This window comes from Colius striatus, chromosome 7 (assembly GCF_028858725.1).
Source record: "Colius striatus isolate bColStr4 chromosome 7, bColStr4.1.hap1, whole genome shotgun sequence".
NCBI classification, from domain to species: Eukaryota; Metazoa; Chordata; class Aves; order Coliiformes; family Coliidae; genus Colius; species Colius striatus.
Window position 1 is genome coordinate 22,467,996 of NC_084765.1, and position 288,358 is coordinate 22,756,353.

General features: G+C 42.1%; 4 protein-coding genes across 14 annotated transcripts; all 4 read right to left on the reverse strand.

Annotated features, from left to right (window-relative positions):
• Positions 1-2,784: 2,784 nt before the first annotated feature.
• Positions 2,785-103,744, reverse strand: MYO5A (myosin VA). 4 transcript variants are annotated; one of them, XM_061999274.1, is made up of 41 exons: positions 103,612-103,744; positions 83,232-83,342; positions 81,620-81,791; positions 75,724-75,868; positions 60,162-60,318; positions 55,890-56,033; positions 54,610-54,691; positions 53,017-53,124; positions 52,454-52,560; positions 49,688-49,953; positions 49,078-49,159; positions 46,461-46,601; positions 45,573-45,698; positions 43,351-43,434; positions 39,729-39,890; positions 37,676-37,773; positions 36,919-37,005; positions 36,718-36,826; positions 35,029-35,240; positions 34,007-34,163; positions 30,296-30,535; positions 29,518-29,766; positions 28,351-28,444; positions 27,529-27,677; positions 26,695-26,808; positions 24,407-24,550; positions 23,585-23,638; positions 22,847-23,074; positions 20,160-20,260; positions 19,545-19,625; positions 17,445-17,643; positions 15,824-15,898; positions 13,939-14,032; positions 11,641-11,787; positions 10,787-10,941; positions 9,538-9,627; positions 7,841-7,991; positions 6,763-7,045; positions 5,735-5,909; positions 4,463-4,543; positions 2,785-3,633 (listed from the first exon to the last, which is right to left on the reverse strand). In XM_061999274.1, the coding sequence occupies exons 1-41, from the start codon at positions 103,636-103,638 to the stop codon at positions 3,481-3,483; spliced, it is 5,634 nt and encodes a 1,877-aa protein (XP_061855258.1). In that variant the 5' UTR covers positions 103,639-103,744; the 3' UTR covers positions 2,785-3,480. The 4 variants fall into 4 exon arrangements, with proteins under 4 accessions (XP_061855258.1, XP_061855257.1, XP_061855260.1 ...); XM_061999273.1 differs by having other exon boundaries at positions 24,407-24,553; XM_061999276.1 differs by lacking the exon at positions 15,824-15,898.
• Positions 103,745-108,697: 4,953 nt separating this feature from the next.
• On the reverse strand, positions 108,698-121,168 carry ARPP19 (cAMP regulated phosphoprotein 19). The gene is made up of 3 exons (XM_061999112.1): positions 120,964-121,168; positions 115,841-115,963; positions 108,698-111,985 (listed from the first exon to the last, which is right to left on the reverse strand). The coding sequence occupies exons 1-3, from the start codon at positions 121,006-121,008 to the stop codon at positions 111,815-111,817; spliced, it is 339 nt and encodes a 112-aa protein (XP_061855096.1). The 5' UTR covers positions 121,009-121,168; the 3' UTR covers positions 108,698-111,814.
• Positions 121,169-124,681: 3,513 nt separating this feature from the next.
• On the reverse strand, positions 124,682-174,523 carry ATOSA (atos homolog A). Of its 8 annotated transcripts, none has more exons than XM_061999248.1 (15): positions 174,334-174,523; positions 173,680-173,989; positions 154,406-154,502; positions 151,006-151,091; positions 142,224-142,408; positions 141,130-141,332; positions 140,581-140,706; positions 138,462-140,307; positions 136,806-136,922; positions 135,830-135,909; positions 134,984-135,092; positions 133,985-134,143; positions 132,151-132,219; positions 131,145-131,344; positions 124,682-125,880 (listed from the first exon to the last, which is right to left on the reverse strand). In XM_061999248.1, the coding sequence occupies exons 4-15, from the start codon at positions 151,046-151,048 to the stop codon at positions 125,727-125,729; spliced, it is 3,291 nt and encodes a 1,096-aa protein (XP_061855232.1). In that variant the 5' UTR covers positions 151,049-151,091; positions 154,406-154,502; positions 173,680-173,989; positions 174,334-174,523; the 3' UTR covers positions 124,682-125,726. The 8 variants fall into 8 exon arrangements, with proteins under 8 accessions (XP_061855232.1, XP_061855233.1, XP_061855231.1 ...); XM_061999249.1 differs by having other exon boundaries at positions 154,346-154,502; XM_061999247.1 differs by lacking the exon at positions 154,406-154,502.
• Positions 174,524-206,545: 32,022 nt separating this feature from the next.
• ONECUT1 (one cut homeobox 1) lies at positions 206,546-222,634 on the reverse strand. Its single transcript, XM_062000164.1, has 2 exons — positions 221,554-222,634; positions 206,546-206,838 (listed from the first exon to the last, which is right to left on the reverse strand). Exons 1-2 carry the CDS (start codon positions 222,632-222,634, stop codon positions 206,546-206,548), a joined length of 1,374 nt encoding a protein of 457 aa, XP_061856148.1.
• Between the last annotated feature and the right edge of the window lie 65,724 nt (positions 222,635-288,358).

Genomic DNA, 288,358 nt, shown 5'->3' on the forward strand with positions numbered 1-288,358 from the left:
AAGACAATGTTTCAGCAAAGTATGAATCTTAATTCTTATTTCAGTAAGAGTTAATATTTGGTGACAAAATATCCCATCAAACAAAATATTTTCAAACATGAACAGCAGTTTACAGCACACTATTGGTATATGGTTGTGTATACAGTCCTCAGATTTTAACCAACTCCCTTGGCAGTCAACACCAAATCTACCATGAAGGCAGAGGGAACCCATGTGATCATCTGGGGACTATGCCAACAACCAGCTTATGAGCAAGCAAGCAAGCAAACAAAAACATCCAAAGCATATCTTACAGTTGTATTTTTATTTGGACATTTTCCAGTGATAGCTATTAGGCTACAGTTTTTATGATGCTTACATTTACTAGGTACAACATCAGACACTACAATGGATCAGAGCTCAGGTCATTCTGACAGTGTTTTGGTTTTCATCTATGTACTGTAGTGGCATTGAATGGAAACCTATGTTTAAAGGCTTTAATTTATCACATGAAGTATCAGCATCTTAAAAACCAAGTGTTTACTCATAGTTTTTGTATGGTATTTGAAATGTGTTCAGTTCACAAATTACACAGACCTTCAAATTGCAAATGCTGGTGTTTACAAGTTGGGAACAAATGTTACTGGATATCAGTCCCCTTTCGTTGAAATTGATCCTGTTTTTTTCTGTGTTAGATAGAATTGATTAATCCCATTTAGCGGACTTCAGCATTTCCACGTTCCATCTCAGACTGAAGTCTGAGAAACAATTTTTCCAAATTTGGATAGAAGACTGTGTCATAAACATCATAATAAAATGATCACTGGAATAAAAATACACCAACTGAATGAGGTAATTATTGTGCAAAATCTCTAGAATAGCTGTATATAATTCTAAGGGGTAATTGACAAGTATTTCTTCCAGCATCCGATAGAATCTATCGTAGCAATAGATAATAAATTAAATACAAAAGATATGGCCACATTAAAAGAGCGTAACAATGATTCAAAGGAAAAAAAAAGTTGATATAACAATTCTGCTTTATATTCCATGGTGAGAGAATTTAGTCCTAAGGTGAAAAATATATTATACACTGACACTAAACTTTACTTCTGAAAAGTGCATGTAAAATACTGCCATGTAAAATGTTAGATGAATTACCAATTACACACCTATTCCAACTCAAAAATATTTTCCTTTAAAACATGTCAAGCAGCATATACTTTTAATGTCATATAAAAGTAATACCAGTCAAACCACTGAGTTTAAGGATAATACCTATAAAGTACTAACCACTACTTTTTTTTTTTAAGGAAACAAGATACAATAAGGCTTTTTACAGGTAAACAAACTGAAGAAATAAACAAAAATACATTAGGCATACATTTTAATATACTAATACTTAAGTAGTGAATACATTTCATGATCTACAGTATGAACATACTATAATGCCAATTGTTTTTCAATAGGAGGAAAAAACCCCTCTAGGTCAGTATGTACTCGCATATTTTCTTTCCTAAGCTCGTTACTGGATGTGAAGGCTTTCCCATTACATTCTCACAAGTACAGTACCCTTAACAGTCTGAAAACTACATTATACTTTGTTTGGAGCTACTTATGGGTAGCTGTAGTTTCAGAAATCAAGTAACATTTGAAAAAAAAATGAGTGTTTGGTATACCATGCACAGGAAAACCATCTAAATCATTTAGCAAAGATCATTCAAAACATTAATGCAATGCAGTGTTAGGTTCTTGGAAGTGCTGGCATGATCCATCAAACATAATATGGGACATCAATATTTGAAGATAAGATGGCGTGAGCATCTTAAAATGATACTGACAAAGTTTAGGTTGTCTTTACTACTGATTTTACCAACCATACAAACAGCATGTCTACCTCTCAAGTAAAACAACTGAAATGTTTCAATATGCTTAATAGCATTTATTTTTCTCTCTATAACTTTGCAGGCAAATGGATTAGTACCAAATATTCTTATAGTGTACCTCTAGGTTATTTCTCAACATTTTAAAAGAAAGTAATGTTATCACTAAGTTGCTAATTATTATAATACATAAAAAATATTGCACAATGCAATTGAGCTGTGTGTACAGCTTGGTTTTTTTTTACATGTATATTTGAGCCATACACCACAAACAACCTGTTTTATTTAAAGTTCAGAATTGGAACCCTCAGCAAGGCTTCTGCGCTTACGTTGCACATTAGGAAATGTGAATTCTGTGTAGCAGCCCCAAGATGCATGAGACAGGAAAATCTTTCCAGTAAGATGTGCAATATCCAAAATAACTCAGTTTATCATTACATGCACTCTGGATCTCCAACCATTAAATCAGCATGAATCGTAGTCAAATGACAGCATCATAGTCAAAACCTACTTAATGTTCTCGTTAGTCGACCTTTCAAAGAATGAGAGCCTTGGGCTATTAAAGTTTTTCCTCTCAAATTCCAGTGAAACATGATTTTTTTTTTCTTTTTTTAAATGGAAGCAAACTCAAAGTGATTATACTCAAAATACACACTGCCATCCCTGGGGTCTACAGGCAAACAAGAACATTAGACAGACTACAAAATCTAAATAAATACTAAACCCATCACTGACTTTGGATCATTTGCTTCAAGATTCTGTATTTTTAGCTAACTACTTTTAGAAATAACTAAACATGTAATTTCCAGTGTGCTACTTGTGCTTAGTTACCATTTTCCTCTATTTGATACTGTTTGTAAAAATCCAGTTAAAAGAACAGACTGCATCAGACTGTAAATAAGGTTGACAACAAAAAAGGAAATTTCTTTATAGTTTTAGTGCTTATTATGATACTGTCATACATTTAAAAGAACACCATGTGCAGCAGCAATTTAGTATGCTTGGGAAACCACAGTACTAACAAATGAACACCTAAGTTACAGTATAGAGTGAGCTATAAGACCTATCACTAGAATTTATGTCAAACTGACATAAATAAGGAAGTGGTTTAAGAAATCATTTTATATATTGCCAGTTTGTGTTTCTCCATTCCAGTTTTTATAAATTAAATGTAACAGGCCCCCAAGTGACTGTGTGTTCTACTACAAAATGCCTTACTTTCAAGTCTTCCATGTTCAGGACTGACTGTCCCTGTTGGTCCCTGCCTACGAGAAGGTTATATGTGGAATTTAATTTACAATATTTAAATATGTTACTAAAGATCTAAAAATGTCTCTAAACAGCCAAAGACACAATTTTTGCCCCAGACCGATTCCCATTTTGAAGATGTAGGGATCAGTGATGTCCTCGTAAATGCAATGACTGAACACAAATGCACATCTTTCTATTAGCCTTCAATCTGTGGTGCTCTTATGTAGTTTTTCCAGCTATTTTTACTACAGATCTGGGCATATATAGACTGTTCAGAAAATGTGTTTTCAGTGTCTCACTATGTTTTAATGGGTAAAGATGTCAGGCAACCGATTCTCCATCTAACACTGATGGTACATCCTTGAGATTAGACACGTGATATGAAGCCCAGGCCCAAGCTGGCTGGAATCTGAATGGTTTCTAATGCCAGAGAGGAGGGATTAAATGGAAAAGTAACAGGAAAGATGTGTTTAGCATCCATAAGCAACTGAGGAGAGTCCTTCCTGTCTCGCAGGCGCATCTGGAAAGATCAGAAAGTGATTACATTAATATTTAACCACTTCATTGATGATAATCATCTTGCAAAGAGGTAGAGTTTCATCTGTGCTTACAGATACATGTGTGTGTACAGACACACACTCTGTGCTAACTTGACCCAACACATTTGCAACAATGGTGCCATTAAACTGCAGTTACTTTCATCATTTTCAGTTCTGCTGATCTTCCCTTTACAATACAGCCTGAAGTTACCCAGATTCCCAAAGGAAGCATTTGCCCATTATCTGGTAACTGCATCTTTTCAGTAAGTGGAACCAAGTGGAATTATAGTTTTATCTCAGTTCCACCTTCCCAATCCTGAAAGTAATGCAATTCAATTTCTAACAGACCAGAAAGATCACGTTTCTTTTGTTTTGCTCTACAGGCTGCTTTTCTTTAGAGTTTTCAAAACATTTAATCGCCATCAATATATATAAAACTAGAGGGGCTAAATGAAGAATTTTGGAATGAACATAGGTCTTGGTTTTCAAAGCAGCTGAATTGTTCCTTTACACGTCAGTCTGAAAAAAAGTAAATGTTCATATCTAATTTGTTACCACATGAAAAGCTGGCATACACAAAGATAAAAACCTCTCACTTTCCAAAATCTCATATATGCTGTCAGAGAAACTAACATTTTCATGCAAGTCTGGAGGCAGTAAATTGCGATTGCTTAAAATTTCAAGGCTGACATCAACTTTTCAATGTAGCTAAAAAGTATAATTTACTTCAGATTCCTGAAGCTATTTTGGCTCCTAAGAGAGTTTCCTAGAAATAGTCAAATGATTTTTGATGAAAAGATATAGCCATACCTGTATTGTACGTATAAATGATACTGAGACTCTCTCTTCAAACTCATTAACTGGAGTATACAAATTCAGAACTTTTACAATCTGTAAAGAAGAACAAGAAGAGGGTTCATTTTACTGAAGAATCAACAGCTGCATCATCCATAGTTACTAATAATATACTTACAAATTAGCTCTTTTAAAAAGAAAATGATCAAGTATTTGTTATTTTTTTTGCTGTACTGGTTCATACAGAATTCCATCACTTGCTTAATGCTGTTATACAACTGCCTCCTCCAGAACATGTGTTTGCAGGCAGAAATTCTAAAATTCTATGTGTGTGAAAAAACTCAAACTATTGAAAAATCAGATAAGTAATTGATTGTGTTCCTATACACCCTGGAAACATGTTGTAATTTCTCTCTCTAATTTTGACTCTATAATTATGAACTTCTGTAGCTTCTATTCAAGAACAACTTGAATTCTTACAACTTCAGCATTGTTCAAGAGAGTGAGCTATTTCTCTAACATATGGCTAAAGCCCAAAAGGGAAAGAACAGTAACATAAGGACTTTAAATATTAATATGGGTTAAACATGTAAAACTTATTAAAAATTCTCTGTTTTTTACACAATGTTCTTTAAAAAAGAAAAAAAAGACACAAACCACAACACTTTTCCTGCTGGGAACGTTCAGTAATTATCAAAGATGTTTGCATTCATTTATTCCTGTACAAGCTCTGTGCAAATGTAGCACGGTTAAAAAATATCAGTGCAACTTATCAGTACAAAATCAAAGCTTTCAGAAACAGAAGTGTTCAGCTGTTTACTGAGATACACTTGGTTCAGCCTTTCTGATGCTAATGGGTACAGTAACTTAACACTTCTGTTTGCAGACCCTGAGACAACAGTTCTGTGTGAATTGTCCATTAACATAACTGGATAGTAACCCGACACAGAAACATAATGTCCTAGTAACAAGGCAGAGCTGTCTGGAGTACAGAGATGTCTTTGAGCAAAGGACTTTCACAAACTGAGAGACTACGTATGGAGCTACACACTGCACAATCTATTGCACTTCCTCTCATTTTTTCAAAACTTATCTTGAACATTAGACCTCAACAAGGTCTGGTCTTTTTTTTTTTTACCCCTTCAACTTCATCTGTTTCAGTCGTGCTAATGCAAAAACAGTAAATCTTTGATCCAGGTGTGACAGTGTTGCACGTGGACATAGCAAACACCAACAGAGCAGAGGACTGCTCAAAAGTGAGAGCAGAACACACAAAGGTTCGCTTACCTGGGCAGTAGTCAGTGCATTGCACATTGAACAAATGGCTTCTGCATCTTCATCTGTTTTCTTTTTTACTTGCAACAACTGTGCAGCCTGGATGAGGGGTTCCAGTGTTTCTTTAGCCCCACTATTCATCAAATTTTTATCACGCAGCCATTCTTCCAGTTGACTCACATTGTATCTGTACAAAGATGTAAGAGTATCAAGACACTAATGCTTGATTATGGGTAAATCAATAGCATGTTAAATTTCTCTTTCCCAATGTTTCTTATTTGTCCTTACATGCTTGTTCTACACACTTGTAATTTCTTGTAATTTTGTCTTCATACTGTTTCCTTCTGACTAAGGCAGGAAATTTTGAGTTTCAAAACAGTTAGAAACTATGACCAAAGACTTCCACTAACTAGCTTTTCCCATTTGTTCCTGTTCCTATTAATTACAGGAATGTGAGAAGTTTAAGAAGAAAGGCAAATGATATTTTGTCCATGCAAATGTGCAGCGAGGCTTTTCAACATTATTTAAGGGTCTGGAATGCCTTGGCTAAATGTCCTGGCATATACCAGTGGAATGCATATTAGACAATGGACGCCAAATGCAGCAACAGAGTAAGACTGGACAACTGATGCCAAATGAAGGACTACACTAAGATGGTTTTACTGCAGGATGCAGCCAACTAAGGCATGGATGAACACAGCAAGTACACAGTATTTAATATTATTCTCTAAAGGCTGAGAAAGCACCCACCAGTATTTCACCTACAGTTCTGATTCAAACTCGATGATGAAATACTTTTGTTTTGCTTCTACCACATTGCCTTGAAAGCAAGGTAAGGTAGGATTTGGCCTAAGTTAACCAAGCAGTTTTTAACTAAACCTCACAAAATCAGTTTAACAGCACCTGCAACTGTTTGTGTGTAGGAAAATAGATTTTCAAAATGTATCTGCTGTTCCACCAAAATGGTTTTCAGCAGCACTGAGAGTTCACCAAGATTCCCAGCAGCACATTCAAGAAAAGTATAACATGAGATGTCCCACCTTATCTGCATTCCTTTGCTCCACGAGCACATGTCCTTGCGCAGGAGAAGGTTATTAAGTGTTACAGCCCCAACGATGTAGAACATCTGCTTGACAACCTGTTTGATCAGCTCTGGATCCATTCCGTGCTGACACATCACTGAGTGGAAAGAGTTCAGCTGCCGAATAATGGAGTCCAAAGTGTAGGTTCCTTCATCAGCAATGCTGGATGTTCTCTTCCGCAGTCCCGTTGGTTTCACTCCTGAGACACCTTGGATAGTCTCATGCTCCAGCATTCCTGAAACTGTGTTTGATTGATGGCATTATTATCACGACTGAATACTGCCAACATGCAGCATATTAGGCAAGACAGTAAAGTTTACTGTTTCTGGGCTGAGCTTTCTGCTAGTCACACTTTACCATGATTTCCAGCAGTTATGAGCCTCACTATGCTCTGCAAGGGTTTTTACAAAGATTTCAGCATGTGTGTTTGAAAGGAAGGTCTAACTCTAGCTCAGCAAAATGCTTTTTACCTCCCATGGTCACACGAGCAGCACAGTTATGAAAGTGAGAGCTGTTGCATTCTTCTAAGTATTGTGATCAGAAAAAAATTCTGACAGTGCTGTCGGACAATAAAAATGAGTAGTACTTTAAAAAAAAAATCATCTCAGTGTGAGCATCATTGCTAGCTGTTTCATTGCTAATTGTTATTCATAGTAACAACCGATCATTTTCCTCCATATTCATTTTGAGTTCTAATGCAATTAAAGTCTAATTTTTTCATGAGATATTTCCTAACAGACAAGGCAACACATGTCAAGACTCTCCTAAGAGTTTCTTCCTGTAAATGCATGATTTGTGTCAAGTATGATAAGGTATATAAATTTATTCTGTCACTGACAGAAGAAGCAGCCAGAGTTTAGGTTTTCCTCTAATTCAACCTGTCCAGTGTAGCCCTTGTCATCTATCAACAGAATACCACAACAACAACAAAACTCTCTTGGGTTAGGAAGAAATACAAGTTATAGTGTGTTACAACCATCACAATGTTCCTTTTGGTACCTCAGTGTGAAGTTTAAGGTAATCAACTTTGCCTTACCAATCATTGGTTGCAGAATGTTTTCCAGCACTCGGACAAGTTGTTGGTAGATCTGAATAGCCAAGTCACTCAGTACTTGTCTGTATTCAGCTAAATCAAAATTAGTGAGGCAGTGTTCATTTTGACGAGGTGTATTATGCTTCATAAACCCCTGAATCCATAAAATAACAGAAGCAAATGTTTCAATGGAATACAAAAATGTCACATAAAACCAATATTGATATTTTTTCATGCAACCGACCAGTACTGTTTTCAAAATATTAGTCACAGCCCCTCGAAACTTTCATTTGGAAGTTTTTCCCATTGAGGCTAATGCTAAGAATTGCTTTTCAGTTGTGACTTGTGACCACATCTGCTTCCTTGACAGGCAAATTCAACTAACAGGATGTAGTGAATGGTTTTGTGTGGCCGGGTTTTGGCAGCTGGGGGGGCTACAGGGGTGGCTTCTTTAAACAAAGATCTGCCAGAAGTTTCCTCCGTGTACCCCGTATCCACACCGGAGCAGGTGGATGCCTGAAGGAGGCTGTGACTCCATGGGAAGTCCACCCTGGAGCAAGTTCCTGGCAGGACTTGGGAGCCTGTGGAGAGGAGCCCACACCAGAGCAGGTTTGCTGTAAAGACTTGTGATCCTGTGAGGGACTCAGCTTAGGCTGGAGCACTCAGTACCTGAAGGACTGTGGATGACCCATGCTGGGGCAGCGTGTGAGGAGCTGCCCCCGTAGGAGGCCCCAGGCTGGAGCAGTTAATAAAGAACTGTAGCTTATGGGAAGGACCCATGTTGGTGAATTTCATAGAAGACTATCTCCTGTGAGAGGCATCCCACACTGTAGCAGTGGGAAGTGTGATGAGCCCATCCCTTAAGAAGAAGGAGCAGCAAAGTCCATCTGTTATGAACTGACTGCAGTCCCCATCCCCCGTGCTGCTACGGGGGAAGGAAGGAGAGTCCTGGGAAGAGGGAGGGGTGGGGGGAGGTGTTTTAAAATATGGGTTTATTTCTCATTTCCATGTTCTGTTTTGATTGTTCATTAATAAATCAAACCTTTTTTTTTCTCCTCAAGTTGAGTCTGTTTTGCCAGCAATACTAATTGCTGAGTGATCTCCCTGCCCTTATCTTGACTCACAAACCTCTCATTATATTTTTCCCCTGTCCAATTTAGAAGGGGGAGCGATACAATGACTTGGTGAGCATCTGACACCCAGTCAGGGCTAAACTACTACACAGGAATAAACTCTGCCAGCTTTCTGGCAGGTAAGACCCTTCTCTCCTACTCCAGCATGGGCATTCTCATCTAGCCATTTATAGTCAAAATCCCAGTTAAGTATGAAGAAGAAATTAGGCACACTAAAGCCTCTTCAAACATACATTGGTCTGCCATACTACAGTTAAAGGGCTCAATATAGCTTTTGTCATGGGAGGTGCACTGAATCATTACTAAACAATATAACGGTCACAGTCAGATTCTTCTACTTAATCTACATTGGCGCTTTGATGAGCACAATGTCATCTGGCCTCTGGGCCTCAGGCCTGCAATAAAGGGAAACTGGGTCCAATTTTATCTTTCTGACACCATCACCACCATTCCAAGAAATGCATCTGCTTTAAGTGACTTTGACTAGACTTTGAGATATGACAGGAATGTGTAAAATAGTAGCGTGCACGAGAGCGCAAGAGAGACCAGAGCAGGAGCATTGCTTACCTCTTCTCCACTATATTGCTTCAAACAGTGTAAAAACCGGCAGGTGTTAGATAGCCAGAAGGACACTGTTTCAAAGTCATCACCTCTTTTCTGAAGATATAAACAAACACATTTCAACAGACTGGCACAGGAGGAATAAACCAATAAAACGTTAGATAAATAAACACATAAAATCTACTTACGTGTAGCTACTCAGATTCCGATGTTTTACAAAACTTTGTGTATTCCATTAACATATTAAAAAAGCAAGTTTTTAGACAAAATATCATTAAACACCTTCCCTGTTTTCTGCAGTGTTTTTCAAAAACTTTCAAAATATTATTTCCTCTGGGGAGATAACCCTTCTGTGTTTTACAGACCCAGCCTAACTGCTCTGTGCAGGAATCACAGGGCAATGTGACTCTATTGCCAAAACACTCTTTGTGTGGCACAATGATCCTTGTGATGAGCCCAAGAGGGAGGATGGGAAGGATGCAGAGCCAGCAGGAGGAGCAGAGAACAATTTCAGTTTGTCATTTACATCATAATCATTTTGACAGCCTGATACAGCTTGCCAAAACCCACAGAATATAGTATATGCTATCTGAGCAACTGAAATTTCTAGAACTCTGTAGCATGCACTGAATTACCTTAAATGTGTCCCAAAGTTGCTATGAATATCTAAGTTCCTACAGGATTGTTTACTAAACATTTTTCCAAAACATGTAGCTTGGTAAATCGCTTGGGTTTTGAGCACATTTGCTTTAAAAGCTATAAAACCCCATAAAGCATATTTATGTCTTAATATTGCTTTCAAGATATTCCTGGAGTAAACTATCTCCTAGCTAACTCACTGAAAAGACTTCAAAGTATTACGACCAGTGTGATCTGTAGGTGAAGCAAGTGATGAAATCTGTCAACCAAAACTGAAAATGAAACATTTTAATTGTGTTCTCGATTACAAAGGCTCACTATGCAAACTTTGACTGCATCCAGAGGTTTATAGGCATAGCTTCAGAGGAGGAAGTCTATTCAAAATTAAAAAATTGCTCTTTTTCCACTAATTCCATCTGTTGGATAGAATTATGTGGACAAAATGCTACCACTATAATTTGTTGCTTGTTAATAGCTTTTTGTAATCTCGATGAGAGGACTTTACTGATGAGAAATCCAGAGCCAATTCACTGAAAGTCTCTTCCTTACTCCTCTGACATAACATCAAAAGCAAAATCTAAATTAATGTTTTCCTAAACGAAGCAGACTAACTAACCTTCAGCACTTTTTTGATGCCATTGATAGTGGAAGTCAGTAACGACCGCACTTTTTGGTCATCATTAAGGTAATCCGCATGGCGTACACACATGAACAAAATATATGCTGGTAGTCCTGGAATCAGGTTGACAGCTACCCCACGTGGTTTCAGCTCTTGGGAAAAACAAACACACATTGTTTTGTTACGTAGAAAGCCATTGGAAGGTGTTATATGTGGTAATCGCAATCTGCCCGGTGAACTGCACATACATAGCTATCCATGGCCAGTGAAAACTAAAACGAAGAAGAGCCACTTTCTTGGTAAAATATCAGAAAATAATAAACCATAGCTGTCTGCTGTCCCAACCTCCTGACACCTACCATTTAGATATTTGTAAATATCAATAAGATCTCCCCTCAGTCTCCTCTTTCCAGATTAAGCAGCCCCAGTTCCCTCAGTCTTTTCTCATAAGGAAGATGTTCCAGTCCCCTGATCATCTTGGTGGCCCTGTGCTGGACTCTCTCCAGAAGTTCTCTGTCCCTCTTGAGCCGAGGAGCCCAGAACTGGACACAGGACTCCAGATGAGGCCTCACCAGGGCAGAGTAGAGGGGGAGCACAACCTCCCTCGACCTGCTGGCTACATTCTTCTTATAGCATCCCAAGATGCCAATGGCCTTCTTGTCCACGAGGGCACACTGCCATACTCATCAGAAAGGATGATTAGGTTACAATAGACGTTTGGGAATTTTAGATAAACTGAACACTGTCAAAACCAAAATAAGCTATTCATTTCATAATGCAAATTCTGTGCTCTTATTCCTTTTTCAGAGCCTCTGAGAGTAGAGGAAGACTCAAATAAGAAAGATACTTACCTAAAATTAGATTCTTGACAAGTTTTTGTTCATCCTCTTTCTTATACTCTAACATGCCTTGGAAGTCCTTTTCTTTCCGGGGAATGTTAACTGGACGAATAGGTTCATCGATGATTTGTCCAGGGGATATGTTCTCCATCTGGCCCACTTCAAAGGTAAAACGAAAACAATGATATAACATTTTCCAGTAAAACCAATGCATATTTGAAGAAAAAAATGACATTTCTAAGGAAGAACTCCAACATATGGAACTAGGCAATGTTTTCCTTTGGCTCAGGGTAACAGCAACAAAACTCATATTAAACAAAAAGATTGTTGATAAATGCATCTTGGGGTGGCATTCTTCCTTTCAAAAGTAGAAACGTATGAATGGCATCTATTAATACAGACTTATTGCTGATTTCCTGGATGTTGTAATATAAAAGCCCAAAGGCGAAGCCATAGCAGTGTTAATCACTTAATCCCAGATTGATACTGCAAGGACACTGTTAACTGTTCTGCAAAATGCCTGTATTTTTCAAGCTTGATGTTTGTTACCTATTGTAGGTAGGTTTACATTGACCAGCAGGCAAGCACTCATCCTCACACTGCCTTAGCTTCTCCCAGCCCTCCAGCAGGACAGGATAGAGAATATTAAAAGCAGAAGTGAGAATATTCATGGGTGAGATAAAGACAGTTTAATAGATGAAGGAAAGAGAGGTGGGGGAAAGCAAAGGCAATCACTCATGCTGCTCCCTCCCACCTCAGGGAGACCAGCACCCAGCCAGCCTCCCAACAGCAGACACCTTGTATGTAAAAATCATAGAATAAACCTCCTCTTCTACCTCCTGATGTTAGGTGGTACTGAATATGGAACATCCCCTTGGCCAGTTTGAGTCAGCTGCCCTGGCTGCATGCATCCCATCCCCCTGGCTTACTCACTGAGGGGGCAAAGTGGGAAAAAAGAGAAAACCTTGGCACTATGCAAGCTCTGCTCAGCAATAGCCATAACACTGGTGTGTTAGTAATACTGTTTTAGTTCTAAATCCAAAACATGGCATCATACAGGCAATTATGAAAAAATTTAACTCCACACCAGTCAGACTCACTACATCTTTCTAAGTTAATGAGGTAATAAACACAGGCTAAACTATGTTTTCAGAAACATTTTCCCACTCTGTATTTTGTATAATACTACTGAGATCTTGTCCAAAGCAGAAACCAAACAATATTTAAACACTTTTGAAAAACAACCTTAATTGGAGTAACCTTTCAAAAGGACAGAGGAAACATCCACCTTGTTGCATACAGTGCCTCATGGTATCACATTCAACACCTACGCTGCATGTTTGTTTTTGAAAAGCAAAACTTGGCTTCATCCCATGAAGGCTACACCCTCTTCTCTCAACCCTCCTAACTGCATGCAATCTGTTGCACACCCTGTAAGTGTGCTAAATGCGTTCACCTGTCAAACGGAATAGAAAATGCAGAAATCCAAACTGGAGCTCAAGGAGAGCTGCCATTAGCTAAAGGATAATATACTCCTGTTAATCCACATTTAACTTCCTATCACTGTTCTTTTCAAATACTGAAGCACTCAAGACTGCAGTCGCTAATTTCAATAGTACTCAATACAACATCTCACTAGGCAGTGAGCTTGTTTCTAGAGGAAGCAGATGACCATAAAAAGGCTTCTGAAAATAATAGAACCAGGCTTATTTAAAAACAAATTAATACTTCAACTTTGTAACATTATTAATTGCTTTTAGCAATCAAATTGACTTTACTTATGCAGAGACAAAATAAGCTCTCAGTCTCACCATTCCTAAGATCCTAAGGCAACTCACTCTCATGCTCATAAAAACAAAATTGGCTTAGTCCATATCTCAGCATTCTCACAGTCAAGTTTGGCTGGCAGCTCTGAAAGAACACCTCAAGTGGAGAAAGACAGTCTCAGCATTCTTGGATAGAGAAATTTACAAGGAAAGGTAAATTAAGCCTGGTTCATATTTAGCATTGCTTTTGTCTTTACAAGATCAGATACTGTCTTTGAGTATAAAATCAGCCCAGGAAACATTCCTTTACATTCAAATGGTTTCTGCTTTCAGAGAAATATCGATCTCCTTTTACTCAGGGCTTCAAAATATGGCAAATTTTCTAATGGTTTGTAAAGGAAGAGAAAGAGCTCTGACTGCATCTCCTGTTTCTGAAATCAGTTAAGAGGCTAACGCTAGTAAAGACGCATGTGATGACAGAAGTCAACAAAAATCTCAAAAAGTAACCCAAAATTTTTCTTTAACTCTCAAAATATAAAAGTACCTTCAAGTTCACCAATCTTCTTAGCAAATACTTTCAACTGTTTCTTTAACTTGCGAACTGTTTTGTCTTGCTTTTCAAGCTGCTCCATTAAATCCTGTAAAGTAAAATGAGAGAAAGATTAAGATATGAGAAAGTGCCACAACATGGGACAGAGACAAAATCGGTGCTGTTAGAATTACAAGGCGGTGAGGAAAGCTGAACAGTGATGCCATCATCTGGCTGAGGTTTGCAAGCTGGTACACTGCCTATAACACAAGCCAAATGTCACAAATATTATTATGTTATGTGCAGCGTGGCAAAGGCAAAGCTCTTAGGCAGGTATATTCTGCAGACACTCAGAAGTAGGTCAGGTCTTACGCCAGAAGACATTTTGCTGCAAACACGTCTCCCTAATGCTTCCTCCCTGCTCTTACAAATGCCTCACAGAAATAATTTTCTTTATTATTTAACAGCTAGCCTGTATTTCTGCATCATTTATTCATGCCTTCAGATCTGACTCATGATTCAGAGCTATCTGTTTTATAAGACTACAAGAGAGAGATCTGCAGAAAGACCATAACTTGCCAAAAGCATCAAACATCCAGACATACAGTATTACTTGCAATTCTCTGCAATCTCCCAGTCGCTTGCTGTCCTTAGACTGAAACTGGGGTCTTACATATTTTTATTCTGTAACTAAACAGCACCTAGTACCTAAAATCCCTACTCTTGCAAGAAAGCTGTATTTTTCTTTTGAAGGCGCGCTTCCCAGAAATCTATCTTTGAACAGTTCTGTGACCTATGGTAGTGCATTGATGAAATAACCAACAATTAAAAACAGGTAAGTCTTTCTAAAGGAAGCAAATCCTCAAGCTTAAAAAAACCAAATGTCACTCCAGGTCAAGGGTTTGAAAGCAATTTAAAATAAAAATGTTCTTCTGTAAGCATGATTCTTCATGGTACTGATGACAGCATAAGGGATCATGAGCTCCATACTTCATATTCATATTCATATTCGTGAAGGCCATGCTTCATATTCAAAGTAGTGTTCCACATTATAACAGAAATCCTGTTAATCACACAATATACCTATCATGAAGTATAACAATTTCTACTGAAATTAATTTAAAAAAACCCAAAATATGTAAGTCCAATAGATTGTTTTGAAAATATCAGTAAAGGAATATGATTTCTGAACAACAAATATGTGAGGAGGAAAAAAGTTCTTTCTGTGGCTCCTCTGAACACATTGAACAGATTTCACATCTCATTAAGATTTGGAATCTCATAAATTATATTCTCTCAAGATTACATATAGTGCTATCTCAATTTGTTATTTTACCATAGAAATAGAGTACTATTGCCAATGTTATCCTTCAGACTTTGTATTTGAAAAAAAATATCAAAAGGTTTGGTATTTTGATTCTGATAGATTTATTCACTCCAGATGTCAGTGCTGTAAAGAGAGCTATGAACAAATGCAGGCTGTGACTGGATTGCAGGCATTATTCACCTTCATAAGTGTCTGTATGACCAGGCCTCTGGTTTGTTGAGCTGAATTTAAATATATAAGTTTCAAAGCAAGGAGTGGTTCAGAAAATTGAACATCTTTTGCATCACATATCTCTTTTTCAGGGCAGTATTAAGCAGTGTTTGAAAATAAACTGCTTTGTTCGCAGTGCAAGGCTTATATTAGTAACAAAACTGTGCATCAAAAAGAGAGACAGGTTACACAGAGGACACTAAGACTAACAAAAAAAGCAGTAAGGGAAGTAATTGGAATTGTGAAGCTCTCTGAAGGGGATTTCCTTTAAGAGGGAAAAAGGGAGGCAGCCTGTTTTTCAATTAGTGCTCCAGAAATAGCAAACAAGACAACAGAGATACAGGATTCACGTGATCTACATACAATCATCCGCTTGTAAAGTGAAATCCGGTAGGACTGATACTTCTTGGGATCATCTGCATACAACTCCCCATAAAACTGTAAAAATAGGTACAGGATTGGTTTTCCCCTGCCTTTGAGACACTAATGCTTCAGCAAGCCCTACATAAATTAAATTAGAGTAAAATAAGATCAAGAATCTCTAATTTTTAGGTAGTCTAGTCCTTAGTTGTGATGCTCACTCCAGCTTCTCCCAGAGAGAAGTTGATGTCTCTTTTAAAAAAAAGCCAGTAGCCTGGACCTTTGTGAGAACTAAGACAAGACACTTTCTCATGCTAATCAAGATGGGATTGCAGTGAATATGGCAGTTCTAGCATCACATCTGGAAAGCCTGTACATTATTTCCACTCTAAAGCTAGGAGTGGAAAAGTCACACATTCCAGCCTTTGAATGGACTTGCAGTGTTCCAACATCAGAAGTGAAACACTAAGGAATGAGTCTATATTTAACAAGTAAAATTACATTCACTGTATTTGAAAACAAAGACAGCTCCTCTGGGATGTAATTACATGACTGTGTGTTGTCTTAGGAACACAGAATGTGATGAGTGGGTCTCTTGAGGGGGAAAAAAAAAAAAAAAGAGACCAAAAATCATAACCTGTGAGTAAGCAACAGGAGGGAGCTGTCAGAAATGGAAACATTTGACATTTACCATTGCCAGCACAAGACAGCTGCTACTGAGGCAAACTTATCATATACATTGTTTTCCAAGGCCTATTCACTGAATTGTCTTAGCACCAAAGGTTTTGAGGAAAGCATCAGATAAGAACCTGAAAATGGTAACTTCTATAAACTAGGTAAGCAGGAAAGACTACACCTTGTCTTGTTTAGAGGAAGCAACGACACTCAGAGCTGGGACTTTTCTTCCTGAAGGAGCATGGTTCCCTTTATTAACAAACGTGATAAGCCAACAATATTCCAACATAGGACTCTTTGGAAAATTTCCCCAGAGTTTCCCCAGCCTGCACATGATGAAGACACTCCTTTGCAGGAAAAGGTAAGAGGTTTCACTCGATCTTTCCTTCACACAAAAATGTGGTGCAGAACACAATAAATATCAGTTACTAGTTGAGTGACTTCTAACCAAGTTTCTTTCTCTGGAACTATTTCATTCTTCAAAACATATTGAATAGCTGGAGCTCATAACACAGTGAGCTGTGTAGCTTCAGGCAGGGAGGAAGGAAATAGGAAAAAAATTGCCATTAAATAACTGAAGAACTGTATCAGAGTTTTACAATAAAATAAACAAACTATTGTATTTCAGAGGGAACACCACTACTTGGCAGTAATATTTCTTTATGAGTTCCCGGATATCAGTCGTTGCATTTAGCAATGATTAAACTCATCAGTTGAAAGCTGGGATCCATGAGCTTTCTCTATGCCACAAACCTAGAACAAATTCCCTGAAACATTATTACTTCACCAGCAATCGTTAAGTTTCTCTCTCCCATTACCTGACTTACAAAAAGTCCCCACTGCACTCATGCAGTTTTTTGCAGGAGGTTGTGATCTGAAAACTGAGAACGTGGAGGCACAGCAAGCCTGTAAGTCCCCCAGCCCGCTCCGGCAGCATTGCTTCCCTTACCAAGTTCTCATTAGTCAGGCGAGTGATCTCATGCTGTAGACTGGCTTCAATGCGAGCCTCTGGAGGTAGCTGCAGATTCTGTGCCAGGAGCTGCTGCTGGCGATTGTTTTCTTCCTTCAGACTTTGGATCTCACCTCGCAGCGACTCCAGTTCATTCTCGTGGCTCTTCTTCTGCGACTGCAGCTGAGACTCCAGCAGCCTAAAGAAGTTGAGCAACAGTTGCGTGAACACACTCAGCAAGTTACATCCCCAATTCTCAGAGGGAGTGTAAAGCTTTAGCTGCTGCTCAGGAACAATTAGCCATGGCTTGCAAAGGAAATGAAAAAGGCAGAGTACTCTTTAAACCCTTCAGTATGCCTTCTAATTAAATTAAGCTTGCATGATCAAAAAGTGGAGAGAAACTAATTGTGACACAGCTTTGCATATCCTTTGTGTTTGAACACATACTGTGTTTGGTGCCACTGAGAACATGTAGCAATAAATGTAATGCTAAGTCTTCACAGATTGTCACTGCTTTTAAAGGGGCTTAAAAGAGGTTTTACCTCTAATCAAACCTGTGTCAGATGAAGAAGACACTGTGCTCGCTTAAGCTGGGACCCTATGACATTAGCAAAGCAAAATCTTTTCAGAATTAACTCTGTTAAGTCAGAAACCATTTAACTGCAAACGCACAGAAACAATCTTTATTTTTACATTAAAACTTGCATTTTGCAGAGGGTTGTCATTAGTGCCCAGAAGGTTAACAGCAGAACCAAACCCAGGACTGGGATCCAGGAGCTCTATCTTATCCTCACCACAGACTTGCTCTTTCCCCTTGGGCACATCACATCTCCAAGGTTTCCCAAGTGAAGTGAGGATATATACCTGCCTCCTTCTGAGCAGTGCTGTGGGGACTTGGTCCTGCTTGCAAGGTACTGTCCAAGTGCTCTGACTCACCATTTCGTATACACACACACAACAGGAAATGACATTACTAGTGACTGCTAGTGCTCAATTAGACAATCTTTCAGGGTTTAAATATGCATAAGGCAGGCACAATTATTAGTAACCAGACTGATCAAGCACGCAAAGGCAAACAGTCATTTACCTGCATTACTCTGCCATTTAATGTTAAGTTTCTTGTCTCTGCAGTGCTAGGACAAGAACCAAAAGGCACAGAGCAAACACTCACATCTTGCCCTGCAGAACGCTTTCTTTAAGTTAGACCTTCACAGGCTTACAAAAGTATTACATGTAGAATTTGTTAGCACGAGAAAAGGAAAACTTTAGTTAGTAGCATTCATTGGAAAATACCTCCTTCTGTATGCTACCAAATACCAAATGTGGCTAGTGAAGATGAGCACTGCTCATCCACTGAATTAGTTGCCAGTGCAGGACCAGGAACCATTTGGAAGTCTGGGACACATGGGTGGATCTAGAGCCCAGATATGCACACAGAGCCAGAACTGCACTTCCTCACAAGGCGAATCTCGCCCATTCCCTTACCAACACAGGACCTTTGCAGCAGCTGCAGTGGCTGTGCTGAGGCTTTGAGCAGTGCTGCGATGAACTACAGATTATGTCTGTTTGGCGGTTATTCTGTGTCTTACGTTTTGAATCTGGCATGGGGAGACATGGGAGGAGAATGCTCAATTTACTGAACTTAAATCACAACAAAGAGAGTAAGACCAGTAAGTATTTGAAAGTTGCCAGTATGCTGAAGCTACGCAAACAATAGTTTTACAATTATTATACTTCTTTAGGCTGAAAAACCATAAAGGAGATTAATTTTGCCATATAGGCAGACAAATAATACATAGCTACAAATCTCTTCCACTTGTGGAGCTTCTGGTATTTTACTTTTTTCCTGCAAAGACTCTTATAATTTATGTATTAGTTTTTGCACCTTCTTAACTTTTTAAATGATAAAACTTGACAGGTAGAAAGGTGTGGGGACTAAGTTTGAGGCAACTCTTTAATTTGCATAATTTGTGATTATTTTTCTTGAACTGTTAAAGCAATAGAAACACTGTAGCTAAAGCAAACCCACAGCAAGGGGCATGGTTAGCTAGAAAGGAAGAGGCAAATGAAGAGAAAAAACATTCTGAGAAGTCTGGTAACCTGTTGGCTTGTTTTAACCCTTCATAAACCAGCCAAAGTTCTCCATCCTCATTCAGCATATGATAGTCCTGGGGAGATTGCCTTTCAAGAAAAGTGTTTAAAAAAAATACAAGAGAGATATGTGATGGTGATGAGATGACATGTTAAGGACATTACATAGTAAATTACAGTTATTATAAAAGAGAAACAAAAAATGCTCTAAAACAACCTAGCAAATTGATTTTGTTTATATGTACTTGTTCTTAATGACGAAATTCAATTCTTGTTCTTAGCCCAGGGGGTTACAGCATTTCATGCTATTACAATAAATGTATTACAACAGACTACTGTGACAAAAGGTAACAAGACAGCATGGGGAATGGCACCCAGTTTGAGCAATGTAACAATTAAAGGCTAAGAAGGTATAAATCCAGAAAGCTTGATTTTCCATTTCCCCATTGTTTCCTAATCCTTTTAAATATTGCATACAGTAACTTTAGTAATCAAATAAAATTATAGCCCTATCTGTAAGTGTTCTCCATCTAGACTTACATGGGGGAACTCACTGCATATGATATACACAGCATGTCACAGCAGACCCCAACTGATGGTAGATTAAATAAAGAGAACTTGTACCTGTTTGTTTCCTTCAGTCCAATATATGCCTGTGCTATCTCTCCTTTGTCTTTCATCTTTTGTACATCTTCCAAGAGGATTGTAGAATCTGTCATGGTATTCTGGAGAAAGAACAATGAATTCCAGGGTAAATTTAACAATGTAATTGTCCTTTGAATCCCTGTTTTTATCACTTTACCCATGCAGAATACTTATTCTTGAGTAGCCACATTAAAATTACTGTGGTAACTGAGCAGGAGGTTGGTCCATAATTTCTATGCCCATCTGATGCATCTTTTAAAATGAATGTGTGCAATATGGTCAAATATCAGTCTGTCTAGTAAGTGGGAACATGTGTTAACCTCTTTTCATTTGTTCACCATGGAAAAGGAACAAAATAAATTGAATGAAATGAAGAATTTGCATTTTATTTTAAATTACCAGGAATAGCTGCTCATACTAAAAGTTAAGCAGCTTAATTTTGTGAGCTCATTTCTATTAAGATTTCTTAAATGTAGCATTACCTGTAGTCCTTCAAATCCCATAAATAAGGTCTACTGCTCACTTCATATATCTGAAGTACTCTGCCAATGCAGGAAGTAATTTACAAGGGCTTGAGATTTTTAAAGTTAGGTATCATCATAATACCATTTTGTTTGAGTTTTGAATGGTTACTATGACACTTTTGCTTTTCTTCACTAAAACTTGAAATACTGAACCAGTTTTTACAATGACCTTGGCCATTCTGATCTGAGTAACTGCTGTGGAACAATTACCATGCAACCATAGGGCTTTACTGAACATAAAAGATGGAATTCCAACTTTTCAACTTTCAAAACAGTCAAATGCTATTTTCCTGAGTAAAATTTTGCAAAGTATTTACAATAACGACTTTGTGGATATAAGTGTTGGAGTCTAGGTCTTTATGCCTAGTATGATTTGTGTTAGCTAATGTGAAAACCAATAAAATACGTAAGCTCCTCAAAGAATTATTGCCAAAATCCTTATGAGATCTTTGAGATTTTTCTGATATCATTTTATTACATAGTAAAACTGCTATATCTCACCTGCCAAGCTATCAAGCTTGAGCAGTCTGAACATATTTATTATTTCATGCTCACAGAAAGCAATGCTAATTACTCTTATATCTTCAAGAATACCCTAGTTACTGTAGTTGTATTCATTTAGAGTCAGTTCAGTTTCTCATACTCCTAAATACTATGTGTTCAACTACAGTTCGTAATCAAACGTTCAATGAATCCTAATATCTACAGATCACACTATGAGTCCTCAATGCTTGTTGCATGTCCAGGGTAACCAACACTATAGAGTATGGTAGTTTTTCATACCACAGATTTCTGCTTTTTGGTGTGAAATCTCTGGATTTTGCAAGTTAACAGAGATCTGATTCCTGAATCACAGGGCTGCTCTACCCTCCAAATACACTCAGCAAGACACATTGATTGAGCTGCCTAGACCAATTCCTGACTCTTTCCTTTCATGTTAAAGTTACTATAAAAGAACAGTTCAAAATTGTTAAATCTGCTTGTTTTGGAGTAACGTGTTCCCTTGCACAGATCAGGAAGATGGGAATACAGGGGACACAGGCAATGAGGAAGGGTTTTCAATAACAGCAAAGTGCAAGAACAACTTCATATACACATAGGTTATTTATAAGAGGCAGCAAAATGATAGCTTGAGTATTGCTGAGGGGTTTTTTTTTAGCATTTAAGAGTTCTGGTTTATAACTGTAGAAGAAAATGTTTACCTTATCCTCCTGGCAATCAAATTGGTTGGCAAGAAAGAAGAAAAACAAATCATTAAAAAAATAAAGTCTGTCTGTGCTGCAGCTGTCCAGCCTAGCAGGCAGAAGCTATCTGCAAACTGGCTGTTAGCCATCCCACGGGTCACCTTCATATTTCCCTCCTACTCACAACCTCTGTAAAAACAAGGCTTGTATACCACCACTGCTGAGAATAAGTTATGCAAGGATTTACTATTCAACTATTTCTTTACAATGTTCTAAATATTACAGAAAAATGAGCTTTGTTTACTTTATAATTATTCATTTAAAACAAGATATGTACACCCTCATGCATCACAGACTTTGAATTTACTTAGGACAAATATAAACAAATATAACTTTGCAGTAGCAAAGGAAGGATGACATCTGTTCATTCTTTGCTACAGTTAGGAAACAGTAGATAGCTCAGTTCAGCAGCAATGGCTAATGCCTGGATTTATGTGATGCCTTTTCAAGTTGAATTACTCTAATTTTCAAAGCTATTACTTCCCTCAGTATCTCATCACACTTAAAGATTTTTTAGAAGATATGCATTTCAGTGATTGTAATCTGCTCTTCTCCACACAACCACATAGCATCCATCAAGCAATAATACAGAATTTATATACTTCATAGGTCATCTTCATGAAATGTTATTGATTTGCAATCATCCATGACCCTGCATAGACTTAGAAGAAATTGTTCCCTGCACCTCCTACCAAACTATTAATTAAAAAGAGCTCCTGAGAACTAATGGAGATTTTCTACTCACTAGAGAAATGATACTGCTCCAAATGAGAATAATTTCTGCATTGTTAAAGAAGTATTTGCTTCTGCCTTTTCAAGTACACTGTTAAATTAAATAGAGCACGTGAGTCATGCAGTGTAACTTTACTACACAGTGCACCTGCTGTCTCCTCATTACCTTGGGTTGAATAGCCTCTTTCTGGCTAACGAGCTGAGACCTCAAGATGAGGACTTCTTCCTTGCGAACTTCTAGCTCTTCACTTACTGAAGTCAGCTGATCCAGGAGGACCCTATATGCAGGGGCACCTGGAGCAGTTACCTCTGGAGACCTTGTTTCTGTGAGCGCCTTCTGCAGCTCATTCAACTCATTCTTCAGTTTTTTATTCTCAGATTCAAGTTCTTGACGCTGCAAGAAATAGGGACAATTTGGTCATCCAGAAGCACTCCAACATGCTTATAAAGCACAGGTACAAAACTATGGATAGAAATGGTAAAAATAATGGGTAACAACAACAAATCAGTCTCTCCAATATCCCTCCCCTCTTGGCTGTGGTAAATAGTGCCCAGGAGGATTTCACTAATAGGGACAGCCTTTTGTCTGAAGTACAAAATCAGAACAGATATATATGAATCATACAAATATGATGGGAAAAAAAACACCTATCTTTCTCTCCTCTTATTCTCCCCTTAATAAAAAAAAGTTCACAATAACTAGTGGTCAGCAGACAGAGGATTCTGCATCATTCTGTGGTATCAGGAAATATTTTTATTTTTAGTAGTCTGCAGTGTGTATTAATTTAAGTAACATGTTGGAGAAAAAGGGCTACATTGTATTTTTGTTCAAATTAACTTGCAAGCTGTACAAAATGTTTCAACAGAGAACTCTCCCTGTTTTAGGGGATCTTTTCAGAATTACCTTGAGCGACTCATACTCCAACTCTGCACCTCTTATTGGAGGCCTTTCCTCCTCCTATGAAAGAACAGAGACAAGTGTAAAAAATAAAATTCCAATCCTTTCTATTACTTAATTTAGTTGAGGCAGGAAAAGGAGACTAAAATATTTTTCTATAAAAATGGAAAGCACTCATTCTGATACTGCTGAGTACTTTAGTTTGAATATTGGCATTCTTTCTTTTAATTTACTTATTAGCATGTGATACATAATTGGTTAATATAAATCACACTACTGTCACTAGTAATGAAACAGAGCAGGATGAATCCCAGGATGCTCAAGAAATTCACTGGCAGAAGAATAATAAGAAACAATTGCCAAAACTGGTTTCAGATTTTTGTAAGTACTTAAGGAGATCAAATCAGAGGAGAATTGCAAATAAATCTGCTTAACGTGTCTGATCCCAGCACTTTGGCTCTGCACCCTGGTTGAAACACTTATTCTGCCTAAAATGACCAATTACTCATTCTCCCCATCATTTAGGCAGATTCCTAAATATACTGCTGTTCCTTAATAAAACCAGCCTGGGTTTTTTGGTGTTTGGGACTTCGCTTAAAAAACCCCAAGCACTTTATCCTTCATGTTAACTTCCATCAGAGGATGTAAAAGATCTTGGAAATCTAAATAACTAGTCCTTAGTACTAAGCAACAGGCCTAAAACTTTTTAAATAAAGCAAGCATTGGAGGACGATAAGGTTCAGTGGAAGCCAGTCAGCATTCACATAGCTCTGTTTCACAAGAAGGGATATTTTAGCATCAGCATTTGATCAGCTAGAAGGAGTCCACCTTAGCTTTAGCACGGAGAGCCTGTTCTTCCTTTCTGTCCAGTTCATCCTGCAGGGATTGCTTTTCTTGTTCCAGCTCTGTAACCCGTTTCTGCAGCTTGAGGAACAGAGACATATCCAATGGTGCCTTTTTCTCACTTGGTTCCTGCTTTAGGAAGAACAGAAAGAAGTCAAGAAGTATTCACCCTCCACATCACAAAGAAGCACTACAGTGAGTAAAGATGGGGCAAAGAAAGGAACACAGAAATGTTGCTTGATTCTGAGAGTTGACTACTAGAATCTAAAATATTTTATCAGCTGTCAAACACTACTTTTAAAAAGGATCTACTAGCATAAAACATATCTAAGCCTAAAACCTAGCAAAAGAAAGCACTAGAGGCTACCTAGCAGACATGAGGTCTATAATTCAGCATACCTTTTATTCTTACTTGTTTGAAGGGGTAAAGGAGAAAAAAAAGTCTGTGGTTAGACTCACCTAGAAAAACTGTAGAGGCTTTTTTTAAGTTTTAAATTATTTCTACAGTAAGATCTTCAGATACAGAGAAATCACTGTGCAGATCGTAGCTGTACAGGTTAGTTTAGTGGTATGAAACAGAGCAGATATATTTTATGCCTTTTTCTTTGTATTATCCTAATTACACAGCCTGTTCTAAGCCTAGTCTGGTAGCTTTTTCCCTAATTTCTGGGCGAGGACCAGCATTTGTAATCTGAAAGTGCATCAGAAATTGTTCATCAGCCATTTTGTACTTTATGTAGCAAGAAGATCAAAGCATTTATTATGAAGTGCACCATAAAATTCTGAAGCCTAGAAGAGGAACTAGAAAATTAGTATTAATGACTGTAGCAGACAGGCAAGTACAGCCATTTCCACTTCATCTTCTACTGTTGAGTCACCAATGCTCAGGAAAAAGAAAATAGACTTTTGAGTTTTCTGACTTTACTGGTTTGCATAGAGATGGACCCTATTTTCTCATGTAGTTTTGTAAAAGAAATTAATCTATACCGTTAATCAAGTGTCAAACTGGAGTTTGAAATCTTAAGGGGTTAAACAAATACAGATTCAATCTTCTCAGTGTTGTCTTTATGCTCAGTCTTATGTAAGTTCACTTTTTAATTTCTATTGTAAAACACAACAGAACTGTTTCTAGAACAGCAATTAAGTAAGTCTTTAGCCAAAGGAAAAGATGACATTTGGCTCATACGTGAAATCCAATCACATGTAGTTGCACTGTCCTTTTCCTGACTATCCATGAAGGCAGGCACATTTTTCTGAAACAATTATGCAAGGTGAAGAATCTAAGTGGGAAGGCACATTATGAAAGAGTGTGTAGAGAAGATGTCAGCATGAACGTGTCAGGGTACATGAATTCATAGGAGAAAATAATTTTCTGCGGAGGCTTTTCAAAACCAGCAATGACAGCCTGTAAAAAGCAACTGTGGAGGTAGGTAACCTAGAGAGAGGGCATGTGAAGCGAGCTCTGTGGTGGCTTACAGCTAAGAAGATCTCTAGAATGCACAGAGAAAGCTTTGCACCTAACAAACTGCCAAGAACAGTCAGACCACCAACCTGATGGCTCTTTGCCGTGTTAGCAGTCCCACTTCTTTGGGAAGGGGCAAAAGGGTGAGTTATCTTAGAAAATACTCATAATGGATTGGAGTGGCACTACAAATTATTCATGACTGTTAATTGTTAGTAATCTTTCTAGGATTTCAAGGAGTTATCTTTCTGAAAATGTTTAAATATCCTGGGATTTGTATCACTGCAAATTCAAAGGGATAAGTATATTCTTGGAATTTTATTCATTGCTATGAAATAGAAGAAAAATGTATCAAGATGAGGTTCTTATCCCTACCAGGGAACTCATTCCATGTAGCTATTAAGAGTGTGGCCAGCCACCTTGCCACTTCTAATCCTTGAATATACAGCATACAGATTTTCAGGAAGTCCCATGGCTTTCTAAATTCCCACTTTGTGCTGAAAAACTGATTGTGCTTAGAAACACTGGCAAGAAAATGTTTTACAGATGCAAAACAATTGGATGGCCAAGTGTCTAGTCTATGTTTACTGTAATACAGGAGAACTCAAACCATATTTTCATGAAGTCTTTTTACATAGGACCACAACTAACTAGAGAATGAGTTGTTTTCAAAAAGGAAATGGAAAAAGTTGGATTGAAGCATTAGATATCTTAATATAAGGATAGGGTGTTCACAAGCACAAAGAAAAAAGGAGATAGAAATGAGCTCAACCACTGATTAAAGAAAACTTGTGGGGTTTTTTAACATTACCTCCATCCTCACTGGTAAGTCTTCTGCTTCTGTGATCTCAGAGCTAAAAGTATACTCAGATTCATTGCTACTGTGAGTTGAATCTGTTCTTTTGTGTCCAGGTTTGGGGATGTTCTGGAGGGCAAATAAAACAAATCAACAGCACTATATGGTTTTCCCTATGCCTGTCTTCACAATCTATAATTTAGCTTATAACATTTGGTGTTATTTCATAGCTGCCAAAACGTTTAAGAGAAGATTTTTTTTATTCTGATCTCTCATGCCACCTAAAACCTACAAAATGTAGTCTACAATCAAATCTATGGAGAGAGGTCAGATAAATTACTGCTGCAGAAAGCAGAATCAAGAAACAAGGCAGCATTTTTGTGGGATAGAAAAGCTCTGTTTACAGGAAGTGCAGGCAGCAATTCTCTTAATTTCCCAGCCATTGTACTGAGAAACATTTTTTTCTTCCTGCCACATAAAATATTTCTAGAGGTACTTAAAATTTCACAGTGGAAGAATGTGGTACAAACAACCCTAGCACATGTCAATAACTTCAGGGCAAAACAAGGGAGAACAGCACGTGCAATACCACCAGCAGTCACAGCAGAAATGTTGCTTTCTCCACAAACATGAAAATAAAAAGTAAAAAAAAAAATCAACAAAAAATTTTAATTGTATTTGTTTTGGCTGAGCTAATCTAATTAATCAATATTTAAAAGGACAAATTCCCCTTTCAGGTACAGGTCTCCACACAGCTGATGGCAGAATCAGTTGCTAACTTATACCACTAGATTCTGCCTAAACACATTTGTGACCAGCTTTCGGTTTCTCAGCTCTTTAGGCACTTACCACCATTAAGTTCATTTCATCCTTGAGATCATCGTAGCGCTCTTCCAAACGGCTGAACTCATTCAGCAGGTTCTGGTACCGTAACCGCTCATCGTTCAGGTCTAGCTCGAGCTGCTTCGTTTCCTCCACTAGCTTCTTCTCCATCGCCTCTGTCAAGGAGAACAGGAGCCAAAGTGAGAATTCCAGTCCTACCTACCATGCAGTGAATCCATCCTGGAGGTAAAGGCACATGTCTGCACTAGGACCACAGATGGTGAAAGTGTTTGCTGTTTGTAGCTTGTGTGTGGTATCTGTGCTTCTCTAGGCAAACATGAAGCCAAACATATGAAGGACCAAAGCACTGTTGTGGTAACCACAAAAGAGTTCACTCATTCAAGTTAGCTTTTCTGCTAATACCTTGCACTAGTAACTAGCCCAGTGCTGTGTTATGCAAAAAGCAACATGTGAGCTGCATTTTGCCTCAGGCACACGGACCCTCCTCATCACAACTGCCTCCATAGCACCCTTCTCTTCAACTCTATGTAGTCACTGCAGCCAGAAGAGCTGCACTAGATTAACTGTATTAAATATCAGTCTTCTTTTTAAAATGCTTTGTAACAGCCATCCTCATTAAAGACCCTAATCCCTTAGTGCTTAATGGAAATTCAAACAGTAAATAATTCTGATGCATGGGAGTTCTTAAAACAAAGAAATTAAACTGTTAAACTAAAAAGGAATGCAAACTAAGGCAAATTAGCCCAATTTATGCAGTACAGTGTTGATTTACAAGGTAACGTGAAATAACTTTTACAAGGGAATCTGAGTGAAGAGAACGGAGCCAACCTGTTATTTCCCTCGCCTGGTCGTGGATGCGTCGGTTCAGATCCTCCTTTTCTGTTTTCAGCAATGTGTTCTGCTCCTTCAGCTCTGATACCAGCTACAGAGACAATAAAATATTTGATTCAGAATGAGGTTCATCTTTCACCAGTAGCTCAAACAGCCACGACATCCTTGTTGCAAGACTTCAAATACTTAAACTTTTCTTCAGAGAATGAAATCAGTGAACTAAGTTATGACCTCTTAATTTCCCAAATTACATTTCTTAAACATCCCACTGCAGATTCCCCTGTATATCCTGCACTCAGTTTCTGATCAGATGTCAAAAATGCCTTGAACCACTCCACTGTGCCATAACATTTTTCAGTAAGGTCTCAAACATGTAATTAATTCCTTAAAACATAAATATTCCTAAAACAGGAACAAACTTGGTAGCTCTCTTGTATATTCCATTACATTGGGTAGCACCATAATGTAATAACTTGCCTCTGACCAAAAGTTGTGCCACTTGAACCATGCCCAGGTTTGCCAGGTACTCATTTGTCTCTGGTTATGGTTACTACGCATTCACTTTGCTTAATCAGTTAAGATCTTTCCTTATGTTTATCTGAACTTGAAATGTATGACTGCAGCATCACATCATGATGGAATGACACTTCCAGTATTGAAAACTTTATGGCTAATGCAAAGATGAGGGGTTAGTCAAAACCTGTTGAACTAGACTGTGCACACATACATGTGTTTAACAGGCTAATTGTTTCAGTGAGGCAAGATATAAGCAGGGACCTGTGAATACTATATATGGGACAGATTTCTGATACCTAGAGAGTGTAATCATGAGATAAGTAAAATTATTTCCTTTTATGAATGTTCTACCTCTGACTAATTGAGGAAGCTTAAGTATTTGGAATACTTTCAAGATATACTTCCAGTATTGAAATCTGAACAGATTGAATACGTATATTTACATACATCATCTAGATTTAGCACATTCTTCTACTATAGGTATAGTTATTTAGGTATCAAGTCTATTTAGGATTGTACAAGTATAATATTGCTTAAAGATATTGTAAAAGCACCTGCTACACAACTGAAGCAATTATGCCTGGGCAAAACCTGAGTGTACACCAGGTCCCTACAAATCTTCTCCTGTATCTGAGAGTGCATACTTGCCTGCTCAGTTTCATGTTTGTATTTGTCTGCCCATTCCTCAATGTTCTTCTTCTCAGACTGAGTCTGGTGCAGCTCCTTCCGCAGCTTGGCAATCTCCTCCTGAAGGCTGAGGACACGGTTGGTTGCATTCTTGGCCTCCTCCTCACTCATCCGAAGCCTTTCCACATCACTCCGCAGCTTCTCTGTCTCCGTACTGTATGTGATCTCCAGGCTGCTCAGCTTCTCCAGCAGAGATTTGTACTCTTTGTTCTTTGCAAAAGACAATACAGACATAGCAGCTGTTGGGGAGGTTCTGGTTTAAGGGAGCTTTTTAGTTCCCCACAGAATATACCCAGACACGGAAGCAAAAGAGCAGCTTCCCCATTTCTAAAAAGTTTCAGTTTGTTTTTTGCAGAGTCACTTAAGGAGGTGTCAAAACAGTTCAGTCTCTAAGCCTTCACATTAGCATCCCAAACTAACATGAGACATGGAGCCACATCACACATGGTTACCTCTGCTTCCCCTTAAACAGAACAACTGATGTGCTTCAAATGAAATACTGATGGCAAGGGAGCAGATGTTTTCTCTCAGTGCTCCTGAGACACATAAACAGATGCTTTACTGCTTCACTTCTGCTGTAGCCTCCCCCTTTCCCTTCTATCGATGTTCTTCAGACTAAAAGAGAACTGATATCTTAACAGCGAAAAGTCAGTGCATCCTTCTGTGAATGCCCACAGTGCCACAGAGAAAGGCGATATAAGATTTCTAAACACTTCCCCTGAGGCCAAGGAGCTTTTACCTGCTCATCAATTTTTCGCTGCAACTGCATGATCTTGTTCTCCAAGCCAATGTGAAGCTTTTTGTAGCGCTCTACAGATCGGGCCTCTATCTTCAGTTTCTTTAGCTCCCTCTTGGCCATCATGCGTCGGTAACAGCATTGCAAATAAACAATTGCCTTCAGGGTCCTACCGTAGTGCACTCGAGCCAGCCAGCCTCTTACATGTTTCTGAATAACAACAGCCTTGTGCTCCCGAAGCATCTACAGTTAAGAAAAACACACCACAAGGGGCATTAGAGTTGCAAACTACAGTTGCTCAGTAAAACAGACTCCATCATGAGAAGTGTAAAGATGATTTACACAGAGACAATTTAGCGTGAAAAGAGGTCTTCCGGTGAAGAGGAACAGGAAAATAACATGGAATTAATTTAAACAAAAAAGAAGAGGAAAAACCAACAGGAATAAGGAAGATGACAAGGAATAAAATTAGAAGGAACTGGAAAGCAAAACACGGAACGACAGAACTGGAAGTATACTGAAGAACCAGGCATTCCTTTGTGTTGATGTCAGATCCAAGCTAATTACAAAAATATATGGTACCTGTTGCTAAGATTGCAAATACAGTCTTTTTTTTGTTTTTACTGCATGTTGATCTTGAAATGCTTTAGAATCATTGACATAACACTGCATGGGATTGATCGATACAAAGTTTAAAATTACCACACTTGATATGCAATGCAGCGAGTACAGCAGAACCCAAATGAATTGGATCAGCTGTTTAAGACAGCAGTCATCGTCTAGCTGACCAAACTACAAGTTCCAGTCATTTCTTTTTCATTATCATTATTTTTTTTTTATTTTAACATATCTTAGACTTACTAGCGTGGAAAAAAATCTCAATTTATTCTAATCAGAAATTTTATATTGTAATAATCCAATTTATTTCATGGCAGAAATTTCAACCACAGTTTTGAGGTGTAAGAGAACCCCAACAAAACACTAGGATTTTTTTTTTTTTAAATATTTTTTAACAGAACATGTTCAAGAATGGCAGCAGCCTTCATCAGTGTGTTAGCCAGAGACTTCCACTAGGAAGAGTCTACTACATGTTTTTGGATTGTTCACCTACTGATTTAGTCAGAGATCCCCCAGGTCTGGAGCACCTGAATTCCTGCAGACCACAATTATATTCAGAAAGCCTGACCAAACCCACAAGGCTTCCAGAACTCTGAAAAACTCAGAGTTCATCTAATAAAGTTTCTGCAAATCAAACTGTTTGTTCTTAAGAAAAAAGCTATTTAAGATTTTACATTACTTCTTGCATTTGATATGGCTCATGTGCAATTCACATTCTTACACCAATTTAACACAAAGCTGGTTAGACAAACTGGTAGGGTAACAACAATTTTATTTTAAATGTGTTAACAGGGCTATATTTCCAGACCAATGAATTTAAAATGTTCACCTCTGAGAACTGTGCCATAGAACTGACAAGATAAACTCAGCTTAACTTTCCATCACATTTGCTCCAGCTTTAAAGCTATTTCCGGTATGCTACCTTCCAGATTTCCTCTCCTAAGCCTCTTTCAAAAGGTTGATATTTACAGTCTTCAGAACCACCTTGTCTTTAAATGATATTGCCTGTCCTCCTGTCCTTTTTCTCTGGCCCATCCATGGCCACTCACCACTAAAGTCTCAGGATTATAAGATAGGCAAACTTTCTCCCTTAACACTTATTTCTGAAGAAAAAATGAGACTTGAAATATCAGCACACGGTTCGATAGCACACTGAGGTAAGGAAATAGCACTCTCAGAAGTACAGCAAGGTCAAAAGCCAAAGTCCTGACTGCATGTGTGCAGTCAGCATTCCTGCCTCCTTATTACACGTTTCCAGAAATAGTCCTTCAGGTTACCCACAGGTGCCTGAACATCTCGAATACATCTAGCTTTCAACAATTTCACTTCAAGTTTGAAAGCAACAAGTCCCATGAAATACCTCCATTGTGCAGGGATAGTCCTCATCTGCCAGTCAATTCTCGTGCCCATGCAGTTCAGGGTGGAAACAATCCACTTCAACATTAAAGTGAGAGGATCACAAACATTACTTAATTTACCTATATTTCCTAGGAAAGCTTAAGAAGGAACTAAACTCCTTGTTAAGCTGAGAAGCACATCGCAATATCTTAGGCAGAAGCCTTCCCCAGGATGTTTGAAACAGATGATTCAACCATTTTAAATTCCTTGTATTAGTCATGTGACTGCAACACATGCCCTTTCTTCTAACAACAATAACAGGCACCTTTCACAATCCTGACGATCACCAGGTGTACCACGCATTATTTGCAGAGTCACAGCACAGCCCAGGTGTGCTGTCACAGGGCGGACTTTCAGTTTCACTCATTTCAATCCTCGCAACCTTCAGAACAACTGTGTTTCTCTTCCCATGGCACGCACAGCCTGTGCTTCTCTCTCTGGCCATCCCTGCATCTCAGCTTTCACCTTAGGAGACCAATGGTACACAGCACACCTCAAAAGTGCCCTTGTCAGAATTTTATCTTTCACTGTGGTCAACGCTTCATTGCCTGAGGGGGATAATCCCTGTCCAGGAAGTCTGACCATCCCTTACAGGGATCCCTCCAGAAATCTGCCATCTCTATCAAGAGGGAATATAACCTGTTTATAAAACTCTGTGCTACAGGACAGATGGGGTGTGTATTACTCGTGACAAATTTCAGGCATACAGAATCACCTCCCTTTTTCTTACAGGATGGCTTCTACTCCACATACTGCTGTGACCTATGTCTCACTGTCACATTTGTCAGATCACTCGTAAAAACATACCTTACAGAATCTCACAACATAATAAATGATTTGCAGTAATGAAAATGCTAAGAATTCCAATAAAAAAGCAAGTAGATATTTTCACAAGAGAATAGCCAAGCCAAGCATAGGGATTTTACTCCTCAAGAATTCTTATCAGGGATTACTTGTTTCTGAAATTTCTGGTTAGTATACGTTAGAATGCTGTAATTTAGACACATTCACATGTGATTGTGTAGGTGACACTAACACAAATGAAAAATATACAGAAACTTCAAATATAAGAGAGAAACAAGTGGAACATAAGCATTAGCTGGCTTTAGGTTATATGCCTTCAATATCTACTTTCTTGGGATAAAAAACAGCCAGCTAACTTTTCAGTGAAATATAGGCTGACTTTTTAGCCTAGTTAGAACAATTCATGTAGACAAAAGTGCTATAAAACATGTTGGCATTCTGTAGTCTAACCATTTGAATCAGAATTCTGTTTCCAGCCCTATTGATGTGAGCAATACTGATTTAGACTCATGGAGGCACATTCACACAAGGCCATTTTCAGTATTTAAGTGCCTTGACATTCCACATCACAAATGAAAACGTTTTCTCAAGAGAAGTGCAGTAAACATTCATTAGATTCTCCACTGACTGCACTGAAAGTATAGGTTGACTCAGATGACAATGTGAATATCTCTAAAATAGACTAGTTCATTGATTGCAGCATCAGATCTTTCTAATTTCCAAGTGCTGTCCATGCTCTGATATTTCCTATCCATGCTGTGATATTTTCTTTGCACATTATGCATAACAGCACAAACATTTTGGGTTCCCAAGGAGGCAACACAGAGCAGCTTTGTCCGGAAGGTACGTGGAAATAAAGCTAGAGTGAAGAAGTAAAACAATGTGATTTCTTACCATTTGGTACTTGTTTCTGGCCATGTAACCTCTTAAGAGAGCCTGTAGAGCAATAGTAGCAGCTCGCATGCACTGGTATCTTTTGCGGACCACATACATGCGCTGGAATTTCTGAATAGTGATGGCAGCCCGTGTTCTCCGCAGGAACTTGGCATAGCTATGCAAAAAAAAGATTACCAATGAATTGTCATTATTTTCCAATGCTTGAATACTACTCTTTTACACCCTATAACTTTACCTTCTTTCTCAAGAGCTACATTTTCTACTCCAGTCTCTTCCTAATGTTGTCAGTGACACAGCATATTCACTTGCTATTCTATAGTATGGCAGTACAAGAGAATGAGAAATCAACAGAAACCTTGCAAGGTTTTAGAAAAAAATGTTTTTACTTCCTCTGAGAACTGTGCCACAGAACTGACAAGACAAACTCTGCTTAATTTTCCATCACATTTGCTCCAGCTTTAAAGCTATTTCCAGTATGCCACCTTCCAGATTTCCTCTCCTAAGCCTCTTTCAAAAGGTTGATATTTACAGTCTTCAGAACCACCTTGTCTTTAAACGATATTGCCTGTCCTCCTGCCCTTTTCTCTGGCCCATCCATGGCCATCCCTCAGAATTCAGTCTAAAGAAGTGACTCTGATGTATCTCCTTTCACAGTTGCATTCCATACGAGGAATGGCTTCTCCATCAGGACAGACAGACCCAGCTGGGAGGGCACAAGGAAACTGGGCACAAAGGACTCAGACAAGAGTCCCGCTTTACCTCACCTGCAACGTATCTCTGAGTACTGCTTGTACTCTGCTCCCCCTAACAACATACTGTTCTAAGCATCACACAGTCAGGGTGCTACTGTCCTTTCAGGAAGGTCAAGAACACGTGGGACAGACACACTCATGATACTCAATCCTTCACTTCCTCTCAGTCAGAACAGGAAGGGGAGAACAAATGCATCACATTCAAGTGTTCTACTTAAAGGGACGTGAGTTGAGGCTGGCATGGGTTTTCCCAGGAGCATTGCTTACCATCGTGCTTGGTAGCCTCTGACATATCTCTGAAGGGTGATGGCAGCCTTCCTCATGCGCACGTACTTCTTCCGCATCAGCCAGCCCCGGATCGTCTTTTGGATGCGGATACAGGCAGCTCTCAACTTATCTGCCCTTATTTTTTCCAGATAGGCTACTTGACCAGCCCGGAAAAATATTTTTGTCTTACCAAACTGGTACTTATCCTTGTCCTATTTTCAGAGGTAAAAGAGGATCGGTTACAGTATTAAATGTTAGACGAATAAAAAAAAAAGGCATGAAGGGCTAAATGAAAGTACAGTTAAAGAGGCAAAATTATCTCAAGTAAACCTAGACTTCTATTAAGTAGTGGAGGAGAGCATTTTCTCTGTATGACTCCATTAACAAATTAATAGAATAAGGCCACGAGCACAGCCTTGTATAGTAACGTGAGATTTTTGCTGTGACAAGAAAGCCACAAAGATTGAGAGACGTGGAAGGCTACAGGAGGTAACAAAGGGGCTCAGAGGACAAAGGCAATACAGGCAATACACATGTACAATTTTGTGTTTAAGTTGTAGATGACTCCTCTGAATGGTCCATCTTCAACCACCTTGTGCAGCACAAACAAAACAGCTACGGCTTCAAACATGTGCACAGTGTTCATCGCATCAGCACTAAGCCAGAACAAAGCATCTCACTGCTCCTCAAACACATCTGAAATCCTAGAACTAAAACAGAAAAGGTGTAATGTTCTATCTCTGTAGGCTGTAGCATTCCTTGGAGGGAAAAATTGAGAATATACAAGGGTACACTGAAAAAAAAAAAAAATTGATGATTTTTTGATGTTAAAAGAAACAGCAGTCAAAGAGCTACAGCTTAGGATACATTTAACACTGTAAACACAGACACATGCATATAAACCAAAGATTCTAGTCAGGTGCACCCAATGACACTGAATTTAAAAATCCAAGCCCCAACCTGCCTGCATAGTATTTACTTCTTTGTTTCCATAAACATCCTAACATTGGCATGGTACTTGAGAAAGGTCAGCTTTCTTGCTTTTCTACCTTCAGTAAACTTTCTTTCTTTCTCTTCTTGACACTTGTAAGTCTCAGTTCACCACCTTCTACTGACAACTGGCTGGGACTGTCTCTTTGGAGCCTGACTGCCCTCCACTGCTTGTCAGTCCTTTGGAAATCCCAAGCAGCACATCAGTTGAGGAACAACACGGGTGGTGGGGAAAGCACAGCCTGGGAATGTTGGGCTGAAGCTGGAGGCAGGAGGCAAAGCAAGAGGCTGCCAAAGTACAAGGACAACCACAGTGGTAAGCAGGGAAACAACACCATGAGCACAAAAGGAGTGAAAATGGCTGACTTCAGCAAGAGAGCTGAGAGGAGTGCGAAACACACAAACATACACAGACAGAATCATCTCCACACTAGGAAAACCTCCAGATAACTATACCTTACATTAGATGTGGTTAATATATCTTGCTGTTAAAGCAAGGTAAGGCTCACTCTCAACCCATCACACCTAAAATCATTCTCTTCCTTTCCTGGGACACACTGGGAAATTCTAGAGTTCCTGTGCTAATATTGGTGGTTTAGCACTTTGTAGATGTACTAAAATAGTGTGGCTATAAGGGTGTAAAGGGACACTATCTTTATTCCTTTAGATTCTAAATGGTCTCAGCATTTAGTCTAGTACCAGAATCAGCTTCTCCAGGACATTTTTACACGTCTGCTTTCGGTCACTAAGGACATCTCTCTGCTTCATCAGAACACGGTAACGGCTGAAGAATTCTTGGTACGTCCACCTGTCCAAAAACCAGAGACAGTGTCAGTCGCAACGATGAGTAACCCTCTTAAAAAGAAGAACTGCAGCTGAAAGCAAAAAAACCCACCACACCTGGAAGGGAAGCCAGCTGCACTGATTCGGATGGTCTCCAGGACACCACAAGCTCTCAGCTGCTGCACTGCCCGCTTTTCATCGAATCTACATAGGAATAAAAAGAGCCTGTGGGTGTGGGGCTGGTTTTGCGTTACCTGGGGTCTTTGGCCCCACACACGCCCAGGACAGGAGTGGCACAGAGAGGGAGCAGGGGTGGGTTGTGATTGGAAGTTAACAAGTGTTGCTAGTGCTTCAGCAACTCAGTGGTGACAGAGGACAGGCTGCCTGGGGAACTGAGCTGCCTATCCTGCCCTGCTTTCTGCTGGCCTGCCCAATAGCCACAGGAGTCTGTGTGTCTGGATTCAAAGCAGACTTTTGAGAAAACCTTGAAGCAAGTTCATATATGAAAAAAAACGTAAGGATTAAAATGTTGGAATCTGAAAAGAAAACTCCAGCAAATGTCAAACAAACTCAAGAACTGCAAACTGCCAGTCACAGTTAAAAGAGCTAGCAATGAAAACGCTGGAATTTCTTCTCATATATCATTACAAACACGCAAACAAAAAAAGGCATCAGGAAGTATTTCTCCCTCTATTTATCCCCAAATATCACCTGCTGTAAGTACGTGTACACACAGACAGTAAGTCCATAACAAAAGTCTATAACACCACTTCACTCCTGAGTGAGCAAGCTTTAGCAGAACTTTGAACCTGGGAGGCCTTGGGCCATCCCATCCCATGCACAGGCTACACGAAGCACAGGGGAACCAGCTTACGTGAAGGGAAACTTGAAGTCATTTGGCTTAATACAGCGGACATAGTGTGGAGTTGTGGCGTTCAGGGTTTCCATCAGCAGATGAAGAGAGTTTCGAAACTTTTGGAAAAAGTAAAAGGGAAAAATATCAGGAATAGCCTCAGTCAGCTCAGTCACATTTGAGATAACCTCAGGATGCAGACAGAGGGGTATTTGTTTACTTCTAAGAATGCTTTGAGTAATAAACACCAGCTTGCTTTTGCTACAGCAATAGACTTTAGTTTCAGATACCACTTTAGGTGAATTATGTTACAGGGAGACTTCTAAAACTTAGGCCTTACAGAAGTAAAGCTCTCGTATCAGCACATGACAAATTACAGAAACACAGGATAGAATTAGTTATTTTCAGCTTGTGACCATCTCATCTACCCTAATCTTTGTCTAATCCATCCCTTCATGGCTAAACCTCACGGCATATTACAAAGCCATTTAATTTTAAATACATTTGAGATAAAATTTAAAATCAATACCGGTAAAAAAGAAAAGAAATATCAATTTCTTCAGCTCCACTAATTCCAGTGTCAGGCGTACTGAAGAGATCTTTGAAAGTACTACATCTGAGAGCTTTAGGAGCTTTACTTTCAAAGAAGTATGAGGACCACAAACACCCAACGTAAAGCAGTATATCCTTCAAACCACGGAACACCCTGATAGATCAACTATGAAAACACATCTTAGATGTTTCAAATGTTTTGGATTTCTCTCTTTGGGTTGAACTTATGATTCTAAGCTAACCTCTACTTCTAGACAGAATATGATAAAAATCACTTTTGTATTGGTTTTCTTTTATATTTATAAATTAAAATACATAGTTGATTGACAGGAGCAGTATGAGTGTACTCCAAACACTTCAACTCATAGTTTCAGTCTGCCAACAAAACTGTTTGGCCTCCACCAGCCTCGAGATACTGTCTGTAGGCAAAATCAAAAATGATGTTCAAATTAAAAAGATAATTGGGCAGGAGTTCTTTTGCATGAATTGCAGAAAAATCAGAATTTGCAGTCTGTACCATGAACATATACCAAGCAGATTCCTCAAGCTTGGGGAATATCATAGAGAAATTATGAAGATCCCAATCAAACATTATCTGAATTCCCTGATTCTTACTTAGCAGCATGACTAGCTCATGACACTGCACAGACACATCTTTGTTAGGGGAATCAACAACCATCCAAGGCAGCGGACAAAGCCCTGGCATTTTTGGTGATTTTGTCAGACCTTTGAGCACCCATCAGATGTGGCTGGTTCACCTTCAAGGTCTGGCAGGAGACCTTGATACAAAGACCTTAACGCTCCCTGAGAACTAATTTCTATTCCAGGCTGTTCTACAGTAACATAGAAAGAGTTACCCATAGAAACCTCCTGGAAGCCCCAGGCAAAAAAAGAATGCACTACTCACTAGCAAAGTGGTAGGGGCTGGCAAATGGATGAAAAATGAGTACTAAACTGTCAAAATTCCCCCTGAATCCTATATATAGTCTGAGGGACAATCTGTCATGTGTAAACCACGGACTGAGGACATAACTATCTTGAGAAAACACCTATTAAATCTGTAGAGTGGAAAGTAACAAAGAAGAAGTGAGCTCTCCAGTCATACTGGTTTGCATACTTTTAATTTTATTCTGGCATGTAGATGTTTTATATTTAGTTCATAGACAAGTGGAACCAAGTTTTCTGGGGACTGAAGTCCCACTTTTGATTCAAGTCAGGCAATGTGGCACATGGTCAAGAAGACCCAGTATAATATTTTCAAAGCTTCTCAGCATCTATCACTTTAAATCTATTTTGAAAGACATGAGTTTTGGGTTTGGCACTACAGTAAGAAATGAGCTCCCTGAAACTGTGGCCCAAAACGTTTTAGTAATTAGGGTATATTTTCTCCAAACTGTAAGTCAGAATCAGATGGCACCTGTCTGAAAATTACAAGGGATCTCAAGAAGCAACAGCACATCTTGAGACATATGAGACTGTGGGAGGTAGAAGTTATTTAACAGAGCTGCATCTTCAAACTCACCTGATGTCCCACAGTTTTCTTATGCTCCTTGCTGGCCTGACCTGGCCTGGCCTTGGCTGGTTTCACAGCCGTTCGAGACAAAGGCACGCGCCCTGAAGGGGTTGCTGACGTGGGACTGAGGACCTTCTCCTCATCCTGGAATAACTCTGGTAGCAGCTTAAACTGGTATAACAGCAGAACAAATACAGAAGGTAAGAATCCAGGAAGTGATTGCACTCATTTGTGCTTAAGGTAGTTAGAATCCAGGCTTGGTTTTTGTAAGCACTGGGTTTTTGTTGAACTCCACGTGGGGACAAATGCAAAAGAGCATTCAAACTAGTGGTGTAGTGAGTGGGTCATGGTTTAATACTAAAGGTTTTTTGAGTTTGATCAGTGAGTCTCCTCCTGAAGACAAAATTCTGATTTGAGATTTTTTTCTCACAGAGCCAGCAATAGCTTCCATGTGAAACTGTTAGATACTGACGGCAGTTTCTTAAGTACCCTTTGCAATTATATATGGCTGCTTTGATCTAAGAAGGAAACAACAGAGTCCTCTCATATTCTGGTGGTACATCAGACTCCTTTGTGGTTGAGAAATATCTAGGACATTGAATAACCCAGCAGGCAGCAGATAATATTCCTGCTTTATCACTCTAAATTGAAATAATCAACTTAAAGGAGCTGTTCTCTAAAAAAACCCACAAGCAAAATTTATCTGACTGAAGATCTACTCTCAGGCCAGTAGGAGTGAAGGTAAGACCTGAAACATCTTTTCAAATATTACACAGGGCTTCTGGTTCCCTTTCTCTAATGGCTACAAAATACACCCATATATAATAGCTGCTTTGAAGTAACTTGTCACTAAAAATAGCACCACCAGGTCTTTCTACTGACAACTATAGTACTTCAGAAGCATTATAAGAGTAAAAAAATCTGAACTTCTCTACCTGTCAATGAATAATCTTTTATCTACCATCTAGGTATTTTCTCCAAAGAGATAAGAGCATTCAGCTCTCAGTACTACAAAGTGCTTGGGCTAAGTGCAACCTAAAAATAAAAAAAAATGGTTTTGCTTATAAAACTCGGTGGGGATGCATGATATCCAATGAAACACACTGCACAACAAAATGGTACTTGTGCTCTGTGCTTGTGCCACATAGGCTTGCAGAAAGTATAAAACATTTCTTAGCATCCAGCACAGCACTCCAGCACCATATAATGGTTATGAATGCTACAGAGGTATTCCAAATTCCTGAACTAAAACAGAGCTATCATACCTTAGTTTTATCTCACCTCCATCTGCTAGATTAGGAGCATGATCACCTTAGATTACCTCTGTAGCTGGTTGAAGAATGACATTTCCACAAGGTGATTTAGCCCATCTCTTTCCATTGACTCAACAAAGAGTTGGGGATGACTGGGCCACCACCGCTTCCTTCAGCTGCCTGCGGTCAGATGGAGTGAGTTGGCATGCACAGACATCTGAACTACAGAGCCAACGCTTTTCATCCTATGCATAAACTTAATTAAATACAATGTGCTTAATCTGAAACTCTTGACCCTCTTGCACACCAGGGGTGAGGGTGGGAAGGGGGTCCCCCATGTCTCGACTGCAGATGGATGAGCTCTTCTGAGTTACCTAAGCACCATCCCCTTTTTCCAACCCTGGGAGAATCTGCCCGTAAAAAAATTACATTTCAAAATCCTCATTTCCATAGACAACTGCCTCAGTGTATGCACACAAGAGAAAGGACCGGTGTATAGCTTTTTGCAACAGAGGTCAACCCCAGTAGAGCATTACTGAGATGGTCTTCACTGGAGGGGCATTCATGTTTTTGTTTGGTTTTGGAATGTGTTTTTTGCAGAACAGTGGGAAGGTTCAAGGAAAGGGAAAACACTGATCAAAGGGCAGCTAATTCACACAGTAGAAAACAAGCAAGCAAGCATTTTTTCCCCTGTAATTTTTTCTCAGGCAACTTAACAGACATGCTGCTAACAATCTTACAGATCATTTCTGTCAATACAGAGCCACAACAGAAGATTTTAACAACATGCCAGTAGCAGGCATAAAAGCTGAGGACTGCTGCCATCGCTTTCATGATACATGCATGGAAACTAAACTAGTTCAAAGAGGTCCTGTGGGTGGATTTACAGAGAAGGCCAAAATAAACAGCTAAACACTACAATGTCTGCCAAGAGCAGCGTGTGTCATGCACTTTGCGGAGCAAAGAAGCTTTCGAGCTCTGTGTGAGAGTGGGCATGGGCAGGATGACAGATGATGCATTCAATTTAGAATTACCTTCTGTTGAGTGTGTGCAGCAAACCCAGCAAACAGCGACAACAACAGAAAAAAATAATCAGAAATGCAGTCCCACTACAATCACTAATAAAGAGGGCCTGCTGAAAAATAAAACTGAAACACTCTTCTTTTGAAAATCTATTTTCTTCATTTCATTATTTTAAAAAATCAAATCACACTGGTTTAGATAAAATTTACCTCTGGTGAAAACCATGTTGCTTCTTAGTGTCCAGAATGAATGAATTCAACTCCCTGAGCCTGCCCGAGCTGTTGTCATGCTCCTACAGTGGCTGTGTCCCTGTTGTTCCCTAGTCACCATCCTCTACCCTCAGAGCTCTCCTGTCCCTCTGCCCTGCACAGCGCAGAGCCACTCCGGGGCAGACCCAGGGCTGCCCAGCCCAGGCAGTTGGTCCCTGCCAGCTCCCCAAGGATGCCACCTGCCTCCCACATACTCAGTAACTGGTTGAACTCAAACCACTTCAACACTTCTCTCAGTGGAAAGGCTGCTGTGGTTTTTCATTATGCAACATGTTTTAATATTTAGTTTCACGTACTGCTCAGAATAGAAATAGAAGAGAAAAATGTCAGTTTTCTGATAGAATGGCATAATTTTAAATAGCCTGTCCTTGATATCCAGCTTCCTGGGCCATTAGAGCTAGCAAACTCCCAGCAGCCATCACAATGTCAAGTTAATTGACTTTACATTTCAGCAGAGCATAACTTGTATTTCTGCCATTAAAAAAAACAGACAATGTTACTGAAGGCCTGTTCTATAATATTCCTTCACACAGTATTTTTCAATTCAGATGCTATCTTTCTTTCACAGATATCAAGAAGGCAAGATTCTGTAAACTCTGCTTTGCGTCCTTAGGGTCTATACATTTCATTCTTTTCTCATTTTCTTTCTGGAATAAAACTTATCTCTCCTCCAGAAATTTTATGCTCAATCGTCACACCATAAAAAAAACAGGCCTCTGTTTTTGGATTACCAAATTAAGAGATTAACTGTTACAATTTTTTTATGCTACTATAGTACATTAGAAATCCGTGATGCCTTTACAAAAAATATAGTAAAGTCTTGTGAAAAGTAAAAAAAAACAAACAAAACAAATCCAAACAAAAAACCTAACAGTGAAATCAGTGGCTAAATATAGACTTATCTTACATGGAGCAAAATTAGGCTACAGAACTTCATATATTCACACAGATAAAACACAAAATAAGTATCACAACAACTGAAGTTGAACAAAGGGAGAAATATTTCCTAGGTTTATAAAAAACTTTGTATCATCCTTAGTTCAAGGACTCAGAACTGCAAAAGAAAAAACAAATCCTTGTACTAACCTTACTTGATTTTAGGACTTTAATTTGTTCTTCATAAACGGTGTCTTTATTCTTTTCCAAAAAGCCTTCACACTGATATTCCACCTGAAAACCATCATTGTACAAAAAAGAGTAAGTATTTAAAGTATTTAACAAGAATATTTGCATAGAATTCAGCAGATGTTAACATTCACATATAAAACTGAAAATTCTTGTGGATGTTTAAAATATCAGCTCCCAAGTGCACCTTGGTTAAACAGATTTTCTTCAGAGAGTGCTTTCCAGTAAAAGGTAAACCATTAAAACATGCAAAGATGAATACTATCACTGCATTATACCATGTGTATTTCACTGTGGAGGGTTGCTTATGGTCAGACAGCATGATTGAATGGTTACTGTAAACGTGAAGAACCAAAATGTGTGTTGAGCATCTCCTTCACTGAAGTTATTAGGGCTGCAAAATTGTAAGAAATCCAGATGCAAAGGAGAACAAAGTATCTCATCTCATTAGCTGAGATGCGGTAAGTAGATCTGCCTGCAGCTTATTATGAAAATACCTCATTTGTACTCAGAAAGACAGTTTTTACCAGAAACAATCAAAAGTCTGAATGTTTTGACAATACATAATCATATTCTATCACAGGGCCATGGAGTCTCCGGGACAAAAGTACAGCCAGAGCGTCAGATAAAAACCTAGGATTTATTTTGCTGTCCTAATTCAAGGCTGAACCAAACACAAAAATTATTATCAAAATTCTGCACCTTAGAATTGGATACTACTTAATGTAAGAATGTTATCTCTCATGCTAACTCTTCAGTCTTGTATCAGAAGTGCAGACTTTAAAATACAAGGGCAAATCCTTGTTGCGGTTTTGTTCTCCCAGAGCAGACAGGTTGATCGCCACCAGCAGCCTCTTTCAGTACAGCCATTTATGGGTGCTTACACAAGACACCCTACTGTGAGTTGCAACACATTGTTAAAAGTTCCCGGGGAGGAAGAGGGCAGAGGATCTCCCTGGACTCTCCAAGGCTGAAAGCCCACTCTTAGCATCCATGTTTTCACTGCAGGAGACAAAGCCACGAGAGGGCAGCAGAATCTCTCCCAGAGAAGCCAACTCGCGGCGCGACGGTAACTGATCTGCCAGCTGCAGCTTTTATTTTTCCCTTCAAGATGTCTGTATGCACTCACATAAGTACCCTCAGACAGCGCATCAGAGCCTAGAACTTTGCCAATACCGGCATGGAGCTACTTTTAGCTTTCCTTGGCTCTCACTGCTCAGACTAGGCATAGGAAAGCCTTGTTTTCAAATATCAAAATTTAGCCTAATGAACAGTACATAAAATATTAAATTATTCCTTTTTTCTTGTCCACTGAATAAAACAGAACTCATCAATCTACACAGTTACAGAGATGTTCTTGCTGCTTTCATTAGGCAACATTAGATGCAACAAAAATAGGACCCCTCTTCTATGCGTACATTCAGGAACATGGGAGAAACCAAGTGGTGGGCAAATAAATGCCTCCAAGCCCCCATGTCAGCAGGTACAGACCTACTAGTAAGAATTCCAGAGGTTTGCCAAACTTTTTTCAACAAAACTGAAATATTCTTTGTTTAACAGGACTTTTAATTTTTTATTTTATATTAACCTAAGGAGTTGCTCCGTTGAACAATGCATTGAGGGAGCTGAACACATGCACTCCCCTGAGATAGCCCTCATCCAGCTTCCTAGAAATAGCCATTTGCTGGCCAGCAGAGGCAAGGGTGGGAGCAGTACATACTGCTCCAGAGATAAGAAGGGTGTGTTAGACTCCTTCCTGATTGCACTTTAAGATGGCAGCAAAATCAACATAATTTTGTTGTTGCTCTTTATCTAAAACTACAGTGAGATAAATGATTTTGCATTGTGTCATTCTATAGAATAACTGAAATTGATACAATTATGCTGTGAACTGCAAATACACTGAACTGTCATGTTTTTAAAAGCATGGTTAGTGGTTACAGCATGTGACAGGAGTCAGGAGCTCTTGTTTGTGTTCCTGGCTCTGCACAGCTGCCAGGTCAACTTTCTCCTCCTGATTGGGTGTCCAGGCAGGCAGGCAGACAGGCATTGTGCAAGAGGTGGAGCAGAGCCAGTGATGCCGCTGCCCAGACACACCGCCCAACAGTGGCCCACCCCGGGATCCCTTCCCACACACACACTCAGCAACACCAGCCATGGAAAGCCATACCCAAGGTCCTTACCTTGTCAGCAAAGTGCTTGATGATAAAGGCCTTATTTGACAAACGTGGTTTTTCAAAGAGGGCACATTTATTCAAATGAGTATTGTATAGTTTTTGGGCCCAAGTATCATCCGAGCCTTTTGGCATCTATGGAAGAGGACACATAGACTTTTAAAATGTCTTGAAAACTTTTCAGTAGCAAAAGCTGGAACAATGGGGGACCAATTTTTTTTCTTTGCTATTAAATTCCATCTCCTCAGATTTCCAGCACTGCCATAAGCAAGGAAGCTGGTAACTAGCTGTGCATTTGCTCCTGTAACACTCTGGAGTGGGTGCAGCCCAGCAGCAGGTATAGCTGCTATGCGACACACTAATAACCCTTCCAGCATCACACATCTGAAGGCAGCATTACTAGTACATTATCAGACTGAGTAGCATCCCAGTGAGTCAGAAACCATCCACTACCACTAGAGACTTTCTGTGATGCTTTATGATACACAAGAACCCCAAACTGGTTTTCCACTGAAGTACACACCACACACCATTCCTTGTAGATGGCTTGGCATAAATTAAACTAAGCCAAAAGACAAAAGGTGAGACAACAAATGAGACGCAATTTGGAGAAATCTGATGGGACCAAAGACTCTATTTGCTACACTTCAGAAAAGAAAAAGTTGCCAAGGTCAAAACAAAAGTTGATCAAAGTCCCTGAAACAGATACATGATAGAAAGGAGGGAAAAAATCCACAACCAAATCCAATTTTTCTCCTCCTATAATTGCCAATTCTGTTTATATGTTCTCCAAATCCTTCATTAGCAGTCTCAAAATGATGGCCATGTGCAGATGAGTTTTCCCGGGGAGATCCCAGAGGCAGGCTGGGTGATGATCTCTTTCTCTATGAAAGATACCTTGCATTCCTCATCCAACAGATCCAGAACACCCATTTTGGCCTCTATGAGGTTGATGCAAGGCTGATTGTCGTAGAAATCAATCAAGGTCCATGGTATTTGTTCCTTCATATATTCTTCTTGTTCCAGCTTAAAGACATGCTACAGGGCAAAAATAAAATAGTTTTCTATATAAAATAAAATGAAAAATAAATACACCAAACTCTCACTTGAATTCATCTTGGCACATTAATCCAGGCTGTCAAGTGACACACTAGTTCAACCAAATAAACCTTTTAACAAGTGTATGAAAAATAAATTAACCTTTTTTCCTGGCCTAAAAACAACAGACTAAATCAAAGCACCCAGCTATATTCTCTATTCCTATCTTTTTCCTATACTGTCTTACAATTACTACTACATCTTTTCTCTCATTAAAAAAATGAAGAGAAAACCCAGAAAAAGCCTCAAGTGCAGGAACAGCAACTTATAAAGTGGGATGATCATTTATGATTTTGTAGTTATGACTACTGCTGTATTTCAAGTAAAATTTTACTATAAATACTTTTGCATTTCTTTGTAGAATCACAGAGCTGGTTTTTTTTTACTAAAAGGATGCACTGCATGAAACTCTACTCTTAGCAAAACCTGCAAGAATGACTCTAGGAGTATTAGCACAAGCAATCCTTTAAGTAAAATTTTGTCAAAGATTTTTCTGGTATGAAGATCAATAACAATGCAGTTGTGTATTTATTTAAAAATATTATCACAGAAACTTACATACCCTTAATGAAATGTGCATAGGAGATGAACTAAAAACCATAACACTAAGATATTAAACAGGCAAACTGTGGTCTTAATGGCACAAAACCCCAAAAGAGTGCTGACTATGGTTATTTTAAATGACGTTTTATCTCCCATTTAAATTTTAATGCGCACTAACTGTTCTGGCAGGCAGAAGTGAGCTCAGAGCATTCCCTACCAAGCAGCACAGAGCAGGGCTGTGGGCATGGCTCAGGCGCCTCCACAAACACCTGTATTCCTGAACTGGCCTCAGCTGTACAAGCCCAAAAATGCCTCGCAGCTGCCTGGCACACATCTGCCAGGCAGCACCAAACGACCCTGACAAAGCAGTTTATCCCTTTTATTTCATTAACTTAATGCCATCCTTTCCAAAGCAGTGCTCCTTAACGGCACCCGTGGGAGCCATTCCCACCCTGCTGCTTAATGGCCGCGTTACATGCAGAGTTAATTCCTGACAGAAAAGCCAGTGGTAGCATTTTATTGGCGAGTCATATCCAACCCAAGTCCTAAAAGAAAATATAAAACCATTTCTTCATTGTAAAGGAATTAGCAATTATGTGGTGAAAAATGTCTTCTGACCTAACTTTCCTTATGGGCTGCGGGTGACCAGGCCAGGGAGAGGGGGCTGGGGACGCCGTGCAGGCTGTAATGACTCGAGTCGTGGCCAGGCAGTTCCTGTGCAGCCCACCCTCAGCTGGGCTCAGGCTGCCCCGACAGTATGTGAAGGCCTGCTGGCTGCCCCTAGTCACAGGGCTCTAATTTAAAGCAACTTCCACTCTGTGTACCTGCACAGCAGCCCAATGGGTCTGTGTCCAAAGGTGGTGGGTTTAGTAGCTTGGTGGGGCATCAACACAAACACCATGTCACCCTGTCCCCTTCGTGAGATGAGTGCTTACAGCAACAACATGAGAGGAAGGGGAACAAGGGGACAGCGATCTTTACCAAGGAAGTGAGCCCTTACAGTTCTTATTGCAACTAGATTTTTGTTGCACAGCTGAGAAAAACCCCAAGATATCTTGTGCTTAGCAGTTATAACATCTCAGCTATGGAGCTGAAGCCAGCTGTGGCACTACCAGCACAGAAAGGGAATACAGGGCTGGAAAGCCCAGCCCCCATTCCAGTACCCCACTTACTCCCCTACATGTATCCCTGACACTGGGATGAACAAGGGCGAGGGGCTCCAGTCCTGCAAGCACACACTGCCAGGGAGGTACACTCAGCAAGAGAGTTCAGAGCTATTCCTGTACTGCAGCACAGCATAGCAACAGTTCTGGCATAAATAACTTGCCTCATCATTATGCAGGTAAGATATAGAATTACAAACGTCACTACGGCTGAGGAGAGACAGAGAATCGTGATCTCTCTGGAGGAGGGAGAAGAGCCTCCTCCTGCCACACGTCAGTCATCGGCTTTGCGATACGGCTGAAAACCCTCAAAAAATACAGCCAGGAGAGGAAGCGCAGGCGGTGGATTTCCAGCAGCGAAACCCTGCTTTCCGCTGCCTGTGCTCAGACTCTCGTTGGAGGTTCTGGAGACCCAGTTAACTCCAACTTCATTCACATGCTCTCATTGACAGGCAATCTTGGAGTCTTAATTGTCAAGCACTGCTTCTGTCTTATAATTGTTACTGTGATCGGAATTTCAAATAGTCCCAGAGCAGTAGTTAGTCATAAAATCTATTTCTAGGAGATAGTCGATCTTTCTCCATCCCCCAAAGCCTATGGCCAGGACAGCTGGTTAACAGACTGAAGGAATTCATCTTAACCACTGGGGACCCAATTAGCAGAATGGACTTAGGTGAGGGAAGAGGAAATGCCAGTCATTTCCTACTTACCATATTGAACTGCTGCTGCAGTTTTTCATTGGCATAGTTGATACAGAATTGTTCAAAGCTGTTGATTTCGAATGTCTCAAATCTAAAATATGCAGATACTCAAAATTACTAGTGTAGTGAAAAAAAAACCAGCTTAAATGACCCCATAATTTTAAATTCCCCCCCAGTCAGTCAAATTCATTGCATTGAGCCAGGCACAAACAACCTCAATCAAGCAACAAAGCACACAGGAAAATGGCAGACTGTGGTATGTGGGCAATTCAGCAATGGACCCTCCTTAGGCAGGGATGAGGAACACAGGGAAGGGACTGATGTTCCTGGAAAGCCACCCTGGAGAAACCAAAAATGACAATTCCCTGGTAACTCTCCTCAATGCAATACCCAAAGGAACTACCAACAACAAAAATCTGAAATCCCACTATAAATGCCAAACCTGAAAGTCAAGACAGTGTGTCAAAACCATACACCTACTTCCTTCAGCAGGAATAAGCAACTGCTAAGGGTTTGGGTGTTTTTATGTGTAATTCACGCAGTGCTACATGGTAAGGGCAAAGATTCTGTGCAGTAAGATAATTATGTAAGACGTGTCATATCTGACAAAAAGACTCACCCATAAATGTCCAACACTCCAATGAAAGAATGCTGTTTTACAGTAGCGTGAAGGGCTTTATTCACATGATCTACAATCCAGTTAAAGAGATTAGCATAGATATGTTTGGCAAGCGCATCTCTGGCATTGATGGCATGAAGTTTAGAAATTGGCTTGATGTAGGTTTCAGTGGCAGTCACAAGCTTCCTATGGCAAAGCCAGTGGGCCATCTCTTCATACTCCACACCCATGAGGTCGCAGAAGATAGTGAGGGGTTCATGCTTGGGCTAATAAAAACAATCTCATTAGGTCTTGAAAGAATATTAGCAATAGCGCACATGCAATCATGCAAACAGAACTGCCTGTCTGCAGTGATCTAACAATAAGCAGCCACAGCAGCTTCCTCAGATTTTCCTCCTTCAAATCGTAACAAGTTGCCTACCCACTTATCACGTTCACGTTGCTGAAGTAGTGAATTGCAGTTTCCCCCAAAAGGCATTTTACTCTACTTGTGTTCAGGAAAAAGCCCTGCATAGGGCACCTGCAGTCTTCACTAAAACAAATCATCTAGCTTTGCAGGGATGAACTTGGTATTTTGCATTCTTAGAGCGGTCTCAGTTTTGAGTGAAGAAGCTAGAGGAACACAGAGGAGAGGGAATTGGCTGTGTGCTGTGGACAGAATGGACTACAGCTCCTGAGAGGTGCTCCCATCTGCTCATATACATCCAGGGCAGGGAGTGATGGGCAATAAGGCATCACAGCCCAAGTCAGGATGAAGACAAAGAAGTCCGGAAGGGTTTTAGTGGTCTGCTCTCAGTATTTAACATAGTGTTTTCCCAGTGGATTCTGGAAACAAACATTAAGAGATTGGAACACATGAATAGTGTTCTCTAACTCTCAGATTGGACTGTACAAGTGAAAAAAATGACCTTGTTTAACTGGGTAAAATCAGTTGGCGAGTACTGAGACATAGATACACGATTTCTGCATAAAAATCCCTGCAGTGTGTTTATCACTCAATGAGTGAAGATACTACACCTTGTGACTAACAAGCAAACTGACAGCTAGAAATCAAGGAGGACAGATAGGTCTTGACTCCTAAGGAACTCTCCTCATGCTTCCTCATCATGTTGACTTTGCACCCAGAGGCTCAGGAGCACACTGACAAGCAGCATCTTGACAAGAAAAGATTATAGGGGACTCTTTCTACATGCCCAGTAGCTGCAGGGTACATAAGCTTTATCTTTTTATTTCCATGTCTTTGTGACTTCTCTGGGGCTTCTTCCAGTCCTTACAGCATAAGCATACAGGTCCCATGGCAGTGCTGTTACACTTCCAAAACCCAGTGAATTGAGTACATCTTCTTTCAGCTCAGCCATATCACTTGAACTGGCTCATAATAAAGTAGCAATCACAACGAACACTGCACAAAAGTGTGTCACATTAGGGTTACTCAAGCTGACATTAAACAAACTGCTTCATTCCCATAGCACCATGCAGAGCCCTTTGCTGAGCTCCTCCAAGCACCACTGTCGCATCACTATGCACTGCTTCCCAGGTAGACCAGCCTGCGTGGCACAGAGCTCTGCAATGACATGGCTATTGGCAGAAAACAGCAGGGCTCAGGTAGCAGATGCCGTTCAGCAGACATTCATGACACCTGCTAGATGTTTACCACAGCAGGATAGGATTGCACGGGGACTTGCAGCTTTGTACTAGCTCATTCAGTGGGATTCCTGCATTGGAGATACCCATTACAGCACAGGCTAGCTCATCACGTCCTGGGGCTCATCAGCTTTCTACTTGTGATTATTAAATGACACTTTCTTTGCAGTGAAAATGTTGTTTAAGACACATCAAAGAGATAGACTATTGCTATGGTTTCAAAGCAGTTATCCATTCGATCCCACAGACTGACGGTGTGAGAGCAGGCACACCAATCACCTGTTGCCCAATGACAGACCTGTTGTCTCAGCTCCAGAAACTGCTGCTGCAGAATCTCGAGAAAGTGATCAATAGTAAAATGAGAAAAAAGACTTTCAACTGCTGCTATTATTTGAAGAAAGAGAAAGATGAAGGCTGTGTAGTCCAGTAGCAGACATTCAAGGAAAGGTAAAAGGAGAAACTGGTCACTTGTGAATCCAAGGAAGGGAAGAGTGACTGTTTCTCATCTCCAGAATATGGACTTCAGTAAGAAGCCTTGGTCCTCACTGAATGAGGAGGTTATTCTCTGATCAGACTATGCAGTCCTCAGTGCTGACCTCTGCCAAGGTCAAAAAGGACTGATAAAACCATAACACTCAGATAACTGTATCTGTATGTTCTATGCTCTTGTCTAGACATCGCAGAGGACTTTGTGAAGCATTTACTTTGTAATTATTTAGGCCATTTTGGCATTTAACATTCAAAAAACCCAAAATCACCCTGCAAAACATTTACAGTGGGCAGGAAACGTATTCATGTAGGAATATAAAGATCTAGACAACTGCCCAGGACTTCAAAGCTAGTCTGTCTGGTAGACTTTTCTAGGACAGATCAATTACAGATTTGAAACGAAATTAAGGCAGACAGTGTTATAATAAATACAGAGAGCATTGTCCAAAGCCTCTAAACCGAGAAGAGTTGAATCCATATGCAAAACAAAATGTGAAAATGTTAAAAAATTAAAATAAACACACTGCTTGCATTTTTATACTATTACTCTTTTTCAGAAGAGGTCCCTGCAAGCAAGCAGAAGGCAGAACTGTCAAAGTAGAAACCACACCCTTCAGCTCATCTACTACTCACAGGAATAGTGCAGCTGTCAGAATCCCGAGATGAGAACTCCACGTTGCCCAAATGAAGGATGCCAGCAAGAATTCGAAAAATTCCCGTCTGGTAGGAATCACTAATCCCTAAAAAATTATTAATAAAATGTTTGGAATGCAGAGAGAAATAAAGAATCACAAGCTGCAGCTTATGACAAATTTTATTAAGAAGAGAAAAACGGTGACTGCTGTATGTCTTTTTTAGACCAATTCTATTAAAAATATTTTTACAACCAGATAGAAAAAAAAAATCAATTAAAATGAATGACAATTTGCTATTCCAGGTGCTTTGTCAGTGACCTCCAACACTATATATGCTACACCAAGGGAATTCACCATTTATGTTCATGTAATTCACGTTCTTCCTATACTAGCTGTATGATTTCACTGCATTCGAAATACCTTCTTAGTTCAATAAAAGTATTGAAAGTTTATCAAACTTTCCTGTTTCTAAACACATCAGAGTATGAAGAAAATATACACAAACAATGTAGAAAATGCTAGTGCATGGGATTTGAGATGTGAGTGTGTTTTACAAATTACCTAGCAAAGTGCAGGCCTGTCTGGTGTTCACCATTTCCTTGGCATCATCGACACCATCAATCACAGGGCTTCCACCTTGCTTTGTATAGTGAAAGTAGTTTGCATTCCCTGTAAGAGAAAAGACAAATCTTTTAGACACTGTGATGCAGAAATTCGCAGCACATCTGTAAATCTCTGTAATGATTAAGTTGCTCTTGGCAGAATCCATGATTTGAAATGTGTCAGTATATTTTTGCCTCCTGGCTCACAGGACCTGTTCATTCTGGAGAGGATTTTTTTCAAGTTTTAACAGTGCAAAGGACTATTCTTAAGCTATCTAGTTCCTAAAACAGGCCTTCATGCACATTCTCTACCTAACCTTGGTTTAGACTTTTTCACCTGTGGAATAAACACTTTGAAAGCAATTATTCTCCAAGTCTGAGACAACCACCCAAGATCTAGGTGCAGTGTTGACAGCAGCAGCACTTTGGAATTATGTAGCAGGCATTTTTATGCTATCATTGCATCAGGATATTTTAAACATTCTCTTTTGCCCATTTTCTTCTCATGCCCAATTCATAGTCTGGTTTAGTCTTATGAGTATCTGTGATCAGTTCTGGCTGACAAGCCATGGTTGGAGAATTGATAGCTTCATACCACTCTGAGGACAGCACTGGGCTTCACCGGGAGAGCAGTAGCTCTTCTGAGTACTGTGTAAATTCCTACGGTTTCAGTGGCTGTGCTTTCAGCTACAGTAACAGACTCTTTTTCTTCTCATCTCCTAAGGTTTCAACAAAGCTGAAAGAGGAATCTGCTAAATGGCTTCTTTAGTTATAATTACATCAGTTCCTTTCTTTCCTGTGGCAGCAGATGTGAATCCTAAATGAGTCACGATGGTGCAGAAGAGCAGAGAAGCAGCTTAAAACCAGAATGACATTTCAGAAATCAGCACTGACAGGCTGTGCCATTTTGCCCACTATAAAGCTAACTTTAAAAAGTACACAAGAAGCACTGAAATTCGCGTTGAATTTTTAAAAAGGAGGCGATTGGCATCAACATGTCTTTCTTTTACAAAGTACCACTTCCTGTTAAATGAGAAACTTTTCCTTTATCAACATTTTACATGGAAAAACAAAAAATGTCACTTCTCAGTTTTGTGACCACCAGCTTAGCAGAGACAGTAAAAGGTAATTGTGGGTAACAGCCCAAGTGAAAATATGCAGATGAAAAAGAAGCTTTTCAGGTGCTTACACCAGAAATGGTAACATTCTCTAGTAGTTGGAGCCATGGAAAAAAGGTTTTAAAGGACCAAGAGAAGAGAATTTCACCCTCACCATTGGAAAGCTACTCTGGAATCCAGGACATAGTAAGTGTCAGTGATTACAACTGGAGTGCATTAGAGTATGCTGAATAAACAAATCAGTTAGTTTTGTTCTATTGAAAAAACACAGAGATTTGCCATTTTAGTTACTTTCAGTATATTTTAGTATTTAAAGGTTTAAAAGTTTAGAATTTAAAAGCCAGCAATTCTGATTTTGGTTCCATGCCTCAAAAAACTCAGAGATGTTGCTTTGTACCTACAATTCCATAACACAATGACTGTGAATTTCATACCTAATCGGAGAGTTTTAAACTCAGGTAATGCTGCAGAGGCACAAAGTTGGTAAAAGATGTGGTAATTTCTCTCCTCTTCTGCCTTTAAAAAGAAAGGAAATTATTATTTTTCACAACTTAACAAGTGCCAGAAACATCCATGAATAGAAAAGAATTACTATGTTTAATGCTTTCTCTAGCATTACATTATACGAGCATAGAAGCCATATGGAAAAAAAGGAAAGATAAATCAGCATCTACCATTTCCTTCTTGATTAATTTAATCCATTTTCAACAGCAAGAAGCACAGACATTTTCATTTAAAAAAAAAATGTACAATTTCACTTTTCAGAGCTGTGATCACTATTAAATATAGATCAGGATTCTATGGGTGGCTGAAATGATCATACTTAAAAGCTTTTCATTTTCCAAAAATAACTAATACCATTTGCCTCAGCATTTATAATAAGCTGGTGAAGGGAGTATCTTCCTTGCCAAGGCAAAGATGGAATTTTAAAATGAAGGACGAACACAGCTCAGGTTATGACTCATGACCAGCACCAATAATTCTGAACAGAAGTGCTCTAAATTTCATCACTTTGAAACAAAAAAAAGGTAAAAAAAGAAAAAAAAAGAAAAACACTCTCTTCCAGCCAAGCCACGTACAAGAAGTCTCTGATTTTCAAAATATACAACATACAAACTGGAATTATTTGGTTTATCCTTGACTGGCTGCCTAAAGGTGCAAGTTCATTTTTACTGAGCTCTAGCCTGTAAGGTAAGCAAAGATTCAGAAGAAGTGTGGGAGACAAAAAGGTTGTGTGTTGGTTCAAGTATGAAACAGCGAAGAGAGATGAAATTACATATTCTTATTTGGCTAAATAAGTGCAATTAGGACTCATTCATAATTATTGTGATAGTAGTAGAGTTTAACAAAAGATAGAAAGTGAGTGAAGAGGGCAGCTTTATGAACCATAACAGTGCTCTTCCTAAGCATGAGTGGCTTCTGTCAGGTTTTGAAGCCCTATTCTGTAAAGCAAAAGCTCCTGCCTCATAGTACACTGAAGTATCTAATGTTTAAATATGCAGCCTTTTAAATAAATGCTTTACAACCATGAACAATTCATGTAATGAAAGGCTGACTTAGGTTTCCTTTTCTCCTCTCTCCCCACATGTGCTGTATTACAGATACACTATCACAGCCATCTCTTAGGAGAGATATCCAATATCAGCCAGCAACAGGTTTTTCTTTTTTAGCATAGTCACACACATACACAATAAGAAGATTGCATCAGTATTACCTGAAACACCACTCTTGATTTTTCCAAGAGGTAAGTTCTCATGTTAGCACCAATTATTCGATACCTCTTATCAAAACCAATTTCAATATATTTTCCAAAGCGACTGCTGTTGTCATTCCTCGTAGTTTTGGCATTTCCGATAGACTGAAGAAAGGGAATATTGTAAAGGTTAAATAGCTTTTAGAAATAAGTCCATCTATCTAACCATCATCTACATGGCTCGTAAAGACTTAATAATATTATTTTTGTCTCAGTTTCAAAATAATCAAGAATTATTGTTGCATCATTTCATTAATGCGAGATCAGTAGCTGATCTTCCCAGCAATTATTTTATGTCCACATAGTCTAGTTTTTGAGCTAAAAACCTTTATTGATCTCTGAAGTTTTTTAAAAGGAATTCAAGTCTATCAGAATCCTCACATACATCAAGATTCTTCTATAGACTGAACGAACCCACAGTCCAGCCAACAGCCTCTATGTTCTGTCTGGCTAAGCATTTATTATTAATATTACTCTATAATCAACCTCATTTCCAAACTACATCTGCAAACATATAATTAAGAAATATTTACTGTGTGCCTAAATATAATCTGAAAAATAACATGTACAGACTAATGTCGTTTCCCTGGAACTGAATCTCTTCCATAGCAGCTTGGTTCCTGACTCAGAAGTAGTCTTCAATGCTGCCCTATGCACATAACTTTCTTAGATTAATTCAACAGAGTTTCATAGGCAATAAACAATATTTAATGTATTTCCTCTATTATACATGGCTTTGGGATGTTCAGGACAGATGATGACTTAAATGGCCTTGGTGCAACTCTTCCTTACCTCACCAGCATTAGGATTCACCCTGCAACAAGCACCACCTGGATATATCCAAATTCAAGGCATGCAAAGCACAACATTCTGAACATCAAAGAAAAGCATTTTCTCTTATCAATTAGATCACATTTTAGACATCATATAGCAACTTACCTTCCGAAAAAAACCCAAACTTAAAGATATCTCTGCATCAAAAACAATGGCATTTGGAGTAATTCAGATATAGCACACTCCCTTTCATCATATGCCACTGTGTGTACTTTATCAAGTACCTAAATCTGAACCATAAATAAAGAACAGTTCTATCTATGTCCTAGTTCCCACAGCCACTCAAGGGAGCTCTGTACTGAAACAATACTTGGGAAAAACAAATGAGAGCAATGTTGAGCATCAGTACTCCAAATCTGTAAGCAAAAGGCCAATGAGTCAGTTAGAGCTGGCCAAGTACAGCACAGGAAGAGGGGATGAAACTTTCAGAATGCCCATGACAGCAGCACGCACACCTGACTCAGCAGATGCCAAAGTGCATGTCAGATAAACAGTTGCTACAAAGGATGTGAGAACAAATCACATCTCTGCAGTTCTAAGAAATACTGAATTCCCTCAAACTGAATAAACTCAAATGACATTTCTTGTGTTTTAAAATGATTGCTACTACGATGTATTTTGTTGGTGGTAGTAGCAATATAATATTACAGTATTTTCAGAAACCAATTATTACTTTGAAAGGCATTACTTATAAAAACAGTTAAGAAAGCCTTTGGTATCTATGACTGCTTACCAGAGTACATACTAAGCTGCAAAATTTGCATAACTGTACAGGCTATCAAAGAATGAGAGCCAGGAAATTATATATAACAATGTGTTTTAAGACTTGACAATTTCTACATTTGCAATAGGAAAACTGTATACAGCTATTGACTGAAAAACTAAGTATTCAAATGGTTGCTAGAAATGTCTAGTGGTCACGTGATATCACAGAGTGTTTAGTAGGCAAAGATGATGTGAAATTCTGACACTAGGGATGGTACCTCGTAAAATGCTGATGTCTAGGTTGTACAAACAGAACTTAAAACCTGAAATTATGTTTTGTAAAACCTTAGGAGCAATCTAAAATGAATTACTCATTTTCTTCCTAACCTACATGAGTTAATCTGTGTTTCTGCTGATTTATCAACTGAAGAGTTTGAAATATTAATTTTGCTATCCTAGAGTCTGTCTCAACACCAGATTTCGTAACACTCACTCTAAAGCTTACTTAAGCTCAACTGTTTGAAGTTAAAAGGGTAACTGTGATCCAATTATAGCAACGTTTAACTGAAACTTTAGATATACCCAGGTTCATGAAATAGTTGTTATCCCTAGAAAATAAAAACAAAGCACCATCATAGTTTTTTGTGGATAAAAACCAACATGGATGGAAAGTTCATTTCTAGTCCTCAATTTAATTTTGGAAATTAAACCAGAAAATTAATGATGATCTGTCCTTGACTGGGAGGTGGGCACCAAAGAGTGAGAGAGAAAGATGTTTGGTTTATGTTTTGAGACCAAATAAAATAAGTGGAATAGGGACACTTGTAGACAGTTTGCATTTCACCAAGCAAAGAACTAGCAAACTGCAGACCTGTCCTGCAGCCTCCTACCATGGCTGTCCCTTAGCAGACCAGTGGTGAGCACGTGGTTGGCTGCCTGGTCCCAGGTACCACCTCCATAGAAGGGAAGTTTAGAACCCATGGCCCTATTAGTCACCCCCTGGGCCGTTAGCCACACACTGAGTCTCAACATAGCCAAGGATGGTATGTCACTCACTGCAAGCACTCTGGGATTCCCTCACGTCTGCAAAACTGCCATTGCTCACCAGAGCCCAGGCTGCTCCCGCTGGGGTAGGTGCAGCTCAAGGCTGGCCTCCTCCCATAGCTGGACATTTGGAGCCCTCAACAGCAGAGCCCACTGGCCATCACAGCATAGACTGTTTTATCATAGAATCACAGAATCACAGAGTGTTAGGAGTTGGAAGTGACCTTTAGCGATCATCCAGTCCAACTCTCTTCTAAAGCAGGTTCGCCTTGATCAGGTCGCACCGGAACACATCCAGGAGGAGTTGGGAAACCTCCAGAGAAGGAGACTCTGCACCCTCCCTGGGCAGCCTGTGCCAGGGCTCCCTCACCGCAAAACAGTTTCAAAGTACCACACAGCACCACAAACCAGGCACAATTACCTTGTCACAGAACACACACACCTGTGATGAGGCAGCTATAGTTTGAGTGTCACGGCCTCCTCATGCCAGGAGGAAAGAAGGAATAAAACATAGTTCATTTTTAAAAATACCTGAGAAAGAAAACAATGGCAGCATTTTGCATTTAATATTTCTCTGCATACTCTCCTTTTCCTCATGTCTATCCACTATACTTCACACTATTGCACAGACATCTACCTATCTTGCTAAGCATCCACCAAGGCATTAGCTGTCCTAAGCATTTTCTTGGTTTGTACATAGGCATGCACATGTGCGTGCCTATGGACAGTGCTAATTCTCTCAAGGAATTCCCCCAAGACTGTTTCTGTCTGATGAATCATTTCTTAATGTAGTCCCTTAACTTCATCTACAACTTGACTCTACAAATGTAGGCAAAGACATAAAAAGCAATTTAGATGAGCCTAAGAAATGTTTTCTGCTTGGCTACCTCATCAGAATTACAGCACCCCCTGAGTCTCCTGGAGAAGAGAGATCCTGAAGAAGGAAGGAATTGTACATGTTATCTCAGTCTATTGCCAGCAGTTGTACTCCCAAGTCAATGGCTCTGGGACTTGACTACAGTTTGTTACACACATTTCCAGAACTGAAACATTAGTCTAAGCTAATTATAGAAAAAGTACATCTTCTGTAGTGTTTTTCCCCTCTGAAAGAAACTTTGTGCATCTCATGTAACTTTACTTTCTCAGTCTATGTTCCCTAATCACACTTCTTGAAATTGAACATTTACTTTACGCAACAATCCTTCTCACTTCAAAGTATAATCTACCTGCTCCCACTGTGGGATGCACACGTTTGGTGAGTAAGACTGTAAGTTTCAATCTTCTTTGGAGTTTTGCAGACAAAAAGTCTTCTGCACTTGCACTTAGCTAGTGGTCTGGGAACTACCAGTGTTACAAAGCTGAATAATTTTAAAGCAGTATTCATATAAAAATTACTTTGTTATGTGAAGTACATTAACAAGACTGAAACATTACCTCCTGTCTTCTCTCAGTCTTTCATAAATGCAATGCAAAATGATGCCTAAAGCACCTAATGGTAAATGGATTAAAAGCAAAATTATAACATATATTTATTCTATGTTCTTTGATCTTTAAAAGAAGTATGGATTACTCTTGCTATTGAATGCTCATGTTAGTCCCAGGATAATAACTGCAGCTGGAGGGTGGGGGTTAGTGCAGTAGCTTTCTTACCTCCATGATGGGATTGGAGGCCAAGACCTTCTCCTCAACATTGGCTTCACTGGCAGATCCACTGACTGTGGCAAAGTACCTCATGGCATACTTAGCAGAGACGGTCTTTCCAGCTCCAGATTCCCCACTGACAATGATTGACTGATTTCGCTCATCTCTGAAACACAAAGACAGGTTAACCACTAGCTGTTGTCTCAGGGACCCTTATTTTACATGTCCTTGACTTAGCAACATATATTCCACCACAAATGTTAGCAGCACAGCAATAACGTGGCATGTGGCAGAAGCATGGCTGTTAGTGATCAAGCTGCCTAACTGGCTGACTGGACTGCCTGCGAGCAGAGTGTGTAGCCTGGATGGATGCTGCTGCCACGGTCCAGCCAGCCAGCACAGCTGCTCTAGAGAACATGGCTACAGTTAAGTACCTCTCACCACTAGTCACTACGTGCGCCCACAGCTACTTCTACCCAGAGTCTGCGGTACAGTGCTCCACTAAGTAATCAGTGCTCATTAGTAAAGATCATTAATGCCATCTTACAGATAAAGAAATCAACAGCAGAGTCAGCAACAAAAACCTTTAATCCTTCTGATCTAATCACCAGCTTTTTCCAGAATTGTTCTGAATCTGAAAAAATTCAAGCAGGGCTGTTCAGGACACAAATAGAAGCTCTGGAGCAAAGACAATCCTTTTGTTGTCAAGTAATTTCTTCTCATTCAAAAAAAAAATAATCTCCATTTGCTACTAATACAATTTTCTCCCATCTCCAAGAGGGCTCTATCTATAAACCCCACTTGTATTACTAATAAACACAATACAAAATAATGATAGAAATTAGCATTTATATAGCCTGAATCTTTTAAAATAAAGACTATACATGCTTTATACGGTATTTTTCATTTCCAAGGCAAAGTAAGATAAAACAAATTATATTTCAATATACTTTGATGATCTAGGTGAGTTTAACTTATCATCTTAAACACTGGAAAGTGAAGAAAGAAGGAATAAAATCTTATCCCAAAGTTTTACAGAGCTGAGGCTGGAATACAGAAAGTACAGGCAAGCCCCAGGCCAGCTGCACTTATAGCACAGTAACTGAATGAAGTTTCAGGCAGCACATACACAGTCTGCACTGCCTCCAACTGTCTGCTGAGGCTGACAGTAAATGCTATGCGGGGAAGTGAAGAAATATGCATAGAAAAATTATTTGTGGTTTTTGCAGTCTAAAGGCCCTCCAGAAGATCTGGGGTGCTACTTCTGAGATAGTTTAAAAATAAGCTGCTGCTGAAATTATGAGGGTAAATTATAGATCACGTTGTTACTCTTAAGCTGTTACCTATCTTCAAACACATTGTCAAGCCCCCAGATAAGAGCACAACTCCAGCATCCACTTTGTGTTGCACAAAGATGTAGGCTAAAGGGGCCTCTGGTGATGGCACTCACAGCTGGAGAGCCAAGGTGGGATTCCTTTAATTAGATGAAGGCATCAATTGAAGCACATTTTCCACATCTTGGTAAAAGGAAATTACTTGAAATAGATGAATGTTGATTTAAATCTAATAGAAAAATGTTAAGAAGATCAAAGCAACCTAACTTTATGTTCTCAACTTCCATTTAACACATACGATGGGTGTGAATGACTACAGCACAGTTCACACATTCACATACACCAAGCTGTCAGTCTCAGGAGGAAAGTCGTGGGAAAGCATAGCTATTCAGCTTGATACTAGGTGGTGTGCAGTCCAGGTTACAGAGATTGAATGGCCGGAGACAGCAGTCTTGGCCATAGGAAGGTGAAAACATCAGTTGCTGAGACCTCTTGTCACAGAGTCCATCAAGCCTGCTGCTTCCTCCTTGAAGAAAGTCTGTGGTGCCTGGGAGGGCTGGCAGTACTGACGAGAATTTTTAGCTGGGAAAGGAAGCAGAAACACTCTTGCTTCTTCCCCATTCCCCCTCCCAGAGTCCAGCAGCAGCAGGGTGTTGTGCGCAAGGGACAGCCTGTAACTGTGCACATTGAGAGATGGCGTGAGCTATATGGGTGCTCATGGTCAAAAAGAGCAGAAGGATGTGGGAGAAGTCCAACTAAGTGCAACACATCTAGGCTTAAATGGAAAACTGATAACAACCTTCCTGTTGTATAGACAATTCCTGCAATGAGTCAAAACCAGAGAGAACTTCATCATAGGACTGGCATTGCTCTCTCCTTCATTCCTCTTACATGTTTTCAAATAGAAAAACAACCTCATACCATTATAAACTGTGGAACTCCTGATCTCAATTCAGAAACTGCCTAACACAGGAGGTAAGCAAGAACACAACAAGGTTTTCATTTGTAGATCATCAGCTCTCTTTCATGTATTAAATATCATTAAATATATGAAGACTCAGGAAGCTCAAGTCCTATGATGACTAAGTTTATTTTTAGTGAGGTTCCCAAAGTACAGAAGATGTTCAGAAAACAAAGTAATGCAACTTGAGTACTACAGACTTCTGATAAAACAGTCAACAATAAACTAACCCTTGAGATGAAGATCTAAATTAAGACTTCTCATTCTAACTGTCACATCCCTGATGGATGTGTGTGAGAGTATGGAAAGTGCATGCTGGTTTTATAGTCCCTAGTCTCTCCTCAGGAGCTCAGGAGTGGTAGGAAACACTTGACTCTTCAGAGCACTGCAGGGGAGGGAGTCTCATGTTTTCAAAGACAGTAATGAAAAGATTAAGTTGAAATAATTTCTCCTTAAGAACACTGTTGCTAACTACCCTAGAGTTTCCTTCCCCCACACCATAAGATGTGAATATGTACTCTTCTTAGCACTTAACCATGTGTTCAGGAATACGAGATCCATGATTATATTACTGTACAAATACATATACACATATGCTTCTCGCAAATTTGCCTAGAGAAGACATGGCTGGCTCCATGCGAGCTGAAAACATTGCTGCCATCTCTTCTACAATGAATATTTGTGTTTGCAGCATCTACAGCAATCATGCAAAACAAAGGGCTCACTCATTGTCTGCAGTGAGTCCTCTGGCATTGCCCTGCCAGCCTTCCATCCACACTCAAAGCCACTCTTGTCTCCCAAAGTACATTAGTCCATTGTTTTGCATTAACACACTGGAGTGACCATCCACTAGCATATTATTCTTTGTGCTTTTTGGCAGAGAGAAAGGAAAACACAACAAAATACCCAAGATCACACTCAACATTTGAAGAAGGAGAAAGGACAGCACAACACAACACCCCAAACACAATGGCAGCAGTGGATGAGGGATGAGCTCTCACTGCTACAACCCAGGGAAGACTTGGATGTTCTACTACAGCCAGCAAGATACTAAAGTCTTTTAAGAAGAGTGGGGTAGTCCTGACAGGCAGCTGTGCCACCTCAGCAGAGGGCTTTTTCATTGTCATTAAAGAAGCAAAATGTCACATTGAATAGAAAACAAGTAAAACAAAAATAGCTTCGAGGGTACATGTAACATGGTGAGAATTATTTTTAATGGCTTGGTATAAGCAATGGTCTGTCTAAAATATAATCTCTGCTTATACCCAATTAAATTTTCATAAACAGGCTGCATTAAAAATGAAATTAAAAAAACAAGGAAAACAAAGGAAGACTCCCCCAGAAAACACAAATAGCAACACCCTGAGTTCTTTCCTGGATATAAACACCACCTTTAAAGTTATTTTCAGTAAATCATTAGCCCCCAACCTTTGACCTGACACTTTAGCACTTAACATGTCACCAGTCAGGAAAAAAACCAAAAAGTGCTATAATTAAAACTTTCAGCCAATGAAACAAGTAAGTAGGGCAAGAGTGTTATGTGTGACACCACTTTGCAGCCTGATGCCACAATCCATTATCTATGCAATACTACTTCATCTTCTTGGAGCTTTTTCTCTGAACAAAGCACATAATTAGGTGATTTTAAAATCAAGATTACTTCTGAATAGGGGGAACATTTTAATTCTGCTTTTACAATAAGAAATGAGGCAAAGCAAGTTGAGAGACAAGAAGGTTGAGGAGTCCTCTCACCCAAAGATGTGTAACAATCACCCCTCTAGGATCTAGAACTACATTCTAGCGATACAATATTAAGCCAGATTATCTTGAAAAGAGCTATTTAACCCCAGCAGATTGAAACAAATTGACTGGGAGCAGTTTACCATTCACCAAAACAGTGTTACATTCAAGCATCAGTCAGGATCACATTCAGCTTTTGCTGTTTCTGAACAATGCAGAAGAATAAAGAAGTGACAAAACCAAAACTAAATTTGAGTTTTAAAATGATAGGCCCAAACACTTCACGAGCTGAAACTTAAAAAGATAGGCTGATATTGCTTGCAGCAGCAGTGGATCTGATTCAGAAATCTTCCATATTCATTCTCAGGCCTATACTTTCAAGTCCTGTGAGCTATTACTTGTCAAATAAAGAACAGCAACACACTATGGAATAAATAACTGATAACTCGAAATAGTGTTATCTATCACAAAAATAACGCTGATGTCTAATTCTGAAAAGTAATACTCAGATGCTGTATCCAAGCCATACACAACTCTACTCCTTATGACAAGTAATGGCCACAGAATGAGCAATAAATGTCACTAATTTTTCATATCATAATTCCAGTAAAGGACAGAAATAGATTTGTGCATATGCTGGTATATTTTAAAGACAATTTTGCTTTGCCTACAAAATTCTGTCGACAGGCAATATGTTTATGAGGAAATTTATTGTCAGAGTGCCAAAAGAGAATAGATGGAGACTTACCTAACTCCTGGAAGCTTGAGATTACAACCTACGTTCTAGCAGGGATTTTTTAGGCTTTGAAAAACTATTGCAAAATTTAACACTGAAGACAGTTTCTGCTCAAAGGAGGTTCAGTATTGGGGGAAAAAAGTTGCTACAAACTGATGAGATACTTAAATGCAGAAATGGGTTTTGCAGAACATGAATAAAATGACAGTGTACAAGAAAGAAGAAAGTGGTTTAAAAACATGTTCTTTTTCAAGATGCAAAAACCCCTCAATCTTTGTTGAGCATATATCTTAATGTAACACTTCTAATAGCATTGATTACTGCTAACCTTAAATTTTGTACTTCATAGAAATCTAGGGATTGTCATAAGGGCTCAGATGTAGAAAATGCTACTTTCATGATGTCACAGCAATAACAAGACTGTCAGTGGGTACCTCCAACGTGTCCAGAGTGCTGCAGCAACACTGAGTAATCATTGACAGCTGTCACTATCTACAACAGCTTTTAATCATGTCAGTTGACTGGCAGAAAAATTGAGGTGAAAAAACAAAAACAGTACAAGAAATACAACATCAAAGTTACTAACATTACAGGCAGAGTTGTCTCTTTTCAAACAATTTTTTATTCCTTAAGATCCCTATGCCCACTGAAGCTGGTTCCCTCAAAAAGAAAACAGCCTGCTGCGTGCCACCCCTTATTTCCGTAGCAAACTGTCCAAACAGATCAGGCTAATTGAGACACAGACTGAAAAATCCCTACAGATTCTCTTTGTTTACCTTTTTGCCTTTACACCACTAGAAAATCCCTCTCTGAAGCAGGAACACTAAAACAGTTAAAACCCTACCCATCAATAAGCATTTCAGAGAGGATTAAAGAAGCCCAGAGCTATTCAATTTAATCATCAAAGCACAACACTGTTTTTGTAGTTTTTTGTTTCCTATGACTGATGCATTGGATATATCACTTGATCTCATGTTTCAGACTCATGACTCTGCTGCAAACAATGGCCAATAGATGTATATATGCATACACACCACAAAAACATCATCATGGGAAACAAACAGAAGGAATGCATAATTATTGACATCAACTTCAATATTCGTATCAAACCATTCAAACCCAAGGCACTACCATCTCTACTTGTCAAAAGTGTATCCTTAACAGCTGATTTTAAAACACTCTGATATGGTCTTTGAAGTGCTTTGTCTCAATGCCAGATAACATAGATGGGACTGGCAGAAAAGATCACTAAGATATCTTTAATATAAAACAAAAAGACCAAATAACAGGGCAATTTGATGATAAAGACATTAGTACTCACTGTATCTTTCATCCTGAACCATCTACCTTTGTTAACCTTGAGGATATTGCCAAGGTGATGATGTTTTTAAGGAAGCTTCTTGACAGGGTGGTTTGAAGGCCTTCAGAACACCTCCCCTCACTGTTCCAGTGCTAAGAGCTTTAATTAAATCTACCGCCCTTATTTTTGTGGAGTTGCTACTGGTTTATTCTTTTCTTTTAGAAGAACAGGGTTTAGGTTGTGGTTAAGGTAACCAGCCCCATGTTATATGACAGTTTTCTATTTAAATCAAAACAGCACAAACTGCTGCTAAGATCCTGCAGTCTTAAAACACTGAAATCTCCTACTGCTCCATTGCAAGAACAAGAACATTAAAAATAGCTTTTATTTAATCTAGCAGTGGTAGTCAGGTCTGCTTTATCTCACCGTTGTTTCTCTACTGCAGTTCTGTGGCAGTAGGTAGACTTGTAAGCCCTGAAATTGCTTTATATTTTAAAAACAGTTAAATTTTGAAAGATCAAAGAACCTGCCACAAACTTCCAGGGAAGGAACCTGTGACTCAGGGAACATTTGGGATAGATCCTGTTCTCAGCATACCCACATAATTAACACTAACATCGATGTGCGTCATGCCCATCAAAAACAGAAAAGGAACTTAGTGATACGCCATCCTACAGCTGAATTATGGCAGCAGGAAAACCAACCCATGAAAATCACATAAAAACTAGTGACATTGCTGACAGGTCAGATAGGACTCACTGAAATGTTGGCACATTTGAAATCTCGCTGTACTTCCATTAGCTGCAGCTGCTCTGAGAGCCATAGATTAACCAAGGACCAACATAAACCTAGTTTAAACCAAGTGACATGTTCTACATCCTACACTATAAAGCAGAATTCCAAACTGAGCAAGGACACATGTACATATATGCAGCTGATACGATTGTTTCCAGCAATGAAAGCATAATTCTGACCTAAGTAAGCATCCTATTTTTAACAACCATTCTCTCAGCATCCCCACTGCATATTTGTGACAGCATATGACCAAAATAACCTGCAGTATCTACAGTCAGAACATTCACATATCTTTGTATCTGAGAGAACAACTACACAAATCTGTTTAATAAAGATCAGTTCTATGTGGCCCGTGAGGCACCTATAACAAAACCAAGAGCACTGAAAATTTTTCCAAATGACTTCCTCGTTGATAAGATGAAATAAAAGTTTATACAATGCACTGAAGAGAAAAGCAGTGTGGAAGTGTTAAACATCATCATAACTGCTTTATCAATGTTCCCAAATAACTTAGAAGTATTGATGTTATAGGAACAGAGAAATACATCTAATATTCCACCCATTTCAAATAGCTTATTCAGTCTTGGAATAATTAACCACTGCAAGGGTTTTCAAGCACTTTCTTGTGAAACCCATTGGCTTTCTTTCCTCAGATATCAACGTAAGAGTTCTCTGTAGTACCAAATGCTTTGTGAGCCTCACAGAAAGCAGCTTGATTAACTTCCTAGCTGCAGGTGGCCAGCCCCAGCAGGCTAAAGGGAGCACTGTCTTCAAGGGACCAGGCATCTTCCATCAGAAGGAGGATGCCCAGCAGACAAATGCATGCAAAACAATAAAGCAACAGAAGAACAAATCCATGTTATAAGATGAAATAATATTTGGCATATTTCATGTCAAGGCTCACAAAATAGGGCTGACCTCAATAAATGTTGAAATAAATATAGTATTTCCTAAAAAATACTAGTGATTGTAAACTTGAAACCAAAATGTGTCCATATTTTTTTTCCTTGAACACCGCTTTTTTTCAGCATGAAATGTGGTTTGGGAGACATACAAGGAATTTTTTTGCAGTACTCACCAGCCTGTGCTCTCCCCAACACCTGCCCTCCCCAGTCACTTGTCAGGGTAGGACCCAAGTTCACTCTTTGGGCAATTGTGCTCCACTTTTGTGTGATGCTTCTACTGCTACAGTTACTTGCTCTTCTAAAAGACCAAAACTGCTTTTTACATTTAGCGTGAAATGAAAGGCAGTTGTAAAATGCACCAGGACTGGAAGGTTTAACATGAATCAGCGCAATATATTTAGCTTCACCTTTTCCTAAGCTCAATGTTGTGTGGCAGCAAACAAGGCTCCACGTGTTTAGCAGCATTTGTTCAGAGCAAAGACCTTTGAAATTCAGCCCAGCATGTGCAGCATCTGTTAGGAGCCATTATAAAAACTGGCAACTCTACAAATCCAGGATTTGCTTTTCAAATAGAAGTAATTTAACTATTAGATAAATAAATAAACAAGAATTCATTCAGCAGTTTTCTAATGCTCTTGGACTGATCAAGAAGAGCAGCTGCCAGGTCCAGGCAGCCTTCCCAGCACCTCTCACATCAAGGGCAGGAGGCAACATCTTGCCCTTCATCAACCTTCTGAATAAACTATTTTAATCACAAAATTCTTTGCAGCCTTAAATTAGTTCTGGTATCCTGTTCCTGGATCTGTCTCTTGGCCTCCATAAAATGGGAAAGCACCCCTGTTTTGTCTTCTTACTTTCCAGCTGCTTCCTATAGCCCATGTAGCAGAAATATATTTCTCCATTCTCTTCAGCTGCTGAGCTGGGACACTCTCTGGGAGGTCACTTTCCTCTGGAGATGGCTCCCCTGCAACCAGGCAGCACCAATAAATACCATCCCAGCACTGTCCTACATGCAGGAATCCTTTCTTCCTCAGTGCAGTGCTCCTTTGCACAGTAGGCACAGCCACTCCTTCCCCATGGAGCCATGTCATCCCAGCATTCCCAGTGCCAAAGCCTCCAAATTCACTTGTGTTGGCACATGCCAAAAGGTGTGGCCTGACACAGATAATTATTTTTTCCACCTTCAAAGGGCTGTTGTGTGGATTAACAATGTAACTTTTGTAAAGCACCCAGAATATGTGAAGTGCTATGTAAACACTAAGGATTATTATCAGAGACTAAGTGCTTTGAACTATTCAGTGGTGACAGGAGGGAAAAGAAGTAATACTGTGCTCCGGTAGCAAGTGTCACTTATTGTGCAGAAGAGTAGCCACATTTCTTGGTCTGCTCCACCTGCACGCCCTGTATCTGTCAGTTTATTTTGACTATCTGGATCTAACATGCTCTGACCTGACACATCCCAGTTTTCAAAGACGTCACACATTAACAATTCAAAGAACTGTTCAGCTGCACCTTGAGTCATAACAATTGCTAATGACTAAGCAGTAAATTAATTATTTGTAAAATCATTCATTGTCATTAGCCATGAAACATTAGTCCAAAAAATACGTTTCAAAATATATTTCATGTTTAACTGGGATTTTTAAAGCCTAACGGCATTTCTCACTGACATCTTCTTCACTTTTCTCCACTGGAGAAAAGAAGATGTTCTGAGCACAGAAACAGAGGCTGGAAGCTCAATACCTGGGATCTGGGCTGACCCAGGCATGACCACAGCACATGATCTCTGCCTTACTTGTCTTCTATACACAAGCAGAAACTGATGTACCAGTGTTAGAGGAGACACTTTGGTGAACACTTGCCAAGTGCCTGGTTCACATATTCTGTGAAAGCGAACATTATTATGAAATATGTGTTACCTAGCATAGAGACCCTTTAAAGCTGCAGGAAATGAAAGCACGCAAAATACACCATGTTAATTTTTGCATAGTGAAAACAAATAATCTTTGGGAGAATGGTACCATGAAACCCTTTTAACTGCTGCACTATCAATTACATACTCTCTTCTCACATATTTTATTGTCAAGCTGGTGTGATCAAGTCATCAGACAATGGATCAGAATCTCCCATGCCCTCAAGTTGAAAGAGAGTTTCAACTTAAACATGGAAGTAATGATACTGGTGTCATCTGTAGAAGACTTTCAGTTCTGCTTATGGAAAGCACCAAAAGAAGGTGAAATATTACTATTATACATAACTTGAGTTCTCTGGAGTCTGCTCCGGCTGTAAACTCAGCTAATTTGGAGAACACCTTAAGTTCTTAAGCATCTTTTTTGTTTCCTTCAATAGCTTGTTAAAAACGTTCTGCAATACTCTCAAAACCTGGAGATGTACTGTTTTTTCATTTTAAAATTAATAAATTGCACCACTTGTCATTTTAATTGTATCCAGGAAACAGAGAGCTCTCCATTGTAAAAATGGCAAAAGGTGAAAAGATAATGAATATCTCCCAGGGCATACAAATGAAGAAAACTGAGGTCAGCACATGCTGCAAAATCATGACAGATTACACTCCAGAGGAGCACAAAGATGAGCCAGCACTATACAACTGATTTATCTAGGGATTAGTCAGAGGTCACTCTTGCAATAGTTTAGGAAAGCTCATTGCTTAGCTACCAGCAGGACACCTCACATGAACTCTAACTTCCAGCTATGACCAGACTTAACCCCTTTGTTGCTTACAAGTAATCGCTGCTCAGATAAGTAGGTCCCCTGATGTTACATCAAGTTGATTACCCCATCTGCTATCTTGCACCTGAAACACCATAAAATGTCAGACTCAAAGTATACAGGATTGTTCCAAAATCATCTGTCTCACCAGAAAGGACCATTCCCATTTTCATTATAAGTTTAACGGCAGTGCCCCAAAAGTATCATCAAGGTACTGAATTTTAAAAGTCCCACATCAAAGCCATAAGTCAAAGGCGGCCATTGGATGTCTGTGCAGTTTCCACCACAGTAGGCTGTCATTTCACAACTGGACAAAGATTTGAGCTGAGCTGTTAACCACCCCCCTCCTGACTTCTGACAGGGGAGAATTAGAGTATTCATTCATCAGACACTCTGGAAGCAAAGCAGCAGCTGATCAAACATGCATTTTTACAAGCGGACATCATCTTGGGATGCCTGGAATAACTGGAGACTGTCAGACAAGGTGCTCTCAAAACACTTACTCAACAGCTCACCAAGCTGCCTTTTTGAACAAATAGGGATAGAAAAAAAATTGCTTCCTCTAGCTGAGAATCAGACACATGCAGAAGATCTGACAAAACAGAGAGGCAGCCTGCTTATTAAAGGTAATTTAATGAAAAAGATACACAGTAAGATTGAATAAATCTTTATAACTTTGTACAAACAGAAAAAGCCAGACTTCGGAGGCTGATGCTTTAAACATTGTTGCTTTCCGTCCTGGTATTCATTGAGTTTTATTGTCATCTCGCCCCTGTGTAATACTGTTTGCATACCTTACTTTCAACTTGCACTTTGTGAGATAACTTTACGAACTCATCAGAAGGAAATCTCCAAGTGATTTCATCAAATTGAAAAGCATTGAACTCTGCTGCATCTGTCCAGCCACAAGCGGGATGGAATGAATCAAATCAAAACAGGGTCAACTATCTTAACATTATCTTAATGACTGCAATATATCCTTACTAGGCAGGGGAAGGGATGCTGTGTAAGACTGACTTAGAACTTCTTTTCCTAATAATGTTAAGAAACTGATAATCATAATCTCATACACCAATGCAATTCTTAACAGCTCCAAGAGTATAATCATGAACATCTCCTCTTATTGCAAACCAGAACAGTTAAAATGGAGGCTTTTACCGAGTGTTACAAAGAAAATGAGCTGCTCCTGCTGATGGTTACTATTCCTACTGAAGTTGAAATGCCTTTAAAAAAAATATAATTAAATACTTGCCAATTGATGCTTTGCTTCAATTTTGATAGTTACTACAAAGTTACTACTGTGAAGACTAAACTTCTTTTTTGTTGATAATTTGGAAATGCTGACATACAAAAATGATATGCATTGCAGTTCAAAGGGTTCAAACACATGCAAACACTCACATGCTGACACTGTGGTTTCTGTTTCTGAGACAAAAGCAAGTTTCTCAATAATAATTTACTTCCTTTTAAATCACTTGTTGGCCATAAACATTGTCCCAAAAGCTGTATGCCTTTGCTCAAATGAAGCAAGTCATCCATGAGCAACATGTTGCCTACCCGTGAGAAAAAAAAGAGAACCCAGAGTACAGGTCCCAGCTCTCTCCAAAAGCACAGCCTGTCAGAGCTGCTCTTACAGGAGCACAGCAACCCCCAAACCACCCTGCATGAAAGCCTCGTGTCAGGGGGAGGTCATTGGATAGGTCCTCATCCATCCGACCACTCCTGATCCCTCCCTCTGGGACACACTGGTGCTCAGACAGAGGAAAAGATCTGCTCTGGAACTGGCACCTGCAGCCCCAACCATTAAAGTTATTGGCAAGTATATGGTGTACATAACCCTATGTCTAACACAATTTAAATGCAGTTGTAAATCTAGTTCATTACTTATTTTGGGCACAGGAGATGAAAGGTGTTGGAAATGAAGCTGTCACCCTGTGCAGAGGAGTGGTGGAAGATGGAGAACGAAACAGAAAAAAAGGCACAAAAATACAGAGAAGGGCAGAAGAGGGGAGGGGATGGAGGGGAAGAAAGGAAATAAAAAATAATTCAAAATAAGATTAATCTTACAAGAGCTGTGCACATTTTCCTGTGATGAAAAAGACAAGAAGCTACTGAGTAAACAGTAACCACTTATTTCATTGTCAGCTATGGGTAAAGTTGAGCCATATCTCATTTTACCAATCCTTCACTGGAACTCCAGCTGAAAGGGGAAGTGCTGGATACCCAAACAGGCACATCACTTCATGGCCTGTGCTTACTACACCATTTTGCTCACTCTATGATGAAAATTTCACATGCAAAGGTATCTTTACATGCTGCTTTATATTGTAATAATCCCCATCAGTTGCTGAATACTGCTTTTTGTGCACAAGCCAGATGTGAGCTCCATCTCTGTCATTCCACCAGCTGACATTTTTGCATCATATTTTTTTTTTCCTGAAGACGCAATACAAATACTTAGTGTAAAATCACTATTTTCCTGATTCCTGTCATGTGGCATTTTCTCTGGCTGAAAAAGACCACAGAGATCATTTAGTTACAACCACGTACATGGAAGGAGTTTCTCAGCCATAGCAAGTAATGAAGCTGGCAAGGACAAATGCTAAATAACAAAATTATAAATTAACAAGAAGATCTATGGAGTAAATATTTAGAAGAGCTCACTGAAGCTTTATGGATAAGAGCATCATGACTATTTACTGCAGTGATCATTTAAACATGGAATTAGGAAAGACTGGAAACAACAGGAAAATAAATCTCACCAATTACATGCATTAAGGCAGATTAATGCATATGACTAGCTACCATCTGAATATTCAGTGCAATTATTAAAGTGTTAATGAAACAGTCACAGGCAGTTTTATTTTCATTTTTAAATAACAAGCTGCAGAAACATAAACCTTCTTTGTCTTCTTTTTTAACGTCATAACTCAGGAGCAGAAGGTATAGAAAGTATCACTGAAGGGCAGGATAACTGATTACAAAATGGGAAACAGCATTAGAAAATAAAATTCAGTGGGCAAATCCAGTATGTCCAAATGACAGAAAAATTTCTAAAACACAAACAACTCAAAAAAACCCAATAGAGAGAAAAGGAAATAGACATTGGGAAACTAAATAAACCATAAAATTGTTACTTTAGTGTAGAGGGATTTTTCATTATGTTCTTGGACTTCATTACATATCTACAAACATACTGTCAGTGATTCATACAAAAATAACAAATTGTTTCTAACATGCTATAGAAACATGAAGGAATGTATTAATGCAAAAGTACTATTTAAGATCATTTCCATGCTTATATAACTTCTCATAATTTGTTTTGAAAAGGAACTTCTATCCCATTTTATCTGTTGTTCTTCAGGGGAGCAGAATTGCTGGAGGGCACAGGGAGAACTGAAGAGCAGGCAATTAACACAAAAAGGAAAAACCATAGCAGAAACTAGCCAAAATCTCAGCCCCTCCAATTCTTTCTCTGTAGCAAAGAATACAGATAGTGCAGATAGAAATCTTCACTGCGCAGGCTTCAGCTACTGAGCACACAGAACGCAGGCAACTTGGCAACTCAATTTCCACACAGGTAAGAGGTAAGCCCACTTTCAGACTGTGGTTAGAGGCAGCCAGTGGAGAGAGATCTCCCTCCAGCTTCTTGCTTCCACTGGTTAATACTAAGAAAAAAAATTCTGGGAATTTGGATTACATCCATCACAAGCATCTAATTGCAGGTCATGGTACTGTGCCTCAGATGTAAAATAAGGCTAATAAACTCTTATTTTGTAGGGCTTTTGGAGGGTCTTGAGTAGCAAGTCTGTTTAAAACAACAGGGATCTAGATCTGTAAAACAACACTGACCTAGACTGAAAGAGCTACAACACAGATGTGACTGTCAATAGCACAGTTTTGCCTTTGTATTCCTATACCAGATTATATGTCTATTCTCTTAGCAGAAAGGAGGTACAGGGAATACCTCTGCCATTCATCAGTGCAGGATGTTTTGTAAACATTGGCTATTTCTCAGTTACCCTAAGTCATGAAATGTTACACTGTACTGTACTGTTTTCTTTTGGAATTTTCTATTATGTGGGTATCATGAATCACCACATTCACATATGCAGTCAACTTAATTTCATAGTATATGGAGCTTTTTGTTCATCATAGCTCTTGGGGATTCTTAAATTAATATATAGCTAATTTCAAAGATGGACATTTTATCATTTTCAACCCATTCTCCCCTTGCCCCTCCTTCCTGCAGTGTGGATTGCAGGTCACCACAATTAATCCAGAGGTCTGCCACTATGATCAATTTGATCATGGGCTGTATTGTCAACAAGGAAAACTCTATTGATAACTGCAGCCAACCAGTGAGGATATTGAGGACCACCTTGTTAAACAAAGACTACAGAAAACATTTCAAAAGCTCCTCAAAATGACAGGCTCTTGGAGTGAAAGAGAAGAAGATTCTCCTTGGGTGACAACTTAGTTTTCATGCAGTATGTAAAAAAATGAGGATTTCCTGCACAGCTGTTACAGCGTCCTTTGAGACACTGTTTTCAGGCACAGTGTGCAATTGTCCCTCTGCTCCCTCTTAATTCTAGTCAACAACAGCCACAGGCAGATTACGCAGCTCAGACTCTATCAACATGATGAGAAGCCTGTAATAGCATTCACAAGTCGAGTGATTTTTTTATTCTGTTGTCAGCAAACACAATACTTCAAACTCTTGCACTTTTCTCTTTAAAAATCCACTGATGATTAAAAAGGTATATCCACATTTTGCTAATCAAATTAAAAAACATAATCTTATAAAGCACGGGGCTAATTTTAGATCTAAGTACTGTCGTTATTCCTGTTACTTGTCAGTGGCCACGATCTCTGTGGCATTCATGACTCTTTACTGTTTGCCAATTTAAGTAACTTATCCTCTTTTGAAATGTGCTAAAACACTGAAGGAAAGACGAATCTTACAAAATATTTAATGAGCAGTAAATTAAAAAGAAGGCCATCAGACAGAAATGGTAAGTCTTGTTCATTTTAGAAAAGCAATGAAATTAAGACTCGTGGTCTACAAACCTGGCCATCTGCTTATATGCTTCTTCAGCCACAGCAAAGATATGTGGATCCATATCCCCCATATTTTGGCCACTGTATGCGTTGATAATATCTTCGCCATAGATAGGCAGTTGCTCGTAAGGATTTATGGCCACTAAGACAATACCTACAAAGGAAACAAAACAAAAGGAATTCTTGGCAGCTGTTTCAAAATAAAACAAACAAAAAAATGGCTTTAATACTAACTATTATTTTGACTTTCCTAAAAATATGAACTAGAGAATAGCAAGTATATCATGTTACTGACTTCAACAGATATTTACCTTGACCACAGTTTGCAAACTCTAATTTTAACCATGGCTATTTTAAAAATAGAATTTCTTCTTACATATATATTTTGGTCACCCAAAGCAATAATGCAGGTACAGATGACTGCACAGTGACTAGAGCAAGCATGCTAAACACACTCCTTGGACAAATACCTCTGAAGAACCTCCACCAGAAGCATTTCCATAGCACGCAACTTGCTTCTAAATTTACTCAGAAATTCATATGTATATACAGAGACTTCCTCAGTGCAGATTCTGGTCCTCTGCTCTATGCAGATTACAGTGTTATGTCTATCTAAGAAATTTTCCACAGAAAAGCTGGAAGAAGGGAAGTGAAAGCATCTACAGTGTGACACTGCTGGTAGGTGCATCATCCCATTTTTAAATCCTGTCATGCATTTATAGATCAAGCACAAACCATAGCAAAAACATTAAACAATGACAGAATATCTCTCATGAAGAGATCTGAGAAACCTCAATCTATCTCTACAAATACATGGCAAATTTCGCAACTAGACATGCCCATGTAAGTGGAGTCAGTGTTTTTCCATCAGCCATGACTTCACCGAAATGACTCAGGAGATTAAGTGAAAAGTCTCTATAAAAATGTATGCCAAGTTCCAACACTGTAGTGATAAGCCAAAAAACAATGAGGGGGGTTAGGGAGGTGAGGAGACCTCAGCACCAGCAGATTTGAGGAATATTTTCTGTGTCAGTTTTTAACATGTGCCCTTTTTAACTGGGAAAAAGTAGTAAAAATTAAGCAAGACTGCTGCTGAGATCAGCCTCCTCAGCTTGCAAGTTTAATCAAAGAGACATTTAAATAAGCTGTGTAGGGGCTTGAGACAATTCTCTCTCCCTTTTGGCTATGTTGGAAAAAATAAACGCTTGAATGCAAAACCAGCTGCCTCATGACAAGGCTCCAGTATATTAAATCACTTCAGTAGCAATCTGTAACATCGACGAGCAACTACCACCTGGAAATAACCCAAACAAGTGAGTGAGAATTATACATTTTCTTTGGAACTTTTAAATCAGTCTGTCTCACAGGACTATAATCCAGATTAATTTATACGTAACTTCTCTTTATCTCCACTAAATCATTCTGCTATTTTAAGAAATATCATGGCTTTTCCCAGATCAGATTTTTAAGTGGTTTTGATCCTACAATTACACTAAATTGAACTCTGGCGACTTTTTTCAACATTCTTCTTATATATACCCAAAATAAGTGTATGTAATTCTTTTATCTTGAACACATTCACTCATTTGCAGACAAAATGGATATTCACATACACAATTTATTAAGTTTGCTCTCCTGCATAGTAGACAGTACTTTATACATTTCAACTAACCAGCAGTATTAATTGAATTTTCATGACAGCCATAGCAGTTTTTCCATGTAAGTACTCAAATTTTCCTTTGTGTCTTTTAAAATTCCTTCACTAATTCTTCATTTCACATTCCCAATAGCAAACAAAGCAAAAAATATAAATCACCTTTGCATCACTTGAGAAAGGCTGATTTGAAATTAAGAAATAGTGAGGTTTTCTACTTAAACAATCCACATTACTTCAAAGTGAAATGTTAAAGTATTTCAGTTCCATTTCCCATATTACACTAAGCATGGTTGAATTTATTTCTCGGGCTATGGACATCCATCCAAGTTCTAGTTCTGCTAGTTGACAATAATGTTACCGTAATTCTCTTGGAGGATTAAAGTGTTTTTAATCTCCTTTGGGCTGAATCAGCTGGGTTAGTTCAAACCACCTTCAAGAGCTTTTTAAACTAACCTAGCTAATGTGCAAGTCAGATTAAGGAGGCAAATATGGTTCTTTCCGCAGGTAGAACCCTAAGGCAGTGATCTTTGCAGAGAGAAAGTAACTTGCTCAGGATGAGAACTGATAGAGCAGTTTGAAAGCTGAATGTCTATGGTCAAAGGATCAGGTTTCTAAAAGCTGACAAGACAACTTTATTTTCCCTAGCTTGTAACATAACATACATATGCCCACATCCCAAGCTAACAAAGTGGGAGTCAGCATGGACTCACCAAGGGAAAATCCTGCTTGAACAACCTGATAGCCTTTTATGATGGCATGACTGGCTGGCTAAATGAGGGGAGAGCAGCGGATGTCATCTACCTTGACTTCAACAAGGCTTTCGACACTGGCTCCCGTAACATCGGAAAGCTCAGGCAGTGTGGGTTGGATGAGTGGACAGTGAGGTGGATCAAGAGTTGGCTGACTGACAGAACCCAGAGGGTGGTGATCAATGGCACAGAATTGAGGTGGAGGCCTGTGGCCAGTGGAGTTCCACAGGGATGCGTTCTGGGGCCGTTCTTACTCATCATCTTCATCAGCGACCTGGATGAGGGGACAGAGTGTACTTGAGTGAACTTGCCTCACCAAGTTCGCTGATGGCACCAAACTGGGAGGACTGGCTGATTCCCCAGAGGCTGTGCTGCCATTCACCGGGATCTCAACCAGCTTGAGAGCTGGGCAGAGAGGAACCTCATGAGGCTCAACAAGGACAAGTGCAGAGTCCTGAATCTGGGAAGGAACAACCCCCTGCACCAATACAGGCTGGGGGTCGAACTGCTGGAGAGCAGCTCTGCAGAGAGGGACCTGGGAACTCAAAGAAGAGTGTGTTCAGCAGGTCAAAGGAGGTTCTCCTCCCCCTCTACTCTGCCCTGGTAAGGCCACATCTGGAGTACTGTGTCCAGTTTTGGGCTCCCTAGTTCAAGAGTGATAGAGAACTTCTGCGATAGTGGACTACCAAGATAAATCAGGAGATTATAACATCTCCCTTCCAAGGAAAGGCTGCAAGATCCGGGGCTGTTTAGACTGGAGAAGACTGAAGGAGGGCACTTATAAATATGTAAAGGGTGGATTTCGAGAGGATGAGGCCAGTCTCTTTTCTGGAGAAACTTCTTCATTGTGAGGGTGAGGGGGCCCTGGCACAGGCTGCCTGGGGAGAGTGTTGAGTCTTCTTCTCTGGAGGTTTTCAAAACCTGCCTGGACATGTTCCTGTGTAACCCAATTGAGATGAATTTGCTTTAGCAGGGGATTGGACTAGGTGATCTCTAGAGACACCTTCCAACCCCTACCATTCTGTGATTTTGTCATAAATCCAGAGCATATTACATTACTCAGGTCTCCAGGTAGCATGAAACCTCCTTTGCCCACACTTTGACCACTGAGAACCCTCACGCTACTGGAGACACCTGTTTCTAGCAGCTCCCAGAATCACCACTTCAGTCTTGTTCAGAAGCAAATTGGCCAACCAAGCTCTGTCATCTGCACCCTTTGGCAGATTCACCTATGAAAAGCTAAAGGCCTTCCAGCCTTAAGAGAAACTACAATACCAGCTAAACCCACAATCAAAGCTTCACTAGGGAAAATATGCATATTATCCCACACACAGCAAAACAAAACTAGCTAACAGCACATTCCTTTTGAAAGCTCATATGATGCTAAACAGCTAGTGTGTTTGCAAGCAGTTGAAACACAAACTGGGCAGGCTGCCTTATGAGAAGACTATGGTTGTATCAGTAGGCATGTGACCATGAAACTCAGACTGAAAACACCGTACAAGCTCAGACCATGAGGTTCCCATTGGACAAAAGCCATTTCACAAAGTATTCCCCCATCAAGAGCTTTGTCATGGAGGTACTACTAAGAGAAACATAGTGTTTAAACTGAGGGAACTGAGGTGGTTTCCCAGTGTTGGGACCAGAGTATGTGCCCTCAGTAGTGGCTGCCCAGAGAGGCTGTGGGATCTCTGTCATTGAAGACACTAAACTACTCAGCTACTTTGACTGGCCCAAGTCCTGAACAACATGATCTGGTCAGACCTGTTTCAAGTCAGACCTGTTTAAGAGCTTCACTGAAGACTTCCAGAGGTCTCTCCCAACTTAAAATTTTTCTGTGCCTCTAGTTATGCTCAGACTGCATAATGGGATGAGACATGGGTATGAATCATCTCCCATTCCTATGGGAACGAAGGCTGGCTGCAAGCAGAGGATGGCAAAGTCTGATTCAGTCCCTTGTGGTCTGGACACTGCTGAGAGTAGATGCACTCTGCTCAGCATCTGCAGATTAGGAATAGCTGGAGTGAGCAAAATGTGGCAGGATATTAATGTCCAGAGTCTGTCCATCACAATATGTTTAACATGTTGGTTGGCTTAGTTCTCCATTCCCATTCTGATCACCATGGGTGGAGCTATAGCAGTGATTTGAAGAGAGAAAATCTGATCCTTGGTATATTCCTTGCAACATGACTTCCCTACACTATAGTTTGTAAAACAGTATAAAGTACAGTAGATTTATAAACAGCAAGACTAATGAGATTTGGTAACATCAAGAAGGCTCACTCTGGCTTGTAATACCAAGAACTGGGACTATCCTACAAAAGTCAGGTTAGAGACAAAGTTAAATTGCATATTAAACCAGGAAATCATGAGATATGTTTTTCTGCCAGCATAAACTGAGCTACAATGAATACAGCAAATGATCATTTGACCATGTATAGGGAAAAATGTATCTTTGCCTTAATCAGACTGTTATGAGAAGGAAATTTTCAGTATCTGGTTTCTAGCAATCACATCATTATATTATGTTTTGCTTTAGTCAGCTTCAAACATAAAATATCCTCCAATGATTTAAACTGTTTCTTATGCACCAGTAGCATGTCCAAAGAACAGGTAAACTAGAGAAATACATAAAAAATGTACAAAGTTAATGTATATTGAAAGGTTACACTAAAAGTTGGCAACGTATTTAATCTAAACATTAAGACTTAAAAGAAACATGTGTCTACAGAGAAAAATGTCCAGAAGCATGAAATCTAAATTTTAAGCCTAAACTATCTCTCAATGTTGGGTATTTTGTTTTGGTTTGTTTTTTTAAATAGACCTCTCAGTTGCAATTTTGCACTTACGATGAAGTGATTGATAAAGTAACTTCCTCCCATTCTGGTCACTTGAAAATATCATAGGCAACTACAACTTCAGGCAACTTTTACTGTGACTTAAATGATATTTTCTCAAAATGAAGGTTGTTCCTAACTGATCAGATAAACACTAGCTTGTGTATTGTTACAAATTCACTTTATAGTTGCATTAACTGAAAAACATGAAAAAGAAAATAAACTTCTCTCTTCCTTTGGGAGATGGATGAGCTCAGTGCAGAGGTGAGCAATCACAGCTGGTAATAAATCCACCAAACAGCAAGGCTAGCCGCTTGCATCTGAACCATGTGAAGCCTTCCTCCAGCCCACGCCTATCTAAACAAGCCTAAGGGAAACAGCATCCAGCCAGGAATCTCACTTGCTGAATCAACACTTTATATGAAAACAGTCCATTGGTAAGCTAGAAGAATACATAGCAAAGTCAATTTTCTCTGAACCTCAATAGTTTCAAGTCTACTTGATGCATTTAACCACAAACATCCAGACTTTCTTAAGAATAGCCCAACATGCTCTGTCATGAAACGACTTGAAGTTAAAGGTAGACATATCAATAACCAACTTTCTTGTTCCTCTCTAGGGCGTTCTGTGTAAAGATTATGGTAAGAAAAGACAGTACTTGCCACAATAGGTATAGATTAGTTTAGAGTCTATAAATCGAACTTTGAGGTTGTGTAAAACGGCAGGTTCATGGAGATAACTGAGCGCCGTGAGGTCATTTTCACCAACAAGTATGTCAGGGTTTCGCAGGGGTGGGAGCTCCTTCGTCTTTGGATCGAGGCTATATTCTAGGTCCTGAAAATCAAATGGAACATGTGTTGAAAGAATAGGTTTCCTCATTCAGTCCCTCCAACCATTCTTTCCAGCAAGACATACCCAAGTTACAAAAACACAATGCAATTATGTTAAATTATTTGGTGATTTGAGTTAGTTCTTTCTCCAAAAACACAATTTAAAATTTCCCAAAAGGGTTTTCTATATACACAATAGGCAACTGTAACGAGATATCACTTCTTTAGGCTATTACTTAAGCCAACATCTTACTTTTGCTGTCAAATCTTTCTATTAAATAAACAAAAATGTTATATCATAAATCTAACCAATTTTTCCGTATTATTTTCCTCTTGATCTGAACAGAGGAAGTAGATTCCCATCAGTCAGTCTATAGCCAGCTCTATATACAGTGTAATACGACTCAAGAATGTTGGCAGAACACCAATTGAAAAAATGCTACTCATAATTTTTGCAGATGTAAATAATTCTCTAGTATAGATATTTTAGTTGTCTCTGTCTCTAAATCTAAATGCACTTTATTTACCTGCTATTTCCTTGTCCCCACACAATGTGACTTAACTGACAGACACCCTCATTTTACTATATGCAACATGTAAGTGTGCAGCATCACCACACAGCCTAGACTATGCAAAGTGAACACTAACCTTGTCAAATGAAAAAGATTGCACTCAATTTATCGTAAGTAATGTGAGCAAGTGAAAGACTAAAATTAATTCAAGTCAGATATTTTATTTAGAAGCTACTTTACATATATAATCTCTTTACTTCATTCCTATGTAGGCCTCTACATGAAAGTAGGATCTAAACTGCCCACTGGTAAGAAACAATGAAATGAAAAATAAATATTTGACCAATTGCAGTCGATCTTTATCTTCCATTGGAAGATTCAAGACTACATGTTAAAAATATTTAATCATTTCAATGGCATGAAATAAAAATGAACAGGCCTTCACCAGAAGGATGTGAGTTTTTCATAGACATGTCGTCATTTAACTACACCATATACAGCATCATTTTCATAGTGCCTTTAAACCTTGCCCCTTTTTATCTCTACTAATTGTCTGATGGTTATGCTCAAATTAAGTCACAGTTCTTTCTCTGCAAGACTGCTCTCCTAGCAACACAGTTCTCACTGGAATATCAAACCATGGTTATAGGTTTAAAAGTATAAGTAGAAAAAGATGATGCAATTGAACATAATAGGCAGTTGAATAAAAGCTATAGTTTTTAACTTTTATTTGTTTTAAAAATCAAGCGAAATGGATGATTGTAACTAAACATAATTTATCACACAACAAATACTACTGGAAGTCAATAGACAAGAATATTTGCAGATAGATAAATATGGATATATTTTGACAGTACATCTTCTTGTGTTAGATGTATCAGTCTCCAGTCAAGAACAAGAACAATCAGCCTATAAACAATATGCAGACCTACCTTGCCCTCTTCAAGTCGAAGCTGGAGGACTTTATCTCCGGGTTTATAATCTTTGAGAAGTTCTGCAGACTTCCAGACCTCATCTGGATCCGGGATCCAGACCCTGGCATACTGCAATATAATAACAATGGCAAAATATCAGTGACTTCCCACTGCAATATAGTTAAACTGTCAATATCCATGACATCAAAGCTATAGTGGTTTTTTTTCTTTTATAAATACATGTATAACAGGCAAACCCTTAAACAAGAGACAAGTTCATTAGTATGTCTGAGGTAAATAAGTTGTTCTATTGATAAAAGGCCACACAAGCTTAATTTTATTGCCTACACAGACAGAAAAAGGCTTCTCCCATGCAAAATAATGTTTCAAGATACATATTCAATATTGAAAATGTGCAAAGAAAATAATCTGGTCTTCAGAGAGATCAAAGGCTTGAGTATCAAAAACATTACGTGGAGTACCTCTTACAAGTAGGTTATAAATGCATTTGCAGCATAACATTGTATAGATCCCTTTTGCCTTTTTATTTTTTTTTTCCCCCTAAGAGAACACATTGGCACATCTGTGTCAATTCAGGCAAAGCTACCTAATCTCAAGTATTAAAAACTCTTTCCTTCATGCTTGTAAATAGGGCAAATTTAAAATTAATTATCTCCAGAATGCCAAAAGAAAAAAAGCCTGAAAAGATTTGGTCAAAAAGGCCTCAAAAAAATAGTAAAGACCCCAAAACAGCATTCCAGTTAATGACCATTTTGACACAAACTTTACCCATACAAGTAATCCACAACTAGTGTATGACTTGTTTTCAAAAAAGGAAATATTCATATTCTTAAATGAGTGGAGATATAATGGTTCTCTCACACTCAAGAATAAAGGTGTAGGAAAATCATCTAGTTGCTTATACAGTTGCATGTGCATACAAATATGTACATATGAAAATGACTCTTGAGAAATACAAGGAAAAGGCTATGACATTTTTTAATATAGTAAAGCTTCTGAACTGATGCTCTTGCAATGCCTAGAGAGCAATGAGATCATCACACACCCATCACCTTAGCAGGTAAACAGCTTCTTGGCTTTAGAAGTACAGCTATGTTGCAAAACATTCTCAATTTGCTAAAATATTTCAAAATAGCTATAACGTATTTGTCATAGTACAGCATTGGTGGATGGCAGAGAAAACTGCATTGTCATACAGCTTCATCACCTATTCTTACACAATTTACTTTTTGTATAGCATCTTCTGCCTCAAAGACTGCTGGAGCTTCCCCTCCCCCCTTTAATTAACCCAGTTTTCCCACTACTTAAAATGACAAACTTCTTGTTTCTACTAGGGGTTTTTTGAAAGACCAAACTTCTGATTGCCTTCTTATTGCAAGACAGGAAATGATAGAATGTATTCAGCAAAGCCAGCGGGTTGGGGAGCAAGACCCAAGATGGCCAAGTCCCAGCCCACGAAAGGGATGCACACCCTGCCTAGCTGGAGGCTGCTGGGGAGGCTCTGTTCCTGGAATTGCTTCAAACTTCCCAAAGCAATTATTTGAAAAATAAAAGATCAATCCTTCACTATGTGCTCTTGCTATTCAAAGAGCACCATATGTAACAGCAATAGAGGGCAATAAAAAGGCAGTGGAGCAGCAGAAGCCACAGTTTGGGAACTAGGATTATGTGTCTGTTTTCAGCTCTGCTGTATCCACAAATCACAGGCTAAGAAAACTCATTTGAATTAAAATGAAGGCATGTGCTAACAAGTGTATGTGCCAATGCAAGGACAAAGCTACACAAACTACAGAATAACTCCAAAATAATTAACCAGGATGTGACAACAGAGGGGCAGTGTTAGAGTCAAACAATGTGCTCAGAAGCAATGTCTTCTTTCCATGTGTGACTCTAGGTGGTCCTGCTCTAGCAGGGGGATTGGACTAGGTGATCTTTCAAGGTCTCTTCCAGCCCTTAAGATTCTGCAATTCTGTGATTCCACTTGTTTTTTAAACAAAAGACTCCTTGTAAATAGGCACATATATATCTAAACTCAACCCAAATGCATCTGTTTACAGAACTCTACTTAAAAAAACAAAACAAAACACAAAAATCAAAACCCTGCCAATAGCAGGGAAGTTTTTTAGTTCAACACAAAGATGCTACAGTGTCAAACACAGCTGAAGATCAAATGTGTACTGTACTCTGCCCAGGTTCCGGACCCTGCCTCAGCTGTGGCAGCACTTGCCCTTCCTCAATATTTGTGATGAGATAGTGCTTCCCTCTCACGACAGAAATTAAAGTAAATGCAATATGAAAGAGGAAAGCATTTAAATACTGTCTAGCAAAATGGGTTAGCAGGCTGGAGGCTGGTCTCCTCTAGGCTACACAAAGAAAAGTTTCCTGATGTAAAAAAGGCAGCAGCCTTGTAAGACAAATACTGTTAACTCCAGGCAGCAAATGCTGCGTAGCCGCTCTAACAACATGATCTATGCTAGCATGAAATAGGTACTTTTAATTTATGCAGCTGAAACAGTACATTTTCTACTGTCTAGAGAAGGGGAAAAGAATGCAGAAAACAGATCACCATAGAAACTGGTGATCTACTACAGACAGCTGAACCTTCGACATGACGTAACCCTACAGATTCATTAAAGTTATCCTATGAGCACCAAGCTGTAGCTTTTCATCTCTAGCATCATCACCCTGCCTTAAATCCATGCCAAAGAAAACACCTGGTGAAAAGAACAGGTGGGAGGAAAGAGAGATCTCACTAATTACAAGCACTGAATAATTCCACAACATTGTCATCTCATTAATTTAGCAGCATGATTTGCAAAATCAGATTTTCTTTCTATTTTTGTATATAATCTGATGATGTTAAAATCCCACTGGCCTTCAATGGGATCCAACTCTGTAGTAGAAAACAAAGCATCATCACTGGTGGAAACAGGATGAAGGGCCTCTCTCTTGGGAAATACTTTAGCATCTCTACTATTCATTTCCCTTTACTTACTAGTACATAAAATCAAGTTTATGACTATATTCTGGAGATACTAATTTAGAAATAAGCCTCCTAAAAAGTGAAGGAAAATCTATCTTAAAAATGACAACAAATTCTAACATTTTTACACTGAAATGCAGATAAAAATTACAGCAAGAATCAAATGAACTTTAGTGAAATTGTGCCTGATTACGATCGATGGATATATTACTCTTTGTAATAGTTCAATGCACATTTTGATCCATCAAAATAAAACTGCTGATAGGGGAGATAACAGTGTGATTTACTCAAGGAAAGGAAGTGAATTAAATTTTAGGTAAACATTGTTACTTTTCATGTATCCGTCACCACATAAAAAGAAACCACTTGAATTGTAGCTCAATGAAAAACAGCTTACCAGTAGTGTTAGCTGCACTTCACATTTCAGGACTGATTTGGTTCTAACAGACTTAGCTTTGCTATCCAAGTGATAGCGTACTTTCTCAGGTATGTTTCTGGCTCATCACTGATGACTTCCTATCCTCATCAGAGATGCAGGACTGGGACAGACACAAGGAAGACATGCAGCCCATCCTCTTGCCCTAAAACAAAACCACTCCATCATGCTGGCACTTTTGGCTGGAGACAGCAGCCACCATCTCCAGACAAGCATTCACAGGACCCACACTTACTCTAAACTAGTTTAAAAAAAAAAAAAAACCACAAAAAAACCAACAAACCAGAATAAAAATATAAGGAAAACAGATGAGATAGCCTTGAATTCAGAAGGAAAACAAATAATTCAATGCATATTGACAGGGCTATTTCAAAACTCAGTTTCTTGCCTAGACTCTTCTGGTCTCAGCAGACTGATGTGAAAATGCCTCCACCTCCAAAATCACATGGAAGTGTGGAATCGCCATACTTTGTTCAAGGAAGGACAAGCAGGGCTGCTGAAAGGCAACGGCTTAGTGATATCTATGGAGTGATTCTAAAAGAGATCACACCAGACAAAAAACCAGGAGAAGTTTCCATGTTTCACTAGCAGGTCAGAAAGCTTGTACTAACACGATTTTATATAATAAGAAAATATAATAGGAAATGGCAGTATTCTCTCATACCACATGATTTCATCTTAGATCACATGAAGAAATCAGCAGACTATAATAATTATCTAACAAATGAGACCATATGACTCACAAAGACTCTCTTCTGAGATATTAACCTCTTGAAGTACTAATTGACATTGCTGACAGAATAGAATTAGCAATGCAAGTGGCTCAGCAGTCGCTTCAGCAGCCAAACAGTTTTCCACTTCCGTTGCACAATCACAAATACTGCAGAAAGATACAGCTATCCTTCCAGCTTAACAGCTCTTCTGATAAGAGTTGAAAGAGTTCATGAAATACATCCTAAAAAGAAAAGGATAAAATCCAGGAAGCTTCAACTCATAAAAAGTTGGCCCTAGTTTCTTAGTAAATTTTACCCGTAGAAGTGAACTTATATGATTCTAACTTCAGCAGAGATCATCTGTTTACTTAAAGACAGCCTTAAAAAGCAGTCTTCCAGGTGTTAACTATGAAAAACATGAGAGACATTGGCCTTCTCTCTTTCAAAGGATGACATTGTTTTCAGCTAGAAACAAAGCAACTCATTAATGTCTAGATCAGAGATACTGCCAATTCTGGTAGCACTAGTTGAAGAAGCCAATGGAACAGCAACACATGGTGAAAGTCAAAGCTAAACTTGATCAAAATAATTCAATGTGAACCTGTTGCTAACTGAATACAGTCACCTGGAGAAAGGAGGCTGCATTACTACACTGGAAAAAAAAGCTGTCTATGGCAGCAAAGCATAACTACAGAACAGGACACAAAGCTGAAAACGTTCACACTGCAGTGTTGAACTTGGCTATTCAAACCACTAAGTTATTTGCAAAGAATTTCCTGAGCTGTGCAATTTCCTTGCATAGGGTAGCTCTGAAAACAGAATTTAATACATTCCTTTCAACTTTATATTTTCCCTTGTATCTGGTTCACAGTGCCACCACCGTGGATGATAATATCAAGCCTAGAAACAAAAGTTTAACTTTTCTAGTAATACTGTAAGCAGATGCATAGATGGGTGAGTAACAGGTTGAGCACAAGTCTTAACTTGATCAACCTGGATCCCCTACAAAGAGATCCTGATCCCTCACATGAGGCAGGAGGATGTCCCATTTCTTCCTCTGTTGAAACCACTGAAATTTCTGCCACCTGACTTGTGATGTGCAGGCAGTCCCAAGGAAGCACCGCATTTCTATTAACAAGGTGCTGCTGGTGGCAGCAGTTTGAAAGACAAGACATCCCTTCCTTTCATAAAAAAATGCCAAGTAATCAGGAGGGATGGGAAAGTAGAGCATTTCCAAGACAAGCAGTCTGGAACAAAACCTCTGACCGATTCATCTAAATTCTTCCTATGACCCAAGGGAAATTAATTTTGCAAAAGAATCAAAACAAAAATTGGCAATTTTCCTAAAGGCAGTAGGACTTTGGACATGGGGCATATTTTCTGTCTCGTTGCTCAGCAACAGCCATTAATATACATTCATATATCTCTTATACAGTTTAAAGTCTGATATTTACAGAATCACCGAATGGCAGGGGTTGGAAGAGATCTCTAGATATCACCTAGAACAACTCCCCTGCTAAAGCAGGTTCTCCTCAATCAGGCTGCACAAGAACATGTCCAGGTGGGTTTTAAAAACCTCCAGAGGAGACTCCACATCCTTCCTGGGCAGCCCGTGCCAGGGCTCTCTCACCTGAACAGTAGAAGTTTTTCCTTATGTTTAAATGGAACTTTTTGTCTTCCAGCTTTTGTCCATTACCATATTGTCCATTTTGTCCATTATTGTCCTAGCACTAGACAATACAGAAAAAAGTGTTGCCTCATCCTCTTGATATACACCTTTCAAATACTTGTAAAAATGAAGTTTCCCTTCAGTCTCCTCTTCTGCAAGCTGAACAGTCCCAGATCGCACAGCCTTTCCTCACAAGGAAGATGCTCCAGTCCCCTGATCATCTTAGTGGCCCTGTTCTGGACTGTCTCCGGAAGTTCCCTGTCTCTCTTGAGCTGGGTAGCCCAAAACTGGACACAGTACTCCAGATGAAGCCTCAGCTGGGCAGAGTAGAGGGGAAGCAGAACCTCTCTCAACCTGCTGGCCACACTCTTGATGCATCCCAGGATGCCATTTGCCTTCTTGGCCATGAGGGCACATTGCTGGCTCATGGTCAGTTTATTGTCAACCAGAACTCTCAGGTCTCTTTCTGTAGAGCTACTTTCCAACAGGTCACCCCCCTAGCCTGTACTGGTGCATGAGGTTGTTCCTTCCCAGATGCAGGGCTCTGCACTTGTCCTTGCTGAACCTCATGAGGTTCCTCTCTGCCCAACTCTCAAGCCGGTCGAGATCCCGCTGAATGGCAGCACAGCCTTCTGGGGAATCAGCGAGTCCTCCCAGTTTGGTGCCATCAGTGAACTTGCTGAGGGTGCACTCCGTCTATAGAAAGTCTTAATACTTTAGAAATTATTAATTTAATTTAATTTTAGTTTATGATAATTCACACTAATGTCTTATTTGAAAAATAAACTCTCATAGTTACTTTACCCAATAGGAAGGTCAAAAGTCTCATGTTATTACATAAATCTCTGACTCATGGGAATTTTCTGATGGGCAGCATGTGAAGCTCCCATAAAAGAGACAGTGGTGACCCAGGTTCTGAGCTACAATCTAAGACATTATCACTACATGCTTGCACGCGACTGATGCTAGGTTTATATATTTGTGTCAAAATGCCTGCAGTCCTCCAGGTTAGGCAGGTAAGGTACTGTATGCTTCAGCACAGACAAGGAAACTACCTGAATGGCAGCTCAAGGAAAAAAGATAATAATCCATTGTAGTTGAGAATTTAATCTACTGTATAAGTACCCACTACATCTGAATTCTAAGGATAAAAAAGATCAGAGATTTGAGGGGTTTTTTTCTTTCTTTTAGGCATTTCTATAAGGCATTCTTTGTATTCAGGACCTGGTGACTTGTAACACCAAAAGTAACTTGTATGCTGTTTAGTAAACACGTCTTGATTGTACAAGGTACAAGGTACAATCAAGAACCATCAACGTCCCATGAAGTATCACTGCAGCACAATTTATAGCTACCTTCAGCCACTGGGAAAATGTCCACTGACTTACATTTTCCTGAAACTTCAGCTCACTTCTAAGGGATGCAAAAAAAGCTAAATCCCAAACACAGTATATACTTGCTAGTACAAGCAAATTTGATCAGTGAACAGAAATGTAATTTTATTTATTTAAATATTACCATTATCAGCAACCCTTCCACTGAAATTCTTAGAAAATTATCACCTGGCAAATCTAGGCACTGGGTCTGACATCATGACCAGAAAGCTCGATGTTTTGCTTTAAGCTACCATACCTACCAAAGAACTGTTATATTCCCAAGTTGCAGATGATAAGAAACATTTTTAAGGAGGTAAAACATAGGAAACGTTTGAAAGTTGTGAATTGATTTCATCTCTAAAAACATAGCTTTCTGCATGTTATGTTGATTGTACTTGACCTTCACTTTAAAATGTTGTACAAAGAGAGGGAGATCTGGTTTATACTTAGCCATTATTAACCCAAACAATACTTTAGCTATGAAAACATTGGCCATTCACTGCACTAAGCTGCTGCATTCAGGAAAGGCATCTGCCAGCTCCTGTTGTATTTCAGATTCCCTTCCACAGGCTGTTCTCCATTCTCCCCAAGCAGCTATTCTCTGCCAGCAGTCACAGTTCCCACCTTGTACTCTGTGAGTAGCTCAACTTGTGATGCCAGTAGCACCCACCGCTGAAAAACACCAGACAGCGATAGGAAGTCACACGTACCACTTGGGTACACCATGAATTTGCACACATGATACCTCTGACAGGGCTTCATTAAGGCTGTGTTATAAATTATAGAAAGATAAAATGTTTCACAAAGTGCCAGACAAAGTCTGGGACTGACACTGGCCCGGCCAGTATGTTCAAAAGGAAGCACAGCTACATCCTTCCCTACGTCCTGCATAGGATGACAAGGAGTGATGCCCCTGCACCGTTGGACCTGTGGCTCTCCACCTGCCTACGGGACTCCACATATGTCACCAGCCACCAGTAAACCTACAGTATAATAACCCACAACAAAACTCTAGCAAAACAGTAGTACTTCTGTCTTATTTGCTGCACTGTGCTGTTCTCATTTAATTCAGTATGCTTCTCAAGACAACTTCATTTAAAGCAAATCTGGCTTAAAAATATATATTCACTGAAAAATCAGTTTTCATGAAAATTTTGTTCTTGAAACAGTTTTGATTTCTAGACCTGTCAAAGAAATGAACATGGGTCTGAAAGATCTTCGGAAAAAATAGCAATCACAGCTAGATTAAAAACATCATTGTTTTGGTCACTACTTAAGACACAAAACAGCTGAATAACCACAATAAGACCAGCAGAAACATCGAGCAGAACTGTGACGCCTATCCCAAACTGAGGGACAGGAAAATATCCTGACTCATGTAAAATTTCATTTGGGGTCATATCCACACAGGCAGGTATACACTGCATTGCATTTCCATCCATAATACCAAAATAAAGGACAACACTGAATATGCTAGTGATTTCAAAAAGAAGCTAATTATTAGTCTGCTTTAAAACACCTAATTCATTGAACCTGAAAAACATGTTATGAGAGTTGTAGAAGAGTAGTCATGATAAACTCAAAGGCAAACAAAACAACTACAGCCATTCCCTGAATATTAAGCTAATAAGACGTGTTGCACTGAAGGGGTATAAGGAAAGGGATGCATGATTTCACGTGTGTGTGCTTACAGTGAATGGTTGTGGGTATACTACAAAATTATTCCCACTAAAAAACCCCATATTTAAAAGCCAATATGTAAGGAATAATAATAAAAAAACCCCCATTCAACATAGCAGGATTAACTCCATGGGTATCTGAATTTCAGATCCAAGAAAACAAATACTATGAGGTCAAATGAAACAAGTCATAGTAGGATTTTATTTTAACACTAAGATGATGCAAGTCATAATACAGACTGCACAGCACAATTAATTACATGCTGAAATAAGTATTATTTCCAGTCCACTAATACAAATTCAGTTAAGACTCTCATGTTTCAGGCTGATGTCACACAATGAAACACTGATTTCGTTTTCGTAATTTCTTAAATGGATTTAACACCTTACAGAAACTTTCTGTAATTACTTTGCCCAAAGTTCCTAGAAACCTCACCCATAGGAGAAAGCAGGATAACTGCATTGTTTCTCAAACCACGCTCAGTTTTGCTCAGGGACAGAAGGAGCTCACAGCACTGGCTGCAGCTGCTTGTTCATCCTGGGTTCATACATGCAGAAAAAGGAAGAGTTGTCTTTTGTCTCAGTGCCTCTGCTTGAGCGCAGAGCCATCTGCATTAGTGCCATGAGAGTATTTGGTGTAGCTAGCACTCGCTTAGGCGGGAAGGGAAAATAAAGGGCTGTATTGACCAGACAGATGTACTGCGCTGTGCCGTGCTACAGAGATGGAGTTTGAAATAAGAAGTTACTGAGAAAAATGCACTGGAGGCATAACTGATCACCTAGCTCACAGAGGTGAAATAAGGCCAAATTTTGTGATACCTGTGAAATGTCTGGAGCATGAACAACTGCTGACTTAACTGTGAAAGCTTAATTTAAAACTTCAAAACGCCAGGAAATACATTTGACACAAACTTTGATGGTAGATAAGGCTGTACTTCTCTGATTATCCTTTTGTAAACTTGAGTTTAAGTCCAAATAGCATTCTTTCCTTTTATTTAATCCTAGCCCCTCAAAAAAGTCACATGGAAAGTAAAGCACCAGCTTAAAGTTCTAAAAGCCCTGAACTAACTGATTGGTTTTTGACAGAATGACATAGAAGCCTCAGGCAGAGATGTAGATACATCATTAAAACGGGGCTTTTACAAATTTTATTTAAGTTATTCAGGGAAAACTAGGTTTACTCAGCTAACTCAGAGTGTATCTCTGCCATTATGGTTATGACCACAACACAGACACCTTCTGCCCTATCATAATGGCAACTTGACATCAGTGAACTGCATCTAATGAAGCTAGACTTAGTCCAGAAGATTATCAGAAATTAACAGTAACTCCCCATCCAAGGAAACCAGAATGATCTGGTACGAGTGACCTGGCGAACTCCAACTTAAAACCAGTGAGCAGAGTTAAATCTCCCAAAGAGCCTCCACAGGTGTTGGGGGGGAAGCTGTGAAAGCAGAAGTAGGGTTAACAGTCCCAGTGTTGCTCTGGGAAACCCTCCTGCCACAGTGGCGGCATTTTCTTCCCTGAGACCTCCCCATGTACATCCCCCAGTGAAGAGGTCACTGGGTGCCTGGGACTGCATGGCCCAGCTCACTTCATTAGTGCAATTCTAATCTTGATTAGCTTAAGAAATAATGGAAAACACCTCTGTGTTAGAGGAGAGTGAAATTAAAACCTTTCATGCTAGTTGGGAAATTGTGTTACCATATTCAGCCTTAGAGAAACTATTTCACTCTTTCTCTACAAGTGGTATCTATTTGTTTGCAAAAAGTTTTAATTGCCTTTATATTTGCAATATGTAACAACATCACACATTTGATGCATTCTGACATCAAATTCTAATAACTTCTGTAAATGCTTCCCCTCATATAAAATTTTTCTAAGGGAGACAGTATCCTAAACAACAAAATTACCAACTGGCATGTTTGAAAAAGACTTCTTTATAGATCCCCAGATCATAAGTCAAAACTCTACTTACTTTAAACCTTAATTATTAAACTATTATAGTTATAAGCTAATATTATATGCTTGGATATACAGCCTTCATCTATGTTAAAATCAAGAAAGCAACCAAAGGTACTCTACTTACTTTAACATACATATAGCCTAAGCCACCTATTTCCATCCCGTAGCTCTTGGAACACAGATTTTCAGCACTTTCAGAGGCAGCTGGTGATTCCTTTCCAGGCAAAACAGATTCCACGGAAAATATTTCCATATTCCTTGTATTGGCATACACTAATTTGTAAGGCAACTTGGGAATCTCTCTCTCTGGTTTCCTCAGCAAAATAACTGAGGTCATCTGCTTTAAAGATACTGGTGAATAACCCATGGAGCCTGCAGAGAGTAACGTGTGACAAACCATGTTGAGGCAATGAATTCCCACATTGTTAGACCAGCTCATAGTATTTTTAGTTTATTTCTCTGAGTCTACAAAGAGCAAGAGCGTCCTCTGGTAAATTACAAAGTAATCACAAAACTCTCTTGTCTTGTGATAATCAAATGTAAGAACTCAAAGACACCAGTGGTAACTACAGCAAGACTTTGTGATTTTTCACATCTATTTACAAAAAAAGAGACCATATGAGTATGAAAGTCATTCAGACTCAGTTCTTCTATATTGGGGACTGTCAAGCAAGAAAAGTGCAGTTTACATCTAACCTCTATGCAATCTTAGGTAACTTGACACAACAAATTACATGTTGCATTTCCCCATTATGTTAACTACTATAAAAACAGAATGAGAGCTCTTCAAAGCAATGCTCCTTTAGCCTTCACATTTAGTTTTAAAGCAATGGTTCTCATCAGAACACAGCATAAATAAATAAGTAGCCTGTAAGAGTCTGCTCTCAACTGACTCCCGTCTCCTAAAAGATAAATAAACCTAAAATGCCACTTTTGCTTATTACCAGTGGTACCTTTTCTTCTGTGTGAATTGCCCTGACCACCTTACCTACAGCCACACCTGAAGTGTACTTAAAAGGCAAGAATGAAGACAATGAGAATGAAACAGTTTCAAGATGTTCAGAAAATAACCACTACTTTCAAACAGCATGGAGGTAACAGACTCCAGGATGGCTGTGCAGGCACAGCTTGCATTCTGCCTTCCTGACTGCTTCTCTTCCAGTTAAACCTTCATTCTGCTCTTCTCACGTTCTTCAACAGCATGGTGACTTCTCATTCATACTTGCTATTTGATGTTAGGTTTGTATCTTCTTCTAACACTTTAAGAAGCTTTACCCCAGTACCTCCATGCAATTATTATTTGGGGAAAGATCTGTGTCAATTCTTGCTATTGTCCCCGATTAACAGGCCAAAGATATTAAAGCCATGCCACTAAGAACAGATGGTGTACAGACACAAGATCTCTGCTTTTGTAAGAAATCTGTTTTCACTTGCTTCAGAATTTGCATCAAAATTCAGACACATTAAAAGTTGGGTTAATATCTGCACATACAATAGGACCTGAAGTCTTTAAACATTATTAGTAGTGCCTAATGTTTCCTGTGCTTATCTTCCAGCTACTTAATATCCAGGGCTTGGCAAGAAGGGAACTCTTCTAATGTAATCACACCAAGCACCTGCTTTTAAAAACAAACAAACACCCCCCCCCCCCCCAAAAACCCTACAAACCCCACAAACCTTTTAGTCAGCACTTATCCCTTCATTATATTTTATTTGTATAAAGATAGACTAAGATATACAGAAATAAAACCACTAAATACTGTCATTTACTGAAAGCAGGCAAGAAAAGTAGCTGCACTATGACAGAAAAGGTAAAAGTTATGACCGGGATGGCCAGGAGTGGGAAGACTCCAAAATTATCAAGGTTATCAGCTTGGTAAGTCTAGTAAGCACTTTTCACATTTGTGAAGTGCTGGGCAGCTCAGGTTATCCATCTCACACAGTATATTTCACCTTAGGCTGTTGCCAGTAGCAAACTGAGAAAGTGAGCTGTGCTAAAAGAAGGTGAGTAGAACCATTGTCTCCCTGAAATGGTGGAGGTCCTGAAAGCAGAAGCTGATCCTGAAAATACACTCTTGCTATTACATATTAAAATTGGGTTCTAAGAAGACAAGTCCTGACTTACTGCAATGCTGCATACGCAGAGCTTAACACAAAGGACTTAATGAGACAACATCCCTAGGATATGTTTTCATTTGTTTTCCTGTTTCTCTGAGCACCTATACGACAGCAAAGTTATTTCCCTGCAATAAGAAGAAACAGAATCAAAGGCCCGGTCTTTGAGATTTACATGCTTGATTTCAAAGCATAAAATTAAGCAATGCAATTACTCACACAGAATAAAGATACATTTTTGCAAGATCAAGCTTAAGCAAATCCACAGTTAAGCAAAGCCAAAGCAACACCAAGAATGAGGAGGAAATGATGTAAAGGGTGGCACAGAGCGTGGCACTGGCACAAAAGTGCTGTTCTTTGCCAGGAAATCCACTAAAAGCCTTGCTATTTATGTTGGAAAACGAGGCCTTAGCAACCCAATCATACAACTCTCCATCTTGGATGCAGCTCAAAAGTAAAGCCCACAAAAAAGAAAAATTACTGTACAAAGAGCCTTTGAATTTGACACAATTGGAATTTTCTCTGCCTCCCATGACCTTCAGGCAAAAGGCTTAATTTTGTGTCTCATGCATTTCTGAAAGTTTTTATACCAATTTAAAACAATCAAACTCTCAGAGGCATCATTCTCAAAACCAAACCATACATCTGTGTGGTGTATCATGAGTGGGGTTATGGTCTACGAAAATAAGTAAAAGCACATAGTCTAAGGAAAAAGTCAAAGTCCCACACATGATGAAAATTTCCAAGCACCATGGGTTTATTCTGACCCTAACACCGTATTTTCTGCAACAAGAACCACCTGTTCTTAACAGAAAAGAGGAAGGTCTTCCTTGCTATTTCAGCAGTAGAGAAGACAAGCAGAAGGTGCACACTGCTGCTTCAACTCATTCGAGTAGCTTGCTAACAGAGCAGCAGGAACAATTGCCTTGCCTAAACACCATTTCTTGGCCCTGAGCCCAACTGTACAAATACTCACTATCAGAGTCAAGTGTGATACATGCAGCAGTAAACACTGCTCCACTATAGTGAGCATAAAACTAAATCAGAGATAACCTCTGTTCCTCCAGGCATACAAAAGAAAATCCAGTCAAGTAAAGGAGTTCAGACTCTGCTAGTCCCTAACTTCTTACATCCAAACCAAGCTAAATTGACTTAAAAGGCACAAAACAAAGCACTGGCTCTTATCAGAGGAGCTCTTGCTGGTTGACAGTGCAAGGTACAACTGGGTCCATCACCGTCTCTGCAGCCAAGGTGCTTTCAAACCAGCAATATCTGCACGTCTGGTCACATATATATGCTGGTCTCAAAGACTCCAGCAATATAAACAAGACTTCAAATAGTTAAATATTTGGTTTGTGTATGCTTTGTGTTTTCAGGTAATGAAATCCAAATTCCATCAATGTCCCCTGTAGGACAGCCCAAGTGGCTGGTTCCTCTGAGGTCTGCTGCAAAGGCTGTTCTGAGTAGCCAGAAATCCAGGCAGCATCCCGCTGGTACTCACAGGTCAGCAGACTTGCCAGCTGTGTACTGCTTTTACCTCAAAGCAGAAACACCATCTACAATTAACCTTAACTATCACTTCTTGCTTTTGAAAAATTCTAATAAAAATAGACCATCTGGAAAGAGTGGAACTGTGTGATACTGGCCGTTTCTGTGACTTCCTATGATTTAATTGGTTCAATGAGCAAATTTCAGTAACAGAAATACTTTCTTTAGTCCTATAGCTGTTAAACAATGGGTCTCATTAAAGACAGAGATAAATTACTTTGCTATTAAAACTCATGGAGAGGATTAAACCCCCAAAGGCCCCAGGAGGAGACCCTAAGAGCCAGGTACACCTGCCTGATGGGCCATCTGTTCCTTCCAAATAAACCTGGAGCTATGGAGCTCACTAAAAGATAACAATGGCACTTTAGCTGATCATTTATTTACCTAAAAAATAAGAGTAATCCATTACCTAAGTCATCTGGCACATACTATAAAATCACTGGAGTAAAAAGAGACTCCAAACAACTACTGGCATCTCAAAGTACAGACTATTATTCTACAAGGAGTGCTGATGACAGTCAGTGGGGGATCCCACATTAACTCACCATTATTAGGTAAATGTTTTAACATGATACTCAAAGAATTAAAAAAATAGGACAAATTTTAACAAACAGGACTGTCACAATTATTCTTTACATGTAACAAATATTTCATTAACTTTCAAGATTAGGTCTACATTTAAAAGATGTCCTTCTTTTAAATACAAAGTTACAATTTCCTCTCCCCCAAAAGTAGCTCCTGCTGATGCTACACTTTCAATGTTTCATTAGGCCTACAGGATACATCCCTCCAAACACTATTTGTGGGCTGCAAGAAGCTTTCACAAACAGCTTGTTATCTCTGTGTCCCCAACACCCTGCCCAGGGTAGTATTAGTTCCTCCTCCAGACAGACTCGGTTCCCAGAGGAGCAGCTCTGGTGCAGACTGGACTCTAACTCAAACCACCACCCGTCTTGCTTCCTGAGGCTCACAGCTTTGTTTAATAAAGATCGTGGCAAAACTGCCATTAGAAAGCTGAGAGTTTTTTTCAGTTTCTCAGGCTGCTGAGGTTGGCATTCGACTACAGGAAGCTTTGTTACAAAAAACATAATAAAACGTCAAGGTTAGGTTGAACCAAGTATTGTTAGCCTGTTGGGTAATTACATCCACAGTACTTTCTGTTTAAAGGCAAAAGGAATGAAGTTGATGCACAGTTGTGAGTTGCCACTGGCTGAGTTGCCAGCGACACAGCAGATCCCTGAAACAGAAAAGCAACTGAAATACCTCTTCTGCTGCTGTATTCGATTTTTTTAGAGGCAACAGAGACAGTTACAAAACATACTGAAAAAGCTCACTATTATTTACAGATATAATTGCCTGACGGTACACAACTGATTTCTGCAACAGATCCTCTGCTCTGAATTGCACGGGTCCAACTTAGAAGCACAGTGGGATGCTTGAGTTGTGTGTGGAGATGAAGGACTCCCATCTCTGCATTACTGGGCAGCACACATAAGGAACATCAAAGCAGCACTCTACTCAGACAACTGATTTCATGTTTAGAAAACACTTATATCACATGCAATAATTTGAACAGCAATATACAAGACTATCTAATTAAGGCAGCTTTTATTTAACCTCCAAGAAAAGCCCACTAATAAGCACAGAAATTTGGAAACAGTTATATTTTCTTTCTTACACTTAGGTTGTTCTCTGCTCCCCATGTATTTCCCTCCCCATATACCAATAACATACACAAGAAGAGCCATAACCTGGTGAGAATCTGCATTTTTTTGCTTGTAAGGACTCAGCACAACTGAAGGGAAAGACCACTCTGGCTTCATACCAAAGCAGCTGCCTGCAGGAAAGCAAGAAAGGGCACCTTGCAACCCTAGAGACTGCACAAGTGGTTTTGTGTTCTATGCAGTTCCTTCTGACACTTCCCTAATTCAATTTACTGTTTATAAACCCTCAAACTGAACCATTTCAAAGAGAGAGCAGCAGGACTGAAGGTTAGCTACTGAGTTGTTTGCTGAGACCATGATCTCCAGTAAAAACTGTTTATTGGTTCCTCTATGTTCAAAGGACTATTTCCACTCACTTTAACTGAGATTGGATTAGGCCCTAAATTAGGAGCAAACTGGCTGGAGCTAGCTGCCCCTAATCCCAAAGATATTGGAAAGACAGAAATATATTGGTAGTAGAAAGAATAAAAATAAATCAGTGCCTGACTGTACGGATAAATAAATAAATAAGCACCTTGCATAGAGCCATACAAAACAAACAGAAACCCCAAGAGAGCAAAGCAGCACACTCTAGGAAAGCACAGCATGAAACTGAAACAACTCAAATCCAGAGAAAAAGGATGGAAATGGAGAACAAAAATGACTAAATTATGTCAACTCTTTGCTCTGACTTTAAAAGAGGTGTCATAAATACAGTGTCTGATCTGCTTTGTTCATTTTCAGGTACAGGCAATGGCAGCACGTGCTGGGGCTTGGTTTTACACATCTGAAGCACACAAAGGTGATGTCTAACACAAAATGTGGTGGTTCGACCAGTGCAGAGAAGTCAGGCGAGTTTCAGGCCCAGGCAAAGTGTTCTTACTCTTTCAAGGAAAGTAAATGACACTTACATGCTGATGAATGGCCTAGACCGTCCTTATCAATTTGTATGGGTCAGCAGAAGTTGGTATATACTGTTGTTGGTCAACAGTTACTGAAATGCTAATCAACTACCTCTGAGTTCTGTTCAGTGGTGCCATGGTGATTCAGAAAACACATTGAGATTCCCTTAAGTTTGTTTCCAAAGTCACAGAACCAAAACTTTCAGAAACAATTTTATAGCAGGATCACCAACCTGCAAGTGACAGATATCCAACAGGACAAGTTAAACAGAGCTCATAGGCTTAATATTTTAAACAAGAATGCCTGGGATATAACCCATGGTGCAGTTTTAAACTGACACATGCCAAAACTGAAGCTAATGCCTTCAAGCAGAGTCTATATTTGCAGCATCACTGGGCACAGGAACACAAAGCCCAGCACAGCTTGAGCCCACAACTAGCTTGTGAGTGCATTGGAACCTGCCCTTTAACTTAAATCCACACTTCCTGGATGAGTTCCTGTGTGACCTACTCTAGGTGGTCCTGCCCCAGCAGGGAGGTTGGACTAGATGATCTCTCGAGGTCCCTTCCAACCCTTAAGATCTTGTGATTTCCAGATTAACTACAACCATGCACAACAATGAGACTGTCTATATGGTAACCAAGTTTAGAGATACACCTAGATGTGTATCAAAGCAACAGGATTTCTGTAGGACTGGCAAGACTTCTTAAAAAATATATACTCTGGTTTCTAACAAAACAATAATTTAGCTTGGGAAAATATGAGTTTCTTTACGTTATTTCAAGTTGGCACAGTTAGTTAAGACAGTGGGTGCTATTTTTAAGCTGCAAGCAAATAAATCAAATCTGAAGGCTTAACAGTGCATGTTAGCAAAACAGGACATATTGAAGGATATAGCAGAAAGCCCACTTCCACAAACAACAGCTAGAAATAAAGAAGTCTATTTCTCCCATTCTCAGACAACATTTGAAGAGATGCTGACATCTTCTTTGCAACACCAGACATCCAGTCATTAACATAATTTTACCAATTGTTATTCCAAGTAACTCACATGAACACAGCTATCTGAACAACAAGGGTGTCCAGTGCAAGAGGGTAAGAGTGCTGCCAGGAAGCACACACATAGTCAGCAAAAACATGCTGTAAATTCATATCCTACCCTGCTTGCCAGGGAAACACCTATGCCAATATCATCTGGTCAGTGTCGATGCCATACTGGAAGCTCTGGTACTTTAAGCAGCTGCCCCAAATGACAATCCTTGCCAGTATAAAAAAGATGTGAAAGTTGCTCTTTCTGTGGCTACATATGGCTCTAAAGAGGACAAGAACAGCTTGTGGTGTGAGAGTAAAGCACAGAAATAATCTCGCTACCCTTCGTCACCCAGCAAGTCGCTGCTGGAGGATCATCCTTGGGCTTGTTTCACTTTGTGTTTGCTTTCTTTACTACTGCAAGGATGAGATTCTGAACGTAACTTAAACAGCATGATGTCTTTTGTTGGGGAAAAAGTCAGCAGAGGGAAGACAGCAGAGACAGTCCCTCTTCAATGTCCAACAGATTTCCTATCCCAGCACCTGACTCAGAGCCATGCCTGCCTTGGGAACTACAAGAGGCATTGAGCTTTCCACTGTAACACAGTTCCAAGACGACAGGATATCCCCATTTTTGGGGCAGCTTCGGACCAAAAGATTTAACCATTCAAGCAAGTGAATCCAAGGTTAGACAGGATTAGATTTATTATTTTTTTTAAGTAGAGTATTTCTGATCAACTCTTTATGGGATATTTTAATTCCAGAATAAGAATATCCACAGAGAGAGCTAAATCAAGAATATCTTTCCAGAATAACTCCTTACATAGGAAGGTCTTTTGGGTGCCTGGGAAGCACTCAGCAGTACCACTGCTATCTTGACCAGAATGCCGATTTTCATCCCTTTTTGCAATGACAATTACCAGATATACACTGCTCTGAGACACAAGTGCCTGAGATGCCTATCAATTAACGTATTTAGCATTCTTCAGGGGGTGCAGGCGGGCACCTCACTTCACCACGTTCAATCTCTCCTAAACAAATATACTATTCAGATATAGTCAAGCCTATTAAAGGGACTGGTTGGTTTGATTTGTAATGATGCCCAGTTAACATGCTGCTCACCACATCCAAGTGGGAGGACTGTATAAATAAGGTGAACCATTCAAGACAAAACAAAAAGGCCGTTCCTTTCTTTCCTTTCTCTCCTCACACAATGAGCTAGATCGGGGACAATTTGGGAGTATTTCATAAAGCAGCTCGAGGATCTAGATGGCACAGCTTTTGCTAAACCACACTTCAACTGTGCAAGCTTTTTGAAAGAAGCATTTCGAGTTCACAATGTTGAACTGCAGTGCTTGCTTCTGATGACCCCAATCATCCCTCTGCCCTTAAAAACTTGTGATTGAGGGGTGGTTTTTTTTCAGATTTTGCACTAGATGAATGCTAGCAGATAAAACCCATTTCCACAGCTCTCAAACTGCAGGCTTGGCCATCATCAGGATGCGCAGGGCTGTAACTGTTTCCGGGTAGAAGCTGATGAGAAACTAACACACATGACTAAAAAGATCAGAAAAACGTCTGTTTAAAAAGCATGAGAGTCATGCACAGCATCATTGCCGACTGTAGGGCTCCTGAACGACTGCCAAAAGAATAAATAAAAAGGTGCAGTGCCACCAAAAATCTGAGTTTCGTATGAAACGCTCAGTGCTGTAGATGTTTTTCTACAAGCAGCTGGACGCTATTGCCGAAGGAGATAACCGACCGGCAGAACCGCGTGGAATGGCTATTCCAAGCCGAAGCGCTCCTCGCAAGGCGCGGTGCATCACTGCCGAGCTGGCCAGGCCGCCCCGGCCGCTTGCCCGCGGCACGTCCCCGGTGCCCAGGGCGGGAAGGGGGGCACGGCCGGTCCCTGCGCGGCTCTGCGGGCGGACGCCGCCGCAGCAGCGGCTGCCTCACCGCCGCCGCCCCCCGCCCGACCCGGCCCGGCCCGGCCCGGCCCGCCGGTAGAGCGTCTCCAAGGAGCGGCGGGGCCCTGACTCACTGGGCCGGACAGGCGCCGCTGGCGAGGACCTGTCCCCGCTCCCCCTGGGACGCGAGTCCATCTTGGGGAGAGGCGCGGGCTCCCGCTGGGGCCTCAGATGACAGCGCCGGCCCCCTCCCGCGCCCTCCCTCGCTCGGCGCAAGGATGCCCGCCCGGGCCGCGCTGCTCCCGCGTCACCCGCCCCGCGGCCGGGCCGCCCCCGGCCCCACCGCCCTACCTTCGTGTAGAGCTCGGAGGCTGCCATGGCGCAGGGCGCGGGCGGGCGGCCCCTCTGCGGCAGCCGGCGGCGGGAGGCGGAGGCGGCTGGGGGAGGGAGGAAGGGAGGAGGGAGGGAGGATGCTCAGGCGGCGGCCCGGGCGCGGCGCGCCATGTTGCTACCTGGCGGCGGCGGGGCTGCCGCCGCTCTGTGCATTGTGGGAGCGGCGGAGCACGGCGCGATGCGTCCCACCGGCTGCCGGAGGGTCGAGGGGCGCCGGCAGCCCCAGGCTCTGCCCGCGCCCCGCTACCGGGCCCTCGAGGCTCGCGGCGCGGCTTTTGCCGAGGGCAGAGGGCTGCGAGAGACCCACGCCGCCTGCCCGCGCCCCGCCGCAGCCCCCGATCAGCGGCCGCCACGACGTGCGAGAACCGGTATTCCTCCCCTCCCTCCTAATCCGATTTGTTTTTACTTCTCCCCCTTTTCCATCCTACGCTAAATAATTTTCTCGTTTCTTCGTCGGAAACGTTGGTAATTTTTGTTGCTTTCCAGCCCGTGTTCTACTGGACGTGCGGTGGCCAAACCCACAGGCGCGGCAGCCCTGACACGGTGAGGTACAGGCAACGGCCCCTTCCCCTGACAGGCAACTCCGCGCAAACAGGAGGTGAGCCTTCGGCAGCAGCTTCACCTCACTGGATTTATATCCGAGTTACAGCCTACGCCAGCCTCTAAGTGCCCAGCTCCAAACTACCACCTGTCCAGTCACTCCCATTGTGTACTTCTCTATGTATTTCTCAGGTGTCAAGTTTGACGTTTGGAATCTTCTCTCTCTGATTCTCGAGCCCACCTTTCAAATTGTTTACAACTTTTTTGGCTTGATCCCATCTTTATCATTCGAATCACTACTGAAAACACTGCTGAGAACCAGGCCCAAAACAGTTCCTTCAATAAGCAAGTCCAGTTCTCACCAAGAAATGAAAGTACACATCTTACAGAATGAAAAGCATAATCCAGGTTCTGGCACCTCATTGCTTTATGAATCTTTATTGGGTAGTTTTTACAGCTCACATCGTGGTAAGAGTTCTTTTGACAGCAGAACTGAAGCTATTACTATCTTTCTGTGTTTTCCCTTTTCACCTTGAGAATGCATCCTGCCAGATGAAATAGTCCAAAATACAAAACAAGTTTGAAACAGTTGTGTTTGCCACACTCTCCAACAAAGTGCTTTAGTTTTTTATGTGGTATCACGTCTGCAAAATTCAAGTGTTTAGATAACAGCTCTGTATTCAGTGGGTAGTATATGTAGTCTCCCTGAAACTTGGTGCGACTATTGGACAAACCCATTCTACTGAGACAATGAGCCATGAAAGAGGTAAGACAGGTGACCTGCTCAAAAATCACTCAACTTAGTAACAGGTGGAAATAAAAATCAAACTATCTCAGCTCTCAAAATAAACACTCCAAATAAATGCTATAATCCAGCTGTACTTCACTGCTGCTATCTGAAGGAAAGGTGATGGAAAAAGCAGCAAGCACAAATGAAAAACAGTTAGGAGGAAAATACAGCACCTTGCCTAGAGGTGTTTGTATTGGATACACATACAGTCTTCATAGCTAGTAAACTGTTAGTTAATTCAGAGAAGAGGTAAAAAAATAAAGCTTGCATATGCGTTGTTCAGAGCTGAGACTTTAATGAGAACTCAATTTAAAAAATGCCTTCCTTCCCACCTTCTGCCAGTATGTCCAGGATCATCACCCATTATTACTGTTGCTGTTGAGTACCTAGGAGGCTCACTCCCACCAGAACTGGCCATTTATTTGCTCACAGCCCTACAAGAGGCCCAGAACTGGCTCCTGTGAATGGCTGTCCATGGCAGGGGTGAGGTTTGTGGCTGAGAAGTTTGCACAACTATTTTTCACATGTACATTACGGCAAAAGAGAGAGATCTAGTCTAAAGCTGCATGTCATCCTTTATGTGTAACATAAAAGTGATTTTGGGTTCATTTAAGAGTGTGATCATCTGCCTTTAACATGTTTAATCTAAGAATATGGACGTATGAACCACAGAAATCTCGCAGTTGTGACTGTGTGCTGCTTCATATTGGATATTTAAATGCTTTTCTCAGGATGGTGTACTAAATTCAAAGACATTCATTTCAGGAGTTTGCTTGGACTGTGGATTATTGTATCAGCCATTCACAGCTGGAGCAAAGAAGCCAAATGTAATTATAAGCTCCAGCAAAAAGTAGATATCCAAGTCCAAAATATGCTATGATTTGACACAATTTGCATAAACCAGGATTTCAAATCTGCCATTAAGGACAGGAATTGGGGGCACAGAAAGTTGCTAAGAAACAACCTGTCTGTAACATATCTGTACTGACTACTTATTACTTTCAGATGCATCTTCTGCATCAAACATTTGCTGGCAAGACTTTAAATATCTATCTCTTGTATCTTGGACAGCATTTGTTCAAAAAGTTCATTTATGGCATTTGAGAGCATATATCCCAGGGTATTCTAGCTAACAACGTATGACTGATGTATCTGACAGACACAGAATGATCTTTCTATTAAATGAGATTAGTTTATATATTTTTTTTCAGAAGTGACTGCAAAGCATCTATACCATCTTTTTTTCTTAAATCTACGTTCTTTTTACATCCATGATCTATTCTCATTTAGGACTTCCTTTTCTGTTGCTGTCATCATGTTTCATGGCAAGTGAGCGATGCGATCCCTGTTGGCCAAAGAAAAAAGGAAAATCATTACAGGCACAGAAATTATATGTTGTGGTAATGTGAGGAACATGAGCTGGTTTATGTGGCAGTGGATGGGCTAATCCATTCCTTCAGAAAAGCTTTTGCATATTCAACATTGGCCATCAGTTTAACTCCAAGTAGTTTTCACTGGAGAGGCAGACAAAGCTGAGGGATTCACAGGCTAAAATGCCCCTCCTACCCTTTCCTATATTCTCACACTACAAGGATTAAGCCTGTAACATTTAGCTCTAGAAAACCAACAGAGCTGATTTCAGCCTGTAGTGACTGAACAGTGACCAGGAAGAAACTCTGAAATGTAATGCAAGAGATACACAGGAAGAGATGAAATCGTGTATCATGCAAGTATTCTCCCAGCGACACTTGGGATCTACTCTCAGGTTTTCTGGCCTTACAGAAAAACCAAGACAAAACCTACATAATGAAATTCCCATGCAGAAAGCTTGCCTCGATCCATCTGTGCTTATACTAGCAAGATTTCTCTTGTCACTAAAACATCACATACCTATTTTCTTTCCAGCGTATTAGCCAAAATTTTTTTAACAGTGTAAAAGCTACCACCTGAGAACAGACCTGAAGCTAGAAGAATCCACAGCTCCCATTCTTGCGTTTAAGCATCCTTGTCATTTCAGCCATATAATTCAATGCCATGCATTTAAAGACATCCAAATCCTGTTTCTCAAGGAAGACTCTTACACTTTTTTCCTCAAACCCAGTAAGGAAACAACCCTACCATACTAACACAGACAGAAGTACCAGCAGAGGTTGAATCCAATCCCTGTGGAGACTCTGTATTAGGAATGTCAATGACAGTTATTTGATTATTCCATTACATAGTCAAAGGAAGTTAACAGATAATCCCATCATACTCCTCTTTTATTAAGAGCTACAACACTGTTCTGCAATAAGATAAAAAAACCCAAACAAACTAAACCCTAATCTGTTAATAGACAGTCAGAAAGTACTTAATCTTTCCATTTTAAACATCAAATAAACATCCATCTGAAACCAGTGGAGGCTTTGTCAATATTTTCCAAAGTAATAAGTAAACAGACTGCCATGCCTGCTATAAATATGCAAGAGTATTTATCACAAACATATATCAAGCAGCACCCTTGTAACAAAGATGTTTTGCCTGAGAAGGACAATTCAGTCATCTGCCCCTGAACTACAGCTTTTGCAAGCACATCAGTTGAGTTGAGCTCGAGGCTGTTAGTTTCTGTGATAGTGCTCCAGAGACATTTTCAAGATACATATTTAATGGGAATAACTGCTTTGAATATGCATGGAAATTTTCAGATTTCATGTTACTCTGGATCTACAGCTGCCAGAAACTGTGATGAAAAAGCCAAAGAAACGAGTCTGAAAGAGGGTGGCCGATTGGTACTAAAACAGGAGTAACTGAACAACACATTCAGCCCAACTCCACTTTTAAGTTAAAACAAAACCAATATTCATCCTGCTTGCATCCTTCCCCAGCCTGTTCTTTCCAAGCTGACAGAAAGGTCCCCAGCCATCAAATCACCAAGGTACTGCAATATTGCCTCTCTCCTGAATAACAGTCATGTTTTGCAAGCACAGCCACTAAATGCAAAGCTTCTCTGAGCACAGGTTTGTGCAGCTGTCTTGTATCTCCTCAGAAGATCTGGGCAATAAGCTTGTACTGAAATGGTTTGTCTTTGCCTCAAGGTTGATGCTACTGCCCGTGCAGATACTGAGGTCAGTTACCTGAAGTTCCCAATGGTGGTGTTAATGGAGCCTGTGCACTGCCTCAGTGTGGCCTCTGAATGAGCTACTTCAATGGGACATTTTCCCCCTCAGTTTGTTAGAGATGCAGAGTACAGAAGGTGTTAACTATGACCTTGGTGACTGAGCTAATTGTGTGAATACACCACATGGATTTTGAAGCCGTGCAAAGATCAGCACCTATGTCACAGGCTGAGTATTGAATTAGTTGGACTTTTTTCTAGTATCTTGAAGTTTTGGAAATGTTGCCATGCCAACAGCCTATAGCGATGCAAACTCCTATATGCCAGGCTAATTCCCAGATATCCCCTTCACTCAGTGCAAGGGACCAAAACAATCATCTGTTACGGAGTTTTCAAACAATAAGCTTTAATTGCCTTATTAGAAAAATAAGCACTGAAATATATATAAATGTGATTACATTGCAGTAATTCTGTAGTCTAACATACTAGAAAACAAAGCCCAGTTGTATTGTTAATGGTACAGAGTAGCAAGATTTAGGGTTTAGAAATTTTCCAGAGAGAATACCGAAGTAGGTTTTATCTTTTAGGAAACCACAGTAAAGACGAGACAAATCTCCACATTGCAATAAAAACTAGGTAGATCAATTTATTCTGTATACTATACAATGTGTAAGTTTGTAAAGAACAATTGACATTTTTATCACCTTAACATCTTGACTGGGTGTAAATATGTCCAACAAAATGTACTCCTGTGGCCTTTACACAAACACTGTCCTACTACATCAAGAACAATGAGAGGGAAGCCTTTGGTGCTACAGATTTGGGGACATATCTGTGAAGATTTAATTAATCCACTTAACTATGTCAAATAAAATGTTGGTGCTATCTGCTATTAGAAGCCTACATGAGTACTACTCTAGTAACTAAACACTATCTTTAAAGGCAGGATACTAAAGGGATTGCCAGTTACAGTGTGGACAGGTTTTCTCTGAAAAAGGCAATTATCAAATGGTAAAACTCATATAATACATTATGTACATAAGTTTGGATAGCTGAGTTACCTTGCTGGAGTAAGCTGAAAGTAAGCATCAATTTGCAGTCACGTTTCATTTACTATTAAGTGATTATTGGTCATAAGGTTTATACAGTGGATAGAATCAAAATAGCTGTTCCTGCTGCTGAGGTCTGTCAGATGAGAAGGCTCATAATCAGTCACTGAGCTAGTTAGTATTACAGTACTTCAAATATACACATGGATAATATATTCGTAGCTGAATTTGTAGTAATCCTAAGAGCTGCAAGTCACCGAGTGAACATCGGAAGAGCTTGTGTTGTCCACCCAGCAGGACAAGCTGAGTTGTAGCTAAGTGAGTGGAATGTTTAAATTCAAATGGCTATTTTTTTAAAACCTTCCCAAAAATCAAGAAAGCTCACCTTGTGTGAGCTACAGAATAGCGGCACCAGACACCACACAGCAAGTCGCCTTAAATTGTTCAAAATTTGTTTCAGGCCCAGTCCAACCATTCACTTTCCATTTCATTTATACATACAAAAATAAAGAGGGATTTTCACATTAGGACAAACATCTATGAAAAGCAGTTTGCCTCAATATATCCAGTTTCCTTGCTATTCTCCCAGCTTAATTTCTTACTTAAAGTAGTCAAATAGGTCTGTTTCTTCAACCAGTTCTGCAAAAATCACAGATAGTACTAGTGGATGATAAGGAATAAGGATAGGCTTGACAGAGCCCGTTTAATGACTAGAAAGGGTCTAGATAAACTTGAAAATAATCAAGTTAGCAGTTTCAAAATTCTCTGGAATGGCTTCTCCGAATCAAAGACACTGTATAGACATCGATACACTTTGCTCATGTTCTGAACAAAACAAGAGCAGATCAAGATGATCCCTTTTCTTTTGTTTTCTTATGTTTTCCTTTAGAAGAGAGCACTGCAGACAACATGGGCCAGCGTTCTTTAGACTAGCAGTCCTTTATCCTGCAAGATCTTTCTGAATATGTCAACACAAAGTGCATCCTTCTAAAACCATGCATCTTTAAGAGTGTCTTCTTTTACAATACCCACAGTGGTGCTTTGTTATGCTGTTTCAAAATCGTTTCTTTAAAGAAAAAGGTATTTGGCAAACTGATCTTTTTAAAGAGTTTCTTATACTCCCAAAGAAGATCAAGACTATGATTACCTATATGAAAACAGATTACATTATGGATCGTACCACACTTTTAATATTCTGAGTTCACTGAACAAACATGTTTTTAAATGCATCAAGTTACCTGTCTAGTACCAACTGTGTATTTTGGCAATCTGGTAGTACTGTACACTAATACATCCTAAAGACGATCTGAAGTTCATTCCTATTTTCCGACATTAAAAGTTACCTATTTCTTAATAGGTCATTAAATAAAACCACTTCCAGTTCTTTGTTTCCCCAAAGCCAATGAAGGCTGCTGTGTAACAAAGAGAAAAGGAGATAGTTTACTCTAACTTCAGGAGGGAAAAAAAAGAATTTATACCTTTCTGCTTCCAGAAGTCTAAAATAGCCCAAAGACAATTGCATATCAAACGTTAGCAAGCCTAGATTTGACATTTGCCACAGAGCAAACTCCCTAGAACAGTACATTTAACCATCTTCCATGTCATTAGACAGAGCATTTCAGCTTTAAAAGCTTAAAGAGCTACTGAACAGAAAGGGCACTTGACTCCAAATATAGGTACAAATTCCAGATTTCTATTTGAATGCCAGACGTTGTTGCAAAACAAAATATACAACTGCAAAAACATGAGGCTGAGTCAAGTGTCAATGTAACTGTTTCACAAATTTCAGGTGTACAATTTTTACTTTCAGTAGCAAGATTCTGGGCTCTTAGTTTCAGGACAAGTCTTCGAAAGATACAGAATCACTTGTGCTTTGATTGGCACGTTATCTGCTTTTTAAAATGTAAAACTAATAGACGTTTGCAAAAGGTTGTGCAAAACTATTGTATTTACAAAAATGGCACAAGAGTGAATTCAACAGTCTATGCACATGCACACTTCATTCACATCTTCAACAAAAGTGTGTCCTAAGCTACAGAACTGAAAATAATACCAGCTTCAACAGGCAGTTGTCAATAAGCACTAGATTCACAAGAGTTACACCAGAATGGGCAAATATTGCCCAAGTAAAAACTCTATTGTTAAAGCTGAAACAGGTTTAAGGCCGTTCAAGTTCAAAAGCAGAAACAAAATTCAATCGGAGCCCTGTCTTTGTTTTTATACATGCTTTACCATCTAGCAACTTGTGGTCTAAACCTCTATTTTAGACAACAAACCCAAACACAGAAGAAAAACCCAACACAACTGGAGGTTATATTAAATACAAATATGCTGTAATTAAGAAGAAATAACAAAAGCAGAAACATTAGAAGTTGTAAAACTTGCGATGTCACTTGCTGGAACCAGTCCTACACTGGGAAATAGGCAATATGTACATTTTCAAGTAGATTACATTGCTCTAACCAAACTTGTCCGTTTTAATCAGTGCATTGTTCTCAACTAGTCCAAATACTACACGTTTTACTCTTAACAGTACTCCCTTAAATAGCAGCACATGCTATCGCTACCTGCAAAGCTGTCAGTCTCATGACTTAGTGTAAGAAAGAAAAAGGGGCATGTGAGGGTGAGAAATAACTATTAAGGAGAAATAACAGGAATGAGAATAATCATGCAGTTCAGCTGTTCTCGTCAGCCAGCCAGCTTGCTAGCAACAAGAGATGGTTTCCGCTGTGGAAGATCCTGTGGAGTAGGAATATGGTCACCAGTGACTTCTGTCTTGTCAGGAGCTGCAGTAGGCAGTTGCTTGTTCTTCATCTTTGCTTTAGCCATGTTGTAATCACCAGAATCAAAGTATTTTTGCTAGAAGACAAAACACAGATGTATTTAAAAGACTGAAATCTTATCAGAGACATACACTGAATTACAAGGATTCTTTAAATTTAAGAAGTTCTAAAATCTTTCTGATTTTGCAAGATGGTCCTATGTAGATTAAAAAAAAATCTTATCAAGAGCACACGTAGCTAAACTCTTAACAACAGGTGAGTATATAGTTAAGGTACTCTATATACACCATTAAACCCACACCATATGTGAACATTGCTTTTGCCTTAGTTTTCCCAAGAGCTCCAGTCTCAAGTGAAACCCTGGGGTTTGTAAATTTTCTTGCAGTGAACGGGTTCTGCCATACACCATAACCAAACAATGCATGAACTAAAGCAGAAGATGAGCCTACTCTATCATACCAGAAGATCAAAGGAGCGTGAAACTGCAGGCTAACAAGAAAACCTTTATCTGCGCACATTAAAACAGTGGAAATATAATCCCTAGAGTTCCCAAACCAATTTCACATCAACTGCACAGTCCCTTCTGAAAAGCACCATTTGAAGGAAACTGTTACCCATGCTCCAGGTTTCTACTGAATACAAAAGTAAGTTCATTAAGTTTGAATTTCTAAAACAATGTTCCTTAGTATTTCTGCAATTTTAATTAGTGTTACCTTTAACAGTCTCCTTTGTTGTCGGGTTTCTCTAAATATTAAGTTACCTATGGATATTAAAGCCAAATGACTTATAATTTATCCTCATCATGGTAAGATGAGGCATGGAATGTCATCAAAGGTCTGCATCGAGTCCTCAACTGCCCATAGACACATTTTGCAGAAAAAGTTGTATTTTGTTTACATCTTATTATGCAAGTCTACTGTTAAGGTATTGTAACCCATGACTTTGAACAGATTGTCATATGAGGCCAAAAAAATTAGATTCAGGAGAAGGTTGTTTATGCAAGGCATCCTGAATAAAGCTTTAAATGTTCCCTGCCAGAGCCTTAAAGTTACTAAACCTAGTTTTCTTATGCAGACAGTAGAAGACAGTAGACCACACACTTTTATTCATAAACCTTCCCAATTAAATCCTATTGATGGTGTAATCCCTATTTACATCGCAATGTTCGAGTACTGCAGATTAGACCTCAAATTGTAACATAATCTAATCTGGAAAAAGGTCTTTCGTATTTCACCCTTCAAGACTGAAGCAATCAAAAGAAACTTGTAGGGCATCTAGGTTATAACAGAATCACTCAATCTTTCTATTTGTTGCTACTGTTAATAGATATCTATTTCTGTCCGTGTAAGAGTTTCAAATGGAATCTACCTACAGGAGTGTAGTGCAGTATGGTTCTCATCTACTCTTCTTCTGGATAATGTGTGACAATAATGGTGTGACCATCCAATGTAGAACATTTCTGGAGAGGAAATATCAATGGACAGAGAGTGTCCTAGCTGCCAAATCAAAGAAAATCTAGTTTACAGCTGACTACATACATTGAGAAGAATACCTGAGAAAATCTACCATCTTCCATGCGTTAGAATATTAGTCCATTTCTTTCTTTAACTTATTTCTTTGTTTTCCTCTGATTTACTCTAGCTTTACATAGATGGTCTATATTTGATCACCTCTTTCAAACTATGTCTGTTCAAGTGTCCCATCTGAAAGCATACTTACTATCCTCACTCTATTTTAAACTTCAGCAATCCAGGCAGCCTGAAGTATACCAAGTGTCTATATCAAGTAAAGACACTTCTTCATTTAAGACAGTGAGCACATTAAACAAAAACAATAAATAATAAAATAGAAGAAAGTTATTACCACCACATCAAGAGTGGAGACCTGAAGAATCTGAATTCCAAACTGAATCAGTATCCACAACTCTGTGCCATCTTTCATCAAAGTAGCAAAATCCTTAACAGTCAAATTAAGATGTCCACTGGTCTACCTCCGCTCAAATTGAAAAATATAGGCTGCAACAATTGTTGCATTAAGTAGTGCTATAATCAAGATGAAGATACTGTACTGATTATTATTGCTGGTGGTGAGTTTTCCTCATACTTGCAATGAGTGCAAGCAGTCATAATTTTTTTATCGCTATCAATGTCTAGCAAGTGGATGGTGGCCTGTTTTGCTGAATTATCATCACAACACATACTTACCTTCTCCCTTCTGTTTCTACACATACCCTGAACCCAATTAAGTTTCATTCAGATTGCTTTTGATGACATGATAGTGTAATTTACAAAACGAATCACCTAATCTACCACCTGCCCATCCCCAGCAGCCATTAACTATGCCGCATGTGCTCCAACTTGTGAGAGAAAACTTATCCAAAAACCCTGCCAACAGTAACAATTTCCAGATCACAGAATGGTAGGGGTTGGAAGGGACCTTTAGAGATCATCTAGTCCAACTCCCCTGCAGAAGCAGGTCAACCTAGATCAGGTCACACAGGAACATGTCCAGGCGGGTCTTGAAGACCTCCAAGGAAGGAGACTCCACACCCTCCCTGGGCAGCCTGTGCCAGGGCTCCCTCACCTGAACAGTGAAATAGTCTTTTCTTATATTTAAATGTAACTTTTTGTGTTCTAGCTTCATCCCATTATCCCTTGTCCTGTTGCTAACTACTATAGAAAAAAGGGATGTCCCAACCTCCTGACACAATTTAGATATTTGTAAATATTAATAAGATCCAACCTCAGTCTCCTCTTCTCCAGACTAAACAGCCCCAGTTCCTGCAGCCTTTCCTCATACGAAAGATATTCCAGTCCCCTGATCATCTTGGTGGCCCTGTGCTGGACTCTCTCCCGAACTTCTCTGTCCCTCTTGAGCTGAGCCCAGAACTGGACACAGTACTCCAGATGAGGCCTCACCAGGGCACAGTAGAGGGGGAGAAGAACCTCCCTTGGCCTGCTGGCCACACTCTTCCTGATGCATCCCACGATGCCATTGGCCTTCTTGGCTACGAGGGCACATTCCTGGCTCATGTTTAGTTTATTATCAATCAGGACTCCCAGGTCTCTCTCTGCAGAGCTGCTCTCCAGCAGTTCAACCCCCAGGAGATGTTACCAAATAGCCCAGAATTAGATCAGTGCTGGACTCCAACAGCTGTTTTGCAAAGGATTTATACTTGGAACCATTGTGTGCACTCAAAGGGCCTAGACAATAGTAAAAAACAAATCCAACACTGTGACAGCAATGAAAGCACCATCAGCAGGGACATACCAGGATTATTTCAAGAACCGAATTCTAGCGTGCCTGAAAGGTGTTACATAATCACTTTATGAATAATTAATCTAAAAAATAAACAGCTGAATAACTAAGAAAACAAGATACTCTTGTTAAATGTGGAACAGTACTGAAGTACTAACTCTTCATTCTTCTATGATTATTATTCCCTTAAGGTGCATATTCAGAACTATACCAACACCCTCAAGCCACTGATGTCACATGGTTTAAGACAGCAGATGTTAAGCTTCCATGTGCTAAAAACATGGATATTAAGAGTAGATATACATTTTGAAGGTCACAGCAATGGGCAAGATAACATCAGCACAAAGCACGGATGCAGTTCTGACCCTTTGTGTTTAATGTTTTTCATAAAGGCTATCTCAATATCACTGAGCCAGCTTCTAAGTTTTTTGTTTTGGTGTTTTTTTGGTTTTTTTAAGTACAGTTGAGCCACTGATGCTGTGAACAGCTATCCTGCCAATCTGGCATTTGTTTTGTGGAAATGAATTTCTCTTCCTTGTGCTTTCACAGACAAAGTTTAAATTTCTCAGGACTATTTTACTCACTTATCCTGGCAAGTAAAAAAAATTAGAAATTACAGATACAGGAATTTTGGAATTTCTTGTCTATGCCCTGTGAACAATAAAGAACTCACTCCTTTTTGAAGTCTCTTCCTCAAGAAGTCTGAGCCTCCTGGCTTCTGGCCCAGATGTGGATACCTTGCTTTCAATTTTGCTTCTTCAACTTTTTCTGGGCTGATCACCTTATCCTCCATTTCCTGAAAGACAATTAGCAATACTGTAAATGAAATATACAATAATGAACTAGTTACTGCAAAACCGCTCTGCAGGTAATTCACCAATGTGCCAATTGCTGCTACCAAGTGAACATACCAATTACTTGAACAGACTTCTTTATGCATTCTCTCTGGAATAGTGACAGCAATTGTAGGAGTTCAGCCTCCCATCTTAGATAGTTCTAAGATGGTGGTCATGTGTTTGAATCTAATCAGTGTAATTTCTCTTTCACATAAAAGTAATATACACTAAAATTAAGTTATTCGGTTTGCGGGAAAAAAGAAAATCTCCCAAACAAAAAGCATGTTTTGGACAAAACAAGGGTTCCACTAAGAACAAGCAAATGTTGAAAGCTGGGTAAGAGCCACAGGACATTTTTTTCAACTGCATTTGTTTCACCATGAAGTGGTACAGATAGACTAGTACTTGCATTGCCACAGTCTAGTTTGTATGACTGCTTTAACTGTCAGGTGTTGACATTCTCCATGGAACAGTATTAAAGTAGCTCTGTCTCAAAAACATGCCCACTATTGTATTAATAGCAATACGGTATTTCTCTATACATGTCTATAATTATCCTAAAAATATGAGGATTATGACAGTTGAATAGTGTAAAATAAGACGTCTATTTCATGAGTATACTGTAAAATATGGTTGCTCAAATTAATCATTTGAAGACATTAATTTGGCAAAAATCTCAATCTGCACATCCACTGTTTCAACACTGACCTCTGCTTTACATTCATCTGTTCTGGTCCATGGAGCAATTCGATATATGAAGTAAAAGTTCTTCTATTAGATCATTTCTAAAATATTTTCCATTCAAAATTCTGTTTTGCTACTTTTCAGTGTTTGGCCCAGGCCTTGTTTTGGTTTTTATATAATGCAAATCATTGCTAGTTTAGGGAAAATATACATTGATTTGCAGTGACTGCTACAGTTCTTGAATTGTTATCTGAAGTGATGGAAAGACTTGTTAGTTAGGAATGAAGAACTGCCATTGAAATCAAAAGGGCCAGACATTCACCTGTGACTAAGGTTTAATATCCACTTAAAGCTGCTTAGGCAGCCCCTTCACACTCCTTTCCATCAGTGTCATCCTCCTTTTCATTGCATCAATCAGCATGACTGCATGTACTCCACATGAATGGGCTACAGAAATTAATCCAACAGAAAAAGAACAATCTACTTCCCCATTCTTTCTTAGGCTGTGTTTCATTTGGATCAGATCCACAGTCTGGATCACAAATCAGATGCACAAACAGGTATGTAAGCAAACACAGCAACAAGGAGGGCAGAGTAACACAAGCAGTTGGGAGCTACTTAAGCCAGAACTGTCAAAGAGCTAGGGCCACCACACTAGCCTACCCCAGTGCTTTTCTCTCATATAAAAACTCTTAAGTTCTACAACACTGAACATATTTATGGGAAAAAAAGAAACAAAGGTTATCACAACACCGGAACTAAAATTTCTAACCAGGAAAGACAGAAATTCTCCTGCAGTTTAAGAGAAACTTCTTCGAGGACAGGAACCAATGATTTTCTTAGATGTAACACAGCTAGGCAACACAATGCAAAACACAAATGCATATAAAGGGCAAAGCTTACCTGACACTACTGAACAGAGAATTATTCTGTTTCTCACTATATAATATCCTAGCAGCCAAAACCACAGTTTTCATTTGTTATAAAGATCACTCTTCAGCTGTTTTTCTTCCTATTGTGCTTTATTATCATGTGGACACTGACTGGATTTTCTCAAAAGCAATCCTTTCAGCTAAATACTTTCAACATCTAATGCTGAATCACTGGGTGCTCACTGTTGAGCCAACAGACAAAGCATTTGAGGGGCATGTTTTGCCAATACTAACCAAGAGGAGACTTTTTTTAAGAACAGAGGCCAACAATAAATAGCTTACATAAATAAGTATTCATGGTGCATCAAAGGAGACATTAATGCAAACTCACAGAGATGACAAATCATAGCACAGCAGGCAATCAAAACACAAAATATTGTGTTATGCATAAATGCAGATAAAAAAAGACACAGCCTGGTCACTTCCTCCTGATGACCACAAACAAATAAGACTCAAAAAACTATCTCAGACAAATTAAAGAATTTCAATACAAAGACTTGGGGTATCAAACAAAACCGGCTGATGGTACTGATGGCAGGTTCATGGGGTACTGAAGAGAACAGTTATTCACATAAAATATAGTTAAGCTGCAGAAATCCTTGCCAAAGGACACAAAAGGTGCGAAGAACTTAGATGGATTCAGAAAGCAACCCAATGTATTCATTTGCAGCTCAGGCGGATTTTAAACCACAGATTGACGTGACCTGGGATGGCCTTCTGGGGAAGATCACTGCATTCACGTCCTGACCTTAAGTTCTTCTGTGGACAAGACGGTATTGAGCACTCTCAGAGACGTGTTGCTGAGCCCATAAGGCCATTCATACATTTAAAACGTTCTCCCTTGAGTTACACAAGCAGAAACCGAGTGACTAACAAATGACTAGGGGGGCGGAAATCGAGATACACCATGCTCATCATAGTGACAACCACACAGAAGTTATAATTTTAGTTCTTTACAGGAATTTGACATTGCTAATGAAGCCTGCTTACTTTGTTAAAAGGATCAACCAGGAAGGCAGTGGTTACCTAACTCATTTAAAGATAGCTTTTGCTTTTAATCTTTACAGAGGTATTACCAGTGTAAAGTTCCATATCTGTTGCACAACTGAACTGCATGGCTAAAAAAAGAGCCACTAGCCTTTTCAAACTCTGGTACGAAGAGCCCATCCTCTTTAGCAAAGGACATCAGACAAAATATGAAGTAGAAAATGGGAAGAATATGACAGCAGCACAATTCTACAGCGAACTGACATGGCAAAAGCCAGACGAGAAGCAAAACACATCATGTCTAACAGCTTCCTGGAAAATAAAGGCTTTTAAGGCAAAAAGGGAGTCAGTCAGTCCACCAAGCACGTGTTCTCCAATGTCTAAAGTTTCTTTGTTGCTAAACTTCCTTCCCTGCCCCTATCCTGACTTTTCACATTGAGAACAGGAAACTCTGGTCTTTGGCAAGTTTTCAATTTATACCACTCTCTTGTTTAACACAGAATCATAGAATGGTAGGGTTGGAAGGGACCTTTAGAGATCATCTAGTCCAAACCCCCTGCAGAAGCAGGCCAACCTGTTGCTAAATGTCAGAAAAGTTTAGAAAAGAGGTCTGACATTGAAAACTCTGCCTCGAACTTCATTTAGGGGCTTCATCTTTTTTAAGAATACATATGAATAAGTACTGCAAAGGTGGTTGTTTCTGCAAGTATTTCAGAGCTAAGTATCAAGTCAATGTTCAGTTTTGCCTACCCACACAAATGGTTTTAGGGAAGGTCAATACTGCATTGCCATAACAGCACTGGTATTACGGCATCCTAATAGCATATAAACTCACTGAAAACAAAGATTATTTTATTGATGTTAATCGGCCTCAACACCTTATCAGATTCAAACTAAATTAGTAGATCAGTAAAGGACTCCCATCTCTCAAACAAAGGGTAATCTTTCAAAACAGTACGTAATCACTGTGTTTCGAGACTCAGCAAAATCATTCCCAGTGACCTGACTATATGAGATGACACTAGAATTCGTCACAATAAACTTGCTACCACATGTTTTACTATGCTCTTATTACAGAGCTATTCTAGGAGTGCTGTATAGGCCAGGGATTTATTTTTATAGGCTTTGAACGGAAACGGCATCCCTTCAGTAGTCTACCTAATATGAACATCCAAGTTGAGCTGGAGAACACACGCATTTAAGAGTAGATTACATACCTCTCATAGAAGCTGGTTCTGATTACTGCACCTATTAAGGTATCGTTCCATATTAGCCCCCAAAGCTCGCCTACTTGCATGACTAACTCATATTACAAATTGTAAATTATTAAACAAAACCTTGACAGCTGAGGTAGATTAAGCTTTTTCTTTTGGCGTCCATAGCAGCAGTACTGGTGTTTCATAACCGCTCCCTATCCAAAATAGCTGTGGAGATGGCAAATGAGTCCACTCGGCAGTGACAAGACTGAAAAACAAACAGCTTCTTAAAGCCACAGGCAACAGAGAGAAACTGCTAACAGCCTATGGTCATCTATGAAGTCAAATTCCACCTAAAAAACTATAAAATTCTTAGTTACAGCAATGACATAACAGCGCCATCACAAGATATGCCAGCCACCTATTCTTCCTAAAAGCCTTAACTATAACAGGCCACAGCCATTATGTTGTGGATATTTGTCGTCCTAAATAGCTTCCATTAAAAGCTGAAAAATTCCTGAAAGTGAAACAGAACTTTAGCCACCGGATTATCGCTGGTCTCCAGCCGCTGTGGTTATGAGCCGAAAGCATTCCCCTCGCCCCAAGGACGCCCCGCCAGGCTGAGCACCCGCCAGAGAGCGGGGCCTGGGGAGCGACGGAGCGCCATTAGCCCGTCCAGGCCAGAGCACGCCGCGATTCACCAGAGAACAAAAACTCCCAACTGCAGAAGCCAACATGGTGGTGCGGCTCCAACGCCTCCGCCCGCCGCAGGGCCCGCACCCTCCCAGCCGCTCCGGCTGCGGCACGGGGCGGCTTCTCGGCAGGCCCCGCACCCCGTCCCGCCCGAGTCAGCGGCAGAGGGCTGCTGGCGAGCGCCGGCCCGGCTCCCACCGCTCTCCCGGGCTGCGGCAAAGGGATCGCGACTCCTCCCCCGCGAGGCCCGCTGCTCCGAGGCGGCTCCGGGCGCGGCGCGGACGGCGGCCCAGCCCAAAGACGCTACTATAAGAGCCGCGGCGGTCCGCGGGGCTCCTCCGGTTGAGGGAGGCTGAGGTCCGGCCACGGCGGCCCCGCTCCGCCTCAGCGCGCAGATGGGAGGCGAAAGGCGCCCCGTGGGGCCTCCCTCTGCTCCGCGGCGGGGCTGCCGGCCGGCTGACCACCCACCTTCTGCTCCTCGGCCGAGGCGGGCTCGGGACTCTCGGCAGACATGGCGGCGCGGCAGCAGCACGGCGGGGAGAGGGCGGGCGAGAGAGGGAGGCGCGACCGCCGCTCCTCCGCGCAACGCAGCGCAGCCACCGCCTCCCGCACAAGATGGCGGCCGCTCGCACGACGGAGCGCCGGCGGGACCAGACTTGCTTCGCGCTCAGCCTCCCCGGCGGCGCGGCCGCGCTCCTGCCGCTTCCGGCTCCGCCCCGGCGCCACGCCCGGCCCAGGCCGGGAGCTGCCGGGCCCTACGGCGGCCGTCTCTCGGGCCGGCACGAGCCTCTGCGCAAAGCACGAAGGCACAGCCCTTGAGGTATAGATTTTACGTAAAACTCAAGGCAAATGAATGGACGCTATACCTTTTCCTACAGAAAAACGTCACATCCTCGCATTTTACACCGGTTTCTGGTGATGTTGACTTCCAGCTCTCACAGCAGGGTAGCTCCTGAGTTCCGCATGCCCTCCTCTGGGCCGAGAATCAGCCCACGCTCACCCCCACTGCAGCCTCTGGCCGGAGGCTGAGGGACGAGCCTAAGCACTGGCTGTGTGGCCTTAAGGACCAGAAGAGAGACTGAAACAGGTCAGAAGTCTCTCAACCAAACAGAAGCTGCGATTTTACCACAGATGAGTTTTACTAAAAGGCTCTCAAACCAGTAGTTAGAAGGGCGATTGTTTTTTGAGCAAGCAAGAGATTTTGTCCAGAGATGACGACTGTGTAGTAGCAGGGACCTCAGGGAATGTGCATATCCATCACTGAGAAAGGGATAGAGCAGGGCAGATTGCACAGGGACATCATAGAATGTACTAGCAAGTATTTTTTTTCTTGATAGAAAAAGCAGTTATGCAGAACCAGGGAGAAGTGGCCTGAAGATGTAAAAACCAGAGCAACACATAGAAAACTGATGAAGTTTGTAGATTTTGAAAGGAAACCGAATGACAAAGTAGCAACAGCAGACACGAATGCAAACTTGAAGAATTTCTTTCGACTCTTAGGAAATGGAGGCAAATTAGAGATTTCATTATTCAGCAGTTCCTTAAATAGCTTAAGGGAACAAGCATAAACTATACAATACAGTGGAAGGATAGGAAGCAAATTAAGAACTTCAGGAAAAAGCACAAGCTGTTCAATGGCCTGAAACAGAAGAATGCAGCACAGAGAAACTATGTACATTTTCTTAAGTATGTGCATCTAAAACAGTTCATGAAGACAGAAGGGCACAAAATTAATCACTGAAAACTGCCAAACAAACCTTGTAAAGACTGAAGGACTTGATGCTTCTTTTGTTCAATCTGGCATGATCGAGATAACTAGTGTACCAAAGACAGCATAACCTCAAGCTGGAGTAAGGAAATACTGATTTATAGTACACTTGATCAGTTACTTTTTTCCTTACCTGGTAAATATTTTCATCTTGGATGAAATTTTTTTCTTGAGGGTTTAGAGAACTAACAGAAGTAATCTCCAATTAACTACCAATTATCTAAATCATCTAAGATAAGCATTCAAAAGAAACTGAGTAGGTAGATAAGAAATTACCACAAAGAACAAAGAGAACAAAGGTTTCACATAATCCTACTTCCTTTAATGAAAAGGAAACAGACCACATGGAGAAGTGGGTGAAGGTGGCTCAAGTTCTGGATGTCTTCTGGCATTAATAAGGCCTCTGGCACTTCCTCATAGAAAGCAAGGAAACTTGACTAGATGACACTTTAATAGGGTGAATGCAAGTTTTTACTAGGGTTTCACAAAGGGCTTCTCAGGGACAATACTGCTCATTGGTTTTGTTGGTGAGCCATATAATGTACTATGAACTTCACTAAAATTAGCAGGTTACATTGAGTATGAGGAGCTACAAGAACACCAGAAAATAACTGCAATTCAGTTTCAAACAGAAGATTAGATACAATGTTAGAAGTTCAATCATGACACATGCAGGAAAGCCACCATACTGGGAATAAGCTGGTGAGACACCTGCTATACAGGATAATGCTACTCGACATCCACTGATCCTGAAAGCAATCAAGTATTACAAGGGGATGTATGAAGAGGACTTTAATCCATAAGTAAGACTTGTCCTTCCAGACTAATTGGCACAGGGAGGCCTTGCTTGGGATGCTGTGTCCATCTTGAGGCACTTGAAGACAGATTCAGACCAAAAGAAGGAAGCAAAGAAACAAAGCTGCAAAACATAAAATCTACAAGCCAAGGCTGACTGAACAGTTCTTAGCTATAGAGTCCAAGGTTGAGAAGGGAGATAAAAGAACTAAATTGTTGTCTTTGCTTATAGTGAAAAGGCAAAGTAAGATTTGACTTCAACTGCAGTAAGATTTAGTTGGACATCATAAATAACTCTCTCTTTCCATTAATACTGGAAAAGATCCCTGAGCCTCCATCACTGGAGGCCCTCATAAACCGCTACAACATTTGTCAAAAACAATTCTATATGGTTGAGCCTACTGAGTAAAGAAAAATCAAATTATCTCAAAAATTAGTCTAATTTCTTAACCTATGAAAAAATAATTCTGTGGAATTCAGTTCGTATTTTATGAACATTCAGCATTTCTCTAGCTGTGTCTCTAATGGAAATTGTTAACATAGATCAAGATGTAAATGGAAAATGGCTTAGTTAAATCAAAGTTGTGCATGGGTAATCTAAGGTCATTTTCATTCTGAATCCATATGGGGACTAAGATAGTCTGATGATTTACATCAATCAAATTTATTTCCTAGACATAACTCGTAGTGACCAAATATTTGAAATCCAAGCTTCTTTGCTGTTCAAAACAAATTAGTGTATTACTCTGAAGGGAGAAAAGGATGCCTTGAAGAAATCATTTAAAATCAGTGAGAGACAAACATACAAATACTTAATATTCTCAGTGCAAAATAAAAGGTTAATGTACTATAGGTGAATTGTGACTTTTAATGAAAAGTGTGTCCTTTTCTCATCCTTCCCCCCCTCCCCCTCAAGAATACAAGCTAACGTGGCACCTGACACAAATAAGTACTTTGAGAATACATGCTGTTTGCTTATGACTCAGTAGTAGCTACAAAGAAACTAGGACACACTCTCATTATACTAGTCTAGATCCTAGTTTTGTACACACTACAGCTGCGGCTGTACTTGACTTTGTGATCAAAATAAACCTTGTCTCAGTTTTACAAGACACACAAATGACTAGAAACTGCAAATAATCAGTTTTTCCCAAGTCTGAATAAAATAAATGCTAGTTGACCTTTGAAAACCTAGTGTAACAGAGGGGAAAACACTATTCAAGTGGGGAACTAACACACAGTATTTGAGCTTTGCCCCTTTGTAGCAACTTGAATATACAAGATAGTTGATTAGTATCATCTGGAAAGTCTGATCTCCCTTCCTTTCCCTGGCAGACTTCGGGGAGATTTCACGATACACCGACTTCTCTCATTCAAGGGCAGTGCTGAACACCAAAGATGCAAATTCATTCTTTCTCCGGAATCTTCAGATACGCATCCTTATCCTCCCAAATATGAAGGTCACCTTTCACATTACTGACACTCTGAAACCTTACATTGATGTAAAGAACACTTAGACCAAGGCAAGACAGCTGAGAAACTCAGAGATCTTTGGCAAACACTGTAAAGCTTTGATTTCATTATTAAATATATATATATATATCAAATATAATCAAATGTTTCTAACTTTATTTCTCTCAGTTACACAGTTTAACACTTAGCATAAACTGTTTATCTGACTGTTTTGTTTAAGGAATACACATACATACTGGAAAATATTTGTATGCCCAACGTAGCATTTCTAGTAAAACTTCCTATGGCCACCTAGTGGCCTATTAAAAATATTTAGGATTACATGAAGATTCTCCTCATCTAAAAACAAAACAAAAAGTACAGGTTTCATGGCGTTTGCATATATTTAAGATATAAATACTAATTTGCTTGCACAGTACATCCTTTAACACAATCTGGGAAATTAAATGTGGGAGGGTGTGAATGTTATGTGAGAAAAACCAATAACAAAGCAAAATTAAAGTGACCCTTAAGGAAGAAGAAATTGAGGGAGCAAGATATGAATAAAACCAATGATCTGAATGCATAAGTGAATAAACCACCTGTACTATGGTTCCACATGTTACTAAAACTGCAGGGGAGGGGGAGAAGGGTACCAATTTAGAGAAAAGAAGAAAGATAAATGCTTGCATAGTATGAAATGTTATGGAAATAATTCACCTGTTGTCCCCATTTTCAATAACTTAAATGAATATCACTTAATACATCACACAGATTAAAGACATCTGTATATATTTCAGATTTCAATATTAATGCCAAAAATACATAGTATGATTTTACATAGGATTTATGCTACATTAGAACACTAAGACAAACATCACTTGAGTATTAAATGAAACATTAAATATTAAATAACTGAAAAATAAAATAAAAAGTGTAAACACTAAACTAACTTGGGAATTTGCTATTGCAACACATCCAATGAAGTGGTTTTAAACAGTACAAAAAGATTAGATTTAGGTATGTTTCCAGTCTACTTGGAATACACAAAGCTCATTCCAGAAACCTTTTAAAAACTGGTCCAGGATCACACAAGAACCTTCTCTCTTGAGAGCTATTTCAATTCCTTTACAGACTGAACTTTATACTGTCATCTCTACCAGTCTTCGCTTGTAAGGAGTAATCAACAGTAAATCGAATAGTTCACCATTGTTTGCTAGCATCTTGGTGAAAACTGAGGATTTGTTGGAGATTCAGTGTAAGATTTGAGTTCATATGCAGCGCCGCTATCAACTTCCATGGATTTCCGAGAGAATAGGAGCCTTACATCTCTGTGGAGGTAGATCTTTCCAGATTTAGAACTCTGGAACCTGAAAAGACACAAATTTCTGCATGAAAGAATAATCTTTTGTTTTAGATATTGTTGAATTAAACATTTGAACATACAAAATTGGTCAGTTAAAATGAAATAACGTCGTTTCTGCTTTGTTTTCTTCTGCATTTAAGGCTCTGTTTTTAATCACTAATGTCATGCACAGCTTTGAAAGTTGCACAGAGTATCTGAAATTCACACTGCAATTATCTACATTCAAGATTAAAGTTCTCAGCAACACAGAAAGGCAAAAGGTGCTCCTCAGGGAGAGTTCCTGGAAGTGCCCAAGGGGTGGCCTAAGCACACACAATAGGGAAGTTTCAAATGTTGTCAACAAAGTCATAGGTACACTGAAATCTGTATTTCAGTGCTAGCTATGATATTGACAAATTTAATTTCTCTCTCCATGAAAGCATCAGCAATAAGTTTACCACTGCTTTATACCACATGCCAAATTTAAACCCACGTCTGGAAGCAGTAGGTATGGGGACCTCTGCAGATAGATAGAAAAAGGTTTTTACACAGGACATAGAGATATTTCAAAAAGTCTATAGTTCTCTGGCCCAATCACCAACAATAGCCAGTTCCTAGGTCCATTTATCTTTTTATGCTGTGACTAAACAGTCTAAATCAGATCCTCCAAACCTGCCAGGAACATGCCAGTTCCACTTTCCCTGAGATTTAACAACTATATTTAGAGAGATGAGATCTGCATTTCAGAGAATTCTATTCTATAGCCTTGATCTGGCACCACTCCTTAGTTTCCTTCCCTCAAGCTGGAAAAGCAGGAGATCTTAAGGAGTATTTCTTAGGGCAACTGAACCCAATGTCACTATCACTATGGCATATTAAGGAAGAAAAGCTATTGCTACCGTAATATAAACAGAAAAGCTCTTGCTTTTGTAATGACAAAATGTTACCATGACAAATGCTGAGAGCAGTGCACACTGTATTATCACGTGTGTTACAATTTGAATAGACTTTTGAAGCAAAAGTATCTCTAGAATAAACCTAGCCATAATCAGACTGAATTTCTGAGATGTGGGAGAAAGACAGGCAACTACAGAAGATCTGTTAAGGTTTCATAGTCTAGGGCAAGCAGGTTGCAGAAATGGATTCTGTGACACCATTTTGTTCAGACACGTAATACTGAATAGCCTGTAGTCATCTCCACAGTTAAAGGAAAATTCTCCTCTCCTACATAGAGCTACCAAGGGCATTAAACGTGGCAGGGTCCAGCAGAATGCTCCTGCTGGCTCCCACAGGGCTCTCATCCATCACTATTTATTTGCTCAGTCCTGTCAGTGTGAAAGCCCTTTGTCTGGTAAAGGAAAAAGATTCTATCTTAAGAGAAGACTCCAGAGGTGGGCACAGAAAGAAAAGTGAGAGGGGCAAGGGCCAAACTGAACACAATGAGCAGTCAATTGAGTATATAGCTCATAAGGCATTTTAAAATGAAAAAAAATATTGAAAGATCTTTTGCAGCAAAAGTATAGTTGGAATTAATATACAACAGACAGATCTAGTTATCAAGGCACTCCCATAGAGGTCAATTCCCATTTTACACAAGGATCTATCAGAAAACAACTCTCAAGCTCGATTTTTTAACTTCCCAAGCTTACTATTTTATATTGGCAAGAATCCTGCAAAAGACTCCCTTTGCCCAGTAAATAACACTTCTCTGTAACATGACTTTTCTGATCATGACATTTCACAACAACTGAAAGAGGATGAGTGTGACACAGTGACAGTGGTCAGGGAATTCTTCCCATCACTGCTTCCATCACCTGTTTTTTTTGAGAAGTGTTTATAATGTTTGGGATTTAGAACCATTGCTTTTCAAACATGCAAATACATTGGAATAGTCAAGAGATCATCCATTACATAGACCCTTGAAGAGTGGCATTAGTGTGGCCAGCATAGGACAGGCTCCAGAGCTGTAGTAGTTTTGTGTAAATGAATCAAGAAAAACACCACAAAGGTCTCTGGCAGACTTGTTCCTAGAAAGAGCTAGAAGAGCTAGAAAGTCTGGCAGAGGAAAGGAATGGATAAACATTACTGAAGAATGACAAACACAAGCACAAATACACACTTTGCTATTTTATAGTCTATCAAAATTCAAAAAGAACAGAGTAAGCTACTGTGAAGGTTTAACCCCAGTCAGCAATGAAGTACCACACAGCCACTCGCTTACTGTCCCCAGGTGGGATTATGGGGTAGAATCTGAAGAGTAAAAGTGAGAAAATAGTATATATCCAGATGGTCACAAAAACATATGTAGCAAGGTATGTTTTGCAAATGAAAATGTCTATACACCACAATCTATAAAACCTGTAAGCAAAAAAAAAAATCACTAGGACAAGGATACAAATGTCTTGATTGGGAAAAATTCTGAGAGATCTGAAAGTTCAAAAGCAACTAGTAAATCATAACATGGTATCTTTGTGTTCCACCAAGAAATGTATCATACGCAAGGTTAGGAAAATACTTTTCAAAAGAGTTTCTCAACACTTAGGGGAATTACTACTTCTTAACAACTAGTTTCAAGCTTACCCTTGACCTAGCCTTCAGCAAGAACCCCTGTTAGCTGTTAAGTAACAACAATTATGCCCATACAGTTAGAAGAGGCAATGTGTCAGTCACTAAAGCTGTTGACCAAGCTTTAAAAACTTGAAAGATTATGATCTCTTTAACTGCCTTTTACAGGGGTGCCAGAATGTGACCTAGAAACCAAGAGATAGCCGTCAACCTCAACACTAGGCAGAAATGAGACGTGAGCAGAGCTGGACTCACAGCTCTTATGCACACATAGATTTCATTACAATGCAAAAATTACTGCTACACACACAACAAAAACTGTATCCCCAAAGCATCTTCAAGTAACAACAAACTGCAGGTGCAACTCGATTTTTCTTACAGCGAATAAAGCTCTGCTGTCCATGCACGTTACATTTCATGACAATATTGTGGCTCTGGGTACAAATACAGTCAAATAACATACTGAGTAGTATCTGCATGCAGACACTGCATACACAATAAATCTGACATTTTAAAAGAGTCATAGAAAATCTGGCTGCCAATGTGAGGTTCCAGACCTATGCAAGCATTTTTGCTGAATTACCACTTGAAAAGAGGCTTTCATAACCAAAGTGCTGACAGCCTTGATTAAGGCCTTGCAAGCAGGTGTGACCACAATGCAGCTAACTGGTAGTGACTTCATTGGGTTTTTGAACAAAATTTCAACATGTAAGCTTAAGACATTTGTTTTCAACATTACTGCAGCTAAAATTCAAAGGCTGTTCTAAGCCAACTTGAGTAACAAAAAAAATTCTTAATAATGCAAATATTTTAGGGGTTTATATAAATTTTCAGTAAAACAGGTTTGAGGAATCATTGCTGCTTTCAAAAACAAAGTTTTAAAACCAATTGACGTATGAATTAATATACTACTTAGACTTTTTAAGCTCTCCGAACTAAAATTCATCTTTAGTAAAAGAAGGCATTGACAGTAAGTCTTTTGTAGATCTGAAGTATAATAAACCACAAGGCAGGTCAACATAAACTACTCTAATATTCCAAGGACTTTTAGAGTTCTTTCATTATGAGAAAAGACCCACTGTTTGGGTTCATCTCTGAAGCAAAATCCTGCTGGCATATTCTGCAAGTATTCACTTTCCAAGGTAAGAATCATAATTATCAGTTTGTTTTTCCATCCAGAAATTGATGCATTTCCAATTATCCATTATAAATCCATGAGCTGATCCCTTCCAGGTGTCTGAAAGCTGAGCTAAATTGTACCTGCATTTCAAAACTAGAAGCATCATAACTGCAACATTTCTGTCTCACAGAGGGTATCAGAAATAGGAAGCTCATGAAAGAAGACTTCCCTGATCAGAGTAGAAAGCAGGTTTGCCTGAAAATAGAAGGGTCTGTCTGTAACAAATTTACAAGCTACATTAAAGCAGAGACACAAGTCTACTACTCCTCACGCCTGTACACCAGACCCAGTTGGCAACAGATTTTCACCTATCTCTGCAGCTGATGACTGGCTCCAGTTCCTCTGCATCAGTTAGATCAACATTACAAATGAATAGAACCTTTTATTTGGGCTACAGACTCTTTCAGAATTTACCCCGTAAGAAAATTCTTAGAAGGTGGTTAAGTTGGTCGTGGCAAATTAGTGTGGCCTGAAAGGATAAATTTAAATCCAGGCTAAAATTCAGAATGAAAACACAGTTCAACAGCATCATAATGTTATTTTCACACTCCAGTAAACCAACACACATTTTTTTAATGACTGTCAGCTTTCATTTAATGGGGAAGTTTGGCCTGGAATCACTGCCATAGACAAAGTTGTGTTTCAAAAGTCTGCTGGGTAGGAATCAATGTCATTAAACAAAGAAAACAATATCTACCAGAAGTAACTCTACAACAAGTTAAAGAGAAAAGACTGGGATTTGATTTTGTTCTGCTTGCTCGCTTCAGAAGGTCAGCTGCCATTGGCTTTCCAAGTGCTGCAACGAAAGCACTGGGTCTGCACATGTGATTTCTTTACTACAATAATGAAGACAAAAAGTCTGTGAGCTGCAGAAGAGAATATATCCACCATTCTACCTTTGTTTCAAACTGCAGTCTCCACAACATCCCAAGAGCAGCAGCACAGCATCTGGTTTCAGGCAGTGCTTTGTAAATCATTTAAGGAAGATAGTGTAAATATTTTATAAAGTGAAAAAAGCATTATCAGCAGTATTGCATCATGAAAAAAGTATTTACATTTTTACCACTAAACATTGTATTTTTAGGAGTAACTCAGAACACTTTTTCTTTTACAGGCTATTCTGGCAAAGAGGCATGTGTGCAGGATACTAGGCACCTTCTCCACACTGAACCTTAGTTTTGGCTTTTGCCCATGTAACATCTACACTCATCATTTCCTGTAACCTCAAAAGTACATTGATCCAGCCACAACTAAATCTCTCTTGCTAAGGAAAGGATTAAGCTTTACAAGCCTGTACAAAATACTTTCCAAGTCGAATCCAAGTTATACATTAGCTCTTCTTCCTCTACTATCTAGCTTCAACACAAAGTTAAAAGTATTCTTTCTTTAGAAATAAGTCCATATACACTAAGGCTGGTGTGAAAGCAGTCATGAGAAATTTTGGCAGGTAGTTGTTTTTTTTTTGTTTTTGGTTTTGTTTGGTTGGTAAGGGGTTGTTTCTATTTTGTTTTGTTGTGGGATTTTTGGAACTCCAAGGCCCTTACCTCAGATGTATGAGGTAGCGTAGTAGCCTTTCTTCAGTCTGTTGACTATTTTCTTTATTGACAGTTCTCTTGATTTCTCGTCTCACAGGAACAGAGAAAGTTCTTTGCCGTAGGAATGTTTGATGATTAGCTGGCATTTCTCTCAAGTCATAGATCACCACAAACATCTTCACCACAGTTTTGTTAGGGTTAAATAAGGTCTGAAAAGATAGAGAGTTCAATATAATACTTTTTAAAGATGAAAAATTTAAAAAACCCCAACCAACAAAACTCAAGAATCCAACACCAAACAACAAGCCACACTCCACCTGCTAAAATATTCACTGTCCTCTATGCTCTTTGTTCCAGTGTCATACAGAAATGTTTACAGAAAAACATTATGTACATTTCCTGTTTTTTGACACTTCAGCTACTAATCCAAATGAAACATTACTTTGATAATCTGCATCCCCACTGTAATTTATTTTGCAGTCATCTTTTTGTTTACACTTTTCTAGACACAACATACTCAGAGTGGTGGGCTCTGCCTTTAAGTCTGAAATTACCAACATGCTACCTTAGACTGGGCTCTTAAAAAAAAAAAAAATGAGAGGTGTATCTTGCAGGTTCTAAACAATGACTGTGATTTAATTCTGGGTTTTACTATCAAAAAAGTAGGTGGTGTTCAAGTGTTACAAAATTTAGATGTAACTGACTATTTAATCTTAATGCCTGTAAAAGGATTTCAGAATTTGGACTGTGGCCTAATTACTTTTCCTTTACTACTTCAAAGCCACAGTGTCCGCAATTATTATGAACCTACAGTAACTGATTTTAAGTCTCTTCACAGCACAGATAGGTTCAAAGGTTGAGAGTCTCCTTTATTGTAAGAATCACACACAGATTTCTACTTTGCATTAACTACAGTACCTACAGAGATGCATATTTTCACTGCTAGCTTCATGCTCATCTCCAATAATCTCATTTTCTAGTGGTTTCAAGATATCTGTATCTGCTGAGTACATACCACTTGTATTGTTCCTGAAGGTGGTACCCGATAACCCCTTTTACCAAGGGAGTCTAAAGTAATAACACCCTAGGAAAAAGAAGACACACATTTAGTTCATGGGGAGAGATACAAACAACTCAAAATTGTTCTAATAATATAATTACATTTATTCAAAAAACAATTAGTAATGTACAAAAACTAAAAGCAGAGAAGGCAATGTATTTAAGATGCAGCTAAAAATCAACAGTAGGGGCCTTATTTTGGCAGACCACCTAAAGCTGCACAACAAATAAGTGGTATATCCTCCTCTTGAAATAAGATCTAAGTTCCCACATCTTGAGAGAGCTGGTGGAGGGAGCTATGGCATAAAAAAAAAAAAAGCTCTTTTCAACTTAGAAGCCATTTTGAAATGGTGAATTTGTCTCCTCTTCTCCATTGTTACATTGCCTACAACTGCACCAATAACACTCCAAATCTCACAGAACTAATTTCTGCTTTTCAAAGGCAGTACATTGACTTAATCTCCCATTCTAATCCAAACTTTATTGACACGGTTATCTGCTTTGTAACAGCTGTGGTCAACAGAACATGCGAGTGTCCCACATGGTGCTGCCCAGGCCACCCTTGGGGAACAAAAAAGGACTCCAGAGCAGAGATACTAGCTATAGAGACAGAAACAATGTTTCTGATGATGGAGGCATATAAAATAAAAGTGTTGTATTAATCCTGGGAGACTCAGCCATAACAGCATGTTTAGAGCAAGTAGAAAAGCCTGTGCTTCATTGTTTCAGCTAGGAAAATAACCAATGCTAATTTAATCATATGAGGAACAACGAAATCCCTTCACCTCCTAGAAAATAATCTGAAATAATCTAGGAAGACTTAAGTAAAACAACAGATACTTCTTTGCAATGGTTAAGACATATGCAAGTTTAAATTCTACTAATCAAACCTAATTTGTGGAGTCATTTCATTTTCTAAATACTTCTAAAAACAGAAGGTCAGAAATACGTTAAATGCTATTAATTTAAAAACTAAATATTGGGATAGCAGATGTTCAGTGTTTAACTTGCACATTTAAACAGTCTATTTACCATATTTTAGACAGACACACACATATGAAAACCTCCAAATATTAGACTGGCATGGAGGTAACATTTAGGTTACTTAACAGGCATTTGGAACAAATCTAGCCATCTCATTCAATGGTAGCATACAGGACAACATTTGCTTTTTACAAGGAAGCACTTTTAGACATTCAAATCTGTGCTGTCATCGTAGAATTGTGGGACAGAGTTAGCATACAGACAACAGGAACACAAACACTGTGTTGGTGCAAATATCAGCAAATCATGCAGCTTATGAGAATGCCACATATCATGCTAGCTCAAGACAGTATTTCCGTTAAAAGAAAGGGCTGAATAACTTTTGAGTCTAAGCAACTGTACCTTGGCCTGCACCTAAGCCACTTGCAGGCAGAGTGGTTAGTTACCCAGGGCAGCTACTTGTTGAGACAACAAAAAAGTATCTCATTAAGTCTAGCTATTGCCTCATTGCCTATTTTAAGTTAGGTGAATAAAAAGAGATGGTGAGGGTTGATCACTCCAGTGTGGAGGGAAACATATACATTCGATATACCAAGATGACAGCAGTTGAATGGTGGGGTAGAGCAATGGGAGGAAAAGCACCAGTTAGGTAAAGAAAAAAGGGACCAGAGAACTGCGTCATATGCAGCTGAAAATAATCCAGGTCCCTGCAAATCCCCAATTCCTGAACTTTCTGCTCACCAAGCTTTTATTTTTCACCTCCATCTTTAAAAATTTATTTAAAATAAATCAAATCACACACTTACCATGTAAGGAGAGGGTGCATTATCATCTGAAACACTGTAGAATGACACTTCAACTGGCAGAGTCATGTGTGTGGGACAAAAGACTCCACTTGCTCCCACTTCTGCTGTGAAACCCTCTACCACTCCAAGTGGGTCTAAGCGAAAATTCAGGACAGATTCCTGAAAAACAAAACATGTACAGCTTATGTTGGGAACACTTCAAATGAAACAGAGCAAAATTAAGCATCAAACAAGGAAAAAAGTTTACATTAAGAACCTGGGTCTTTCATAAGGTGACCCAACAAAGTCAACACTGAGGCAAAAATTATGATTAACAGCAGAACATTCAGCAAGATGACAGTGGTTCAAGAGAAAGTATCTAAAGTATCATCTAAACCCAGTCTTCATCCTACTGAAACTAGTTCAAAAACTCAGAGAATTTTACTGCAGCAGGATCTATTCATGACTTTGACATATACTACCTGAAAAAAAAATCTAGAATCCACATCTTTCCTGAACATATTCACTCCATATTTCACAAATACAGAGTATGATACATCCCATTAACACACTAGCTTTCAGTTGTTGATGTTTGATATGCTACATGAAGATGAAAAGCTGGGGGCTACAATTCAGATGTGTTCTGTTGACTACACTGATTTAACACAGCTTTTGTGACACATTAAGTAGACTGCAAGAGTGAAAATGCAATTCCTTATAATGCATACACATAACATGAACAATTACAGGTTGTTAAACTTCACTTAAGTCAACAGAACACCTCCTAACTTGACCATAGTGGGAAACAAGTTGTAAGCCACTTGTTTTATCTGAATCTGAGACAGAAGACGTCTGGAGCATGAAACGTGTCTTTACACCTGGAAATGAAAACAAATTTTATTCAATTTAATTATGAACTTTTACATTGTAATCGGGCTGGAATTATTCCCAGAAATGCACTTAAAAGCAGAACAGAAGAATAATAAAAATACCACAAGAATTCTAGAGAATATGCAATACCTCAAAGTTTCCCAGAAGGCTAAGACTTGTTACTGGTGGAGCACTAGAACTTAGAAATGGTTTCCCATGGCTCTCTGGATCACTGTCTCTGTTTATACATTGTTGTGGGCTATTAAAAGACAGAATAAATATAAAGGATAAACACATTTGCTTTTGTCTTCTGGGTATAAACAGCTCTAGAAAGACTCATTTTACTCTATTACAAAATGTCCTAAAGAAGTAACAGTTGAACATGGCCTGTGAATAGTTTAGCAAAATATTTTGTAGTTAACTGAATAAACCACTTTCACAAGTTTTATATTACAAGGCATAAAGACAATAAAGATGTAGGTTGCTCATTAAGTCCATTAGCAGGAACCAAAGTATCAGATTATTTTCTCTTGTATGCAGATATTTGTCTCACATTCTATAGTTTCCAACATTATGTTATGTGTATTAATATATAAAAGGTTGTGGGTGGTCTCTCTTAAAAGTTGAGTTCTCTGAACAAGTTAAGGCAAAATGTTTAACCTGTTTATAACATTAAGAACAAAATGTAACACAAAAATAAAAAAACGATTTGAAGAAGAATCAAAAACTATCTTTTCCGTCTGAAAACTCCACTGTATTTTACACCATACCTACCCCTGCATGAGAGTTTCTCCCACCAGCAGCTCTCATACCATGGCTGTGCTACCTTAGAGATCCCTGGGGCAACTTAGCTGCCAACTTTTATTTCAAAATAAGGTTTCTTCTGAAAGGCATCCATTTTTTATCTTTGCTAACATTCTTTGTTGTTGTATATAGGTACATATATACATTACGTCTCCCTCAAAATTCTTAATGTTTCTGGGAAATAAAACATACCTTCTTGCAGAAAGACATTTCAGTTGCAGCAGTGATGAATCCAGATCAAAGCATCCAGACTGTGTTTTCCTTTGAGGAACCTCAAAGGGGAAAGAAGATGCTAATTTGAAATATGTACCTCTAGTAAGGACAATTTTGCAAAGTAAGCACAAGTTTGTCAAGACTTTTCATGACATTACAAAATTATAACAGAGTCATTCCTATAGATTCTATACTTAGTGAAGAAAACTAAAATTATTAATGACCAGACTGTAAATTCTGATTGACGTGAAGTACATGAAGATTCATTTCAGAGGCTGATAACCCTTTGGAATAGCACAGAACATTACTAATAAACAGGCTGTAACAATTTCCATCCAAGTTCCCTGAAAATATGACAGCCTTTATGAACACTGAAAAATAAGACATATCATATGTTGATTAGAGAACATCACTACTTCCGTAGCTTTAATTGGAACTGCCTTTTTCTTTAAAACTCCCAATAATCTACCAAGAACTGTAACACTTTCCCTTACACAGCAGCTTTGTGTCACTTAGTCATTCAATGACATCTCTGATTGCTGAAGAATGTATAGTACAAATTGTTCACAGAAACAAAAGCTTTGGAATAGGCAATTGGGTATTAATAACACAAAAACTCTTAACTGACAAAATAGGTTAGCTTATGCTTAAAATACTGATCTTTAAAACACTTTCTTTTATGCTCTAAAATAGCACTGAGCCTTTTTCTTTTTGCCATATAATTTCCCATTGTCAGCTTCTGTTAATCTTGATAGGATCTCAAAAACCACCTCTAATATTTCTTTTCAATTATTGTTCAACTTGAGTGTTAACTCTCAGATTTCCACTTCTCCAACATTGAAAGTAAACACACAAACTTCATCTAAGTAATTTGTCACTTTTTCTACCATATACAGATTCTAAAAGAACAAAACACTCCTTATTTAAATAAGTTAAAATTTCAACAATAACTTACAGGACTTGAAAGCAAAGGCAATCCAGTTCTTGGATGAAAAGCCTTGGTTGAAGTTCCATCCAAGGATTGAAAATTATGTTTCCGACATATACTTGTGTATTTCAGTGATGGCGCTCTCTGTCAGCAAAAAAAAGTTACTTGTCAATGGGATATTTCAATGGCCTATCCTGGTAATACTCTGCTTGCTGTAATCATAGACTCTTAAGGGTCGGAATGGACCTTGAAAGATTATCCAGTCCAATCCCCCTGCCAGAGCAGGGCCACCTAGAGTAGGTCGCACAAGAACTCATCCAGGTGGGTTTTGAATGTCTCCAGAGGAGGAGACTCCATAACCCATCTGGGCAGCCTGTTCCAGTGCTCCCTCATCCTCACAGTGAAAAAATTTTTCCCTATGCTTCTTTGGAACCTCTATTGTTCCAGCTTGTACCCACTGCCCCAAGTTCTATCACTGGATGTCATCAGCCTGGCTCCATCCTCCTGACACCTGCCTTTTGTGTATTTGTAAACATAAATGAGGTCACCCATCAATCTCCTCCAAGCTGAAGAGCCCCAGCTCCCTCAGACTTTCATCATAACGGAGATGCTCCACTCCATCTTCTTTGTGACCCTACACTGAACTCTCTCCAGCAGCTCCCTGTCCTTCTTGAGGGGCCCAGAACTTGACACAATATTCCAGATGTGGTCTCATGAGGGCAGAGGAGAGAGGGAGGAGAACCTCTCTCGACCTACTGCTCATACCCGTACTAATATATCCCAGGGTGCCATTGTCCTTCTTGGCCATGGGAGCACATTGCTGGTTCATGGACATCCTGCTGTCCACCAAGACCCCCAGGTCCCTTTCCCCTACACTACTCTCTAACAGTTAATTCCCCAACCTGTACTGGTACATAGGGTTATTCTTTCCCAGACTCAACACTCTATACTTGCCCTTGTTAAATTTCATTAGATTTCTCCCCACACAACCCTCCAGCCTGTCCAGGTCTCATTAGTCTGGAGAAGAAGAGATTGAGGGGAGATCTTATTAACATTTATAAATATCTAAAGAGTGGGTGTCAGGAGGTTGGGACATCCTTTTTTTCTATAGTAGCAAGCAACAGGACAAGGGGTAATGGGACATGTTCCTACGTGACCTGATCTAGGTGACTCTGCTTCTGCAGGGGGGGGCTGGACTAGATGATCTCTAAAGGTCCCTTCCAACCCCTACCATTCTATGATTCTATGAATGGCAGCACAGACATCTGGTATGTCAGCCACTGCCCCCAGTTTAGTATCATCAGCAAACTTATGAAGACTTATGAACCAGAAGGATTAAGTGTATTATGAAATACTCAGTACAAATTCCCCTTGGCTCATCTACAACCACACAGGCTGCTCAAAGATCAAATACCATAATCAGACACTGGTATTTTAACAAAAAGACGGGCTGCCTAACTGCTTATGGAAACTGCTGCTCATTATGAGATCTCAATGTTAAACTTTTAATTAAGAAAGTATAGGGAAGGCACTACCAGCCAAATGTTACTTCAGACCAAGGCAACAATAGTGACATACTGCTTCCTACAGACTTCAGTCTCTCTTCCTATTGGCCCTTAGCAGACAGGGTACATGCTATCCAAGAGCAGCTATAGGAATCAGTCTTTTCCTCTATGTATTTACCTGTACATCTGGGTTCTTCAGCCGCTCAGACTTTACACTATCTTCCGCAAGTTTCTTCTGAGAAGTGCTTTGTAAATCAAGGCCTGTTGGGTCTTCATTCTCATCATGTGCAGTTTTTGTTTTATCTTGTTTTGTTTTGGTTTTGAAATTGTCATGGTCTTTATTTAAATAATTTTCAATACTAATAAGCTGAGTATTTTGCTCATAAATATTTGCGGGTTTTGAGTCTTTATCTAAACACTTGAGCTCATTTTTGTGCAAAGAGTCAGATACTTGCATCACAGTTGCTTTTTTTGTACCTTCAAGTTTTCTGCATTTATCTGTCTGTAAATCGTGAAAATTGTCCATGCCATTGCTCTCACTAACAATTGTTCTTTCTTTAAGTTTATTTGTGCAAAACTGTTCATCAGTGCTGCTGGTATTTGAACACTGTTTAATTCTATTGGCTATCCGATCTTTCTGTGTGTAACCAGAATGCATTGTTTCCAATTTATCTGGCAATTCAGATTTATTTTCTTTAATACATGAAGAAGATGTGTGAATGTTCGTAAACGCATGGGAAGTTTTATTTGATGTCTGATGAAATGTATTTTGGACAGCTTCACTGGGTTTTGCTAAAATCAATTTTCTTCTTGCTTGGAGTTTCAGAGAAGCCTTCAATTCTCCATCAAACCTAGAAGGACTGATAGGAGTATCAGGTGTCTTCATCCTTGATTTACTGCTGTCTTCTAATAAAGAAAAATTAGATTTAGAAAAAGAAGCAGAAGATGGTTCCTTGCCTTTCTTCAGCAGATTTTCATCTTCATATGTACTTCTGAAAATTTTTGAAGTGGCTGAGCCAGTCTCATGCACTTTGAATGGATGTCCAGTAACATGAGAAGTAGCTGGATCACAGCGAATCAAGTGTTGAGCAATCCTTGCTATCACCTCCTGCCGCTCCTGGAGCAAAGAATCAATCAGGGGATTACTCTCTCCCGCTGACTGACGGCCACAGTTGTTCACCAGACTACCAGCATCAAGCAGTGTGATCTCTGGTATTGTTCTACTTTTTCCTTCACCATCTTCTTGTATTGCATTGTCCAAGTTGGCAAGAGAAACAGGAGAGGTTTCCTTGCCTTTCCTTGGCAAGTTATCATCTTCATAAGTACTGCGAAAAGCTTTTGGTGTAGCCGAGTTATTTTCACATATGTTGAATGGTCGTCCAGTAACAACTGGTGAAGTGGCTGGATCACAGTGAATCAAGTGCTGAGCAATCCTTGCGATGACATCTTGTCGCTCTTGAAGTAAAGAGCCTATCAAAGGATTGGTTTCTCCCGTGGGCTGATGAGAGCAATGACTATTTGAAACTCGGGAATTAACTAGAGAAAAGGATTTAAAAGTTCTTACTGGTGTTTCATGAGGTTGTGTCTTACTGTCTGTTGTAGCATTACAGCACCGAACTTTAGACTGTGATGTTCCAAAGTCAGATCCAAGTCCAGTAGATGGATAAAGTTTTAAATTTCTGATAGATGTAGTAAATTCAGGTGCCGTTTTACCATTAAGTAGGCCATCAGATGGTGCTGTCCATGTCTGTTTCCCACAGAAGCGCTGGGGACTGGAGGTACTGCATTGCTGTGCTGCACTGGAATCGCTGCGCTGATGTGACTTACGCTCTTGCATTCGCTTTTCATAAAAGCCGAGGTTGGTGTGAATACTACAGGTCAAAACTGGGTAGTTCGATTGTCTGGGCAAGGACTGGACGCTGACTCTCAAGGCCACGTTGTGAGAAACATTAGGGACAGGAAAGACATGCTCAGTTGGTGTCTGGGAGAATGTCCATTGCAAGTCCACATCTGCAGCACTCACCCTGAAGCAATACAGAAGGGCATTTACAGAAATATCTAAATGAAGAACTTTTAATTATCTACTTCATAACACAAAGGTCTAAGAAAAAACACTACACACACCACCAACTGCTGTATTGTGTGAAGCACAGAAATCCTATACAACTGCTCAAGTACTGGGCCAACAACATGGCACCTTCTGAAAACAAACAGGAAAACAGAAGAGAAGGAGTATTTTAAGACAGGTTACAACAACCCGTGAAGAGCAAACGAGTTTTTTCCTATCCTAGACATACCTGTACAGAATGTTTCGGGGAACAGCACCGTGTGAGACACTCAGCCATGCACTTAGCTGAGAGAAGAAAACGAAAGAGCGAACAGCCAATAAAAGGGTTTTCTCTTCAATAAATCGATCTCCGCTCCTAAAGTGTGTTAAGACAAACAGAGAGATGTTGGCAAGAATATACACAGAAAACTATCAGAACTAGAATATATTGTGGATCTTCATTAAAAAAAAAAAATATCATAGCTGAGTCAAAGCAATGAAAGTTCTGAAATATTTGGTTTATCCACATAATTTATACAACTTAACACATAATGTATAAAAACAACCACCTTCAGTCAGGAGACTTTTATTAGAGAATAGCACAATATTGCATCTTGTGCACTGCAGAAAGTATGGGTACAGGAAGACTGAGATTAAAAGATGCTTAGATTTCACTGGTAAATTGTGGTTTTCTTAGACCAGCCCTCCTGGTAAATGGCCAGTTCAAAACCGATTACTTTAAGGACTATAATATGACAAGATTCTTTCAACTATTATCTAATCCTAACATTCAACTTACTGTCGAGGAACTGGCTCCAAAATCCACCTTTCTAACAACAATGCATCTTGTTTGATTGCAGGATCATTTAAATCGGTCCCCTCAGTGGTGGGCCCTTCATCATTATAGCAACAGTCTGGAAGTAGCATCACTTCTACCATGATTGGAATATTGTTCTTCCACAGCAGCATAACCTCCGATCTAGTTCGCCTGGCTTGACGACACTGAGGGAAAGAAAAAAACAATGTCATTACATGCAAGCCATAAAAGTACCAGCCAGATTTAAATCTACTTTAAGAACATGTTCCGAAGTACCGGAAAAGGGTAAGGGTCAAATTCCGTAAATCAAGTTTCACCAAATCAGAGGTAAGATTCCAGAGCTATTCAATGAAAATAATTAACAAATCCTTTGTGGCTGGCCATTTGAGTCCCTTCTATAGAAAATTCAAAGACCTCATAAAAATACATTTCCCCAACCACTATACTTTGCTACCTTGTACTTCTCTCTCTCCACAAGTCATCCTCTGCATAGACACATTCAAGGAGTATCTTTATAAATTCTGTGTCCTGGAACAGACTAACTTCTGCATGAATAACAAATTCACACAGTACTTCGGAACTTTTACTTGAGAGATGGTATGCTCCAACCTTTCTCACAAATAGACTAGCTAAATTTGATGTGTTCATAGTTTTTGGATCACTAACTTTTCGAGGATACCTGGAAAAGTAAAAAGTTGGGCAAGTCAGCCTACATTTACCCCCACCAGAAAACCCCTAAAAAACTCCACCACACCACCAAACACCACTCTACTCCTGCCAAGAATGTTAAGTTTAGAGCTTGCCATTTACATAATAAAGACTTAAATGAGTACTGTATTCAGGTAGTCGTGCAGGATTTCATGTTCAAGGATAAAAGGCTTAATGATCTCTCACTTTAAGGACAGATCTATTATTAGAATGATACTGAATTACATACTCGTTTAAGCCTGTGTCTGACAGAAAGCAATTGGTATTTATGCTTAACCGTGAATCTACCACAGGGTTCTAAGCTGATTTGACTCCTGGCAGCAAAGATGCATTCCAGGACACTTAAAATGAAATGGGGACCATCATACCTGAGCCAGTTTGTCACTGCATTCATGCTTAGTTGCTGCTGGCTGACTTGATTGTGCTGGTGGACAATGAAAGCCCTCTGTTCTGCCCTTGATCGAATACTCCGGCGTTCGACCTTCTGTGATCAACAAGGCCAAGGAAACCAGGAACTCCTCAGCTTCATACTCAAAGTATTCATCCAAAGTATCTGTCATTTTAAAAAGAAGAAAAAAAAAATTACATCTACTGTATAACAAGCTTTCAACTGTTGGCTGACCCTGCAATTTGTTTCAATTTACACTTAAAATGAGCTATAGGAAATGGATCTTTGTATCAGACTGACTGCACTCCCCTTAAGACCCATTAACTGAACCATCACAAACCAGCTTCTGTCATCTTAGAACTGTGTCACCTCAAGCAGACAAAATTAGAAATACTCGAAAAAAAGCTTCACACGGTAACTGATTTCAGCAGTGCTGAGACATAACTGTTAATGTTGTGATCCACAGCTGGATCATAGCTTCTTTAGAAGAAAAGTTTCTTGGGCTCTAGTAGGAGAAGTCTGATGACTTGGCACCATCAGTATCATGTGAGAGAGAGAAAAAGAAGCCACAATACATCATAAAATACATTAAAAATTTAATAAGGGAAAAAATAGATTTACTTTTATTAGAAAAAGTGGGACACAATGTTCTTTAAGTTTTTTATTATGAGTCTCTACTGCTGAGAGTAAAGCTTTCTTGAGACGCCCATTTTTAGTTACCATTAACACATAGGAAAGGTTCCCAAGGAACATTCATTGTTTTGTACCATAGTCAGTCTAAACTTGTGCAAAGAATTAAAACTCAACAAGTCTCCACAGACAAAGCAGCAGCTGGCATTGGTTTTCATGAATTACCCTGGCACACTTGATTCCCACAGAGGTAGGATGCATCAGTCCCCTGACTTTATGGTGTTTTGTATAGCACCCTTCTCCTCCTCCTTCTCCCTTATGAAGATGTCACACATCATTCAAATGGATTCAAGTACTACCAAATTGTGTCATTCTCCACTCTGCTTGGAAACATTTAAGTTTCAATATGACTTAGTTACTGAAGAGGCTACAGAAAAAAAACAAAAACAAAAACCAAAAAATCTCTTTTCCAAGAAATCTAAAACACATTCATTTCAAAATCTATTTTAAAAGCACCACATAAAAGCAAGGCTGCCAGCAGTTCTTTACCTTGATTTTTGTGCTTTAAGGGAACAAAAGCACATGTCACAATTTTAGCTTAAATGTCCTCTGGCATTCCCCAAAACAAAACTGCCACAGCGACAGAAATAATTTGTATTCATGTTTTGATTGCCATGCATAAAATATCTTTCCACTTGAAAAAAAAGAAAAAAAGAAGTTGCAAGGTCTTTTTTGTCTGCATTCCCCAATGGCACAGCATTTGGCAAACGAGGCAAGACAGACTTCAGAGATTCATACAAGAAGGGATGCATGAAACAAAAGCTTCAATTAAATGTGCAATTACCTGCATATGCAAATTGTAAAGTGTGTACAATTAACTTTTGTGTGTACATATTTGCCTAGCCCAGACTTGTACTCCATGGACCCCAGAGCCTATGGCAACTTTGAGGGATCTTTGTAAGGTAAATAAGTCAGCCCACTGGCAGGGAACTCAGTTCATTGCAGAGCAGTCCTCATCTTTACTCTCTTTTTTCCCCCTTTTTAAATGAATGCACTTACATAGCTGCTTTGGGAGGCAGGCATTGGCTCTAACCAGGACACTCATCCTCCCATGAACCTACATCTGTCCGTGTCACATCTAGCCAGTGGTACAACACTCCTGACCCGTACCATACATGCCACATCTGCATGCATGTGCCCATGGAAAGGTGCCAGGCACTGGATAGGTCCAAGTTCCAGCACAAGTTCTGTGGTTCCATCCTCCAGGAAGGAGCAGGGAAGGGGCTCTTCTGAAATGAAAATGCCTGTGCCAGCTGACTGCCCTGGGAAGCAGAGCACCCTGACCGGACCAGGAAAGGACCATGGGCTCTGGAAGAACACGGTGCTGCCAGGACAATTCATCTGGCCACCACCTGCCCTCAGGCAGAAGAACAGCCAGAGGACAGATCAATCACCCTGGAGGACTCCATATGGCATATGAACAATACATTAAATCATCTGGCATGAGTTAAAACGGTCATTCATCTGTCAGATGGCACAAAATGACTAACAAAGGGTGCATGAAACGTTGAAGGAATGGTAAATAAAGCAGTCAAGACACTTAGGTAGTGATATGAGTCACTTATAAAATTAGGCACCTGCATTTTTTTTTTGGCTGAACATTTGGTGAACAACAGTCAAGTCATATTTAAGGACAAGTAGATGAGATTTGGAAATACTCTGAAAAGGATTTGGGCATTACAGTTGTAAAAAAAAACAACCAAACAAAACAATCACAGCATTATCTTGCTGCTAATACAAGTATCATGCTCATCTTTGTACATCCAAAGGCCATGGTGATACTAACAAAGCCACAGCAGGAAGTATACCGAAGTTTTTTTCCTACTCTGGCACAGAAGTTCCAAAAATGTAAAAACTGTTCAACAAGAGTGATATTAATTTAAACAAGAATTGCCTCATGCTTAGCTAACTAAACAGAAAGGGAAATCAGCCTTAAAAAAAAAGTGTAAGGAATTCTGTTTAGTTAAAATATGCAAAAATATCTATGGCTGATCAAGGTCTGCACATGCTTATGCTGATCCTATCTTACTGAACAGAAATGTGGACACTAAGATGTGATACCTGCAAATTTACAATAAAGAATTTTAAATGGCAAGTAACAATAAAATACACAGACTCTTTAATTAACATTAGCAGCTTACCATGTGAAGAAGTAGACCTTCTATTATTTGGCTCTTTTTTTAAAAAGAATCCATGTTTGCTCAAAAACTTCTAGACTTGACACAAAGTAATAGATAAATCCTATGGCCAGAATGGTTCTGCTGAGCTGGCTAGATTCAGGTAAAAAGTCCAACTCCTTTTTGCATTAAAAAAGACTGATATCAGAGCTTATATTATGTACTTAAAATGTTCAGTGTCTTCACAGATGTCAGAAAGTGACATAAGCCATAAACAGTTGAAGTATGTCAAAATGCAAGATCCAGTAAATCAGCAAGATCTCGTGAATAAACAAAGTAAATAAATCTTAAATAATCATTACTCAAGATTCAGAATATATACACAATATTACTTCACGTAAACAGACAACACTTACTTAAGTTTAATTTGCAAACACTGCCCCTGTTTCTATATCAGACCTATTTATTCAGAAGCAATCAGCTTCAAGACAGAAGATTCAACTACCTAGAGATGTATTTGTATTGGCTGGAGTCACAAAAACATAATGTGTCACAATAAAAACTGCATTGCTTTAAAGGATGGTAACAGCAAGTACTGAACTGGGAAATACTACTGTTTTCATAACAGCATTATAAAGACAGGACAACACTAAAATTATGGCAGCAGTGTAGCAAACCATGTATTTAATCTGGACTTGAAAAAAATTTTTAAAGCATGAATAGCAATGGATATTGGGAAATATGTTTTTTCTACAAAGTTCATGTGACATACTGACTTTTTTTAGCTCCACTAGACTTCCCTATCATTTAGCAACTTAAAACAGTTTTCATAAATGAAAAAACCCTATAAATATCGAGAAGCCTATAATTGTTCCTATACAACAGACAAAGATGATGCAAGTTGATGTAATTGAGGACAAGGATGGAAAGACATTTACAGAAACAGCAAAGTCAGTGCTTAGTTAAAGAAAGTCTTACTCTGTGTGTGTGTGCTTACTCCTTGCTTTTGTGTGTGTGTGTGTATCAGTCCTGTTTAACACACACATCACATATTGTGCACAGAATAACCTCAATCATCTAATCTGACTAGACAAATATGATTTATTATTCTGCTTCATCTCTGGCAACAGAACATGCAATATAAAACCTAGACACTGCTGGAATGCTGTAAATCCTTTAAAATACCAAAAAAGAACAGCTGATGCAAGTACATAGGAATGAAAGTAACAATGCACTACAGCCCTTTAATAAACTTTAGTTTCAATATATTGATTAACTAGATGGTAACAAGGGATAGTAGGAGTTGCCAGACTAAATTAGGAGGGAAAAAGAGAAAAATATAAAATTTAAAATGAAACTACTACACAAATCAAACCACATAATACTGGAGAACTGAAGCCTGGAGGCACATCATATCTTCCTTTTGTCTTCTGCATATATCAACCTCAACAAAGACTGGTTTTCTACATCTTCTGGACAAACTGGAAAGCACATTTAACCAAAGTTGTCATAAAAAGAATCTTCAAATCCTTGGCCCATCCCATCCACTACACACATGTACACAGTCACTGAAGCACTGGAATAAATAACAACTGAATCCCCTCTGCTGCCCAAAAAGTTAAATTGGCTCGCATTCTAAACATTTATGCAAGTTAGGTATGGGACACTGACGAGTCACAAATTCATTTAACTAACCCAAGGACTCTCCCAAAACTTCAGTTAATACAGTTGTGCCCAGCTGACTCCTTTGCCAACTAGGTCATGATTGTGTGGACCAACTCCCTTCCCTTTCCTATCACAGTATTTTCTGAAGTAATAAAAGAACATGTTTTCCTGAAATATGTGTATTATAAGAACATTTAATCTATTTTCTGGGCTTAGACAGGAAGCAAAGCCATTTGGTATCACGTAACCTCTTGTGCTTCAGGGACGCTGCCTTCTCCTGCCCATGGACAGTGACGGAGTGAACAACCCCAGCAGAGTTCCTCCTGCCCTCTGTTTGCCTCCTGTTAAGACCAGGCAGTGTTACTACTGTAACTTCTCTCAGTCCATGCTTATTTTATTGTTTTAGCACCTTTCATATCATACTGGACACCACAAATAACTACCACAGTTGCCCTCCTCTTCTCAAGGGAAGAACTCATTTTCATAAAGTACCTTTCTTTGAAGAAAGACAAATTTGTTCAACTTGAAATATCCACTAGTCATGATCTCCACTGATTTGATGGGCTGCTTTAATAGCATCTATGAAACAACTAATAATTGCCTTTAAATATAACGGCCTGGACTTTCCCTGGGAAATCTTCAGGCATCCATAATGGATTTTGAAGGCTACCAATCTGAAGTAATCTGATTTCTATTTCACATCTTAGAAAGTTGAAACCCAGTAAGCAAAACACTAAACAACATACCAAGTGCATGGTGTAGGCTGTTTGGATTCCCAGCTGACATTAGCCCTGCTAGTGCCCTAGCCCAGCTGTCCAGCGGGCACCATAGCATGGTTGTCCAACTCTGCGCTCTGCTTCCTTCACATGCTATGATTTGAGACACTAAAAAAATTACTTAAGTGCTTGGATACTGTTTTTTGTACTTTTACTATAGGCAATACATAAGGAGACACTTCAGGCTCCCAGAGCAGGAGAAAAAGCAGTTGCACTGTCAGCATTCAGAACCCATTACTCCTAGCAAACGCATCTCTCTGCATTTAAAAATTCACAGCAAAAGCCTTCTGGTCCTTCCCCCAAAACAGTCAACTCTAAATAAGTTTTATTATCTCATTATTCAAAGAAGTAGGTTAAAGGTAGTTCCATATTTTAAGAGTAAGGCAGGGATGCAAGAAACTACTGTAAAGGAAATGAAACACAATGTAAACATTTGACTAACAGCTTCTCTTCTTGAATTAGAAACACCTACGGATGCTTCAGTTAACTAATTCCATGTTGTGCTTCACTTCAAAGGAAAGTTGCAATTGAATCCAAATTCATGATTCTCCGATTGAGCGGTCATGTTGTGTCTATGTAGTACAAACCCATAATTATATCTGAAGTCACATGCTTCAAAAGCCTTGCAACGTTTAGAGTTTAAGTCAAGCTACCAAGAGTTAAAGTCATGAGATGTTCTACTTGCTTCAAGAAACAAGACATTAGTTAAGTAAATTTAAGCAAATGCAATGAACTGGTTGCCTCATTTTAGGACTACTCCTATACAGATACTTTTTTTCCCCCACAGCAACATCTGTCTTAGATTCTTAGGGCTCAAGATCTTTTTGTTGAGAAACAGTAATTATGAAAACGTGAAGAGAGCAGCACAGTACTTCATATTACTCTTGATGTCTCACAGAATCATAGAACGGTACAGGTTGGAAGCGACCTTTAGAGATCATCTAGTCCAATCCCCAACCCCAAAGTAGGTCCACCTACATCAGGCCACATAGGAATGTGTCCAGACATGTTTTGAAGATCTCCAGAGAAGGAGACTCCACACTCTCCCTGGGCAGCCTGAGCCAGGGCTCCCTCACCAGAAGAGTAGAATAGTTTTTCCTTATTTTTAAATGGAACTTTTGTAATCCAACTTCCTTCCATTATCCCTTGTCCTGTCACTAGCTACAACAGAAAAAAGTGAAGCTTCAACCTCCTGGCATCCACTGTTTACATATTTGTAAATATTAATAAGGTCCCCCCCCTCAGTCTCCTCTTTTCTAGACTAAACGGCCTGAATTCCCGCAGCCTCTCCTCATAAGGAAGATGCTCCAGCCCCTGATCATCTTGGTGTCCCTGCGCTGGACTCTCCAGAAGTTCTCTGTCCCCCTTGAGCTGAGGAGCCCAGAACTGGACACAGGACTCCAGATGAGGCCTCACCAGGGCAAAGTAGAGGGGGGGCACAACCTCCTGTGACCTGCTGGCCACACTCTTCTTAATGCATCCCAGAATGGCATTGACTTTCTTGGCCATGAGGGTACATTGCTGGCTCATGTTTAGTTTATTATCAACCAGGACTCCCAGGTCTCCTTACTTTTCCCAGGGTATCAAACTGAACTGCTACTGCATTATCAAAGCGGTTCAGCTGTAGGTAGGAAATGGTAGCATAGTAACATTACATTAGGATTGATGCATGCCTGCTCTTCAAAGGAAATAAGAGTATAAGCTATGAAAAAAAAGCTGGATCTGCTTAGTTTTCTGTAGTAGAATAGGAATAAATTAACCTGCCTGTGTTATACCACTTTATAATTACAAAAAGGAAACTAAGGCCACAATCTTATAAGTAAGAAGAATTTTTAAAAATCAGGACAGCTACATGGCAGTTGATAAAGTTACTCCAGAGCTGTAAAAATCAATCACAACCAATAAGTGCCATCAGCTCCACTCCAGACTGCAGTAACCCTTCTGGCACATGTGTATCACTGCCTATCTGCCGTACACTTTCGTTGGAGGCCTCTGAGTATCCAGAGCTAATGTCGAGGCAGCTTTATTGTAAATACAGTTACCACAAAAGAGACAGATTTTTAAATCAAGCTGGAAAAAACCCCTAAAACAAAAAAACTAAACAAAACCACTCAACCAAACCCAAACACAGAATTCACATTTTACTAAAACTTAATCATGCTCAAACAGCTTAATAAGAAATAAAATCCAGTTAAATTAGAGCTTAAATTTCCTGTACTGTAATTTGAGTGTGCAAAATGCAGACTGTTAAACTGATCTGGGTGTTCCCATCTTGCTTCCTGCGTTTTGGCTGACATCCTAATTCGCCATCACCATGCTGCTTACTGAGTCACTTTTCTTCCAACTGTAGCTTTCTATTTTTAGATAGGCAACAACAGTTTAACCTGTTTATTTTGATTTTTGGACATTAAACCAATTTCTAGATCCAGTATTTGCTTTTTCACCAGGGAAAACTGTTTTGTTTTCTCTTTAATCCATCAAAGAAAAGGAATCATAGAATGGTAGACTTAAGAACAAATTATGTAAGCCAAATTGTTTCTCGCTCTACAACAAAATCACAAATTGAAGTATGTCGATCATTTTGATTTTATCATCTATATTTAGTAGAAGGAAAGCAATTTCTGAAAATATGAAGTTTGAGACATTTCAAACCTTGGCTCACCAAAAGTTGCAAGAGAACTCTTACATTCTAAAATACAGTTACTCCACTGTATCCTGACATGGGTAAATAAGGACTGTAATGTTGGTGAAACACTGTAACATTTTCAGTGCAGCAACGTTTAGCATTTTAAATATAAGCCAGTTTAACCCTTCTTTGCTGATCCCTAAACTTACCAGTCTACAGGACAGGTTACAAAATATGTTACTTGTACTGACATGACCGGACAGGTATAGAAAACAAAGAGGACTTGTCTCAGCTAATGTCCTTAGGTGCTCAACAATGTGCTTTCCTTTATATTACAGTTTCCTAGAATTTTATTTTGTTATTTGACTACACAAAACTCTGAAGTTACATTATAATAAAACAAACACATCTATCAAGAGCAGACTAAGCTATTTTAGTTTTCCACTTATTCTTCTCTAGCTTTTTACATTTTTCCTTTGATGAGCTGCTCTCTGCCTGAGTAAGATTGTCAAACAAACTGCGTTACTCACATCTGAATTAAAAAAAAAAAAAACCAAACCACCAACTTTAAAAACCTGAAAAAAAAATAGGGTTTCTAAATCTGCAACTGAAAAATATGTTTTAATATATTTCTGCTACTTCAAAATAGGAGAAAACATCTCTTCGAATAAGTACATGGTACCAGGTATAGACTAGACACTCAGCTGTAATAAGGGAATGAAGGGTTTATATCTAGCCTTCGCTCTCACCAGCAATACAGTGATTTGTCACCCTCATCAATATGCTCATCTAAATTTTGCAGAATTTTATTGAAAACAAGTTACTGAAATGCTGCTGTTGTAAGTCCCACTCTAGTTCAAAACAGCAAAAGCAATGTGGAGATCAGACCTAGGCTAGCTTCAGTCATTGCCACCATAATGTGAAACCACATCCAACACGCTTGGTTTGGGGAGTTGAAGGAGTCGTGTGTCACCCTAGAACAGAAAACAGAGCATACTTAAGCTGACAGAACATGTGAAAACTTCCTAAGATGTTTTCTGGAATTAAACACTTTTATATTAAAATACTGATTTTTTTTTTTCCCCAAGATTATATTTCTAGATATATATTTTTTTCTTCTTTTTTATGCTTCCTTCACTTATGCTGATGATTACCGTCACCGTTTAATCTTTCATCCAGGCTTCCCCAGCCACAGGAATTTTGGAGATGATGGCTGATGATCAGCTTCACTATGGTTACTAATTCAAGAACCAGCTTAGCAGCAATGATATGGCTAAAGACATACAGACTGAAAGCTTCCATTGGCTTACTCAACTCCGTAGCTGTAAATATCATGCTGCAATGGCCCCATAACTGTTGTTTTCTTTTCAAAAGAAGCTCAACATGAATTAACAATGAAATAGCACATGTATTTGGCTAAGCTTCATCTCTTTCTGAAGGCATAGCATCCATACAACAGTTGCAGCAACTGAGTACTTGGAAGCCCAATTCCATTTGAAAATGGAATTTTATTTATACATAAATAAAAGAGTATGCCAGAATTTTTATTTGAGGCCTTAAACACAATACAGTTCAGGACCACAGACATAAGTTCCTTCTTTAATTGTGTAACAGTCCAACTTAAGACTCAACTATTTGCAGACTTCTGCAATATTTTATACAGAGATTGGTTTAAAGATGGAAAACAGTAATTTATGATAAATCACTCTCAGATGTTACTGGAAAACACCACAGGACTGTTTAAAAATACTACAGTAGGTATTTCAATGCTTATGCAAGCTGACAGTGAGAGCAGTCCTCTACTTAAAACACAACATATTTGCATTTATGCTGACTGAGTTTTTGCCAACGTGTTATTCAGTTTACTCCTCTGCAGCCTCTCACCTTCACAATATACATAAGTATCTTTGAGAACAGCATTCATAGTGATGCAGGGCTACATTTGTCAGAAAGTGCTGAGGTTTAGAAATTCCCTACTAACAGTTAAAATTAATCTTTGGGGTATCATGCTCTTAGATGTTTATTGTGATTAGAAACTTGAAAAATATACTTGATAGTGTTATTGTGCTTATTTATATTCCCCCTCAGAAATGAACAGGACAAGTAGCCTTCAGCTCTGAAAAATATTTTAAGTGAATGATTTGGAAGTGTCATTAAGGGCCTGAACAAAACTGCAATAGGAAAACACAAAACTCCTGCTGGGGAAGATCAACTAAACTCTGTGTGAACACAGGTTCCAATTTCGTTTATCATCACCAGACACAAACTGGTATTCTTCCCTAAGATGCAAGCAAAACAACTGTTACATCATGTGCCATTTGCTTCAGACTAAAGTCAGGCTTCTTCAAAATAGAGTGATTTTGAAAAGTGCAATGTGAAAGCACTGACTCATTTTTGGGTGGAATCAGCAGGGATGCCACAGTCAGAGTCAGGGAAAACCTCTGAAAAAGTACCATGTTGACTTCAGAGATTGTACACTATGGAAACCTTTCACTCAGCATTCAGGTTTCCACACAGTCTGAAAACAATCAGTAGCCAAACATTCTCAACTTCATGCCACAATCAGGTGCCAAGAAGTCCAGTTGATGATGTTTGATGGCCATGATCTGTAGACTCTGAAGTAAGCTACTGACTACTGACTTAATAAGCCAATTTAAAACTTGCACAAATCAGACATCCCTGGTAATTCCTCTTTGCTTTTAATCTCTTGAAAACTATCTTTATTCAATGTACAGAAAGATATGACTGTTCATAAACACTACTGAGGAATCTCTTACACGTAAATCTCTTCAAAGCTACCTCTATCAGCCTCTATTTTTAATAGATACTGCACTTCTAAGTTTAACTGTAGTAACAAAAAAAAAGAAACCCCAAATAACAGTAAGCCAGAAAAGGCTGTGGGATGGGGATGGGCAGATGTCGAGATGTTTTGGGAAAAACCCCCCACATCTGTGACCTACTCCACTTTTTGGTGAAAATAGTCCACTCTATTAAAAAATACCCCTGAGGCCTCCCACATGCATGATTAATATGTCATTTATTCAGAGAGAAGAATTTTGATCATCATCTAAATGTGTCAGGTATTCAAAAAGTTTTAGCTTCATTACTAGCATTATAAATTTGGTAAGAGGGCAAAAGAGGTGCTATCAGCAACTTCTCAGCACAGTGACAAGCCCCGCACCCACCCAAAAAACAATTCCTGTCCCTCAATGGTGCACAACACTCCATTTCAAATATTCTGTCATCTTAGAGGAACCTAAAGAAGCCTATAATGGTATAAATGAAAAGAAAGTCCTGAGAATGCTAGCACTGTTACTCAGGTCAGCTGATATCCCCGTTTCAGTTAATTCAAAATGAATAGGTGGAAGTTAATTTTAAGCTTTACTTTTAAGTTCTAGAAAGGATGATATTCTGTGCAGTTTTCCATAAGGCTGAAAAGACCTCAGGGACAGGAATTAAAAATCTGAAACTGCCTGAGCAGTAATGGACTTTCAAGTTCAACTCAAACCATAAGAATAGTCATTTTACATGTCTAGACATATTTAATCCATGCAAGTACTGAATAGCTTGAAGGATGTAGGTTTTCTCCCTCTTCATTTTCACGCAATTTGAAGAATTGTCAGGATCTAAGTGTCATTTATCTTGTTACAGTTCAGATTTGTTTTTAGAAAGCAACCATACTAATGAAACCCTGGAGCATTCAGACCTTGTACGTTTTTCTCTTCACTCATGGACACATTTTAAAAAATTGGGGCCATTTGAACACTGAAACTTCAAATAACATAGTTGTTTGCTTACAAAACTTGAGCATCTCATTTTCCCTCTCCCTTTCATTCAACCATGCTGCCAAGCTTCTGCCAGGCTTAGTTTTGAAGGCTACCAGAAACATTTAGCCTCTGGGCACTTTGTGGAACAAAACAAGGTTATGACAATCTTAGATGCAAGACACTCCTACAAAGTGCCAAAATTAACACCACTAGAGCAAGAATAATAGTGCTGTATTCATAATTTATCTGTTCAAAACAATTCTCCCTTCAAGGGAAAAAGTGAGTTCACGGATGACTGTGCTGCTGCTGGCACAGAGCAGACAGGCACAGTGAGGGCCAGCAGGAAAGTGTCCCTGCACAGCACTGACCTCGAGTCACCCATCATCCCTGGCTTTCACTCTAAGTTTATTGGTTGCACGTGTGTTTTGTAACACCCTGTACTGTGTATTCTTAGAACATACTTTCCAGAGAACTGAAGGGACAGGGCTCACCCCTCACGACCACTTCCAACCCAATCTCACCAGCAGCAGCAGCATCTTGCTCCTCAAGATAAACTTGCAGTTCACAGAACAGTAAAGGATCCAGCCTTTATACTTGCATGCTCTAAAATCAGGTGACCTGTAAGTCCAGACACTGAACATTACTAAGAAAAACAAAACACTATACTAAAAATAGTGTACATGAGCAAAGTATGAAGAACAATACTTTTTATCCAGTCAAAGCTCACAGTCTTCCACAGTTGTAAAAACAACTGCTATAAGCAAAGTAAGATACACAAATAAACCCCAACTTTAGTTCCTCTTTGATCACTTGCAAATATATAGTTAATCAAAAAGTACAGAGCAGGGAAAACTTCAATTTGGGATCAGCAGAAAAGGTACTACGTCCAAAGTAAATATTCAATGCAACTTAAATCAGAAGATGTCAAAATTGCTTGTTTTTAGGAAAAATTGTTCCAAGCTGCCTTCAGCTCCGAAATGCCAAGACATCACTATCTGCTACACATCCACTACTAGCTTAAGTCAGGCAACATTAAGGATTCACCTATGTCAGGTTTAATATATTTAATAAATTACTGTGAATGCTCAAGTTGAGCATCGGGAAAAAAGAGGAAAAGCCCCTCCTTCAAATATTAGAGAATCCAACACCCAGACTTGTCTTGTCAACCCCCTCAGTTACCAAAAAGATTCAAAGAGATTTTTCAATTGGAAATCAATAAAGAACTCAAATTTCATTGCTATCAAGTGACCATAACATACAATTCTGTTGGAGGAATAGGGTCTTCTCTTAATGACATAACACAGAAGTGTAGAACAGTAAACATAGAAGTATTTTGAACTATATATTTAGGAATATATGGCTACATTTTTTATTACTGTAATCCACTGGGGTTTGCTGTTCTTATCTTCAAGAACTAATAAAAAACATATCTGAGAGATTTTTAGCACAGAACATTTTATTCTTACCATTTGAATTAGTGGTTGATCTCAAAAGGACTGGAACCTGGCATGTGAATCCAAACAACAAGCAAACTGCCCTCTTTATCCCTAGAAAAACATGCAATTTGGGTTCACTACACCCTTATTGCTGGCTTGGATCCCTAGGAAATGGCATTTAGAATTATTTTCAACGTGAGCTGGTTTTATTCTTGACTGTGGAAAAAAAACCTGTCTGAAATTCTAAGATTTTCCTCAGAGATAAATTGTTCACAGTCCAAGCTGTGGTGAAGCCAAAAACATGCCCTGCCACGTGGGGACCTCTGGGCTGGGCACCACTCACGTGAATGCTATCCAGGCTTTGCCTAACAGATGGCAGAGCCTTAACTGCTGCTCAGGGAAGTGCCAGCAGTGCTCACAGGATTTCACATGGAACTCATCACTGAAAATGAAGGCATGAAAGAGGCATTGAAAAGATTATGCCTCACCAATATTCAGCCTTGTGAGGAAGGTATGTCTGGTTAGTGCCTAACAGGAAATTATATTTTCCTGTTGCCCTTTGGACATCATCTTTCATAATAAACCAATGACTATTTTTTTTACACTTTTAAGATCTTTCATGGCTTACCACCACTCCTGTTGTCTCCCACTCACTATTGTAGTAAACTCCCAATTAGACTCTGATTACTTTAATCACTTTTCCTTACTCCCCCCCATGTTGTCCTACAGTGGGGGAGAACACATTTGATGCAAAATGAGTCTGTTTTCCAGACTCTGTTACAGCCCTGTTAAATTGCACTCCCAGCACAGACTAGCTATCAGTATTATCCCTTTGTTCCCTTACATCCCTCTGTTGGGAGCCATTAATTTCATGTTTGATACTTGCTTAAGGGCTGAGGTGAGGATAGTCTTTTGTCCCATGCTTGTGTATTATCAAGGAAAATATGATATCCAAATGTGTCTCTTAATTTGTACCACCTATAACAAATACTAATCTTAGGTAAGAACTAAAAAAATTGCTTCCCTTCTCTTTACAGAATCACACAGAAGCATAGAATCTTAACAGTTGGAAGGGATCTCAAAAGATCATCTAATCCAATCCCCCTATGACCCAGTTATATACCTGAAGGCTGAAGAACTCCTTGACCCATCTAGACAATCAAACAAATTAATATGAACCACTCTGGAAACATAGTTTGAGAATACAGTGGTTTGGCATGAAGTACTTCTTTTGTTCTGTAAAGAAGCCACTGTTGTGGTGTAAGACCAATTGGTGAGGATTTACCTCACAAAAAACAAGAGCTAGAGGTTTTTAACAACATTGATAAAACTGAGTTACAAAGGGTTATTTATGCTTTATGAGAAGAGACCTGCATTCAGTAATAATACACAGGTCTTATTCATGGCTTCCCAAGTGAACAGATCAAAACCTGCCTCAGAAGTATATCTCTCCAGCAGTTTTAGTTCCATGAAGTTTAACCTATACTAATACTCTTTTAAGTGTACTACCCTAAAAAGAGATATCAAATATTTTCAATTTAACTATAGTAGGTACAGGAACTGTAGAGTAACTTGCTATAAAGACGGTACTTGGAGTCCTTCCAGCATCCTGTTAGAGCAGTCAAAGGCAAGCACCTTCACAGAATGAGCACAGAAAAAGTATAGCTGAAGCAGTTTCTCCAGAATACTCTCAGTCTTTTAACAACTGAGCCAAAGGAGCAGAGAAAGTCTGCTTCAACCTCCTCTGTGGCCCCTGCTACAGAACTCCATTGTCCCACTGTGACATTCTCCTACTTGTGCTGAGGAAGACAAATGCCTGGCTGCAAGTGCAAGCCAGATGAAAGGCCACATCCACCTCATGAGCTACATGCTCCTCTGTACCATGCCCAAGACACATACACAGCTTCCTACCTCCTGCTCTCTTTCCTCCTTGCAATAGGCAATTTTCATATTAAGTTAAAAGGAAAGGATTCAGACAGATCTGCTCAGATTATTATTATTACAAACTCTCATATTTAAACTAGTGCTTTAACTACCACACATTTTAAAGTATACAGTGCTTCAGACATCTTTTAAAAAGGTCTTATAGGAATTAAAATACACAAGGCCTCCAGGAATTCATATCCACATTCTCATAGTTTACGTTTTTTCCTCCTCCAGCTGGCCTGCTTTGCCTTTTAAAATTTATTTTAAAGTCATAAAACCATCAAGTTATCTTCAGTTTCATAAACTCCTCTAAAACTGGAGAGAAAGAAGTGTCAGTTGCTATGGTATCAGTGTGGTGTCTCCAAGTCAGGATGCAGAGAACTTCTCTTGTTGCATTTGGTCATTTGCATCAGAAGTTCAGCCATCTGTTATTAACTATTCAACAACAGTCTTGCTTGTTACCACTGGTGCTTGCTATTTAAATTTGCAGAATCTATCTCCCCACCTTCAGCCCATTTGTAAGCCTACTAATTAATGTGGAAATTCATCTGAGGGCTCAGTTATCTTTCAGGTAGGATGACCACCATTACTTAAACATGGTCAATATTCTCCCTTCTCACCGAGGAAAAAGCATACACTTATTCAGACACCAACCTCTGGAAGAAGTAGCTTTATTGATAGACATCAATTTGAAAAGAATTTCATCAGATAGTAAATGATGTGGTTGAACTGCAAGATAGGCTATATCCCTCCCATCTAAGAATATTCCACTGTATGCTACATTCACAAGTTCCACAGCATCCCTCAATCTGCTACATCACATCTTCTCAATAGTGCAGAAGAAAACAGTTTTTTAACTTTGTCAGCATATGAATAGCATACACTCAACTGTGTTACCAGCAAGGAAATACTGCCTTTTATCCTCTAAAAGACAGTGAAATATATTTACATACTAGCTCCATACATTAAGAAAACAAAAACTTAGTTCTCACATTTCCAAGCTTAGAATTTTGGAGTTTAAAATCTTTTACCTTATCTTGACATCGCTATCTTTATTCAAATCTGTATGACCTAAAGCAAAATACTCTTTCTGAATCTACTCCCAGGAAAGCAGGCCAGTCTTGTTGCTCCTCATTCATCATGCTCTCAGTAGGAAGTGGGAGGCTACACAATGACAAAAGGGGAACAACATGACTGTTTCTTTTACTGTTCCTAAAAAAAAAAAATATATAAAATAGTACTAGTAGGAGCAAGTAAGGGGCCTTCAAGCAAGAAATCCTTGTTTCAGTTAGTTGTTTCAGTCTTAAACTCTAAATCACATATACCACAAGCACTCTGTTTGCAGGTACAGCCAGTAAAACTCAGATCCTCATAACTGAGGAAGTGGAAGAAAAATTAGAAAAGCACTTATGGGTGAATATGGAAAGAGTTGCAGAGCATCAAAAGGCTAATTCACACATTCAAATAACAAGACAGTGTTTTTCAGGCTAATCTTCCATTCAGATGATAAGCAGACCAGGAGCCTGTGTATGCACTAGAAACCTCAGTGTGGCAAGACCTGATGCAGAGACAGCATTGGCTAAGAGCCCTTCTCAGATTCTACAAAGATGAGAGATTTAGTAGACACAACCACAGCTGTATAGATCTAATACAATGGTTTAGAGACCCACCTGACACTGCATCAAAACAAGAACCCCGACAGTTTCAGTACTACTTGTTCTAATGAGAATGACACATCTGAACAGTCTACATACAAGCAGCTGAAAAGGTTTTGCTTTCAGCACATTCAGGAAGTCTCCATTACAGATACTCAACCTCATATGCAAGGGCTTGGTGAATTACATCCAGGGCAACTTCCTGACTATCAACCCATATCAACTCTAGAGACTTGGTTGAACTCCAAGAAGCTATGCGAGCACTGGTGGAATACCTAAACAAGATAAATACAGTCATACTTGGGAAGAATTGTTAAGCACATTTTCTGTCTACAGGTGAGGCACCTACTAATGCTGCTGAGCTGTCTTTTTCTTAATTTCCCAAGAACTACTGAAAAAGAAGAAAATGGGAAGCAAATCAAATAAGAGCATCTGCACTGTTAATAAAGCTTTTAAAGAATACTGACAAGGAGAAAAGATAGAATTCAATAGTTTTATTTTAATGGACAGCACATTAAACATTAAATATACAGTATGTAGGTTAAGTAGTAGTTGATATTTTTATAACTTTATTACAACATCATGTCAGTTAGAAATCACACCTACAAGCTGGAAACTTCTGCAACACTGCTGCTAGAACAGCACTAGCTATCAGAGTACTTAAAAGCACACAGGAAAAAAAAGCACAGGACTTGTTAGGAAGTGTCCCCAGGTGAGGAATGTAGATTAAGAATCCCATGATTTTATCCAAAATAATGAAAGAGACAAAACAAAAAGCACAGAGCAAACCATTTTCATGACACCTGACCTACTGCAGTTTCTTTCTGTATTCATCTTCTTTGTGCTTTCCTACTTCATCTCTCAAAACTTTGATGTTACCACTTGTCACCTATGTGGCAGATAATTTATCTCGTGGAACTTTGTCAGAACATGTATGAGCACCCATATTCCTCCTCCTAAGCTAGTGAGGCTACCTCCAGCTTCAGTAGGTTTGTTTTAGTATTTGCAGCCCAGATTATTTAGAAAGTTGGGTGGAGGGAAAAGGGTAAGGTTAGCAGGTCAAAGAAAGAGGCTACTTCATCAGAAATGCAAGGAACTCTGAAAGAACAGACATGAAACTGATGATTGTGGGGCAGCATGAAGCTGCTCGGGTAATTTTTCCATTGCTATTAACCTTCACCTAAAAGGCCTGTCCTTAAGTGGTTAAACAGTAACCTGTAAAAGTAAAAAAGTTACAAAAGACAGTGTATGCTTCTCTTTTTAAAAATTTCTGGGAGAGTGGCCAGGTTCATAAACTTGTTTTTAAACTTTATTTGGGAGAATAAATAAGAACATTACAACTCTCAATCTGTGTAAAAGACTGCTTATTTTAAAATGTACACCAGAGCCTACTACAGAATTTTGAATGCATAAAACAAAAGAACTTTTTTTTAAGTTTTATAATTGAACTGTGTCACACAACACAATTCAGCTATTCACAAGTTTCTACATTGTAAGTCACATTATTAAGCATTAATAGCCTTCTGGCACTCAAAAGAATAAAATGTGACATAGGGTCAAAATTTAAAGGCTTATCAGCCAAGGCTTTCAGCCAAGAATCTAGTTTGCCTCCCTCTCTCCTACTATATCGTAATTTTCCACACAACAAAATGGCAGACAAATTGACGCATTTAAAATTTAATGTATGCAATTATGAAATTTCACTTTGTCCTCTCAAAAATTCCTTAAGATTTTATAAAGCAACGCTTCAGTGATTCAAAACCAAATATTCCTACACAAGCCACACGAGTACACTAGTGGAATTGTTGTTCCTCCTTTATCAGGAAGTGAACATCTAATGTCAGCAGGTTCCCCTCAAATAGAGCTCTGATACCTTTCAGAGGAATACGAACAAGCTCTAGACCCAGGATGAAAATAAGGCAAGTACTCGGTTGGAACAACATTTGAATTTTTAGAGAACAGGTTTGCACAAAAGCAGACGTATAATCTTCAGTTCCACACCGAGTTCAGTATGCTACTTAATTAGCTTTAAACATAGTATAAATTGAGCAATCAGTATGAATTTTCAATTTAATTTTAGTTGCCCCCAAAGCTGACATATTTGCATCAGCTTCATTTGCCCCAAGACAAACAAGCAGTGGCAAAGGGCTGATAATGCTTTCCAGCATTGTTTCTAGGAGAAATCACAATACTGTAATAGTTTCCTCCTGCTGGAGGGAAAAAAAAAAAAAAAAAAAAAAAGAAACTTGACCTACATAAAAGGCATAGAAGAAACTCAGTTAAGCTTCAGGGTGTTTTTGGGAGTGGGAAGGTTTCTTCACCATCATAACAATGAAGAGTCAAGCAGTTGCACATGGCTGCACTAACTACAACTGTTAGCAGATCTGACATTTAACTAAATGTCTCACTTTTAAGGGCTTAAAAATGATCCCCCTCCTCCTGTTCCAGGCCATTTAATACTCTTGTCCTAACAGTATAATGAATTAACAGAGTTAATTTTTAGGCTGTCCACTACTTTCCTTTAAAAGGAAGTTGTAAAAAACAACAAAAAACCCTCTAAAAAATCCAACCTTTCATAGGCTCAGTATGCAGCACGAAAGAAGAATGTACGGTGAAACGGTTTGGGTTTTTAAAGGAACTATTTACAGACCAAGTAGAGCACCGAGTATAAGCACAACCAGAGAGGCAAACTTTGGTATAGGCGGATTTAAGCCATCTCTCACAGAAAAACACCAACAAAATCCGCCGATTCCTCTTAGAGTTACACTGCGTGAACTTGTTTCAGCCCGGAAAGGCTGTCCGGCCCAGTGCTACCGGCCTTCGAGCTTCCCCACTGCCGCTCCTCCCGCACCCGCCTCCCGCAGCCCCGAGCGCCCGTGTAAGTTCTGTCCTCGACTACACAATCCGAGGCCACCCCGAGCCGGCGGCCGGGCCCCGCACTAGGCCGCCCGCAGCCAGCCCTACCCGGGGGCCGCGGGAGCGGCGGGGGGCCCGGTTCCCCGCCGGTACACACCTTCTCTGCGCGGCCCTGTGCTCCCGCAGCCAGCCCCGCCGCCGCGCCGGCGCGGGTGGGTGCCCACGGCATCTTCCACAAAGGAGGCAGAGTAGGGGCGCGCATAGCAACAGGGCCGGGCGCCGATTGGCCCCGCCGGGCGAGCGCCGGCCTCCTCGGCGGCACGGCACAGCCCGGCCCGGCCCCCGGCCGGCCCCGCCGGGGCAGGTGAACGAGGCGGGCCGGGAGGAAAGGAAGCCACGGCAGCAGAAACCGACACAACTGATACTAAAGCGTTGCTGTCAGAGCGCGTCACCACCTCGCGTGCCCTGCGCTCTGGAACGGGCTGTCGCGGAACTGCCGACACGCGTGAGAGGGCGAGTGGTGCCGGGAGCGCGACCTCCCGGCCGGGGCACCCGCTGTCTGTCCGCCAGCAGCCGCTCGCACCCCAGCACCGACATTCCGTCCCGATTCCCCCTCGGAGGGCGAATCAGTGCCACCGAAAAGCTGCCTCCACTAGCCGCAAGGCACGAGCGGCGGAAGAGGGGGGAGAACCCGCTGCAAGGGGACACAACGGCATTGTGCCATCTGTACCAGAAAGTAACTCAGTTCAGAAGAGCTTCCAACCACCTGTACAACGGCACGAAGCATTAATGTTCACACATAGCATCAGTTTTGAAATAGCAGTGTGTGAGGTGATGAATATTCACACCTGGAGTAGAAAAAGACGGCAGCCCATCCTCCTGCCAACCAGCACAGGCTACCTTCCCACAGCACTTTTTCCACTGTTCTGCTCAGTCCACTCAGAAGTGGCCCAGCTTCATTCCTCTAACTCTTAACAGCCTGCACAGCGGGGAGAAAAAGTCCATCACCAGCTCTCCCTACATTGCTGTAGTGATTGATACTACCGTCACGTGGTTACTGACCCACCTGATGAACTGCCTACCTCAGCATTTTTCGTGATCCTCTCCTCAATGGGCACTTTTGAGGACTAATTTATGAAGTTCTTTAACGAGATTAGTCTCAAAACTACACCTTATTCTAGGTTCAGTCTAAATGTTGTGTTGTCTGCATTAAACAACTTCATCCAGAAACTGAGAGAAATTAATTCTTACCTATTTACAAGGACTAAAGTGAGCAGGCATTTGCTGAATTAACATAATCAGCATAAAAAAAAAATCTTACTCTTAGCCTATCCATGTCACAAAACAGAACTAAAAAACTCTTGTTCTCATAGTTTCATGGCATCTAATTACAGAAACACAGATCAAACTATACCTCTCAATCCTATTCAAAATGCAGTAACACTCACTAGCCCATTTCACAGCACAGAAAATGTGCTGTGAAATGTGCATTGTTCACAGAACAACTAATTTTTCCCTACTCACATTTTATATAGCAGTGGTTCTGAGAAAATATAGCATCTACGAGATTTTTAAGTAAACACTTTATCTAAGGATAGTTGGATACCTTGAATACCACAGTTGTCCCATTTCAAGATTGCAGATACAGAGTGTGCCTTACAGAAAATTATAGGCAAAACATACCATCTCATTACTCACTGACATTCAAGCTTCCTGTATATTTTATCTCAGTTTGCTTTCCAAGTATTTTTCTTTCATGGAACATTTACTTTTACAAAAACAACATAGTTTACAGTGTTGTCTGAAAAAGCAATTTCAAGTTTTTTTAATCAAGTTACCACCTAGAGCTTGAAAAGGTACTCACATGATTTTCTATGAAACAGTTGTTCAATATCTATGGGAGGAATGGGAGGGTTAAGAGGAATAGTTATCACATTGGTAAACACAGTATGTTTAAAAGTATTGCTAACAAGGCAGAAGCAACAACCCTGAGCCAACTTCAACAGAGGCCTGCAGAGACAGTATTCAGGAGCCTCCAGTTGTTTCTACAGGCAGCTACCTCTAGATGACAGGCAGGCACACTCACCTAACCCTCCCCTAAAACAGTCTCCCCACACTAACCTAATGGAGTGCAACCACAAATATCCTTTTCACACCTGATACTCTTCAAATACAGCAGAACAGCATGTCGACACTGCAGCTTTTACTTTTACGCTTACAGTCCTAAGGCAGACATAGGTATGCAGAGCTGAGTTCTGTGCCTGTTTGTGGAAGAACAGCCCAGAAATGAATTCATCTGGCCTAATAAAGAGGTAAATTTAGAAAATGTAATTAGAATTTAAAAATGTAAAAGCTCATTTTGAAGCATGCTACTTGTTTACTAGTTTGATCTCCTATTCTTTCACAAATTCCAGCAGAGGCACAAGATACATATGATAACAGGACATTGCTAGCGTGACTGACCGTAAGAGACTACAGTGCCCATAGGATAAAGTCCTATGTATATCTCTAAGCTGCATAAACCATCATCATAAAGTAGCTGTACTTAAAAAGCTGCACTAATACCCTTGCAGTTTTAATACTGCAAAATGACAGGAAATAAGCAAGATAAACATTTTAACCAGCTTCTGCCACAAACAGGATAACATTAAAATATATTTTTAAGTGAAGTCTTGGTAAGAATGAATTTTATCCCAATACAAACTTTAGAAATAAGCAGTCCTACACATTTCACAAGGCAGGAAATCACAGCCAAGTGTGGTTCATCTCAGTATCAAGTCAACTACACATCAATCCAGAGGCACCTGCCAGTAGATATAACTGGCACCATCCCTAACTTAGAAAAAACACTCTGCCAAAGCACAGTATGTCTAGTAACAAGCTAGTTCAGAAAAACACACTAGTTCAGATTCCAGCCCTGCCCTGTGAAGGAAAAGTGAGGTGTGCATGTGACCCTCCTAAGGAGCAATGCATAAGTGACTTTATGGCGCCTCATGTTTACACAGTCTAGTTGCAGAGACAAACTAAAGACAAAAGCACACTTCTACCAACACATCTCTTGCTTGAAATAATTTTGGATTGAGGTATTAATTTCTAGAAGACAAAACCACTAAGCACTCTCTTGTAGACAACACTATTCGTCACCTTCTCCTTCAAATGCTCGATTCCTTAAAAAGCTGAGGTCGGTTCTTGATGCTTGCAGTGCAAGTTAAAGAGCTGATAACATATATCATTCACAGTTTTAATAATTTATGTATAGTTTTCCTTTTTCTGATGTTTAATCTAAAATTTCTTAAGACTGTATACAGTCTGCAGCCTACCTAGAAAAGCTGAAAGCATCAGATGCTAACAGTTCCACTATGATTTTAAACCAACAAAACAAAAATCAGTACATATCAAAGTTGCTCAAAATTTCATACTAGAAGCTTAACTGAGGATGAATACAGCCACCTTACAAAATGTCCTAAAATACTCATGAAAGGCCATTATACAATATATTCTCAATATGAAGATGGGATGAAAGAACCCATATCAAGAAAGAATTAATATCAAGTATCCTTATTTAACCTTTTCTCTCTCTAATGGAACAGAAATACTTTCTCACAGAAAGTCATTAATTCAGCATGACTATCAGTAGGATACTTCCAAAGGCAGTACAATAATAGCAAGTTATACTAATTTCAGTGAACTGACTTGGTGCAAGATAAAGCAGATGTGCATTCTAGAAGTTTTACATTCATTTCCTAATTTTTACCTTCAATTTTCTCTAGTATTATCAACTATTCCTCCTGTTTCAGCCTCATCAACTGGCTAATTGCTTTTACTCACTTTTTTCACAGCATGCACACTTCTAAAAGGGCTCCTCCAGACCTGCTTGCACTAGCATGGTGTAAGCAGTTACCTTGTGAGTACCACTACTAGGGTAGTTAGGCTAGCAATCATTACCCAGCCCTCCCCTCCAATTCCAATCTTCCAGATACTTCATTTCTCATCTCCATGGAAAACATTTCTTCAGCTATTCAAACAGCAGGTGCTTCACAAGGAAGAAGCTCTTTCCTCTTCAAAACAGAACAAAATAAACCCCTTTGTATCTGAAGTACAAAACCTTGCATAGAAAATATGATTGAAGAATCACTTTTAAGGAATTATACAGCATATACATTTCACCTAAATGTACATTCCGAGTCTATGCTGATCTCGACAATTTTGTCCTTATTCAGTTTCTACTGGTAGGTAACTCCTCCTCTTTTACGCCACATAATTGGAGTATTTAAGAAATATATTCTCCTCTTGATTAATCTTTTTTCTTCCCCCCTGCTCATAAGTTCCAACTACTTGAATTAAAAGCTCAATTGAAAACTGAAACAAAAAGTAAGCAGGTAAATAGGATGTCTTACTGGGGCTGTGTTGTAAATATTCAGCTCTAACAAGCAAACAAAATGCATCAATACTTGTGACCTAACAGAAACCTGCACAGAAAGAAAGCACATCTGCCCAGCAGATCAAATATTCATTTTCTGCTAACACAGAAGTTATACCTTCAGCAGAGTCACATCACAGACATTTACTCAAATGTTACTCTAACCAACTCACTCTGCCCCTCTAAGTCTGCAGACAAAGCATCCTACCAAACTTGCTGACCTGTCTGAAAGTGTGAGTTGGAGCCATAGTTCGTTTCACTTACAGTGTTGGGCTAGTGCCCTGGCAGGGAATCAAGGAGAACAATACCTGGCAGGGAAAAAGGGCTTCCCACCACACTGAAAAAAGAGCATTCTGACCACATCAGCTCTTCCTGCCCCTCTCCTTCCCCTTAACCTCAGAAAAAAACACCATAACCCAGGACGGTATCGACTGTACTGAGGATATGGGCTAATACTCAACACCCTGGACTCTGCTGAAATTCTGTCTCTGCCCTCTCCTCCATTATACACAACAACCAGCTGAGACAGCTTAATTTATTGCAGCACAGAGAAGCATGAAATATTCCATAGAAAACCTGAATAGTCATCAGTGTGCAAAAGGAATTCTCACATGCACAGCACCACTAAGAGGTCAAACTAGCATACACAGTCATCTGCTTGTAGTCTCACTAAAGAGGTTCACAATCAAAAATAGACTTACCAATCTGATTCACAGGGATCTTAATGCAAAAAAGGAAAAATCACTAACTTTACAATGTAAAACAGATGACATGGCTCATTCCTTACTTCAGATACATTCTCTTTTTTTATTATGCTTCAGGAGAAAATACAACTTGTTTTTCCCCAAAGAAAAAAAGATTCATAGTTGGCGATAGGCTTGGGAAATGCATTGATCACTGCCAAAAGGAAAGTGTAAGTTCCCTGTGGTTACTGAGGCAGAAAGTTATAAGATGTCTTCAAGCAAATTAAAAGTGGTCAAATAAAAATAAATGTCTATGAGGGGAGCTGAAGAATCCCCCTTACTGCTCTTAAAGGAACAAAGTTGTTCAGAAGACTTTTCAAACTATTTTGTTTACCTTTATTCATAATAAGAATTCTTAACATTTAGGACAGAAAAGTGTCATTAGTATTTCATAGAAATTATTCTTTTGTCATGTGTTCACCTGTCTCCACTGATTCACATACAGCTATTATCTCCAAATTATCCCTGAGAATATCCTCATACTATCCTATTACATTTTTTGCAATTTGAGCCAATGTAATGTAGTAATACCATCCCAGATTGCAACTTTAAATAGTTTTGGCCCCAAAGTTAACATTAAAAGGCAAAGCAACAATCACTGGCTAAAATAACTAGTCAGGCCCATTCAACACATGAGAAAATGTATTAATACAAGGGAGAGCGATTTGGTTAGAATAACACTGGACTGTTAAGATTGAGAATTTTCATTACTGTCTTACAACTCAATTATGCTGTTTGCAAGCAGCCTTTATTTTAAAAAAGTCTCTTTCAATCTTGGTACGATTACACGTGCAGATCAAGAATAACTGCAAGTAGCTTTGGCTGTGTGCTTATAGGTAATCTGCAAAGGACCAGCAGAAAAAGGAATATGTAATGAATGTCAAGTCTTCCAAAGTCCAATTACCTACCCAGGTCCAAGAGGCACAAGAGTGTATTTGCATTCACCCAGGTTTATAGATATCCTTGATTACCAATTTATACAAGAAGTTTTTTGTACTCAGTAGTGCAAAGTAGCCATGCAATTGTATACAACTTCTAAAACAACTTATAACCTGGCTTCTGTCTAAACATTAAGTACAAATGACCTGCAAAGATGAAACAATTTACTGCTACCTTGAAAGATGATGATGTGATACACATTCAAAAATGTACAAAACATTGTTCTAGTATCACATCAGAATGAAGAAAGTGATTATTGTAACTATAACTACAGTTAAACTGCAAGACCTTATTGACTAAAAGACCAGCTAATAGATGGCTTCTGCTTATGCAAATAGATAGCCTTTTATCAGAACCTTGTTGTTGATGGGATAAAAGGCTATGTTTTTTTCAACACAGTTTAACAGTTATTATTAGTAGATATTTGCCAGAATAAAACAGAAACACTTTGTAAACAGTGAAACAAGTTCTTCTAACAAATATCATATAGCCAGGTTTGTTCCCGTCAGTTACTCTGTTTTCACAGAGGATTTCTAATTTTAATAAGCAGAATTTAATTTGGCAACAAACTCACATCCCTCATGAGAATCTGTATTTATAAATGTTAGCTGATTTTTAAAAACATTTAGAAGCTGGCAGACCTCAGATCCAATAATAGTTTCAACATTGCCATTGCTTCAGCCCAAAGATCTGATTTGGCTTGACAAAGTTTCTCACTTCAGCAAGTAAAGTATAGTCAGAAGGGTCAGTTATATAGCCCAACCCAAGGGCTTGGCATATCCACAGGCCCCAAAATATCCACCTAAATGCCACTCTAGCAGCATTTGTTTTAGCAACAAGAGCCCCTCTGAAGGCAGTTAGCATGGACAACACCAAACAAGAAAATGGTAAGTTGTTACTAGTGCAGTTTGTTCTCTCTGAAAAACAGGCACAAGGCAAAAGACGGTTAAACACTGATAAAAGCATTCTTCCAATACAAGAGCTACTTGTACCACAGGAAAACTTGCCTCATTGTCGACATTGAGGCCCAAGTTGCGGAACAGGTATGAAAGCTAACACACACACACACACACAGAGAGGTATTTCAAACTAAAACTTAAGATTTTCCAATGCTTCAAATGAATATCCTCATATTTATTTTGAGGGAAAAAAAGTTAAGCATCTAAAAGCTAAGAATTCCTCTAAGCTATTTTGTTGTAGGAGAAATTTAATTAAAAGAGCATATATTCCAATTTCTTGGGTGTAAGGGCAGAGTTGTATTGAAAGCAATTTTAAAAAATTGCTTATATTCCTGTTCACTCATGCTCATCCACTCTGCATCTATATATATTATGTGTTATGAGGACAAATCTGCTCTTCTCAAAGATTAGAGCTAGATGGCTTCCTGCCTTATAACCGAAATCTGAGTGTAATATCCTGACCACTTGTCAGGTTGGTTGGTTCACTTTGTTTTTTTTATCCTATAACAGTTTTAGGTATTCTTTCTTTTAAAGAAACTTGAAAGTAATCCACATAGGAAAAGCAGACACCCTCCACCCTTTCCTGCCCATTAGAGCCAGCCTCCCTCACCACAAGCACCTTCTCACACGTGCCCTTGTGCAGCAGAGCATGTTTGCTAGCACAGCTTCCTCTCGGGCCAAAGACCAGCGTCACCTCCAGCTCATTATCACCCAACCTGCACTTACCTGTAGCAACCAAGCCCCAAGCATTGCCCAAACACTTTTGGAGTGACAGCTCCACTAAGCAGGAAGCACCTCATTTCCAGTTTATTACTTTGTTTACTGGCTACATCGTTCCACCATGGAAAAGTTTGTGCTTCCTGACATTTCACTGAGATGATGATATAAAATTAAAGTGTTTCTATCAGAGCACATAAAATGCCACTCACCCTTTTTCAAAAGATATGTTCACTTCATCATCTGCATACTCTGTAGCATATCATCTTTGCTAAAAATCTTTGACAGAGTTAATATAGGGCATAAAACTACTCAATATCTCTTCCAGCTTTCCTCACAGATACATCCAGAAATCCTTGAGCTATGTTTCCAAGAGGTAGTAAACAGACTTCTCTTGAACCCAATCTTAGCTCTTTCTATAACAAATCACCAAATAAGGTGGAAGAAAGTCTCTTAAACTAGTTACTACAAACAGACCCAGAGGCACATATCAGAGTTTGACTAGCAAAGGAGAAAAAGCCACCTTTAGACTGATTGTTCCTCTCATATATAGACAGAAAGCTATTTCTTTAAATTGGGATAATCTCAGGTAGGGAATTAAAGCTTCAGAAAATAGGAGGCAGTTGCTTTTTGCTTACACAGAGAACCACAGCAGAGGAATTAAAGCAAGACATTATAAAAAAAAAAAAAAAAGACTAGAATAAGGTGATAAAAACAGCCAGTACACATTCAGGACAAACAAGCCTATCTTCCTCCTTTAACTGATCATTCATGCAGTGAGGGGGAGGGAACAGTAACTCTGAGCTATTTACACTGTAGTGAGACATTTGATGTCTTGAGACATTCCCACAATAAAATGTGATAATACTGTAGATTCAACTAAACCACAAGATTTTTTCCAGTTGTGCACCAAGAGCACATAACAAGCCTTCTGAGTTTGGCAGTCAGCTAGCACTCTGACATTATGCAATGTTTTCATTAACTCTGATGGTGAAACAGAGTGTTTATACAGTTTATGAACAAAGCTGAACTGGAAGTTTGTAAGCACTCTGCTACGAAGTCTAGTTCTGTCTTCCAAGCTCAATAAACTGGTGAAGCGATCAGAAGTCATTAGAACGAAGTTCAGCAGAAGCAAGAGCAAAGTTCTGTGCTTGAGAAAGGGAACAACAGTCCAAATATGCAACACAAAGCAGCTGACAAGGCAGCTGTACTGCAGAAAAATTATGATATCATGGATCAAAGCTAATTAAACTGGTATGTTGGTACTGTAGAAAGACAAAAAAACCCCTCCCAGAACTCAAATATCACTCCAAAGACACTGAACGTAGGAAATGGAGAGAAATCATTCTTCTTACTGGCACTGGTAAAGCCTCAGCTGAAGCAATATGACCACTGTATTTTAAGATGTTTCAACAGTTCACTTGAAGAATGGTAGCATGGGAAAGGTAAAGCCAAGCAGTAGCCATCAGTATTTTAGTTACTACATTCTCTAGACCCAGTACAAAGGTAGACATGCACATGCTTATTGCTCTTCCACACTGACATCCCACCTGATGGCTAAGTCCTGAGTGACACTCATGAGAGGCAGTCTGTGAATGCCCCATGCTGTCACATGACAAAGGAATAAGTATACATTTTTACCCGCACTTTCAAACCTCTCCTCTTCACTTGCAAAATTATTCCATGGGTTTGCCATGCAACACTACACATTCCATCTCCTCCATGCTTCTCTCATATATTGCATGTTTACATCTGTAATTTTCAAGCTTTCTTTATTATAAAGGGAGGGCCAAATTTCCCTTTTGTCCTCATTTCTGTTCATCCCTCCACCACCTTATATTAAAACATCCTAAAACATTTCCCACTGTTAAAAAAAGCGGTTGCATGTTTAGACCTCCTCCTCTCCTGCACGCCCAGTTTTGTTGGTGATAACAACAATTTTATTGACTGTTATGACAAAGGCTAAGCCATACCTTCACCCAACATGTCTGGGCATCAAAATCTGAAGTACAGATTTAAGCTTAGTTCTAGCTACAAGAACCATATCTCTCTAAATAGATTTTGATATAACTATTTATAAAAATAAAAAACCTCCAAAAAGATTCCAAGTCTTTTAAAGTCTGTTTTTTTGTGTTTCACTTGGTGTGTGGGTTTGAAGTCTTAAGGTTTTGAGAGTCTGTAGAAAAGTGAAGGCTGTGGCAAGCCAAGTGGTTTGCTTCTCTCCTGTCCTATGCTATTAATTTGCAACGATTGGAAGCAGGTGACTGCACACTTGGCTGCTTGTGTCTTGTGGTGCAGCTGCCCTGCAGAAAGCAGCACATGTAAATATTTGTATGATTCGTGCCTCCTAATAGTCTCTGTGGGCCTCATGGCATTTAGGCAGCACTTTCACAACCCCCTTTGTGCATGGTATTGCTGTATAACCCTAGCTTAACTGTGTATTAAGGTAATCTACTAAAATGGCTAGAGATACTAGATCTTGACAAACACTGGAAAGTTTTTAAAGATAACTAATAAAAATCTTGAAATAAATTATTCCAAGACATTATTTCCCAAGGGTTTCACATAGTTTGTGAAGTTTGTGACAGATTTTATAACAGATAGAAATCTCAATTTATTAATTATCGGTGCAGGAAAAAAAAAAGAAGAAAAATCAACACATAACCACCCAATTACTTCCCTTTTCTACATTTGCTTCCCTAGAAACCAGATTGCTTAAAAAAAGGCATCTAATCACTTTTATTTACTATATAAGTGTTTCCAACATTCCAACTTTTTCTGCCTAAAAAAAAAAAAATAAAGAAATGACAGACAAACATCAAACAGAGGTTTTTAACTGCTACAGAATGTTTTAAGTCTGCAAATATTTAGTTGGGTTTTACCTGGCTATTTTGAAACTTTATTTCACTTTGATGGTAAATTGATCAGGTGAAGTTTTAAGTAATTAAGAAAGGACAGAAGCAAAGAAAAAAAGCCCATTTAAAATACTTAGTACTTAAACCCTACTAATTTATGCAGATGCTCATGACCATTTCTGTATGACCTGTGATATCATCATACCATATAATCTTTACAGCATATTCATACAAGAAATCCACCTATTAGTGGTCATTTATGTGGTGTTGCTATTAGCAAACATATTATTAACAAACCCAATTAAGATGTATATGTTGTGCAAGTGTTGGGATTCAATACATGGCTATCAAAGTTATATTATGTGTTTCTCAAAACACCAAAGTCATTAATAACACATTAAAAATGCGTTTTTTAAAACTGAAAGCAACCAGGTCAACAACAGAATCATCGAAACTTTAAGAATTTTTAATATCTAATCATGATTTTTTTTTATTAACACTAAGAACTCTACGATGACCACTCATAAGGTGTGTTTAAAAAAAAAAACACCAATCTTGCTTCAACGGGAATCAATAATCACTGCTTGTGTGGATCAAAATAGAAGTCATGACATATTTTCAACTCTAGGGGCATCAGCAGCTGTTGCTATACTGCAAGAGCTGAAGTGTTATAAACATATACGTAGACAGTCGACTTTATTTTTCTGTAATACCAGATGACAGTATTCCAGATAAGATGTAACAATATGATCATGGAAAAAATATTTCAGCATGGTTGTTACGATACAACTCCTTCATAACTGGAACAAAACCCATTGTCAGATTATAAAACAACATCGATAGAAGTTACAGTTATTTTTCAAGGTGTTTTTCAGCTATGTTTTGGTATTTCTTGTGTATATGCTGGCATTGTCTGTCGATGCCCGATTTGCCTTTGTCCGACCCTCGCCTCAGCACTGCAGTTCTGTGCTAACAAGCTGGCTGTATTTCACACACAAACTGCAGCATTTCCAGAGCAAAAGCCACGGTGCTCGTCTCCCTCCCATCCAATCGAGACAATGGGAAACCGAAGGGCAGGAGGACATGGGGCTGTTAATCACCTTCCCAGGGTACCTTCCATTCTCATTAGCATTTCCCGAGTTGAACCCGAGTACCTAGCTTCTCTCCCATCCCCCCAAATGACAGGAGGGGATAAGGAAACAGAGCTATAACACCGAAACGAAATATCAGGCTACTTCGAGCCCTAAAAAACAAAGCTAAGTAAAGAAATATCTTGATAGACCGTTTACCTCGTTCCGGCTTCATTTTCTGTCTCCTGAGAGGTCTGAAAGGAGCCGAAACGCTCTGCTGCGCTCCCCGCGAAGACTGGCTGCCGCTGCCTCCAGCTAGCTATATTAATTACTTCTCGAGCGTAAAACAATAAGCCGGAGGCCGTCCGCGCCGCCGGGGGCTGGCCCGACTCCGCCGCTGGCAGCTGGGCCCGCCGGCGGGCGGACAGGCAGGGACGGCGGGCCGGGGGAGGCTGAGCGCGGCCACCTCTCCCCGCGCCCGGCCAGGGTGTCCTTCCGTGACACGGCGCCGCGCGGGGCTATTTATAACCTGCCGGGGAAAAAAATCCCACAACAGACCTCGTCTCACCCCCGGCCGCCTCGACTCTGAGTCACCGCGGCCCCAGGCGACGGCAGCCCCGGCCGGAGTCCCCTCCTTCCCGCCTGCCCCGAGGAGGGTAGCGAGCGCACCCCCACGCCGCCCCCGCCGAGCCCCCTACCCGAGGGCCCCCGCCCCGTCACCGGTCGGCGGCTGGCAGCGGAGGGCTGCCTAGCACCTTCATTCCTGGCCTCGCCGCAGCCGCCCGGGCTGCCGAGCCGTGTCCCTCGCGCTTCGCCCCGGTCAGACAGCCCTCCCCTCCCGCCGCCGCGGAGTGCTGCTCTCCATGCCTCTACCTCCCACCCTTCCTCCTCCTCGCCGCTGACTAACTCCCTTCCTCTCCGCCGGGCACTCCCCGCCTCCTGCCGAGTGGAGCACACACATCACAGCCCAGCGGCGGCAGGGTGGACAGCTCGGCCACGGAGCACCAGCCACGCTCGGTCGCCGACAGGAGGGAACGGAGCCGCCTCCCACCGGGGCCGCGGGACGCCGCACCGCATTCATCCCGCCCTCGGGCCGGCCCCGACCCGCCCTGCGCCCGCCTCACGTGCCCCACAGCAGCCAATCCCCTGTCTTCCCCCTCACTTCCTGCCTGGCCGCCCGCCCGCCGAGCAGCAGGTTGTCATAGCAACAGAGCGCCGGCGCGGCTGCGGGCTGCCGGCAGTGGCGGGCCCGGCCCGGGCCGAGGGTGGGGAGCGTGGCTGCCGCTGCCCGGGCGGCACAGCGCCGCAGCCTGCTGCCCAGCGAGCGCCGCCGCTGTGGTTTATCGGCTTACTCAAGCGGCATCCTACACTGCTGCCAGCCCCCTACTCATATTTTGTCAGGCTGCTTCCGGCGCCGTGGAGCAGCGCGGCCCCGCACTCACCGGGCTCCGGCAGAGGCTGGCGCGGCCCCCGGCACGCACCCGCGAAAGATCCTTCCCAGGCTGCCGGCAACCACTTGCTGCCACTCCCTCTTCGTCCTGTGCACCTACACAGATGCTTCTGCTTTCCACACAAGCGTGTACCCATCGCTGCAAGGATCTATAGACACTTATATAGGCGCCTGCTGGGTGGTGATTCAAGATGCGAACTGCTCGATCCGCGGGAGGCAGTTTCCCCCACCCGCTCACACCGCCCGGCCAGAGGAGCTGCTAAGGAGGGGAGAAAGCCTCGTTTGCATCCCTAGCCCCGGGGAGGCCCGTGCCCGATGCCTTCCCCTCACACGCCCATGAACTGCCCTGCCTGGCAGCGCTGGGCTTGACGCTCACTTCGCATTGATAACTATTTTGTGAGGAGGAACAATGGAGCTGGGCCGAGGTTACACAACCGCTGTAATCCAGCAGAAATTCAAGTTTCCTCAAAAGGGATGTGCCTGCACCACCCCTCCCTCATTTAAAGGCCCGCATGGCTGACGGGCTATAATCAGGCCAGGAAATGGGACCGCTGATTGTGGACCTCCCTGCAAAGATTTCCATGCCCCAAGCCCACTCCCGAGTGCAGGCACAATGCTAATGCCACCTCAGGAGACGGGGTGGGGGGCGTGGGGGGGGAACAAGCTGCTCTTGTGTTAAAGCTCCCTCTTTCACTGAGGGCCCAGATCTCTCTGCAGGTTAAGGTGGCTGTGGTATTGTGGCCTCGTGACAATAGAGGGAGTGCACCTGAGGACTGCAACTACGCCCAGGGAAAGCTTTGCAGGCAGCTCTGAGTTGAACTCGGTCAGAAAATACAAATGAGATTATACAGACTTCTCTTACTTTAATGTGGTCTTACAGCTAAGTCACACACACGACACTGCTGCACCTCCAGTCATCAAACTGGCAATTCCCTGCCACTGTGATTACTGTTCACAAACACTGCCATATTATAGACTGAGCCCTACGAGGGGCACTCACTCCTTACAAAAAGATCATTTGTAAGTATGCATGTCTTTTGCCTTTTATATAAAGAAACAATGCACACAGGGCGGCCAGCTCCACATCCTTTCTGTTGTGCCAGGATGCCTGCAGAGGCATATACATGTAGGATCTGCGTAGCCCCTCCCTTCTCACATCTAGCCAAGCAGCCAGTAAAGATATTGCAATGAACATGAAATTACAAAACAACTTGATTCTATGCTGTTTGGCTCATATTGACTGCATTTATCTCATTTGTAGTTGTACATTGGGAGGGTGCTTCAGAGGATAAAAAGTCCAGTAAACATCTCTCAGTCATAGCCTGAAATACATAGTCAAGTAGGAGGGTATCACATGCAGTGCTTTGATACTACACTCATAAGTACATGAGTGTCACTTCTGTTGCTGTGTGACTCCTGTAGATGTGTTCGGTAATTACAGATCTCAGAACTCTCTGCCGGATGCAATATAATTGCAAATGTGGCAATCCAGAATTATAAAAGGAGGAATTTGACTGAGCAATAAATACTGTAGATGTATGTATATACATCTGTATATATGTGAAGTTCAGCATGACTACACTGGGCATGACTCAGCCAGCTGTCAGATCCTCCTACTGGCAATAGTCATCCTAATGAGAAGTCACATCCTTTAGGCCACTAATTGTTGTTGTAACACGTTGCAGATTAGTTGTAGCTTGTTCTAATATCGGTTTTACAGCCAAAATTAAAGCTGCCTTTCTACTGTTTAACTATAACTGTAGATTTTTTACTGTTATGCTTCACATAGTATTTTTTAATGACTTTAAAATCTTAATCTCACTTCAGCACTTTTGTTTTCAACAGCTCACCTGACACAAATAAGCCTAACTTCTGAGAAAATGCTCTCGCTAAGCACTTTTTCTGTAATGTTTTCTTAATTTATAAGACAAATAGTAAGTGCACAGTTTCCCATAACTTCATAGTTCTTAGGAGTTCAGGCCAATGGAAAATGCAGGTGCCAACATGGGAAACATTTATAATTAAAAAAACCCAAATTCTAAGGGATATGACAAGAGTAAGCCAGGTCTAGTGAGCAGTACTACCCTATGTCACCGTGTAGGAGATTTTTAGGGTCATCTTCCCCTCTCAAGTCAGGCCGTTTTTGGACCCAGAGGACAGTAGAAACTTCTGAGACACAGGTACTGCTTCATTTCAGACAAAGAAGGATGGCTTCCTTTTTGACCACAAAGATGTATAAAATACAGAACAGAAAACTGGTAATTATTAGAGAGATCAAATTATACAGTGGTTCATCTGTAGTACTAAGAATAAAATAAGGATAAACATCCCAATCAAATTTGTTGACTTAGTTTGGCTAAAATGCCTAAAAATGGCCTTGAGCTCATAACTTGCCTCCCAGTCACCAGGCAAACGATGAACACTGCATGAATACATAGATAAAATATGGCATAAGGGGCTTCAACCATGGGAATTTGCTTCCACATACTCAGAAATTTTTTGAGAACAATGATAATACTAAAACACATTTCTGACCTCATAAGCTGAAAATCAGGTTAAAATATCTGAAAAGCATATGGCTGCATTGTGCATCACACAAAAGAAGGATTAGCTTAGAAACATTAACAGAACTTTAACTGCCCTCTCACTGACAGGTCTAGACAAACACATGCACAAGCAGGGACAAAACCAGGTTTCTTATCAGTTCCTGTCTCATGGTTGATTAACTCCGTTGTCTGGAGAGGTTAGCACTTAGGCTGCAGCATCCTTGGTCAAAATGGCTCTTGTGCATACAGTCTCCTGTGTTGAAACACTTTTGGTGGCAGCTTTTTTCCTCAGTGGAAAACCTGGCTGGACATTAGATTTTTTTTTTTTAAATCCCCATTTGAGGCAACGCAGAAATGAAGTTTAAAAAAAAAAAAAAAGATGAAGCAATATAAATGTATATCTGTGTTTCTATCACTTTATGCTTTTGGCCCAGTCCCTGCAACCTTGGAACAGTGTGCGTTAGGTTATATCCTCTAGTGCCTTCTCAGATTTAGCTGTCAGAAGAAATGATGTCTGATGCAGCAGATCAAGATTCCTGTGATTCCTGAAGACAATTACTGCCTGTTAAACCACTTCTGTGCCACCATACTTGGGACAATATTATAGCCAAAGAATGAAGACAATCAGAAATAGACTAGGAGATACAGGATGCAATGAAACAAATTTGAAATGTGCTTATGAGGAATCAACTGTAATTTAATTGTTACCAGTAGTAACCACTTTGGAAAGAGCATTAAAATAGAAACGGATTATGTGCTGTAGGAATTCATTAGTCAGCAAGAACTAATACATTTGTACAAGCTGGTAGTGAATTATAAACCAGTATAATTAAGATATCAATATACTCTAAAAATATTTTTAAGGGTAATAACCATTTTGGGTTTGTTCTTAAATTCATCGATATACACAGATAAGTGGGTCTATTTGAATGGAAGAGAATTTGTCATAATTTTTTCTCAAGATACAGCTACAACAGCAAGGATATCTTAAGAGAATTGTCTTTTGTATGTATGCCTGCCTTTGTACCTTTGTTTTACCACTACTGGCTTTAGCGTCCAACTTTTCTGAGCATATGTTTTAGCCCCATCATCATTATTTAACAGCTAGATTCAAGTGTTTTAATAGCATCAGCCTAACAACATTAAAAATACATTTTAAATGCTCAAATTGCATTTCCCATCCTTCCAATTTCCAGGTAACGTGCATCATTACGTCGTGCAGAGATATCTGAGTGGTATTAACATTCCCAGAGTTCTTCCACTCACTTCATTTCATGCTGATCTGAGAGGCAGAAAGACCTTGACGGTGGATGCTGTAGAGAAGGTTTTATTCTGTATGTATCTCCAGCCTATGCGTAAGTTCCTCCACAAAGCTCCTCACTAGCATTATTATGAGAAGTCCTCAGGCCTCTCTCAGTTACATTTGGGGCTTGCCTCAGGAGCAAAGACAGGAAAGTAAACTAATTTCATCTTTTCATTTTGAGTCCCCAAACACACTCTCATATCAGAAAGTCTGGCAAGATGGACTATACTTAAATTCTAGAGTACTACATGACAGGAACTGTGTGTACTGGGTACATGCTAATAGAGTTATATATAGGGATCAGAAATGAAAACTGTCAACCCAGGACATCCAATATTAGCGCTTAACAATATTTGGGCATTTAAATAAATTAGCCTGATTTTCAAAGGAAAAATTACTTCCAGCTCCCATCAACTTCAGCAGAGTTTGTCAATCCATAGTGGTTTTAAAGACAAATCCAGTTCTGCCCAGGTTCCAATTATGGATTAGACACCCAATTTTGGATACTTGTTTAAAAAAATGTTGGCCTATGGCCTTGATTCTCATCTCGTTACATCAGCCCTCCTGGTATAAATGCATCAATGAAGTCACTAGAGTAACTTCTACAGGAAACCTGTCCCATGACTGGAAAATCAGGATCTGTGACAGAGTAGCAACAGCAATATTTTAGTTTTCTCTTTTAGAAATACACAAATCATAGTCCTGGTGCTAAATTAAACAAATACAAGTGTAAATCAACAGGTGCTCTACTGTTAGACTGTGCTGTTTGCTAATTTACAGGGATTTCTTTTTTCTTACCAAAAAACTCCATTGCTTCATTTCACTACTAACTGGCCCTTTCAAAGTAAGAATATATAGTTATTGTGTCATTCTTCCCTCCTAAATTTGCTTTTCGAAGGACATAAAAGGTATGGGGGGAGTTTTTCCTATGTGAAATTCCTTTCTTTTCCAAGCAGTACTTTCTCTACTGGAGACAGAGCCAAGACTAAGTTGAGAGCAAACTAAGAGAACAACTAAACAGTAATTGCACTTCTCTCAAAAGCAAAGTTTATCCACCTCACCAGGAATAATTTCCTGGATTTGATACTTTGCTACTAAACTTTCTTTACATACAAGAGATACCTTTAGTTGGAAGCAACCTAGTCCCTGTCGTGTGCTGTTCTCCTATCACATGGGATGGCTTGTGCCTCGGTTGCTCTTCTGGCAGCAAGGACAGGAACTTAGCACCTCTCCAGATTGAATCTCCTCTTCTATCAGTCTTCCAGAGACTGAGATCTAGCAGTCAGGCCTTCTTGCCAACAGAAATTAAGCTCTTTCTGAATTTCCATATTCACTTTGGAAACAGTACCTTGTATAATCTCTCCTCTGTTTGGAGGGGCTTCTCAAATGATATTTCATAAACCTTGTGTGCTTCTTTAGTAAATGATCTGTGACGTGTACTTAGATACCAGCTCTGAAAGAGAACAGTTCTACTTCATCTGTAATGGTGACTGATGGTAATAGAAATGTAGAAGTCTGAAAATAAAGACACATATAAAGTTCTGCTTTACAAAAAATACTAACCACTGATTCTGTAAAAATGTCAATCTAAGGGCATAGCTGCTCAGTAAGATCACAACAGTTAAGTTTCATTGCATCAGTACTTGATTAATCAAGCAGTAATTCACTGAAAAGTAAATTATCTACTTGTGAATAGATCATTAATTTCCGAAAGAAAGATTATTCTCTTTTACTTAGAAGATCTTTTTTGTGACTGTAATATTCATTTGAGATGGGAAACACTTTTGGGTTTTTTTCCACTATTTTTTCAAGGGGATTGTGCAAATTCACCGATGAATGCTAACATTACACAATATTTTCCCAGGACTAAGCTCGATGGAATCATTAATCAGAAAATATATAGGTTTCCATATTAAAACTGAAGGTTTTGTAGCAACAGCAGGCCCTGACATTCCCTGAACAGAAGCTAGAGATATATGTTTGCCAAGAGAAACAGCAAGATGTTGCCAACAGGAGGAGGTTTAGGGAAAATAGAAGCACAGGAACCATTTCCAATCTAGGTCATCTCTCACCACTCAGCACTCTCAGTTTACTTTTGAGCAGGTATATCCAGAAGTTATACCCCAGTTACTCATTGCAGTGAACCAGCAGGAATCCAAGCATCACATTTATATTATTTCTACCAATTTTGATTCCAAGTGACCATATAACATTTGGAAGGAAGTGTTTAGACTTTTGCAATACTGTTTTTCTATTGCTAATGGCTTGATCTATCTTGCAATAATTTTCAGCGCAATGCTGTACAAGTAATTGCACCAAATTAATTGCTCATGTAACTCCATCTGGTAGGTGTTTGTGAAGTTCAGCTTTTGATGTCTCCACCAGCCCTGTTTACTTTCCCTCTCCTACCACAGCAACTGGGTCATTGTTTAGCACTGTACCAATGAGTTGACAGCACATCCGCGACAGCTTCTCCCATCTCAGGGTGGGAGAAGCTCACTTATCTATCTCACCTATCTATCTATCTCACCTCCACTGTTGCCAGCTGCTTGTCTTAAGCTCGTACCACAAAAACCTTGTGCCAAGTGCTTCTCTATGGCTGCAGACTTAAGCACTGGTTTTGTCTGGAATAGAGTTAATTTTCTTTGTAGAAGCTAGCATGGGGCTATGTTTTGGATATATGCTAGAAACAGTGTTGGTAATACAGGGATGTTTTCATTATACAGCCATGTTCTTGTTATCACTGAGCAGTACTTAAACAGAGTCAAGGCCTTTTCTGCTTCTTACACCACCCCAGCAGTGAGAAGGCTGGGGGTGCACAAGAAGTTGAGAAAGGACACAGCTGGGACATCTTACACCAACTGACCAAAGGGATATTCCATATGGCATCATGCTCAGCACATAAAGTTGGGGGAAGAAGGAGGTAGGGAGGATGTTCAGAGTGATGTCATTTGTCTTCCCAAGTAACTGTTATGTGTGATGGATCCTTGCCTTCCCAGAGAGCATTGAACCCCTGCCTGCCCATGGGGAGTGGTGAATGAATTCCTTGTTTTGCTATGCTTGTGTGTGCAGCTTTTGCTTTACCTATTAGACTGCCTTTATCTGAAACCCTTGAGTTTTCTCATTTTATTCTTCCGATTCTCTCCTCCATCCCACCCAAGGGGGAGCAAACAAGTGGCTGTGTGGTGCTTATTTGACAGCTGTGCTTAAACCACAACGACTTGCCATCCTATTCAGCCTCTGTCAGGCAGAACTTTGGACTTGCCAATTTCAGGCAGTGCTCATCCTGTCACTTTAGCACTCATTTTATAGAAGAGTGCAGCAGCCATGGGGGAAGCAGAGCCAGAATCCTTCAAAAAGGGCCATCTTGTCATATGTCTCACCCTCCAAGTACTGCTGTTGCACCTGGGAGAAAAGTAACACAGTGAGCACATTCACAGCACATTAAAGAATCACTACAGCTGCACTGCTGAGTGTATTGAAATTACACACAACTTTCCACAGGCACTATAAATGAAAAGGATAATTCGTTTATGTAGAGAAGCGATTACCTTACTGGAACAACGGGTCTGGCCTATATTTCCATCCAGGCTAAAATAATACCACAACTCCTACTAGACTTACAAGAGAGTAGGGCAGGAAAGTAGGACATTGTTAAGTACAGGTCGATATTTAACATAACCACATGCATGGTTTACAGGAGAAGTTGCATATTGTTTACTATAGTAGTCAGTGAGTTGGGGCTTATTAGGTAAATACGAGAGTATTGCAAAACTGCCATGGCCTTGTTCTAAAAATTAAGTTGCATATTCATTTAGTCATAGTTATACTCATGGCCATTTAGTGGCATATACTTCATGTCAATAGTAAAGGTCAAACAGAAATGAGTTGCACGTAGTCACCAGGACTGATTTTTCAGTACAGGAATGTGAAAACTACCCAGCTTCAGGTGTTGCTGAATTTTGGTTCCTTTTTTTTTTTTCTCAATAGTTCCACTTATTAGTTGCTGTCTTGTGATTGTATAGTGCATAGTGAAGAATGCTGTGGCTCACCTCACTCATTTGCAGAGTCATTTATATCAGTTCTGGGTGCAGCTTTACTGTCTTCATACATCAAAATTCCCCCGATAAAGGCCAAACCTACATCTCTCTCCTCAAGCATAGTGTTTGTAGGCTTTACTGTACCTCAACCAAAACAATTTTCCTTTTCAGACTCTGACATCCTCTGAAAGTGAGAGCATAATAGCAGCTATAGCAAAAAAAACCCAGCATTAAAAGATGAACACTGAGAAGCTTGATTGTACTTCACTGTGTAAAAAAATATATATATCTCCTTGTCTGGCAAATGTCATCAGTGGTGAAATCCTTGGCCCATATACAGAGGTCAACTTCTCTTCATGTCGAGGGAGCTAGGATTTCAACTGAGGCTATATTGGGTAGTGCTTTCTTTGCTACTTTCACACTAGATCAATTATAATTTTAATCCTCATGTTTGATTTGTTCTCATACGTTGTATAACATTATTGAAGGGAAGTTGACAGTCATTCAAGGATCTCAAAGGCGATGAAGTACAGTATGTATACTGAAAAAATAAACAAAACTGCAGTAACTTACTAAATTGCCCACCTTTGGCTGTCAATTAGAACTTGAAAGTTAGAGAGACCACTGTACGTATTTATAGCAAAGTCAATCTTTGCTTAATTAGGCTAGATGATTTTTGAAAACTAACCATTCGGTTAGAACATTGTAGCTGTATCTGTGCTTATATTGCTTTTGGTTCCCGAATGTTCTGGTTAATTTCTTTTCCCTTGAAGTTGTTTAACTGAGTGTCTTTCTTTCACAAAACATAAGCAGCTTCACTGACTGGAAAACACAGAGCCTGATTGTTCCCCTGCTTACACCAGTTCAAATCAGCAATGATCCCATCAGTCTATAGAATTACATCAATGTAAAGCTGACATCAGAAAGATAGCAATCAAAGCCCTTGTTTCAAAGTTAATTGTTTTTGCTTAAAAAAAGAAAAGATGCCTACAGAACACATTTGTTCTCCTTCTCAACTGAAATGTCAAAGAAGCACTGCAGTTTTGGCATCCAGTCTGTGTGGGATTTGCACACGTGGATCATGTTTCAAAAACATGGCTTTAGTCACAAACCATCATGCTGAGTCAATTTCCTTGAGCTGATTTTAAGGAAGGGGAGGGTTTTACCCCTATTTATTTGCTGTCATTGACACAACTTTTTCCACTGTCTAGAGCCAGTAGCAAACTGGCATCAGCTATCAGCAGTAAAGCTCCAGCAACAAATATGTGGCCTGTTTAAAGCCATTCCTCAGATTTTCTTCATCAAGTTAATCAGTCTGCACATTCAGTGTGTTCAGGTTTTCCCTTGGTGAATGAAAGAAACATCATACCAAGGCTTGCAATCTTCTTTTTTTTTTTTTCCTCCCCCCCTTTAACTAAATAGACATATTGTTTGTGCAAATGACTGGGTGGGGGAGCTAGGAAGAAGATACACTCACAGAGCTCCTGGGCTTTTCTGAGGAGACTGCTATAGACTGCAGCATCTTTAGGGCTGCCCTGACTTGTGGCAGGTACCTTTGTGTTGTAAGCCATGTAAAGTCACTTTTCTCTGCTTCCTCCATGGCTCTGGTCACTGTAGCACTGAATCTTTATCGCTGCTTTGTTATCAGTCTTCTGGATTCACCTCTCTTATGTTTAAAAATCAGGAAGCTGAGTCTTTGTTGCAATGGAAACTTGGCCCGGTGGCAGCCACTTGTTGCCAAAGCACACACAGTGTGGGCTTGCACGGACACTGTGGCAGCTCAGGCCCCTAGGGTGCTGCCAAGGTCCCTGTGAACCCTGCCACCACCACCGCCACCACTCACACTGTGCCACGCACCCACTGACGCCTGCCTGGCTGCTGCTGCTTCCCTTTCTCCCTGCAGTCTTCCAGCGCTGACTGAGAGCACTGGTTTCTGTTTGCACTGCAGGATTTCTCCTTCTGGTAACAATCTCCTCCAGCTGCACAATAGGCACCCAAAAGCTTTACCTGGCAGCGGTTCCAGGTGGTTGTGTAATACTGGCTCAACAATGCTTGCACAGCATTAGCAAGGATTAAGCCTGCACTCGTTATACAAGCCAGAGCCACACGATCTAATTGACATATCTGCCCCTCAAACAACTTTCATCAGAAGTTTCAAATGGAGTGATTTAGAAGTTACCTCCAAATTGAGGTGTTGGCCTTATTTTTGCATCATTACTCAAACACGAAAAGTACCGTGGCTGCTGATCTACTCTTTACACACGTATTACCTAGCAAAGCAGTAACTTGAAAATTACTTATAAAATTATGCACTTGAGCTGCCACAGCCTGTAGAGAAGCTACAGTTTGTGCTGAAAAGAAAATTCAGAGATTTCCTTGCATTTCTCCAGCATGAGGGAATATAGACAGTGTTGGTACTCACTGGCCCCCCAAATTATCTTCTTACCCGCAATTGGTAGCATTTGCTGGGGCAGCACTGACCGCACTGACCTCATAAGCAGCAGAGCAGGAGAACCCTGGGTAGGCAGGCTTGCGTCTCTTCTTTCAACAGAAGCTAAACAGCATTTCATCCTATTTGTGTGAACCTGCCAGGCCATGTACCATGTCAGCTATCATATCAGCTTAGCTGAACTGGAGAAAACAAATGGAGAGGAGCAAAAAATGAACACCTTCCTAGCACATATAGAAACTGTAACTCTAGAAGGCTCCATGAGAGTGATGGACACGTAGGTTGGCTATAAACTTCCTCCACCCTTGAGTCCAACCCAGTAGCCAGAGCAGGTGGTGAGGACTTGTATCCTACCTGACCCAGGACAGTCCTGAGGAGCGACAAACAGTGTTGTCAGTACACTAAGGTTTCAGGTCAGAGGTCTACAAGGTGGCTGAACCCCCAGAGGACATTGCTGCCAGACTTGGAACGCTGGCTGCTTTATGCACACAAGTAAGAAAGGCAGTATTTACCTACCAAAGTAGTTGGAGTTTAATTACTTATTTTTCATGGCATGAAGACTCTCTAGCGACTAATGAGGCTTCAGTGTGTGCTACTTCCAGCAGGCATAGAAGAGGAAATACTATTTCCATAAAGAAGTTGTATCCTGGAAAGGCAGTCCAGAAACACATACACAAACAGAGAAGGGAGTTGCCAGTGTTCATACTTAAAAAAATATTTAAAAAAAAAATCACTCATTCATGACTTGCTGTTTTTACTGTGACAGGTTATTCAGGAAATTTGCTTAAACTTGTTTTTGTCCAAATAACGTTGTGAATGAAATACACAGCAGACACTAAAAAGTGCAACAGAGTAGCCACGATTCCCAATGTTTACACTGTGGTAGTTTTAAGTATCATTTATCATTGACAGAAGATAAAAATAGAAAAACCCATGAAGTTGAGTCAGAATTTAGCGTTCAGAAATAACTGGCAGGAAATCCCAAATTGACAAGCTTCGTATTTTCAGTCATTTGGTTTTTATGTGGGGAGATAGTTTGAAGCAGCAATTTTCTCTCACTTTTGTCAACAGAGCAAGCATTACAGTATACTTGTATTTCACTGCATTAAAAGAAAGTATGTTAAAAATGTCTCAAAATGCATCATGTTAGGTGCACTGGTGCCAGTGAACCTTAAGGTAAATGTGTGTTGCTTGGGATACTCTGTCCTGAACAGTATTTTCAACATATGTAAATGCAGAATCACAAATAGAGTTGGTTGGGTTTTTTTTTTTTAAATTATAATTTGAGCTTTCCAAAAATAAACCCTACCCTAACCTCTCCCATGCTGGGTTCACTTGCAGGCCTCTCCTCCGCTGTGGTTACCTTGACTTCATTCAACTCCAGCAGCCTCTGAAATTGGTTCCAGATTATTTTCAATCCAGTCAAGAAAATTTTATATAAGAGAACAGTGTTCAAGTACAGTTTCCTAACTTATAAAAGACTAGAAAAACTGAAAAATTAATGGCTATAAAAGCTCATGTAGCAGTAAAAGGCTATAAAAAGAATGAGGAAGGAAAAAAAATACATCACTAGAGAAACAGCCTGTTACCCACTGCAGCTCTGAAGTCACACACGTGCACATTTTAGCACTAAAACACTGTAAACCCCTGACTTTTCCATCTTTTCAGATTTGGATTTGTCATCTGGTGTTTGCAGATGACATGGAGCCCAGGCCTTCTAAACAGCCCCTTTTAGTTTATATACATTAATTACTCCTTCTGCCAGCCAGATGGAGATGTATCACCAGTAGGATAATATATGAAGCTAAGTGCTGTCTTGCTAGGGAGTGTAGAATAATGTAGAATAATTTTTATAGCACCTTTTCCCTAAGGCCCAGAAAGCACTTTACAAGTAAGATGAATTAAGCTTGTCAGCACTCTGTATGGGAAATAAATATTTCTTTCTTTATGTTGGAAAAGGGAAACTGAGGCATTAAGTCCCCAGCAAAGCATTTAGCTGCATATTTCCAAGCACTGTTGAAGTTCTCACATGATTTAATTCAGCACATACTCAAGTGTTTTGCTGGAACACTGCTTAAGAAAGATGCTACAGCTATGCTGCCAATTTAGTCTGCAGCTGGGAAAACACCACAGCTTACCCATCACTCACTCTTTTACAAGAACAACTTCCTTAAATCATCTGCCTTTTTCTCTAAGAATAAGATCACCTTGTTCAAGACTTACTTAAATAGTGCATTGTCACCTGAGTCTGGACAAATCGCAGGAGGTGATGTCCAGGAGGAACCTGGTGTTCAAGGCTATGTGGGACACCAAACTCTGTGACTGCGATGGAGGAGAGCAGTTTACTCCTGGACAGTTCAGGCAGTTTACTCCTGGTATTCAGAGTGCCAGGCTGTGCTGTTTTGATTAAGCACATCGATAGGAGATTCTTCAACACTTCAGTATGCACTGGTATTTCTAGTCTGTGAACATTTTTGATGATTCAGGTTTCTGTCTCTGGTTAAAACCCAGTGCAGCAGGATGCTGAGCACAGCTCAGCTCTGTTTAGACCTAATCACAGACCTGCCCCAACTTCCTACCACAGCTCAGAGGCAGCCATCATATCTCAAACCTACTTTCTGGTGCCTCTCTTCAATCTTATTTTTCCCAGGTCTGCCTAGCTTACCTCTGACCACACAGATGTGCCTTTCCATCTCCAGTTTGGCTGCCAAAAGTTCAAACACTATCTTAGGTTTTAGTTAGGGCTGGTACCCAGCTGGAGGGCTTGTGGCAGGTCTCTGAGGAACATGCACACTCTGTACCTGAACACACAGCACTTCTGGGCTGAAATGCTTACAAAACTGGTAGTAAACCTACACCCAAGTACTGTGTATGCTCTATTTGCTCTCTCTTTCCAAAGGTTTCTAATGACTACGTGCAGGCAGCCTGCTGGGACTGTGGAAATGCTGCGGCTTCCAGCTGTGTAGTAGTGGAGACTGGAATCAGCTCTATTTTTTTGTTACTATACCAGGCTAGGAGGAGCAGAGACTGGGGAGCAGCCTAACTTGCATGGGAAGGAGGTAACTGCTGATCTCTTCAGGTCAGTCTGAACACAGGATAGAGTCCTGGGGCCCTTGGACCGGGGGACATTGCAAACACTGGTGTCACCACCCCTGCAGCCCAGTTCACCAGTCCATGTCCAGGAGGTTCTCCTCAGACACTGGATGTCAGACCCTCCTCCAGATGGGCCCTTGAACTAAATATGTTATTACAGTTCTGAACAATGTACCCAGACCTCTTTCCAGAGCATGGCAGGCTGCACACACATCTGGGTGCCCAGCTGTGCCAGCCATGAGCAGCCAGCACCTTACCAGCTCATGCTAAGGACTGTCTCTGGAGAGCCTAGAAGTCATGGCTTTTCAGGCCGGCCATCTGGAGACTGTCAGCACCAGCTCCCAGCATAATATTGTTCTTGTCCTAGAAATACCTAGAAAACTCTGCCCAAGCTGGGGCTTTATTCTGCTGGCATAGGCAGGGCTGTCCCACCCCCAAAGTCCCACCTGTCTGGGATGCAGCTCCTAAAGGACCTGCACCCCCTTGGTAGGGCCTGCCTGGATCCCACACAACATTTTTCTTGTAAGATGTGGTGAGGCTACAGGAAAAAACATATGAACAACCTCCAAGCTCCCAAATGAATACTAATGAAAAAAGGCCAAATGCTAAAGTGACCTCAGCAGAGAAATACCTGAGCAGAGGTTCCTCAGCTGAGGGAGCCAAACCCCAAATGAAAGCTGAGGGTCCTACCCAGCATTTGAGATGTTGCCATTCTCTTTGTCACACTGGTGACCATACTGACAGCCAAATAAAGCGGATTCATTTCCGTCCCTTATTGCTCATGACTTCCTTCAATTTAGTGTTTTCCAAGTGAAGTGCAATGTTAAAAAAAAAAATAAGTAAAACATAGGAGAGGAGCAACCTAAAGCACTTCTAAGGTCATCTGCTTTGAAAAAGCAGGGATATAACTCTTCAGGGAGTTCTTAATGTGTACCCTCATACTGTTGACCCTACATAAGCAAGCCTGACATCAAAATAACCCTTTCAAATTAATATCTAGATAATATGTCATTATTAACATGATAGATATATATTCTAATTAAAGAGATAACATATACTTTCTGTTAGTTGTTAATGACACTTCTTGTGAGCTAATTGCTCTAGATAGGCCTCCATTAGAAGCAACTGGAGTTGAAAACACCACCAACACCCAGCTGGTGCAAAGCCCACAAAAGTTAGTTTAGAGCTGGGGTGCCCACAGTCAGCCTTGTGCTGGCCATTGATTTCTCCCTCCAGAGGTGCACACAAACCTCCACTGACTTGAGAAAACTCTTACTAATCCCAAATGTTAATATCATGAAGTAAACCCTCAAAATTTAAGGCATTGATTTTCAATGAAAAATAAAACTACCACTGATAGAATTTGGCAGGTTTGATGTGCCTTCTGGCTCTAAGGTTTTTAGAAACTACCATCACAATATTTTTTTTTCTGATTTTCACATTAAGCACAACAGCTTGAAGCATCTTCTCAAGTGAAAGTTACAGTTCTCGCATGATTCTAGCTGGTGAGGCTTTAGGGAAAGGCTGGTTTTCATGAGACTTGATGAAACTGGGAGCAGGCACTCACATACACCTGAAGGCAAGTTGCTCCTGTGATCATGTGAAAAGAATTTCCCCTGAGCAGGACAGCTCGGGGAACAGACCAGGGGCTGGGGTCAGCTCAGCACCTCATGGTGTTGCTCTTCAGTGAGGCTTGTACTTTATAGTCTTTAACAATCCTATAAGTAAAATACATGCTCATGGTTAGAGATGTGAAGTCATTGCAAAAAGCTCCATATCTGAATCACTATCAGAGGGGTTTGAATCATACCAGCCATAGAGAAGAAACCTGCTAAAACATCTGACCCACATCCAGTCGCTTTTCCAAGGTTACTGGGAGAGCTGGGGCTGTGCCCTTGCATATTCTACTTGTGAATCACCAACCATTCGAGCAGTTCACAGAGCGATGCTGTCCTGGCTGCACTCCTGGCCTAGCAGAGCCATCTCCTCCACACAGCCCTTGGCCTTCCTGGGAGAAGCCACTGGTGCACTGGGAGGCAGGGCTAGCAGGTGGACCTGCTCCTGGGACAGGGGGCCAGCGTCAGGCTCCCAGGCAGCTTCTGGGTTCCCATGGCCCCTGGCATCCCTAAGGACAGAAGCCTTTCCTGGTTGGAGGCTTCTGTTTGTAGCCCCCTTCAAAGCAAGAGGCCTGGCTCCCACCCGCTCCCAGCACCACCTAGGGTGCTTATTTCCTTCACTGAGAAATGGCTTTAAGCTTAATCATCACCAGCCTGGCTGCAAGAGGCAGACAGGAGCCTGTCACTGGTATGTCCCTTCCATGAGCCAAGGGCCTGATGAACAGCCCAAAACTGTGGGAACTCCTCCTGGATGCAAAGATCCAGACTCTTTCTGCAGTTGTTCTGCCTAACTCCAGCATGAATCAGGCCCCAAGGTGTCTCACTTCTCCCCAGTACTCTGAATATTTGTGCTTTCTCCCTCTTGTCTTTTCTGTTTCTGCCTCCATCTTTACCTGTATCTCTCCATCTGTCTATTCCTATTCAAAATAAATAGGCAGTCTCCTTGTACTTTTGAAAAGCTGAGGGGTGAGGTCTGCCCAAAGAGGAAAGATGATGGCTTTTCCTTTTTGTATAAAGGAACACTTTCAGCCACTTTTTTATTTTGGGCTTTCATCCAGAATATTTCCTAAGCAGATTTCTTATCTTATTTACTCATTTTGGGACTCCAGTGATCCAGACAAGTTATGTAACGGGAGAAATTAGTCCTGCTGGTAACTACCTTCTGCCTTATTGCAGCATGTAATCCTCCAAGGACAAAGGGACACATCACCAGAAACCACTTCTAGGTCAAGCAACGCGAGCCTGGCTCTCAGGGAATGAACTGAGGAGCTCCCAGGTTGTGATGCCCACACTAGAGGTGTGGAGTGGTGACCCTATATATTTTTCAGTACGACACTAAACACCACATTCATTATTTGGGTGCCACACTCTTCTGCAAAAATCCAGATGCTTTTAATTTATGTAACCACTCTGTACAAGGAGCACCTGGGTGCACATATAGCTCCATGAAGGGTTGCCCCAAGCACCTCAAGCCCTCTCCAGCATGGCAGCCACAGGTGTCTGCCTCCTCCTGGCAAGGCCAAGCTCTGCCAGGGGTTTGCCCCCTCCAGGCTGCTGAGCTCGGCAGTGGAAATGGATGAGGTTTTCCAGTGTGAATCACAATGGTTCATGTTCTATTTTCAGTGACTGCTAGGAATATGACAAATTTTCTCTGATTCCCACAAATCCGGCAACCACAGAGTATTTCAGTACCATAAACAGTAAAAAAATGTCCAATCCAGGATTTGAATTAGATCCAGGAAACTTCTGCCGTCTTTTCCTGTATAAAAGAGGTTTTAAAATGAAAAGGTGGTTTGAATGTGGCTTTACAATCCCAAACTGTCATGAGAAGTATAAAATATCATAGTGGTTTTTTTAAAGGGGAATTACTGAAGTTACTTGTATTTTAGTAATATACTTACAGATTTTTTAAGGTCAGAGGTAAAAGTGCTGGCAAATACCTACGTGGAGACAAGATTTGTCTCAGAGATTGAAGTGAAAGGGTTGCAGTGAGGCAGGAGAGGTTCCTCTAGACTGCATTCAGAGCTCTCTCCTGCCTGCCTCGGCTGCTGCCTGAGAGAATAGCAGAGGATCGGGGAAAAGAAGATGAGAGCTTGGGGGGTTGGTAATACAGCTGGAAAGTTTTGCCACTAGTTGAGGCTCATCCTGGCTCATCTGGTTTGAGCCTTTCATTTCGCATAATTTGGAGAGCCTTCCTTCAGCAGATCTTGATTGGTACAGCTTGGAAAAAGGCTGAGAGGTGAGATATATATTAAGGCAGTCCAGTGATACCATCCCCTTGTCTCAAGGCTTGAGGTTCTGATCTTTTTTGTCTCTTTCCCCCGATACCCCGGGATGTTTCCGTAAGTGTGGTGCACTGGGATGGCATTGCTGTTCATCCTGTGTGGCACACTCACTGGCATGGCATTGCTGTTCATCCTGTGTGGCACACTCACTGACATGGCATTGCTGTTCATCCTGTGTGGCACACTTGAGTGCACTGAGCTGTTGAGGTGGCTGCACTCCATGGACTCAGTAAAGAAAAGCTGCTCAAATCCACATGGACAATGTCTTCAGAAGGCTGAAGGAGAAGATAACTGAACAGGTAAACTGTGACAAACCAAAGGTTCTTGATAACCATCAGAGACATATCCCTCCTACCTTTTCGGAACAGGACTGCTCCCAGGTGCTCCTCGGTAGCTGCAGGGCAGGCAGACAAGCGGGAAAGGAGCAGACAAAGCAGCATCAAGGGCATCCTGGCTGCAGAGGACATGGAAGATCATTAAAAGACCACACAGCACAAGTGGCTCTGGACACATCAGAGGTGGAGGGCATAAAAAGTGCTTGGGGTAAGACCCATGGATTTACCTGGAGAATGCAACAGAAAAGCGGCAGCTGATACCAGTCAGTGTTATAAACTCAGAGCTAGGAGCAGTGCAGTTGTAGTAACAGAAGATCTTGAACGCAGCAGGATGCTCACATGGATGAATGCCATGATCAAGTACATACCTGTACTTCCCACATGTAATGAGAGATTAAGTCTATCCAGGGGGAAAAGGTTAAGAAACTGCAATTAGTGATATACAAGGTCAGACTTCACTTGATAGTGTTTGGAAAAAGTATTGGCATTAGGACACAACAGTGCTGAGCAGGAATGAATGCACATTGAGCATGTAGCGAATGCTCCCCCTGCAATATGGTCCCACTGGCACTCAGAAAAAAGAGGCAGACTTGGCTTTCTCCTAGCTTTAGTAAAGGAAAAACTGAAAATGGTCCATGGAGTGATTATGGCTGCAGCTGTCACTGAAACTGAGAAATAAACTCCGTAACCCCACTGTAGCACGAAGCAGCAGCATTCCTTTATTGCATTGCTGAGTGTATGGGGGATGTCTCCACCTAATGTGCACATTATAAAGTGAAATAATGGTACTTATATACATTACAGAGAAACAATTACCTTATTTTTGAACACAGTGGCCTTGCTGAAACTGTTTTGAAGTTGTTTTTCTGCTCAGTCCCACAACCTATTGCCAAAACACAGTTAACTGCTGCCGTCAGTTTCTTTCCTTTGGCCTCTTCTCAAGCTGGTAGGTTCACTCCCTCAGTCTTCTCAGGCTGACTCCTAAGGCCTCTGGCTCCAGGTGTCTGTAAAACAGATAAGCCAGTACTAGCACTTTTAAGTATTTTCAACTTTTAACTCTTTGATTGCAATTTGAGCTCAAGTCATGCTTATATATAAAATAGCATGTGATGAGGTTAGAAAATAATGAGAAATCTCTGAGTTCTCATTTCACAGCCATCCTGGGAAAGGAAGCATAGGCAACAATAGCCCAACTTTATTGCTTCATCAAGAGCTATTCAGAAATGTGCTAGTGACTCAGACACAGCATGGTCGAGGCAGGGAGAACAGTGAAGGTGAAGTGAAAACCACTTTTGGTCAGAGCCCTATTTGGTGTCCAGTCTTGTCCATTACCATCAGCGTAGGAGACAGACATGGGGCAGCAAGTCAGTTGTGCTGCTACTACTGTTTCATCTCCCTGTCAATATTTGATTTCTTTCTGTTGGTCACGTGTGAACATTCTTCTCAGAGGAAAAATGAGAAGTGGTCAGAGGAAGCTTCAAGACTTCTTCCCACCACACTGACAAGCTCCTTCATGGTTCACTTGGCAAAAAAAATCTGCTTAGCCTAAGTAGACGCTGTCTCTAGATGCTGCTAGCCGGGAAAACTGGGAACTTCTGCAGACTTACACTTAGTAAACCTGAGCGTGAAATAATGCTGCAGCCTGTCCTGGCTTCTTTCGTGTTCCTGCAAATGATTTTCCCCAATGTAGTAGATCAGACAAGCTTACTATTGTCCATGTACATCTGAACTGGTTCTCACTTGACAGCAGCACTTGTTCTCGTTCTTAGACCTGTGCAGACCAATGATTTTCTTGTAATGTTTTTCCAATACATTCTTGAGTATTTTAATTACTTTATTTGATACTAAAACTATTTGACAAGTGATTAGGAAAGAAGAATAAAGCATCAATATCCAAAATCTACATTAAAATAGCAATCTCCCTTGCAGCCTCTAAAGCACTAGGAGACAATCTAAGGTTTTAGGAGCCTGTGCAGCCACACGTGCTCATTCCTACATGGAATTTCTGTAATTCTTCAATCAATTATTTGGAAAAAGTGGCCATTTTAATCAAAACCCTAAGGGTAGGTGAAATCATGAGAAAACACGAGCTTTATTGCAATGGATATTGACTGTAACTCATTAAGATGTTAAGGTATTGACATCCCGTTTGATGAGAAAAATGTCTGATAGTGAGTATACATAACTGTGTTACAGAGAATGCCGGTATCAACACATCATAATGAGTAACTAATGGTGTCTGTGGCCTAACGAGGTGATTAAAGCAGTATCCTTTGATCTATGTCACTGACTTGATTTAATGCCATGCTGAGATTGAATCTCTGTGCACCACTGGGGAGATTCAAATAATTTGAGTAATTCACTAGCCCTGTCCCTGCATCACCAGTGATATCTGCAATGAAGACAGTTGCCTCTGTCACCAGGTCAGCCTGGGTGGCACACACTGCCTGGGCAGCAGCCACTGCTCCCTCCTGACCACAGCCCCTCACAAGGGACCCATGGCTGTGGAACAGGGCTCTTGCACAGCCACCTGCTGTGGCCACGACCCTCTGTAATCATGTAATCATCCTCTGCCAGAAGCTTATAGGAAGATACTTTGCTGCCTTTCACCCAACCCCTTTGTGCTGAGCACAGCAGGGTAGAGTCATACTACACTGAACCACAAGGCTTCATGTCTGGCAGATACCAAGCCATCTTGTTCAAGCCACTGTGCTTGTCTGGGAGGAGACGAGCTTGAGCTCCTGTTCTCTAGGACAGCAACGAGAGTGCCAGGAGCCCAAGCTTGAAGGTGACAGCAGAGATGTAAAAGCTTTGACTGTGGTCACATAAAGTGACATAGTCTGACTGCTGGCTACCAGCTTACATCCTCCTTCCACTTTCAAACATCCAAAAATCTTTCCACCCTGTGCTGGTTTAGGCCCATCAGGGAACAAAAGACCACGATTAGCCTCAAGTACCGAAGAGGCTGAGAATTGCCAAAGGGCAGGGAGAGCTGAATTGCCGCTTAAGGTTCAGGACAAAACAGAGCAGGCCACTGGGCTTGGGGAAGAAAACAGAAAATAATTCAATGCAACGTCAACTAAAACATAACCTTAAAACCCAAAACATAACCAACATACAACAACACAGAGTAATGTAACAATGAAGAGTCTGACCAGCCCTTTTAAGAACACCTTCTTGCCACACCTCCCCTCTTCCCGGGCTCAGAGCCCTGAGCCCGAGGTTTTTACATCCTCCCCCCCTGAACGGCTTCTGCCGTTTGCCCCTCCTCAGGACAGGTGGGCTCCGCACCCATCCTACCTGCAAGTGCGTGGGGTCCCTAACACACATGACAGCCCTGCATGGGCTGCTCCAATGTGCATTTATTCCAAAGGCTGCAGCTCCTCTGTGCCTCTCGTGTGGGGCTGCTCTGGGGCCCGCAGGCTCCAGCACGGCCTGTGCCATGGCCACCTCCCCACACAGTCCCTCGCCCGTCCGGGCTCACTCACACGGAGCTGCTGGTAACTCTCAGCTCTGTCATGGCCCTGCATGGGTTGCAGGGGTACAGCTGCATTCTCGCTACAGCTTGCGGAGGAGTCTCTGGTCTATTGCTTCTCCTTCCTTTCTCCTTCTCTGGTTGAAGAGTCCACGTAGTCACCTCCATCTGGTATCACTCTTACACCTCCTGCCAGCACTTCAAATTCTCATCCCTAAATAGTGATGGCAGAGGTGCCAGATTGGCCCAGCCAGGCTGGAGGTGGATGTGAACCCAGGAAGCGGGGGAGAGTCCGCAAACCGGGTCTTCACTGCAACCCGCTCCCCCTGTTACTAAGCAAAAGCTGCTCCTTGCTAAACCAGAACAGACCCTTACCAGGGGAAGGAATTATCAACTCTTTCATGTACATCACAATCACAGCACCTCTTTCAAGCAGCCCTGCCTACCTGCACAGACAGACCTTGGCTAAGTGGTGCTGCTCGGGGAACACAGTCAATAACTTTTGGGTTGTATTTTGTTCATAAGGATAGTAAACCAAAAGAGTGTCCCCCCTCAGTCAGAGCAGAGGGGCAAGGAGCAGGTGCCTGGGGCAGGGTATGCAGGCTGGCTGAGCACATAGCAATTATACTCCCTATGCTTCCCACAGCCAGCCCTTGTCGGTATCCTGAGGTGCATGAGGTTTATGTATTAGCAGCCACTGTGGATTTCACTCACAGGAAGTATGTGCCTTGCATTGCAGTAGTTCTTCCTAATGAAGCTGATAACAACAACTAATTTTTCCTCCCAATCATCTTTAACCTTAAGTGACAGTACCAAAAGCATAACAGAATCAAATTCTGAACATCTCCCTTGGGTAGGAAATTGTTTTCCTTGATGAATACACCATTTTTTTACAAAGGGCTTTCTCCTGTACATCAGTAACAGGCCCCTGGCTCCCAGATGAGTGGGTGTGATACCCCCAGCACAGAGGCTACGCACTTCTCAGCCTTCTCTTCCCCCAGCAGTGCTCATAGTGTCTTCATTGGGAGCAAATTGCTTGGGGCTTGTTCTGAGGCTGCCCCAATTTCTGGGCAGCCCCAGCACAGCCACCCCTCCGTATCTGTTGGGGACCTCCCTGCCCCGGCCATAGAACTGGGTCCTGCTGTGGGTCCTCAAGCTGGAGACACTGCATCCCTCCACCTCTGTCCCTGCTTCCTCAGTCATCCCCATGCCCTCACTCTAGGCTGTTAGCACTTACTGGTAGTTTATAATGTTGACAGCAGCACTGTCCCATCCCACACAGGGTAGAGCAGAGTTAAATGTAACTAATATAAGCATAAAGCTCAAATAAAATGAAGTAACTGGGAAGCTGTGCAGGCTGCCAGGCACTCCCTTGCTGCTGGTATCTGGCCTGTCCCTGCAGGGTGGGGTGGGCAACTGAGTGTGCCCAGGGACATGGGGCAGAGAGCTACTGCCTGGGGTGGGCACATCCCAGAGACCACCCTCCAGTGCCTTGGATCAGAGAGAGTAATGATCAAAATGACTTACCTGAGAAGGACAGAGGAGCAAGGAGAAGTGACAGCTGCTCCAGGATTTGCCTGCATGCTGCCAGTTGTCCTCCCCTGGCCTGTGGGCCGAGAATCTCAGAGGTGGTCTCAGCAGCTGCCTGATGAGCTTTAACCACTGTGGCATCTCCAGGTTAGTTTTTCTAGAGAAAGCATTTTGCTGACCCTGGAGGTGTTTCTCTTCTCTGGGTGAGGGTGCTGCACAGGACAAGGTATCCTGGAGCCCTTGCTCCACCTCTTGGCCCTGGCCCGGAAGGTGCTGTGGAGGGCAGATACCACAGGCTTTTCTGGGGATGAGAACATTTCTAGCTTGCCATGTCCCCTTTGCCTTTGGGTTGCCCTGGTCACAGGTTGCTGGTGACGCTTTGGTTTCTGGCATGGTCTTGGGATACCAAGCCCAAGGGGAGCCGTCCATACAGATGCACTCAGTGCCTCCCTTGACTTTGCAGTAAAAAGAAATTGCACATTAGGGCACAGGCTGCGGGCGCTTCCAGAGATAAAATATTGTCAGCAGAGTCCAGACTATCCATCAGAATAAATGCAGCTGATGCTATGATTTATGGGACAAAGATGAAGGTTTAATCCTCCTCTCAGCAGTGCAACCTGATTTGCCACAAAACCCTGTTAAATTTTGTGGCACACGTTTCATCACTTCATTAGGAGATAGAGAGAAAATGGTTCAATGCATTGCTGAATCTTTTACAGCTGGGGACTCTCCTCCCACCACTCCCGAGTGATGGGTAATCTCTCTGATCAGATCCCCAGGAAAAGACCCCGTGGGATTACAGAGCGCAGAGGCATTAACAACAGTGACAGGAAAGGAATACAATATCCCTTTAAACAATTAAATATTGATCCTGCAGGCCTGAAGTGGACTCCATCACACAAAAGGAAACACCTCTGTGAATTAGTTTGGTGACATCCCTACCCTTAGACGATATAAAGGAAACCAAGATTATTTGCTTCACTCACTTTCACGTGTTTTTTTTCCCCTCAATTAGAGAAATGCATCGGTATGAACTACACTCTCCTCTCAGATACTCAGCACTCGCTTTCCCCAGAGCTCACCCTGCTGCGGGAGTGTTTACTGGGAGCGGGGAGGCTGCAGGCCTCATCTTGGATGGTGGGAAGGAAACACGGCGCCATGAAGCCCAACGTGCCATTCCATGTGCCCACCCGTGGATGTTCCTCCCATGACACAGCACAGCGCTGCCCATTCATGGGAGAGCTGCCCGCTGTCCTGGCTCAGCCTGATGCCTCGCGGCTGCGTGTCAAGAAACAAAAGGAGGCAAGAAAGGTCTAAATTTAAAGTGCTGGAAAATCCAACCTTTTATTTACTACATTTTTGTGACTACATAAACGCTGAAACATTGTAACGCTGAAACATTGTAACACTGAAAAGCATGATGACATCATCACTTGCTTTTTTTCTTTTTTTTCTTTTTTTCCTTTTTCTTTTTTTTTTTTGCTTAGCAAACACAGCAGATGATATTGCACGGCATAAAGTGAGAACAGTAGCAAAGCTTAAAAAAAGGAACTTAAGGAAATCTTAACGCAGTACAGGAGATACTCATAACCAAACCAGAATAATGCCTAGCGCATTACACTTGTCGTCGCTATACACAAAAATACAGAAGAAGAAGCGCTTGACTAAGAGAGAGATTGAGGAAACATTAGCAATCAACTGTAATTAGGTACAATAATCACTTAGTCTGAAATGCAGATGCAACGCATAATCTACTACTGCTTCCTAATGGGCAAACTGAAAATGACAGCAAAGTTGTCTCATCAAAATCTTAGCTTTGTTTTCTTTTTTTTTTGTTCATTTTCTTTTTTTTTTTTTTTTTTTTGGTTTTGTTTCATTGCTCTGGAAGAACTCCCTCTTGCTCTTGGAAGATTTCCTACCTCTACGGGCCTGGGACCTGTGATTGTCTGTGGCACCCTCCCTGCGCGGCGGTGGATGGAACCAAGGTGAAGGTGGCGGTGCAGAGCACAGGGCTGAGCGGGATGGGGGCTGAGGGCCGGGTGGGCCCAGGCTCTGTCTCAGCTGGGGCTGGGCTGTGAGTGGGGCAGGGGGTATGAAGACAACTACCAAAGCAAGTAAAAGACAATGCTTTAACATTTATTTTCATTTAATACTGTTGTTCGGTTCAGATTGCATAACTAATGTGGTTCCACAGTGAGGATGAAATAAATGCAGAACAAGCCATGGAAAACCAAACCGTGGGAACAGGAAAAGAAATGACGTCTTCCTAAGTACAGTTCTGTCCAGTGCTCGATGGCTCGTGCTGGATTCGCAGACTAATAACTTTGTCTCCCCCTTCCATGTGAAGCATAACTCATTGCACGGCATTAGTTTATGTATTAAAAGCAGACATTTAGCCAATGCTTACCAACAGACCATTTAATGATCCTGCATTTCAGAGCGTCTTTATTGCCCCGTTTCAATACTTGAAGTATAAAAATGTACCTAGAAAGTGTAACTTCTGACCAAAAGCTCAAACCCTGCCCTTGTCTTTCCCTCCCTCAACCCCTCCGCTATCCCCCTAAAGGAAAACAAGGTACAACTGGAGCTCAGCTACTGTGCGGGGAAAGGAAATATTTACAGCCTTCACAAACCATGTCAGTACACAACATTTAGTTGAAACAGAATCTATTCTTTATGCAAAATAAAATACAGGTGAGTGGCATCCTACTTTCTGTGCCATGATGCCATCATCAGCTTTGCAGGACTACCACTGTCATTTCTTTTTGGTTTTCAACTCAAAACTGCTTTTTCCTCCCTTGAGCTGCAAGGAGGGGGAGGGGGCAGGCGGAGGCCCAGCCCTGTTGGAGGGACGCTGTATGGATCCATCCCGCTCGCCCACACCCAAGCCACTGTGGTTGTGCCGCCGGCCCTGAGCTGGACGCAGCCACAGTTCCCGGGGGACTCATGTGCGCTCTGAGGACCCCAACCTGTCCCTGCCTGTGGGCCCTGGCTGGAGAGCAGTGACACAGCAGTGGCCCAGGAGTGGCCCAAGGCCTCTGGTGCTCTCCAAGCTGGGCTGGCCCACACCGACCTGGCTCACATCGCCCCATTGCCCACCATCCTCCGCCGTCCCCTGTGTGTCCCAGGGAGTAGAACCCCTGTGCTACTTTGGGGGCTAGTGAAGGCCTTTCCGTGAGCAAGGTTTCCAAACTCAATTTAGCTTTTCTTCCAAGGCTTCCGCCTGTTACTTGCGCTACCCGTGTGAATGGCGAAGGAAAACAAAAACTCAGTAAAGTCTCTCACAAATGCCAGTGCTTTTAAACATTTAACGACTTATAAATTCTTTGGATGTGTGGGTCTCACCCACAAAGCAACCTTTCTAGAAAAAAGACAAATAAATTAAAGGAAAACCACACTAATAATGCCTTTCTGCTTTCTAAGTGACAAAAGTACTACCTTGAAACACTCATTTTGGCATGTACAAGTTGGGGGGGAAAGGAGGCCCGGAGGGATAACCTGGCAGTGTTTGTAACACGGGTGGAAGTGCATGCCAAGACAAGGCTGAAGATACACCCTGCAGTCAAGAGAAGCACTCTCCTTCAGTTCATCTCGGCATCAAGAATGAAAAGATTGTAACATAAAGCTTTGGCCATTTTTGAATCTACTATATACAATTTTTTTTTTTAAACTACATAGTCATAAATTAAAGCAGTGATTAAATAAGCGTATACAAAATGTAATTAAATTAAAAATCACAGCACATTATAGAGAAAAAATAGGGACCATTTATCACAGCAGAGAATTTTTTTTTACCCTGTGAAAAGAACATGGACTAGCAAACACAAAGCATTCTAGTTGAAACAAAAGAAATCAAAGCCACGTTTCCCTTTCTTGCATTCATTGCAAACAGCGATCTTTACCCACTTCAAAACATTCCCAGGAATAAGATCTTCCTTGAGTATAACAGAGAAGTTCCACTAAGAAAAAAAAAAAGGAAAAAAGAAGAAACCCAAACCAAAAGATATTCCAAAAGGAATATACAAACAAAACAACCCCTACAAAATAAATAAGAATTATAAAGCTTTTTTGTAAGTAACCTTAACAATTATCAAACTAGTAAGTTCTGCCTTATCACATAGACTCTCTATACAACGTAACCCTAAAGATTTATTACTATGAGGTATTTGGAGGAATTGGTAAAAGCGATGCACGGCCTGTCTGGGCTCAGGGACTCAAGCTGCTCTGGGGGAAAGAAGAAGGAACCTTTGGTTTGTCAGCAAGAAAGTGGAAAAAAACATTTTCCTTTGGTATCAAAGAAAGTTTCATTGCATGGTTGCACGGCAAAAAGCACCACGGTGAAGAATTATTCCTTTTTTTCATTAGTGGCCTTTCTAACAGGCTGAGGTATTCAAAGAGTATAAGGTGAGAGATAAAGAGGTCAACAGCGGTTTAACACTTTGGTTCAAGCAAGGCACTCGTCCTATGAGTTTACAAAGTTTGCAACATGTTTGCCTAGAGCTTTCTTCTTATTATTATTATCCTTATCGTCAGTAGTAGCAGTTGTAGCAAGAGAAGTTATTCATAAGGTTATTAGCATTACCATTAAGAATGAAGACAAGGTTACACACTGAGTGACGGTGAGGAAGGGGGACTGGGGAGACGGGGGGGGGTAAGAAGAAGGATGAGTTCCCTTTCCAGACCAAGGCCGTGCATGAAAAATCTTTGGTATTCTTTGGTATCATCAATGTGATTAAAATCACCAATGGAAATCGAGTGAGGTAGCGTCTTTGGTTCACACTATAAATAGTAGATCTTTACACACTTTTTTTTTTCTTTTTTTTCTTTTTTTTTTTTTTTAACACGTGGAAGTAGCTATTCCTTACCTTTTGGTTCTTCGTCTTTAGCAAATAGTTACCAAATGTATTGTAAAGCTAACCACACCACAATAATAAACCAGGAGGCTAAGCAAAGTCTCAAAATTAGCCCCTGGGCCTTTGAATGCACCCAAACGCAGCGAGATAGAAAAGGGTAAGTGCTTTCTCTTTGTTTGCTAAATGCATAGTTTTCATCCTTATGTACAAAGAAGGAGGAAGAGGAGGAGGATAGGAGGAAGAGTAGTAGAAAGAAGGACCGTTTTTCAGGGTAAAAATATCTTGTTTACAACTTAGTTGAGGAGAGGTGTCCTAAGACTCTTTGGTATAAGCTCAGCAGTGTTTCTAAGCTCCCCGGGCAGTGCCCACAGTCACCGCAGCCTTGTCCTGAAATCCCTCTCAGGAGAGGAGCGGTGCCCACAGGCCGGCCTGGTGCCGGGGCACTCCCAGCCACCTCAGCTGCTGGGGAACTTGCTTCTGGCATCAGCTGGAGCAGGAGCAAATTCTCAAGCAAAAGCCCCGTTGCTGGCTCACTCACTCGCTCTTGGTGGGTTTGCTTTACCTGAGTAAGGAGAGGAGGCTGTGGCCCCTGGAAAGCAATGTGGGGGCTGATGTAGTGGGATGGGTTGGTCTGAATTATTTTTTTTAGGTTTTTTTTTCTTGGAAAGCTAACAATGCCATTTACAATGAGGATGGATGTGGGCAGTTCACCTCATAGCCAGCCTCCCCTTGTGGATCACTTCAGTCAGGTTTGGATGCAGCCTATGAGCCGAATGCACATTCCTAACGCCCTCTCACCCATGGAGTCACTTTTGCCTGAAGTCCCATCTCCTGATGCTCCCAAATTGTTTCAGGTTCTCTCCCTCTCCTAAACCTTCCTGGCAGACTTTTAGGTCCTTTGGTTGAATTTGAAACTGGTTTTCATTTTTGTCAGGAATGAAGTGAACCAAAAGACTAACACTAATACAACAGAGACAGGCTTTCCCGTGTAATGTCAAGAGCAGCATTAGGAAGAAGCTCCCCTTCAGGGATGCTCTGCTAAGGAATGGAAACGATCCGAGTCAGGGAGCACCAGGTAACCTGTCCATGTTTCAGTTGGTGTGGCTGGGCAGTCTGCTCAGAGGTAAAACAGCTTTACAGGTAGAATGAGCAGTTACATAGTTATTTGCTTCATGTTTTAAAAGGAAATAAAGAAAACTGTGTTCTTTGCCTATTCAGAGTATGAGGCGCGTATTGCTTATGGGAAGAGTGGTTTTGTTCCTAATGGCTTATAAAAAAACCAAAAGGTTTAGATATACTTAAACAGACATGTAGAAAAACCAAAACACTTAAAATCTATAACTTGTGCATCAGTTTTAGTGTGTATGGACATATGTGTGCGCATGTATACGTACACACACCTCATAACAACGTGTGTGTGTGTGTGTATATACACAGACCTACTCAGGGGCTTGCATGTGTGTGTCAGAGATCCTGAAATTGCATATTGGGTGCAAATTTAATGCTGGTATGAAAGTTCTCTTTGGTTTCAGCAAGTAGTCTCTAAAGACAATACAATGGAAATACTAAAAAAAAGCGGTGATGTACTTTGAATTTCCCTGCATTTTTAAATTCTCAAGTTTTAAATAAATAAGGCTTTCTTTTCTAAACTATTGGTACGTTACAAAGCAGTGTTTTGCTGGAAAAAAAACCCCTAAAATGTTAGTTATCACTGTCCTTTATTAACCTTACACTAATGAGACTGCGTTCATAAGATACTTTATACATGAGCTTATTAATCTTTCTATGTCAATTCTGTCTCTGTGGGGATGGAACACTTCAAAAGAAAGCTCACTAAAATTTAAGGTAAGCTAGAGACTCAAAAACCTCACAGTTTAGATTACTTTCTCATAGACAATTGCTTTGTCAGTCTTAAAGTGGATTTAACATCTGGAAATGTGGAGAAATATTTGGTGCCAAAAATCTTGGGTTTATTTCACTTTAGTAAAGACATATTTCAGCTGTATTCTAACTGCTTACTGGAAATTAACTGTATACCCTGAACCTTGACTAGACCCTGTCCTCTTGGGAAATAATTGTTGCCACAAAGTTGCTTAACTTTGCTGTCACTAATATTTTGCGTGAGCTTCATCCCAAACCCCAGTATCTGCTACTGTTGACGGTGGTTGGATTCTAGTTTACCTTGAATTTTCTTTTCTATCGTTTGTTTTTTTCTTTAAAAAAGGGTATAAGTAAGATTACCTATTTCTAATCCTTGCATTGGGCCTATACCTACATATTTGGTTACTTTGAAATTAATATACCTAGTGATTTGAAACACTGTTTAGAAATCTAACGGGCACATGTATATTTTTTAAAGTCTATTTTCCCTTTATGCTAAAATTTAATATGCAGATGCTGCACGCTTTTGGTTTTAATTTTATCAGAGTAGGACTGGGATGATTTCTCTTCTATGGGTCTGTTAGCAGCAGAGCATTTAAAGCTTTTCAGTTACAAACTTTAAACTATTTCATGCATTATCCTGATAAATAGATGAGCAAGAAAGAATGCACGGGACAAAAGCTCAGCCTGCTACACACAGATATGATGCCACAAAACCTCAGGCTGTATCAGTGTCATGGGAATTTTGCTGTTGATTTCAGAGGCACCTCGTTCAGCCTTCCAAAAGCACTAGCAGTGCTCCTGTCGGGGCTCTTCCCACCAACACTCACTGATGTTGTATCACTGTTTTCGATAGGAGAAGACTGCGAGCCTTCAAAGCTATTGTTATTCCTTTGCCTGGTAAAGTCAATAGGTACAAAAAAAAAGCTCACCAAAGTCAATGAGTATTGATCAGATGCTGAGCCCTGTGGTTTTACATCTCGCAATTCTTTTCATTTTTGCATACAGAATGCCTCGGGTCTCCTGTTTGCAGGCTAGATGGCAGAGCTGAGCTGTGTTTGTATACAGGGCACGGTTTGCAAAGAGCCGTGTTCAACGGGTTTCCAGCAATCTCAGCCTGGGATTGTGCAATAAGGGAATGCACGCACGATAGCTACCGCACTACCTTACAGGTGGCTGTAACGGCCCCTTTTCTCTCTCCTGTTAAGTCAGCATCAAAAACGCTCACTGGCTTCAACAGAAGCAGCATCCCATTAACAGTATCTGTGCTATGACAGGGACTGTGATCTCCTTGGATGACATTCTTTCTTGCTAATCATGGAAAGAAACAATAACGTGGTTTTACTAATTGCAAATAACAGTCTTGATTACAAGTTTTATGTGTTATACAGTTAGATTAGTTTATACCTATAACTCTACATAGTATTTTGTGTAAAAATAGCTTTGGAATATTAAAATCATTGCAATAAAATACCTGCAATATAATTATTAAATGTGTTCTTTGGTAGCTAGTCGATTTTTTTTTTTAATGGATGGAATAGTTTTCCTTTTTTAAATCTGAACATTCCTTAACAAACAAAGAGAATGCACTGGTTTAGGTACCATTCAAAATTTCTTTGCCTAGTTTGAACTTGTTTCCAGGCATTGCACTGGCTAAGTTCAAACCATGAAACAGCAAAAATCACACTACCGTTCAAATGGATTCAGACGACTCCATGCTTTGTCGGTCGTGCCATGGCACAACCCTCTCTGAAGACCAGCCCTGACTCAGTCCCTAACCACCAGTGTATACGCAGAATGGATACACTATACACCTTCATGGCAATTGCTGTGGAAATGAAGAGCCATATCTGAAGAGATGTCCGTTCAATGACAAGAAATCACTATGCTCCAAACCACTAAACAGCCAAGTACGGTGAAGATGATCATGGGTGAAGGTGTAACACCAGTGGTCTGTTTCTCTTCTCTTTGTGTTCCATTTCATTCCTTCCATTTTGCCTTCTTCTTCCCCTCTGTTTTTTTTGCAAGTCGTCATCCTACTAAAGTGTGTGTCTTAGAACAAAGTCATAATGCAGGTGAAATAGGTCTTTGGTTTCTTTGGACTTATAAATAACTTTTTTTTTTTTTCAAATAGTTCTAAGTATAAACCTGCTATCTTGAGGTCCTGGTCTGTCTTTATTTATTTATTTTTAAAGCTTTTCCACCGAGGTTTAGTTTGTGGTTATTCCTTCATGCTTTGGTACAAGTGCTTGATGAAGAAGATGAGTTGCCTGAATTGGAGCTGCCCTCGTCTTGCCACTTATCCAGACTCCTCCTCCGTGCATTCATGAAAAAGTTGCTGACGGTGCTCAGCTCCAACCCGAGCTGCTGGGAAATGGTGATTTGTAATTCTTTGGATGGACGCTTATTTTCTTTGAATATTGCATGTAGAGTTCGACGCTGGACATCCGTGAAGACCAACCGAGGCTTTTTGGGTGTGTTCCCTCTATCCTTCCCGTGCTCTTGTTCTTTCCTCTTGCATGCTGCAAGAAAGGGGAGGATGGTTAGAGAGAGCTGGCAGAAGAATGCATGGGCAAACAGTGCAGGACAGACTAGGGAAAAAGGACTGTTCACCTCAGCTTCCAAATTTGGAGAGGATGTGTGACATTTCATTTTCTAACATTATAAACTATAAAAAAATATAAGGAATAGAAGTTAGAAAATAGGCTTGTCCTTGTCTGTTATAACTCAGCAAATGCTATTATAGAGGGCTTACATTCTGATAACACCCTTTAACTCTGAGAATTTAACTATGTAATATCCCTAAGAGGTAGAGGGGAAATCCATTGAGTTCTAAATTCAACCTTGTAACCTTTTTCACCTTTGTTATTTGTTGTCAACCCATTTCTGTAGCTTTTTATTCTCTGAAAAATAAGGAACTGGGAGAAACCAGAATATTGCTACAGTCTTACAGGCCAGATGACTATGCATTCTGAATAAAATAAAGCACATTTTGCCATGAAGAACAATGGTACAGTAAATCTTCCTTACAGAATTTCACCTTATTTCATCTATCACCCTTTCTTTCCCCTTTTTAATAGTGTTCTACACTATTAAAGGGCACTTGCAGTTTGAAATCTGTCTGGCAGATCACATGCCAAGCAGGATCTGATGGGATGAGAAGGCAACTCCTGGATCCCTCCACCAGCCTCTGACTGACTGTCAGTTGATCTTGTTATCATTTTGCTAGGATAAACGTTTCCTTGGGAGGACAGATGGCTCTGTCTCACTTTCAAAAGAGTATGAAGTTGTCCATTTCCCTCTTGTTCTCTAACAGCATCCTTTAATGCACGTGTAAAGACGTATTTCCAAAGGCAATATGGATATTGTCTCTCTGTGCCTGTCTAGTCTTGATTTCTGTGGAGATTAGTGCTGCTAATATGAAGAATTTTGTGCAGTGTCGCCACTTATTCCATGGTTATGGGAGTGAAAGCAGCAAATTAGTTTGCAAAGATCTTTCCTACATCCCTTACTGCTACCAAGAGCCAGCCTTGTTATGAGTGCTTAATTGCTTGAAGGAGGTATTAAAATAGTCATATATTTTTTATACTTATAGAAATAGCAACTGCACAAATCAGACAGCAAGCCTGAGGAGATGCAAAGGCATCTTCTGCTGGCCTAGGCAGGCAGGGACCAAGACTCTGGCTCTGGCATCTCAGCCCCCTCTGAGGAAAAGCTTTTGAAGAACTCCCTAACAATATATATCCCAGCTACAAGTTCTTCCATAAGCAAAGACACATCAATCAAACTCCTATCTTTTACAGTTATTTTTATCTGAAAACCTTTGAAGAGCACTTTGAAGTTACATCCTGACCTCTAAAACACTGTGAAGCTTCTAGGCTGAGCAATAGGTTTCCTCATGTAAGCAAGCCCTCCCTGAAGTCAAGCTGCTGAATTCACCGTGGGGATGAGTGCCTATCGAAATAATTCTGCATCCCCATTGAAAGTTAACTTTGATGTGTCAAGGGTTAAAAATACTGTTTCAATAGTAGTCTAGTTATTTACTGACAACCATTAGAAATGAGGAGCAAAGAAGATATCAACAGCATCTCAATCTTTTACACAAGTGCAACCATTTGATGATCATAAGTTCCCATTAAAGCAGCCACAGAAGCTCAGCTCTGTAACAACCTCAGCCTCCAGCTGTGACTCTTCCCCCTGCTAACAGGTTGGTGCAGAAAAGGAGACAAACCAACCTTGCAGAATGCTTGCCACATCTAACAAACACTTCATTTCTGCTCATGCTGCTTCAAATCTTCCATTTTCAAAGACTACCCAAATTCCAGCTTTCACCTAGATACTCTGGACCATCATTGTACACAAAATCCTGTCTACACAAAAAGTGTGATCTGGGTCAGCACTGTACAATGCTTCAGTAGGAATCATCACATCACAAACAACAATCATAGCAGTAGATACAAAGCTAGTTCAATTGGTGGTGTAAACCTCTGGGGTTTCAATCACAAACTACTACATGAGTTCACGGAAATCATAGAGAATAACAAATCCCAACTGTCTATTGTGAAACTAACTTGCCTAACGTGTTGTCTTCCTAAGCTTTTGCTCATCTTCTGCAATATAATATTCCTGAATAATTATTTCCTTAGAAAATGTACCAAGAGTTACAACACACCTTGTTTCTGAACTTCACTTGTATCAGAGACCTCATAACCACTGCTAATAACATCACAGAGGTAAGAAAAAAGTATCCATTGCTGGTGAGAAAGCAAGTGGCAAGGTTTCCATAGTGCTTCTTGGAGAAGCTGTGAGCCAACCCTTTCCCCTGCAGACAATGTGGGCTTCATTTTTCAACAAACTGCCGTGCAGGATTTTTGGTTTCCCAAGGCTTGGCCCACACCCAGTGGCAGCAGATGAAGATATGCCCCAGGTTCGCCTATGAAAGACAGCCCTAATGTCCATGTTGGAGTTCTCCTACTTTGAGTTAAGGAATAACAATGTACTGGTTCATAGATATCGACTCAGTTGCAATTCAGGACCTTATCTGAGCCACAGACTCACATGCACTGGGTTCAGTCCTCATTGGACTCAGCACAGTCCCAAGAGGTGAGGCCAAGGCAGCCATTGCTCCTGCCAGTGTAGCGCAGCTGAGCCCAGCTCAGGCTCTGCCTCCTCCAGCTCCCCCGATGTCTGGCCCAGCACACTGGTTCTGTCTCTGCCCAGCATTGCTTTCAGAACCTTTTTCCACCTGGGTAGATCTGGGCAAAAACTTTCGAATACGCTGAATTGTTCAAGAGCCCTCACAGACAGTACTGCCAGGCCTCGGGTTGTGAGCAGCAAGGGTGGATACCATCTCTCATCTTCTGCCTGTCCAGACTCAGGAATATTAATAGCACTTAAAAATAAATAATGGTGATAACGAAAAACCGTAATAGAGTTTCCTTACGATCGTTTTCCCTGCACTGGAGCCAATCAATTTTAATAATAAATTGAAGCTTCCAGCTTGCCAGAGAGCAAATGTACAGCATGGGATAAAATCTGCCCAAACAAGAGAGTCTATCCAGAGGAGAGACAGAAACCGGCCCTTTCACAATGCAAAGGCTGACAAATTGGGGCCATCCAGCCTGGTGACAGTAGCCTACACTCAGCCCAGGTCATGCTCAGACAACATAGCTATGCCTGCTTGGGCCAGGTTCTTCTCTAATGCCAGCAAGTGTATCCTCTGAAGTCAGAGGCTCCAGAGACACCAGCTGAAACCCTTGTTTAGACAAACACCAAAGCCTATCTTCAAAACTGTTTATCACACACCTTTGTCTGGATTTTATCTTATGTAACAGAAGATAACAAAAGTAATCTGCACCATGCCTACCTATGAGCACAGTGAGTGGACAGAAGCTGAATTCAGGCACTCTGTGCGTGCTTGTTCCCCAGAGGTGTGAACCTCTCCCATGGCACACCGCTTTGGCTCCCCCACTGCAAGCAGATATGGGTTTGTCTCTAGGCTGCCTCAGTCGAGTGATGCTCCTCCTGATGCCTTTTGAAAAAGCTTTAAGGAGGTCTAGTTAAGACAAAGGCAAAGTAGAGCATAAAAAAAATAGTCACCAACTCTGGTAACACAAGTGCAGATAGGACAATGTAATATTATCAGTGCCAGAAGGAGCCTTATAAATCCAATGCTGAACTCTGGCCTCTTCCAGTCACTTGCACCTTCCTCTGCCCTGAGCAACAGATATTTTTGACACCTGCAATTCTCCTGATACAGTCCATCAATCTATTTTTGTCTCCCTTTGTCCCTTGCAAGTCACCTGAGAGATTTGGTGGAGTTAACTTGCCAAGGCCTAAACATCTCACTGTGGCCTGGCTGCCTGTGCAGGGCACAGAACCAGGGTGTGCTTGCTGCAGCTCCAGCACCTGCGGCTGCTCCTCTGCTGCTCCCGGCCATGTGCAGCACAATGGGATCCAGCCTGCTCTGCTGGAGCTGTGAGCAGGACTGTGTCCCCTATGAAAATGCACTAATTGCATCTTTAGGTTGAGATAGTGAAGAGGATATTTTGCCCACCTGCGATGTGAACTATACTGTTCTATCAGTTTAAAAGTCAAGATTACAATAAGCTCAGGTGTTAACCCTGATGCTTGATCTAGTCTTTCATCCCTAGAGAGTGGATTTCTTTTTAAAATCTAAGGAAAAAAAACCCTGATTACCATAAATCAATTTTCAGGAGCACTTGGTGCATACATGTGTGCCTAGCTGTATCTGGCAAACACAGATTTTCCTTCCTAAAAGACAGAAGCAAAGAATTGAACTGGTAATACTCTCAATAAACCTCATTTCTGCTGGTTGAGCACATAATAAAATACCACCACAAGATCTATTGGCTGCTTTACTGGAAAACTGAGACTGGAGCAGGGGGAATGACAGTGGAAAACACTACTTGGGCAAACCCTACCCCAAGCCCTGAGGCTATCTGTGAAGACAGAGGACCACTCTCACTGCAAGTTTCACTGCTTATCTGGTGGCTCATCATGTTGCCATCACTGAGCACGTGTTCTCAGACACAGGATGGAAAAGTGGCAGATGCTGAGGAAGAAGGTGGATTTACGGGGTTTCAGACCTGTCACAGGGAGCGGTGCCCTTACACAAATACTGACAGACTGAGGTAGCAGCCACGTGTTCTGAAGGCATCACACTGCTCACCACATGCCAGCAGCAGTTCCCACACGGTACGCAATGGCCACAACTGGGATTTTGACTGTACATAGTGGTTGGAAAGGGAGAAGGGACAGAGAGCAGCAGAAAGGGAGCGTGCTGGCCCAGGTGCACTGCAACAGCACGATATTACAACTCCTCTCAGAAGGGAAGCGGACAGGCCCATCAGTGCCTCAGCATGAGTCTTGTCACTCTATGGCAGAGGAAGTCAAGGAAGCTTTCAGGGAGCCCTTCTTCCTTCTGGTTGTTCCCAAACCAGGTCCAGAACAGCAATGGGGAAGAGACAGCTGTCCTGAATTCAGAGCCTGGTTGACATGGAGAGGAGACTGTGTGCTGTCCACCAGCGATGGGACATGGGTCCTTTGACTCTGAGGTGACAGGTCATATTTCCACCTCTGGCTCATGTCACTGCTGACCACAAGCCATTATTACTTGAGGGCCAGAGTGCCATGTATGAGATGAAGTGGTGGCATTGGTTCAGCTCCCCACAAACAGGTTCACACCATGCCTAATTTTCATCATCTTTCACATATTATTTGACACCAATTAGCACTGTGGCTGGAAGGCTGAGACAGATACTACAGACACAAGCCTGTAGGAACCCATTTTGTAGCTGAAATAATCATTTTGCAGCTGAAATAATCATTTTGCAGAACAAAGAGGAATGGGGATCTCTGACAACTGTGAGCTTGGCTCTGTCTTGCCTAAGGAGGCCCTTTATGGTTGCTTTACACCAGAAGGTAAACCCAGCACAGAGCTCTGCAGTCTTTACCACCACTCTCACTGGGCTGGTTTAACTTTGAGGACTGTCTCACCTTTACTATTCATGAGCATTATATTTGCTTCAGACAGGTAGGAGTAAAAAACAGCTGGTTTGGGCTTCACTCAAAGACATCAGTGTGAGAGCCACAAAAAGCAATGGGGAGTTTACAAGCCAAAAATCACTCTTTCCATGAGTGGAAAAATTGCAAGAAATTATGTGGCCCAGCTCAAAGAAGTTCTGACAAAAGCTCTGTGTTTCTTCATGTGCCATAGGAGAGACAAGGAGACATATGTTAGACTGAGTTGGGAGAGTTCTCCAAAGTTTTGTGATGATCACCTTTTCCATTTCCTCCTTCAAAGCCTAATCTTTTAGCTTTCCCAATGTTGTGTGTACAGGACATCTTAGAGATATGAAAAACCTTCTTAGAATTCTCTCCTTTCATGTATTTTATAATCTTTCTTGTGTCAGGCCTATAAAGGCTGGGATCTGCCACAGCCACAGTCCAAACTGTGCCCACTGAGACCCTAAGAATCTCTTTCTAAAGCACCTGTTTCTAGTTTCAAAACATCACAAAATATCAAATTGCATTTTTAGAGAGTAAAAATTCCTCACTGGTACAAGCTAGATAATATCCTGGAGGATATCCTTCTGAAGGATGTTCTACCTTTGGGTGAAAAAGGTGGTAGAATTTCCGTAGAAGGTGACTTTGGCTGTCAGAGACAGTCCTAATTAAACTGCTTACAACAGCTCAGTGGAAGCAAGTAACCAAAAGTTTATGATAAATTCATGGTGATGACAACATATAATAAAGTGTGATAAGCTCCATTCTTATGATGTGAACAACACCTCTGGAGTGTGCAGGGAGACACCTGGATGATAGATCTCTCCTAATTATCAAAAACTTCATATTTGGGGAACTGGAGAGCAAGATAAGGGTTCTACAAGACACATACTGCCTGAGGGCAGACTTCACCAGCAAAGCAAGTAAAGTTTGGCCTGAATGAATAACCACAGCTGCTATGTGCCATTCACTCTGCTACATCCTGATTTAGTGGTCCACTGCACTGCCCCATCTTGCTTGTCACTGCCCTGAGGCCTTCAAAGGCACCTGGGAGACAGATCCCTCTACAAAGACACTGTGTGAAACAGCCTCTGCACATCAGGGCTGCTCGTGGCAACACACTTCCACTGTGGCAGGTAGAGGATGCCATCGGTGCTGCAAAGAGCATTCCCAAAAGCTTCCACCTACTGTAGGGTAAGGCCATTCACACATCAGTAATGAAAGCCCTTCTGAACTCACAGTTCAGTAGTTGCTCTCCAAAACTTTCCCTTTTCAACTGAAGATAATACGGGGTATTCTGAAATGCCTGAATTATTCATTGTTCAGTGTTTTGCATTTGTCTCTCTAGTATTTGTATTTATTCTTATTTAACATGCAGATGTATCCAGCTACTCAAAAATCATTTGAACTGTATCTTATTTCTCTGCTGTTGGGCCCAGGCACTGCTCTTGTTTTGTTGGTTTATAACATGGAAAGAGAGAAAAATATGTTGCTATACAGGAAGCTCATATCACAGAAAGACATCAGCCTACCAACATACAGATCCCACCTGAGACCAAATAGTAAACATCTCACTCCTGTGCACTGTATTAACATGAGTGACCTTAATTTGCTGCCCCTGGATTTGACTAAGGAGTGCAGGCTCAGCATTTTGGGATTCTGGGGTTTATACAAACTTATGGTGTTGATGGATCTCTAACCAGGTGAGTGAGCTGACATCATCATTACAGAACACGTTGCTAAGTCGGTCAATCAGGGGAAAGCACGTGATTTTTCCTGTGGTATCATTTAAAGCATATGTTAAAATTCTTTAGCTGGGTCTTTAGTTAACCATATTACTGTGACAAATATTTCTTTGTCTAGCATAAGTAATTAGAATTTAATGATTTTAACTGTATCTTAATTACCCCAGATGAATTGGAAGGACATTTAATAGTAAAGATTAAATTGCCTTAATGAACGATTTTTGCGTCAATAGTTTAACCGTGTTAGACCCCCGCCTCGCAGGCAGCCCCTGGCCCCTAGGTGGCGCTCGCTCCTCGCCACTGACGGGGGGCGGGAGGAGGCGCAGGGCGCGCGCAGCTCCGCACCCGCGCCTCGCCGCGCTGCCCCGACGGACACTGCCGGCCGCTCCGCACCGCTCCGCACCCAAGCTTCGCCGCGCTGTCCCACTGGACACCGCCGGACGCTCCACACTGCACCGCTCTGTGCACCACATGTGCAGCTCCGCACTCGCACTTCTCCCGACTGCTCCGCCGCAGAGCGCCGGCCACTTCGTACCACTCCACATTGTACCCCTAGGCACTCACGCAGGTCCGCACCTGCACCTCGCCGGCCGCTCCCCTCCGCATCCGTGCAGTTCCACAGCCGCGCCTCGCCGCGCTGCCTAACCGGAGAAAGCCAGCCGTTCCGCGCCGCCCAGCCGAGGATCATTGTCCCTTCCGCCGGCAAACCCGCCCGTTCCGCACCCTTCATCCGCACCCGGCCATTTCCCTCCACGCCGTTCCTCAGCCCTCTCCGTCGCGCTGAGCCCCGCCAGCTCACTGCTGCTCCCACAGCCCCGCCCCGCCAGCTCACTGCTGGTCGGGATGAGAGTACATGCGCGTCTGCGGAGCCCCATGGGAGCGCCTGCACGCTGCTGCCCGCCCCGAACAGTGCCGTGGGGATTACTTTTCCCACTTGGGTAACGGGCTCGGTGTCAGGTAGGGTTATAACGCCCCTTTCTGCTGCCCCAGCCTGGGGCTCTGCTGCAGCCGCTGAAAATGGAGTTTCTGAGCCGTGGAAGTGACGCATTCTATTGCAGAATCTTCACTGGAATACTAAGGGTCGTCAGATTTACTTAAAAACCCGTGCAGTTTCTCCAGCTCCTTGCGTAAGGAACTACTCGCCCCTTACCGCCTCCCCTGCTCCAATTTTCAAGTCCTCAGTCAATTCCGACAACATATCCAAGTTAGCGAGATACGGCTCAAATTAACGAGACATGCGACAAGGACGACATAAGGAAGTTCCTCTGTTTTGGGGAGCAATAGGGCAGCAGCGTGGCAGCCTGCGACTGCGGGGGAAAGGGAGGTCTGCAGGCCCGCGGGAGATCTGCCCTCACGAATTGCACCGCACCGCCTGCGGGGAACTTCTTCGCGACACATCCCAGATGCACATAGCAATGGATGAAGTATTGCTATACCTTAAGAATATCCATAACCTGAGAGCAGGTTCACTCTAGCAGCTTCTGTAGCGAAGTCGCTAAGGAAGAGGCCGCCAAGACATCATATTTAGCTGCTTCAAGTGGCAGCATTTCTGATAGACCACCAGAAAATGCTCACACACACCAATGCCGACGTTACACGGTCCGCAGCAGTTTGCGGATGCTGCTTGCACAGCTGCGGAACGGCAATCCATCGCGTTTTAACTGCCATTTGGGCTGCACATAAAACGTTGCCACTGAGACTTCCTATCGCCCTAAAATGGGAAAAAATCAAAACTGCTGCTGAGCTAATAAATTGTTCCTATAAATTACTCTTTCAGTACCGTAAAACTGACTTCCTCTTAAGCAAAAGGGCTCAAGTAAGCTGCATTTCCGAAGAAAGACGGTAAGCATCGGTCTCTTTTCTGTCAGTATATGATTTATCCAGATGGAATTACGTTTGAAATGCAATCAGCGTTTATCGATTTGATCATGGAAGCACCCGACATGATGCCATGCTGGATGCCCGCTCGGTCCTCATAAAAAACTCCTCGCTTCCCGTAGTCTTCGCGTTAAACCCATCAGCACCTCAACAAAAAGCCCTGCGCTTATGACTCACCTCAAGTCTCCCTCGAAACGAACTTGTCCCTTGTGTGGAAGTTATGGGGATCCCTCTGCTACACACGGGACAGGTCAATGCTGCCTGAGGCAGAGCAGGAGCTTTGGTTTAGTGCCAGTACCTGCAAACACCGGTAGCGATGTATTCCTGGCCTGCGCACTTCGGGGTAACTTTGGCTCAATCTAGCCATCCCATTCTTTCCCGGCGGTGTAAAGGGCTGGTACGCAGCAGCAGCAGCACCGGCAGCGCTCGGGCTCCGCACCGTTTACAGCTGCGGCGAGCATCGTGCGGGTGCATTTCTCCCCTGCTCCCGGAGCATTCCCTTACTGCGCTGTGGGGAGCTCGCTTCCCCTCGACCCCAAACCCATGCGAAAGACCCATGCCAAACCCCCGGGGCGCGCTCCCGCTGCCGCTGCTGCCGCGGGAAGCCCGAGCCTCTCCGCAGAGAGCGCGGCAGAGCACGGGCCGCACCACCGCGGACTTGACTGACGGTTTCCGGTACTCTCCACCGGTGCGGCGGCGCTCCCCACGGGAGCCGGCAGCTGCGGGGCGGCTCGGCAGACCCTTGCGGCCGGGCTGCGGGCGGTCCCGAGCAGCACTGTCCCAGCAACGGGAAGTGCGGCTGGGCCTGGGCACGCGCGGCCCAGCCCGGGAACGGGGCCGGGCCGTCGGTAGCTGTCCCTGGTGCTGAAGCCGCTCTGGGCCGCGCTGCCGGCGCTCGGCCTGTGGCAGTGGGGTACTGGCGGAGGCGCACTGCCCGGCACAGGCGCGTCTCGCCCGGACCCGCCAGGACCCTCTCCGAGCCGCGGTGCTCGCCGGGCCCGCCGCCGCCGCCGCTACCCGGGGCGGGTGTGGTGCTGGGACCGGCGAGACCGGCTCCCGCCTGCCGGCGGTCAGTAGATGGCGCAGAGCCCCCGGGAACCGAGAGGCGACGTGCGAGGGTCGCGGGCCGATCGGTAGCCCTGGCTGATGAGAGAGTGTGGACGCGACGGGATGGGCCGGCATCGCGACAACAGCCAGGCTGGGCAGCCCCCACGGCGGCCCTGGCGGTGCTCGCGGACAGGTACGGTCCCGTTTTGAGGCTGTTTCATCCGAACTGCGGCGAGGGCGGGAGCAGGGCACGGCCTCCTCCCACCCCTCGGTGTCGCCCCGCCCCGCCACGCGGCAGGTAATTAAAACAAACAAACAAACAAACGAACGAACGAGCAAGCAGGAACAAACAAGCCGTGCCACGGGGCGAGGGCTCCGCGGGGTCGGTCGCAGGGCGGCCCCGCCACGGTGTGGAGGAACGCGGCTCGCCGCTGCCCGGCCCCGCTCCTCCTCCTCCTCCCGGGCAAACATTAACGAAGGGCAAACTCGGCTGTGTGCGAGCGGCTGTAAATCAATCCCGCCGCAAGGACACGGCCGGCAAACAACCGCGGCTCCCAGCGCCCTCCCGGCTGCGCACCAGGCACTGCGGAGGGGCACGATCGTACCGGGGGCAGGCCGGGGGCCCGCCCTCGGATCTCACCGGCTAGCCTCAGCCTAGCCTCAGGCCCCAGCTCTGCGTCGGTCGCCGGGCTGCGGCCGCTGTCACCGCCCACGGTGTGTGGAGCGCGGTCCGCACCCGTCCCCACGGCGTCCAAGGGGGCCCACGGGGCGGAGAGGGGCAGGGCCTTTCCCCCTGACCCGCGCTGAGCTCGGTCTGCCGGCGGTGAAGCCCCTGGTCGATACCCTCCGCCCCCCTGATGTAAATGCTTTTATGCAAAGTCCCCGACGGATAAATATTAAAGAGTCCCTAATGAGGCAACCGGGGCTGGGGCGCTGCAGGAGCCAAGGCAGCACTGACCTTCCCCGGCTCACACTGGGGTGGTCGACGGTGCCAGGGGTGCAAGCGGCATCCGTTAGATTTCATATTTAACATGGAAAATGCTCTGATTACCGTATCGATTTCTTTACAGTTAATTTGGCGAGAACTTGTCGCCGGCTTCCCAAGGCTTCTTCTCAGACGGGATTCACGTTGGGTAGGAGGAGGGGAGAAAAAGAAATGCATTTATGAAAAATAACAGTAAGGACGCAGGCAAATACCGAGCAGCTCCGAAGGGACGGGCCAGCTCCCCCGACTCAACCTCATGGGCGAGCGCGATTCCCCAGCGGCCTTCCGCCGCCCCGGGACAGGTTTGGTAAACCAAATCGGGAAGGGCCGAACTCGCTCAGATGGTGTCCCTCGCCAAGGCGGACAGCAAATGCAAAGCGGCCCCTGGGCTTCTTTCTAACCCCCTCGTTCATTCACCAAACATTTCTTTGCCGGGTTTGTTTCTCGGGCTCGCCCTGCCGGCGCGGCGGGCCGCCTGTGCGGGGCCAGCAAGCGGCCCTCGGGCAGGTGCGGCTCTAACCACAAATCGCTCGAAGCAGATTATTTTTTTCTGAACAAGACGAATCGGATTTTGCCCTCTTTACCTCTTTCTGTTTCCCTTCCCCACACAGGAAAATAACTTGAAATAAATTCACCCTGAAATCCCAGGCGGCTGAAAAGGGCGGTGCGTTTTCTTTGAATTGTATTTATTTTTTTCCGTATCCCTTCAATGCTCTTTCAAATGTCAGGGGGCGGGGGAGGGGGGGGGAGGTGTGGAGGGAGACTAACGAAGAAACGACCGAATAGATAAATATTCAGTGAGAGAGTGGGAGAGAGAGGGGGAGAAACAAAGGAAAAGAGAACAGAGAGGAGAAGGAAGATGGGATTAATAAGATGGAGGCTGGAAGAGGTCAGCTTTGCAATTAGCAGTTCTGCTTACATTTCAAGAGACAGCCCAGGAAGTGTCAAGACCTCAATCCTACTTCCATGTAACTACCAATTTTTCCTCTATTTGTCTGAGCTTCTGTAATCTGGGCGGTAGGAAACCCCCAGGGATTGTTGGAAGGGGCAAATACTCAAAGTGCTGGGCAAGACCGTGAGGCCTAAAATAAGCAGGCTCCATCCCCCTCACCACCTCCTGGCCACTGCCTGCTGGAAATCAGAAAAAGCAGAAATGAAGACCGTCAGGGCTCCACTCCAGGTAGCTATCTACCTGATAATTCTCTACACAACCGGCACTGACTTATAATTTGGACGTTAAAATTAATTTAGATCGTCTGGATTAATTTATGGTATTTTGAATTGATGTTCCTACATCACTATGAATCGGGGCAGATTTTTACCACTTAGTAAGATCATTACGTATTTTAAACCTGCACAAAATAAATAAAATCGATGCTGGGTGCACCAGCGGCGGATCGCGGACGGGCGCGCGGACGGGCGCGCGGACGGGCGCGCGGAGGGGCGCGGCAGGGGCCGCCCCCATTGGCTGGGACGCAGCACTATGCAAATGACCACGTGCAGTGGGGAGCAGGTGGAGCAGCGCCGAGCGAAGTCGCGGAGCCCCCGGCAGCGCTGGGCGGGGTCGGGTGGTTGGTGCACGGTGCGGTGCGGCCCGGTTGCGTGGGATGCGCGGGTGCCTGGGCGCAGGCGGCCCTGCCCGACAACCCTTCTCCCCCCTCCGCCTCCTTGGGCTGCGAGCCCAGTTTCGCTCCGGGGAGGCCGTTTCTGTAAGGTGCCAGCTTTCGGGTTTCATCGGAAAGGGAAGGCGGAATAATGAGGCTTTGTCTTCTCTAACGGGATTACTGGGATCCGTTTATGCGAGAGCAGCGCTGGGGTGGCTGGAGGACGGGGCGGTTTGAGGGCAGAAGCGAACAATGGGTCTCTCCGGACCCGGCAGCTGGGCAGACCGCGGCCGCGCCGCGGGGAGCTGCCGCCTCACTCCCGGTCGGGCCGGCGGCCGGGGCTGGCAGGGCTTCCCGGCCGACAGCGACAGGGAGGGGATGCCAGCAAACTCCGAAGCGAGGGGTTGTTTCCAGTATCGATCTATGCAAATGAGCGGAGATTCAGGTCGACCGAATTGTCGTAAAGATACACTCCAAATCGAAGAATATTCGCCTTAGCAATCGTTACGCGGATGTTGGAAACATAAACTCCATTTTCCTCTCCTAGATAGCGCCAGCAAGACGAGGGTTTTCTCTTGATAGGGTGGTTGTGGAGGAAGGGAAGGTGGAAAGGGCATTTTCTGAGAGCTTAGACCTTTGAAACTGACTCCACAGGAGTGGAAGCCAAAGAGAGCAACGTCCTCCCACTGGCGTGTAGCGCAGGGCCAGCTACAGTAGTGGGGAGATCCCGCTACGGGTCCTTCCTAGCACCGCTTTATGCTTCAGAAACGAGGAGGCTGGCTGAAACCGGACAGGGAGCTCGGGGGTGGCACAGCCGGGTCCCCTCTCGGTTGGGAAGCGGTTCCCAATTCCCATCTCCGTGGTAGTCGAAAACACAAGATTATTTGTGTCTTTGAAAAGAGAAAGACCTGGCCTTTCCCTTATTTTTTTTTGTCTGTGAAACGGATCAGTGACCCCGGCTCCAACTCGGATTGACTGTCTCGCGTTCTCCAGGGACAAATTAATGGAGACCTATCACTTAATTAACAAACCCTCACTCACGGAATATTAAACCCAGGCTGTGCACGGGGAGCGCAGGCTGGTGGATTTGGGAAGGCAGCAGAGGAGAACAGGTACCGAACGGGACGACAGCCTCCCAGCAGACAACACCGGAGCCGCATTCGGGAGCACAGGGACCCTGTAAACGCCAAGGGGTTTGGGGGCTCCGGAGCAGCGCGGAGACACGATACGGGCTGCATGTCTAATGCAGAGGCACCCACGGCCTAATAATAATTATAACCATTTAAAAAAAAAAGATAACGATTTTAGCGAACAATATTTCTCAGCCACCACTCACACACCGGGCTCGAACAGTTTGTCGGAAATCTCAGTTCTGGCACACCTAACCTAGCCCAAGGGGGAAGCGGAGCTACCGCCGGCCCCGACTGGGGCCCGCTGACCCCAGCACAAAGCACCTACTCCTGTCGGCGGCGCTACCGGGTGCGCGGAGTCCCGAGACCGGTACCTCCCGGTACAGCGCGGTGGCTCACACACCCGCCAGTTGAAACATTTCCGCCTGGCCCTGCCCGCGCCCGGCAGCGCTGCGGAGCCGGTGCGGCTGCCGGCGATGCCCCATTACCGGGTACGCTGGGCGCCGTCCCGCCGGCTACAGGAGAGACTGACGGGTGCCGCTCGGGATAACGAGGAGAGCCGGGCCGCCGCAGTGCGCAGCCCGAGTCCCTGCTCGGCTTTGTCTGGCAGCCGAAAGCGTGGGGCGGAGAAGCCGGCCAGTGCCGGTGCGCGTAGCGGGGAGAGGGAGCCGGGGAGAGGAGAGAAAAAGAGAAGCGGAGCGGAGAGGGACAGAGGTGGGCTGGGGCTGCTCTTCAGGGGCAGGCAGAGACCGTGGCGGCCTGGCCAGGCCCGGGGCCCCAGCCCCGCCGCCGTGCCCCGACCGCCCCGTAGCGGGCTCACCTGCCAGCCGCAGAGCAGACATCCGCTGAAACTCCGGCTCCTGGAGCCACTTCCACATCCTGCGGAAGGTCTCCCTGCCAGATTTGAGCTTGCTCCAGGGCTTGGGGTTCCTCAGCAGGTCTGAGAGCGTCCCTTGAGAGCGGCACAGCACCCTCTGGGCGAAGATAGCCTGGGGGATGCTGTACCGCTTGAGCTCGGTGGTGATCCTCTGAGCTACTTCTTTGGTATTGATTTCTTCCATTTGCCCTGAATTACTTCCACTATTGACCTGCGAACCAGTTACAGAAGGGTTTTGCTCCCTGGCAGAGCCCAGAATCTGCCCGTGGCTCTGGGCATTCAAGTGGGCATGGGGGTGGTGTGGGATCCCGTTGATAGGCACCATGCCAGCAGAGGTGGGGGTAAGGTGTTGGTCGCCATGCCTGGCTAACATGGCAGGGTGGTGGGCTTCAAATCCGTTTGGGGTGAGCATTTTCTCAGCAGGCATGGTGGCACTGGGGTGAGCGTAGTGGGGCAGCCCTTGCTGGGAGTTGTGGATGCTCCCGAGGCCTGATCCAGACAATGGAGAGAGGCTTTGCCCCATGCCGGTAACATCCTTGTGGTAGGGGGTATAGAGATTGTTCATAGACGCCAGACCCCTCTCATCCCGCATGAGCGTGAAGCTGCCACTCACGTTGCCTGGTATCCGCTGATGGGGGTGGTGGTGGTGGTGATGGTGGTGGTGGTGGTGAGGGAACTTGTCCGAGACCGTTGAGATGGGAGGTAGCGGCTGCAGAGGGGTTAACGTGGTGTAGGTGCTGCTCATACTCATGCCGGGGGGTGTCTCGCAGGCCATGGTCATGGTGGGGTGCAGGGGGCCCGTCAGTGCGTGGTCAGGTGGCCGGTGGTGGTGGTGGTAATCGCCGCCGTCGAGGATGGACGCCATGCCCATGGAGCGCGGGTGGGCCGGCAGGTGCCCGCCGCGATGGGCCACCGCACTCCGGTGGTGGGGGCTGCCGCTCATCAGGTCGGCGGCGGCGGGCACCGGCTCATGGCTCACCCCGTGCAGATCGCCGATGTTCTCCATCGCCAGCTGCGCGTTCATTGTCGGCCGTGCGGGTGGCTGGAGCGCACATCTATCTGGTGGGCGGCGGGGCGTCCCGTAGCTCTTCGCGGCGGTCGCGGGCCGGTTCCTCCCGCGGGCCGGCGGCAGCGGGCGGGCGCTGCGGGCTGGTGGCGGTGCTACTGCTGCCGGGCTGCTGGCTTTTCCTTTTTTTTTTTGTTTTTTTTTTTTTTTTGTAATTTATTTATTTGAGTTTTTTTCCTGCTGTTGGATGATGCCGTCGGGTCGGTCCTAGGGCCCCCGCTCCCTCAGGCCGGGCTCCGCCGCCGCGGCGGGTGTCTGGCCGCGTCCCTCGCCATCTCTAGCCATGGCTCTCTCTGCGCTCCGCCGTTTGGACACCGCTCCGCTCTGCAGCGGCGCCGCCGCACGCCCGGCGCATGCGCGCCGCTCCCCCGCACCGCCCCCGCACCGCCGCTCCCGCCCCCCGTGACGTCACCGCCTCTATTAAGGAGGCGAACCTCGCGCGGTACCGCTCAGAATCCGCGGTGCAGCCTGCTCTGGCGCTTCCGCCCCGGGCCCTATGCCACCCTGGGTCCTAACGCCACCTCCACCCCTCTCTCCCGCACCCCGCCTCCGCCGGGCGGGCAGCTCCCGGGTACTGGGGCCGGCCGCCCCGCCCCTTCGGTGACTCCGCGTTTTCTATGAGCGCGAAGCCTCTTCGGCCTCACCTCACAGTGAGCTTCCGGGGGTGAGACCGCCCTGCCTCGGAGCTCCCGGGAGCCCCTCGCACCGCCTGCCGTGTCCCGCAGGCACCGTCCCGCACACGTTCGCTGGCCCGGGAATCGTTCCTCCGCGCTCTCCAACCGGGAAACTTCCCGTTACCCGGCCTGAGGCTGGTCACCGGGAGCCCCACGGCGCAGCGTCCTGGGTCCAGCCGGGGTTCCCCCCTGCGCCTCAGCTCTCGACCTCCCCCTTATCCTCTGGGGTTCTGTACACTAGAGATCCCCCTGGGTCCAACCGGGCAGTGCAACGGGGAGCGACGCCCTCCAGCCCCCGCCGGGGACCTTGAGTGGCCCGGAGGCCGTGCCCGGCGGTGCAAGGCGAGCATATGCCCCGAGGCGCCCAGCAGCCGGACGTGCCGCTGGTTTTCTTTTATTTTTTCTCCCAAAAGAAAGAAAAGGAGGAGGAGGGAAAAAAAAAAGCGCGAGCCCACCCGCCAGCCCCCCTCGTTAGCTAAGGTGCCTTTATGCTGGAAGAAAGGGCAGATGTGCCTATTGTTTGCCCATTAACAATAACGAACCACGCCGGGCAGAATGTAGCGTGTGCGCGGCGCCGAGCGGCGGGAGGGACGGGGCGATCCTCGCCTCGCCGCGGGAGAGCCGTGGGGCCGCAGCCGGGAGGCACCGGGCCATAGCGCACAAAGGCCGCCCCGCCTCTCGCCCCGGCCGCCACCGCTTCCCTCCGCTCAGCCGTCGGGGCCCCGCGTCGGGGCCCAAGCTTTCGCGCACCCCCTGGACTCGCTTGGCCCTCTTCGCCCCGGCGAGGCCCAGGATAAGCAAGCAGGTTTCACCTCCGCGGCGAGACTCATGACAAGCCGAGTTTCCGGCCTCGCGGAGACGGACTCGGCACTGGAGCACCTGCCGCGGCAAAGCCCCGGCCTGCGGGACGCACAGCGAGGGTGCACCGTCTCGCTCCGCAGCTCCCCGCCGTGATCCGTGCAGAGGTCCGTAAGAGGGGGTCGTCACCCTCCCTTCGCCCTGCCAAAAGCTCTTCTCTGCAGGGAGCCAGGAGTCTGCTGCTAGCGGGCCACCAGCCCCGCAGGGATCGCAGATGGCAAGGAAAATAGCCTGGAGTCGGTCCTACAGCTAGAGTCACCCCGGGAGCGTGCAGAAAGCAAACCCTGGGGCTATTTCTCTGGGAGCTCTTGCCCGATCTGTGCCACCAAAGCCAGTGGGGGGTTCCCTCCGTGCGAGTGGCAGCGGGGACTGGCTGCCGCAAGGCTCCGCCGGCCAGCCGGAGCCTTCGCCCCGGGCTCTGAGCCCCAGGGACAGTGGCGGCAGCCGGAGTGGGGGTGCGGAGGGGCGTCGGCGAGGAGCCTCGCCGTCGGAGCCTCACTTGGCCTGCTCCTGCCCTCGCCACCCTCGACACAACGCCTGCGGGGCGAGGTGTTTCCCCCTCTCCTTGCCTGGCCCATTCTACCCACACCCGTGTCCCGCAGCCGCCGCCGGTGGGCCCCGGGGCCGAGAGGGCAGCACCTAGTGCTTCTCTGCCTGCCAGGCACCGCGGCACGTCAGTCCCCCGTAGGGTGCTCACACGACGGACGCTGCCCGGGACCGGCCGTTTGTGTGACTGCCTGTGCACGGCCCATGTGTGCATGTGCGTGCGGTCGGTGAGCTCAAACCAGCCCTAGACTCCGGACAGGCTCGCAGGAAACTTTAAAAATCACAACAGCTCTGCTAAGCATGTTGTTTGGAATCGAGTATCATGAGCTATTTTTTTTTCATCGGCAAGCTCACAGTTTCCACAGTCGATTTATTTATTTCTTGCAATTAATAAACACACGCGTATTTGTAAGAAATCAGCACCATTGACGGATGTCTCCCAAAGACACCCGTTACTCACCTCCATTCATTTTTCCTGAGCGCACGGAGCTCCTCCACATTCTATTTTTTCGCTGACAAATATAGATCCCTCATAGTTCCTGCCTCTCCAGTCATTCCCCCGTCCCTAAACGCTTCCAAATCTCTCAGTATTTCCGTAACGTTAACGGTAACAGTGTCTCCGCTTCTTACAGCGACAGATGGATAAGGAAAGGTGTTTCTGTGAAAGAAGAAAAAATACACTCGAAACCTAATTAATGATCTCAGGAAATGTTCAGGATAAAATAAAAGAAAATTATCAAGAGCATTTCGAAGCCGAAGTGAACGGCCGTGATCGTTTCCCAGGTCAACGAGAGGTGATGTCACGGATCTAATCGAAACGTTGTCAGCTTCTTCATTATCAATATCAGTATACACTTTACAGATTAATTAAAAATATTTAATTTCCACGCGTTTAGCGACTAGTTACCAGAGCTAACATCATGGTGAATATTAGTTACTCCCTCGAGTTCGTAGGAAATTACGGCATCAATTTTTTCCTTCAAAAAAGGCGCATAAATCCAACTCCAAAGAAATCCGAGAGTCCTGACACATGCCAGCCTTTGACAGGGGACAATTTACTTAACCTTGGAGAAGAGTGCCGTAGATCCGCACCCATCTCCCCCCGATCTGCCACACATATTTTCCTTTCTTTTTCTTCCCCCTCCCCGCCCCTCCCGTTACTCTTTGTGGGGATCCCCACGATGAAGCGGCCCTGGTGCACGAAAGCCGCCGCTGCGTAGGAGCGCACAGGAACGGAGGTGCTGCCGTTCCCCGACGGCACCCAGGCCCATCACGACCGCAGGGTGCCCCGTGCAGCCCCAATGGGCTGTCAGAAGCCCGGGACTGGGAAGGCGAGGATGGCACACCACTCTGCCGCCCCGTATGCGGGCCGTCGGGGGTGCCCGGGCGTGGGCTCTCCTCAGAGAGGACCCCGATGCGGCTGCCCCGTGGAGCCTCCCGCCCCTCCAGAGAGAGATAATTTCGGTGCGCTAATCAATGCCTGCTTGTGCAGTCAAGTACCATATATTTAACAGAATAATCGTTACCACCCTTAAGTCTTTATTTGATCAGCAGATACTAGGAGCGGACTTAAAACGCAACTTTGCTTGTTTGAATTGCGTTGCGTGTGTGTGCTTTTTAAATCCGAGATAATGACACTATGAAACGGCCGTAATCTCCCACCTGACGCCAGCAAACAGCGCGCGGGCAGCAGGACCCGTCCGGACGGGGTGGCCCGGCCCGGGGCAGCGATCGCAATGCGCTGGAGTGGACCAGATAGAGGTTGGATTTTTTAAAAAAATATTTCCTTTAAATTTGTTCACATTTGTTCTATTATTTGTTCTAAATCGCGCTGAGTGCGCTGCGGCCGCCCCCGCCCTCCCACCTTGCGCAGCCCTCCGCGCCTTCTGCACGGTGACAGCTTGCGGCGCCCGGGTCCCCTCGCACTGGGGAGCGTGTCAAAGGTGACATTCGAAGGCTCCCAAAGCCAACAGCTGCCGGGGGGGATTAACTTTTCCAGACTTTCCCCTGTAGAGCTTCTTGGAAACTTGCTTGGCGACAAACACGTCTACATCTGTCGGGGGCAGGCAGGGAACAGAGGGACTGCGCCGGCCAGGGCAGGCGGGGGAGGGCCCAGCTTTCAAGGGAAGCTGTGGCAGGGCGGGAGACGGCTGGGGCTCGCTGTGGGTGCCCGTCCTGGGGGAGGATGTGCGTGTCCCAGTTCCCCCCGCAGCCCTAGCCCCTGGCCCCGGGCTGCTGCCAGAAGGGAGCCGGTGGCTGCCTGGGCTACAGCAGCGCGGTGGCTGGGTTTGCTCTCGGCCGGCCAAGCAGCCTCACATCCACCCAGGGGACAGAGGGGCTCTCCTCGTTCCCCACTGGACACTCCCCAGGCTGGAGGCATGGAATGGGACACTGAGGGAGCCTCGCGGGGTGTAGGACGCTGCCCCGACCTCGCCGCCGCGATCCCGCTTCGCCGCGGCGTTCTCCCGCACCCCCCGAGCAAACCACAGCGCTTGTTAATGAAAGAACTTATGGAAGATTGCAAAACACCGTAAATAATTTAGCATTGTATTTCAGGAAAAAAAATAGCTTTCTTAAATCATCTCCTCAATATAACTTGCAGACTTACAGTATGGCCCTGGTAAGTCTAAATTTTTAAAGTAGCAATATTCAAAGAGACAGAGATGTCTGTATTAATTATTTATCCGCTGGTGCCTTCCTTCGTTTCTAACTTATTATTAATTAGGCGCCTCTAGTCTTTCGCAGAGAGCTCCACAGAGCCAGTTGCAGCTTTAAATATGAATTAAAGGCAAATCCAAGCTACTGTAATGCGAAAATTATTCCGTGTCTTCTATGGCAGAGATGAATAGCTGCGCAGATCAATACTGTGAAGCTATGCTCCAAACGACGGGGTTATTGATAGCTTATATTAATGATGTTAATGATGGAAAAAGGAAAACAAGAACCCGACCAACTTATAAACTTTTTATCTGCTGAAACCTCGCAATCAAGCGGGCAGGAACATGAATTAAGGGGACTGGAAGTAATAAGGACGTTATTTATGAATCCAGATAAATGACTTCTGATAGTTTGATGCGTTTGAACTCTATTATGCTGCCTCCTCGGAGGTAGGTTGGGACTGGCCCGGCACTGAACCCCTGCCGGGGCGGCCCCCTGTCCCCAGAGGTGCTTGTGTGATCCACACGCAATCCACGCGTGACCAATGCGGTGATGGCCGCGACAGTCTGCACCCCTACTCTTCAAAATCCTGCCAGGATACCCCGCAGGGTGCGAAGGACCCGCTTCTCGGGGTCCCGGCGTCGAAACCGCCCTGGCGACGCAGGCAGCCCCGCTGCTCTGCCGGGGCAGAGTTAAGGGTAACCAGAATGAGGAGGGAGAGAGGGAGCGCGGCCGCGACCTGCCCTTCTTCTTCCCGAGGAGCGCACAAGGCCTGCAGCCGCTGCCCACGACGTGCCCCGGACATGCCGGGCCGGGCCGTACTTTGCCGCCCGCAGAGCGTGTGTTTGTGGGGCTGTATCAGCCGTCGGGGCCTGGGGCCTTTCCCTGGCCGACCCCGGCAGAGGCGAGTGGGGTGAGTGGCTGGCTGCCCCGCTGCCCCTCGCCCCAGGGACATGTCTTGGCACCCCTGGAACGAGATCCGTCCTTAAGTCCTGCCCTGGCCTCTGATACGGAACAGCCCAGGCCATTCTTTCAAACGGGCACGGGCACGCAGGCGGCAGCGCGGCGGAGAGCGACGGCACCTCGACGGGCCGTTGTGGCGGGAAAGGTACGGACAGCACGTGATCCCGGGTTAGCCGGGCGAGCAGGGCACACTGCCATCGGGCAGGGACCGCCGGGCAGAGGGCACACTTCATTCGCCCCGGGTTTCTGCGCTGAGGTCTGCACCACTTACATGTATAAGCTAATACAGTTCCTCACCTTTTTTTTCACCTTCTCCCCTTTCCCAACGCCAGACCAAGGCTCCGTGAGCTGTTCCCCTCTGTCATGAATTTGTAACACATTTTTTCCGTACAATTATCTCCTATGGTTGTCAATGCGTTTTAGAAAACTCTTTGTCTAGATGCTGTCTCTGATATGCACTGTCCAGCTCATAGATGGGTTGTTTTTGTGCTTTAAAAAGCTGCTGCCTTTCAGAAATATATATAAAAAAATCAGTAATTATTATTTTAAAATCCATCTTTCACCAACTGAAAGTTGCGCTTGTTTCCAAAACCAATTCACAGCAGATAGTGTAGATATCACTTAATTCCTGCAGAAATCAATGTGAAAATTAGATTTATTGGCTACTTACATTGTTAAAAATGACAAAGTGCTGCCTTTTATTTTCATAAACCAACAGAAGACCGAAAATCATTTAATAAAGAATCCACCTAGTTTAATTTCACTGTAGGATTCTTGCATCGAAACCTATTCTTCGAGCTTCTCCCTCATAACATTACCTTCCATTCTAGTAAGAACAAAAATAATATTCTAAAAGAGAGTTAAACCAGTAGCATTTATTTGATGACTGAAAAACCTTTCACGCCGTTAACTGGAAGGGATAGTGTAAATGAAAGAGGATCATCCACTTCAAATCGTTTGGAATCCCCCATTAACCCCAATGGTTTGTGGAGGTTTTTTTTAATTTGTTTTTTGTGGTTTTTGTTTTATTTGATAATATACATATATTTACTCAAAATTACTCCTTTAAAAAATAATTAGTACATTAAAAAAAAAAGAGTTAAAACAGAACGGGAGGACAGCCCGGCTTTCCAGCGCCTCCGGAGCGGGCAACAGCGGGTTTGCAGTGGCCGAGGCGGGGCCGGGGCCGCGGCGCGGCCGTTCCTCCTCCCGGTACTTGTTGGGTTTTGCTGCGAGGGAAGGCAACGGGTGGGCAGGGGCTACCGCGCAGTCCCTCCGTCCGCGGGCAGCCTCCACACGCCGCGGGCCCGGTCCTCCGTGCCCCGTCGGGCCCGGCCGAGCGTGGGGTGCGCTGCCTTCCCGTCCGCGGAGTTCCAGTTCGCCTTTCGTAGGGGAAGTGCGGGAGAGAGGCGCTCCCGGCCCCGCCGACGGGCCTCTCGGCAGCGGCCCCGGCCAAGAAAAGCCCGGGGCCCGGAGGGCTCAGGCAGCACCCGCTCCGCGGCCGCGCAACAGAGCACCTCTGTGCTCCTAACGCTGCCGGGATTTCGGATTTCCGTCCCGACCGGAGCGAGCGTCGATAAAATTCTCCGTATCAAATGAGCAATCATTTGTTGTGGTTACGTGTTGGGTAATGAAAGATGTTAGCAGGATCAATAAAAATGAAAACACTTTTACTTACATCTTGAATTACTGTTTTAAGGGGTGAGCTGTGGTGATGCAACAAACCAGAGAAAGATCTACAACCATCAAATGTCTTCAAATGAAATAAAAATGAACGCATGTCATCCCTGGCTCACCCCCCGCTCCCCGCCCGAAAGCTCCCCCTGCTCCCGCCCCCCGGCGAAAGCTGCGCACCTCGGCCGGTCAGGGCCCGGCGCCGGCCCCGTTCAGCCACCTCATCCCTCCGCTTCGGTTTGTTACTACTTGGAAAGGAAAACTCTGCTATCTTCGGGGGTGTCTGAAGGCCAAATAACAGGTCGCAGCCCGAGGCAAACAGGAATTTTAGAGACGAGGAGCCAGCCAGCTCCGCAGCATCCTAAAAGCTTCCCCTCAGCTGCGGCTAAAGAGTAAAATATCCACATATCCCCATCATTTATTCCCGCGGCAGGCACACGCTCAGCACCCGTGCGACTGGGCTCTACAGCTGCCGAACCTGGGGAGAAACCAGCCAGCAATCGATTCCCCCGATCGGCAACAGCCGTGCTACCGCTTTTCATACGAAACGAAAGAAAAGCAGGGCCCTTATTAGCAGCAAATCATCGGGATCGATTTCGGGGACATTCACAGTGAATTTATCAAGGGGTAGCCCCAAACATGGAGGCTGGCCGAGCTCCGGGACCGCTCTCGCCTCGGACGCGCCGGTGGGCTGCGCGGCGGCGGAGCGGGAGCGGAGAGTGACATGAGGCTGGGGAGGCGGACGGCGAACCAGCTGGCTCCGCGCGGCCCCGAGCCAGGCAGCGACCGCCTCTCCGCGGGCGCAGAGGCGCCGGACGCGGCTCCCCCCGGCCCGCCTCTCCTTGCCCCGCCTGCGCGCCCTCCACTCCGCGGGCGCGGAGGAGGCTGCAGGCCCCACACGGCCCCGCTCCTCCCGCCGCCGCGCGCCCGCGGCCGCTGCGCGCCCCGCCCCGCCCGCGCGGCCCTCCGCCCGCTCCGTGCCCCGCTGGGCACGCTTACCGCGCCGTCCGCCGCACGCCGCCGGGACGGGCATCCGCTGTGGGCTCGCCTCCCGGATTTGCCCCCCTAGGAGGAGAATACTAATTAAAAAAAAAAAAATCTATCTGCGTAATTTCAAATGGGAACGAGAAGAAGAAAAAGAAAAAGAAAAAAATGCAACCGCTGCGGCTGCCACACCAGTCCCGTTAAAAAATAAAGCACCAAACCCTCAGAAGGTGTAGGAGAGATCTTTTATTGGACCAACTTAAATGTAAGAATTTACAGCCAGAATTACACGTTCTTCATCAGCCCAATATGCACCAGAGGCAGAGGCATAAGCAGCAATTTGTGTATTCCCTTGGTCTGCAGGAGCTCAGATGGTTTTGGTGGAGGACGGTGGTGGGAGAGAGGACAGATCCTCTTTCCTTCCCAAAAAGCCTCAGTTCGTGGCTTAGTTAAAAATAAAAATAGAAAAAAAAAAAGGCACGACCAAAAAAAATCTCTCCAGCGCCTCATTTTGCTCCATCTTTAAGTCCAATCCAGGATCAATTCTCTCCCTTCTATCCCCAGTCATAAACAAACAGCTTCCAGCTAAATCTTTTAAAGGTTAAAAGGAACAAAACCAGAAATAATAATCAAGAGTGTTTTTTCTTCTCCTTCTGCTTGTTGGACAGCGCATTTTGGTCAGTGTAGCCTTGCATTTAGGGATGCTACTTGCATTTGAATAGCTGCCTGGCTGGTTATGGATCGGGAGGCTATGAGAGGAATCAGTATGCAAATTGTTTCAGTTACAATCGAAGGGTTCGATCTGGAGAAGGTGCCTGAGCGGAAGTCGCTGTCAGCCAGCGGTGCATTAGGCTGCCATTGCCTCCGCTGTCTGGGCCTGCTCTCCCTTTCCCTCACCCTTTTTTATGCTTGTGTACAGGTTTCTCTGGTGGTAATTAAAACATACACACAAATCAGGGGCTGCTGCATATCATGTTGGTGCCTTTTGCAGGCTGTGGGCATGGGGAAGGGGGGAGTGGAGACAATATATCGCCGTGCTGCTGGGGTTATTATTATGCAGCAAGGGTGAGGCGATCAGTGAAATAAAACATTTATAAATGGTTTCGTGCTTACAGTAGGAGAGGTGGGCCGGGGGGGCTGCCCGGGCGCTGATCACACAGTGCAGGCTGCAAATCGATAACCCTTTCCTTGTAATCCCAGTAATTGTGGGAATCACGGCTCTCTGTTAAAGGTACAGCGGGCTGCAACGAGGGCCACGGGGGCTGCGCTCGGTGGCCAGGCGGCACGGCCCCTGCCCCTGAAGGGCTCACCCTGGCCTCCCCAGCTCTGTCGGGGAGTAAGCTGGTGGGGCTGCGGGTAGGTGGCAGGGGCAAGCTCTAGCCTCACCAGGAGCCATTTCCACATTCGCCTTGGCAGTTGCAGTAAGGCCCCTCCTGTCACCTGTGGCATCCGCTCCCTTCCCCCATCTCCCTATCCCGGGCAGGACTCGCCCAGCACCGTCCTGTGAGGTGTGTTGGGGGAGAGAGAGCAGCCTCCACGGGCGCAGGCAGGGGAAGGGACTGGCACGACTCCCTTGCCCAGGCTCCCTGTGCCTGCCTCACGTCGCCGAGGGGGCCCTGCAGCTTGGCCCATCTCCTCGCCTTTCTGGGCTCTGGCATTGCCAGGGGTAGTGGGAGGCCTCAGCCACTCTGTACGGGTCAGATCTCCATGGATTTCGTGATGCTTTGTTGCGTGATAGTGGGATGGGAAGGGTGGTGAGGTGCTGGGGTCAGGCTTGGTAATGGCTGTCCCTGGTCGCAGAGTGCCCCCAATGTGGCACCTCATGCCCACTGCTTCCTGCTGCCCTGTCTGCCCTGGGTGTATGGCTGCATGTCCATCCTGCCGGGCAGCCTCGGGGGTAGCCAGTGCAGGGAGTGTGTGGACAGGAGCACTGGGGGCATGGGGCCCTGCTCCTGCCCTCTCCCTGCCGCTGACCATCTGTCATTCAATTAGGGCTGGGAGGCAGCTGAGGGGCTGGGGGGAGTGGGGCTGGGGGTCAGCGACCCTGCACACAACGGCCTGCTGCCTTGCAGACGAGAAGAAGTTCAAATGTTAAATGCTCTCCGGCCCCAGCTCATCCAGGGCACTCGCCTTTGGAGGCAGTGGAGGGGTGAAGGGCATCAGTCATTAGCACTTAGATTTCAGCTCTGAGGCTGACCCTGCCTTCTGCTAAGGGATTTCAGCCTGAAAAGCCTTAACCCTTCCAGGACAGCCCCCACCCTTCCCTGCCCTGTGCCGGCAGCCCCGGGCTGGTGATGCATGGCCAGGCTGCTCCCCACAGCTTACGTGGCAGCCTGGGGGTGCCCCCTGGGCAAATGGGTTTGGGGGAGAGGAGAGATTCCTGCAGCCCTGACCCACTGGCGGTCTCTCCCCTGACCCCACAGAAGGGGTAAGCCAGGGCAACAAGTCTTGGTGCCAGCAGGGAGCCAGGCTGTGGGCCTATGATGGAGGAGTCACACACGCTCTGCCCACCCACAGCTGCATCTCCTGCAGGGCGCCTGACACTCCCTCCCCTTCTTACAAACAGACCAGAACAAATTGATGAATTGAGCTTTCACTATGCTAATTTGAACATTATAAATATTTAACTATCAGCCTTTGCAGCCAGCCAGAGAGGGGTCCTCTTTCCTCTACATGCCACTTAAACTAAAGTAAATGTTTGCCCCAGAAGTGTCTGGGGCAACCTGAGCATCCCATTCCATGCCCTTTCCTTCCTCAGGGAATCTGAGTGGGCCCAAAAGGAGAGTCTTGTCATGTTCGACTCATTTTTGAGAGCGTCCCTGATGGCCTCCTCGATTTGAGTGTGCTAGTAAGCTAAGCTGAGGTGGAGATGCAGCACTGCTCTGGCAGGAGGATGCTAAACACAGTATCCCAATTCAGAGATGGCCTTTGTCCAAACCACCCAACACCAGGACTGCTCTGCCTGGAGCAAATTTCACATATATTCAGAGAAGGAGAGATTTCTGACTTGGGTTCAAAGCAGTGAAAAATGAGTTTCCACTCTTGTTCAATAAGAATCGGCTCCTCTGCCTCATGCAAGCCCACAAGGTTTGCCATTCCAGTCGGACAGTACCTAGCAAGAGAACCCCATGGCCTGCATTTTGAGGACAGACTAGGTACCCCTCATGACATGGGCATTTGGTAAATCTGTTAGATTTTTCTTGTCTGATATACTTACCATGTGCTGCTGAAGGGGAGCTGTTTTCTCTTCCAACGTGGTAGCACTTCACAAGTATTTGTTAATGATTGCAGAGCTTTGCTTTTTCTGAAGGGCTTGAACAGCTGTTCAATACTCATGGCTGTAACAGTTTTACAAGGTATTCACCTTAGATGCTGTGGAAGAAAAAAGAAAATGTCACTCAGAGTGGTGTAGGGGCCTGTGGGGCTTCAAACAGCTCAGCTGGGTCTTGGTCCGGCAGCTTTAAAGCAGTTGTGTAGCAACTGCACCACTCACCTGAAGCCTTGGGAAGATGCCTTTCTGTTTTTGAGCTCTGTTAATTTGCTAAGGAGAAGCTGATGCTGTTACTTATTCTGACTTTATCTCTCACCTGCTAGCAAAAAGTGTTCTCCTCTAAGGAAGAGTGCTGAGTGCCACTGCACAGCCAGGGCTCACACCCCTGCGCAACCACTCCCTGCCCAAGTGCAGAGTATAAGATGAAGGTTCTTATCGCGCTAGCAATGTCATGGAAGTATGGGAGTAACTGTGGGTTGTCATAACCTGAGCATGCACAGGGACTTGATCAATGAATCCCAAAGTTAAAATACACACAAGAACAGGAAATGATATCTTGGAATGATCCTGTGGCTTCTTTCCCACCCTCACCCCCCCAGTTATTTAGAAACACAGGGGATGTTGGTGTATTTTTCTGCTTTCTTGCTCTTCCTTGCCCAGGACAAGCTGGTAGCAGCCTGGTAAGGTCCCGAGGGAAGGGAGGATCCCTCTGAGGAGACTGTGCTGAGCTCAGGCTTCCAAAGGATGCTGAATGCAGTGCTGGAGATACGAAACACTGGTTACTTTGCTGTACGGTCAAATATTGGATTATCAGCAAAAGTTAATCCTGGTCACATGATAGATTTTACATTTGTCATCAGAAAATCCATCATTATTTAATAGGCATGGAAATAAAATCCTTCCATGGACTATGAAGCAAGAATCTTTTAAAAATATCTGTTTACCATGACAGACAACACATTAGTCATTAGTTTTGAGACTTCACAGATGATTCGTAGATGTGTGCAAACACAAGCTGGCAGCTAGCTTTGCTGTATTCACTGACCAAAATCAAACCATGTCAAATGGCTGCATATCCAGCTTTCCATGCAGATAGACTTGAATTTATTTATTTTAAAGACTATTGTTTTTTTAAAGACAAAAAACAAGGAAATTATATGGCATCCACCTGTCTTTAGTGATGCTGCCATTTGCAGTGATACTCACAGATACACACAGTGAGGAGATACACTCCTGCAGATCGCCACAGAAGAAAAGCTGCCTTCTGTGGGTGCAGCCGACCTGGCATTTACCACAGCCTCATTTATTCTGGCAGCATGTGGGGGCTGATCTCATGGCAAATCAATGCAAATTGTTGCCCTGGTATTAGGAGCACTGTGCTGGGTGGAAGGTGGACCGGGTTGCTTTTTTGCTTTGTAAAAGTTACAAACACTGAGTCTTTCCATCCCTCAGTCTCCCCATTTCTGCCATGGGATCCCTGGATGGGAGTTTTAAGATGATATTGGAAGGAAAAGTTGTGCTGCTGATGTGGGGTGTGTAGGGGCTCTAGTAGGTTACAGCACCATTCCCTCACCTGAGCTCCTCCAGCAGGTGACAAAGGGGTGCCCATCCTTCCTCTGTCCCACAGCAAGGTAGCTGAAGTCATGAGAATGAGTTGTCCTGGTAGGGACTATTAATTGCAGGTGTTTTACGATTCGCATTTGATTTCCTGATAGAGATGTTGAGCTGTGTGAAAACATGGATTGTCACAGAGCATTTATAAACAGAAATTTATAAACATAATGTCCAATCCCCATTTGTGGACACCTCAGGCTATTCCATGAACTACCATGGCTCCGTGGCCCCCAGGCTGAGCCCACTTTGCTCTGCCAGCCAGCATCACTGCTGCAGCACCCTGGCACCGGGAAGAGTGCAGGGGCACCAGTGCTTCTCCCTTCAGCCTTGAATCTGAGCATCTTTTAAAGTGCGGAGATCCCATAAATCCTTCCACATCTGGGATTGCTTGTAATGGCCAGTGTCAGGAGTTTACAGAGGAGCTTTCCTAAGATCTAGAGCCCAGAATCAATAGCAGCTGCAATTCTAGGCAGGGGGATAGGCTGAATCCTAATTTAATTCTCAGGTGTTTTTAATTTTATTGCCAGCAAAAAAAATATTGTTGTTAAGCGATTCTGCTGGTCTGCTTGTGCCTTTTGAAGTTGCCTTTATTTCTTTGAGCTCAGATTCTTTGAGATCCTCTTGCTGCTCCGTCCCCAAACCCGCATGTATCTAATAAACCTGACAGCTTCCCTGCAGATGTCTCCATCTTCTCCATTTTCTTCTTTATGAGGAGACAGACTTCACTGGAGAGTGCATCTTAGTGTTTGGGGCCAATGCAGGCTCTTCAGAGAGCTCCCAGAGGCCCAACTCATCTGCTCCAGCTGTGCAGGAGCAAGTGGACATTGTCCAGCAAAGCAGGGTTTGAAATGCCCAGCAGCTCATGCTTCCTTCATTTTCCATTCTCCTGCTTGCCCGTGCACAGTGCATCTGACAACATCATGTCCCATCTGCTTGAAAGCATGCATGCTGCTCTGAGCTGAATTTTTGGAGGTTTCAGAAACCCCACCTCCCTGTGGGGATGTCCCCTCATCTCATCTCATCATTAACATTGCTCCCTTTTCTGTCTGTTCAGGGTGCTGCCAGGGTGCACCAGGAAAATGGAGCATGGCAAAAAGGGCTCTGTTGTGCAGCCTACCTTTGGCCTGAGTCACGGTGTCCTGTCCAGGAAAGCTGTCTGGACTCTGCCCTCTCTGTGAGGCCCTTCCTCTGGGCCTGTGCTAAACCACAGGCAAGCCAGGGCAAGACTACCTTGGCTATCCCACTTTGTTCTGAAGTGCCTACATCTGAATTCCTTGTGAGTGGAAGAGAGAAACATGGAGGTGATGGGCAGCATCTGTAATAGGAAATTGCTGTCTGCAGATGCGTGTGTGAAGGAAAGCCTGTGTCAGACAATGATATCAAGGGATAAATTCCACAAGTGAGTGAATCCATCTGAGTATGAGACACAGGTTCTGTATTTTCCTCAAGAAAGAACTGAATAGATCCAAGGATGTCAATCCACTTTATGAATAAAAAGGTTTCCCTAGTGTTGCCCATGCTTACTCAGTAGGAAAGAAGACAACAGGCAAACAGATATTTGGCTCATCTTGGACCAGGTGTTGAATCCTCACTCCTTTTGCACTTAGGTGGAGCTATGCTAGGAGTTTTACTTGAATAAGAAGCTTGATTATAATCTTCTTTTGAATAAGCAATATGATAGTGTCCAAATAGAAACACCTTCTGGAAAATGCAGCCTTGTCTCCTGGCTTGCTCTGCAGATGGGTACTGAGCAGTGGGAGATGCTCTAGCACTTTTAGGGCAAAGCTTTGCCCATTGAATACAGTGGAAAGCAGGTTGCTATCACCTCTAAGAACAGAAATTTGTCCTGCTTTTGCTCTGAACAAATGGAAATTTGATTGCTCCTTCTAATCTTCTTCTGTACACCTGGTGTTGCAGGGACCAGCGACGGCCTGGCCCTGATAAAGACTTCAAGAGTGGACCTATTATCTATATCCCAGAAACACTCAAATCATGTGGGAATAGTTAAAGGTAAGAAAATATATAACAGGTCATATGTCATTCAGCTACAGTCAGCTTGGAGGTGGAAGCAGATTGACACAGGGGATGCAGCCCTCGTGCTGGAGCCTGTGAACACTGCTCAGCAGAGCTGTGGCAGGCACGGCACACAGCCTGTGCTTCCCGGGAAAGCTGCTGCTCTGTAGGGGGGGGGTGGCCACCAGCTTTGGAGAGCACTGGAGTTGCTTTCTGTTGAGCTTGCCCTGACAAGATAGCGAGACCTAAGGCTATATTTGGTTCTCTGTCCTGTAGGCACATGGGGTGACATGAACTCTTCTTGATCCAGCAGCCTCTGCAGCCCCTGGTGCTGTGCTGAGACCAGTGCTTGTGGGTGGAGGCAGGGAGCTGGCAGGCACTTGCATACAAGGGCTCTTGAGCATGTCAGGAAACACAGAGCCTCCCTGTCACCCGGCCCTTATGCTGCAGAAAGCCCTGGGAAGGCAGTGGGATGTTGGTGAGGTGCAAGCCTTCATCTCTACACTGCTCTCTGGGTATTTGTTCGCACACGGTATCATTGTGGGCAGGGTGTAACCCTTGGCCTCCTGGGCAGACAGTTGCATGAAAACAATTAATCTTTTGGAAAGGAACAAATGGAAACATTAGTGCCTCGACCCCTAACACAGGTGTGTGTCACTGCCCAGTGCAAACGCTTGTGTGTGCAGGGAGCTTTTGCTGACTGCTAGCTTTTGGAGGCTTGTGGGTCTGTAAGGAGAAGGAGAGAAGGCTGGAGAAATGGATATAGGGAAGCAGAGAAGCATTGCATTTGTCCTAGGAAAACACAGGGGCAGGAGCCCCAGGGAAAACCAGGGAGCCCTGTTGGGTTCAGGTTGATCCAGGGGCTAGGAGAAGCAGGCAGCAAACACCCCTTGCTCTGATTCCTGCTGTGGAAAAGGCAGCATAACATGTTCGGTTGTATGTGGTAGATAACTTAGAAGCCATCTAACAAATACCCCAGCTTCACCTATTTCTTATCCCAGGGGGAATCAACCATCTGCAGTTTTGCTAGCTGTGCTGGACAGGAAGAGATAGTTCATTAGCAATTTATACGTTTGGTTTGCCTCCTAAAATGGATCCTTTCAGCAGCAGGGATGTGTCATTTCCCCGTTGAGATGCTCCTGCTATTCACAGTAGCGACTCTCAAGCCAATTGCTCTCAGTTTGAGCTGGAGTTACTGGCGTATGTAAATGACGTAAATAAGCTGCAGGAACGGGGTCACATAACCATTTTGTTAGGTTCTGCCCTGTCAGTCCTATTTCATGGACTTTGACAGAATATTAACGTGTTTGCATATGTAAATGTGTTAAAGAGATCATCAGCTGAGGGAATACATTAAACTCAATCGTCCTTCCAAGTTGATTTAATCTGACAGCACCTCCATTAAAAAAATAAAAAGCATCAGTTTTCCCTTTGTGACTTGATGTACAGTAATTAGCTTGTTAGAGCAGGAAACACCTCCTTTCATAATTGATTTTGCACCCCTTTTACTTGGATATCTCTGACAAGCTGTTTCTAGTTCCCCAAGGACACCATCAGTACTTCCCATGTGTTTGGAATTTCATGAATGTGAATAATGAATATGATTTATCCTTCTCACACTCCCATGCGTGGGTAATATATGTAGCCAATTTGTGAACTGGGCCCTGCATCAGAAAGATTGGTGTCAAAGTATTAATAGCATAGTGACCAACCATGTGCAGGAATTGGGGCACAGCTGAGCAGTGATTTTCTGGCATTAGCAAGATGGGAACAGGTTGCACCACGTGTTTGTCCACTGGGGAGGAAAAAAATGGAGGAAGATTTTCTGAATGATCCTGTGTATCTAAGTTAGCATGCCAAATTGGTTGCTTATTACAGCTGGCACAGTGCCTTAGTGGGCTAATGTGTTAATAATGTGTAATGTTTCTCTTAGGCAACGGCACCACTCTTCATTAGCGCTTCTCAAGCCTTGTCACTGTTGCTTAGCTCGACATTTTGTTTCTGATGTTCAAGTGCGGGTATTTGAAATCAGGATTTCAGATCTGCTAATACATGTCACACACTCTTTAAAAATGGATTTTAAAAGGGCCTCAATAATTTTATGGCTACTAATGACATTTGTAGCTATGTGAGCTAAGCTAATGATAAGAGTAATCAAATTTCATGTTTCACGGCATAAAATGAGCAACTGTAGGGGTCAGGAAGGTATTCACTCTCTGCCCTCTTCCCCTGGGAACCACCGTCTTTTCCAGTTGGTTCAGTAGATGAGCAGTGTTTGGGATGTGAAATAGCACAGGGCTACAGCAAAGTTCAGGGTCTCACACTGTACAGAGGAGGGATCTTGTTCATAAGCACAGGAATTCTGGTTTTGGTTATCAAATGGAATGAAACATTTGGATGATGCATTTGTTTCACACCGATTACCTCCCACATTGCCATCAAATACACAAGGCTGATCTCCACCTTTTTGTGTCTGTTTGCTCAAGCCCCCTGAACTTGGCTGTGTGAGCCTCATGTTCCTGAGCAGTCCTAGCACAGCCATATAACTCACATCCTGATTTTTCCAATCAATGAAGGTACTCACTTAGACTCTCCTCACATTTCTGTGTTTTCACTCACGGGATTAGCAAGTCTGGTTTGAGCATTTCTTCAACACTGCCAGTCACTGTGAGAGGTGGCCAAGCCTGGAGTCACTGGCAAACACCTTCCTTGGCAGCTGCTGCAGGACCACAGTGGGGAGAGGTATTGGTGCTGCTGCTGGTTTGGTAGTGAGGCTGTGGGGTCACTCACAGATGTGTGCAGGTGGGTCGACTTCCCCATGGCCGTAGCACAGCTGCAGTGTTCTCCTGGTGTGCCATGGCAAGGGCATGCTCTGCCCGTGGCCACTGTCCCTGCTCTCGGTGTGCCGTGTTTGTGGCCACACATTCCCCGGTGATGTTGACAGCAGGGCCAGGGTCAGGAGGCTGAATCTGGCAAAGCAGACACCTGTTTAAGCTATGTCTGGTTTTGAGAAAGACTTTCAGTCCTATGTTTTGCCATATAGTGCCTAGAACATCTCCTACTACCCATACTTTTAGTGTGATGTGTTTTCTAGAGCCTTTTAGTGCATTGTACTTAGGATGTACTGATGAGTCTAAAAGGACTCACTTAACACAATGTGTAATAAACTAGAAAGGAGATGGACTGAGTAAAAAAAAATCCAGTAGAGGTGGTCAAAAGCTCTCTGTATTTTTTAAGAGGGAAATAGCTTGTATTTTTTAAAATAAAAGATCTTTTCCAGAAAATGTCTTCTTTTTCTTCTAAATGTGGGTAGTCATTGAAACGTTTGAATCATTTGGAAGGGTTCATCTACATTTAGCACGAGATCTTTTGATTCCTGAAGTGTACTGTTGAGAGTTTGGTATTATCTTACAAAATTGAAAAAGAAAGTTAGAAAGCATCTAAAATAGTTTTAATTTCAATTTTTTTCTCTTTTGCAGAAGAACAGCAGCCAGGAAGGTGTCAGGGGAGCCCTGGCACAGGAAGGGAGCAGCTCAGGGCAGGTGCCACCCTGCAGACTGCTGGCATGGGCTCTGCAGGGCAGCCCAGGTCAGCTAGCTGGCTAATATTATCAAAGAGCATGCAAACAAAAAAGAAAATGTTTATAGAGGCAGCCTTGGAGATGATGAAATGAAAGCAGGAGATTGGAAGAGTGCTTCTGGAAACATTTTTGCTCATCACAGTTTGACTCTTAGAGCTGAGCACAAGATAATGTGAGACTGTAATGAGGAGCTAGATCCAGCACAGCAAGGGAAGTCCTGGTCAATCCAGGCTTCCCAAGTGTTGCTCCAAGAGCTTGTTGCAGTGCTGGGGACTTACCCCCATGGCCTCTGAATGTCCCTCTTCCTGGGGACAAAATACCCACATGCTGGCAAGTACAGCCTGGTCCTGTCCCATGGGCACATGGCCCTTATGGGAAAGAAACACAGGGTTAAAATTCTATGATTCTGGGTAGAAACAGCATAGAAACTTCTCTGGTTTTGCTTACTTTCTCATTGTTGCTTTTGAGTTGGGTTTCCTTGGAGGCTGAAGAGCAGCTGCCCTGTGTGCCCTTGCCCCAGATCACATGCAGGGCATTGCCGTCATATCCACGGGCAGCCAGTGCCTGTCATGGCTCCTCTGCCCCTGCCCACATCCTGCCCTTTCCATGGTGGGTCTGCCAATGGGGCCCAGGGCTGCCCATGGAGCCTGCAGCAGACTCGGGGTGGTGGGTGACACTTCGATGTCTGCTCCTCCCCACACTCCCATGGGCTAATTCAGCCCCTGGGAAGGGAACGTGGCCACCAAGAGAGGGCTGAAGCTTGGCTGAGTAGCATCGGGCACTGCCAAGAGCGCTTGTAAGTCCCAGAGTGGGCTGCCATGAGGAGGGGGCTTCCTGGTATGTCAGGGAACATAATGGGAAAGGCTAGAGCTAATGACTCTTTAATTGAGGCCTTCAGAACGGTAAGTATAACAGCACATCGCTCTGTTTAGGGGATTTTGGATATCTCTACCATCAAGGCTACATTTGTCTGCAGGATTAATCACTTTTTGATCCAGGGGGTTTAAGACAGACAGCTTACTAGGAATGTGCTGCATGGCTCTCCCAGGCTGGCAATTAGCTCCGTTTCTTCATGTTGTCTTGTTTATTATGCCTTTCTCCATCTATTTTTTTTTTTTCTGACCAGCATGTTAATACACTAATTCATTTTTAATCCATTTTTAACTGGGCTTTTAGGAGCTTTTAAACAGAGGATTTTTAGTAAAAGCTCTATGTTGAATACAGAAAGTGAAAAACTGCTGAGCAGAGAACAGGTTTGTATGTAGATAATACTCTAAAGAAATCCTTGGAGAAACTCAAACACATTGTTTTGCTCTATTATGGGGCTTTATTGCTAGACTTTCTGAGGTTCTGTTACTTGCTAGAGGGTCACCAAGAACCCAGATTTTACCCATTGTCATTTAACTTTAATGCAGATAGATTTATTTGAGATGGTATCTGTAACTGACATGAAAGAAAAAATAAGTCTGAGGAGCTGTATGTGTGCACATCCACTCATTTCCCTTCAGATGCTGAGAAGCTATCTCCTGCTCCCACAGGCTGCTTTCTCCAATGTATCCCTGGCTCTGAATAGCAGAGAAAGTTCATTCTCCATTGTCCTGTTGTACAGCCTTTCCTCCCATGCTCCTAGTCCTTTACTGGCTAGCACAGAAGATGGATGATGTCTTGACCTCCTTCTCATGGGTGCTGTTTGAATGGAGGGGACAAGCAGGAAACTGTCCCTGAGCTCTAGGCTGGGGGGTATCTGTGCTCAGGTCTTGCATGGGATTGCACATGTATGGGACCTGTGAGCTGCCAGCAAATAACACGACTCTTGGCTAAAACCCTCCAGACCTGGCAGCTTGCTTTGTATCTGTAACCAAACCAAATCCATTTGAGCGCTACCTTAGGGCTCAGAGTTTTTTTGTTTCCAGACACGGCTTTTCTCTGAATCTTCTGGGTGACTTCGGTCAAGCATGTTCACTGCTCTGCAGCCATTTCTCCTCAGTAACCTGTGGGAACAATGCTGACTTCATTTGTACAGCATTTTGGTATGCTCTGAGAACAGGCACAATCTAAGGACTGAGTATTGCTGAGTGGAACAGCACATGGTTGGTGTAACCACGGTGTACCCACACAAAGCTTACTGAAATATGTGGGAGCTTTGCATTGACTTCAGTTGGTTTTGGATCAGATGCTGAAAGCTGTAAATTTTTTGGCCTTCTGACACCCCCAGTGTGAAGTTACTGGCACGGTCAGAGCTGGATGCAGCACGAGCCATGCTTTTCTGTCACAGGCAGTTTGTCTTCCTTTCTCTTGGCTCTTCTTTTAATAAATGTAACCTTTTCTCCTATGGCTCAGGCATTGTGTTGAACCACACTGATGGACGTTCTCAGGTTTTAAAAATATTCGGTATTAAAGAGATCAGGCCAGATGTGTTCTGCTGCCTTCATCACTCTAGGTTGTGTACTCTGTGTTGAAATGATTATTGTCATCACCGATGAAAGGCAGCTGATGAAAGACTCTCTCTGCCTCTGATGAGCTATCCATCCGCCCATGCCCGGTGCAGAGTGCACAGGTTTTGTTTTTGAATGATATATTGCTGTGTCAAAGTGGCTTATGTGCTGCTTAAACTTACGCTGGTGAATGATAGAGAGCATGTATTAAACAATCTCACTGCAACAGGAGCTGTATTTTCTCATCTGCAGTTTTGGAAGTACTGTAGCAAACCCCTCTCTGCGAGCCTGGCAGGGGCTCCTGAGCAGGAGCAGGGTGTCTGGCTATATCTGTGTTCATGCTCAGCTCTTCACGCTGGGTATTTTTAAAGGAATGCAACTGGATACCAACCATTTTAAGTCTTTCTAGAAGACTGACTACTCTTTCTGCCCAAACTATTCTGTTGTTGAAGGAAATGGTATTACATAATGCATTTTGAAATGTTTTGGATTTGAATGTGTTTCCTCTAAAATCGTCTTCTGTTCTTGGTTACTGGAGCTTTTGCTTTCTCACATGTCCCCTTTCTACTCCACTTTATTCCTCTTTTCATTTTTTTCAATCCTATCAAGGCTCAGCAGCAATAGCTGAGAGGGGCTAGAAGAAGGGGAAATGGTAATGTTTCCATTTTAGATCTATTGCCACTCTCCCAAACCATCTGCAAAGGAAGCATTTGATGAGCAAAACACATTAAAAACAGAACTTTGCCTGAAAAAAATGTTTTGAATGGAATACTCAACTCTCAAAGCCTTCCATGATTTCACAGTCTTCCAGTGCATCTGGTAAATTCTAGGATTGCTGAGCAGAGCCTGTAACATGAGTAAGACCTTTCCAAACAACTGAGAATACTTACAAAAAATGAGACATGGACATTTTCTCTGTGTAGTGACACAATCAGATACTTAACTAAAAATAATGCAATGAAAAGTCTAGGTCACCAAATGGAGTACTGCAGCCTGGAAAAATAGTTTTCTGACCTTCTGGATTTCCTCTATTAGAGGACTACTGTGCAGTGAGCAAGCTCTATTTCTTACAACAAAGAAATTTAGCAATCTGTGAGGCTATGTCACCTTGCTGGCAGAAACACTGAACGGCAATAGTGCTGAAAGTCAACACTAATAGCTGACACCAAATTAAACTGCCAGAGTTTGTGTGATGTAGTTCTGTCACCCTTTGACACATTTGATGTGAATTCAGAGGCTTCTGCTGTAAACTCATCAGCAGAGCTCATGACGCATCATCTTTACATATCTGTCTATCCACATTTGTCAGCAACCCGTGTGCCTCAAATGACTCCAGCGATTGGGATATAGATTGCTTTACCTTCACGTATAGTAAATAGAGTATTTTAACACTTGTGATACCCTCAGCTCTAGCTTTTAACTGACAAAGTCTTGTTAGCTGCACTTCAGCCTTTCTGTGTACATGCTGAACGTGCTGATTGATGAGAGCTGATTATGGCAGTGGGGTGGCCCATCCCTTCTTAACCTGTGGCTCAAATCATCTCCAGTTTGCCCATGCAGAAGAGCAGCAGGCACACTCCTAAGTGTCTTCATGAAGTGCCTGATTGAAAGGCCACAGCCAATTAGGCTGAGCTGAAACGGACACTTGCAGGATGTCTTTGCCTCTCAATTCCCCCTGCGGTGCCTGCAGAGAGCAGGCACTAAACAAGCACAGAAAGCCCTCACCTCCATGCAGCTCACCAGCCCAGGGGCCAGTGCTTCAGCCCAGGGAGCACAGCAGTGTGGCTGTGTCACCATGGCACAGCCTTTGGCTGGGGATGGCCCCAGCAAGTGCCAGGGCTCAGATCCTCATGCAGCAAATGGCACTCACAAATGGAAGTTACTCTGCTGAGGTAATGAGAAATATATAATCTCTCTCCCCAAATGACATGACATTTCAAAACACAAACAGCTTCCTCTGCTTTTTCACCACGGCAATCTGAAAGAGATTTCTAAATATTTTTTCTCTAACCGGTTGTTGTAATTGTAGTTTTGGATTGATGCATTCTTGTTATCAGCTCCTTATTTTCCTGTTAATTTTGAATTTAGTGAAGTAATGAAAGCAGTTTCCTTCAGATGACAGCAAATCCCTGCTGGGGTGTGTGCGAACGCTGGAGTTGATGTGATACTCTGAGCAACGCTGAAGAGAGACTCACAGATCTGTGCCATGCTCGTGTCTTCCCTACAGACCAAAAAGGAAAAGGGCCCACAGTGACTGTTCATGTCTCTATAGCAAATATTTTACATACTTGCTAGTTTTAAATAACATCTTGTTTGCCACATATTGCCCTAGAATATTTGATATTCAAAGTTTTCTCCCCCCCTGCACTGACTAGCTTTGCTAGCAATGTGGATCTTTATGGAGAGAAAGCTGTATTTAGGCTCACAGGAGGAACAAACAGAGCAAGAACAATAAATCAGATTTTTCTTTTATAGGTCTGTTTTAACATATGGTTTAAAATACTAGCCCCATAAGGTAGGGTGAGCTGTAACAGAATGGGAATAGAAACAAGAAAAGCCACTCTATTTTCACCCTGTGTCTCCAAATTTTCTGCTTATAAAACGCTAACATAGAAACATTGCATAGTGTCCTATGTTCCAATAACCTCTTGCACCCGCTAGAATTATTTGAAAAAAAGGGTAATAGGAGATGTCCACCGTCGGAGGAAGACTGTGGAGGAAAACTTGTTGCCAAATTGAAGAGTGGGGGAGAGTAGTTCCAACTGAACCAGGCAACATATTTTTCTTATAAAGAATGAATGTTTGTCAATACTAAAACTTTCTGAAAAAAAGCAGGGAAAAAAAAGTTTGCTGATTTTTTAAAAAATTGCTCTTAAAAAGTCTAAGCTGGAAAACTTCCATTGCTGCTTTGTGACCCACTGTGTTTGGAAACTGCTGCAGTGTGCCACTCAGCATGTGTGAAGGAAGCAGTTAGGAAGCCGGGTCTCAGATCAACACATGGGAACTAGTGTGATGTCCCAAACATCATACTCTTGTCCTCTAGAAACGTCTTTCTGTATTACAATTAGCTTTGAGGTCAGAAAGAATTGGATACATATTTGGTTCAGGTAATTCTCTCCCTCCTCAGGACAGGGTGGCTCCTGTACCACCCTGGTGCAACACCTGGAAGACCAGGGAGAACCCTGAGCACCCTCCATCTGTGTTCATCCATGGACCCTTCATCTGTGTGCAGCCTTCAGCACACTGTGTCGTGAGGCATAACTCTGTACACAAAGGGGATTGTAATGGAAACCCTGACAGCCCTTAATAATTATGATGCTTCTAGACGTCTCTGTAATTACTATGCAGAGGCTTGTGGCATGCAAACGATATTAGGGTGCATCTTGTGCCTGACTTCTATGTGTCTCTGTGGCAAAGCTCCTGAGGACAGGAAACAATAGCTTCTCTTTGTGCTTTTTAAAACACGGTTGCTTTCTCAGCAGGTTACAGTTACTTACTAATGGCAGTGGCAATTGGGCTAATTCAATGCTTATTTTGATTCCCAGAATTCCTGTTAATAGTCTGTAGAGTCAAGATACCCAGTGCAAGCTTCCTGATGGACTACAGCTTTTTCTGCAGTGTCTCAGGGAGGAGAAACATGGAGCCTGCACCTACAGAAACTATTTATAAATGTACCCCACTTGGGCTTTTATGTCAAGTTGTCACTGGGACTGTTTGTACTTTCTTACACTCTCCTGGCTGGCAACAGGGAAAGATAATTCCTCATCTGAAAAAGGGTTTATCCTTCCCTTCTGTAATCGACACTTGCTGAAGTAATGAACAATATAAGTCTTATGAGTACATTTTATGGCACTCAGTCAGGTGAAGGTTTAAATTAGATGAGTTAAAATGGATCATGAGATGCAAAGCAGCCATCTCTGATATTATCTGGACTATGGCCAGTACCACAGCATTCCTGCAACTGCACTGCTTGTATGAGGAATAATTACCTGCAGATAACAATACATGATATGCAGAAATAGAGCAACTAAGCAACAGTCCCCTCTCTCCCCTTACGTCTCATCTCCAAATGCTGAAACGGTTGGTGCAGTGAAGTGTACAATTTGTGCAAAGCAGGTAGAAGCGATGGGGCCCAGAGAGGCGTTTGCCACGTAGCCCACAGGTCTCAGCATAGTAACTTTATCCTGTACTTCCTTCTCCTTGGATGCAGTCTCCAAGTCAAACTGCATTAACCCAGAAACAGGTGTCACACTGCTGGGGTCCCACCAACTGCCAAGGTAACCGAATTTAGACCGGTGCCTGGTTGGGAGCCTTTGTGTTTTTACCTGACAGGTAGAGAGCTTCACAGCCATATCAGAGAAATATTTAGACAAAGTTATTTAAGGAGGTTCTCTAGAGAATTAGATATTGCAGCACCCTCTTCTGGCTTTCTGCATTCCCTGGGCTGAGGCCGTCTCTCTGTTTCGAGCCCATTTGGCTTATGCTGGCTTGCTGGTTATGGTTTTGGAGCCATATCAATCCCCATCCTTTGGACTTTCTATAACCTCATGGCTTTCTAGGAGAACTGCTATGCAAACTTGCATTTCCCTCACCGAGTCCCTTCACAATTAACCTTTTTGTGAAACCTTTTTAGAGCAAAATCCCTTATTTTCTGATGATCATGGAGAAAAAACACGCAAAAACTGACTTTGCCCATTTCATAGGATTTTTGCTGTACTGCTGTGGAGGGGGTTACACCAAAACCTTGAAGTCAGAGGAAGAGATCCTGCATGAGGAGTGAGGACTGCTGCAGTCCCTGGCAGACCAAGGGCCACAGGGCCTTGGGAATCCGCAGAGTGGGGAGGGCCCCTGTCCCCTGTGCTGCTTCCCCTGCGATGTCCTCACAGTGAACCCAGAAACAGGCAATTATAACTCGTAGTGTGGGTGTGCAAAATTCTCTCTAAGAGCTAATTAACTGTGAGGACTAATATTTCTGGTTTAGGGTCCACAGATGTCATTATACCATTATAAAATAAACTCTTGAAAAATAATTCACTTTTAAAATAATACATTGCTTTCCTTTTATCCAATAGGTTAAAGTACTTTGTTCCTTGGTACTAGCTCTAAATTTTTCATGTCAGGGTGAAAACCAATTTTTTAATTATAATTTTAATGCATCTGACCGTATTTCGTAATGATACATTTTGAACCCAACTTGTAAAGGTGTCAGAAGAAAATATGACTATTCCATAGAAATATCTGAACCATAAGAACACAGTTGAAATAACATAGTGCTTTTAAAAGTGCCAATTATTTATTTTAACTGTGATATTACATCTGTCATTAGCACCCTGTGAAATATTTGATGTGTTATTAGGAAAGTTTAAAACTCACCAATTTTGATGTTCACGGAATTTGCTGCAGGAGCACGAGGTATCAGTTTATGGCTCTTGTGAAGTAGCTCAGGTAGCAAAAATCAGCCTTAAATCTATTTTAAGTAGCTTCCCTTGCTTTTTCCCCTTCAGGTGACAGAGCCATCCCCTCCTGTGCTGGAGTGCCTCACATCCTTTGCTTTATTCCCTTGGGGCACCGGCCAGGTCAAACACTGTGTAAGCAGAAAGCGGATTATCTTTGCTTTGCAGGCTTAGCAGATGAAGAGCTGGAATCATCACCACATCCTGCTAGCAGCAAGCCAGGAGAGGGGCTGGGAGGTGCAGGAGAAAGGTACTATCAGCACCTGAGGCAACAGTGGGGCTGGCCCAGGGGCATGGGTGCCTTGTGGCCTCCCTGGGACCCACAAAGCAGCTGCTCCCCCAGGTGCTGCTGCTGTGTATTCCTGTGCTCTGAGCCCAACGAGGTTGTGGACCTCCTCCCCAGGCCTTGGCTTCATGGGCTGTCATTTTTAGTGCCAAGATTACATGTGGGCAGGGAACATAGCAGCAGGTTTGGCCATGGCTGAGGACGTTTCCAAAGACTATCAAAGTGAGTGGCTCCCCTGCAGCACCATCTCTGCTGGCGTGCACCTTACAGGATTGCAGGCTGCAAGTCAGGTTGCCTACGTGGAGCTGTGAACACCTGGCAAATGTTACCCATGCTAAACTCTACTGTTTTTTTGAGGCTGCTGCTTCATTTTGTCTGTCTTGGCCTCATTTGCATAGGGTGATCCATGTCTCTTCTCCCCATCTCTTTGCAAAAGCTGCAAAGCGATTGTTTATCTTTTCCATTGTGTCTGCCTGGCTCAAGCTGTGGGATTTTAGAAAACCCTTTAAGCATGGCATACTCATAGCTCAGTGATAGGAGCACCACTGCTCTGACAGCAACAGGAGAAGAAAGTGATCATAGTGAGGGAACACTCAGGTAGCACCTGAGAAAAATGTATTCCTACCAGGGGGACACTCTGAAGCTGTGAATGAAAATACAGCTTCATCACTCTTCTGAGTACAGTCAGTGGGAAAAACTGCTTAGATGCTTCACAGTCAGACAGGAAAAGGAGTGCCTCTTGGAGAGCAGACGAGGAGAGGACCAGGATGGAGTACAATGAGGTTTTGATCAGCACAAGCAAAATATCGTTTTCAGGTATGGGAAAAAAGAGAATTGAAGAGGGTATTACAGATTTAGACCTTCCTTTGTTATTTATACCCTGAAACTTGGATCTACTTCAACCTTAAGCTAAATCAGAAGTCTCTGGTACTTCACATTTCCTCAATAGTTTCTGTGTGCAGCTCCTCAAGGCTCTTAAAAACATTTATTTGAAGTAAGACTCAGAGGTAGCACTTACTAAGACCTTTGTCTGGGCGCTGATGCTCACTCAGTGCAAACCATTCATCAGCCCTCTTTGGTGACTGCTTTTGGTGTGTCATGCTAGTTACTCAAAATAGCTTATACTCCTAACATGTCTAGTCAGGGTGCTTTTCCTACCTGTCTCCCTCAAGAGGGTTTGGTGCAGACCTCTTTTGGTATTTCTGCCTCAAATTTTCCCCTCCACCTTTATACCACTCAGTATACCTCCTTGGTGGATGTGAGTCCCACCAGCCAGTGCTGGGAGGGCACAGCTGACCAGGAGGCTGACATGTTAATAAAAGCAACAACAGCCTCCAGAAGTGTGATACTTTCTCCTTTTCAGACAAACATCTCTTTCACCATTTATGGTGGACCAAAGGTCGAAGATAGCTGCTCTACCACCTGGCTCTTCTGAAATTTTATGCCCTGGAATTGCTGTCAAGTTTAATGTTCTCATTTTATATAATGAAATAGCAATTGTTCCAGCTCTGCAGCCTGAATGAATTCACCCTGAAGGAGACTGAAATTTTTAGGTGAAATTTCACAAACTGCTCAGACCTTCAGCCAGTGGTCTTACATTGGATTAAAAGCAGGGACAAGCAGTACTTGCCTGGAAAACTCAGCACCATACATACCTGGAGAATTCTTTCTGAACCTAATAGCAAGGTATGTTAGAGGAAACCATCAGAATATTTACCCTTTTGTACAGCTTCATCGACCTTTTCTTACAACCTCTTGTTAGCTTTTCCCTTTACAGGTTTTTGGTATAGATTCTTGGTTATAAGTCTATGATTCTCTGACATGTTACTGCTGTGTAGAAAGGAAGGTCTTTTTGTTTTACACTTTTAAAATACAAAACTGCAAAATGATTCCCTCTTCAGTAGTATTTTTACATAAGCATCATCCCATTGACAAAACTCTCATTGACTTTGATGGGTACAACACTCACAGCTGAACACACATTACTGTGCCTTAGAAGCGACAATCTGATGGTCACAGTACCTTCAAATCCAGCATAGCTGGTGGTTCACCTAAATGCCAAACACGTGTCCCTTATATAAGGAGCCACAAATCAGGGCTGCCTGAAGGCACCTCCAAAACAACTGTGGACAATTTCCAGCACTATCAAAGCAGACTGAGAGCCGCTGAGTTACTCCAGAGATTTTTTGCATGGTTCATTTTATCATTGCTGTGAACAATCCCAGAAGAGCCCCTCTCTTCACCCTGCAGTGGGAAGCAGCACCCTGTCTCACTACATTTGGAGATCTTGACGTTTTTCTTCCTTCCCCTCCTGGCATGTAGAAGCTGAGCTAAGTCTAAAAGCAAAAGGTGGTGGTATGATGCTGAAGCAGAGGTGATGAGCAGAAAATGTAGAGCCGCAGAGTTACCTTTGGTCTCTCTGAATTTACTTGCATGTCCATGGCAGTTCTGGGGGTCACAGGTTCACCGCTGCGGCACCAAACCTGCTGCAGAGCTGTGCCTAAGCCCGTCTCTGGGGTGTCAAAATAGCTTATGCTGTGCTAGGAAGAGAGGAAGAAAAATGTCTCCGTGACCAGTAAGCCGAAAATCTGTATTATTGTCAAAGAAACAATAGCAGCATCAGCTGCTGCTGCTGCCAGGAGTGGAGCAGCGTCATTAGCGGTGCAGGGCAGGAACCTCTGGGGGAGGCACTGTGTCCCTTCTCTGCAGCCTTGGGAGTCAGCAGCCGCAGCGATCAGGCTCGGGGACAGAGGCATGGGAGAAACTAGCTGGTAGGAGATGTTTTTTGTCCTCCGAAGGACACCATGAACAAACTCATCACTAGCCATTCTGGAAAACACAGAAGGCCGTGGTGTTCTGCCTCCTCTTTCTTAGCCGGCAATTTGCCTTATGCTTTTTAGAAGACTGTTAGTGGCCATATTTTCATGTGCTGCTATGCTTCAGATGTGTTTTAAATGTCCCTATTTGAATTATGACTTGCAACAGCTGTATTTAAAATCATACACTTCACTTTCACTTTCCACAATCAATATTGTTAACAGGGATAAAGCTATGGAGGGATAATAGAAAATATTTACTCATTTCTCTCCATACATTCTTTGTCAGCCCTCCATTCCCACATCCCTGGTCTCACCTTCCTGCAAGGGATGCCTCTCGCTACTGGATGTGGTGGCAGGGGGAGGTGCTGGCAGCAATGCTCTCCAAGCAGCTGGCAGAGGCATTTGCAAAAGACCAGGATCTTCCCCTCGTGTTGCTCTTGGCTGTGGGATCTCACCTGTTCCCTTACACCCTACAGGAGGGCTTGCCAAAAAGCACCACCAATCTCCCCGTGTCCCTAAGGCCAGGTGAAGGACAGGGGCTCACTCATGGAGATATGCTGCTTGTTGGGCTGAGCCTTGCTGCCATCTCCTCTGCCATGTGCCAGGGAATTGCTCTGCTCACTGTGCATCTGGCTGTGCCACGCGGTGTAAAGGCCATTCAAGTCCTTCCCTGATATTCTAGTAAGGCTTTTAAGACCAGACTTATCTGATGTAAACTGATGCAGCTCTATCAGGTCAATGTTGTTGCATAGCAGCCAAAGCCTTCACTTGTTATTTTTTATAACAGTATAGAACTCTTCCAGTTTTAGGTAACAGACACCTCCATTTCCACTTTGGTGAGAGGTTGATTTACTCCAATAAATATTGACCTGCTGTGATGAAGCATTCTTATTATCAGGATGTATTGGTACAGCACAGATATATCGATAAACTTTCAGCTCAATGTTGTATAAACATCTTACAATGACATATTTTGAACTTATGCTGACAAGCTTCTGAAAATATTTGCCCTGGTGAGGAAGCTGTGAGCTCACTCAGTTATCTCTGACACGGCAAGCACTGGGAGGATGACCAAGGATTCATTAGAGTTTCAGGCTGTTATCAGTTGTTTTGCATGTACAAACCCCAGCACAGGTCAGGAATCTGTTTGCAGTGAGGACTCGCTCTTCAGTTTTGCCCCATAAATCATCCTTCCTTCTATCCTTTGATAAATACTGAGTTACTGAAGCTTAGCATTCTCATACGGATTTGTACAGAAATTTGTATTTGTATTTTAAAAATCTGATATTTTAAGTTTGCTCCTCCCAAGGGCTGTGTGGTGGAGTGAGGGACTCACTCCTCCTGCCCATGAACAGTCTGGTGTTTGGGTTCCAAAGCTTGCTGCTAAGATATACTTTTCCTCCCTTGGATTTGAAATAAAATCTATGAAGTTGCAGTGTACATACTCTCTGAGATGACAAGCAGAGTGGTATGTAGAGTAAAATATGGGACCTAAATTGTTTTAAGCATTTTTTTCCCCTGGGAGCAAAATACATTTCTTTTTCTTAAAATGTCCAACTAAGTTACCAACTCCCTTACTGAGAAGGAGCCCTGTCACAAGAGCCACCAGCCTGGGCAAAGGCATTGGTGAGAACCTCTGTCTCTGTCTGCCCCTGTACACAAGTACACTAAATGTTGGAAGAGGAACAAACAGCCTATTTTTAAATTGCTGTAATGGGCAAATTTTAGCTGGTCATTGGTGAGAGGCAATTCTCTAATCCCAGAAGAACCAGTATCATTTGAGCTGTCAGTAACTGGCAGGCGGGATGGATTGTACCTCCGTCTGTCAGCTCATGCTGCAAACCTTGCAGTGGACTTTCCTCTGTGACGGCACGTTGGCATGCAGGATCCCCAAACTTTTCTAAACTTGTTTGGTTTATCTTGATTAATAAGCTCAAGTATTCGTAAAGCTGAGGCCTGCCATTAAGGAGGCGATAAGCCATAATTTGTAATAAAAGAACTACCTTTTCCAATTGTCTTCAGCTGAAGCAGAGAGTCCCTGTAATGATTTATTGCCTTACTGCCAGGCTCTTGATAAGTGGACACCAAATGGCTCCTCATTACTCAAAAGCTCCTCTGATTTCTTGAACCAAAGTCCTTTCCAAGCTCCACTTAGTCCACTTTCTTTCCGAAGAAAATGAATCAAGGTCCTTTTCTCAGTAGCCTATAAACTATTTTAGCATAAAAAATATCATAAATGAGAAAGGAGAAAATCTTGTTTGCTAAAGGGCTGCTGGATGAACTGCCTCTTGCCCTTTTGATAGCATCTTTGAAATGGAAATGGCCAGCTGCCTGACCTTCTGTTCAATGACCCTTTTTGTACAAAGTCAAATTGCAGCGGCTTCACAGCAGCAATTCACCTATGGACATAAACTAGATTTCAAGGGGGTATGGAAGAGGAGGCTTCTATCTGCAGCTTCTCTAGAATATTTCTTCTCTGTTAAATATTTCCTACGTATACATCAAGAATCAAGGTTATAAATTACTGTCCATAAAAGGTATTTAGAATTTGACTTCAGTAGCTTACATTGCTCTACTTTTTAACATTATGGATGTAACAAGTCTTCTTCAAAAAATCATTAATCAAAAAGATTTAGTATGTGAACAGGGCTACATGTGATTTTGAAAACAATTCTATAATCAGTTATTGGATTGTGGCATTAATTATTTAACTCATTTTATTAGAACTCAAAGAAAAAAATATAAGCAGGATGAAAGGTCAGCAAAAACAAAAGAACAGAAGAAATATCAAATTTTAAAATGTGATGAGACTTAAATGTCCAACTTAAGAAATTGTCTGCCCACGTGAGATGTCCAAGTGCTGTGAAAACTGGCTTCCCTGACCAGTTTATGCCCTTGCAGCTTAGTTTGTCCTGTGATACGATTGCTTTTTAAGAGCAGCTATTCTTTGTTAAATATATTTGCCAAATTCAAACCTCTTCTTCCAGCTGGGGTAAATCACTCATGCTTTATTATACCAGCTGAGAAGCTGTCCAAAGAGGTTTCCCAGATATTCATAGAAACATCAGACTCAGGGTGCTTGTCAGGAGCCAGGACCAGTGTGAGCCACAGCAGGATTTCTCTGGCTAGAAATCCGGTCTTTTGCCTTGCACCACTATCACAGCAACTCATCCTTTATCTTTCAGCTCCACGTCTGTCTCTCTGCCAACTGCCAAACATCATATGGACAAAAAGAAACAGAGGGGGATGTGTTTTTTTAAGCAGCACATTTAGCAGCATTTCAACTTTATCTGAAATTGTGGCTGGATCATGTAAGCATAAGCAAGCACTCATAGCTGTCAAAAAATTAGACCTTTAAGGTAGTTAGTACATTTTCTGATTAAAGAGTGGCTCTGATTGCTGTTTTACAGCTAACAGCTGGTATGTTAAAGCTAAAATCTGAGTGTCAGTTCTGTATGAGATCAGCTGAGAAAGACAACTGTGTGCAAGCATATGGTCATTGCAGGAATAAGGCTGATGAAAGCTGAGGGTGTTTGATGGTTTCAGCCTGTCGCTCTTCACTTATGATATTGTAAATGAGGCTAAAACAGTCTAATTCATGTAACTGGCAGTCAGCAGGGGTGTTTAATTGCAGGAGAGAGGAGGGCTGGCAGCACTGGCATGTTCTACTGTGGTTGCTTGATGCACAGTGGATTGTGCCCAGTGGCAAATTGCCCAGTCGTGTAGCACACACAAAAACAGTTCATAATTACACCATAATTCAATCTGAAGTCTTGTTTCCAATAAATCCCTCACGAAATTAGTATTCTACCTGTTGGCAGCCCAGGCAGCTGCCAGCCATGCCACACCAGGACACAGCATAGGAGGGAACCCACAGCCTGAATAAGTGTCCTTCACTCTTGGCAAGAGTGTGGTAGTGGCCTAGGAGAAAGGCCACTGGCCAGGAACCAGACCTGCTACCATTGTGTCCTGTCCTCCTGCTCTTTGGTGATGGGTAGACATGGCTTTTCTGTTTGGGATACACTAATAGCTTGGAAATTTTCTAATTGATTAATTACAGTGCAACTTCAAAGGAGAAGGAAAAAAGCTGCAAAATGGGTAGGTAGAGTACAGAGTAAGAGACAACTCTCCTTCTGTTTCTCCTGGACCAGGTCAAGCCAGGAGAAGTTTCAAGACTCAAGTTCAAAGGAGTATCTCTGCATTTGCTGAAGTTTTAAGCACATGCTTGTGTCTAAACCTACACAACAGCACTCTTACATCATGAAGAAACTGTCAAATCCAACAAAAATAACTTTTATATAATATTTCCTAGAAGCTGTCAAAGGTTTGATCCAAAGAGAGGTTTAGGTGAAATCCAGATTCCTGATTTCAGAATTAGACCCTGTGTTTTGATTTCTGAAGTGCTTAAACTTCATTTTCAAAATTAAAGTTCAAGTAGCCACAACTTCATGCTGCCAGAAGCTGCTCCAGTACAACCAGCTCAGCAGGTTGTCACCTTTTGGGGTCCAAGAAGGGGATGCTGTTCCATCTGCTCTGCTTTCCTTTGTGACCTCCAGCCTTGCCTGTGCTGTCTGATCTCTCTTTTCACACAGTTGGAAGATGAGATATTGCCTCACTTTTCTAGAGAAACCCCATGGTTAAGGCAGGGGGAGACCTGGGTTTCTCCTCTTCTGCCTGAGAGGATCATGTAAAGGAGTGTTGTGGCTACTGAACTGTACTGTTCTATGGGAAAAGTCTGTGGGGAGGCAGGGAGAGAAATTGCTCTTCACCCCTCCTGTTGAGAAATGCAATTTGGAAGGGACCCTGGAGACAGTGAGAACAGCTATGAGCCTGACCATCTTTCTGAGAGTAAGGCACTCAGCTAGGAGGCAGGACAGGCCCTGCTGCTCAAGCACTTCGTTCAAGGACTGATGTAATTAAAAAAGACACAAGCAAATAGTCATCACTTGTCAGAAAAGTGTCTTTTCAAGTCTCATATGTGAAGGACTCTAAAACAGTCAAGAAGTATTTCACAGAGGTTTAGAGGAAAATAAAAGTCCCTCTCTGAGCTGAGAACAAGGATGAAATATTTAGACCAAAGGTTAGTGTCCTCCCATATATATAAACCTCCCGGGTCACCGGCTGTTAAGATAAAAATGTTTCCTCTGTAGTAGAGCCCCACGAAGCTGCGGCACCACTGCATTTACAGGAGAAATAGCACAAGGGACCAGACGTGTTCCTGAATAGAGTCAAAACACAGAAATACACAGAGAACAGAGCATGAGCCCAGGCTTGTACACGTGTACCTGATGTGGTGCTGGACATGGGGGATGGGCAAGTGGGCAACCCGCTGCCCTGCCGCAGCCCTGCATGGCCACACATCCCCTCACACTGCAGCCTCACCCATGGGGCTTCTCCCAAGACGGGTGGGAGGAAAATTTTCAATACACAAAGCCTGTTGCAGAATAAGGCTGGCCCCAGCACATGGTGCCTGGGAAGCTGAGGAGCTGTGCACTCATCATTCCAAACTTAGAAGAATTTTTAGAAACTTTTCCAGAGGAAGAGTAATGTTTTTTACCCTGTTCAAAGCTTGTCCCCATCAGCCCTGTGTGTGAACAGCTCCCAAGCAAATGCCCAGCACCACCCATATGTGACCTATGCAGCTGCAGGAAGCCCCAGGGAGAAGACCTCCCCAGTCCAGTTGATCGCAGGATCCAGCGTCAAAGGACAGGCTTGCCAGGAGCTACCAGCCCTTACCTCCAGAGCTATGAACCGAAATGCTTGTCCTTCGTTTTCATCCATCCTCCACCAGCAAACATAAGGCTAAAACAACCATGCCAGTGCCTTGTTTGAAATGAAAATGGCAGCACTTTTTCATCAGGAAAGTCTTTTATCATCTCCCTTTTCACCAGTGGCACCGTGACAGTGAAAATCAGTTAATGCAATCCTCACAAATCAGCACTAACCCCACAGATGCCGGGAGCCTTTGACAGAGAGCTTCATACCCTGGAGGAAGTTACCTAATTCCTAAAGGTCTTTACAAGTTTGGTACTCCCTGTTGTTTCTGCACAGCAGCGGTGCAGGATTAGGGGCACGACACAGACGCCACTGCAGATAGAAGTGCTGTGCTAATACCTCTCTGAAAATCATCTGTTGGCTCTGCTTAAAATCCAGGGCTGGCAGGTTAAGGAACAAATACTGTTGTACTCAGATTAAATATGTTTATCTCTAAAAAGGGAATAATTATGGAATCCCAGATTAATTCAGTTATTTTACTTAAAATAACAAGCTGAATCCTGCAGTGCAGCTTAACCAGACTAATGAGCACAACAGTGAGGAAGAGCAAAGCACTAGCTAGGGGGAAGGAAAAGTGGTTCAGAAACCAGTGTGAGAACATGCAAATAAAACACCTACCAGGTTTTATGCCTTGCCCTTATAATCATTGCCTATGCTTTGAAGGATTCTGCAATGCACAGTTGCTTATGCACCCTTATTTTATCCCAAACAGCTACTTGGTTTTGTTTAATGACGGAAGTGTCACGCAGACCATAGTATACGGATTGAAGATGCTCCTTCTATATTTTACTGCTTGTTGCTATTATTCTTGGGTTGTGAATATTTTAAAACACACGCCAACTCTTTACCTCCGAAAATCAATGGAAGTTTGGCCGTTGACTTTAACAGAGCTGGATCAGATCTGGAGGTCTGTACCTCCCACCCCCTTTTTAAATAAGTGGGCATTTTATAGGATAATGGTCCTGGAGCGTATTGATTGGCCTCAGCTAGGCTGTACATTGCCCTCACTGGGAAATGTAAAACCTGTAATGGGTTGAACACAATGGATATGTGACTGACATGTGCCGAGGGCATTCTGGGGCTCAGAGCTGCACTCTGCATAGGGTGCCGAGTGGTGGGAGGTGTCACGGGGGACACCCAACAGGCCCATCCTGACTGTGCTGCAGGGAGCACAAACATCCACAAACCTACATCTGCTCTGTGGCATGACGACCTCCATGCCATGGGCTTTGTGCTGCTAGTAAGGACGGCACACAAGGCTACGCAGCTCCCTGCCCATGCTGGGGAGACAGTGCCCACACCGGGAGGGACAGTGCACTGCACAAAATGCTGCAGGATGCAGCAAAATGGTGGTATGTAAAAAATGTCAGCGTCATTTTGTCTTACTGCCTTCTTTCTGTACCACTAGCATTTAATATTAGTATTCCTTTCCATTACTAATCTTATTATTATTTATATAATTAGTATTTTTATTTCACTTCAGTTAATAAACTCTTTTTATCTTAGCCTATGAGTTTCACTTTTTTCCTGATTCTTCTCATCCCAGTGTTTGGGGAGCAGGGGGTGAGAGAGTGGCTGCATGATGCTTAGTTACTGTCTGGGGTTAAGTCATGATGCTAAGGTAAGTATGGAGAGACCTATGGCGTTATGCAGAGATGGTATGAGCTCTAGAGCAGTGCTGATGAACATGTCAGCTGTATGCCAGCCTCATCACTGCCTTGAATTAGCCCCTGCCTTGGCCAGTGGCTGAGTATCTGTATTTGCTGGTCTGTGCAAAGAACATTCAAATCAGAACCACTGTCTTGGAAAAAAATCTTTCTGATATAACAACTGATGATGTGAGCCCACGTCAGCGGTAGCCTCTTATTGACCGGTGGGGGTTTTGGATCAGGCCCTCCCCCGTGGTCATTTCCAGAGGCAATTATCCTGATAGCTCCTTCTTTGCCTTCTGTCACGTAGTGCGATTGCTCTGGGGCTGGCCAGGCTACTGTGCTCTCCTGGAAGCCATTTCCCTTCACTGAACTTTGATTGTGAGGAATAGGTTATTGTCAGGGCTTTGAAAAGCAGACCGTGGCGAGCCCTCGCCAGATTGAGGTGCCTGCTCTGCTCAGAGCCAAACCCAAAGCAAAACACAGTTTTCTCCTGACAGCCACATACAACTGCAATGCAATCTAGGTGTGCGTGTGTGTTCATCTGAATATGGGAGTAAGCTGTGCTGTGTGAGACTCTGTGCTGAAAACCATCATATATCGTCTACTGCTGCCAGCACTTGGGAGTCTGCACACACAGGAAATAAAATCTCAGTTTTGCAGAAATCAGAGGAACTTGACTCTTTCTTTTTTTTTTTTTTTTAACCTGACTTCACCCCACTTAAAATAGTGTTTTAGGTACAGTATTAATGAAAAGCTGCTGTCATAAAAGCAGAGAACGTGGGTGTCAGCCAGTGTAATAAAGGTAATGTAAAAATCATAGAAAGTTGATATGTGACATGTACTAGCCCTATTACACAGGCTGTGCACGCACGTGCATGATATTCAGGACACCCTCTTATCAGGTTTAATTATATTAGTACCTGCTGCTCATCTGTATCCTGTATAAAAGCAGCAAGGCAATCATTAGAAATAAGCATCACAAGGTAAAGCGGAGAACAGAGCACAGCAGCGGCTTCTCTCTGCAGTTTAATTTGACATGCTTGCGTAAACACACATAGGACAATTCTCTATTGTTTTATTTCAGGTAACAAACAATCAAAAAAACCCACCCCCAAACCTGAAATAATTTGATCACATTTTTCCATAAAGGAAGAAGCTGAACTACTTATGGCTACAAAGACAGAGGAGATTGTATGAAAGGACTGTGAATCTAGACCTCTTTGTTGTGTTCGCAGGGATTTTCAGGGTGATTTAGTGTGGATTGATTTGCAGTTTATTCTGCAGCCATTGTTTGTAATGTGCTTTGCAAGCTCATGTACTCTGAACCTTAATTGTTCTAAATTAAACTATGGGGACCAGACAGAACACATTTCAATCAGAATTACAAAATATTGCACCAAATTCCTTTGGGATACATAATCTCTCACTATGTGTGCAGCGCTTGTATACATGAAGGAGGAGTGAGAAAGCATATTTAGGAAGATGTTTTACTATAATTTAATTTACTTTTTTTCATTGGTAAAGCATACAAGGATGGGGATATTGGCAGAAACAAGCAAGTGAAGTCGTTCTGAAGCTGCCTGACAGTGGTGTTTTCCCCACTCTGCTTAGGGAAGTGCTTGTGCATAATTCTCTGTACAGGACATGGCAGGCAGGGAAGCGCTGCCAGCAGAGAATGGCTAGGTACTGACTGGGATCACGATGACTTTGGCAGGGTATAGAAGGTAATAAAAGCTTACTTGGGCTAGAATGGAAGAAAGGAGTAATATACCTTGCATTGATTTGAGCAATGCTGGGTGAAAGAGGCTCAGATATCAGTAGGGTTAGAGCCCTTTTAAGCCAATATGCCTTTAGTGAAAGATCTCTGTGCTATTTGCTTGACAAATACCTTTGCCCATCCTTGCTAGGGCTGAGCTGGCTCCTTGAAAGCTGTCAGCCAAGAAAACTCGCTTTTTTCCTTTTTTTTTTTTTTTTTCTTCAGATAATTGCTTCCTCAGCTGAAGTTCCTCTGAAGAACCATGGAGAAGATTTTCTGATAAAGAAGTTATACAAGAAAATATAATTTAGGAGGAAAACACTTGGTGAGGATGAGAGAGTGAAAGAATGCAGGAGGAGTGTCAAAAACAGGGAGAGAAAATTGTTTCTGTGTCCCTGTCCCAGCAAGGCAGAGGGCAGCTGCTCCAGAGCCTCACGAGTACCTCAGCATCCCATGCCTACAATGAGGTTGACATAATTTTAGGGTATATGCTGCATTGCTCTTTGGGGGATTCAAACTGGGATCTCCCAGTAGTGTGGTATATCAGCAGCTCTGAGGGCAGAAGCAATGCCAGGATGCCAATAGGCCTCAAGCTGGGCTCTAAGGAGATGACCTGAGCCCCCCTGAGGTGGGCAGATCCCTCTGAGGAGAGTGTCAAACTCATAGGGCAGATGGTGTAAGAGCTTCTGAGGTGGTCCCTGAACAACAGTGAACTTTTGCAGCAGAAGTAAGGAAGGAGATGTGGTGAAGGACAGAGATCGACGAGCTTTAGTTCTGGCCAAAGGGGTCAGGCACTGTTTGCGTGGCCAGTCCTTGGAAGGCACCACAATTTTGGGACAGGAATCCAGGTTCGTTCCAAGCTCACAAGTATCAATGCCTCTTCCTGTCACTTCCAGTCCAGAGAAATACAGATCAACTGAACAGCAGCTCGACAAGCTCTGGAAAGTCACAAGTGATTTGTCAGAGGTTTTTCGCCGAGAGGTCACTATGAGCCAAAGCATATTTAGGCACCGTATGTGTCCCTATTTATCGACTGCACCTGTGCTTCCATGCCGAGCCTGAAACAAACCCACTCATACTCAATTTAGCGTAGCAGTCTGAATTAGTTAATTTTAGTCAGTTGGTGATTGTTATTGCTAAGATCCACCACTGTTCTGCATTGCACAGGCATTAAAATTAGTGTGAAGATTGACAGCCTTTTTCCGGAAAGAATAAAAGTATCTGCACATTCATGATGAATATAAACAGAAAGGTCAAGACTCAAAACCCAGCAGTCACCTATATAGTCTCCAAACAGTAGACTGTCTCATAAGGTCACAACTCATTTAAGCCCAATGCTTCCTATGAATGCTCTGGCAGATGTACATAAGTGAATGGCTTATTTATCATCAAAGACTGAGCTCAAATATAACTTTATTGAAAACATGACATTTTTACTCTCGTGTTTTAATTTAGACTACCAAATTAAATTCAATACTATTAGAAGAATAGCTTCAAATGTTCAGACTGAGATAATACTGACTAAATATACTGTTCTCAGTGCCTGTAGTGATCTGACTGCCTCTTTAAGTCAGTGGTTTTCAATCTTTTCAGTATTGACACATCTAAAATCTTCTGCTGGAGGTGGCGACAATTGACAACAGGTTTTCTATCCTTGGTTATCTTCTATACTGTTCCCATTCATAGTCCTTGGACCACAGGTAAAAACCCATTGACTGAGGTATTTACATAGCTCTCCTTCCCACAGTACCTGAATGCCTCAGTAACTACAGATTTACTTTTATTGCAACTGGTGTGAATCAGAAGAGCACTATTTTTCTCATTGCGCATACACAAAGAGCTGAAACATTGAGGGTGAGATTTTAAAACCAAACAGAAATCAAAGATTAGCTACCCAAATCCATCCTTACAAGCCTACTTAATGTAAAAAAATCCAGCAACTCTTGCTCACAATATCCATGAGCAGGCCAGGATTCTCAGCCCCATTTATCTTTTTCAGCAGTGATTTGATCTAGTGAATCCTTATTCATAGTGTTGTTATTTATTCAGTGTTGAGATGTGGCCTCTCAACTTTTCAGAGTGAAAATGAAGACAGACAAGATGTGAATTGTAGGGGCAAAAATGAGGTAAAAGCAGTCATTTATAGCAGTAACAAGGTTAGCTCATCCAGAGATTCTTTATTTCATCCTAACTTAAAAAGTAAGACTATATTAAAGTCTTTGCTCACAACCAAAGGCAGCCTGTGCATCTATCTGGTCAGTATTTGTGGGATCTCTACTGCAACAGTGCTCCAAAAATGTAAACTAATTTTTGTTACACCTGGCTTAGAGGGAGGAGTGAATACAGCCAACAGTACTGAGGGAGACCTGCTATGTATCCTGCTGCTAACCAAATCATTTGGTGACTTGAAGAAAAGGATGTGAGTGGAGCACAGTGTATTTCCTATGTGAAAAAAACCCCAAACCCTGTCACACAACTGACTGCCTTGGCATAAAGGAAAAGGCTTGGTAGGCACAGATGTGGATTTGCCCATGCTAAATGCTGCTGAAATCCAACTTCCAAAAGACATGCCTTGTGTTCAGAGTTCCAGTCTTACCGCTACTGCAAGATGCATATGACATGAGTAAATAAAACATATGCTGATTGCAGAACTGCTTCCTTTTCTCTCCTCTCATCCTGCCATTAGGACAGAAAGCAAAAAATATTTTGGGGGAGAAAAACTCAGAAGCTATACTTTCTAAGTAAAGCTTATTATTTGTACAGCAAAAATCAAAACAACCTTTTATTTGTCACTGCAGGGAGAAGAAGAAATATGATTCCTGTCTCCTGGCTCTGTAATGTCCTCTTCTTCAGCTGTGCATTCTGTCCGGCTATGTCTTATCGTGTTAGTGAAAGGAAGGCTTCTGTTTCTTTCTTTCTTTCTTCTTCAACCATCTTTCTTTCTCTATCTCTTTTTTTTAATACCTCCCTGTTCTTGACCTGACCTCTCGCACGTGAAACATCTCAGTTTTTAAATGGTCATTCACTATCACCATTTCTTTTGGGAAACACGTTTCTAAGCCTAAGCATACAAGATTATAGCAGATTTCTTAGCTTACTGTGTAGTGTGTTTCCCATGTGATAGCTTCTCCTCAGGAAAGCTATTCTTTCATGCAGCCATAGCACCAGCATTGATCAGTGGAAAAGTTCAAGGCAGCAACTCATCAAGCACAGCTTCAATACTAGATTCCAGACAAGGTCTGCAATAAATAAGACCAGTAACAAAGCATCATATTTCCTCCTTACACAGAAAACCAACGGTGACACAGTTCTAAATTTCAAAATATAAGGACAATTCCTTCTCTGCATTGGAGCAAAAGGAAAGCTGGAGGTATACTCCCTTTTAATATAAACCACCTCTAAGTAGTCATGAATTTTTAGGATGCTAGTCTTTGAAGTGTGCTAGCATATCATTTTAAAGGCACAGGTTCTTACTGTAGGAGATTTTTCAATGCCTTCGCTGAATAGGACTTTGCTGTCTGAACACTGTGATATTATTGAATATGAGTGTTTAGAATATATTATTCTGACCCCAGTGTTAGTTACTGCTTTTTATAAAATATAATAATGGTTCCAAGATTTCAACGTTAGCTAACAAAAAAGAACAATCTAGGGCTGTAAGCAGATAGGAAAAAAATCCAAATAGCAGTGCGATAAAAAAATATACACCCTATGAGGCCCTCACAGATTATTGCTATTGATTTCTTTCCTGGAGACGTGGAAATGTTACCAGATGGGGTGTTAGGCAGTAAGTGTGTGGGTGCAAACGCAGTTTATTGCTTGCTGTCTAGAAATCACTGAAAACCTTCACAATTCTGTTTGGCTGTGTCACATAAAAAGGTAAATTTTTTGCCCTACACCAGTCCTTACAAAAAGCTACATGACATGCTATAGAAATGAGCATACAGTAAATTTGTCTCTAAGGAAAAAAAAAAGATCAACAAGGGAGTTAAACACACACAGATACATGCACATGCTTCCCAGGGACCACAAAACACCTTGCACATGTTTGAGTATTTGTCCTCATCTTGGTCATATCCTTGCACTATGTTGATTTAAATTCATCTGAAAGATTAAATTGATTTATTTCATGTTTTTTTCTCTTTTACTTCTGCTTGGAACATTTGGCTCTGTCCTGTACTTTATGCTTATGGAAGTGCTAATAAGATTTGCTGTAGGTTTCTAAAAGTCAGGTACTGGAGCTGGAGTATAATGCACAACTGTGTCTGACCCCCTCGGGGATGCACCCATTAAAAAAAAAAGGCTGACCTTCTGTCACTTTCTTCCTCCTCCCTTTTAATGATTCCTTCTATATCCTTTTGAGAAGATCTTTACAGCCCTTTGACCCCTGTTAGAACAGGAAGACTTAAACAGCTAAAAGTACCCTCAATATCAGTGGCTGCCAACAGGAGCTCAAGAGGCTTTTTAGGAAATGCCAAAAGACAATAACCTACATTTTCAATGCATTTAGAGACAGGTCCACATTCAATATTGCATAATTCCCCTTTCGTTTGCTTTAGTGCAGCACATGCTTGCACTGAGCTGAGGCCTGACAGTACAAACAGACATTACCCCGGCAGCAAACCCATTTTTAATGACAAAGCTGCAAATCTGTGCTAATTCTACATGTTATGTTACTTCTTATTTAGCCTTCAGAAAACCAAAGTGATGTGCTTTGGAAGGACTGAGCAACTCTGGCTTTGCTCTGGCAGCAATGCTCACCTCCCCTCCACCAAAGCTCAGGCCTTGCTGTTCCCCAAACCTTGTAAAATCCTCCAGCTTCCAGATCCCGGCATATATCCCTGTGCTCCATGAACAGAAGCAGCACGGCAGAACTGGATCACACTAAGCTGAAACCAGCCTTTGCCCACTCTCTGTGGATATTCCTCAGGTGGTGGGGAACAACCGAGCAATCTGTAGCAAAGCAGATCAGTGCTCACAGCTGGATAACAGCTTATTTCTGAGCTCAGACATAGGCATGAGCATCTGGTGGGAGGAAGCATATAGAGGCCAGCTAGAAAAACACCAGGAAGAAACCAAGGGGTGAAAGTGCCTTTGCAAACAATTGCTTAAGGAGGCTTGATCAGAGAACATAAAGGAGTCTCTTCTTTGTGTCCTTCTGCAATATTGTAAATTCTGCTGTCTTTTGTGGAAGAGTAGCCTCTGATTGTCCTCTGAGTCTCTGCTTGGATCAAGTTAAGTGGGAGGACTCTTCTGAGCAGGGCAGCTGACTACACAGCCAGTGCTGAGTTGGAGCTGGGGTGCTGGAAGGCAGCCAAGTGAAATCATGAACTACGCAAACTCACACCAATTAAGTTCTGTGATGCAGCCATCATCTTTAAAAATCACTGAAGAGTGTTTTGGTATAACATATAATTTAACAGAAACTGAGGCAAATCCATTCAAGTCTCCCATACTTCTTTGCATCTGATCTTTGGAGACACTAACCATAAGGGCACAGCTGAAGCTGTTCTAAAATTGACCAGATCCATCTCACTAAGAGTTTGCAAAATGTTCCCTGATACAACCAAGACCCTGGGCTGTCAACAGATCCGAGAAAGAAAGTAAAACTTGAATTAGACTGAGAAAATTAAGTGTACAACAGGGATATGTAATAAAAAGATATTTCAGGAGGGACAATTAAACACAAACACTCAGGTTTCTTGCAGTATCTCCCAAGACTCTGGTTTAATGCTCATTGCTTGCAGCACGTGCTAACTTTGATAGCTCAAGCAGTTTGCAGCTAAAGTGACTTAAAAGAATTTATCTTGATACAAGTGTACATGCCTACTGCAATGGAGTTCAGCCCCCTTTGCTGCTGAGAATTAAGATACTCTTTTAAGCATACAGAGCATCAGTCTATGGTCTGTTTGAGCAATTACAGTATGGAGACTGAACTGCCATGGATGACCTTATTGGGTCATTTGTAGACCAATAGGTTTGGAAAATTGATGAAACTAGCCTTCATGATAGAGATTTCAAAGACAGTAACAAGGAGATCCTCATATGAGTGATGTTCAAGCCCTGCAAAATGAATGGCCATGAATATAATTGGGCAATATCGCACCTAAAGTGTGATCCTCCAAACAATGAGCTATTTTCTATACAGTTCCATTTAAAGGAAAGAGAGCCTTCTGTTTATGTGTTTGCGTGGCCTAGTGGACAGTGCAATAATAACCAGGTAGCTTTGGTGTCACACTCACAAAGGATGAAACTTAGACTAATGTTTTCCATAGAAAAACTCCCATCAACTCAGAACACACACATGGCAGAGCATCACTTCCTTCTGACTTTTTAACCACACAATAGAAACAGATACAGAAGTTAACCTTGTTTCCCTTAAAAACATTAGCAAGTGAGAGGAGGTATTTCCTCCTTTGTGAATTTGCAAATGTGGCCAAGGACAGGAGTTTTGCAGTTTCCAGTGAAAAAAGCAGCTGCCCCAAGGAAAAAAAAAAGTAACATTTTCCTGCAGGCTTCTTGCTGAAGATGAAAAATGAATCACAACACAGGCCTGATAAGCCTCATAGGCCAAAACAAAGCACAGCAGAGAGTCCCTGTCTCTTGCTTTGTCCTCTCTGAGGCCTTGTGTCCCTTGGGGACCAATTGTGCAGCTCAGAGAGTCCTTTTGCCCAGTGGCCTGTCATGGAGTGTGTTGGGCTATAACTCATGGCTGCTATTTCAGAAACATTTATTTTTGTTTGTTTTAATTTATTTCACACACATTTCGGTGTGTGCATGCAACACATACACACACAAAAGCCTGGCTCTGCTTTTTCAAGAGGCGTGGAGTGCCCAGGAATTTCATTGGTTTTCATGCATTAGCTTCAAAGGGCTTCTGGAGTAAAGGAGTATTTATTTATGGATTAGGTTGACAGAGTGCTTCCTACAAGTACTCGAGATTCAGCTCTATTGAACTTGGTGCACTTACACTGAGGTCCTGATCCTGCAGAGCAAGGGGAACCCACTCCAATGATGTTCTCAGTCCAGATGTTAAAGCTAAGAATACATTTAAAGTATTTGGGGACTGGAGCTCCAACCTCTAAATATCACATGAAAATAAATTTCCTATGATTCTCAGTGGCTCCTGAAGCTGTAAATCTTTTAAGTTTATCATTAAATATTAAATAAGTAAAGCCAACACTACAGTCAAGAACGAATCTGACAGTCAGACCTTCCAGCCAGCAGTCTTCATGGGGTGCATATTTAAACACCTAGAAATTATTAGTATTCAGGTAGATTATAAAGCACTTATATAACCACATAAAGGCAAGAATGTCCTCTCAATTTGCATCAGTACTTAACTAACAAAGGGCCACCAAATCTTAGATTTATATTAAACACATGAATCTTGTATATCAGATAGAACAGGCTTCACCTCAACAAAAAGCCTCCAGTAGCAGCAGTTTGTACTGTGTAATAGCAGTCGCTTGTTAATGAAATCCATCCTTCGAAGGAGTGATTTTAGAATTCTGCAATAGCCAATGAAAATTACATGCAAACGTTATGGTCATTTGTTATCATTATAAATTGTGATAATGTCATGGCTGACTTACAAAGATGATGACCTGAAAGGCCATGACATTATGACATTACATTTTATCAATAATGAAAAATTGCTTCTTTTGCATGATTGTACCAGAGGTAAGCCAGGACCCTGGAAGGCTGCTGGCTCCTGCAGACTGGTCTCAATGTTAGAGAGGTAAACAGACTGATAAAGAAGTATTTGGGGAAAACAAACAAACCAACTATAGCAAGACTAGAGACTGGAGAATATATTTACCTCACAGTATTTAATTTGAATTTCTGAAAGCCTGGATGATATATGTGTTGAAGACAGCACAGGGGAGATTCGCCCAATGCAAGGAGCTTACAATAGGCTCCCTCTAGTACCTGGATGGCACAGTGAAAGCCTTGGAGACCAATGAAGCTTAATAGAGGCATTTAATGTTTTCAGTGGCATTAACTGACAATTCTCATTTGGTTGTTTTCTAATCCAGCCTCTCTCTTCATTGCCTAGAGTGCTTCTATGCCATGTACCTCAGACAATAAGCTTTAAGCTGGACCTCAGCATCCTGAGCTGTCTGCCAGGGAGAGGTGGGATGAACAGGCTGTTATGCAGGGAAATCACTGAAAATAAAAATGTCTCAGCTATTACTACTGGTACAAGTGCTGTAATTTGCCAGCTGCTCGAGCAGCTGAAAAAAATGGAGACCTGCAGGACATGAAGTTCTATTGTGTACAAGACATGCAATTTCTCCCAACTGTCCAGAAACTTGAGCTCTCAGATGCCTGAATTTGGACAGATATTTACACTTGTAAGAACGTGTAAAGTCAAACCTCTAGCCTCATGATTGCCAGGGCACAGGAGCGCTGGACCCCCTGAAGAGTCACAGGAGGTGTTGTGACCTCCATACTTTCCAGTACACTGGGAGCCCCAAACCACTTATAGCTACAGCACAGTCCCTTCTGCATGCTTCCCACACAGCATTTCCTACCTCTGCTCCCAGAACGCAATACATATCTGAGAAGCGTGGTATGGAGTCCCACTTCTTAGATACACCTCATCTTAATACACACTGCAAGGGGGTCAGCACTGTGCAGCCTCAGCACTGCCATGTGCTCTTTTCCAGGACCAGACAACAAATTACTCTTACAGTCACTAAACTGCAAAAATCCTGTGTGCAACCTGCCGCTGAACTCCTGCCTGCTGCTGTTTCTTTGTAAGAGCAGTAAGTCCACAGCAGGATCTCCTACCATGGGCCCCTGCCCCATATCCCACAGTCGCCTGCCTGAGGCAAAGCTCTGAGCAAACAGATGGGCTTTGCCAGGTGCCTGGTGCTCCTATAAGCAAGAAAGACAGAGGCTGCACACTCCTTGGTTTGAAGTGAATAGGGTCTATAACCTGAGTTTAGGCCTAGCCCTAAATTCCTTAAGCCCCTGGAGCAACAGCAGGGAGTTATTTAACAAGCAGCAGCCCCTCTGCCAGCCCCAGCATGCCTACCTGCCTGCAATGTGGCTCCACTCTGCTCCAAGGTGGGTGCGTTAAGGTCACAGAAATGCCTATATGTAAAAATGTGTTCTCACTGTAATTGTTTTAAGAACATTGTCCAAAAAGCCATTGTGCATTTGTAGTAATATTTATGAAGACAGTTTTATGGTGCATATGAAAAGTGTCCATAGTGCTTCTTTTACATGCTACGGTATGAAGATCAAAAGAGGAAAGCTGATAAGTTTTACTTGCTGGTTTGCCAAGGCTGTAGTGTTTCAATCGGGTTTATGCAATGATATTTGCTCTGTAAATCAACATGTACAAGAATTCTTTTTTTTAGAGCTTGAAAAACATAATTTAAAAAAGTCAGAAGCACTGTGCTACGCTGTCTATTCTCAGTGGCTCTTATTATGTGACATCATCAGAGGCAAATACTGTACTACACACACATCACAGGCTAAAATGCCTAAAACAAAGAGTGGAAAAACGCTGAAACCTTTACATTTGGGGTGCAAAGTACATTTTATTTTGCTTTATCTTTTATGCAGGTATTTCATGGTGAGAACATAAAAGACATTTACTTCATACCATTTCCTCACAGTAATGATTTCTGTACAGGTTCTATTGACATAGATTGTTTTGAGCAATCTATGTGGAAATTAAAAGCAGTAGCACTTTATACTTGAAAAATGTTACAGAAACTCTACCTTAATTCTAGCAGATAGGATGGTGGTGGCAGCAGTGCAAGGCAGCTGCTTGCCAGTACACAGTGCAGGAGCAGAGAGAGGGAAAAGCTTGACCAGTTTTCACCTAAGAGGTTCACTTTTTGTGTGCATATAGGCTTCTGCTGATGGTGTGAAATCCCAGGGCATCTGCCAAGACATATTGCTTAATGTTCTCTGCTTTTCAAAGGTTCAGTAAGCAAAAGGGGCTATCCTGAGCAAGCTGCTATGACCATGACAGGAGCAAAACACCTCTGTGTATAAATTTGAAACCTTTAACCTCCTAACTGTCAAATTTCAATATTTCTGGTCACAGTGTTAAATGCGCCCTAGCATTTTTATTGAAAGAGTTTTCAGTGTATCTGGATGGAAAAATCAAAGTTTGCTTTTATATTTACACACTGTTAGCAAGTTGTTAAAAGAAGAATAAAACAAGGTGACTGCTCACAATATTTTGTATTAGTGTAAGCTTTAAAGCTTCAGCATGATAAAATATCATCCCTATTTTCTATATAGTCTGTGGTGTACACTCTAATTGACTTACTGTATTGCTGCTTTAATATATACTACGTCTTACTAATGATAACCAGACTGCTCTGTGTCATGGATGGGGTTCAAACTAGACAAAAAGTAATACAGGAAAAGAGGAGATGGGATGAGATGGAACAAAAGCTCACCTTAAAAAAAATCCACCCAAATTTAAGCAAAAACCTAGTTTCCAAGTCCTTCAAATATCAGGGCTCATCTTACCTATTTATTTTTAGTTGCTAACATTTTGCCTTTGCATTTACAAAGGCTGTGAATACCACTAACAAGACACAGTGATCTTATGTTGCCCAGCCTCGAGATGCCTTTGTACTCTGGTCCACTTTTGTGCATGAATCCTCTATCATTCCATCACAAAGACCTTTATAACAGCAGATAGGTGAAAGAAACAAAGGCTTTAGAAAGCCATTTTCCTTTCAAACAGTAAGTAAATCTTATCAGAAACATATGTGACAGTGATGGAGAAACCCAACATGGAGCTGTCCCTGCCAGGGGAATTGTTTGGCTCCTGCTGCCTTCAGTGCAGTCAACCATCAGGAGCTTCAGCAGGGAGCACTGATGATGACATTTATGAAGCTTCTACAAGGCAAAACCTCCTAAAATGTCATCAGTGGCAGTAGTTATGACCGCAAGGGCTGCTCCCTTCAAGGTGCATGCAGCCAGGCCACATGTGGGAGCCCAGTCTGCTTCTTCAGTGGCCCTTGGGCTGGCTACTGTCCCTGCAGCACAGTGCTGCCTCCAAGAGCTGAGCAGTCCTCATGAGGCTGCCCGCCTTGTGCTCCTAAGCCACGCACTAGTCAGAATGGAACATTTATTCTTAAGCCCTGCTGCCAAGAGGAAAATTTATTATGGGGCAATGAGAGGATTACAACCCAGCTTCTGATCTGCCATGATCCCATGTTACACCGGGGTGACTGTTGGCTTGAGTTAAGTTACTGTGCTTTATATGAAGTAGATGTAATCAGAACAAGGCTTTAAGCACCTGTTTCTTCTGCAGAAGTGTCTCTGCCTCTGGCTCACAAGGACAGGGCAGTACCAAACATCTCTTGGGATCAGTGAGCAGAAACCTGTTGCTAAACAGCCCAGCTTTTTCAGAGATAAAAGCAGCAGCACATGGCACTTTTGGAAGGGATTATTTTCTTGGATTGTCAGTGCAGATATTTCCTGGATGGACGCAGAGAGGGCCTTGAGTGCCACAGTGACTTGCTGAGCCACGAATGTCCAGCAGCACTGGGCACATGTTCTTCTTCCTCTCCTAACGGAACCAACAAGCTGCTAGAGGATGGGCTGTACAAAAACTTTGCATGTCTAAAGCTCAGTCCTTTCCTCGGCTCTGCATGGATACAACATCAGCATGTGCAGCCAGGGTCTGCCTGTAGCCTCACTTCAAAATGGATTGCCACGAGTCAGACTTCTAAGTATAAGGGCAGCGGAGGACAGGAAAGCGGCCAACTCCCCTCTGCTAAACATAAAGACGTTTGTCAGAGTGGGTGAGGAGTGCTCCCTCCCTCCTTGGCTGGGTGTAGGAAAGCTTCATCACCTCCATCTGCTCTCCTCTATGTCCCCCAGGATACTACACTTCCCCCCGAGGCACATTAATCTGAGCTGGAGAAGCCTCTAAATGCAGCAGGGTGTATTTACTGCTGAGCAGTTTTAGCTATATACATTTCTCAGGGCTGTCTCACGTGTCCTGGAATATCAGCCCTGGCTCGGGACCACTTCATGGGAGGTCAGACTTGGCACGATGATACTAAGAAGAGGCTGGAGCACGAGGATCACCCATGTGCTGAACAATTTCATGGGAGCTCCGTGCAAGGGCACAGCCACGACATCCTGCCCACACAAACAAAAACACGGTTCCCACCTGCTCCTCTGGGGACAGGGATGTTTAATTTATTTCAGAGGCACATCACTAGCAGCTGGAGAAAGGTGTCTCAATGCCCTTTGACCTATGACTCGGCCTGAAGAAAATGGGATGTCAAAATGCTTCTGCTCTGAAGATGCAGACAGCTGAAGATATTGTAGCCAAGATGTTTGAATTCACTTGTTAAACCAGTGATGATTTCCACAGCACTGAGAAAAAAAAAAGGTAAAAATGGGGCAGTTGCACATACAGTTGCCCCATTTCAGGCAGAATTATCAGGCAACAGCTCAGGTAGCTCCTGCCTGCTGCTGGGGTGTGACCTCCCACTTTGCTCCTCTGCCAGTGCCTGATGGTGCCCACAGTTTTGCTAGGAAATATTGGTATCCTTATTAGATTTCACATAGCTCAAAATGTCAACACAACCTGAAAATCAACAATTCTGCCATTCTGATCAGAAAAGAAAGGATGGTGAGTTCTGCCCTTAGTGTCATAAAATGCAGAGAAGTCTTACTGAAAAAATAAAACAAAGTGCAAAGAAATGGTTCTGTCCACACAACACTCTAGGGACACTTATTCCTAAGAGTCATTTAAAACACTGTATTCAAAAAAGTATTTGGAGTTCTTATCACATTCAGGAACTTGCTTAAAATATTCCTGGATTTATCTGAAACCTATTACTAATTGTGGTAGGTTTAGTCTGTTGAAAAACAGGAACTGGAGCCTGCAGAAAGTCTTTGGGTTTAGCAATATTTTATAAATGTATCATGACAGTGAAAATTAAACTTTATGAATGGTTGTCCAGTATGTATTATTTGCTATGAGTTATAATGGAATACAAGCCTTTCAGTCCTTAAAGAGTCTTCACCACAAAACATGCCTACTGACTACAAGTAACACTGCAAGCAGGTACAACTTACAGTTTCCCATATAGGAAAAAGTGTGTGTGTGACGAGGACATTGGCTTCAAGGAAGGAGACTTGAGACCTATCTGATGCTTTGGCATGACACATAGGGTGACACTGGAAAGGTCACTTAAGGTCTGTGAGCGTTCTGTTTGCTACCTGTAGGGCAGAGGCACTGAGAAGGGCTTTCACAGAGCACAGTGGGACTAAAGAAGTAGTATGTTATTGTAGCTCCTAACTTTGTACTGTTCTAGGGACATGACTTCTGATGTTGCTACTTGTTTTCAAAACATACAATAATATCAGTTTGGTCAAATAATGATCAAATACTGTAATTTTGACCATAGAATCGATAGTCATGACAGTGGCCCTGGCTCATTATAGCTCTCTTGAGGAGTTTTCAAACAGATAAAGATAACAGCAGAACGTTGAAACTGGAGTGGATCAAGTACTAATTGTAAAAAAGATGCAGGATAATTTTTTGCAACTGTATGTAGTTCAGTTATACAGCTCAGTTATGACTCTGAAATTTCACTCTTTGGCTGTAAGTGTTTAGGCAGATTCTTGTGTATTTCTCAAACTGTTCCTTAACTGTGAAAGATCCTCAGTTTTAGCTCAAATGATTGCTTGGCATTCATCTGCTATGATGTGGCTAAAGTCTTCATTCTACAGTGGGAGAGAAGGAACAATACCATGTTTGTGCTGTGCAACCAGCACAAACACAGCCCAAGCTAAAACCCCATATCCACTGGGCACTCGGTCAAAGCCATAACCAATAAAAGAACAGTTGGTGCAATCAACCCAGGGATAAGATGTGGCTGAAATGTATATAAAATGTTAGAAATGACCATTCCCATTCTATGTGTTTACAAAGATGCTGGTCAGCTCATGGTTTCCATGCAGATAAACACTACATTTTAGAATATTACATGTTCTGTACTATTAGAGCCACCCGAATTTTGAAGAGGAAGAGTGCCTGTGTTTGCAGCAAACCTGTGATTGCTGGGAGTTCCTTCAGCTTCCCCTTAAATTGCTGGCATTTGGCTCATTTGTGCCAGTTCTATTCAATTGTTGCCTGTGTGATTCAATTTACCATTTAGAGCCATTACTGTGTGTCATGAACTTTCTTAATCTGAAATGCGAGAATCTTCTCTTAAATACATGGCTACTGAGAGGGAGATGTGGTGGGGGCAGGTCCCGCAGGACCCAGAGAGGGAAAGGAGGTGGAGAGACCTGATGAGCTTTCCCAACATCACTTCCTCCTCTTCCTCCTCCCACCTCACCATTGCCTTCCCTTACCACTGCCCTGCTTTGTGTCATTCACCTCCTGTCCACATATGGAGCCCTGTAGCATCCAATATGTAAGTAGGGACCTACAGGGTGCAGTTAGAGCATTCTGGCTAGGAGCTGAAATGTGGAAAAATTAAGAATATTATTTCACTCGTTCCATGATCTGTCTCATTCCTCTGTAGCAATACTGGTGATAACCAACAAGAAAAAACGTATCTGCAGGGGAAATTTGCAGTCTTGATTAATGCTGTTTGTCAGTGCAGCTGGGCAGAATGTGGCTGTGTGGCAAGGAATCTCGGAGCACAATCCTTCAGGCGAGGCTGAAGGGTCTGTAAACAAGCTATGAAAGTTTAATGACATTCAAATATCTGAATGACTCCTCAAATGGTATAGTGGTTAGGAATTGTCCTATACAGCTTTTGTAAAGAATTCACAGGGTTAATGACTAAAGAATGGAGTTCTGGTAATCAATATAGTCCTCTGGCTCTATTGATTGGAATCGCCTGCTTATTTTGCAGCTAAGATTTTTTAGCCCATTCAGAACAAAGACACCCTAGGGGACTGTTAAGTAAATAGGCATTTAAGACTTTTTCGTTGCTAAGAAAGTAGTTAATTATTATTAGTGCTTAAAAGTCTCAATTTAGACAGAACATCCCAATGAACATCATAATTTCATTAGTTTTCCCCATGCTTTATGCAAATTCCTGAATACTGGCAACTGTTTAGAAGCATGCACCTGATGGGCTGGGCAAGGTGCTGAGGGATGCTTCAACCCAGGAAGGTCTGAAGACACTGAGCACCTTTGCAGGGGATCTTTACACAGAAAAGGATCAAATTCCCCAGATGGAGTCAGTATTTGTAGGGTGATGACTGCTAAACATCACAAATATGCCAAGGAATCCTCATTGGTCTTTTGCTGAAGGATGAGCTCCTCAGAAAGGAGCTGGGCTTTATGTAAACAATGTTCTTCCCCAAAGAAAGTGCTTCACAAAACAAGCAACTTTCTATTTTTCCATATACACAAAGATTTTCTATTTCTGCTACCACTGTTTTCACAGGCCAGATTTGTAGAGGATCATCAAATCACTTAAGGCAGGAGCCTGCACAGAGGACTCTGCAATAGAGCAGGCCAAAACACACCCAGATATCCCTTGCCTGGCAAGCAGCATGGCCCACAGCCTCCCAGAGCAGCTGGTACCTGACTCTTTTCACTTCAGCAGATTTCAACAAACAGGGATCTCAAAAATGAAGTCTGATGTTATATGTCTTTAGCCAAGGCTATGTGGTCAAACCAAGCCTGCACTTGGCCACAGTGCTGCCCTGGCCCTGTGCCCCTGCTTAGGTGCCTCCCACAGAAACCAGTTGCAAACTCAGGCACACACTTGGCCCTCAGGCCAACCAAAGCTGGCACAAAGCTGAGTCCTGGAAGATCTCCACTATTTTTACAGTAGAATTGGAATCATTACTAAGATTCTTTTCTTACTGACCCACACTTTAACTTCTTTTTGTCTTTTTTTTTTTCTCCTTTAAACAAAAAGCTGCTCCTTGCTGAGTAAAGGGAAGGAGTGCAGAACAGTGCTTCCCTGTTGACCTGCAGATTGTGATGGAGCTGCTTTGCATTTTGGTGTCACTCTAGTTTCCTTTGCTCTTTGCTTGTTCAACCATTTTTGCTTGTTATGCTTAACTTTGTGAACCCCGTGGATCAAAGAAAAGATGTGCATGGCTGATCTTCTTCATCTCCCTTAAAAAGTTAATTATCGTAGCTGCTTGCTAGTACAGGTATTTGATAAAAACACAGAGATCATACACCAGTCAGCAAGCAGTTAATCACCAGCTGAGGTATTAAGAAAACATCACATTTTGTATATGATCCAATTAATAGCCTTCCCCCCCCCCCCCCCCAATGATTTCCTGCATACTTAGGCTATTATATACAATTTGGTAATATGTGGAAGTATTCATCACGCTTGCATTCCCTGACACTAATCCTGTTTGTAGATTCTCCTCGCTTTCCCCTTTCTCGGATTCAGAGCAGAGATCCCTGACTGTAGCCTGTACAGAGCAATGCCTGGATTTTAGCCATAAGCGATGTCGCAAATCCATACAGTGATAGATAGAGGCAGAAAGGCAACTGTGTTCCTAGTTTTATATATATCTTAATTCCATCTCTACCTTGTACAAGTGTACTCATAGTACCTTTGCTGAGTATCCCTCCATTCTGAGCGAACTGTTTACCAATGCTTGGAAACCTCCACCTCTTATTTGGTCCAAATCATAACAGAGTTATTCTCTGAATACAAGCCCTGAATCCAAATTTAAATATTAACCCAAATCCACTGCTGTAAAAAAATCCCAACAAGTTAATTTTTGAAGGTTTCAAAACACCTAAATAGCAATCCCTTATTTTGGTTACTGCTGAGATCTACCCAGTATCTGCATCAGGAACACCAGCAAGCAGTTAATTGGTCCAGGAAAGGTTTCCCTAAAAAAGAACAATTTTGACAGCTGTATAATGATATCCACACCAGATGCAAAACCTGAAGATTGTTTCAGGTCCAGTATACAGGATCATTAGATAGTTCTATGTTTTCCAGGATTTGAGACCATTTGCAACTGTCAGGTCAACTTGTAAAGCCTTCTTTGCTATAATTCTACGTGCTGCTAAATACTGTGAGGCTGGAGTGGGACAAAACGGAAGGAGGAGAAGCTAACGGATTTCTTAAGTGAAAACTATCAAATTGGGAAGACAAATAAGAGGGAGTTAACCCTGATTTTGTTACCACTGTGGAGTGTTCTATAACAATTTCAAATAAAAAACACATAGCACTTTGTACAACAAAGTTCTTTACAGCGAATAATGCAGATTCAGTCACACTGTAACCTTTTGAGAAGTTTTGTAGTGAAAATTCCTGCACAACTTTTGGATGGAGGAAGGATTTTTAAATTATTTAGTTTCTTAGTAGTCCTCTGATTTAAAAACCAAAAGTTCAAAATCATTTCAGGTTGAATAGGACACTGAATTTTACCCTAAAATGTTTTCCTTTAAAAAAACCAAACTGTTGATCATCAGTGTAGAAAAATCATCCACTTTATGATGCAGTGTAAAGACCTATTGCACATTGCCCAGAATGTGATGCTGAAGAAATAGTTGTAAACAGTGCATATTGATATAGGATGTATAGTCATTAAGAGAAGAGAGAAAAGAAGGTCTAAAGCTAGGGAATGAATGCAATATTGCCCAAGGGCTATATTCAAATACATTTTTTTTCCCAATTTGTAGTTTTAACTTTGCTGAATACCTCTGTTATTTTAATTTATAAATACTCCACTCTGTCTTCTGGATACCTCTTCCCTGGTCATTGTGGGTTTTTTTCCCCCTTACTTCTCCATCTTCTCACTAAAACACATGGGATCTCCCTGAAGTATGGAGTCAGAGGACATTTTGGATTGCCAGGTGAGGTAACGTTTATCCTGCAGAACCCCTGTAGAAGTTGGGACTTTATTTTTGCAAGGCCACAGAGGGAACTGCACACTGTCCTGTGAGGGAGAGGACACAAAGATCCTCTGCTTGGTCTTTCTGCACAATTTACTTGCTTTTTCAAGGAAGAAAGTATTGATGTCCTTGATGTTGAATTGGGTTTAATTTTTAATGGCCATATACACCAAGTGTTAAGTCAAGACTCTTGATAATACAGGAGAAAAAAGAAAGAAAAAATATTCCCAGAATACAGGGAAATATTTAACATGTGATTCTGTCTTGTCAAAGATGACAAGTCTGGGTTACTAAGCTGACTCTACGTTACAAAATATGACATTTGCCTAAAAGTTAGTAGAGGTGCTTCTCCCTTCCTACTGACAGCTGAAGTCCATGCCAGAACAGCCAGTCTTGCAGAATGGGGCCACCCTTGGTCTCTAACATCCTGTGATGGTGAGAGCATCTTATGGAGTGACTCCTTCCCACATATATCATGAAAGTCATGTCTGTTTTAATTTGCATTGAAAATGGTGTTAAACTTCAGAGGATCAAAGCCCTCCTCCAGACCTTGTCAGAGATTCACTGCGTGTCATTACTCTATCCCCATAGTCAATTTTGCTTCCATTTCTCCACCTTTATATCAGGGATGGTGACACTCATCCATCTAAAAAAGTCCTTTGACATCCCCAAAGCGAAAGCAAAACTACTCATCGTTGAGATGTAGGTGATACAAGGTGATGACTTTTTTTTTTTTTTTACTAGAAAAGTTTCCCTCCAGTAGACATACAAAATGTATCTTTATGGTTTGGTTATTTACCATGATTTGGATGAATTACAGAGCAGGCATCTTATACCTTGGTATTCAGAGTAATGCTACATACTTACTAGAAATCCACCTAAGCAATTACTTTTCTGATCTATTTCCAGATTCCTTTCATATCAGCTGCAGCTGCTTGCAAAATCTAACAAATAACATTTTACATAGGCTTGTAGTCTATATTCAATTTTATCTGATTATTTTTAGCACAGTGATTTGAGAATCCAAATTACAGCTAAGAAAATAGAAAATTCATTTTCCAACAATGCCTTAAGCTTCACTAGCATTTTAGAGTAGAACATTTCTGTGATGGCCTTTGATTCAATCCAGGCTGAACGAAAGACATTTCATCACCACAGAATGCATTTCTTTATTTGCCTTGGATCTATGATTCTGTCAGTATTGAGAGAAAAGAAAAATCAATGCTGCACTATAAACCTCGGGCAGCCCCTGGCCAACGTGGTCAGCATGGTGTGAGCAAAGGAAATGGCAGGGGAAAAAAATTGACCGCTCAGCAATAGTGTGGCACAGTAACGGACAAAGCTCTGGGCTAATAACAGCTTGCAATTACACATGGAAAGCCAAAGCTTGTAGGGCATTCAGTACGAGGGGGATGTAATACAATTTATTGAACCACCGGTTAGAGTTCTGCAGCTTCTCAATAAAAAAAAAGAGCCGTGGACCTGTACTGCTTAAAAGACAGACTTATATGGTGCCAACAGGGGAAGGAGACTTGAAGAAAGCAGAAAGCCCTTCCTTTTTATGTCTTGGATAGTGAGCAAGTGGGAGAATGCATCCTATTTATGCTGTCTAAAAATACATCAGCCAGGCTTAAAGGGACAGCCTGCACCAGCACTGCCAGGGACCTGGCTGCTGCCACAGCTGCCTGCACACACACATGCACCCTGTGTGCTGGAGCCGAAGCGTGCAGCCAGGCACTGCGTGCTCCTTCTGCATACATACTGCAGCTATGCTGATGGTATGCTCTGTGTCCTGCCATTCTGCAAAGGGGGAAAAGGACCATGGCAACATTTTTGCTCAGATGCAGTTGTTTATCTGAGATAAGTGAGGTATTTGTGCAGGAGAAAGCATAACGTTAAAATACTAGTAAATCAGAAGTAAAAATCTTGAACTCCAAAGAGGGATCACTGATAACCTTGTTCTTGAATAGACAGAAATGAAAACTTTTATCTAAGAGCCAGTGTTTTACAGTGATCAAAAGAGGTGGTGCCATTTTCGGGTAGGTCTGCCTGCAGCAGTGCAGATCAGCACTGCAAATGGAGGCTGAGTCCTTCCTGCACACCTGTACTGCCCTTTGCCAGATGGGGACATTGGGCACTGCTCACAGCAGGGGCACTGGCTCCACTCAGGCCTGTGAACCCGTCAAGAAGCAGCAGGGCTTGCTAGGTGTAAAGTGGTTACACAGCAGTCTTGGAGAAATACTGTTACCTAACCTGTGTTTATATGTATTTGTGCTTTCAGGAATATATAATCTGCAGATGGTGATGAAACCATCACTTGACTGCATGAAGACAGGATTAGTTGTACAGCTGGAGGTGCCAAATATTGCTCAGGCTTGGTTGAAGCCTTAGTGCTGGCAAGGCTGGGTCCAACTGAAAGACCTTGATAGTCTCTGGGAACAAACCTCAGCAGCATCCACTTCAGGAGCTTAGTGAGCCTTTGTTGTGGCCACAACAGAGTTTTCCTTGGAAAATCCTCTACAGCATACTGAGCTCTGACCTTTTTCTGTCCATTTGCATTAATGCATGTTTACCAGAGAAAAGATTGTCTTTCAGCATCAGTTTTGGGCATTTGGCATAATTGGTGCCAAAAGAGTAGTAGTCTGCTCAAAGAGAGTTCAGATCCATCTGTCCCACAGAATTAGTAAAATACAGCAGGAATTTTAACACCCAGCAGTCAGATTCTGCACTTCCCAAGGGACCCTGATCTTTGCAGCATTTTGTGGGTCTTGCGATTGCCTGACCCCATTTGTACATACTGCTAAGAAACATTGTTTCTCAGATATTTGGCTGATGCTGAATTCCTAAGTACTACAGTGTTGTGGTAAAGCATGCAGGGAAAACTGAAGTAACAGCCATAACCTGCTTAATTATTTTGTGTTCTTAATTGAAGACATCAAACTCTTTTCACAACAAAACACAGCTACTAAACTTCTCATTCTCAGTAACAAGCAAGAGCCATATTGTCCTTCCGTGACCAGAGGAACCAGACAATCCCAGCAAGAACTTGGCCCAGAGTTATTTTGTTTTATCTGAAACTTCATTTCTAGAATCTCAGAATAAAATTTTACTCCTCTGTATTTTCATTTCAATTTATGGTTATGATCTTGCACAGTGGGGTCACTCCTCTAGGTTTCCCTTGCACAGTAGCCACGTTGTCACCTGCACATCACCTTTGATGACAATACACCAAAATTACTGAGCAAAAGGATACAGTGCATCTTTTGTGACAGTTATGGTGGGGTCTCCATTAACTCTCTTCCCTGCATGATAAAAAGAGTCTCACACCAAGCACTACCGTTGTTCAGCAAATCCCTTGCCTCTTATCGTAATTAAGTCCTTCTACATGACATGGTGCAAGAGATAAGGGATTTGTGTTTGAGACGTGAAGAAATTGCTGGAGTGAGGCAGTGTAGGATGTGGGGGCCACGATGTCGATGCCCTGGTTGGCACTGGGCTACCCTCAGCCCTGGCACTGAGGGAGCCCTCTCACCACTGACTTCTCTTTTGCAGCCATAGGGATGGGGGAGGAGGATGCAAGCGCTGGCCATTCCCAATGTCACCTGCAGAGAGCCATTAGCCTGCTCAGCCTTCTATTCCTACATGCTGAATCAAATTAATCTAACAAAAACAGATGACCTGTGAGCTCAGCCTGCCTTACAGCAAAGTCAAATGGGAGCGAGGGGCAGCGGCAGTGAGTGAGGCGGGGAGGAACTGTGCTGTCCCTGCAGCCCCTCGCTGTGGCCTCCCGTGGATCTCCCTCTGTCGCTGGCTGTCACGTCCACGCACCTCAGCCACCTCTCCCTTCACAGCCAGACTAACCCTCTCTTTTCTACCTTGGTCTGGCTGTGTGCTACCCCCTCCATTACAGACACACATACAGAGCTGCTGACCTAGAGGTGTTAGCCACTCCGCAGCTGCCGTTCTTCTCACATTAATCTATAGGAATCAATGGACATTTCATTAGAGTAATCAAGTGTGGATGCATCCCGCATTTATATCCCGCGCCTCCCCCCTCCCCCCAGCTGCTTTCACAGGCTAATTGGTCCTACAGCAAAGACTACGTGGATATTTTTCCCTACAGATGAGTGTCAAGAGCAGTTTTTTACTGTTGGCTGAAATACCTATCAATAGAGTACTAGTATAAAAGCCTTCACCCATCAGGCTGTGTTGCTGATGCTAATACATTATGCACTGTCTGTTCTCACACACCTGACTCCCTTCCTTTACACTTCTATGCCATGACTGCCTTGAAAAAACATTACTTTTACTTCCATAAGAGAATTCACTCATTGCATTTTCCTTGTAAAAAACCACTCAACTATTTGCAAGAATTAATACATGTCTCTCAGTTCATAATACATCAATGGAATTTCTCACATATTCATATTTCACCAGTAACCTTTTTATTTTTGGTCAAATTCCTTCATCTTGCCTACTGTGATACCTTAGTATTTCTCCTAGTATTCTGTGGTTTTTATATACATTAGTATACAATGACCCCTCATGAAAGGCACCAGCAACAGTGTTGTTTTCAACATCCTTTGTTGTCTGAGAGGTGATGCTCTCCTCTCTGCTCACCTCCACAAAGATAGCAAGGTTTAGCAGGGCTTAGGGAGGCTGAGTAAAGTCACAAGAGCTGCTGTCCCTAAAATGGTTTTGTGACGGGAGGCTGGTGACTGAGTGGTGTCCTTACAGTTGGGGGGACCAGGGGCTCCATTTGGTTCATCTCCTGAAGAGAATGAGAAAATGTGACAACACTTGTTTGAACAAAAATTCTGAAAGTGAGATTTTTCATAAGATTATGGAATTTTTGTTAAAAAAAATTGAAAAATATTTTACAGGAGAGTGGGTACCTAACAACTCATCTTAAAAAATGTTTGAAAGCTTCAGAGACAACATTGTAGAGCAGGAGGCAACCAAGGCAAGGCAGACAGTGGCTAGTGGGTGCTGTGCCCGGGCACAGGAGGTGAGAGCCACTGCATGGGACATCCTCTGTTGCTGCAACCCTGTGATGAGGCAGAACAGTCCTGATAGCCCTTCTCCAGGCAGCACTAAACCAAGCAGGCTGCAAGAGAGGAGAAGCCTGAATGCTTTTAAGCTAGAGGGTCAGGCCTTGGTACTCGGCAGGTTGGAAATGGACAATTTGCTAAGGGAAGAAAATAGTTCCGTTTATTTAAGCCATTTTGATTGTTGTGGAAGAAGGCAGATTGACAAAACTAGCAACCACTTTCTTTTACTCACAAAAGTGCTGCAGCAAAGATGAAGGTGATGTGGAAGTTCATTATGTTGCACCATCACCGTACACAATGCTTGGCCTGGGGAAACTCCAGGGAGGAAGAAAAAAGCTCAGGAGGCAGTGGGGATGGGAATTTTGGCTTCCTCTTGCACTTAAACAGGCAACTAAACTCTTCTCTTGGTAAAATTTTTGACCATGAGGTGAGCTAGATACAAAATCACTGACTTGCAGTAAAACTGATAGCTCTGATATGTTATTACCCATCTTTCTTCGGAACCTCTTATGTTTCAGCTTGTACCCCTTGCCCCTTGTCCTGTCATTGGAAATCATTGAGAACAGCTTGGCTCCATCCTCCTCACACAAGTCATGTCAGACCTGAAAAGAACTAAAAGGTGTATTTTTCTAGGCAGAAAAGTACTCAAGTGAAAGATTCAAGTGAAAAACATCTCTTCTTTGTCCTGTTTTTTGGACTCCTAGCATGAGTTACATTTACCCCAGGTGAAAGCACTGCCCTATAGGTTTACATTATTTGTAAAATGTTGGGATATATTAGAGGGATGTGGGATTCCTTCTACCTTCCTGACTTTTCCATGTGGCATGCAATGCTCAGTTTTAACGAACACTTTTTTTTTTTTTTTTAACTAAAGCCTACTTTTTGCTTATGGCCAAATTCATGAAACTGCAATGAAGAAAAATGAACCTGCTGAAGGGGATTGACCCCAAATGCTCACGAACAGGTCTTTCAAGACTAACGAGAGAGTTTGCATTTGCTTTTTCTGCCAGATATCTTTCCTGAGGGCACGCTGCATAATGCAAAAAGAGCTACGTGAAAAGTTTGGTGCAGAGGATGAAAATAGGACCATTCGGCTGTTTTACAAAGAGATGAGGTTCTCCTCCCCTTCCCCCTCCACACATATTTCACTGTAAGCGAAAATGAAACTTGTGCTTTTCAGAGGAAATGGCTGCTAAAGGTTAAAGGGTAAGTCTTCCTTGCTTCAAGCATACATTTTTACCAGCTGAATCTTAACCATGTGGCTAGCAGCATTCACACTGAAAGAACTGCAGAGAGCTTGGAAGAAGAGTAGGGAAACAGAGGGCAAGAGCATCAAACGAACATCCCAAAATTGATTCATCTGCTCTTTTTTTCTCCTTCATTTGAGTTCTGGCCACCTCCTTTTCCCCATTACACATTCCACTTAAGAAACAAGATCATTATTCAGAGCTGGAGGGCATGGAACTGTACCAAGGAGGGGCAGTTGCTGTGCCAGGGAGCAACAGTGTATCTCCAAGGCTACCATGTGGCTACCGCAGAGGGCAGGTAAATTTAGGGCAACAGATAACTGAAGCCTTGACTCCTTGCCCTGCTGTACCAGCCAATGAATGTATTTGTGCAGTGGATGCACCCATGTAGAAATACAACATCACAAATCACACCCCACTGGGAAAAGAGCAGAGGGAGGCAAAAGGCAGTTGTCGTGACTCCAGTTCACCTCTCTACTTGCTTTTGTGGTGAGTGAGACCATCATTTGGCTTTTGGGCTTTTCCTGGTGAAGGAAGACACAGTGAAACAATATCTGAATGTCCCTGAAAGTAGTTTCTTGGACATTTAGATACATTCTGTTTAGTATGATGCTCCTAGGAAATGTTTGACCCAAAGTAAACGCAAACATTCATTAGCATTCATATGGTACTGAGAATATTCCTGGTAACATAGTCTGTTGTAATAAATACAAAATAAGGTGAACAGGAGTCCAATCAAAAACACTCCTTCTAACAGCATATTATTTGCAGAATGGAAAGGTGGGAAAGGTTGAATGTATTAACACAGAGCATAGGTGGAAAGCAATATAGCACAGATGTATATCCATAAAAATTACAACCATTTAGTTTTAAATGAAGACAGTTGTTATAAGAGAGCAATTCCAGATTTGAGGAGTGAGCATTTTTTCTTATTCATTCTCTTCCACTTGTCCCTCCAAAGCAAACATTGAATAAACACCTGGAGAGGTGGTGATGGAGCTCAGTGGATTTACCTAAGAAAAACTGAAGTCATAGTGAAGCACTTCCCAAAAGATGCAGGGTGGAATGGGCAGAGGAATGGCTGGGAAACGGTCATGGCTTCCCAGGTCAGGGCAAGCCCAATTTGCAGAAGGCTGTGGGTGCCAAGTGTCCTCTGGAGAGGTCCCCCCGCCACCCCAAGGCAACACATTGCCTGAGGGATGCACCTGCTCCTTGGGGTCAGGCACGTGTCTCCCCAAGCAGCCTCTGTACCTCAAAATTATGCAACAGAAATGAAACATCACAGGAATGATTGTTGCTGGTTTGTGATTTCCTAACCAGGGAAGACTATTTTTATTTCCTTCTAAGCTGAAATGGCCCAAGTTTAAGAAGGTCCTTGTGCTTTTTCTGTAAAGCAGCTCTTTGAATACATTTTATTTTTGAGATATATCAGTAAATTCACATCAGGAAAAAAATATGATAAACTAGAGAGTTTTCCCGAATTTGGACTTTTTGTTATTCAAGTTAGTTAATGGGCTATGTGTGCCCTGTTTCAGCTTTCACTGACACCATTTCACTTTTATGCCTCTGACCTTCTGCTTTGATTTACCAGCCACTGACAGGTGAGAAGCAACCTCCAGATATGCATCACAGCATTTTCACTATGGACATAGGAACACATTCGCTTTCTCTTAAGGTTATAACATATGCTTTTAATTCATTGTGTGAATTTTCACTGAACTCAGCTATCACAGATGTGACTTCAAGGATTACTGAAAAGGAGTCTGCACAGATTTTAACTTCTTTATGAGATGCAAAGAAAAAAATCTCCACCTATTTCATCTTATAGGAAGAATATCAAGAACTTTGATTCTTACTGATCCCTTGAAGCCTAGTAATTTCTGATAAAGCCAGAAACATAGTTGTGTTGTTCTACATTAAATGTAAATTTGTTTAATATTCGACTTTCCCAACATACTCAACATGGACCATCTCAATGTAGCCTAATGAATTTTGTGACTAAGTTTCTTGAGTAAGTTGAGATACCTTAAAGCGATAGTAAAATCAGCCCTAAGTGTCTGGATGCAAGCACCGTAAAGAGGCAGAAATACAATTTTTTTCTTCCTTGATGAATGACTTTATTGTACAGTCTTTTCTGACACTACAGATTCCCTCTCTTCCTGCAAAGAGGTAATAAAAGCAAATTCTTTGCATTCGGTCTGCTGTATAAAAATTGTCTGGGGAATTTTAATTTAAATTTTCCATTTAAAAATGACCCAACCACCAGTTAAAAAGATAAGGACATAGAAAAATGGTTATCTCCGTCATATTATTCTGTTAGCTGTGTTCAGATATGAAAACTGGGCCAAGAGCAGGCCAGCCCATATATTTAGCTGAAGTTCCCCTTGTTGACAAATCTCTGCTGTTTTTGCATTGCATATTTGAGTTTCTTCAATCTTTCTGAGAAAACGACTTCTGTGAAGTCAGTCCTATGCAATATGCACCCAGGAAGGTGGCTGAAGGCTGCCCAGGAATCCTACATTTTT

What these genes read in the sequence shown, in the direction of transcription:
- MYO5A (XM_061999273.1), bottom strand. Translation starts at nt 103,638, where the DNA reads ATGGCAGCCTCCGAGCTCTACACGAAG. An exon ending in CTCTCCGTGCTAAAGCTAAG is followed by an intron (nt 23,639 to 24,406) that starts GTGGACTCCTTC and finishes GTTCTTTCATAG; the next exon opens with GAGGAGGAAAGGCCTCCAAT. An exon ending in CATTTATACGTACAATACAG is followed by an intron (nt 3,634 to 4,462) that starts GTATGGCTATAT and finishes TGATCTTTCCAG; the next exon opens with ATGCGCCTGCGAGACAGGAA.
- ARPP19 (XM_061999112.1), bottom strand. Translation starts at nt 121,008, where the DNA reads ATGTCTGCCGAGAGTCCCGAGCCCGCCTCGGCCGAGGAGCAGAAG. An exon ending in CCTCGGCCGAGGAGCAGAAG is followed by an intron (nt 115,964 to 120,963) that starts GTGGGTGGTCAG and finishes ATTGTCTTTCAG; the next exon opens with GAAATGGAGGATAAGGTGAT. An exon ending in GGAAGAGACTTCAAAAAGGA is followed by an intron (nt 111,986 to 115,840) that starts GTGAGTTCTTTA and finishes TTTGTCTTCTAG; the next exon opens with CAAAAATACTTTGATTCTGG.
- ATOSA (XM_061999247.1), bottom strand. Translation starts at nt 151,048, where the DNA reads ATGTGGTTTCACATTATGGTGGCAATGACTGAAGCTAGCCTAG. An exon ending in TTGGAGCCAGTTCCTCGACA is followed by an intron (nt 140,707 to 141,129) that starts GTAAGTTGAATG and finishes AACACACTTTAG; the next exon opens with GAGCGGAGATCGATTTATTG. An exon ending in AAATGTCTTTCTGCAAGAAG is followed by an intron (nt 135,093 to 135,829) that starts GTATGTTTTATT and finishes GTCTTTTAATAG; the next exon opens with CCCACAACAATGTATAAACA.
- ONECUT1 (XM_062000164.1), bottom strand. Translation starts at nt 222,634, where the DNA reads ATGAACGCGCAGCTGGCGATGGAGAACATCGGCGATCTGCACGGGGTG. An exon ending in GTCTGCTCTGCGGCTGGCAG is followed by an intron (nt 206,839 to 221,553) that starts GTGAGCCCGCTA and finishes CCTTTCTTGCAG; the next exon opens with CATGCAAGAGGAAAGAACAA.